Here is a 288,358-nt window from a genome sequence, read left to right on the forward strand (position 1 = left end):
GCCAAGGCCAATATTCTCAGCACCATTTACTATTTTGTCTTATGTATTCAATATTTTATTTTATATTGTGTTCTTGCATTTATCTTCGTTTTTTGAGTGCACTCACATTGCCATAGGACTTGTCTTTCTTTTTATTTGTGTTTAAAGTAAATTAATGTTTCATTCTTTATACTATTTGTTTTACGTGTTCCTCCCTCTCACTAACCACAGGAAACAAGCCAAGCAGTCAACATTTTTTTTTTTTCTCTAAATGTGATTTGGCATTAACATCAGCCAAAGTGAGGACTGCATTACCATCTACACTTTCCCATCACATATGTATGTGTGTATATATATATATATATATATATATATATAATATTAATTACTATACTAATTTATAGTATTACTATTCATTTTGTTATTCCCTTATCGTTCAATATTAATTTATTATGGATCTGGGAGTTACTGTTTACTATTTTCGACCACTTCTACGTGGCACTTTCGACATTATCTTTGTTAATTTACTATATTATATTAATTGCATTAATTCTTTTACATTTACGGATCCCTAGCCTTACTGGTGTCCATTTCACTTTGCCTCACATCTACAAGATCTTGCTGAAGTTCTCGGGGTACTGCTGCTCGCAGAATGCTCATTGACACTCAGACTGAACTCGTCGGCGCCTCTTAAGGCAGTTTTTTAGGCTAACTATTCGGCTCTAGCATGCATTTGGAGGCCAACATACTATGGAGATCATTGTAATGGATTCGGTTACCATCCTTATAATTTGTTGTGTTCATCTCGCTCCGGACACAAGCATGTTGCAGTTACGCCTTAAAGACCTGTTTCTTATATTTGATTTTTTGTTTGTTTATATATTGATTTGATATTATATATATTGGTTATATATATATATATTTTGATTATTTTGATGTGATCTATTGTTTTATATTTTTATATTGGATTATATTTGAATTGAGTTATTACTTGCTAGATTCCCCTCCTGGTTAAACTTCTACCTTTGCTCCACATACGGTAACTTGTTACCCCCCCCCCCCTCTTTTTCACATATCCAGGTTTTTCCGCTAAAGTTATGCTCGGTTTGATAGTTACCTTACTGTGCTAAAGTCTAGTTTCCTGGTCGATCTTGTTCTCCTCCTTGCCCCTTAGTTTTGCTCTAGACACTCCTATCCTCTGTGCCAGTGTTTCCTTTTTTCAGAGTTTTTCCTCGGGGTATCATTCTGGCTTTATCAATTAATGACAGTTGCCCAGTTTGCTTCCGGAAAACGTCCCCCCCCCTCTTGCCACCTAATTCCAGCAGTACCCTTAAGGGGGTAGGTTTCTTGCCCATCATGTTCCTACTGCATGCCCGCTTTTGCCCACCCTTACTGCCTTAATACTTCCAGAACCGACTACAGAAGGCGCACAAGGTACACCATTGATGAACGAGGAAAATGGATCGAGCCCGGGGGCAGACTACTGTACCCATGAAGTCGACACCACCCTCGCCATCGTGGGGCGAACCACAACGACAGACACGGAGTCGGCCCTGGGGAGTCGGCCTCGGTGTAGGCGGCTTCCCACACCCGCCCTGGGGCCAGCCTTACAGGATTGGTCCCTGTGAGGGCGGGCTCCAACAATGACCAATCTTATGACATCGTGCACAGCGTCCCCTACTTGGGTGTACAATCCCTGTTGTACGATCACCTCGCAAGGACACGGCATGAGGTCCTTGTCTGTCTCTCTACGCTCTGTGGATCGTCGCAATGATGCTCCATTGGCCTCACCAAGGATGCTGTTTAACTTGCAGCATCTGCCTATTAGAACCGGTTTGGTACCTTTTTTCAGTCAGGAGGAACCCGACTGGATTTTAATGCCCTCTCCGGGGATACGGGCACGGTTGTTGTCACGGAAACGAGGCCATATTCCTAGTTAAAGGTTTGTGAGGAACACTCGCCAAGCAAGGCCTAGTCGGTGGGCTCTTGCCTCTCTATGCCCATGGCCCGTCAGGATGGCACTTTGTTGACTCGTCAAGCAAGCTGTTTCACTTGCAGCATCTGTCTAGTAGACCCGGTTTGGTAACTTTCTCAGTCGGGGGAACCTGTCACGGGCACGGTTACAGCCACAGTGCGAGTAGTCACATTCCAAGTTACAGCGGCCAGCCGCCGCTCGCCCTTCGGGGTTAGGGGTTCCGCGCTGCTGGCCCTCACGGGATTGGGGGTGCTCCGACAGAACCCCCAAAGTGATAAGCCTGCAGATAGTTTAGAATTATTACCATGAATTGTAATTAGTGTAAATTCAAATAATGCAACTTTCAATTGCTAACTATAGATGTAACTATTTATTGTAATTGATTTAATACTTTATCATTATAATTATTCATAATTATTCTTTACTACTTTATTGTTATGCATTAGTCACTATTTATCATTCACCCTAATTAACTATTTGATACATTAAAATTATTGCTTATTATACTATTTGTTTATTATATAATTAATTATTATTAATTTATTTACTATTATAAAATAAAGTCCCCACTCTGAGTACATTTTCTTCCAACCTCAGAAAATCTCACATTCAAGTTAATTACAGAGATATTGTGATTATGTGTTAATACATTATTTACATCATGTGCTGTAAAATATCTGCAATTTTGATCATTAAAGTGATGATTGTCATAGATAGTGGATAAGAGGTTTAGTTCTTGGTCTATACTTGTTTGCATATTATTACTGTTGATTAATATTATTCTTAAAAAAGATTCCCCCATTTTGCACCCGCAAGATAACGTAAGCTTTTAAGGGTTGACAGATGTTAATTTTCTTGTTTGAGTAGCTGTTCACTTGAGACAGTTAAGCAAGTCCCAGCTGTGTCTGGGTACAAGTGAAAGGATGAACAACCCAGCGGGTTTTCTTCCTTTTGGGGAGTGTTGTACATGCTGCTATGGCGATATGTCCACTCACAAGATGAGTGGCGCTGCCCAATAAACTCCCCCCTCATGGCAAAATTAAAAAAAAAATACTATATCTGTGATTGCCTTGTTATCGGTGACTTCATACCAAATGGTATGAAGTACTTTGAGCTCTGTAATTACTTCATACACTTAGGAATAGTGGAAGATATTCTTGTGCTGCACCCAGATTTTGCCAGTGGGGGCTAATAGATCAGCCTTAAATATTTTGTTCTCTCCTGATTCCATGTATGACTGGCCATCCTGTGAAGTGAGGAAGTTGGATGAGCTTGTAACTGGTTTTTTATCTATACTGTGTGGTTCTTCATACAGAATAGGGAAGCAGCACATTGCTGTATACCTAAGCATGTTAAAAAATACATTGTTTGAGAGAAGTCTTGTAGAAACTGGTAAGAGTAATTATAATGTTTCCATGATTCAGTGCTTGTGAAAATCGTGAAGTGTTGTTTAGTCAGAGTTGATTTGTTTTTTGTATTGAGGCTGGTATTTTCTACCTTGATTCCATGTATGCCTAACCATCCTGTGAGATGGGAGTATTAGATAAACTTATAACTAGTTTTTTATCTACACTCTGTAATATTCCATATAGAATAGGGTAGCAGCACATTGCTGTGTATACCTAAGCTTCTTAATAAAAAAAAAGTTGTAATAAAGATTTTAAATTAGTTTGTATTATCCATACTAAATCATGTTAACCTTGGATCATTAATATCTCGTGTTGATATGTAATAGTCATAATTCTTTTGAACTGCTAATCCATGCTAATCATTTTTTAATCATTCATTAAATTGTGCATTGTCTAAATTTTTCACTTCCTTGTATATACTGTACAGTACAAGATAGGATAAAAATAAACCAGATATATTTCTCTCATTATATTTTTTATTTAAATAACCATCAATATTTTTACAGCTGACAAGATGTTTTACCATACAGGTGCATTGTTAAAAAGAATTTGGTTTATTGTTACACACAATGGTACTACATAGCCTTCGCCAGCATGGTGCCTTCTTTTAATACTTACTTACTGATTAATAAATAATAAATAAATTTTGTTCAGGAAAAGTACATACATAGTTGATTTTACAAACATAATATTGGATTTATAGACAGAGCTAGTACATACAATACCTAAAGCCACTAATACTCGAACCATTTCGGACAAGGTGTGGGGGAAAAAAACACTAAGACTAAAACTTAATAGTAATCGGTATTAAGTATAAATTGTGTTGAAAGAAGGAATAAATAAAAAAGGAGGGTAACATAGCATAAATCAGCAATTGTACACATTGGTGAAAAAACAGCATCGTTTTAAAAAATAGCAAGACACGGGTTGGCATTTAGGGGGTAAGGTAGGTTACATGGAGTTAATTACATAGTACAGTACTTGGTTTTACTCTTAAACTGGTTGAGAGAGGTACAGCCTTTGATATGATTCGGGAGGTCATTCCACATTCTGGGTCCCTTGACTTGTTGAGCACTTCTAGTCTGGTTACACACAACCAAATTGTGTAACAGGAAGAGGTCTTGGACACAAATCTGTTCCATGCTAAATGTAGAGGAATCGGCTGAATATTCCTCAAATAAAATAAGCTGCCTCAGCTTATAAAGTAAATAAAATAAGCATTCCTCAAATAAGTTGCTGCCTCACCTCACTGCCTTACTGCTACATAGCCTTCCCGGCATGGTGCCTTCTTTTGATAATTATTTTTTCCACACCCAAGTTGTGTAACAGGAAAAGGTCTTGGACCCCTACTTCCCTCTCTCTTTTAATAGTCCATATAGTCATAATTATAACTAAGTATACAATGTATAAAGTTTTTGACGTTTTTACCCTTCTCCTTACCTAACATCATTTATGCAGCATATTTTTATTTTATGTCTCACCCAGATTTAATTTCAAAATAAAACCAAACTAAATAAATTAGAAATGGGTATGAATAGCTTAGGTACACCCTTACTACTAGGTGAACAGGGACATTTGGTGATAGTAAATAATCCCATCAGGCAGGGCTCATCACCTCTCATATTTCATGTTCACCTGTGTTTATTTATTTAATAACTACTGGTATAATATCTTGCTATTATAAATTCTAATTCTAAATATGTCATAAGACATATTTACTTCACGTTTCAAGCAGAGAATGCATATATAACTAACACGAAAGACTCCTCTTCACGAGATTCACCAGCTATAATCTTTTGTTTATGTTCCAAAACCTTAAAATTGATCCTCTGTGTTGTGTAGTAGAGAAAAATTTAGTTATATCCAGTTTACGTAAAGCTACGAGTGGTCGACAGCACACTTGGATTACGGAGCAAACTTACAAAGGTTTTTCTTCTTAGTGTGGCTACCTGAATACCGACGTAGCCACTACGAAGGCGCTTAGAAGAAAAACATTCGTAGCCAAGAAGAAGTAATTATCAATAGAAGGCACCAAACCGGGAAGGCTATGTAGCACCATCAAATGTGCGGGATAATCAGAGGGTGCTAAATATCACCAAGGATGCCAATACGAGAACAGAAACGCATAAGGGGAAAGATATCAAAAGTATGAGTCGCCAAGAATTCTATCGAGGGACAAGCGACCGCGGGGGACGGTCGGAAAACAAGACACACGCCCGTCCTGGAAGTCAGGACATTCAACAAGGATATGCACGACCGTAAGAGGGACAATGCAATGTGGACAATAAGGAGCAGGGCGGCGCTCCATTAAGTGACCGTGAGTTAAATGGGTATGGCCAATATATAACCTAGCCAGAGCCGTTTCCCACCGCCGGTTACGGTGGCAGGAGGAAGGCCACTGGGACACATGACTCTTAAGAGTACGCAGTTTGTTACCAATAACAGAAGACCAACAACTCTGCCATCGGGCAAGGATGGAGGCATGAATAACTGGGTAAAAGTTGGAATAAGGAATACTTTTACGAGAGATGGGACAAGCGCGGATAGCTTCCTTAGTGGCAGCATCCACACACTCATTTAAAGAGGCACCAACATGGCTGGGAACCCAGCAAAAAGCAACTGACTTAAATTTACTGGCGATAATAAACAGCCAATGTTGAATCTCGACAGCCACCGGGTGGACCGGATTAAAGAACCCTAACGCCATGAGGGCACTACGAGAGTCAACTACCACCACAAAGGAGGATTGACACCGGGAAAGCAGGAGACGAAGAGCATAGAGAATAGCATAAAGTTCTGCTGTGAAGATGCTAGCCTCTGGAGGAAGGCGACACATATAAATGTGGTCAGGAAAAACAACAGAGTAGTCCACACCGTCAGCAGACTTAGACCCATCAGTAAAGATGGGAACGAAGTGGGGGTGAGAAGAAAAGTGCTCAAGGAAGAGGCGTTTCAGAACTGTAGGAGGGGTAAAAGCTTTAGTGATGCAGGTCAGAGAAGTACAAAATTTGGGAAGGGGGACCCTCCACGGGGGCAAGAATGGAACAACACGAAGAGAAACATTGGTAATATGAGCTGAAAGAGAATCCTGTAAGTGAGACAAATGGACAGAAAGAGGAAGGAGGTGAAGAGGAACAGGAACTACAGGAGGGGTAAAAGTCAAAGCACGATAGAGGCGAGAGTGAGAATGCTGTAAGGATCGCGCAAGATAGCGAAGACTGTAGCGATCACGGCGATCCTGGAGAGACAGAAAGCCAGTGTCAGCATACAAGCTGAGGGTAGGAGTTGAACGAAAAGCACCACAGCTGAGGAGCACCCCAGTATGGTGCAAAGGATCAAGACGACGAAGAGTAGAAGGAGAAGCAGAAGAGTAGGCAGGGCAACCATAATCGAGTTTAGACAGGACGAGAGAGGAATGCAAATAGAGGAGTGTGTGCCTAACCACTCCCCAAGAAGTATGGGACAAAACCTTAAGCGGGTCAAGGGCCTTAGAGCATTCAACACGGAGGTAAGAGACATGGGGCAACCAAGACAAACGAGTGTCAAAGAATAACCCCAAAAGCTTCGCGGAATCTTTGTACTCAAGGGGATGACCATAAAGTGACAGAGAGGGACGAAGAACGACCCGCTTCCGAGTAAAAGTCTTGGCACAAGTCTTAGAACTAGAGAACTTGAAGCCATGATTGGTGGCCCAAGATGACACGGCATCAATCGCAAGTTGAAGCTGCCATTGAAGGAAAGGCGAATCATCACCCCGACAGCAAAGAGTAAGATTGTCAACATAAAGAGCAGAGAAGATGCCAGAAGGAAGGGAGGAAAGACCATTGAGGGCAACCATAAAAAGAGTAGTACTCAGAACACTACCTTGGGGCACACCTTCATACTGCTGAAAAGAGGCAGAGACAGTGGCACCAAGCCTGACCCAAAAGGTATGACGAGAGAGAAAGCTTTGAAGGAAGAGAGGGAGATTACCACGAAGGCCAAAAGCACGAAGTTGGGACAGAATATGGTATCTCCAAGTCGTGTCATAAGCCTTTTCCAGGTCAAAGAGGACAGCAACAACGGAGGTCTTTGCAGCAAAAGCAGTATGAATATAGGCCTCCAAGTTCACCAGGACATCTGTCGTTCTGCGGCACTTGCAGAAACCAAATTGAGAAGGGAAGAGGTGGCGATGGTGTTCCAAGAATCACATCAGATGGACATTTACCATATGCTCAAAGAGCTTGCAAACACAACTCGTGAGAGCAATAGGGCGGAAGTCCTTAGGGGACGTACCGAGAGACCCTGGTTTCCGAATAGGGAGTACAATGGCATCGAGTCAGTCCTCAGGAACGGAGGATGACTCCCAGACCTGGTTATACAAACTCAGTAAATACTGAGACGTGCACGGAGGAAGATGGAGAAGCATCTCATAATGAACGTCATTCGAGCCCGCCACCGTAGATCTGCAGAGGGAGAGGGCAGACTGAAGTTCAGAAAGAGAGACATGATCGTTATAGGGAAGGCGGAGATGAGTGCGGAAATCTAAAGGATAAGATTCAAGAACAGGCTTACGAAGAAGGAAGGATTGAGGAAGATGAGAACCAGAGCTAACAGAAGAAAAGTGGGAACCCAGTTCGGTCATGATCTGCACTGGATCCGCCACAAGAGGGGAGGGTGGAAAGAGAAAAAGGAAACGAGGACAGGGAAATGATCACTGTTATGGAGGTCATCAAGAACCTGCCACGTGAAATCTAAGTAAAGGGACGACGAGCAGAGAGAAAGATCAAGACAGGGAAGGGTGCGAGTTTGAGAGTCCACATGAGTGGGCTCACCAGAATTCAAAAGAGAAAGAGAAGAAGTGAGAGCGAACGGTTCGAGAAGACGGCCTCGGGTGTTTGTCAGAACATCACCCCACAGGGAATGTCGACAGTTGAAATCACCCAAAAGGAGCACTAGCTCTGGCAAGGAGTCCAGGAGGTGCTTAAGATCAGGAAGGGAAAGCGGGACATTTGGGGAGAGATAAATGAAACAGACTGTATACCATTTACGAAAAAAAACATGGGCAGCAGAACAATGGATAGGTCACGGAAGAAGTAGGAGGACGAAGGGAATATCAGATCGAATTAAGAGAGCAGTAGAGTTATGGGCCCCAGCAAGAGCTGGGCGGGGGGAGGGGGGGGGAGAAAGAAAGTAAAGTAAGTAATTATCAAAAGAAGGCACCAAACCGGCAAGGCTATGTAGCACCATCAAATGTGCGGAATAATCAGAGGGCGCTAAATATCACCAAGGATGCCAATACGGGAACAAAAACGCATAAGGCGAACGATATCAAAAGTATCCGAGTCACCAAGAATTCCATTGAGGGACAGGCGACCGCGAGGGGCAGTCGGAAAGCAAGACACACGCTCGTCCTGGAAGTCAGGACATTCAAGTAAGACATGCACGACCGTAAGAGGGGACAATGCAATTAGGACAATAAGGAGCAGGGCGGCGCTCCATCAAGTGACCATGGGTTAAGCGAGTATGGCCAATACGCAACCTCACCAGAGCTGTTTCCCATCGCCGGTTACGGTGGCAGGAGGACGGCCACGAGGAAACACAACATTTAAGAGTACGAAGTTTGTTACCAGTAACAGACGACCAAGAAGCCTGCCAACGGGTAAGAATGGAGGAATGGATAACCGGGTAAAAGTCGGAATATGGAATACCTTTACGAGAGATGGGACAAGAGCGGACAGCTTCCTTGGTGGCAGCATCCACACGCTCATTTAAAGACACACCAATATGGCTGGGAACCCAACAAAACTCAACTGACTTAAATTTACTGTGGACAAGAAACAGCCAACGCTGGATCTCGACAACTACAGGATGAACTGGATTAAAGGACCCGAGAGCCATGAGGGCACTACGCGAGTCAACAACAACTACAAAGGAAGACTGACAACGAGAAAGCAGGAGACGAAGAGCATAGAGAATAGCATAACGCTCCGCTGCGATGCTAGTCTCCGGAGGTAAGCGACACATATAAGTGCGATCAGGAAAAACAACAGGACAGCCAACACAGTCCGCAGACTTAGACCCATCAGTGAAGACAGAAACGGAGCGGGAGTGAGAAGAAAAGTGCTCGAGGAAAAGGCGTTTTAGAACTGTAGGAGGGGTAAAAGCTTTAGTGATGCGGGTCAAGGAGGTACAAAACTGCGGAAGGGGGACTCTCCACAGGGGGCAAAGAAGAAACAACACGAGGAGAAACATAAGAAACACCAATGGAAAGAGAATCCTGTAAGCGAGATAACCGGACAGAAAGAGGGAGGTGGTGAAGAGGAACAGGAACCGCAGGAGGGGTAAAAGTTAAAGCACGACAGAGGCAAGAGGAAGGATGTTGTAAGGATCGTGCAAGATAGCGAAGACAGTAGCGATCACGGCGGTCCTGGAGAGACAGGAAGCCAGTGTCAACATACAAGCTAAGGACGGGAGTCGAACGAAAGGCACCAGAACTGAGGCGCAACCCAGGATGGTGCAAAGCATAAAGACGGCAAAGAGTAGAAGGAGAAGCAGAGGAGTAAGCAGGGCAACCATAATCGAGCTTAGACAGGATGAGAGAGGAATGTAAAGCAAGGAGAGTGCGCCTAAAAGCTCCCCAAGAAGTATGGGACAATACCCGAAGCAGGGCAAGGGCCTTAGAGCACTCAACACGGAGGTAAGAGATATGGGGAGACCAAGACAAACGAGTGTCAAGGAATAACCCCAAAAGCTTCGTGGAATCTTTGTACTCAAGGGGATGACCATAAAGTGACAAAGAGGGACGAAGAACGACCCGTTTCCTAGCAAAAGACATGGCACAAGTCTTAGAAGTAGAGAACTTGAAGCCATGATCGGTGGCCCAAGACGACACGGCATCAATCGCAAGTTGAAGCCAGCGCTGAAGGAGAGGCGAATCATCACCCTGACAGCAAAGGGTAAGATCATCGACATAGAGAGCAGAGAAGACACCTGAAGGAAGAGAGGAAAGAAGACCATTGAGGGCAACCAGAAAAAGAGTAGTGCTCAGAACACTACCCTGGGGCACACCTTCGTACTGCTGAAAAGAGGCAGAGAGAGCGGTACCAAGGTGCACCCGAAAGGAACGACGAGAGAGGAAGCTGCGGAGAAAGAGAGGGAGATGACCACGAAGGCCAAAAGAATGAAGCTGGGACAGAATATGATATCGCCAAGTGGTGTCGTAAGCCTTTTCCAGGTCAAAAAGGACGGCAACAACAGAGGTCCTCGCAGCAAAAGCAGTACGAATATAGACCTCCAAGTTCACCAGGGCATCTGTCGTGCTGCGGCACTTGCAGAAACCAAATTGAGAAGGGGAGAGGCGGTCATGGTGTTCCAGGAACCACATCAGACGAACGTTAACCATACGTTCAAAGAGTTTGCAGACACAACTTGTGAGGGCAATAGGGCGAAAGTCCTTAGGGGAAGTTCCCAGAGACCCTGGTTTGCGAACAGGGAGGACAACAGCATCGAGCCAGTCCTCAGGGACTGATGACGACTCCCAGATCCGATTATACAGACTCGGTAAATACCGAGACGTGCACGGAGGGAGATGGCGAAGCATCTCATAATGAATACCATCGGAGCCCGCCGCCGTAGAACCGCAGAGGGCCAGGGCAAAACGAAGTTCAAAGAGAGAGAAGGGATCGTTACAGGAAAGTCGAAGACGAGTGCAGAAATCTAAAGGACGAGACTCAAGGACAGGTTTACGAAGAAATAAAGATTGGGGAAGATGAAGACCAGAGCTAACAGAAGAAAAGTGAGAACCCAGTTCGGTAGCGACCTGCAATGGGTCCGCCACAAGAGTACCACGGAGGTGAAGGACCGGGGAAACATCGCGAACGAACTTACCCGCAATCTTGTGGATACACTTCCAGATCTGTGGCAGGGGAGTTTCGGACATAATTGTGGAGACATAAGAAGTCCAACATTCACGTTTAGCCATACGGATGGCCCTACGGGCCACTGCACTCGCTTTCCAAAAGAAAAGAAAAGAATCGGTCGTCTGCCGACGGCGGTGCCTCTTCCAGGCTGCACGCTTACAGCGGACAGCCCGAGCACAGTCCGCATTCCACCAGGGAACGCACTTCCGTGAACCCCGAGAGGAAGAGCGAGGAATAGAGCGGAGAGCAGCGTCGAAGACACTGTCATGAAAAAGGAGGAGAGCGCGAGGGAGAGGCAGAAGGGAGAGGTCAGAGAGAGCAGCACTGAGGGTAAATAGGTTCCAGTCCGCTTTAGCAAACTGCCACCTAGGAAAAGAGAGGGAAGGGCGAAACGAGAAAAAGGAAACAAGGATAGGGATATGATCACTGCCATGGAGGTCATCAAGAACCTGCCACGTGAAATCTAAGTAAAGAGAAGAAGAGCAGAGAGAAAGATCAAGACAGGAAAGGGTGCGAGTCTGAGAGTCCAAATGAGTGGGCTCACCAGAATTCAGAAGAGACAGGGAAGAAGAGAGGAGAAACGGCTCAAGAAGGCGACCCCGGGTATTCGTCAGAACGTCACCCCAAAGAGAACGACGACAATTGAAGTCACCCAGCAGGAGCACAGGCTCCGGCAAGGAGTCCAAGAGATGTTTCAAATCAGGAAGAGAAATCGGGACACTCGGGGGGAGATAAATGGAACAAACTGTGTACCATTTCCCCACAAAGATATGAGCAGCAGAACAATGGAGAGGCAAAGAAAAAAGTAAAGGAACAAAGGGAACATCAACGCGGTATCAATCAACCAGGTATCAACCAGGTAACGCGGATCAAGAGAGCAGAAGAATTAGGAGCCCCAGCAATGGCTGGGGGGGGGGGAGAGAAAGGAATAGCTACGAAAACGACCAGGACGAGCACCAAGCATCGGCTTCTGGAGACAGACACAAAGGGGCGAAAACCGCGAAATCAGAAGTTGGAGTTCAAGGAAATTGGTATAATAACCTCGAATGTTCCATTGAAGAATAGACATCGACGAGAAGGAAAAGGACAACAACAGAGAACAAGGAAGAAACAAAGGCGAAAGAGCAACACAGCACGTTAAAGAATATCAGGGTCAGCAAAGTCAGGGTTAGGGGGCATGGGTAAACTGAGCAAAGACGGAGGGAAGGAAGCGGGAGAACAGACCAGAGGTGGGCGGGCAGGGTCCGGAGGAGGAGGAGGAGGAGGAAGAGGAGGAGACAACGGAGAGGAGCAGTCAAGGACAGCAGCAGGAAGAGGGGAAGTAGAAAGAGGGGAGTGCACCTCAGCAAGAGCAGCAACCGAAAGGGAAGCAGGGGCCAAAGAAACCTCCATAGCAGGAACAGGGGGCGCAAGCACAGAAATGGGAGGGGAAGGAGCAACAGAGCCAGAAGTAGGGGCCAAGGAAGAAAGCGAAGCCTTCTTACCTGCCAGGGAGGAGGAAGGAGAGGAGCCAGGCTTACGCTTCTGACTTAAAGAGACCGGTGTCCCAGCAACTACGTACCGGGCAACGGATTCCAGTGTCTCAACAGGAGAAGCTGAACGAGAGCACACACGACGGCCGTTAGGAGAGCGATGGACATCAGCCTGCACCGACAGGCGGCAGGGAGAGCCAAGAGATGGAGGAAGAGGACGGGAAGGAGGATCGGAGGGAGACGAGGAAGAAGACACAGGAGACACGACAGACCGGGTAGAAAGAAGGGGAACCCCAGACAGAGGACCAGGAGGTGAACCCTTCGGGACAGAACTCAAAGGAACAGAGGAGGGGTCAGTGGGCGTATCAGGGTCCAAGGCCCGGAAACGGTTGTGAGTCTGAGGAAGGAGGGAAGGACGAGGAGAGGAAGAGCGCAACACGCGAGCATAAGAGACGTTAGCATAAGGCGGGAGCCGGCGAACCTGGCGCCTCGCCTCAGGAAAAGATAAACGCTCCCAATGCTTCAAGTTGAGGATGGCCGCCTCAAGCTTGTAATGGATACAGGCACGGGAGAAGGTAGGATGGGCCTCACCGCAGTTGAGGCAGCGAGCTTGGGGAGAAGTGCACTCCGACTTAGAGTGACCTTCACCCCCACACAAAAGACAGAGAGAGACAGTCTCAGAGCAGCGGAGGGCACCATGCCCAAACCTCCAGCACTTGTTACAAAGCCAAGGAGAAGGAATATACTCCTGGACAGAGCACCTAGCACCAGCAAGAATGACAGAGGATGGAAGGGTCCTACCATCAAAGGTAATCTTCACAACACGAAGGGGTTGACGGCGACGACCACGAGGGGGACGAGTAAACCTGGAGGACAGAATGGCCTTGGGCATCAAGGATATGCCGAATATCATCGTGGCAATCCTGCAGGTTCCGAACACCAGTTGCAACATGGAGCGGGAGGAGAATAGTGCCAACACTGGCATTCATCTGAACGTTCTTGGAGACCCGAACAGGGATCTCGCCAAGGCAAGACAAGGCTGCCAAGCGGGAAGCTGCATCCTGAGAAGCAGCAGCAACGACACGTGTACCGAGACGAGTGGGGTAGAAAGTAACAGACGCATCCACGGAATCAACAAGATGCCGATGGAGGGAGAAATCGTCAGGAGGTGCAGAATCAAGAGGGAGATCAAAGTATTTGGCCCATGAAGCGGGACCAAACAAGGCCTGATACGTGGCAGTACGGGAAGGAATCGAGTGAGTGCGGCCGGGGCGCGAACGGCGTTGAGAACCCCCAGAGAGAGAGGGGTCAAAAGGCGCAGTAGTCACAACGAGAGACTTAGCCGCACCAGGGGACGAAGTGGTCACCACTGGGGGCGGGAGGCTCGACCCAACCACAGAGGAGGGAGGGGAGCTGGGGGAAGAAGTCAGGACGGTCAAAGGAGGAGTAAGGTCGAGGCCCAACACAGCGGGAGCTACAGAGCCTGGTCTTCCAATACAGGCCGACTCGGGGGATTGGTCGCCCACCCCTCGAGCCTGAGAGGGTACAACGGAAACATTTATTGACATAGAGACAAAGAGAAAGAAATTCATCCACGAATGTGCCCCCATACCCACCATGGAGCCACAATTAGAGGCAGGACACCCAACAGGAAGCTATCGCCGATCATGCCGGGGTCCCCTAGGGGTGCGTCGTGAGTATAAGCCCCACAAACGCCACCTTAAGAACCGTCAGTCCGTCGAGATCGGGTTCAGCGACGAAAGGGGAATTGACAATAAAAGGTTCCCCTCGCTCGAGACGTCGGGTACAACAGTTCTACGGGTGCAAGAGTATGCCTCCTCAAGCACCCGGGCGTCAAAATAGAAGAAGTCCAAAGAAAAATCCAAAACAAGCAAAAGGTCGGCAGGAAACGACAAGCAGATAGGAGAAGAGGGGGGAGAAAAACGAAACAGAAGGAAAAGGAAAAGGTGCTCAGCACAATTGGAGAGGACGGCAGCAGGAGCACAAGGCTAGAAAAGGACAGAGGACTGTCCCAAGGAGCATCACACTCCGGCAGCTGCCCTCTAAGCCTGCCTCACGGCATCAACGAGCTGAACGGGGAGGGGGGGGGGAGAAAGAAAGGAATAACCACGAAAGTGACCAGGACGAGCACCAAGCACGGGTTCCTGGAGACAAACACAAAGCGGTGAAACTGTGTAATTAGAAGTTGGCGTCCATGGAAGTTAGCATAAAATCCACGAATAATCCACTGAAGAATAGACATTACCAAAGAGAAAGGACAGTAACAGAGAACAAAAAAAAAGAAATAAAGGTATAGAAGAACACAGTTTATTAAAGAATCTCAGGATCAGGGTCAGGATCAGGAGCAGGGTCGGCAAAATCAGGGTTAGGGGGCATGGGTAAACTTAGTAAGGATAGAGGGAAGGGAGCAAGAGGACAGACCAGAGGCGGACTGACGGGGTCCGGAGGGGGAGGAGACAACTGAGAGGGGCAGGCAAGGACAGCTGGAGGAGGGGGGGCAGAAGGCAGGGAGTGTGCCTCAGCAAGGGCAGCAACCGAGAGGGAATCGGGGGTAAAAGAAACCTCCATATCTGGGACAGGGGGTTCGACCACTGAAATGGGAGGGGATGTAGTGAGAGTCAGAGGGAGGGGGTGAGGAAGAGAGCGAAGCCTTCTTACCCGCTGGAGAGGAAGGAGAGGAGCCAGGCTTATGTTTCTGACTCGAAGAGACAGGCATTCCAGTAACAGCGTACCGGGCGACAGACTCAATGGTCTCAGCAGGAGAAGAGAAGCGGGAGCGAATAACACGAAGATTGCTGGGAGGATGATGGATATCAGCCTGGACAGACAGGTGGCGTGGAGGGTCAAGAGACTGGGGGGAGGGTCGGGAAGAAAGAGTGGGGGGAGATGGGGAAGAAGATAAAGGAGATATGGTGGACTGGATAGGAAGGGGGGAAACCCCAGATGGAGAACCAGGAGGGAGACCATCCGGGACAGGAGGCAAGGGAATAGGGGAGGAGGTGGTGGGTGTGGTCGGGTTTAAGGCCTGGAAACGGTTGTGAGACTGAGGAAGGTGGGAAGGACAAGGAGAGGTAGAATGCAACACACGAGCGTAGGATACGCCCCCGAAAGGGGCGAGACGACGAACTTGGCGTCGCGCCTCAGGAAAAGACAGACGATCACGGTGCTTCAAGTTGAGGACGGCTTCTTCGAGTTTGTAGTGTACATACGAGCGTGAGAAAGTAGGGTGGGCCTCACCGCAATTGAGGTAGCGAGCCTGGGGAGAAGTGCACTCGGACTTAGAATGACTATCGTCTCCACATATAGGGCATAGATACACAGTACTGGTGCATTTGAGGACACCGTGCCTGAACTTCGAACACTTATTGCAAAGTCTAGGAGAGGGAATGTACTCCTGAACGGAGCATCTGGCACCAGCAAGAATACTAGAGGGCGGAAGGGTCCTACTATCAAAGGTGATTTTTACAACTCGAAGGGGCTGACAGCGACGACCACGAGGGGGTCGAGTAAACGTGTCCACCTGGAGGACAGAATGGCCTTGGGCTTCGAGGATATGTTTAACACTTTCGCTCGGGGATGACGCAGCATTGCGTCATCCGTTTACTGGCGGTAATGCCGGGGATGACGCAGCATTGCGTCATCCACTTTAAAAATTCGCCAAAAATCAGGTTTGTATCCGATTTTTTGGGGACTGGTTTTAAAATGTGCGCCGATGTCTTCCCATTTCCTTTGTTGAGCCTCGTGGCCCTCAGGCGGCTTGGCACACGCCGTGGGCCCATTGTCTTTGCTCCACTGTTGTGACCAATGTCGTCTCCCCTCGCATCTCAAACGTGTGAACATTTCGGCTATTTTCCGTGGCTATATTTCTTACTGCGGCTTTAGAAACTATCTACGCTTACTCCACGATGGATAGTAATCATGAACAAGGCCCTTCCAGGAAGAAAATTGCGAAAGAAAGGCTTGAAAAGGGTGGGAATTGGGAGTGTAGTAGGAAGGCCTCTGAGCGCTCACTCACGGCTAACGCGTGGCCCGTCTTCAGCTCGTCGGCGGTTGGAGCGTGACCAGGTGTTTTTTTTTATATGCTAATGTTCCTCTAGAGAATTTTATTACGAACCCATTGAGACCAAAATGAAAGACCTAGGACAAAAATTGAGGTGACCAGAGTGAAAATAGTGAAAACATTTTATCCCGTTTGCGCGCTCCCGGGTAACTCGTTCGCACTTTCTCTGTTTGCTGCGGGTAATTAGCCGGGCTTTTGGAGTTTATATGCATTTAGTGCTGTAGAGAATTTTATTGCGAACACAATGATACCAAATTTATTCTCGTAGAAGGAGAATTGAGGTGACAAAGTTGAAGAGAGTATACACTTTTCGGAATTAACGCGCGCTTCCGTGACACGCTGGGGCCCATATCGCCCTGTCGAGGGGTGGCGCGCGGGGTGAGCGAAAGTGTTAATATCCTCATGGCAATCTTTGAGGTCCCGAACACCAGTTGCAACATGGTGTGGGAGGAGAACAGTGCCAACACTGGCATTTAACCGAGTGTTTTTGGAGACCCAAACAGGGGTCTCTCCAATGCAGGACAAAGCGGCTAAGCGAGTAGCTGCATCCTGAGAAGGAGCAGCAATGACATGCGTACCGTAACTGGTGGAGTTAAAAGTAACAGAGGCATCTACTGAATCAACAAGGTGTTAATGGAGGGAGAAATCGTCAGGAGGAGTAGAATCCAGATGGTGGAGATCAAAGTATTTAGCCCACGTAGCAGAACCCAACAAGGCGTTGTAAGTAGTACTATGGGAAGGGATCGTGCGAGTGCATGGGGGTAAAAGGCGCAGTAGTCACAATGAGAGACGAAGCCGTGCCAGGGGACGAGGTGGTCACCACACTGGGGGCTGGGGACTCGACCCTACCGCAGAGGAGGGAAGGGAGCTGAGGGGAGTAGTCAGGTCGTCGGGGCCCAATGTAGTCAGGTCGTCGGGGCCCAATGCAGCAGGGGCTACAGGGCCTGGTCTTCCAACACAGTCCGACTCGGGGGCTTGGTCGCCCACCCCACGAGCCTGAGAAAGTACAAGGGAAACATTATCAGCCATGAAAATGAGGGAAAACTTTCATTCACGAATGTGCCCCCACACCCACCATGGAGCCACAATTAAGAGGCAGGACACCCAACAAGAAGCTATCGCCGATCTTGCCGGGGCCCCCCAGGGGTGCGTCATGAGTATACGCCCCACAAACGCCACCTTAAGAACCGTAAGTCCGTCGAGAGCGGGTTCAGTGACAAAAGGAGGATTCACAATAAAAGGGTCCCCTTGCTCGAGACGTTGGGTACTACAGTTCTACGGGTGCAAGAGTATGCCTCCTCAAACACCCGGGCGTCAAAACAAAAGAAGGTCGAAAGAATAATCAAAACAGGCAAAAGGTCGGCAGGAAATGACAATTTGATAGGAGAAGAGGGGGGGGGGGAGAAAAATGAAGCACGAGGAAAATGAAAAGGGGTCTGGCATAATTGGTAAAGGCAGCAGCAGGAGCAGAAGGCTGCAAAAGGACAGAGGACTGACCCATGGAGCATCACACTCCGGCAGCAGCCCACCAAGCCCCCTCACGGCGACAACGAGCCAGACAGTGAGGGGGAGTTAAGAAGAAAAACATTCGTAAGTACCTTCGTGAATCTGGCCCCCCAGGTGTCTTCAACACCGAGTTGCCTATTATTCACTAAACTATAAATGTGATGAGGACCCTAGGAGTCCCTTAAAGTGTTTCAAGCACTGAGGAGATTCCAATGACCAACGTGGATCAGAAGGCTAGTCTGAGAAGAGACACTCAAGGACTCTAACTCGACCTTGCTCCCAGACCTTGTACGGTTGCTCTCGTATTTTCTTGGCTGGATTCCGACAGCTTCGTGAAGCGTCTGCCACATGTACATTGGTGACGTATGCATTGCAGTCGGGAAAGTAAAAAAAAAACCATGCCCATCCTGTTCCCATCTTCTATTCCCATCAGGGGAGCCGGTCGGCCGAGCGGACAGCTCGCTGGACTTGTGATCCTGTGGTCCTGGGTTTGATCCCAGGCGCCGGCGAGAAACAATGGGCAGAGTTTCTTTCACCCTATGCCCCTGTTACCTAGCAGTAAAATAGGTACCTGGGTGTTAGTCAGCTGTCACACCCTGCTTCCTGGGGGTGGAGGCCTGGTCGAGGACCGGGCCGCCGGGACACTAAAGCCCCGAAATCCTCTCAAGATAACCTCAAGATCTGCTTCTTCCAACTTGGTCATAAAGAGAGTTACAATGATCCACTTCACTATTAGATTTGTTAACCTCTAATTGTGTCTCCTGACTTACATTATTGGAAGTTTATGATATTTGAGACTTTGATTTTGATTGGGTCATGGCACATGCTGGGTACATTACCTTGTCCTCAGAATCTGTAATTGCCCTAGTCACCACTGGCTTAGTTAGCATTATTGTGTGGTCATCTCTTTCAATTCGATTCCCAGCAAGATAATTTCCCACAATTAGATCAATGCCAGCAATTGGTAATTTAGGACTAACACCTACTAAACTTTTGCCTTTAATAAAATCACACTCAAGGTTTACTTCCCTCAAGGGTACAATCTGGAAATCTCCAATGTTTTCCTGTATAATTATTCCCATTTGATATAAACTCTTCAAAATTATTTATAGCAAGTGCTTTTTTCCCCATTATTTTTGCTACACATTTGGTTTTCCTCCCCCTCATACACTGAGTGCCATAAGCCTCTTTTATGGGTGAAGAAACCAACAACTCTTTACAATATGACCAATTCTATGGTAGTAGGAACACTGCTTCAACTCTGCGTGAGGTTCATTACTGGTGTGACCCTCTTTCGGTTTCACATTACTGCCTTTACCACCTGGCATCTTTGAAAAAGTTTTTCTTTGACCTGCTGTTGGATACATGTGGGACCCAAATCTGACAGAGGGTTTAGTGTTGACCAGATCCTTGTCTATTTGATTGAGTTTTATTTTTAAAAGTTACTTTATGAATCGATTCATATTCAACTGTTAATTTAGCCAACTCATAAATATCTCTGGGTAATTTCTCTGCCAAATATAAAGCCGCATTAGATGGTATGCAAGATAAAAATTCTTCTACTAAGAGTAAATTTTCAAGAGTCCAGATCCCTAATTTTTTGAGCATCTAACCATTTATTAAATATATTATATATCTCTTGTGCAAATTCTATCAAAGTTTGACCTGGAATTCGTCTTAGTTGTCTAAACTTTTGACTATAAGTCTCAGGAACAAGTTGATAAGCAGTCAAGATGGCTGCCTTTACCTTGTCATAATCAAAACTGCCACTCAAAGGCATAGTTGCAAATATCCTCTGTGCCTTTCCCACCAACTGACTCTGCAGAAGAGATACCCATTGTGTTTCAGGCCATTCCATACTCTGTGCCAACTATTCAAAATGAGTGAAGAACTGGTCTGGGTCTGTCACAGAATAGAGGAAACTTGACATTTTTTTAACTGTTACAGTATCGACACCATCGTCGGAGTGTAGGGTGGCAATTTCAGCGCCATCTATGGGTCTGCACTCCAACTCCCCTGGTATTGGACACTATGTGGACAACGCCATCTGTTGTTGGTGGCGTGGCAACAATAAATGGCTCTGGTTTCCTGCCTTAGTCAGAATGTGAGGTCAATGACGATGACCTCTGGTGGGTGGCATGTCAAGATCAGCACCATCTAGGTTGTGGCTACAAGGCATAATGTCAAGTGCCCGGTGAACGAGTGTTACCCCATGGTTACCCCAGTCCATCTAATTAATGGCTTTTATGTTCACAGAGGTGACATATTGTGGCAATTGTGGTGAGGAAGGCAGTTTACCTTGGGCAGTCCACAAACTCTTAGCATGGTCCTGCGAGAAGACTAAGTAAGCCGCCGTCGATCTACGCAACGTGTGTTGGCTGCCAATATATGGTGTTGTTGAAGATCGACATTTCCCGGGATTGGCGTCTAAGTGTTAAGGAAGACAGTGATGTGTCTGTTTGCAAAGTGCTGCTAGCAAGCTGATAAGAGGCTTCTACCAGGGTGTTCACTACCCCTGAGTATGATTGTTTAAGACCCCCCTGTCAGCGTGTTGCTGAAGCCCTCTGCCAGTGAATATCTGGAGAGCAAAGGAGGAGTGTAGACACATCGTGATATTGTGCTGGAGGACTGGCCCATGTAGGTGAACTCGCCAGTGTTTGCCAGTGGACGTGTACCTGGAATGTGGGTTCACTAGGCTTGACGAACACTGTAGTTGTGTTGTTCCCCGAGTGAAAGAGTCATTTTTGTACATAGGTGTAGTAATAATCCATATTAAAATTATATATATATATATAAAAATTTGTGGATTTGTTTATCCCCCCCTTTATTTCTTTATTGCGCTATACAGCCAGTTCTTGAGAGCTTACTACCGACTTGGGGTCGGATACAGAAAAAGAAGTTATAACATCAAGAACCTGGTTGATGGTCTTAAGTAGCCATAACATAATTGGCATCCCCAGCTGGATGCCAATTACGTTTGATAGGATTGGTTAACCCTTAACATGTCCCATGCTTACCATGTCCCATGGTAACATGTCCCATGCTGCGTATGGCGTATATATACGCCATAGGGTCCAGGCACGATTCAAATGACCCGCAGCTACACGGGGTTCACATTAGCTTCCTCAGGGCTCTTGTAAACAGACGCCATTTAAAAAAAATTGTGGGCAATATTCTCCAGCGTGAGAGCCACAGTACTGTTGGAGCAACCCAGGCTGGCGCATGCAGCATAAGCGAACAGCATTGCTGTTCAGCTTGTGACCACAGCATCGCCGAAAAATGTAAAAATATATATGACAATATTACAGATGACACTTAACTTTGATAAAAATGACCAGGATTGTGATAATAGCAGGATTGTTGTAATAATTAGCGCTGTGGGAGGAGTGATGCTAGAGGGAGCCGGTCGGCAGAGCGGACAGCATGCTGGACTTGTGATCCTGTGGTCCTGGGTTCAATCCCAGGTGCCGGCGAGAAACATTGGGTAGAGTTTCTTTCACCCTATGCCCCTGTTACCTAGCAGTAAAATAGGTACCTGGGTGTTAGTCAGGTGTCACGGGCTGCTTCCTGGGGGTGGAGGCCTGGTCGAGGACCGGGCCGCGGGGACACTAAAAAGCCCCAAAATCATCTCAAGATAAAAGGGATGGAGGGAGATGGCATCGTTTCCTGACTGTGTGGCCACCTGTTATTGTCTGCATTCACGATACCAGGTCAGTGGTTCTCTATGGTGAACACAAATGTAGATACTTATATATAATGTGTGTATTAGTGTAATAACAGCAAAAGGATTATGCTGGGAGGAGCCATTTGGTTGACGGAGGTGACGTCGTCTGCATGATTTGTCTGGTTGTGTAGAGGGTGGCCACTATGCTCTTTGAGCACTCTACAAGCTTAGGTGTACAGTTATGGTGCATACAACATGTAGATACTTATATATAATATGTGTATATAGTGTAAAAACACTGCAAACAGTATTGTTGGGGAAGAAAGTTTAGTGCGTGTGACCTTGAATGAGTGAAGGAGCCGCCAGCTGACTGTGTGTAGCGACAACTCTTAGTGCCTGAACTAACTATATCAGCTTAGTTGTACAGTTGTGGTGAACAAAATATATACATACTTATATATGATGTCTGTATACAGTGTAATAACACTGCAAACAGTACTGTTGGGGGGGGGGGGGGGAGAAATTTTAGTGCGTGTGAACTTGAATGAGTGCGGGAGGCAGCCACCAGCTGACTGTATGTAGCGACGTCTCTTAGTGACTGAACTAACTATATCAGCTTAGTTATATACAGTAGTTGTGGTGAACAAAACATGCAGATACTTATATATAACGTCTGTATATTGTGAATAAAATATTAAACAGGATGGTGGAAGGAGAAAGTGGGCGAGTGAGGCACTGTTGAGGGAGTGGCAACGAGTGGCTGGCTGGTGTGTGGCGGTCACACCTTGTTGCTTTTTGACTCACAATACCAACTTAGTGGTTCGTTATGGTGAACAAAACATGCAGATACTTATATATAACCTGTGTATAGAGTGTAATAACAGCAAAACTATTTGTTTATTGTTTTATAAACATAATAATTGAATCACTAATATGCACACCATACTTTTGAGTATAGCGATTATTCACCCCTTTTATTATATATATATATCATAATACACCTTATTGAATAATATTACTTCAAAAAATAAGAAAAAAATCAAAGACATTGAAATAATTAAGTGATAATATCTTTGTGGCAACTCCCACCTGTCAGCTCCGGTGACGCTGACCGGCTCTGATGACCGCTCTGTCAACACCCACTTTTAGCCAGACTTCCTCGGTCTATTGCGCCCAAAATATGTCACCTACGATTTTTTTCCCCCGTGCTCAGGGGAACACAAATTACATTTTTAGAAGATGAAATAATTTTTTTTATTTTTTTTTCTTGCGCACAGGGGTGTAAATCTCCTCACGACTTCTTAGCATCTTAAGGGTTAAGTAGTGCAATCCCCGTGTATAACTCTCCCGTTTTGTGTATAAGTGTAGAGTGGTGTTGGAAATAGTGCAGTGTTGCATGCTTGTGTACAACGTAAAGAGAGTAAAATATGGCAGAGAAACAGACCATTGACGACCTGGACAATGTGCAAGAATGCCTGAACCAGGACGACAGCCTTTCCGCATTGAAACATCGGAAAAGCCTGAATTGGGCTTAATAAATGCTTATTTAGGGATCTGCCTTCCTCACCACAATTGCCACAATATGTCACCTCTGTGGACATAAAAGCCATTAATTAGATGGACAGTTCACTGGGGTAACCATGGGGTAACACTCGTTCACTTGGCACTTGACATTATGCCTTGTGGCCACAACCTAGATGGTGCTGATCTTGATTGGCCAAGAGAGAATTGGGCCATTATGATCAATCCGTTTTGACTGGAAAGGCTCGAAGGCTGTAAGTGAGCGGGACACAAGAGTTGAGATCCTCTCGAAGGTCCATAAGCAATTAAAAACCAACAGAAAGCAAGAAAGTGAGGCGCAGAGGAAAAAGGAAAGTGTTATGTCTTCCACTGAAAAGGAAGACCAAGGAAGTTATGGTGAGAGTGACACGAGTGAACTTAATATAAGTCTATTAACTGGGAAAATGTGAGAGTTAGAAATCCATCATGAAATAGAATGGAAAAAACTAGAACTAGAAAGAGAAGAAAAAGAACGGGAAAGACAAAAGAGATAAGAAAGAGAAAGGGAAGCAAGGCAACACGAATTGGAAGTGTTAATATTAAGGGGTAGTAGGGAAACAAGTGGTTTTGACCCAGTGCGGCACATTAAAATGGTTCCCAAGTTCAATGAAAAGGAAGTCTCAAAGTTCTTTGGTGCATTCAAGAAGGTGGCTGCATCATTTGATTGGCTGAGAGAAAATTGGGCCATTATGATCAAACCGTTTTGACTGGAAAGGCTCAAATCACATACTCCACATTGTTTGTGGATGACTCTAGTGATTACGACGCAGTAAAGATGGTGCTGATGGCTTACCAGTTGGTGCCTGAAGCATACAGGCAAAAGTTTCGTAACCTGAAAACTTCAGAGCACACCTTCATGGAGTATGCGAGTATTAAGGAACGGCTGTTTCATGAATGGTGCGCATCTCAGAAGGTAGAGACCAGGGAGCAATCCGCCCAACTAATTTTATTGGAGGACTTCAAAGAGTGTCTGTCTGGTGATGTGAAGACATACTTGGAGGAGCAGCAGGTAGAGACCTAAAATGCGGCAGCCATTATGGTTGAGGAATATATTCTAACACATTGGCCCTCTACCAGGTATGTTCCGAAAACCTACTTGAAACTGACAAGCATAAACCGGAAGAGGAAAGAATCATCTCACATAATGCTTTGAAGACGCCCCCAGGTAGTCCACGGCGGACTAGTCCTAGCAGTCCAAAACGACTTAGTCCTAGGAGGAACATAGTGTGTTGGACCTGTGGGCAGAAAAGACACATTACTGCTAAGTGTCGAGGCAGGGCAGGTAACAACCCGCATAGGGAGGTTATGCTGGTGAATTGTGACACCACCAGTAAACGTCCAGTCTCTCAGTATGAATATGGAGAATCCAGGATAGTTTTCCCCTTACACTTCAAGAGGGTATGTATCAAGTGATCAGACAGGCAGGTCTGTAATGGTTCTCAGACAGTGGGGCAGCCCAATCTCTGATCGTGAGAAACTTTTTACCCCAGGAAGTGTGTACTGATGGGAAACAAAGGGGTATTTTAGATGGGTTCCCCTCGACGCGGTTCCTTGCCCCCTTAGTAGTTACACTTGGAATCACAGTATTTTAGTGGCAAGTGTACGTTGGCAGTAGTGGATCATCTACCTATAGGAGGGGTAGAGGTCATACTGGCCAACGACTTGGCAGTGGGTTTAGACAGTAACCATCCCATGGGTGGGAACGATCCGGTTAGAGAAGTGGCATGACCTGTTGTAGCAGAGCATGTCACATCCCAGGCAGAGACGCCTTTAGAATTAAAAGATTTGTTTAACCTTACTTCTACCACACAGGTTATTGAGAGCACTCCAGCAATTCCACCTAACTTTACTCGTGAACCGAAGCATTGGGCTAGAGCGACAAGGATAACTGAGCCAGAGATGGAACCTCAAGTACAAGCACCCACGGATATCCTGGAGTCTGGTGCGATGGCAAGTAATCCATACTTGTGGAGAGATAAGGTGCGGTGTCCACGGAACCGACCAAGGACTCCCCAGACGTCGGAGGTATGTGCACAGGTTCTCGTGCCCTCCGTGTTCCTAACCAGGCTGATGGAAACAGCCTGTTATGGACATTGCAGGCTTGTGAAAGTTGTTCCTCGTTTAGCAAAGTGCTTCCTTTGTGTATTTCGTATTTTCCTCATGTTTGCTATACGAGAAGAGACCAAGGATCAGTGGACGGATCAGCAGATGATAGCTCCTGGAAGCATGGTGAAGCGATATCAGGGACAGGACACCCACCCCATGATAGTGGATAGAGGAAGAGACCAAAAGGTGATTGAGATTGTTGATAGTACAAGAAATGTTTTAATGAGTGACCGTTTTCAACAGGTTGACATCCCTAGTGTAACTGGTGGGCCTAGAACCAACATTATGTGGAACGTTGGTTGACCTGACGTTAGAAGAGTGAACGCTCTCCTCATTAGTGTACAGACAGTCACTGTGGGAATTTGTGCAAGCCTAGTCATCGGTCAAGACGTTAGTATTTCCAGGCTGTACCTGTTGACCATAAATTTCTTGTATTCCAGATTCCTGTCTCCCTGAGGGACCGCCAGATCGGAACAAGAAACACCTGCATACAGCCACCAATGGTACCACGATTCGGGAAGATGTTGTCCGTTCCCCCGAGTTTCTCAGTCCTCTACAGAACCTCGGTGCATATATTATTCAAGACGCATAAGGTGATGTTGCTCCTGACAGGCACGTCAATCAGATCATTGTCCATGGTCTTCCCTGTTCAAGGTCTCTTTATTAATTAATGCAGTTCCTAAAGCAGGACTTTCCCTTAACATTGTTCATCGATCTGCATGCGTCTGATTGGTTGTATTCAAACATACTAATTTGGTTTATTTCCTTTTTAGAAACAAAACCAAATTATTTTTGATGGAGGTGTTACAGTATCAACACCATCGTTGGAGTGTAGGATGGCAATTTTAGCGCCATCTATGGGTCTGCAATCCAACTCCTCTGATATTGGACGCTAAGTTGACAACACCATCTGTTGGTGGTGGTGTGGCAGCGATAAATGGCTCTGGTTTCCTGCTTCAGTCAGAATGTGAGGTTGATGATGATGACCTCTGGTGGGTGGTGTGTCAAGATCAGCACTTGGTCACAATTAAACAATTCATTTTACCAACCAGTATTTACCCAAGTCTGTCGAAAATCTAAAGTTATCCCTGTAGTATAATTAAACAATTCATTTTACCAACCAGTATTTACCCAAGTCTGTCAAAAATCTAAAGTTATCCCTAAAGTATAATAAAGTTAGAAAATCTCAGACCTCAACCCACATATACTAAATAATGTTGTGAATAATGAATTAAAAAAAAGTCCACTTATGGATGTCAACGAACAAACTAACATTAAACCTCGAAAAGACTTACTACATCTTATTTGGAAGCAAATCATCAAATGCAATTCAGCTACAGATAGACAACATTAACATCAGTAATAAAAATGATGGCAAGTTTCTTGGCCTATTCCTAGACAAGAGACTCAACTTCAGCACATAACTAAGAAAGTCTCTAAGACAGTTGGTATACTCTCCAAAATCAGATATTATGTTCCTAACTCTGCTCTCCTCTCACTATATTATGTACTAATCTACCCCTATCTTAATTATGGTATCTGTGCATGGGGTCTACCACTGCAAACCACCTTAAGCCCATCATCACGCAGCAAAATTATCAGAATAATAACTAACTCTGCTTTCAGACAACACTCAGCTCCCTTGTTTAAATCCCTAAACTTGCTAAATATTAACTCCCTCCACACATTCTCTTGTGTCAGCTACATTTACAAAACCCTGTTCTTAAATGCAAACCATGCTCTGAAACTCTCCCTGGACAGATGTAATAGGACCCATTATCACCACACCAGAAATAAATATCTCTTTGATATCCCCAGGGTCAAACTTAATGTGTAAACACTCTATGCAAATTAAGAGACCTAGTCTATGGAACTCACTCCCTAGTGAATTGAAAAGCTATCAAACTTTTGCCTCATTCAAAAACAAAAAGTACCTAATTTCATCTTCTTAGTTTCCTACACTGAGCTTTAAATTTGCTCTGTACCTAGTGTTTCTCAATCTCCTAATTTTTATGTATTTAACCCAAACAACCTTATCATTGTGTTCACTGCTGTCTTCTTTTATGTGCTAGCCATATGCTGTATTGTGCCTACCAATTTTTGTCAACTACCATTCAAGCTGTCATTGCAATCAATCTTAGCTACCTATGAGCTTTAATATACCTACAATTTTCTCTCATCTTTTGTTTTTTTCTTGCCATGTAACTGTTATCATTTTTTTTATAAATTTTGCAAGTATTTACCTACTTAAAATTTTCTTAGATTAAGGACCTGCCCGAAACGCTGCGAGTACTAGCGACTTTACAAGATTGTAATTACCGTATTATGTATCCTCACATTCCCAATGTACCTTCTTGTATATGCATAAATAAATAAATAAATAAATCCAATATATATCCACCGATCGTTTTGTGTTGATATATTTATTACCCAAATAATATCCCAATTGTTATACATATTTAAAATCTCTCTCTCTCTTTGCCTCACAAACCCAGAGAATACTTTAAAGGAAATAAAACATGGTGCCCTATGGCAAAAGGTGGCACCAGAATCATTTCAATGCTAGTAAGAAATCATATCAATGCCACGGCAATCACAGAGCTACTACCTAACTGTGGCGAGAATGTCGAAATTATGGGAGTTAACCCTTTAACTTCGCGGCCTATAAATGACACCATCCTCCCCCAGTGCGCAAGAAATAAATTCTCTGAAAAAAATTCTTTTTAGTTCTGAAAGTGTCAAAAACCCCTCCCTGTATATGGGTATAGCAACGGAATTTCGAAATTGTACTTCCTATGGGGTCCGTAAGGTGGCGTGTGACATCATCATTCCCTGTGCGCCCGTGCAGTAAGCTCCCAAGGCGGGGCGCACGAGTTGCCGCGAATATATTTTTGTTCATTTTTTGCGCCCAGTTCCAAATACATTTTATTTGTTTTTATGCGCTAATCCTATGTATAATGAACACGTACACCATATTATGGCAGTAAAACATCCGTACTGTCCAAGGACACTGTGTTACGTGCATGACACTTGTGTACACACATGTTATCTTGAGGTTATCTTGAGATGATTTCGGGGCTTTTTAGTGTCCCCGCGGCCCGGTCCTCGACCAGGCCTCCACCCCCAGGAAGCAGCCCGTGACAGCTGACTAACACCCAGGTACCTATTTTACTGCTAGGTAACAGGGGCATAGTATGAAAGAAACTCTGCCCATTGTTTCTCGCCGGCGCCTGGGATCGAACCCAGGACCACAAGTCCAGCGTGCTGTCCGCTCGGCCGACCGGCTCCCTGGTAGGCCGTAAATATGTTGCACATATTTACCATGTATCATGCTAATTTATGTATATATACAATCTATTTACAGACTATACACTGTCACACACTATATACATTCACCATCAACACATTCAGAACACCGCAAGTGAGAGCTGCCACACCCAGCCAGCCCTCCCTCACTTCTCCAACACTGTATTCGCCAACTTTGCCCCTCCCATCATACAGTTATTCACACCAATGTTTCATGTTCATTTATGTGTATTTACAATATATGTATACACTGTCACACACACTATATACATTTACCATCAACACATTCAGAACATCGCGTAGCAGCTGCCTCGTACGGGCCAATAGCAGCTGCCTCGTACGGGCCAATAGCAGCTGCCTCGTATGGGCCAATAACAACTGCCTCGTATGGGCCAATAGCAGTTGCCTCGTATGGGCCAATAGCAGCTGCCTCGTATGGGCCAATAGCAGCTGCCTCGTATGGGCCAATAGCAGCTGCCTCGTATGGGCCAATAGCAGCTGCCTCGTATGGGCCAATAGCAGCTGCCTCGTATGGGCCAATAGCAGCTGCCTCGTATGGGCCAATAACAGCTGCCTCGTATGGGCCAATAGCAGCTGCCTCGTATGGGCCAATAGCAGCTGCCATGTATGGGCCAATAGGCCTTCTGCAGTTACCTTTGTTCTTAGCTCCTCTCAACATACTCCTGTTGCTGTTGTTACACTGTATATACCCATGTACATGTGTGTTCCCCATAGCGAACCACGAAGCTAGTATGGTGAGCAAAACAAGAGTGGCTGCCACACAGTGAGGGTACCTAAATTCTCTCCCTCCCTCACCAAAATTCCTCCTTCCACAATACTACGCTCAACACTAATTATAATCACAATCCTGATCACTAATTCCTGTAAATGAATAATTGATCACAAGTTTATTTTGAAAAGGAACCTAAAAAATCGTTTGAAGATTCCTAGATGGACGAAATAATGCTGTGGTGCTGTGGCTAGCGCTGTGAACGTCGTGAACAGCATTGAATCACTAATATTTGAACATTGTACCCAGTCATTATCACACTCAGGCTCTTCTATAATACTATCATGGCTTGATTTGCCGATAAAAAATTGTGAATTGAGCTGCACCGAATATAAGCCGCCCAAAATGCGAGTTAGAAAAGAGGACTGCAACAATCCCGAGGATTCACCCAAAAAGTCAAGATTGATCAAACACAATGACCAAAACTCCAGACAAGCAGTTATTTTAATTTAAGGAATTTATTATGAAATATGAAAGTTAAACTCCCTATATACAATTTTAAATATAAAAAATGTATGTCTGATAGAATATGATTTTTTTAATAAAGATATAAAAAGAATTGATTGTATGATGTGCCTTCAAATTTTTTAACGCAGAGAGAAATTTGTGATCAGTATTTACTTCTGTCTTCTCTAAATCTTTGATGCTAATGCAATATATTTCCATTGCATCGATTTTTGTTTTGAGTTCATGAATTTAATTCCCAATTTATACTTCTTGTCATACTATTACAGCCTTTCATATGTTTCACTAAAGGTCAGCCTTGAATAAAGATGGCAAAGAATACTAAAATAAGGTGAAGAATTAGTGGCGACATGATAGAGGTGTACAAGTGGATGAATGAGCATAACAAAAGGGGAATATTAATAGGGTATTAAAGGAATCAAAACAAAATAGAACTGAAAACAATGGTTATAAATAGGATAAGTTTAGATTTAGTTAAGACCTTGGTAAATACTGGTTCGCTTGTTGATTTGTTGAATTACTGCAGGGGGCCTCGTAGCCTGGTGGATAACACACAGGACTCGTAATTCTGTGGCGCGGGTTTGATTCCCGCACGAGGCAGAAACAAATGGGCAAAGTTTCTTTCACCCTGAATGCCCCTGTTACCTAGCAGTAAATAGGTACCTGGGAGTTAGTCAGCTGTCACGGGCTGCTTCCTGGGGGTGGAGGCCTGGTCGAGGACCAGGCCACGGGGACACTAAAGCCCCGAAATCATCTCAAGATAACCTCAAGAAAATAACACAATAGAAGTATGAACCCTTTATTGTTTCAAGCGTAGGTTAGATATATATGTAAAGGAGAATGGTTGGATATAGATAGGAGCTGCCTCGTATGGGTGAAAAGGTCTTCTGCAGTTACAATCATTCTTATGTTCTTTACATGCCATTTTGCAAATATGGTAATTAAAAGCACAAGCATTAATTTTCTAAAGAATGCCTATACAAGCAGCTCGTTAATGAATTATTATTTTACCCGGTATTCTCTATCACTTTAACAATTCATTTTACCAACGAGTATTTACACAAGTCTGTCGAAATTCTAAAGTTATCCAATATATGTCCATCGATCGTTTTGTGTTGATATATTTATTACCCAAATAATATCCCTATTGTTACACATATTTAAACACACACACACACACACACACACACACAGAAGCAATGGCCACAGTGAGGAAGGTAGCCATGCAAGCTGCTACCTCACAGGAAGCAGCAAGGTGCACCACTCAACTGCTGGAGAGAAAAAGATCAGTGGTAGTTGTAGGCATCAAAGAACAGGAAGGATCCAACAGGCAAGAATGGAATAGCAAGGATAAAGAGGCAGTACATGGGCTACTGAAGGGGTTACAGATGGAAGGAGCTGAACAAAACATTGAGAAGGTTTTCAGGTTGGGCTGGTACAACAAGGACAGAAACCGACTTGTAAAGGTGGTGTTTACAAACGAAACCACGAAGGAGGATATTCTCGAAAGGAAGAGTCGTCTGCAGCATGTGGAGGTATACAAAAAAGTATTCCTGCAGCGGGACAGGACGAAGGAGGAGAGAGCCAGGGCAGCAGAGGCAAGGAGGAAGTGCAGGGAGAGAGGAGCAAACCAGGAAATCACAGCCCCCCAACACAACAGTCCCAGAGACAAGAGGGGAACCCAAGGCCAGCATCCCAGCAACACCAGAGGGGAGGGCAACACCACCACCCCCTCTGCATAGAAACCCTCCCTTCCCCCCCCACCCCATTCTGACCCTGTCACCCTTTCCCCATTCCCGTCATGTCCCCCCTCCCACCTTTCCCCCCCCCCGTCTCCCCTCCCCCTTCAACCCATACCCTCCCTATCCCTCCTCCCCCCTCACCCTGTATCCTCCATGTCCCCCCTATCTCTTTAACCCACACCCTACCTGCCCCTCCTTCCCTTAAACCCCCACCCCTACCCCAAAATCCTCTGAGACCCTGCAAACCACCTCACAGATCTTCTCACCCACGGAACAGCTTCCCACACCAGCAGAATGCTCGCCAAGAAAGGGACAAGAAAATGAACAGAAGAAAGTGAGCTTCAAGGCAATGTACACTAACATAGATGGGATTACAAGTAAAACAAGTGAACTCGGAGAATGGGCACTAGAAGAAAACCCAGACATAATAGCACTCACAGAAACAAAGCTAACGAAAACTAAACAAACGCAGTGTTTCCACAGGGCTACTATGTAGTGAGGAAAGAGAGAGAAGGGAGAGGAGGAGGTGGTGTAGCTTTGCTACTAAGAGAAGGTTGGAGTTTCAAAGAGATGGTAATTCAGAACTGTGAAGGTTTCACTGACTACATATCAGGCACCATAGCAACTGGAGGACAGAAAATTATAGTAGTAGTCATATATAACCCCCCACCGAATGACAGAAGACCCAGACAGGAATATGATAGAAACAACTTGGCCACCATCAATATAATAGAGAGAGCAGCTTCTGTGCCTAGCAGGAACGGCTCCAGACTACTAATCATGAGAGACTTCAACCATGGGAAGATAGATTGGGGGAACAGTGACCCACATGAAGGCCCAGACACATGGAGAGCTAAGCTGCTGGATGTGGCAACAAGAAACTTTCTAAGTCAACACGTCAAGGGACCGACAAGAATGAGAGGAGGGGATGAACCAGCCTTGCTTGATCTGATATTTACCCTAAATGATTCAGATATAAGGGAAGTTAAGTTGGAAGCCCCCTTGGGAATGAGTGATCATAGTGTATTTAGCTTTGAGTACCTGGTTGAGCTAGGAATTATCACCCCCAAAAAAGAACTGGGAAACAAAGGGCTGGCGTACCAAAAGGGAAACTATGAGGAGATGAATAAATTCCTATGGTATATACATTGGGACACAGAACTCGGAACCAAGTCCGTACAAGACATGATGGACTATGTCACCCAAAAATGTCAGGAGGCTGTAAGTAGGTTTGTCCCAGCCCAACAGGAAAAAACAAGAGAAGCAAAGGAAGAATCCGTGGTTTAATAGGGAATGTATGAAAGCAAAGGAGCTGAACAAAAGGGCATGGAGGAACTTCCGTAATAACAGAACACCAGAAAGTAGAGAGAGATACCAGAGAATCAGGAACGAGTATGTTAGTGTGAGAAGAGCAGCTGAGAAAAGGTATGAAAATGATATAGCTAATAAAGCCAAGACCGAACCAAAGCTACTACACAGTCACATCAGGAGGAAGACAACAGTGAAGGAACAGGTGATGAAACTTAGGGTGGGCGAGGACAGGTACACAGAGAATGACAAAGAGGTGTGTGAAGAACTCAACAAAAGGTTCCAGGAGGTCTTTACAATAGAACAGGGAGAAGTCACGGCGCTAGGAGAGGTGGCAGCAAACCAGGTGACCTTGGAAAGGTTCGAAATTACAAGAGATGAGGTCAAGAAGCACCTATTGGAGCTGGATGTGAGAAAAGCTGTTGGGCCAGACGGAATCTCACCATGGGTATTGAAAGAGTGTGCAGGAGCACTTTGCATGCCACTCTCCATAGTGTATAGTAGCTCACTGGAAACGGGAGACCTACCAGAAATATGGAAGACTGCTAATGTAGTACCAATATACAAAAAGGGTGACAGACAAGAGGCACTGAACTACAGGCCAGTGTCCTTAACTTGTATACCATGCAAGGTGATGGAGAAGATTGTGAGAAAAAACCTAGTAACACATCTGGAGAGAAGAGACTTCGTGACAACCCATCAACATGGGTTCAGGGAGGGTAAATCTTCCCTTACAGGCTTGATAGAATTCTACAATCAGGTGACAAAGATTAAGCAAGAAAGAGAAGGATGGGCGGACTGCATTTTTTTGGACTGTCGGAAAGCCTTTGACACAGTACCCCATAAAAGGTTGATGCATAAGCTGGAGAAACAGGCAGGAGTAACTGGTAGGGCGCTCCAGTGGATAAGGGAGTACCTAAGCAATAGGAAGCAGAGAGTTACAGTGAGGGGGAGAGACCTCAGAATGGCGTGAAGTCACTAGTGGAGTCCCACAGGGCTCTGTGCTTGGACCTATCCTGTTTCTGAAATACGTAAATGATCTCCCAGAGGGTATAGACTCATTCCTCTCAATGTTTGCTAACGATGCCAAAATTATGAGAAGGATTAAGACAGAGGACAGCTTGAGGCTTCAAGAAGACCTGGACAAGCTGCAGGAATGGTCGAACAAATGGCTGTTAAGAGTTTAACCCAAGCACGTGTCACGAAAATGAAGGAGGGCGCGATGGAGAGGCAGACTGGAAAGGTCGGAGAGAGCAGCACGGAGGGTAAATAGGTTCCAGTCTGCCTTGGCTAACTGCCACCTAGGGAAGGAGAGGGGAGGGTGAAAAGAGAAAAAGGTAACAAGGATGGGGAAATGGTCACTGCCATGGAGGTCATCAAGAACCCGCCACGTGAAATCCAAGTAAAGAGACGACGAGCAGAGAGAAAGATCAAGACAGGAAAGGGTGCGAGTCTGAGAGTCCCAATGAGTGGGCTCACCAGAATTCAGAAGAGACAGGGGAAGAAGAGAGGATGAACGGTTCAAGAAGGCGACCCCGGGTGTTTTTCAGAACTTCCCCCCCAGAGGGTATGTTGACAATTGAAATCACCCAGCAGGAGCACAAGCTCCAACAAGGAGTCCAGTAGGTATTTAAGATCGAGAAGAGAAAGCAGGACATTTGGGGGCAGATAAATGGAACAAACCGTGTACCGTTTATGCACAAAGACACATGCAGCAGAACATTGGAGAGGCGACGGAAAAAGCAGGGGGATGAAGGTAACATCAGAACGAATCAAGAGAGCAGAAGTTATGGGCCCCAGCAAAACCTGAGAGGGTGGGGGGGAGAAAGAAACAGCCACGGAAGTGACCACGACGAGCACCAAGCATTGGCTCCTAGAGACAGATACCAAAGGGCGAAAACTGTGAAATCAGAAGTTGGAGTTCATGGAAATTGGCGTAATAACCACGAATATTCCATTGAAGAATAGACATCGACAAAAATAGAAAGGACAGCAACAGAGAACAGTGAAGAAACAAAGGTTAAAAAGGAACACAACGTCAAAGAAGCACAGGATCAGGATCAGGGTGAGCGAAGTCAGGGTTAGGGGGCATGGGTAAACTGAGTAAGGATGGAGGGATGGGAGCGGGAGGAGAGACCAGAGACGGATGAGCAGGGTCTGGAGGAGGAGGAGACAACTGAGGGTCAAGGACAGGAGGAGGAGGAGGAGCAGAAACCAGACCAGAAATCTCCTCCAGAGGAGGAGGAGCAGAAAAAAAAGCTCAGAAAACTTGCTGAGCACATCTCAGCAAGGGCAGCAACTGAGAGGGAAGCAGGAGCAAAGGAAACCTCCATAGCAGGTACAGGGGGACTCTACCACCGAAACGGAAGGGGATGGAGCGATAGAGTCATGTAACACTGTAAAAGTGTTTGGTTTAGTTTTATTTAATACATACATAGAGTACATGAGTCACAGACAGGGATTTGAGAAGGCGTCAAGTTGTCGGCCGGAGTTTCACATCTCTAAGAGTTAATGACCTCAAGTGACCTGAGGTCAGATCATGCGAATTTCACCTTACTTCTACTAATCTTATAATTGGAGCCTGGTAGCCTTCGAACATGCCGACGTTTAAGGAGTGGCTTGGTAGAGAGCCGGAGGCTATCTACTTGTGGGCGGAGTTAGCTACTAGGTTCCCCAATATATACTCGGAGAACTATCGATTTGAGAGGATTAACGAGACAGAAGACCAGGCAGCAGAGCAGGAGGACAACAGCCGAGACAGGCTGTCGGTCAGACGGGGGTGGCGCTGCCGGGCAGCGGCAGACTCCCCCCCCCCCTCTATCCAGCTATAGGCAGACACTTGGTGAGTTGAACATTAAGGTGACTTGGTCGTGTTATACAAGTGTTGTGTGATGATCAGGGGCAGTCAGTTGTAGTGTTCTCAGATTCTTGGAGGATGACTCACTTTACATATATATATCTTGAACATTGCTTAAATTATGATATGAAATATCATAATATATCAAGTATGTGAAATATATGAATTTATTATTTAAATTGTCTTTGTTCCCTAGAGAGTTGAGTTGAGGTGAGAAAGCCTCTGTGAGTACTGGTTTCATGATTTAATGAGTACATGATAAAGATGGGACATACTAATAATGACCTTGATAACATCTTTTGTGAATATTGTGATACAGACAAGTTCCATTCCTTGTCTTGTATGTAATGGTCTAGAATGGATGGTGGCAGCATTTCGTCGTCTACTATCTACTCTTCTACTTCTACCTATCTACACCTCTCCCTCCACCTCTCTCTCTAAACTCTCACTTTCAACTAATGACCCTCCTCGCTCCTCCCACCTCCCTACCTCGCACCCCAAACCCTCACTAATTACTTCACTATTCATTTCTTTCCTTTCGTTTCCTCTTATACGTTTGTGGCAGTGAAATGTATTCTAGAGTTCTCTCTAGAGCTTCGGGTAGCTGGTCAAGTTACGGCGCCTTGTAGTCTTAGCACCTAGGTAGTCAAATACCTAGGTTACAAGGTGTTGAACGAGAAAGGTTGCCTTAGGGACTCTGGAGGCGCTCTAGAATAGTTAGCTAACTGGGGACGGGATAACAGACTAGAAAGAACTGTTTCCCCCAGCCTCGTTAGTTAACTGGGGGGTGGAATAATGGACAAGATAGAGCTATTTCCCCCACCCCCGTTACAGTCAGAGGTGGAGGGGGAAGGGGGGGGCCAGGAAGAAAGCAAAGCCTCTTACCCACCGGGGAGGAGGAAGGAGATGAGCCAGGCTTACGCTTCTGACTCAAAGAGACAGGCGTCCCAACAACAACGTACTTGGCAACAGACTCAAGCATCTCAACAGGAGAAGAAGAACGAGAGCGAACAACACGATGATCGCTAGGAGAGTGATGGACATCAGCCCGCACAGACTGGCGGCGTGGAGAGCTAAGAGACAAAGGAGAAGGATAGGAAGGAGAATCAGAGGGAGATGAGAAAGAAGACACAGGAGACATGACAGACTGGGTAGAAAGAAGGGGAACCCCAGATAGAGAACTATGAGGGGGGACTCTTCGGGACAGAACGTAAAGGAACTGGGGAGGAAGCAGTGGACATGTCTGAGCCTAAAGCCTGGAAACGGTTGTGAGACTGAGGAAGGTGGGAAGGACGAGGAGAGGAAGAGCGCAACACGTGAGCATAAGAGAAGCCAGCGTAAGGTGGGAGACGGCAAACTTGGCATCTCGCCTCAGGAAAAGACAAACGTTCCCGGTGCTTCAAGTTGAGAACGGCTGCCTCAAGCTTGTAGTGGATACATGCGCGGGAGAAGGTAGGGGGGCCTCACCACAATTGAGGCAGCGAGCCTGGCGAGAAGTGCATTCCAACTTGGAGTGACCTTCGTCCCCACACAAGGGACAGAGAGAGAGACAGTACTGGAGCATCGGAGGGCACCACGCCCAAATTTCCAGCAATAATTACAGAGCTGAGGGGAGGGAATGGATGCCCAAATTTCCAGCAATAATTACAGAGCTGAGGGGAGGGAATGTATGCCCAAATTTCCAGCAATAATTACAGAGCTGAGGGGAGGGAATGTACTCCTGAACGGAGCACCTGACACCAGCAAGAATGACAGAGGGCAGAAGGGTCCTACCATCAAAGGTAATTTTCACAACCCGAAGGGCTGATGCCAATGATCACAAGGGGAACGAATAAACGTGTCCACCTGGAGGACAGAATGGCCCTGGGCTTCAAGGATATGCTTGATATCTTTGTGGCAGTCTCTTAGATTCCTAACACCGGTCGCAACATGGTGAGGGAGGAGAATAGTGCCAACACTGGCATTTAACCGAGTGTTCTTGGAGACTCGAACAAGGGTCTCGCCAATGCAGGATAAGGCGACCAAGCGGGTGGCTGCATCCGGAGGAGCAGCAGCAACAACAAGAGTACCGAGATGGGTGGGGTTTAAATTAACAAGAGGCATCTACTGAATCGACAAGGTGCCTATGGAGGGAGAAATCGTCAGGTGTAGAATCCAGAGGGATGAGAACAAAGTATTTGGCCCACAAAGCGGGACCAAACAAGGCTTGGTACACTTCAGTACAGGAAGGGATCGTGTGAGTGAGGCCATGGCGAGGACGGCGTTGAAAGAGAGATTAAAAGGTGAAGTAGTCACAACGAGAGACTGAGCCGTGCCAGGGAACGAAGTGGTCACCACTGGGGGCTTGTGGCTCGACTCAACCACAGAGGAGGCAAGGGAGCCGAGGGGAGTAGTCAGGAGGGTCAAAGGAAGAGCAAGGCCAGGACCCAATGTAGAGGGGGCTACAGAACCCGGTCTTCAAACACAGTCTGACTCAGGGGCTTGGTCGCTCACCCCACGAGCCCGAGAACATACAAGAGGAACAGTAGCCAACATAAAAACGAGAGGAAAGACGAATGACGAAACGAGAGGAAAGACGAAATTCACAAAGGTGCCCCAACATCCATCACGGAGCCACAATTAGAGGATAGGACACCCAACAAGAGACATGTTGCCGATCTTGCCGGGGGCCCCCCCAAGGGGGCGTCGTGAGTATATGCCCCACAATTGCCACCTTAAGAACCGTCAGTCCGTTGAGATCGGGATCAGTGACGAAAGGAGGATTGACAATAAAACCGTCCCCTCGCTCGCGACGTTGGGTACCACAGTTCCACGGGTGAGAGAGTATGCCTCCCTAAACACCTGGGAATCAAAACAGAAGAAGTCCAAAAGAATAATCAAGACTGGCAAAAGGTCGACGGGAAATGACAATTAGAAAGGAGAAGAGGGTAGGGGAGGAAATGAAACACAAGGAAAAGGAAAAGACATCTGGCAAAATTGGTAGACAGCAGCAGGAGCATAAGGCCTGAAAAGGACAGAGGACTGACCCATGGAGCATCACACTCCAGCAGCCGCCCACCAAACCCCCCTGATGATGACAACGAGCCAGATAGGGAGGAGGGGGGCCACAAGTCAAGCCTGGCTTCAGGGCAGGCTTGGGAAGTAGAACAACTCCCAGAACCCCGTCAAGCAGGTACATGTCTATTGCCCCCATGCATGTCTGAACTTCATTTAGGGTGAACTTCTGATTAGGTCCCTAATCAGTTCATCATTGCAAAAATAAGAACTAGGGTGCTTTCTTTTCTAGTTGGTTCTGATATTTGCTGGTTTAACCCTTAAGTTGCGCAACACATCATATGATGTATTGGAGTACTATGCAAGATTTACATGGCTCGCGGATACACAGGGTTCACCACACCATCAGGGCTCTTGTAAATAGATGCCATTTTTAAGAAAAATCGTGGGCCAAATTCCTGGGTGTGAGGGGCCTCACTATTGAGTGAGCTACCTAGCCTGACGCACGCAGCATGAGCTCACAGCACTGCTGTTCAGCTTGCGACCACAGCATTGCCTAAAAATGCCATAATATACATGTTCATGCTATTATTTAGCTTTGAAATTATTACAGAAGACCCCTGACTGTGATAAAAATGACCAGGATTCTGATAATAGCAGGATTGTTGTGATAATTAGCACTGTAGTGGGAGGAGTAATCTTGGTGGGGAGGGAGGTAGTATTGTCTGCTGACTGTGTGTGACCACCTTTTACTGTCTGGACTCACTATACCAGCTTAGTTGTTCGCTATGGTAAACAAAACATGTAGATACTTATATATAACATCTGTATATAAAAGCAAAAACAGTATGATGGTAGGAGAATGGTGGCGAATCAGGTGAGGTGAGGGAGGGAGGGAGTGGCAGCCTGTGGCGGGCTGCTACTGGCTGCCATGCATCCTATAATAACAGTAACGCCACAGGCCTATTACATACGTCAGAAGTGATTTACCGCACATTCTTGTGAGCACGTCACACAATGTACACACACAGTACCATCACTTTCATGTACAAACTACAGCAGGCCACTTTTCATTCCTCAACGTATATGCCAGAAGCCAGAAACTCAATGTAACATTGTTCTCAGATCTAGACAATCATGGGACAATATACATGGGAGATTTTAATGCCCAGAATACGCCTGGGATATAGACGTATCTGGCAGCTTTCTCAAAACCCAAATGTCGAGTACACAATGTGTCAACTTTGTGAAAGAGAAAACATGCACTCTCTTGAACATTATATTGTAGAATGTCCCATACTGACTGACTTTCGCCCTCCTAAGCTAAGGTATGCTGAACTCTGTAGTTACTATATGAGTACTGGAACACTTGATGATATATTGGACTTGTATCCAAGATTGACCATGTAATATATCAATCATACAATGTATATACTGTATATGATGTAACTATATAACCTAAGCTCGTAAAAGCACCTTCATCACCTTCAGTGATTAAGTGCTTAATTGCACACTAGTTTCTTTATCAGGTACCTCACCCTGTCAGAGTAAATGAGACAAATGTATGTGAATGCATGTGTGTGTGTATATATGTATGTATATGTGTGTGTGTATGTATATGTATGGGTATAAAGTATATATGGAAGCTGATCAGAATTACATTTCATCTTTGTGAATGTACATTAATGACACTATGTAAAAGACACATCTAACACTTTATGTAGGGCATACGTAAATCTGTGTATCTATGTATTTACGTATGTAGGTTAGCTTAGCATTTTAAAAGCACCGAATCACCTTCTGTGGTTGAGTGTTCAATAAACCCTTGAACTATATGTTTAACACTTCTCTAACCCTGTCCATGGAGGACAGAAGAAAATGTATATATGCTGGTTAGCATTGTAAATGTGTGGCCACGTCTGTGGTAGAAAATAATAATAATAATAATAATAATAATAATAATAATAATAATAATAATAATAATAATAATAAAAATAATAATAATAATAATAATAATAATAATAATAAAAACAAAAAAACTGCCACTCAGCATACCAACTTAGTGGTTCGTTATGGTGAACACGAATGTAGATACTTATATATAACATGTATATACAGTGCAATAACAGCAAAAGGAGTATGGGGGAGAAGCTATTTTGGTGATGGGTGTGGCAACATCTGCATGATTTGTCATGTTTGTAGGGGTGGCCACTATGCTCTTTGGGCATTATACCGGCTTAGTTGAACAGTTATGGTGAACAAACATGTAGATACTTATATATAACGTCTGTATATAGGGTAATAACACCACAAACAGTATTGTTGGGGGGTGAAATTTTAGTGCATCTGACCTTGAATGTGTGAGGGAAGCAGCCGCCACCTGACTGTGTGTAGCGACGTCTCTTAGTGCCTGAACTAACTATATCAACTTAGTTGTACAGTTGTGGTGAACAAAACATGTAGATACTTATATATAACGTCTGTATATAATGAATAAAAGCAAAGACAGTATTGTGGGGAGGAGAATGTGGGTGAGTTAGGTGAGTTAGGTGAGTTGAGGGAGGGAGGAAGTAGCAGCCAGTGGCGGACTGCCACTGGCTGCCACTGCCACTCAGCATGCCAACTTAGTGGTTCGTTATGGTGAACACGAATGTAGATACTTATATATAATGTCTGTATATAGTGAATAAAAGCAAAAACAGTATGGTGGGAGGAGAATGTGGGCGAGTGAGGTGTTGAGGGAGTGAGTGGCAGCGAGTGGCTGGCTGGAGTGTGGCGGTCACTCCTCATTGCTTTTTGACTCATAATACCAACTTAGTGGTTGGTTATGGTGAACAAAACATGCAGATACTTATATATAACCTGTGTGTATATAGTGTAATAACCGACTAAGTATCTGTTCACTGCTTAATGAACATAATAATTGAATCAACAATATGCACACCATAATTTTGTGTATAGCGATGAATCACACATTTTATTATATAAATATATCACACTACACACTATTGAATAATATTACAGCAAAAAAACTACAAAAAATCATTCAGAGACATTGAAATAATTAGGTAATTATCTCTTTGTGGCCACTCCTGCCTGACAGCTGGCGAGCAACAGACCGTCTGGGACGCACGCTGAGTCAGCGCCTGTTTTTTGCCAGACTTCCCCACCCTATAGCGAGCACTATATGCCACTTACGATTTTTTAATTATTTTTCCCATGATCAGAGAACACAAATTAACAGGTTTAGAAGAAAAAATAATTTTTTTTTTTGGTATGCGCCTGTGGGTGACAAATGATAATTAAATTAGCCCTGAGCAACACGAGGGTTAAGGAAAATGTTACACATCTACAAGAGGTCATTTATTTGCGACTGTTCACCAAGTCTACTTCCTGGAATTCTCTCACGGTTTAGCTGTGTTTGCCACATCTTTCCACCTAGGTGCCGTAAGTTGAAGTCATCAAGAACGATGATGTTTGAGGCAGAGTTTGTGAGGCTTACTAAGCAGTATTGTATTTTTGTATGTTGGTCTTTAAACTGCTGAGGATTTGCATCTGGTGATTTATATACCAGGACAATCCCCACATTTAGAATTTCTATTTTGATTATCGAACCTTACACATATCATTTGCAATGTTTAGCAGCTCTGTGCAGATGAGTGTGTCCTTAATGCACAGGCTTACCTTGAGATACCTTGAGGTTACCTTACCTTTAAACGATTTCGGGGCTTAGCATCCCCGCGGTCCAATCTTCGACCAGCATCCCTGTGGCACAGTCTTCAACCAGGTCTCCTGGTCGAGACCTACAGCTTACCCTAGCCTGTAGACTATATTTTCTATCACATCTGAAAAGACAGAATTCTAGTATCCATATCTCACTGTCATTTAAATCCTTTGTGTGTGCATTTTGGATATGTTTCCTTGTAAGCTGGCCAAATGGTCAAGAACTTCTTTCCCCCCTTTTCTACAGGATATTCTAAGTGATAATGAGGACAGAGTACATTTTTCCATTTATTTACTACTTCATCCTAATAATATCTACTCATCTTACTTGATTAGTTTTTTTACATTTTTATTTATGCATATTCTGGCTATAGATGAAAGAAAAATAGCAGGTACTAGCTTGTGTTATTAGGGAATATGCTGTCAAATCTTGAACGCCTTAATCAAATAAATTGTCAGCCACACTTTCATGGAAATAACCATTCCATTTGCTTGGGCTCTATTTCTCCTAGTCTCCTAGAGTCCAGGTGAATGGAATCTTAATCCAATTCTGGCAGTAAGTGCATTCTGATGTTTGGCTCATTTCCATAAACCTGTTAATAAGTCATTTATAAGTCAATAAGTAGGTAGTTATTAGGTACTAACTCAGGTACTAACCCCTGGAGTTAGACACCTGTTGTGGGTTGCATCCTGGAGAAGGTTCTGGCTGCCTCAATAAGCCTAACAGGCTTACTGTCCTGTCCAATGGGAAAAAAACAGACTTGTGAACAATTACAAGTTTTAAATATCCGAGAGATTCTGCATCTAACCTCAAGATTAGGGAGCCCATAGATAAAATAACTTACTGAAGATAAGAAAAAACAAATACAATATTTATGTTTATTTACTAATGTTCGCTGTTAATGAAGAAGGGCCCACAAGCTGTATATCAAGCCTACCAACAAGATAGGCCTATTAATGTCAACTTGTGTAAGTGCTATAATCGAACGGTTAATGATTAACAGTTAATGAAAATTTCAATTGCAGAGTTGTACTTAACTTAAAAGTACCACCAAACCAGTATTATACTTTATAACCTCTTTCATCGACACATAACTGCTCTTCTCTCTTCAGCAAGGTAACGTCCAAGAGCTTATCGGCCCCTCTTGAAACTGCCACCACGTGATTTCGACTTCTTTGCAGATCCTGGTTTCTCATTTGACTGAAAAAGCCAGCATTAATGTAATGAAAATCCTCTTTCTGGTGGGTCCCTCTTGGTAGCTCATTTGTTCCTTAAAGCCACAGAGGGAGAGTCCTCCCAGAAATATCATTATCAATTCATATTGAAAGATATATTTCTGATAATCATGAAGAAAAATAAATAACAAAAACTTTAAACATAGGCCATAAAAAGGTTCATGAAAGTAATAAAGAATTAGAGTAGACGAAAAAAATATGCAGAGAGGCTCATGTGGTGTTTCAGAGGCATTCTAGAAACATTAGAGTGGGTTTTCCTGCTAGTTCATGTATGTTAAGTCTAACTTCTGCCCTACATCTACGGATGGTTGAACTGAACACTCGGTCACAAGCCGGCTTTGCTAGCCAGTGATTTTGTTCTTCGCGTACTATCACTTTATTTACACCATTAATTTAAGAAAATGTCTGCTGATTTATGATAACACAATATCAAATTTGGTTAGAACACCTTACCTTACCAAGACAAATGGATTGGTGTGGGTCTTGGATACAAAAACAATGGTCAGCCGAGAGCCCCAGATACTAGACTAATTATGCTCTTGTAGGAAGGAATAGAAAAAGATTAATCTCCAGTCAAGTCTCCCTACCCTTTTTTGCTCAAAGGATGTGGGGTTGGCTGCCCAGCTTGATGGGGTTTTGGGAGTTCTTCTACTCCCCAAGCCCTGCCCGAGGCCAGGCTTGACTTGTGAGAGCTTGGTCCACCAGGCTGTTGCTTGGTGTGGCCCGCAGGTCCACATATCCACCACAGGTGGTATGTCCTGCACTCCTTAACCTTAAACTGCACAACACATCACATGATGTGTTGAGTAACTTGCTATAAATTGCGCATCACGTCATATGATGTGTTGAAGTAATACGCAAGATTTAAACGGCCCACAATACACAGGGTTCACCTCACCTTCATCAGGGCTCTTGTAAATAGACGCCATTTTTTTTTTAAATCGTGGGCCAAATTCCGAAGTGTGAGGGCCTCAATATTGAGTGAGCCACCAAGCCTGACGCAAGCAGCATGAGCTCACAGCACTGCTGTTCAGCTTGTGACCACAGCATCGCCTAAAAATGCCATAATATACATGTTCATGCTATTATTTAGCTTTGATATTATTACAGAAGACCACTGATTGTGATAAAAATAACCAGGATTCTGATAATAGCAGGATTGTTGTGATAATTAGCACTGTAGTGGGAGGATTAATCTTGGTGGGGAGGGAGGTAGTATTGTCTGCTGACTGTGTGTGACCACCTTTTACTGTCTGGACTCACTATACCAGCTTAGTTGTTCGCTATGGTGAACAAAACATGCAGATACTTATATATAACGTCTGAATATAGTGAATAAAAGCAAAAACAGTATGGTGGGAGGAGAAGGATGGCGAGTCAGGTGAGGTGAGGGAGGAAGGGAGGGAGTGACAGCCAGTGGCAGACTGCCACTGGCTGCCACTGCCACTCAGCATAAATACTTAGTGGTTCGTTATGGTGATCACAAATGTAGATACTTATATATAATGTGTATATATGGTGTGATAACAGCAAAAGAAGTGTGGGGGAGAAGCCATTTTTGTGAGGGAGGTGGCAACATCTGCATTATTTATCATGCTGGGTAGGGGTGGCCACTATGTTCTTTGGGCACTATACCATCTTAGATGAACAATTATGGTGAACAGAACATATAGATACTTATATATAATGTCTGTATGTAGTGAATAAAAGCAAGAACAGTATGGTGGGAGGAGGATGTGGGCGAGTGAGGAGTCATTGAGGGAGTGGCTTTGAGAGAGCCACTCTGAGAGAGAGAGAGAGAGAGAGAGAGAGAGAGAGAGAGTGAGAGTACTCTGAGAGAGAACTCTATCATCATCAGAGGCACGAGACTGTTCAACACGCTTCCGTTACACAAAAGGGACATAACTGGCAAACCCCTCACAGTGTTCAAGAGAGAACTGGATAAGCACCTCCAAAGGATACCTGATCACCCAGGCTGTGACTCATACGTCAGGCTGCGAGCAGCCGCGTCCAACAGCCTGGTTGATCAGTCCAGCAACCAGGAGGCCTGGTCGACGACCGGGCCGCGGGGACGCTAAGCCCCGGAAGCACCTCAAGGTAACCTCCAGGTAGATGGCAGTGAGAGGCTGACTGGCAGATGTGGTGGCCACACCTCGCTGTTTTTTGACTTGCAATATCAATTTAGTGGTTCGTTATGGTGAACAAAACATGCAGATACGTATATATAACCTGTGTATATAGTGTAATAACCAACAAAGTATTTGTTTATTGTTTTATGAACACAATAATTGAATCAATAATATGCATACCATAATTTTGAGTACAACGATGATTCACACATTTTATTATATATCACACTACACACTATTGAATAATATACAGCAAAAAAACGAAAAACAATCAATCAGAGACATTGAAATAATTAGGTAATTATCTCTTTGTGGCCACTCCTGCCTGACAGCTGGGGCTGAACAGACCGCCTCCCGACGACACGTGCTGAGTCGGAGCCTCTTTTTGACAGACTTCCCCGCCCTGTAGTGGGCAAAATATGCCACTTACGATTTTTTTATTATTCTTTCTGTGATAAGGGAACACAAATTAACAGGTTTAGAAGAATTTTTTTGTTGTTGTTATGCACCTGTGGGTGACAATGGCCAAATAGCCCTTAGCAACACAAGGGTTAAAGAAAACTATCCAATTTTCTCTTGAAGAGGTCCACAGTTGTTCCGGCAATATTTCTTATACTCACTGGGAGAATGTTGAACAACTATGGACCCCTGATGTTTATACAGTGTTCTTTGATTGTGCTTAAATTGTGATTGTGATGGCACCCCTGCTCTTCACTCGTTGTATTCTGCATTTTCTTCCATATTGTTCACTCAGTAAGTTGTTACTTTACTGTGTAGATTTGGTACTTGGCCCTCCAGTATTTTCCACGTGTATGTTATTTGATATCTCTCTCGTCTCCTTTCTAGCGAATACATTTGGAGAGCTTTGAGACCATCCCAATAATTTAGGTGCTTTATCATGTCTATGTATGCTGTATATGTTCTTTGTACTCTATTTCAGTAATCCCTCGTACTGAGCAGTACTCAGGATGGGCTGCACAAATGATTTGAATTGTACAACCATTGTGATGGGATCCCTGGATTTGAAAGTTCTCGTAATCTATCCTATCATTTTTCTGGCTGACTCAATATTTACTTGGTTATGCTCCCTAAACGTTAGGTCGTCAGACATCATTATTCCCAAATCCTTGACATGCTGTTTTCCTACTAAGGGCAGGTTTGATTGTGTTTTGTGCCTTGTATTATGTTTAAGGTTCTCATTTTTACCGTACCTGAGTACCTGGAATTTATCACTGTTAAACATCATGTTATTTTCTGCTGCCTAGTCGAAAACTTTATCTGTTAGTAGTTTTTCAATGTCTTCAGCAGAGGTAATTTTAGTGCTAATTTTTGTGTCATCTGCAAAGGATGATACAAAGTTGTGCCTTGTATATGAGTCTATATCTGATATGAGAATAAGGAAAAGCAGTGGTGCAAGGACTGTACCCTGATGTACAGAGCTTTTAACTGCACTTCGACTCAATTTTATATGGTTGACTGTTACTATTTGTGTTCTATTCAACAGAAAACTGAGTATCATATACATTTTCTTCTGTCCTCCATGGACAGGGTTAGAGATCTGTTAAACATATAATTCAGTGATTTATTGAACACTCAATCACAGAAGATGATTATAGTGCTTTTAAAATGCTAAGCTAAATACATAAATACACAGATTTACGTCTGTCCTACATAAACAGTGTTCAAGGTTTCTTTTTAAATTGTGTCATTAATGTGTGTTTACAAAGGAGAAATGCAATTCAATACACATATGTGTGTATGTATGTATGTATGTATGTATGTATGTATGTATGTATGTATGTATGTATGTATGTATGTATGTATGTATGTGTGTGTGTATATATATATATATATATATATATATATATATATATATATATATATATATATATATATATATATATATATATATATATATATATATATATATATATATGTCGTACCTAATAGCCAGAACTCACTTCTCAGCCTACTATTCAAGGCCCGATTTGCCTAATAAGCCAAGTTTTCCTGAATTAATATATTTACTATAATTTTTTTCTTATGAAATGATAAAGCAACCCTTATCTCTATGTATGACGTCAATTTTTTTTATTGGAGTTAAAATTAACGTAGATATATGACCGAACCTAACCAACCCTACATAACCTAACCTAACCTATATTTATAGGTAAGGTTAGGTTAGGTAGCCAAAAAAAGCTAGGTTAGGTTAGGTTAGGTAGGTTAGGTAGACGAAAAAACATTAATTCATGAAAACTTGGCTTATTAGGCAAATCGGGCCTTGAATAGTAGGCTGAGAAGTGCGTTCTGGCTATTAGGTACGACATATATATATATATATATATATATATATATATATATATATATATATATATATATATATATATATATATATATATATATAAAATATATATATATATAAAAAAAAAAAAAAAAAAAGGGAAGGGGGTGGTAGGAGAAAAGCACACAGAAACTGTATTGGAGGGGACCCACATTCCCTCCAATGCGTTATGTGTGGTTTCCTCCGAGGCTATGGGTCCCCCTTCTTCCAGCCAGAGGTGGTACTCCCTTCCCTATATTGTTTAAAAAAAAAAAAATATATATATATATATATATATATATATATATATATATACAGTGGTACCTCGCATAACGAATTTAATCCGTTCCATGTTCGTCATGTGAAACGGACGTCATACAAAACAAGTGTGCCCCATGTAACCAGTGTGATGCACTGTGTTTATTGTGAAATTCCCCAGTGTGCATGACATCAAATGTTCCCCAAAATATCATTTTTCTTTGCAAAATGATAAATTACCGTCCCTGAACATGTCTATGTAAAAATAATTACCAAATTCCACTTACTTTGGGTGTGAGGGCATGGACAAGGTGCGCTGTGACGTCATCAGGGCCTGGTCGCCCGTGTGTGAAGCACCCAGACACGGTCGCGCAGGCCATTCAAACACTGCATGTTGCCACAAATATATTTTCAAATATTTTTTCTATGCATTTCCAATGCGGTTTTATTTGTTTCTTTTATTGTATATGATGCATATTTGTGACCTTTACAATATGTATACAGTAGAATGTTCATAATTTTCCATGAAACTGTGATACATGTGTCAGTAATGTGTCCACAATAAATGTTTATTGTCACAATATTACGTGGTAAAAATTCACTAAAATTACAATATGTACAGTTTCACATACTATTTACACAGTAACACACAGTATTACACACTCAGTACTTTGGAGGTGTGTAATAGTCAACGAAGTAGTCCATGGTACACAGCGCGACTTTGCTCTCCTTGCACCAGCTACAGATAGATTTTCGTTTCCTGTTTCATCGTTCTGTGTGCTTGCAAATAACGCACTCGTGTGCACCCTTGGCTTTAGTACTTGTAAGTGGTATGTAGCCAAGCTTGTAAAGCATAAGGTAGTATTGAAACGATTATAGGAAAAGCTCAATTTGTAAGGTAGTCTTGAAAAGATCGCTTTGTAAGGTCCCACACAGGAAGAGATTCAGCTAGCCTCAAAGAGTGTCCATCAGTCAGGAAGAGATTCAGCTAGCCTCAAAGAGTGTCCATCAGTCAGGAAGAGATTCAGGTATTCTTGAAAATATCAATGAACAACACCACCATGGAAGCCGCTAACACTGTTCATCTATGCTACTTGTATCAGATGCATCATCATTGAACGCAGAAAACGATTCATCTATGTATCATCTATATAAATTGGAGATGGCAAGGGTGGGGCTCAGAGCTACAACTGGATACGCTCGCTGTATCATCCTCATAGGTGCTGCATCACTGGCATCCGACCGTTGTGTTAAGCCCTTATTGCGCCTAGCTTCACCAATGTTATGACCCCTCGTTCTTTAAACAATAGGGTCTGAATTGCACCGATTGAGCGCAGTCTTTCAACACCGTGTGGGACAGGTGTTTGAGAGCCAGAGGCATGTGTGCTACAAATGGTTGCTCACGCAGTACTAACCCAGCCAGCAGCCCTTGTCTTTCATATTCGTTATAACAAAAGGTTCGTTCAGTGTTTGTCGGGAAGGCTGCTCCATTATGACAATCTTTCTTTGTTTCAAATGTGTTCCATTTGTTTTGTATTTGTCACTTACGTCTCAATAATGGAGCAGCCTACCCGACAAACACTGAACGAACCTTTATGGCATTTGTCCATTTTTCAAATTGTTTCAACAGTTTTTATTTTTCGTTTTTTTTTTATTTAAGAAACATGAAGTAGCCGACCTGTAGACCACCGAATGAACCTTTTTGACATTTGTACTGGTTTTCAAAATTCTTCATTTTTTTTATTATTTACGTTTTTTGTATGTAAGAAACATGGAGCAGCCTACCTGCCGACCACCGAACGAACCTTTTGCTATAAGACAAATGAAAAATAAATATTGAACACATTTGAAGAAAGGAAAATGTCATAATGGTTTATTCAGTGTATGTAAGATAGCCTTCTCCATTATTGAGACGTAAATGAAAATTACAAAACAAATGGAACACATTTGAAACAAAGAAAGATTGTTATAATGGAGCAGCCTACCTGCCGAACACCGAACGAACCTTTTTGACATTTGTTGTATATCAGACATTTCATTTCTTTTTTCCTACAAAAACGTCAATGCTTTGCAACATCTCAGCAGTCACCCTTTTATATCCCAGCATCATTAGCATCTTTAAACAAGAACAACATAATTTATGTGCATCGTCGGAGGCGTCTAAGAATGTGCAAGAAGCAGCGCGACCCCACCATGTGGTGTTGACGTTACTCAAACCAGCGTTCGTCATACGGGACGATTTGATGCCGATCGGGCCGTTCGTTACCCAAAATGTTCGTCTTTTGGGGCGATCGTTATGCGAGGTACCACTGTATATATATATATATATATATATATATATATATATATATATATATATATATATATATATATATATATATATATATATATATATATATACACACACTTACACCTATGTCTCTCCTACTTTGACAGGGTACCTTACCTTACCTTGAGGTTACCTTGAGGTGCTTCCGGGGCTTAGTGTCCCCGCGGCCCGGTCGTCGACCAGGCCTCCTGGTTGCTGGACTGATCAACAAGGCTGTTAGACGCGGCTGCTCGCAGCCTGACGTATGAGTCACAGCCTGGTTGATCAGGTATCCTTTGGAGGTGCTTATCCAGTTCTCTCTTGAACACTGTGAGGGGTCGGCCAGTTATGCCCCTTATGTGTAGTGGAAGCGTGTTGAACAGTCTCGGGCCTCTGATGTTGATAGAGTTCTCTCTCAGAGTACCTGTTGCACCTCTGCTTTTCAACGGGGGTATTCTGCACATCCTGCCATGTCTTCTGGTCTCATGTGATGTTATTTCTGTGTGCAGGTTTGGGACCAGCCCCTCAATTATTTTCCACGTATAAATTATTATGTATCTCTCCCGCCTGCGCTCAAGGGAGTACAGATTTAGGCTCTTTAGTCGGTCCCAGTAATTTAGATGTTTTACTGAGTGGATTCTAGCAGTAAAGGATCTCAGCACGCTCTCCAGGTCAGCAATTTAAGATAAGATAAGATAGCTTCTATAGAAACTAGTGTGATATTAAACACTTAACCGCTGAAGGTGATTAAAATGCTTTTACAAGCTCAGGTTATAGGTACATACATTGTATAAGAGATTTATTACATAGTCAATCTCGGGTACACGTCCAATATATCATCAAGTGTTCCAGTATTCATAGATTATTTACAGAGTTCAGCATACCTCAGCCCAGGAGGGCCAAAGTCAGTCAATATGGAACATTCTACAATATAATGTTCATGGAAAAGCATGTTTTCTTTTTCACAAAGTTGAAACATGGTGTATTCTACATTTGGGTTTCGAGAAAGCTGCTAGATACGTCTATATCCCAGGCGTATTCTGGGCACTATAATATCACATTGCCGAGTTCTTGCTCAATTAGTTCCATATATATATGTCTCCTTATGATATTTATCATAATGTTTAATGCTACAACTTTGAGGCCTTTGTGAATTTGTTAGGCCAGTGAGATTTTCATTAGATATTTGTTCATTCTCTTCCTAATCACTGCTAATGACACACCCATATCAAATTCAACTACTGGTTTTCTACGGGCTGTTTTTGCAAGCATATCAACAGTGTCATGACTTGAGATGCTAACATGTGATGGTATCCAAAGAAATTTAATTTCAAAACTTGTTTTCTTTAGCAGCTAAAACATTCATTCGTATATCACTAACTATTTTCTGGGTGTTACTACTATGTGCGTTCAATGCCAGGAGTGCATTCTGCGAGTCACAGTATGAGAGGCTGTTCTTCCTGTTCTAAATCACTGTTGGCCTGGATTATGGAGGTCATTACTTTCCATGAGACTAGTGACCTGACTCCTGATCACTCTCTCAAAAACTTTTATTATGTGGGACATTAGTGCAACTGGTCTATAATTCTTTGCCAATGCTTTGCTCCCTTCCTTGTGTTGAGGGGTCGTGTTGTGTTGTGTTGTGTTGAGTCTGCTGATTTAAGCGCAACTGGTATCCTGTGTCCAAACTCTTCCTCCACACTAATGCCTGTGACTGGCCCTTTGCATTTCTATATAAATATTGAATTCCACGATTCTGGACCCGGGGCTGAGTGTATGAGCATGTTGTCAATTTCTCTTTCAAAATCTGCCACGTTCGTGTTGATATCAGTTATATTTACAGGGGTTTGGATATCGTGCATAAAGAAGTTATCCATATCTTCCACTTTCATGCTGTTTATTGGAGTGCTAAACATGTCCTCATACTGCTTTTTTAGGATTTCACTAATTTCTTTGTCATCCTCAGTGTATGAACCTTCACTAGTACAAATAGGTCCTATATTGGCAGTGGTTTTTGCTTTTGATTTCGCACATGTCAAGAAATATTTTAGTTTTTTCTATATTTCGTGAATTGCTTTCTGTTCTAGTTGCCTTTCTTTAATCTGATATGAATACTTCAGTCTCTGTTCGATTTCTACAATCTCCCTGTTTAAATTATTCCTTCTTTGTATGGAAAGTCGTGTCTGCTTAAGCAGTTTCGTTATTTTTTCTTCTTTTGTAGTGTCGTCTGCGTTCTTTTTCTACAATGGACCTCTTTCTGGCTTTCCTCAACAAAACATATGTTAAGACAAACTTCATATGTTTCAGAAGTCAGCTTTTCTATTCCTTGTGCAGGATTTTTATTACTTAGAACAGTAAGCTCGTTATCTCATTTTGCCACTGTTCAAAATGCAATTGCTTCACATAACCAGAAAACATACTTCTGTACACACAAGAAAAATACTTGATCCCCAGGTGGGACCAAGGAGCCAAAGCTCAACCCCTGCAAGTACAACAAGGTGAGTACTGTCCCTAGCAACCCCACCTAACCTATCAAGGCCAGTGCATAGAAAACGTAAATACCAGTAGTAAGGTTCTTGAATTTCTACAAATGGTTATTTTTTAACAGATTAATAGATAGCATTAAAAAGTGATAAAATAGATAGGTTACACTGCTATACCCTTTCACCAAAAAGCACACTCTAATCTTACTTATATACAAGTTAGTAATAGTTCACATCACAAACTAAGATGGTTCACACAAATATTTCTCTAAATAAGAAGGATGCACTGTCCTTTGTTTTAGTCTATGATGGTGATTAAAATACAATTAATGTAATATAGTTGATTTAAAAATACTTTCTGGCACCAGCACAGAGATAAGGCTTACCTTGCGTTTATTACTGGCATTCGGCGGCTGCGGCAACACCTTAAAGAAAGAATCCAAGCGGCCCTGAGTGCTGCCACTTCGGGCCTTTAAAAGTTTCTTCACCCCACTACGAATGCGTTCTTCGTTAAAGCCCTTCTCCTCGCACATATACTTAACCAAGCCCTCTTCGTCTGGTTCATTCCACTTGAGCTAGAGGAAAATATCATAAGAAAATGAATATCATAGGAAATCATTTGGGAATACTCAACACATAGGTTCGAATCCTTATCACGGATCCTGTGGATCTTCTCATCGATGTATCACGAGAATGTGATTTCTCTGTGTATGGAAAATATCATGTTTAAGTTGTAAGCTTCATAACAAAATATCAAAGGTTATTTTGGTTATTAAAATAACAAATGGTTCCTCAAAAAGAGTCATGGTCCCAGTTCTTCCCTCAAGATAAACTGACTCTCCTGGTCCTATTGAAAGAGCCATGGTCCCAGTTCTTACCTCAAGATAGACTGACTCTCCTGGTCCTATTGAAAGAGCCATGGTCCCAGTTCTTACCTCAAGATAGACTGACTCTCCTGGTCCTATTGCAAGAACCATGGTCCCAGTTCCTACCTCAAGATAAACTGACTCTCCAGGTCCTATTGAAAGAAAGGAACTATGACTGACTCGATCATTATATTGAAAATAATTGAAATATTTAACTTACATGAAATATGCAATTGAGGCCAGCAGAAATCATTAATGCACAATTTTAGTCAATTAAATTCCAAATAATACAAAATATCTTCTTCATGTGGTTATTTTGAGATGATTTCGGGGCTTAGTGTCCTCGCGGCCCCGTCCTCGACCAGGCCTCATTTTTGTTACACATCCCCAGGAAGCAGCCCGTAGCAGCTGTCTAACCAAGGGGGGGACCTCTTCTTAGTACCTGCTGCCTATCCTCTTGGCAAGTCTCTTGTTTCCCTTCTCCATGGTAATTTTGCTTCAAGGAGCCACCAAGGGGTTCTCCCAGAAGCCCAATGTTCAATGTAATGATACCTGCTTGATGGGGTTCTGAGAGTTCATTTACTCCCCAAGCCCGACTCGAGGCCAGGCTTGACTTGTGAGAGTTTGGTCCACCAGGCTGTTGCTTGGAACGGCCCGCAGGCCCACATACCCATCACAGCCCGGTTGGTCTGGCACTCCTTGAAGAAAACAATCTAGTTTTCTCTTGAAGATGTCCACAGTTGTTCCAGCAATATTTCTGATGCTCGCTGGTAGGAAGTTGAACAACCGTGGACCTCTGATGTTTATACAGTGTTCCCTGATTGTGCCTATGGCACCCCTGCTCTTCACTGGTTCTATTCTGCATTTTCTTCCATATCGTTCACTCCAATACGTTGTTGTTTTACTGTGCAGATTTGGGACCTGTTCCTCCAGTATTTTCCATGTGTATATTATTTGGTATCTCTCTCGTCTCCTTTCTAGTGAGTACATTTGGAGAGCTTTGAGACGATCCCAATAATTTAGGTGCTTTATCTCGTCTATGCGTGCCGTGTATGTTCATTGTATTCCTTCTATTTCAGCAATCTCTCCTGCTCTGAAGGGGGAAGTGAGTACTGAGCAGTACTCAAGATGGGACAACACAAGTGATTGAGTACAACCATTGTGATGGGATCTCTGGACTTGAAGGTTTTCGTAATCTATCCAATTATTTTTCTGGCTGACGCAATGCTTGCTTGGTTATGCTCCCTAAACGTTAGGTCGTCGGACATCATTATTCCCAAATCCTTGACATGCTCTTTTCCTACTATGGGCCAATTCGATTGTGTTTTGTACCCTGTATTATGTTTCAGATCCTCATTTTTGCCGTATCCGAGCACAGTACCTGGAATTTATCACCGTTAAACATCATGTTATTTTCTGCTGCCCAATCGAAAACTTTGTCAATGTCTGTTTGTAGTTTTTCAATGTCTTCAGCAGAGGTAATTTTCATGTTGATTTTTGTATCATCTGCGAAGGATGATTCAATGAAAAGCTCTTTTTGATAGAGCTTAAGTGATTCTGTGATCCCCTTCCCCCTGCCCTTCCAGGTTCGTTGGTTGGTTGATCATCAGCTTCACAGCCGGTCGGCCGAGCGGACAGCACGCTGGACTTGTGATCCTGTGGTCCTGGGTTCGATCCCAGGCGCCAACGAGAAACATTGGGCAGTTTCTTTCACCCTATGCCCCTGTTACCTAGCAGTAAAATAGGTACCTGGGTGTTAGTCAGCTGTCACGGGCTGCTTCCTGGGGGTGGAGGTCTGGTCGAGGACCGGGCCGCGGGGACACTAAAAAAAAAAAAGCCCCGAAATCATCTTAAGATAACCTCTAGAATCTCAAGATAACAGCTGATCTAGGGAAGGGAACTATCAGGAGAAAGTACCAAGCCATTACGATTATATAGCACTTGGAAGGGATCAGGATAAGGATTTAAGATGGGATGGGAGACAGGAATGGTGCCTAACCACTTGGACAGTCGGGGAGTGAACGCTGACCTGTATGATGCGAAACTGTTGCTCTACCCTCCACCCTGGTTGATACCTGGTTGATGGGGTTCTGGGAGTTCTTCTACTCCTCAAGCCCGGCCCGAGGCCGGGCTAGACTTGTGAGAGTTTGGTCCACTAGGCTGTTGCTTGGAGCGGCCCGCAGGCCCACATACCCACTACAGCCCGGTTGGTCCGGCACTCCTTGGAGGAATAAATCTAGTTTCCTCTTGAAAATGTCCACGGTTGTTCGGTCAATATTTCTTATGCTTGCTGGGAGGGTGTTGAACAACCTGGGACCTCTGATGTTTATACAGTGTTCTCTGATTGTGCCTATGGCACCCCTGCTCTTCACTGGTTCTATTCTGCATTTTCTTCCATATCGTTCACTCCAGTACATTGTTATTTTACTGTGTAGATTTGGTACTTGGCCCTCCAGTATCTTCCAGGTGTATAATATTTGATATCTCTCTCGTCTTCTTTCTAGTGAGTACATTTGGAGGGCTTTGAGACGATCCCAATACTTTAGGTGCTTTATCGCGTCTATGCGTGCCGTATATGTTCTCTGTATTCCCACTAATTCAGCAATCTCTCCTGCTCTGAAGGGGGAAGTGAGTACTGAGCAGTACTCAAGACGGGACAACACAAGTGACTTGAAGAGTACAACCATTGTGATGGGATCCCTGGATTTGAAAGTTCTTGTAATCCATCCTATCATTTTTCTGGCTGTCGCAATATTTGCTTGGTTATGCTCCTTAAACGTTAGGTCGTCAGACATTATTATTCCCAAATCCTTTACATGCTGTTTTCCTACTATGGATACATTTGATTGTGTTTTGTACTCTGTATTATGTTTAAGGTCCTCATTTTTACCATACCTGAGTACCTGGAATTTATCACTGTTAAACATCATGTTATTTTCTGATGCCCAGTCGAAAACTTTATTAATATCAGCTTGAAGTTTTTCAATGTCTTCAGCTGAGATAATTTTCATACTGATTTTTGTGTCATCTGCAAAGGATGATACGAAGCTGTGACTTGTATTTTTGTCTATATCTGATATGAGAATAAGGAAAAGCAGCGGTGCAAGGACTGTACCCTAAGGTACAGAGCTTTTAACTGCACTTGGACTAGATTTTATATGGTTGACTGTTACTCGCTGAGTCCTGTTTGACAGAAAACTGAGTATCCAGCATCCTACTTAACCAACCCCAAGTGGTTGATCTAGGGAAGTTGGTTGCGAGCTGGGCTCAGACTGTCTGGTGATGATTATTGGTATTAACAGGGTTTGAATTAGTTTAGTGTGAAAACAACCATTTCATTTCAATTGTCTGTGGAGCTGTTTGCCTGTGTTGATGCTTTGTTTCCTGTAAACTTTATAGTTGATCATAAAGCATCACAATCTTTCTGGATGGCTTCCCGGTGGGGTGATGGATTGTCTCTCGCTTCCTGTACCTCTGTGAGCCAGATAGCCAGGCTCTGTCCCCAGTAGGCCAAACAGAACTCTGACAATGTAGGTTACCTCACTGAGAAAGCTAGATAGCTTTCTAGTAGCCACTGGGACTACTAGAAAGATATATTTCATTACAATCAGCACAGTTTTTTATTAATTTGGCATAATCAGCCCATATAGTTTCAATTACTGTAAAAAACAAAAACAATTTTTAATAATAATAATAATTCAGAGACGAAGATAGAAGAAAAAGAGGCAATATGATCACTACGTACAAAAAGTAACAGGAATTAATAAAACTGATAGGGAAGAATTCCTGAGACTGGAACTTCAAGAACAAGAGGTCATAGAGTTAAACTAAACAAAGCTGTCGAATATAAGAAAATTCACTTTCGCAAACAGAGTGGTAGACAGTTGGAACAAGTAAGGTAAGAAGGTGGTGGAGGCCAAAACCGTCAGTAATTTCAAAGCGTTATATGACAAAGAGTGCTTGTAAGACGAGCATTCCTCTCATCCTGTAACTACACTTAGGTAATTACTCATGTCGAGCACGTACCCAACAGCAATTAAAGGGAAAAATCAGATGATGTTAGCTGCAAGCGTCTGACCTACAACCTCGGAGAGACATTTCAATTTAAATAAATTTTCCCCTACTAACATTATATAAAATGAACAAATCCACAAGGGCCGTGATGAGGGGTCGAACCTATGCACCGGATGTTCACAGACGTACTCAGTCAACGGCACCATGACATGGTTAACCTCTTCCATATTCAACTAGTTCGCAAGTCGACTAGAGCGCATCTGGGAGCATCCAGCGCATAGGTTCGAAGCCTCATCAAGGCTCCTGTGGATCTGTTCATTTGATATATCACGTTATTGTGATTTCTGCGTTATATAAAATCATATTTGTGCATTTTATGTCTTTACAAGCAAAATTTATTAGCATGGATAAAACTCTTACGTCAATATCCTCAGGATCGGCAACTTCCGGTTCAATGAAAAGTTTTCTGGCTTCGGCAAAGCGCCAATCTTCTGGTGGGCTGTACTTCTTCGTATCTATATGCTTTAGTATTTCATCAATAGTCTTGTGATTACGGATCAGTTCTATGGCTCGCTTAGGTCCAATACCCCTGATACTATCACAATAGTCACAGCCCAGCAGAATACACATATCGATAAACTGTAAAAAACAAAGACATGGATTTTAGACAAATATTTCAACATAGGCAGGAAATATATGTAATGGCAAAACAAGTTGAAGAGATTGATCCGGGTTCTCACGAGACGGAAATAATGATAAAGCAATGTCACACAGCACCTATATTATAAATGTAATGGCAAAACAAGTTGACAAAAGAGAGTTTCGGGTTCTCATGAGAGTGCAATAATGATACAAGTATTGTCACACAGCACCTATATGATAAAATTTAAAGTTTTCATGCAAAGAATAAGACACAATAGCAGGGCTTAACCCCTTAACTGCGTTGCCTCCAAATGTGACACCCCCGCAGTGCGCAGGAAATAAATTCTCTGGAAAAAATTATTTTTTCTTTTTAAAGTGTCAAAAACCCTTCCCTCAGTATGGGTATGTAAAAAAAAAAGTCGAAATTGTACTTAGTTTGGCTGCTATGGGGTCCGTAAGTTGGGGCGTGACGTCATCATTCCCCGTGCGCCCGTGCCGTAAGCTCTCGGGGGCGGTGGGGCGCTCGGGGCGGGGCACGCGAGTTGCCGCGAATATATTTTCGTTCATTTTTTGCGCACCTTTCCAAATACATTTTCATTGTTTTTATGTGCCAATCCAATGTATAATGAACACGTACACTATAATATCGCAGTACAACATCCGTACTGTCCGTAGACACTGTGTTACGTGCATGAAACTTGTGTACACATATGCAGCACATATTTACTATGTATCATGCTAATTTGTGTATATATACAATCTATTTACACACTATATACATTCACCATCAACACATTCAGAACACCGCGTTGCAGCTGCTTCGTATGGGCCAATAGCAGCTGCCTCGTATGGGCCAATAGCAGCTGCCTCGTATGGGCCAATAGCAGCTACCTCGTATGGGCCAATAGCAGCTGCCTCGTATGGGCCAATAGCAGCTGCCTCGTATGGGCCAATAGCAGCTGCCTCGTATGGGCCAATAGCAGCTGCCTCGTATGGGCCAATAGCAGCTGCCTCGTATGGGCCAATAGCAGCTGCCTCGTATGGGCCAATAGGAGCATTTGGCAATGAACACATTCAGAACACCTCGAGTGAGAGCAGCCACACCCAGCCTGTCTCCCTCACTCCAACATCTTACTCGCCAACATTGCTCCTCCCACCATATTGTTATAGTTCTTATTACACATGTTCTATATAGCTATCTACATGTTTTATTTACCAAAACTATGCAAGTAAGCCGGTATTGTGTCCAAACAGTACAGTGGCCACCATACACTGCATGAAAAATCACACAGCAGACGACGATACGATTACGTCACCTTCCTCACCAAAATAGCTCCTCTCAACATTCTCCTGTTGCTGTTCTTACACTATATACACACACTATATATACCCATGTAGATATGTGTTGCCCATAGCGAACCACTAAGCTAGTATGGTGAGCAAAACAAGAGTGGCAGCCACACACACAATGAGGCTACCTCAATTCTCGCCCTCTCTCTCTCATCAAAATTCCTCCTTCCACAATACTACGCACAATTATAACCACATTCCTGCTATTATCACAATCCTGGTCACTAATTCCTGTAAATGAATAACTGACCACACGTTTATTTTGAAAAGGAACCTAAGAAATCATTTGAAGATTCCTAGATGAACGAAATAATGCTGTGGCTAGCGCTGTGAACATCGTGAACAGCATTGAATCACTGATATTTGAACATTGTACCCAGTCATTATCACACTCAGGCTCTAATATAACACTATCATAGCTAAATAATACAAGTTATATATATATTTTGACATTATTAGGCGATGCTGTGGTCACATGCTGAACAGCAGTGCTGTGCGCTCATGCTGCGAGCGCCAGCCTTGGTTGCTCACACACTACTGAGGCTCCCACACCCGGGAATGTGGACCACGATTTTTTTTAAAGATGGCGTCTGTTTATAAGAGCCCTGAGGAAGCTGATGTGAACCCCACGTAGCGGCGGGAGTTTTGAATGGAACGTGAAAAATACAAATACCCGGAGGCGCATTGCGCAAACCAGACGTGAGCCTGCAGGCGCGTTGCGCAGTTTAAGGGTTAAAACAACTAATTCAACCCCCCCAAATGCGAAATGAAGGTTCCGACGCTTTTGACTGTACTGGGGTCCAAGACAGACCCATACTACATCTCCAAACATAATTCCAGGGATAAAGAAGGAGCCTTCAGCATCCATTCTCGCAACTAACCAGTGCCTATGTGAAAAAAACCAGCGTTGAATGTAATGAAACGCCATTTTCGGGATGAGTCCTGGAGGCTCCCCGGAGCTATTCATGGCTGATATGGATACCCTAACTATTTTGCATCAGTCAATGTGGGTGGAGTTCTAGGCCTACCAGGGACCACGAGCCAGAACCTGCCCCTCACAGAAGCACGAGGAGCAATGGCTCAAAGAAATGCACATGTGATTTGGAGCATTCTATATCTGCCATCGACCGGGACAGGCACTCAGAAAGGTAAGCGCCACAAAACAATCCCCTATTCTGGTTAACAATGAAAATCCTCATACAAGTGGACAGAACTCCCCAAAAGAAAAATGAGCAAACAAGCATGAGATCACACGAGCCACACCGCATGTCTGCGCAGCTCCCCGGAAGTGGGAAGAGGGAGCACCAGACCCTCGCGCCAGTGATCCACACCCCAGTTCTGAGGCTGGATATAAAAAACGCGAAAAAACGCCAACCGAAGGGAGGAGGGGTTGCCGGGGAGCCTCACACCACAGCACAAAGTCGAGACAACAGGCTGCAACAGCCAACCCAAGGCAACACGGGCCCGACGAGGCTCAGGAACATAGACGAGGGAGCGCGCAGCCAGGACCCAGTGCGACCGCCAAAACAAACCTGTGCCCGAATGTCAGCTCAAAATGTGCCACCCAAGATGTCAGCAAGCACAGCAAGCCTACGAACGTCAAGGGCACGGGGAGAGACCACAGGCTGGCTAGACAGAACGACCCAGCGGACGACCTGAGAGACCCGAACCCGAGAACAGGGAAGAAGGGGAAACCGGATCAACCCAAAGCGCAGCCCCGGCCACAGAGACCGTGGCGCGCACAGAACGGCGGAGAGCCGCAACCAGACACAAGAAGCACCCCAGCCAACCAATCAAGCAACAACAACCCCAGTGACCCCTCCAGAAAAGAGCTGTCTCAACCCCACCAGAAAAGAAGATACTGGCCGCAAACGAACAAACCGAACACCAAAACCCAAAGAAGTAGAAAGCACTGACAAAAACCGGAACCGAAGGGGCCACAACAAACCGAGGAGAGGAGACAACAACATGCCCGAGACAACACGTGAACAGCGCAGAAGGAACAACAAAACGGGAGCAATCTGAAGCGGCTCCGCCAGTGCCGCACTAGACAGGGCGACGGTATGCGGCCAGATGATGGCCCGGACCCCACCACGACAGTAAAGAGCACAGTACACCTACGAAGAGACAAAAGGAAAAGGAAGGACCGGCAGAAAACCCCATACCACTGCCAAGGCGAAGCACACAGGTGGGACACAGTTAAGAAGCCACCTGAACACCAAACAGATGGTGAGAGACTCCAGTCAAAAGAACCAGACTAGAAGACCGAACCAGCCCTGTCATGGAGCGGACCGACAATGTAAAAGAGGCAGAGCCATCGGAAACCCCTTGGTGCTGACACCGAGCAAGCCGCGCCGGAACCAAGACTGTCAAAAAAACAACAAGAACGTCCGCCAGGGAACCAGGAACCCAAACCCGGCGAGACGGGAAAGAACCAACCTGGACGAGCAAAAACGCCCTATCCTGGAGGCACCCTCCCCCTGGGACCCGTGAAGGAACAAGAAGCCCGATAACTGACAACGAGAAGCTGCCGCATGCAGAAACTGTCGAACCGCAAACAGCAAGAACAAAAAGGGGCAGTGAAAAACTTAAGAGCCAGGCCCAGGCAGAGGCCAACAAGGAAACGAGCACCACGAGCTGAAACTCTAAAAGAGAAGTGAAAAACAGAGACACCGCAACCCGCAGGAGCGGCACCACCAGTCCCTATAGGGCAGAACAAAGCACGTGTTGCTGAGGAAGGAAGGAGAACTACGAAAGATATGTACTGCACTTAATACAAAAAAGTAGTCCGAAAAGGAACACAGAAAAACCGTAGCCAGGGCCAGAAGCCAAATGCCCCCTGCCCCAATGAAAATGAACAGTAGGGGCAGGAGTGGATGATCGGGAGCTACATACACCAGCAGACATTGCAACACAGAAGCTGGTAGTGACAGTGAAGGAGAAGAGAAAGAACTCAAAGCTATATCAGAACACTGGGCCTGTTCTACAACAGAAAACTGAACACGAACAGATCCCAACCTAACACAAGCATGAGAATAGCCAATATGTACCTACCTAGATACACAACAATGTGTAGGAGAGAGGAAGGAAGACGGAAAATGCAAAGAAAAGACAGTCCAAGTACAGTGGTACCTCGGCTTACGAGCGCCCCTAATTACGAGTTTTACGGGTTACGAGCAGGATTTGCTCGGAAAATTTGTATCGGGATACGAGGCTTGCCTCAGGATACGAGTTTGTTGATACGCATACGGGCCGAACTAGCGCATGGTGGCATGGGGATCACCGCTCAGTTTGCCAGTGCCTCACGCCCAGTGACTATCCTGCCTGAATTCTTCACAAGAATTTACCATTTATTTTAGGAGATTTTACTATTTGGCATAAAATTTGTTATAATATACATCGCAATGGGTCCCAAGAAAGTCAGTGGTATGGTTCAAGGCAAGAAATCGCATGTGAGGATGACAATATCGCATGTGAGGATGACAATAAAGGAAAAGCAAGAGATCATTCAGAAGCATAAAAATGGTGCACGGGTTGTTGAACTTTGTAGGCAGTACAACAAATCCACGTCAACGATATGCACTATACTTGCCAAGAAAAAGGACATTATGAGTGCTAAAGTGGCAAAAGGAGTATCAACAATCACGAAACAAAGACCACAAATACAAACCAGCAGCTGAAAGATTTATTGATGAATTTAAAGAGTTTGCAGACGCTGAGGGATACCTACCGCAACAGGTGTTTAATTGTGATGAAACAGGACTGTTCTGGAAAAGATTGCCTAAGAGGACATACATTACCAAGGAAGAAAAAGCATTGCCCAGACACAAGCCTATGAAAGATAGGTTTACGCTTGTGCTGTGTTCAAATGCGAGTGGCGATTTGAAAATTAAACCCTTGCTAGTGTATCATTCTGAAAATCCAAGGGTTTTCAAACAGTATAAAGTGCAGAAAAAACAAATGTGTGTGATGTGGAGGGCTAATAATAAGGCATGGGTGACTAGGATTTTTTTTTCGGAGTGGGTGAATGAAGTGGTGTGCCCTGCCATAGAAAAATATCTGCAGGAGAAACATTTGCCACTCAAGGCCCTGCTTCGACAATGCTCCTGCTCATCCTCCAGACTTGGAAGATGAATTGTTGCACAGAAACAGTAATTTTCTCACAGTAAAGTTCCTTCTTCCTAACACGACTCCTCTAATTCAACCTATGGACCAGAAAATCATAGCGAATTTTAAGAAACTTTATGAAAGGGCACTTTTCCAGAAATGTTTTGAATTGACTGAAGCCACAAACCTCACCCTCAAAGAGTTCTGGAAACACCATTTTAACATTTGTAGTTCTTTAAAACTCGTTGACAAAGCGTGGCAAGAAGTGACTCAAAGAACCCCAATCTCTAGCTGGAGAAAATTGTGGCCTGAATGTATGCCAGAACTAGACTTTGAGGGGTTTGAGCCTGTAAATGAAGCGCCCATTGTTATGGAAATTGTTACTCTGGGCCAGCAAATGGGCTTGGAATTGGATGATGATGTGGAGGAGTTAGTGGAAGAAGACAACAAAAAACTGACCACCGAAGAACTCCAAGCCCTTCAAAAGGAACAGCAAGAAGACCCAGCTGAGGATGTTTCTCCAGTGGAGGAGGAAGAGGCAGTACAGAATGTCCCTTCGACAACCATTAACACTTTGATACTCTGGGCGCACATGCGCCACACTATCCTGGGTTGGTTTGTGCATTCCGCGAGAGCGCACGGTAATTCTGAAGTGTATAATCTTTTCAACTTTGTTACCTCAATTCTCGTCCTAGGTTTTTCAATTTGGTATCATTGTGTTCGCAATAGAATTCTCTATAGGACTAAAGGCATATAAAGTCCAAATGCCCAGCGCACCATCCGCAACAAACAGAAAGTGAGAGCGTGTTACCCGGGAGCGCACAAGACCGATAAAATGTGTACACTCCTTTCACTTTGGTCACCTCAATTCTCGTCCTTGGTCTTTCATTTTGGTATCAATGTGTTCAGAATAGAATTCCCAACAGGAATATATGCATATAATATCAAAAACAGCGACGCGCTCCAGCCACCGACAATATGAAAGTTACCAGAGAGCGCTGCACCATCCCAAGTCGCCTCTCATTACAATAGAACGCGCGGTCATACCAAAATGTGTATACTCTCTTTAACTTTGTCATCTCAATTCTTGTCCTAAGTTTTTCAATTTGGTATAAATGTGTTCACAATCCTCTACAGGACTAAATGCATATAAAGCCCAAAAACCCGGCGAGAAAGTGAAAGCGTGTTACTCAGGACCGCGAAAGAGCAATAAAATGTGTACACTCTCTTCACTTTGGACATCTCAATTCTCGTCCTAGTTCTTTCATTTTTGTGTCATTGTGTTTGCAATAGAATTCCCTACAGAAGAATATGCAAATATAAAGTCCAAAAGCCCTGCGTCCCACCAAAAGCAAACAGAGAAAATGACAGTGCGTTACTGCAGTGAGTGCTAATAAAGAGCAATAAAATGGGTATACTCTTTTCAACTTTGTTACCTCAATTCTGGTCCTATGTCTTTCATTTTGATATCATTGTATTCGCAATGAAATTCCCTACAGGTGTGTATGCATATAATGTCCAAAACCGCAGCGCGCCCCTCCCGAAACCGTCGCCAATTTGCCGCCGGAAATCACGCAATGCTGCGTCATTACTGGACTTCCCCTAAATAAAAAAGTCACGCAATGCTGTGTTATTACCGGACCAAAGTGTTAAGAAGTGGTGTCAGATGTGGGAAGAGATGCAAACTTCTATTGAAAAAACTCACCCAGAGAAAGCTGTAGTAGGCCGTTGCAATAATCTTTTCAATGACAATGTGATGCCTCACTACATTGACATCTTGCGAAGAAGGGAAAATAATCTTCCATGGACAGATTTGTTGTGAGAACATCGAGCAGTGAGCCACAACCAGGACCTAGTGGTATGCAGGCAAAACGTGCCAGAGAATGCACCCCAGAGAGGTCCTCATTGCCTGATGTTAAAATGGAAGGGGACTCCGCTTCTAAACAGTAACACCTCTCCTCCATCCCCCCTCCTCACCATCTTCCATACACCTACAGCATTCATCAGCAATGGTAAATAATAACTTGAACATAGTTTTCTAGTGCAGATTTTGATGAATTAGGTATAAAATTTAGTTTGAAGTGAGGTTTTTGAGTAGTCAGGATCGGATTAATTCATTTCCCATTATTTCTTATGGGGAAATTAGCTTCAGTTTACGAGTTTTCGGGATACGAGCTGTCTCCAGGAACGGATTAAACTCTTAAACCTAGGTATCCCTGCACTGGAAGCAAGGAACAAGAGCATAAGCAAACGGCAACAGAAGCTACATGAACCATACACACAGACGTGTAGCAAGGAAAAACAAGACACTCACCCAAACTCGAGTGCTAATGAGAGAAGCAAACTTCACCCGAGCATCAAAAAACCCAGACCCTAAGAACAGGAAACAAGCCTTCCAAAACTATAGGAGGAAGGTGAGGGGGTATAAAGGCGTATATACACGCCGGATGTATATGAATGTGTATATGTAACGTACAGATGGGTGAACCCCCATGTTAGAATCAGACCAGAATGTCAAAAGGTCCAACCCACGCTCTGCGCCCCCACAATGGACGCCCAAGTCAAAATCGAGGAACATCCCAAGAAAAAATGTGGAAAACATTCTGAGAACTCATTAAACCAAAAGCCAAAGTTTGTCAATGACAGGGTAGGTTAGGGTTCCCCAAATCTATGGGGAAACCTGAATGTTAAAAACAGCGCTCGCCGATGTCAACCCGGGCGACCACCGAGGAAACGCAACACATGGGCCGACCCAACTGCTACCTGGGTCAGACATTATGGTACAGACCATATATAAGGGCCAAAGGCCCCCAAAGTCAGCCCCCTCCCCAACCCCGGGAACCACCACGTCAGGCCCCGGGGGCTAGTCGTCCTCCAAAGATCCGGCCTTACAAGAAAAAGCCGGGGCGGCCGAAAGAACAGGAAGAGAGCGGGGCCCCACTGGTCAGTCCCCGGAGCTACAGCTGGAGGAACTGACTCAAACGCCTCCAACGCAACCCAGGAAGGGGCAACCCCAAAAACTGCCCGAGTCTCAAACCTTCAAACCCTGCCCCGACCCCGAAGCCCTCAGATTCCTAGGAGCTGGAAGCAGGGGGGTTGGAGGGGACTAAATCAACCACAGTAGGGGATGAACAAGGAGGGGGGGCCAACTGAACCTAGGCTGAAGCGACCAAAACGCCCAAGTCCGGATCACGAGAAACAAAACAGGGCAGCCTCGGGGCATCCGGGGAAGCAACCAAACTAGTGCGTTGCAACAACCTATCTAGCAACTCGCGAGCCGCCTGCACCCGAAGAATGTCAACAAATAGGGTGATTGGAGCCACAAACAAGCAACAAAGCTCGCAGGACTCGAGGTCGAATGTGTCACCGATCCAACAGGCAGCATGACGGAGACAAAAACTAAGAGCGTCACCCAGAGACAAGGGGACAGAGCAACCCTCAAACTCACACAGAGCGAGAGGAGACGCAGGGGTCTCACCCAGTGGACCCGAGTGCCCCCGTGGGATTTTCCAGGGCCCCTAGACTGGGTCTGCAAAGGGTTATCCCAGGCAGGGTATGTTAACCGGGACCCCTAGCTACCAAGCAAACTGCTAAAAGCTGAACTCACGGGACGTGTCCACTCACGAGGGCGAAGCAAGGGGTGCCACCACGCAAACAACCCTAATATAAGGGAAAGGGAGACCACACGGCAGATACCCCCCCTCCACCAGGCAAAAACAAAAACAAAAAAAAAACCTCGCAAGAGGACAGTGAGGCCGCTGTTAAAGGTGAAAACTAGCTACGCAGTACCCCGCGCCCGACCACTGCAATAACTACCACTTACCCCAAGGCGAACAAGGGTGAAATAACCCCAAACACTCGGGGCAGCCAAGCGCCAAGCAGCGAAAGGCCAGCAGAAGAAGACCTGAGGTGACTTGTGGAAGGCCACACAACTATGCACGATCCCATCAGCCGAGGAACTGGGGTGTGGATCGCCGGCACGAGGGTCTGGGGCTTCCCCTTCTCTGTCCCGTGAAGAGGGGGAGCTGCACAGACATGTGGCGTGGCTCGTGTGATGTCATGCTTGTTTGCTCATTTTTCTTTTGGAGAGTTCTGTCCACTCGTTTGACGATTTTCGTTGTTAACCAGAATAGGGTTGTCTTGTGGCGATTACCTCTCTGGGTGCCTGTCCCAGTCGATGGCAGATATAGAATGCTACAAATCACATGTGCATTTCTATTGGCCATTGCTCCTCGTGCCTCTGTGAGAGAGCCATATTCTGGCTCATGGTCCCCAATAGGCCTAGAATTCCACCCACATCGACTGATGGAAAATAATTAGGGTATCCATATCAGCCATGGATAGCTCCGGGGAGCCGTAAGGGCTCCCCCCAGAAAAATAAGGAAATTTAATTGTGGGGTGAATATAATTTTGTGATAAGAGGCTCAAGGGTGAATGAAATACTGTAACCCCGCGATTATCCGGGATTCGAACATCTGGAAAACGCCCTTATACGGCCAAAATCGTGACCGGATAAAGTTATCACAATATCCAGCCAAAATGGCCACAGGAACCAGATAAAAGCTGGTTTGGCCAGATACAATATCGGGGCCGGTTAATTTGCTGCCGATGTTACACTATCCAGACAGCTGGATAATCGTGGAATTGTCCATATATGAAAACCATGAGGCGGGCCATACCGTATTAATCCCGTCTGCCCGTGACTCGAGGCGCATGGTGTGGGAGGGGGTGGGGTGGGTGGGTAGTGTCGGGAGAGAGGGGAGCGTTAGGAGGGACCACCTGGGTGGGGAGCGGCCTATACACTACAGTACAGGAATTACCCTTGGTTTTTAAACAATTCATCATAGCCAAAATAAAAAAAAAATACTAGTAATTATGTAATAAAAAATACCATACAAGTTTCCTAAAAAACAATTTGCACAGGCTGAAGTTTCCTACAAAAATATATTTTTTTTATTGCTGGTGGCCTTCGTAACGTGCCTCCTCCCTGCCCCGACTGGACCCGTCCAGGCCTGGTCAAGTCATGTGCTCTCTACCCTCGTGTTACACTCGCGCCATTAGTGAAATATTTTTTTAAATAACTTTTTTATTTTCATAGTAACTTTGAACATTTTTGGCAAAGACTATGTCTGGTAGCAGCATGAATCGTTCTGGAGGTGTTAAGAGGAAGAAGGTTGTCCTAACAATTAAGGACAAGCTATGTGTTATACAACTTTGTGAAAATGGCCGGTCGACCTCAAGTGTTGCCAAGGAATTTAATATAGGCACTAGTACTGTTTCTGATATAAGGAAACAAAAAGAGAAACTAATGAAATTCATTTCAACCTGTGAAAGTGAAGGTGCAAGCACTAGCAGAGGGTGTGGTAGAAAAACTTCGACGCATGTACAGTTGGATGAGGCTGTGTACAAGTGGTTTGCTCAGCACCGCACAGCTGGCGTGACAATTCGCGGCCCAGAAATACAAAATGCTGCAAGCAGGTTTACTGCAATCCTTGGAATAAAGGATTTTGAAGTGAGTGAAGGGTGGGTTGCAAGGTTCAAGGGTAGGCACAATATTGTGAAGAGGAAAATTGTCGGTGAAAAATTAAGTGCAGATGAAAGCAGTGTAGAACCATTTAAACAGAAATTAAGAGCATACATTGTGGCAAATAATTTACATTCATATCAAATTTATAATGCAGATGAAACTGGGTTGTATTGGAGGAGTTTACCAGAAAAAACTCTAGCAATGAGGAGTGAGGGTTGTGTGCCAGGATGTAAGGTTTGCAAGGACAGGCTCTCAGCCATGATGTGTGCGAATGCCGACGGCACAGACAGAATCACGTGTGCAATTGTTGGCAAATCTAGAAACCAAGAGCCTTGCAACATTGCATGGACAGACTGCCAGTCAAATACTATAGCTCACAAAATGCATGGTTTACACAAGAGATCTTTCTTTCCTGGTTTCATGACGTGTTCTGCAGGGAAGTTCGTGCCTATCAGTTAATTAAGAAACTCAAAGTAAGGCCAAGCGAAGTTCGGGCTTTGCTGCTGCTTGATAATGCGCCTGCCCACTCCAAAATTGACACGTTAACCTCACAAGATGGCAAGATAATGTGTATGGCACTTCATCCTAACACAACCTCTCTCATTCAGCCTATGGATCAGGGAGTTATCTGTGCCACAAAGAGGTTGTACACCAAAAACATGCTAAACGAAGTTTTGGTGGTTTTGCCCCTTCCGCAAGATATTGAACTCGGTGTGGATAACAGGGCTAAAAAAAACTTCAGAATTTGAAGAACTATACAATCAAGGAAGCCATCTTTAACTGGGCCAAGGTGTGGAGTGAATTACAGGAATCGACTTTGAAAAATTCCTAGAAAAAACTCCTCACGTCTACGTTCAGAAATGAGGAGGATGCAGAAATGGATTTTGAAGGATTTACAGATGAAAGCCATGGAATGTTTAGAAATGCCGGCGAAAACTTAGAAAGGCAGAATGTGGTTGATTGGCTTGAAAAAGATGCCAATGACCCAAGATATGGTGTGATGAGTGAAGACGAGATTCTCCAGTCTATTACTGGTGAGGTCAACGAAGAGGATGAAGAAGGAAGTGAAGAACCAACACCAATGACCACGAAATATAGTGAACTCATGTCTTCTGTTGACTTGTTAATTAATTTTTCATCAAATTGTGCTCATCCAGAAGTTGGAAACATGTATCAATACCTGTGGCGAACAAAAGAGCTGATCATACAACTGGCCAGTGAACACAGAAGGCAAGCTACACTTGATTCTTATATGGTGCGAAAATCAAGCCAAGCGCCTTCAACAAGTGAGGGGGCACACGCAACCCAAGCGCCGTCAACAAGTGAGGCGTCACAGGCAAGCCCAGCGCCTTCAACAAGTGAGGCGTCACAGGCAAGCCCAGCGCCTTCAACAAGTGAGGCTTCCGCAGCTGACAGTGAAAACTATCTTTGCTTAATGAACTGTACAGTAATTTTAAGTGTTAATTTTAGTGTTGTGTTAGTATAAGTTACGTAAATTGTAAAGAATTTTTAACTTCAAGATGTGTGGCATCAATCAAGAAGACGTACAACAACAAGGTAAGCTGAGGTTTCTAGTAGAATACTTAATAATTATATGTGGCAAGGCAATTCAAATTATGTTGTTTGTAGTATAAAAATAGTTGGAAATGGTTAGTTTTGGACTCGTAGGTGAAAAAGTACCATTATCGGAAAAATGTAATAATCCGGCTGGGGGTACTTCCCATATAGTCCGGATGATCGAGTGGAGACAGTAATTTAAGAAGCACTGTAAGGTAACTTAGATCACACAACCCGAGGAGTAGAAGCCAGCTGGTTATCATACCTGGAGCAAACCTGGAGAGGGTTTCGCTAGTTCTGCTACTCCCCGAGCCCGGCCTAAGGATTTGATAACTTGGTCCAACAGGCTGTTGCTTGGAGCGGCCCACAGGCCCACCTCCACCTCAATTGGTTGGTCCAGTTGGAACAATAACTACACTGCATTCACCTCAGAACAATAACTACACTGTACTCACCTTAGAATAATAACTACAGTACACTGTACTCACCTTAGAATAATAACTACAGTACACTGTACTCACCTGAAAACAATACAGTGCACTAACTTCATAATATTAACTACAGTTCACTGTACTTGCCTCCTCCTGAGAAATTTTAATTTCTTCCAAGATCTTCGATAAATGAAACTCTTTAATGGGCATTTTTCTAGCCTCACTGAAGGTCATGTGTCGTAGTAAAATGGGCGTTCCGAATGTCAGGGCATCCATATCCTCCGTTGCTACTCCATACACCTAGAAAAAAAATAAAAAACCAGCATTGAATGTAATGAAACGCCATTTTCTGGGCGAGCCCCTGAGGCTCCCTGGAGTTATCGGGCTAATATATGATATATTAATCTAGGGCATTGGTCAATAGAGTTCAGCCTACTGGGGACCACGAGCCAGAACCTGGCCCCCTCGGACAGGCACAAGGAGCAATAGCCCCTGGGACCTGCCCCCTGTACTCACCTGTCTGTGCTTGCGGGGGGTTGAGCTTTGGCTTTTTGGTCCCTGTGGTTGGGGGGGGGGGTTATTACTTATCTGTTGTCGATCAGGGTTAGGCACCCCAGATAGGCATAACAAAACACACCCCACATGGTAAGAAAATTGCAACCGAAGACCAAACAGGGAGGAAGAACTCTTCCAAATTTTTAGGAAACCAGTTAACCTTTAAATGGCGCATGGCTATATACCATTTGACACCCACAGGCCCATAAAAAAAAAAAAAAAAAAAAAAAAAAAATTCTTCCTAACCTGTTAATTTGTGTTCACTGACCATGGGAAAAATAATAAAAAAATCGTAAGTGGCATATATTGCCCCTATAAGGCGGGGAAGTCTGGCAAAAAACAGGCGCTGACTCAGCGTGCGTCCCAGGCGGTCTGTTGTTCACCAGCTGTCAGGATGGAGTTGCCACAAAGCGATAATTACCTAATTATTTCAATGTCTCTGATTGATTTTTCATAGTTTTTTTGCTGTAATATTATTCAATAGTGTGTAGTGTGATATATTTATATAATAAAATGAGTGATTCATCACTGTACTTAAAAATATAGTGTGCATATTGTTGATTCAATAATGTTCATCAAACAGTGCACAAATACTTTGTCAGTTATTACACTATATACACAGGTTATATATAAGTATCTGCATGTTTTGTTCACCATAATGAACCACTAAGTTGCTATTATGAGTCAAAAAGTAACGAGGAGTGACCGCCACACACCAGCCAGCCACTGGTGTGTGGTACAAGGACGTGCCGAGTACAATGAGTGAGTTGCCCGGGGATCAGTGGCGAAAGGGAATACGGTACTTATAACTCCTTCTCTCAACTCCTCACTCGCCCACATTCTCCTCCCACCATACTGTTTTTGCTTTTATTCACTATATACAGATGTTATATATAAGTATCTACATTCGTGTTCACCACAACGAACCATTAAGTTGGTATGCTGAGTGGTAGTTGCAGCCCGCCACTGGCTGCCATCCCTCCCTTCCTCACCCCACCTGACTTGCCACCATTCTCCTCCCACCATACTGTTTTTGCTTTTATATACAGACGTTATATATTAAGTATTTACATGTTTTGTTCACCATAACTGTACATCTAAGCTTGTATGGTGAGTAAAGGCACAAAGACGTAGCTACTCACACAGTAAGCTGGTGGCTGCCGCCCTCAAGGCCAGACGCACTAATATTTCTCCTCCAACAATACTGTTTGTGGTGTTGTTATGCTATATACACACAGTATAAAAATATCTACCTGTTTTATTCACCATACTTGTGCAAGTAAACTGGTATGGTGCCCAAAGACCATCGTGGTCACCAGTAAACAACATGATAAGTTGTGCAGATGACACCACCGCCCTCACCAAAATGGCGGCTCCCAACCTACTCCTTTTGCTGTTTATACCCTCTATACACACGTTATATATAAGTATCTACATTTGTGTTCACCATAACGAACCACTAAGCTGGTATGGTGAGTGCAGCCAATAAAAGGTGGCCACACACAGTCAGAAGACAATGCCACCATCCTCCCTCCCACAGCATTACTCCTCCCTCCATGGCGCACAGCGCTAAATATCACCACAATCCTGCTATTATCAGAACCCTGGTCAGTTTTATCACAGTCAGGGGTCTTCTGTAATAATATCATCGCTACATAATAGCATGAACAAGTATATTATGGCATTTTTAGGCAATGCTGTGGTCACAAGCTGAACAGCAGTGCTGTTAGCTCATGCTGCATGCGTCAGGCTTGGTAGCTCACTCAATACTGAGGCCCCTAACACCCTGGAGTTTGGCCCATGATTTAAAAAAAAAATGGCGTCTGTTTACAAGAGCCCTGATGAAGGTGTGGTGAAATCGTGCGTAGTACTCCAAAGCATCATATGATGCGATGCGCAATTTACTGCAAGTCGGTCAAAGTATCATATGATGCGATGCGCAATTTACTGCAAGTCGGTCAAAGTATCGTATGATGCGATGCGCAATTTAAGGGTTAATGTTATACTCCACCGCCGTGTCGCTTGTCCACGCAGCCCGTCCCCCTTCCCAGGAGGGTGAGGGGGGAGACCCCAGACCCCCTGTGATGGCTACTCAACCCCAGTTCAGAGGCTAAGCATAAAAATAACAGCATTAAATGTAATGAAACGCCATTTTCTGGGTGAGACCCAGAGGCTACCCGGAGCTTATCCAGGCTGATATGCTAATGTCAGACTTTGGCATCAGTCATGTGTATAGAATTCTGTGGGCCTACTGGGGACCAGGAGCCAGAACCTGCCCCCCCCCCCTCCTCAGAGAGGCAAGGGGAGCAATAACCTACAGAAAACCCTGTGTGGTTGAAAGCATTCTATGTCTGCCATCGACTGGGTCAGGCATCCAGAAAGGTAAGCATCCCAAAACAAACCTCTATTCTGGTGAAAATTGCTACCAAAAGCCAAACAAGTGGATAGAACTTCCCCAAAGGAAATTAGCAAACGAGTATGACATCACACGTTACTGCGCAGCTTCCCCCCCCTCCCCGGGAAAGGGAAGGGGGAGCCCCAGACCCCCGTGCCGGCTATCCACCTGTCATTTCGGAGGCTGGACATAAAAAACGTGAAAAAACGCTGACCGGAGGGAGGGAGGGATGTCAGGGAGCCTCCGGGTCTCACCCAGAAAATGGTGTTTCATTACATTCAACACTGGTTTTTTGGAGGAAGCCTCTTCGGCTCCCCGGAGCTAACTACCCACAGAGGAAAAGAGAGGGACTTACCCGGGAAGCGGTCACTGCTCACTCCTCAACCCGAAGTCAAGACAACTGGCTGCAACCACCGACCCAAGGCAAAACAGGCCCAAATAGGCCCAGGAATGTTCACGAGATGCTGAGCAGCCAGGACCCTGTTCGACCACCAAACTCCCTGTGCCCGAATGTCAGCCCAGGACACGTTGCCAAAGACGGCAGCAAGAGCAGCGAACGTATGAAAGTCATGGGCACGGGGATAGATTGCAGGCTGGCTAGCCTTAATAACCCTGCAGACAACCTGGGAGACCCGTAACCACGAACAGGGAAGAAGGGAAACCAGATCAACCCAAAGAGCATCTCTGGACATCGAAGCCGTGGCGCGCAAAGAACGGCGAAGGGCCGTAACCAGACACAAAACATGATGCACCCCCTGGCCTGACCAACCAAGCATCAACAACCCAAGGACCCCTCCTAAATGCAGCAGTCTTATATTTTGCCAGAAAAGAAGGAGATGGCTGCAGACGAACAAACCGATCGCCATGACTGAAAGATCAGAAACCCCTGCGCCGGAGAGCATGAAGCTCCCTGACCCAACCCCTAGGCCAATGCCAACAGGAAAAGAGCCTTCGAGAAATAAACCGGAACCAAAGGGGCCACAACAAACCGAGGAGAAGAGAAAAAAGAGCACCCGGTTCAATGATTAGGACGGCTCAGACGGCGCATGAGCAGGCCAGAGGAGAACAACGCATGAGACAGCTTGCTGAACGATGCAGAAGTTACAGCAATACTGAACACAAGCTGCAGCGGCTCCACCAGCGCCGCACGATACGAGGCGACAGTATGTGGCAAGATGACAGCCCCGAACCTCCACAAGAGAAGGACAAGCCGACACCAACAAAATGCAGCCACCTAAGAAGGGACAGAAGGAAAAAGGAAGGACCGCCAAAAAAAACTACACTGCCGCCAAGAAAAAGCACACAGGTGGGACACCATCAACGAAGCCACCTGACCACCAACCGAAGGTGAGAGACTCGAGGCAGAACTGAACCAGCACCGCCATGGACCAATCGACCCTAGGAAGAGGCGGAGCCACGGGAAGATCTCGGGTGCGACCACCGAGCAAGCAGAGCCAGAAACCCAAGGCAAAGAAGGAGATGGAATGTCTGCCAAACAGGAAACTGTTTGGCCCTACAGACGCCAGCGAGCTCGCCAGGAGATCGGAGACTACGGGTCCGACGCGTGACTCTAGAGAAGGAATACTGCAAGACCATGAAAATGTCTACAGGCAGGGCAAGCCATGAAAACAGGAACCCAAACCTGGCAATAGGAGAACCAAAAGGCACAAACAAAACACACAACAGTGAGTAGGATAAAATGAGAAAAAGACCAGAAGAACAGCCCCAGCACCAGCGGCTAGGGACAAGAGTGAAACAGGAAGATGAGGAATGAAGAAGGCAGGCAGCAAACAGGAATGAAAGGGACACGACCAACAGAGTTGTAGGTCCTGTCCCAACAAGTAAAACTGAAAAAGGTGCAAAGATTTGTCACCAGACTAGTACCCGAACTGAGGGGTACGAGCAATGAGGAGAGACTACGGGAAGTAAACCTCACGCCACAGGGAGACACAAGAGTTAGAGTGGACAGGACCACCACATTCAAGACCTACAGAGGATATGAAAGGGTAGAGAAAGACAGACTATTGAACACAAGGGGCACATGCATCAGGAGACACAGGTGGAATTGAGTGCCCAAAGGAGCCATAGAAACATTAGAAAGAAGTATTCCAGTGTCAGAGTAGTAGACAAATGGAACGCATGAGGAAGGGAAGTGGTTGACTCCACACACAGCTGCAAGTACAGACACAACAGACCCCAGTAGGCTCAGGAACCCGTGCACTAGTCGAATGACAGGCGAGAGGCGGGACCAAAAAGCCAGAGCGCAATCTCTGCAAACACAACTAGGCAAGGACAACTAGGTAAGCACAGAGGCCATGAAGATGTCAGGTGAGTAACATGGGAGAGGCAGGACTAAAGAGCCAAAGCTCAACCCCAGCAAGCACAACTAGGTGAGTACAGAGAAGCCAATGTACATGGATGCACTAAGCCAGGCACTGCAAAACGAGCAAGGAATGAGGGACCCAGATAAGACCACGAAAAAAGGAGTCATGATCCCCCGCATAACAAAGAACACAGACACACAAGGAAGGCCCCAGGAAAAAGCACACAAGGGCCAAATAAAATGCCACAATCAATCCCCAACACACATCCCCAGTCACAAAACTGCAGCAAAATGTCACCTCATAACATCCTGACACAGTAACATTTACTGCCATAACCTTCACCTCCATCACTATACCTCATAAACTGGATGAGGTGGGGCCCCTTGAATGACTCAAGCGTCGGTTGGACATGCATATGAGTGGGATTGGATGGGAAGAACCCACACAGAACCCAGAACGACCGCAAGAACCAGGGGGCGATGACTGGACAAATAAGACAAGCGAGAGCAGTGAATAAACCGGGAGACAGTGTGTGGAACACCAACACGCGCTCACACCGACCAGAACAAAACAAGCCCCCACGGTGCAAGCGTAGGACACACGAGGTCCGGGCCGCACCACTCTACCCCGGGGAGGGTGCCAGCAAGGAATATGGAACCATTAACAGTAATGGCGAGACAAAGGACGGAAAGAAGCGACAATTAAAATCGGAAACGGCATCGAAAGAGGAAAAAATTGGACGGAAGAGTACCAATGAGTCCTAGAAAGGACTGGAGGTAAGCCCCACCGGAAGGCAACAGACGTTCCAACAATGCACCCTAGAGCATCCGTGACCAAAAGTCATGCAGGACCCAATAAGACATGGAACAAACCCGGGGAGGGGCCGACGCCCAAAAGCAACTCGTACGCAGAGGAGGGGAAAAAGAAAAACCCTACTCCAAGTAACAGTAAGCCCCACTCAGAAGGTCGGAAAACACCGGTGGGGTCCAATGGGGTCCAAGGCCCCCAAGGCAGCCCTTCCCCAATTCCAGGAACCCCCACGTCAGGCCCCAGGGGCGAGTCATCCTCCAAAGCCCCAGCCTCAAGAAAAAGCCGGGGCGCCAAAAACGCAGAAGAGAGCGGGCCCACTGGACAGACCCCGGAGCTACGGCTGGAGGAACAGACTCGAATGCCTCCGACGCAACCCCCGGAAGGGGCAACCCCCCAAAACTGCCCAAGTCTCAAACCTCAAAACCCTGCCCCGACCGCAAAGCCCTCAGACGCCTAGGAGTTGGAAGCAGAGAAGGGGGGACCCGAACAAACTACAGCAGGGGAAGAACGAGGTGGCGTGGACTGAAGCAAGGCCAATGCGACCAAAACCCCCAAGTCCAGTTCCAGAGAAGCAAAAATGGGGCAGCCTCGGGGCATCCGGGGAAGCAACCAAACCAGCACATTGCAACAACCTATGCGACAACGCTCGAGCTGCCTGCACCCGAAGAATGTCATCAACAAAGAGGGTGAATGGAGCCACAAACAAGCAAACAAAGCTCGCAGAACTCAGGGTCAAATGTGTCACCGACCCAACAGGCAGCATGACGGAGGCAAAAACAATGAGTGTCACCCTGAGAAAAGGGAACAGAGCAACCCTCAAACTTGCAGAATGCGAGGGGAAATGCAGGGGTCACACCCAGTGGACCCGAGTGCCCCTGCGGGGTTTTCCAGGGACCCTAGATTGGGTCTGCTAAGGGTTATCCCAAGCAGGGTACTGCTAACCGGCGCCCCAAACTACCAAGCAAACTGTTAAATGCTGAACTCATGGAACATGTCCACTCACGAGGGTGAAGCAGGGGGTGCCACCACACAAAACTATCCTAAGATCAGGGGGAGGGAGAACACAAGGCAGACCCCCTACCAGGCAAAAACAAAAAGAAAAGAAAAACCTCGCAAGAGGACAATGTACCCGAAGAGAACAGAACCGACCGCTGTTAAAGGTGAAAACTAGCTACGCAGAACCCCGTGCCCCCTCAGTGCAATAACTACCACTTACCCAAGGCAACAAGGGGTGGAAACCCCCCCCCCCACACACACACACACACTCGGGGCGGCCAAACACCAAGCAGCGAAAGACCAACAGAGGTAGACCCAAGGTGACTTGTGGAAGGCAACCCCAAGCCCCAAGGGCGGTACTTACAGGGCACTCAGGGAAGGTGACCCTAAGCATATGCAGCCCGAGTACCTGAGAATACTACTCCCAGCTCACACGACCACAGTAAGAGCAGCACTGAAAACAGGTAACGGCACTGAGAGAAGACTGGAGCTGGAGCCACAAGACTATGCACGATCCCATCACCCGAGGAAATGGGGTGAGGATCACCGGCACGAAGGTCTGGGGCTCCCCCCTTCCACCTCCCAGGGAGGGGTGAGCTGTGCAGACATGCGGCGCGGCTCGTGTGACGTCGTGCTTGTTTGCTCGTTTTTTCCTTTGGGGAGTTCTGTCCATTCGCGTTTGATGTTTTTCGTTGTTAACCAGAATCTGTTTTTTGGCGCTTACCTTTCTGAGTGCCTGTCCCGGTCGATGGCAGATATAGAATACTCCAAATCACATGTGCATTTCTATGGGCCATTGCTTCTCATGCCTCTGTGAGGGGGGGCCAGGTTCTGGCTCATGGTCCCCGGTAGGCCTAGAACTCCACCCACATCAAATGATGCAAAATAGTTAGGGTATCCATATCAGCCACGGATAGCTCCGGGGAGCCGTATGGGCTCCCCTCAGAAAAAACCCAACTGGAGGGAGGGAGGGTGCCTCTGCTCTTTCGGCCCACCTCTCAACTGCCAATCAACTGTTACTAACTACTAACTACTAATTATTTTTTCCACACATACACCCAGGAAGCTGCCCGTGACAGCTGTCTAACTCCCAGGTACCTATTTACTGATTACCTAAGTGTTTACCTAAGTGTAGTTACAGGATGAGAGCTACACTTGTGGTGTCCCGTCTTCCCAGCACTCTTTGTCATATAACGCATTAAAACTACTGACGGTCTTGGCCTCCACCACCTTCTCACCTAACTTGTTCCAACCGTCTACCACTCTGTTTGCGAAAGCGAATTTTCTTATATTTCTTCGGCATCTGTGTTTAGCTAGTTTATATCTATGACCTCTTGTTCTTAAAGTTCCAGGTCTCAGGAAATCTTCCCTATCGATTTTATCAATTCCTGTTACTATTTTGTATGTAATGATCATATCACCTCTTTTTCTTCTGTCTTCTAGTTTTGGCATATTTAATGCCTCTAACCTCTCCTCATAGCTCTTGCCCTTCAGTTCTGGGAGCCACTTAGTAGCATGTCTTTGCACCTTTTCCAGTTTGTTGATGTGCTTCTTAAGATATGAGCACCACACAACTGCTGCATATTCTAACTTTGCCCTAACAAAAGTCGTGAACAATTTCTTTAGTATATTGCCATCCATGTATTTAAAAGCAATTCTGAAGTTAGAAAGCGTGGCATAGGCTCCTCGCACAATATTCTTTATGTGGTCCTCAGGTGATAATTTTCTATCTAGAACCACCTCTAGATCTCTTTCTTTATCAGAATTCTTTAAAGATTTCTCACATAATATATAGGTTGTGTGGGGTCTATGTTCTCCTATTCCACATTCCATAACATGGCATTTATTAACATTAAATTCCATTTGCCAAGTGGCGCTCCATGTACTTATTTTGTCCAGGTCTTCTGGAAGGGCATAACAATCATCTAAGCTTCTTATCCTTCCTATTATCTTAGCATCATCAGCAAACATGTTCATATAGTTCTGTATACCAACTGGTAGATCATTTATGTAGACAATAAACATCACTGGTGCAAGAACTGAACCCTGTGGTACTCCACTTGTTACATTTCTCCAGTCCGATACATTGCCTCTGATCACAGCCCTCATTTTTTTATCAGTCAGAAAATTTTTCATCCATGTTAGAAGCGTACCTGTCACTCCTCCAATATTTTCCAGTTTCCAGAACAACCTCTTATGTGGAACTTTATCGAAAGCCTTTTTTAGGTCCAGATAGATGCAGTCAACCCAACCATCTCTTTCCTGTAATATCTCTGTTGCTCGATCATAGAAACTGAGTAAATTCGATACACAGGATCTTCCAGATCGAAAACCATACTGTCTGTCTGATATTATATCATTTCTCTCCAGGTGTTCTACCCATTTAGATTTAATTATTTTTTCCAATATTTTGACTATTACACTTGTCAATGATACCAGTCTATAATTAAGGGGGGTCTTCCCTGCTTCCACTTTTGTAGACTGGAACTATGTTAGCCTTTTTCCACACACTGCTGTGTGTTACTGCTAGGTAACAGGCGCATCAGGGTGAAGGAAACTCCCCATTTGCTTTTCCGCCAATGCCGGGATCGATCCCCGGTCCCTAGGTCCATGAGTTTAGGGACCGTGGAGCGCCCCTATGGCTCCCTGGAGCTACTTAGTCCAAGATAAGTAAAAGAGGGATTTGCCTGGGAGGTGGCCGCCACGCGCTCCTCATATTGTGCAAGGAGCCTATGCGATGCTTTCTAACTTCAGAATTGCATTTAAATACATGGATGGCGATATACTAAAGAAATTGTTCATGACTTTTGTTAGGCCAAAGCTAGAATATGCAGCTGTTGTGTGGTGCCCATATCTTAAGAAGCACATCAACAAACTGGAAAAGGTGCAAAGACATGCTACGAAGTGGCTCCCAGAACTGAAGGGCAAGAGCTACGAGGAGAGGTTGGAAGCATTAAACATGCCAAAACTAGAAGACAGAAGAAAAAGAGGTGATATGATCACTACATACAAAATAGTAACAGGAATTGATAAAATCGACAGGAATTGATAAAATCGACAGGGAAGATTTCCTGAGACCTGGAACTTCAAGAACAAGAGGTCATAGATTTAAACTAGCTAAACACAGATGCCGAAGAAATATAAGAAAATTCACCTTCGCAAACAGAGTGGTAGACGGTTGGAACAAGTTAAGTAAGAAGGTGGTGGAGGCCAAGACCGTCAGTAGTTTAAAAGCGTTATATGACAAAGAGTGCTGGGAAGACGGGACACCACGAGCGTAGCTCTCATCCTGTAACTACACTTAGGTAATTACACTTAGGTAATTACACACACACACAAACACACACACACACACACACACAAGGAGGTGAAGCTGGAGGAGGCAGAAGTCACACTGCTGCAAGCTCCTGGAAATATCGAATTACCTAAGTATTGGGCACAGGTTGAGGGCTACAGTGGTGTCCCAGGTTACATAAAGGTTCAGGGAAGAGTAAAAGCAAATAAAATACAATAAACAAGTAAAAGTGAGGGAAAATAGCCGAGTGGAAAAGTTTGTTTTGGTCTAGAACAAAATCAAAGATGGTCGCCGCCACCACCCCCACTGAGAAGGTAGACACACCATCAGATGATGGTTTCAAAGGATTCTCAACACAAGATATAAGGAAAGGAGGTGTTCTTGGCAGGTTAGAGATAATTGAGGACATGCAAATGAAGTATGAAGAAAAAGTGCTTAAATTAGAAGAGGACAATGGAGCTCTTTGGAGTGAGCTTTGCACTCTAAAAGGGAGTATGCATCAACAAGGTAAGATTATTACTGCATTAACAGACAAGGTAACAAATCAGGAGGAGCAAATTAAGGAACTAGTGAAAGAAAATGAGGCATGGAAAGTGAAGTGTGGTGACTTTGAAGAAATAAACAAGAAAATAGACTCATATGGTGAACAACTCCAAGCAAGCCTAAGGGCTAACATAGAGTTAGGTAAGGATCTCCAACTGGAAACTTCACTGACAACTCACATAGAGGAGGTGAATAAAGAACTAGAAAAGTATAAAGAAGAAATAAAAGCGACATATGCTCAAGTTGTAAAAGAGAAAGAGACTATCAAAGAAGTGTGTTCGGAAGTCAAAACCAGAAATGACCAGCAAGAAGCAGAAATTAGGCAAGCAATTAGGAAAGAACTGGTTACCAACAGTAAACTGGTACAAAACACTGCAGATAGAACTAAGTCCATAATCATTTTTGGATGTTTAGAGAAGGAAATTTCATCTAGGGTGGACCGAGCGGCAGAAGAGATGAAAATCATAGAGAAAATAGTAGGTTTAGGAGAAGGCTCAAAGGAAAATGTCAGTGATTTTAGAAGAATAGGAAAATATGAGAAAGAAAAGAACCGCCCCTTAAGGGTGACCTTTAATGGAGTGAAAAACATGATGGAAGTGCTAAGAAATGCCAGGAAACTGCAGAGTGATGAGGTTGGCAAATTTTGGTCAATAAGACAAGACCTATCCAAGGAAGACAGAGAAAAGCTGAAAATGAACTTAATTGAGGCAAAACGTCTAAATGGGGATAGAAATGAAGAAGACAGAAATTCTTTTTTTTACAAAGTGACAGGGACTGGAAAGCTTGTGAAATGGTACATAAAAACAAAGCAACAAGATCAGTAGTGGAAGGGGGAGTAAAGAGCAAAGGAAAAGGGAACATGTTTCTGAAAATTGTATATACCAACATAGATGGAGTGAGGTCAAAAACTTTGGAGTTGCAAGATATAATCCAGCTTAGGGTCCCAGATATTGTTGCATTATCAGAAACGAAACTTGAAGGAAATATAATAAATGAAGTCATATTCCCAAGAGGCTACTCAGTTTGGAGACGTGACAGGAAAACTAGGAAGGGAGGAGGAGTGGCTGTACTGGTGAAAAAACACCTGAAGGTAAAAGAGTTAATATTTGAAAACCCTCGAGATATTGACATAATGGCATTGCAGGTCTGGAATCAGGATGATAAGCTGATAATTGTAAATGCCTACAGCCCACCAGCAAGCAACACGTGGACAAAGGAAGAACTGGATGACAAACGAGAGGGCCTCATAATGGTCATGAGAGATATTATTGTACAAGCAGATAAAGATAAATCACGACTGTTGATACTGGGGGACTTCAACTTTAGAGCAATAGACTGGGAGGCCTATGAAGCAAGAACGGAGGACTTTTGGACATGCAGATTTGTGAACCTCATTCTGGAGACATTCTTGTATCAACACATAAAGCAAGCCACAAGAATGAGGGAAGGAGATATACCGTCAGTACTGGATCTAGTATTCACCAGGAAAGAAGAAGAGATTTTTGACATCCAGTACCTTCCTCCCTTGGGAAAGAGTGATCACGTCCTGTTAGACATTAAATATGCTTTAAGATATCATCTAGAAGAAAATGGGGACATTGAAACAGTTGATAAACTCGATTTAAAGAGAGGCAACTATGGGGAACTTCGAAATTTTTTTAATGAGTGTAATTGGACAGAATTGTTGCTAGGCAGGGAAGTAAATGAAATGTATGCCAAATTTTTAAAACTATACGAGGAAGGCACACAAACATTCATACCAAAACAGAGATGCAGGACCAGAAAACAGGATTGGTTCGACAGAAATTGTGAGTGGGCAAGAGACCAAAAGACACAAAAATGGAATCAGTATAGGAAGAGGCCAAACCCCCAAACATACCAGCGATACAAAGATGCGAGAAACAATTATACAGCAGTAAGGAGAGAGGCAGAAAGACATTTTGAAAAAGGGATAGCAGATAAATGTAAAACAGAACCGGGCCTATTCTACAAATTCATAAACAACAAATTGCAGGTAAAGGATAATATCCAGAGGTTGAAAATGGGAAACAGATTCACGGAAAATGAAAAGGAAATGTGTGAAACATTAAATGAAAAGTTCCAAAGTGTGTTTGTACAAAATGAAATCTTCAGAAAACCAGACACAATAAGAATTCCAGAGAACAACATAGAGCGGATAGAGGTGTCTAGAGTTGAAGTGGAAAATATGCTAAAGGAGCTCGGGAGGAACAAAGCAGCTGGCCCAGATGGCGTTTCACCATGGGTTCTGAGAGAATGTGCATCTGAGCTCAGCATTCCACTTCACCTGATCTTTCAGGCATCCCTGTGTACAGGAATCGTAGCAGACGTGTGGAAACAGGCTAACATAGTTCCAATCTACAAAAGTGGCAGCAGGGAAGACCCCCTCAATTATAGACCTGTATCATTGACAAGTGTAATAGTGAAAGTATTGGAAAAGCTAATCAAAACTAAATGGGTAGAACACCTGGAGAGAAATGATATAATATCAGACAGACAGTATGGTTTTCGATCAGGAAGATCCTGTGTATCGAATTTACTCAGTTTCTACGATCGGGCCACAGAGATATTACAGGAAAGAGATGGCTGGGTTGACTGCATCTATCTGGACCTAAAAAAGGCTTTCGACAGAGTTCCACATAAGAGGTTGTTCTGGAAACTGGAAAATATTGGAGGGGTGACAGGTAAGCTTCTATCATGGATGAAAAATTTTCTGACTGATAGAAAAATGAGGGCAGTAATCAGAGGCAATGTATCGGAATGGAGAAATGTCACAAGTGGAGTACCACAGGGTTCAGTTCTTGCACCAGTGATGTTTATTGTGTACATAAATGATCTACCAGTTGGTATACAGAATTATATGAACATGTTTGCTGATGATGCTAAGATAATAGGAAGGATAAGAAATTTAGATGACTGTCATGCCCTTCAAGAAGACCTGGACAAAATAAGTATATGGAGCACCACTTGGCAAATGGAATTTAATGTTAATAAATGTCATGTTATGGAATGTGGAATAGGAGAACATAGACCCCATACAACCTATATATTATGTGAGAAATCTTTAAAGAATTCTGATAAAGAAAGAGATCTAGGAGTGGTTCTAGATAGAAAACTATCACCTGAGGACCACATAAAGAATATTGTGCAAGGAGCCTATGCTATGCTTTCTAACTTCAGAATTGCATTTAAATACATGGATGGCGATATACTAAAGAAATTGTTCATGACTTTTGTTAGGCCAAAGCTAGAATATGCAGCTGTTGTGTGGTGCCCATATCTTAAGAAGCACATCAACAAACTGGAAAAGGTGCAAAGACATGCTACTAAGTGGCTCCCAGAACTGAAGGGCAAGAGCTACGAGGAGAGGTTAGAAGCATTAAATATGCCAAAACTAGAAGACAGAAGAAAAAGAGGTGATATGATCACTACGTACAAAATAGTAACAGGACTTGATAAAATCGACAGGGAAGACTTCCTGAGACCTGGAACTTCAAGAACAAGAGGTCATAGATTTAAACTAGCTAAACACAGATGCCGAAGAAATATAAGAAAATTCACCTTCGCAAATAGAGTGGTAGACGGTTGGAACAAGTTAAGTGAGAAGGTGGTGGAGGCCAAGACCGTCAGTAGTTTCAAAGCGTTATATGACAAAGAGTGCTGGGAAGACGGGACACCACGAGCGTAGCTCTCATCCTGTAACTACACTTAGGTAATTACACACACACGAAAAGGTGACACCCCTAGAGTCAACACTTGCAGCAGAGGAGCTCCAGCATATTTCAACAATCCTAAGTATTGTAGTACAGGTTGATGGTAGTGAGTGGTGTCCCAGAGAACATAAAGGTATAGTGCTCTTGAAAAATAGGTGAGATAACAGGAAAGTGCTAAGGGAAGTGAAAAATCGGATGAGAAAAAGTTGCCCTAGTGTTTACAGTGCAGAGAAGAACATTCAAGATGGCCACTGGCAAGGGGAAAAACAAAACAGAGCTTGATTTTGAGGGATTCAATGAAGAAAGCATTGATATTAGTAGTCTACATAACAAGTTGGTAAATTTAGATACTATAGTGAACTCTCATGTAGAAATAATTAGTAAATTGAAAGAAAGTAATGACCATTTGAATAGCAAAGTTTTATGTCTTGAGGGTTTAGTGAAAGACTTGCGCAAGGATAAGAATCAATTGGAAACAAATTGCAAAGCCATGGAAGAAGAAAATAAACTCTTAAAAATAGCTTTGGAAGAAGTTAAAGTAAATTTAAACATAAATGACTACAATAGGTTAGGCAAGGAAATTCAACAGGAGAAACAGCTTTTGTCAGCACAGATGGAGGAAGTTACACAGGGAATAGAACAGTGCAAGAAAGATATGCAACTCACTTATGCACAAGTGGCCAAGGAGAAGGAAAAAATAGAAGAAGCAGTAAAGGAAGTCAAACACTGCAGCAACCAAGATAAAACAAACATTAGGCTAGAAGTGAGGAAAGAATTGGCATCTAACCCGAAGTTGGTGCAAAACACAGTTGATCGGAGTAAGTCCCTGATCATTTTTGGCTGCAAAGAAAAGGAGATAACATCTAGGTCAGAAAGAGCTGTAGAAGAAGCTAAAGTAGTAGATAAAATTGTTGGCCTCGTGGAAGGTCTTACAAACAGAGAGAATGTGTGCGACTACAGGAGAATAGGCAGGTACGTAAAAGGGAAAGATCGACCTTTGAGGATCACCCTAAATGGTGCCAAACAGATGGAAGAAGTACTAAGGAATGCTAGAAAATTGCAAAGGGATGAGGATGGGAAAGGGTGGTCGTTAAGACGAGATCTTTCAAAAGAAGATAGAGAGAAGCTGAAACTGAACCTCGCCGAGGCAAAACATTTAAATGAGAGCAGGAATGAAGAAGAAATAAATTCTTTTTTCTACAAAGTGATAGGGGTAGGCAAACCAGTAAAGTGGTACATAAAGGCAAACCAACAAAATCAATAGAGAGAGGGGGAGTGAAGAATAAGGAGAGGGGGAACAAGTTCCTGAAGATTGCATACACCAACATAGATGGAGTGAGATCGAAGATACTGGAGTTAAGTGATGTAATACAGCTGCAGACACCAGACATTGTTGCACTCACGGAGACAAAACTTGAAGATGTAATTTTAAATGAGGTCATATTCCCAAGGGGCTACTCAATTTGGAGACGGGACAGAAAAATTAGGAAAGGCGGTGGCGTTGCTGTGCTGGTAAAAGAACACCTAAAGGTGAAGGAAATAATGACTGCCAATCCACAAGAAGTTGACATAATAGCACTAGAGATCTGCTATGAGGATGATAAACTAATGATGATAAATGCATATAGTCCACCGCCAAGCAGCACATGGTCAAAGGAGGAGCTAGATAGAAAACGTGAAGGTCTTATAACAATAATGAGAGAGATTATAGCGAGAGCGGATAACGATAGATCACAACTGTTGATAGTCGGTGACTTCAACTTGAAATCCATAGACTGGGAAGCATATGAAGCTAAAACAGAAGATTTTTGGACCTGTAAATTTGTAGACCTCATCCTGGAAACATTCTTGTATCAACATGTTAAACAAGCTACGAGGATGAGGGAAGGGGACGTTCCCTCCATGCTAGATTTGATATTTACCAGGAAGGAGGAAGAGATATTTGACATTCAGTACCTTCCTCCCTTGGGTAAAAGTGACCATGTCTTTTTGGGAATAAAGTATGCAATGCGTTATAAGCTGGAAGAAAATAAGGAGGTTGAAGCAGTTGAAAAACCAGACTTCAGGAGAGGACATTATGGTGACCTTAGAAATTTTTTTAGTGAGTATAATTGGACAGACTTGATGCTAGGCAAGGAAGTGAATGAGATGTATGGCAAGTTTTGTGAAATATATGATAAAGGCACAAAAAAATTTATACCAAAACAGAGATGCAGAACTAGGAAACAGGATTGGTTCAATAGAAATTGCGAGAGGGCTAGAGATCGAAAGACACAAAAATGGAATCAATACAGGAAGAGGCCGAACCCCCAAACATACCAGCGATACAAAGATGCGAGAAACAACTACACGGCAGTGAGGAGAGAGGCAGAAAGAAATTTTGAAAAAGGGATTGCGGACAAATGTAAAACAGAACCAGGTCTATTCTATAAATTCATAAACAACAAATTGCAGGTAAAGGATAATATTCAGAGGTTGAAAATGGGAAATAGATTCACGGAAGATGAAAAGGAAATGTGTGAAACACTAAACGAAAAGTTCCAAAGTGTGTTTGTACAAAATGAAATCTTTAGGGAACCAGATACAATAAGAATTCCAGAGAACAACATAGAACACATAGAGGTGTCTAGAGACGAAGTGGAAAAAATGCTCAAGGAGCTCGGTAAGAACAAAGCAGCTGGCCCAGATGGCGTTTCACCATGGGTTCTGAGAGAATGTGCATCTGAGCTCAGCATTCCACTTCACCTGATCTTTCAGGCATCCCTGTGTACAGGAATCGTAGCAGACGGGTGGAAACAGGCTAACATAGTTCCAATCTACAAAAGTGGCAGCAGGGAAGACCCCCTCAATTATAGACCTGTATCATTGACAAGTGTAATAGTGAAAGTATTGGAAAAACTAATCAAAACTAAATGGGTAGAACACCTAGAGAGAAATGATATAATATCAGACAGACAGTATGGTTTTCGATCTGGAAGATCCCGTGTATCGAATTTACTCAGTTTCTATGATCGAGCCACAGAGATATTACAGGAAAGAGATGGTTGGGTTGACTGCATCTATCTGGACCTAAAAAAGGCTTTCGACAGAGTTCCACATAAGAGGTTGTTCTGGAAACTGGAAAATATTGGAGGGGTGACAGGTAAGCTTCTATCATGGATGAAAAATTTTCTGACTGATAGAAAAATGAGGGCAGAAATCAGAGGCAATGTATCAGAATGGAGAAATGTCACAAGTGGAGTACCACAGGGTTCAGTTCTTGCACCAGTGATGTTTATTGTGTACATAAATGATCTACCAGTTGGTATACAGAATTATATGAACATGTTTGCTGATGATGCTAAGATAATAGGAAGGATAAGAAATTTAGATGACTGTCATGCCCTTCAAGAAGACCTGGACAAAATAAGTATATGGAGCACCACTTGGCAAATGGAATTTAATGTTAATAAATGTCATGTTATGGAATGTGGAATAGGAGAACATAGACCCCACACAACCTATATATTATGTGAGAAATCTTTAAAGAATTCTGATAAAGAAAGAGATCTAGGAGTGGTTCTAGATAGAAAACTATCACCTGAGGACCACATAAAGAATATTGTGCAAGGAGCCTATGCTATGCTTTCTAACTTCAGAATTGCATTTAAATACATGGATGGCGATATACTAAAGAAATTGTTCATGACTTTTGTTAGGCCAAAGCTAGAATATGCAGCTGTTGTGTGGTGCCCATATCTTAAGAAGCACATCAACAAACTGGAAAAGGTGCAAAGACATGCTACTAAGTGGCTCCCAGAACTGAAGGGCAAGAGCTACGAGGAGAGGTTAGAAGCATTAAATATGCCAAAACTAGAAGACAGAAGAAAAAGAGGTGATATGATCACTACATACAAAATAGTAACAGGAATTGATAAAATCGACAGGGAAGACTTCCTGAGACCTGGAATTTCAAGAACAAGAGGTCATAGATTTAAACTAGCTAAACACAGATGCCGAAGAAATATAAGAAAATTCACCTTCGCAAATAGAGTGGTAGACGGTTGGAACAAGTTAAGTGAGAAGGTGGTGGAGGCCAAGACCGTCAGTAGTTTCAAAGCGTTATATGACAAAGAGTGCTGGGAAGACGGGACACCACGAGCGTAGCTCTCATCCTGTAACTACACTTAGGTAATTACACTTAGGTAATTACACACACATACACAGTGGTACCTCGGAATGCGAGTGTCCCTGTATGCGAGTTTTTCGGAAGACGAGCAGGATTTCCTCGACAAATATGTCTCAGAAGGCGAGGGTTACCTCGGGACGCGAGTTTGTTGATACGCGTACAGGCCGACCTAGCACGTGGTGGTTCGGCGATCGTCGCCCCTCCACCCCTTCGCCCCTCAGTTTACCATTGTCTCGCGCCCAGTGACTACCCCACATCAATTCTTCTCGCGGATTTTCAGTGTTTTGTTGGATTTTTGGTGATTTGACTATACAATTTATTATTATATATCTCACCATGGGTCCCAAGAAAGCCAGTGGTAAGGATAAAGGCCAGAAAGCCCATGTGAGGATGACAATAGAGAAGAAACAAGAGATCATTCGGAAGCATGAGAACGGTACACGTGTTGTTGAACTTTGTAGGCAGTACAACAAAGCCACATCAACAATATGCACTATACTTAAGAAGAAAAATGAGATTATGAGTGCTAAAGTGGCAAAAGGAGTCAGAACAATAACGAAACAAAGACCACAAATACTTGAAGTGGAAAAGTTGTTATTAATTTGGATACACGACAAGGAGTTAAGGGGTGACAGTGTTTCGGAGGCCATTATTTGTGATAAAGCCAGGGTTTGGACAGATTTTTGGTGAGGAAATCGAGCAGTGAGCCTCAACCAGGACCTAGTGGCACTCAGATAAAACGTAGCAGGGAGAGCACACCAGAAAGGTCTTCACTGCCTGATGTGATAATGGAAGGGGACTCCCCTTCCAAACAGTAACTCCTCCTCCCCCCTCCTCACCATCTTCCATATGCCTACAGCATTCAACAGCAAGGTAAGTAATAACTGGAACATAGTTTTGTAGGTTTATTTAGATGAATTAGGTATAAAAATTTAGTTTGATGTGGGGTTTTTGGGGTAGTCAGGAACGGATTAATTCATTTCCCTTTATTTCTTATGGGGAAATTAGCTTCGGAATGCGAGTTTTCGGAATACGAGGCGTCTCCAGGAACCAATTAAACTCTTAAACTGAGGTATGCCTGTATATATATACACTCTGACTGCCTGTTCCCTGACACAATGAATTATTATGAGTTAAAAACTGCATGTTTTATGCAGTTAATATGGCTCCGTCCATATTCAGGATGGAGCCGGATGGATCCCTCCCATCCAGGGAGCCGGCGGCTGAGCGGACAGAACACTGGACGCGTGATCCTGTGGTCTCGGGTTTGATCCCAGGCGCCGGCGAGAAACAATGGGCAGTCACCCTGATGCCCCTGTTACCTAGCAGTAAATAGGTACCTGGGAGTTAGTCAGCTGTCACGGACTGCTTCCTGGGGGTGGAGGCCTGGTCCGCGGGGACACTAAGCCCCGAAATCATCTCTAGGTAATCTGAAGATATTACATTTTTCATAGATGATTTAAACATTAGGAGAAAGAAACAGGCCGAGCAATGTTTTTTTCTAGTCTTTACCAGCAGTATCATTGATCAAACAGAGATCACATCCCTGACAGAGAAACTGTGAAACCTATTTTGTTGTGGCACTGCTATACATACTGTACAGTCTTACAATGATCAAACAAGAATCCCATCCGTGACAGAGAAGCTGCGACCCTTTCCTGGGTATGACGTTACACTAAGTACCATACACAATATGGTGCTACAAGGCCTTCCCGGCTTCGTGCTCTCTTTTGATAATTACTTACTTACCATACACACTTACCAATATACTATAAAAATAAAAAATGGCTTACTTTGCCAGCTTTCGCTAGAGCTGCACATTGGGCCTCGGCTTCACAGGGAGCATCTACGTATGGAACACCCATCAGCTTCAGTAATGTCTTTGCCTCTTCCGAGTGCGTCTTGGTGACTTTTACCAGCCGACGGTTGTACTTGTCTATCTCCTCTACATTACCTGCACATCAAAAAAGAAACAAAGAATCACTTTTATTGTTTTGAAGGACATATCGAGATTAACAAAAATAGAACACATACTAAAATACTCTACATTAAATTAAAAGACAATTTCAATAGATGGCAAATAATTTCACTCCACAAAAATAACAACAACAAGCAGGGACAGAAAACAAAATGTAGTGTTGAATGTAAGGTAAGGTAATTATCAGGAGAAAGTGCTAAGCCATTACGACTACTGTACTGGCAAAGTAGGGAGCTGGATCTACAACTTCTTGAGGTTATCTTGAGATGATTTCGGGGCTTTAGTGTGCTCGCGGCCCGGTCCACGACCAGGCTTCCACCCCCAGGAAGCAGCCTGTGACAGCTGACTAACACCCAGGTACCTATTTTACTGCTAGGTAACAGGGGCATAGGTGAAAGAAACTCTGCCCATTGTTTCTTGCCAGCGCCTGGGATCAAACCCAGGACCACAGGATCACAAGTCCAGCGTGCTGTCCGCTCGGCCGACCGGCTCCCTCCCTCCTCCTAAACTTCCTAACAAACAGAACGCAGGGTGTAAGAGTCAACACAGTAAAATCTGGATCGTCTACTGTGAAAAGCTCAGTCCTCCAACGTGCCGTACTTGCCCCAGTACGTTTTCTCATCTTCATATCATAGACAATAATACAAACTACAGTACTGTATCATTGTTTGCAGATGACACTAGGATTTTCATGCAAGTCGACAATATAGAGGACATGGCAAACCTCCAATCTGATGTAAATTGGGTCTTTCAGTGGGCCACAGATAATAATAGGATGTTTAATGAAAATAAGTTCCAGCTCCTGCACTATGGAAAAAATGAAAATATAAAACTGGAAACCATATATAAAACACAGTCAAATTACACTATAGAACGAAAGAGCAATGCAAAGGATCTAGGAGTAATCATGTTGGACGACCTTACATTTGCTGAACACAATAAAGTAGCTGTCAAAACTGCAAGAAATATGACAGGTTGGATATCAAGGACCTTCCAAACAAGGGATGCCATACCAATGACGATACTTTCCAAGACACTAGTGCTCTCTAAGGTGGGATATTGTTGCACACAAACAATGTACTCTCTAATTCAGAGCCGGAGAAATTGCTGACGTAGAGAGTGTGCAGAGATCTTTTACTATTAGAATCCACTCTTATAAGTCATCTTGATTATTGGGACCGATTAAACGTTCTAAACCTGTATTCTCTAGAGTGTAGGTGAGAGATACATAATGATAATAGAAGGAATGGTTCCAAATCTGAACACGGGGATTTCTTCACATGAAACCAATAGGCATGGCAGGATGTGCAAAATGCCCCCCCCTCCCCCCCAGTTGAAAAACAGAGGTGCAATAAGTACTCTAAGAGAGAACTCTATCAACATTAAGGACCCAAGACTCTTCAACACTTATACAACACATAAGGGACATAACTGGCTGGCCTCTCATAGTGTTCAAGAAAGAACTCAACAAACACCTCCGAGGAATATCGAAGGTTATGTTTCACATGTCAGGCATGCAAGCAGCTGCATTCAACAGCCTGATTGACCAGACGACCAACCAGACCTGATTGGAGGCCGAGTCACGGGGCGATTGATCCCCGGAAGCAACGTAAGATAGACACAAGGTAGGTAGTGCACCGGGCAACACACTGGTCACTAGCAAAAGGTACCAGGCTCCATTCTTATAGCAGAATAGACACGTTTGGGCACTACTTCCTTTCACCTTATGCCACTGCTCAACAAGCAGCGCATAAATACCCAGGAACTAAGCATCTGTGTGGGTTTTAAGATCTTTCCCCCCTAATGAACTATCTTATTTTCTATTACAATTGAACATAATTAGAGTAAACTTTCTTTATTAAGACTAATCATAGCCCAGTCAATAGAGCTCACATGTGTGGGGTTCGAGTCTCCTACAGCCCAGATGACTGGAATGTTTATTTCCAGGGAAGTGTTGATGACAATTTACATCATTAATTTAGTGTTTCCAGAACAGAATCCTACTGTTACACGGAAATATTACTCCTGTTATTACTGCCCAAAATGCTACATGTGTTAGTAGCTTTTACCTGAATGTAAAAATATCAATCTTATGTAATCTACCAACCCACTGTCTCTTCTTGCAAGTAAAATATTATTAATATTAATAGAGTTACTGTGCTTCCAGAAGGGAATCCTTCTCTTGCATCTGGCATTCCAGTGCCCCAATTCCCACACAAGCAGGAGCTTCCTGTACAGATCAACCAGGTTGATCTACCTGATCAACCGGGCTGTGATTCACACGTCAAGCTGCGAGCAGCCATGTCCAGCAATGAGAAGGCCAGGTTGAGGACCGGGCCGCGGGGAGCCATAGGCACAATCAGAGAACACTATAAACATCAGAGGACCACGGTTGTTAAACATCCTACCAGCGAGCATCAGAAATATTGCCGGAACAACCGTGGACATCTTCAAGAGAAAACTAGATTGTTTTTTTCAAGGAGTGCCGAACCAACCGGGCTGTGATGGGTATGTGGGTCTATGGTCCACTCCAAGCAACAGCCTGGTGAACCAAACTCATAAGTCAAGCCTGGCCTCGGGCCGGGCTTGGAGAGTTGAAGAACTCCCAGAACCCCATTAAGCAGATATCAAGCAGGGGACACTAAGCCCCAAAACCACCTCAAGGAAACAGAATACAGCAGTCCTTTTCCATTACAACCCTAATGAGGTGCATACATCATGTTGCACCTCATGCACCGTGCTGCGCCTCATACATCGTGCTGCACCTCATACATCATACCAAACCTCATACATTGTGCTCCACCTCATACATCGTGCTGCACCTCATACATCGTGCCGCACCTCATACATCCCACTGCACCTCATACATTAGACCATACATCATGCTGCACCTCATACATCATACTGCACCTCATACATCATACCACACCTCATACATCATGCTGCACCTCATACATCATACCACACCTCATACATTGTGCTGCACCTCATATATCATACCACACCTCATACATTGTGCTGCACCTCATACATCATACCACACCTCATACATTGTGCTGCACCTCATACATCGTGCTGCACCTCATACATCGCACTGCACCTCATACATTAGACCATACATCATGCTGCACCTCATACATCATACTGCACCTCATACATCATACCACACCTCATACATCATGCTGCACCTCATACATCATACAACCCGTTCTCGCAAATTTAATAAGTCAATATTGACTTATTAAATATGTGCATAGGTGACATACTTAACATAATAGTTTCCCTTGAAAAGCTTCATAGAAAACACTGACCTTACCTAACCTACTTAGTATGTTAAGATTAGCATCTTATTGCTTCGTAATTACAATTATTACCTAACCTATACCTATAATAGGTTACGTAACAATTGTAATTACGAAGCTATAAAATGCTTATTTTAACATACTAAATAGGTTAGGTAAGGTCGGTGTTTTCTATGAAGCTTTTCAAGGGAAACTATTGTGTTTAGTATGTCACCTATGCACGCAACTAATAAGTCAATATTGACTTATTAAATTTGCGAGAACGGGTTGCATCATACCACACCTCATACATTGTGCTGCACCTCATACATCATACCACACCTCATACATCAGGCTGCACCTCATACATCGTGCTGCACCTCATACATCATTCTGCACCTCATACATCAGGCCGCACCTCATACATCATGCTGCACCTCATACATCATACCACGCCACATACATCGTGCTGCACCTCATACATCATACCACGCCTCATACATCATGCTACACCTCATACATCATGCTGCACCTCATACATCATACCACACCTCATACATCATGCTGCACCTCATACATCAGGCCGCACCTCATATATCGTGCTGCACCTCATACATCATACCACACCTCATACATCAGGCCGCACCTCATACATCATACCACACCTCATACATCAGGCCGCACCTTATACATCGTGCTGCACCTCATACATCGTGCTGCACCTCATACATCGTGCTGCACCTCATACATCATTCTGCACCTCATACATCATACCACACCTCATACATCGTGCTGCACCTCATACATCATTCTGCACCTCATACATCAGGCCGCACCTCATACATCATACCACACCTCATACATCATGCTGCACCTCATACATCGTGCTGCACCTCATACATCGTGCTGCACCTCATACATCATACCACACCTCATACATCAGGCCGCACCTTATACATCGTACTGCACCTCATACATCGTGCTGCACCTCATACATCGTGCTGCACCTCATACATCATTCTGCACCTCATACATCAGGCCGCACCTCATACATTGTGCTGCACCTCATACATCATTCTGCACCTCATACATCATACCACACCTCATACATCATGCAGCACCTCATACATCATACCACACCACATACATCATGCTGCACCTCATACATCATACCACACCTCATACATCGTGCTGCACCTCATACATCATACCACACCTCATACATCGTGCTGCACCTCATACATCATACCACACCTCATACATCATGCTACACCTCATACATCATACCACACCTCATACATCGTGCTGCACCTCATACATCATTCTGCACCTCATACATCATACCACACCTCATACATCATACTGCACCTCATACATCATACCACACCTCATACATCATGCTGCACCTCATACATCATACCACACCTCATACATCGTGCTGCACCTCATACATCATACCACACCTCATACATCGTGCTGCACCTCATACATCATACCACACCTCATACATCATGCTACACCTCATACATCTAGTACCGAGATGAGCCACAGAGACGTTAAAAAGAATTTTTTCAGTGTCAGAGTAGTTAATAAATGGAATGCACTAGGAAGTGATGTGGTGGAGGCTGACTCCATACACAGTTTCAAGTGTAGATATGATAGAGCCCAGTAGGCTCAGGAATCTGTACACCAGTTGATTGACAGTTGAGAGGCGGGACCAAAGAGCCAAAGCTCAACCCCCGCAAGCACAATTAGGTGAGTACATCATACCATACCTCATACATCGTGCTGCCCCTCAGACATCATACCACACCACATACATCGTGCTGCACCTCATACATCATACCACACCTCATACATCGTGCTGCACCTCATACATCGTGCTTCACCTCATACAATGTGCTGCACCTCATACATTGTGCCGCATCTCATTCATCATACCGCGCCTCATACATCATACCACATCTCATACATCGTGCTGCCCCTCAGACATCATACCACACCACATACATCGTGCTGCACCTCATACATCATACCACACCTCATACATCGTGCTGCACCTCATACATCGTACATCGTGCTTCACCTCATACAATGTGCTGCACCTCATACATTGTGCCCCATCTCATTCATCATACCGTGCCTCATACATCATACCACACCTCATACATTGTACTCCACCTCATATATCGTCGTGCACCTCATACATCGTGCTGCACCTCATATATCGTGCTGCCCCTGGTTGATACCTGGTTGATGGGGTTCTGGGAGTTCTTCTGCTCCCCAAGCCCGGCCTAAGGCCAGGCCTGGCTTGTAAGAGTTTGGTCCACCAGGCTATTGCTTGGAGTGGCCCGCAGGCCCACATACCCACCACAGCCCGGTTGGTCCGGCACTCCTTGGAGGAAACAATCTAGGTTCTTTTTGAAGATGTCCACTGTTGTTCTGGCAATATTTCTCATGCTCGCTGGGAGGGTGTTGGATATCCGCAGACCTCTGATGTTCATACAGTTTTCTCTGATTGTGCCTATCGCACCTCTGCTCTTCATTGGTTCTATTCTGCATTTTCTTCCATATCGTTCACTCCAGTATGTTGTTATTTTACTGTGTAGATTTGGGGCATGGCCCTCCAGTATTTTCCATGTTTATATTATTTGGTATCTCTCTTATCTCCTTTCTAGTGAGTACAACTGGAGGGCTTTGAGACGATCCCAATAATTTAGGTGCTTTATCTCGTCTATGCATGCCGTATATGTTCTCAGTATTCCTTCTATTTCAGCAATCTCTCCTGCTCTGAAGGGGGGAAGTGAGTACTGAGCAGAACTCAAGATGGGACAACACAAGTGATTTGAAGAGTACAAACAATGTGATGTGATCACTGGATTTGAAACTTCTCGTAATCAATCGTATCATTTTTCTGGCTGACGCAATATTTGCTTCGTTATGCTCCCTAAACGTTAGGTCGTCTGACATCATTATTCCCAAATCCTTGACATGCTGCTTTCCTACTATGGGCAGATTCGATTGTGTTTTGTACCCTGTACAGTACAACCTCGATTCAACGTACCCCGATTCAATGAATCTCCGGCTAATTCGCACACTTTTCAGGTCGGATTTACTCACCCGGTTCGACGAACAATGGTTCGCCGAAGCGGGGGATGTTCGGATTTGCTTACGATGTCGAGACAGAGTTCACAGACTGGTGGAAAACTGTCTCATTCCATCACAGATTACAATTAATAATTCCTTCATAAGACAAGTTGGATCACACAAGTTTACCACACAAGTGAATCATATGAACCAAACACCAGCCAGAATGGTCCACAAGAAGTGGTGCATATTAACCAAGCACCAGCCAGAGTCGTCCACACAAGTGAACGACTGAGTTTCAATGATTTTCATTCACCGATTTGTGGCACACGTATCTTTGTAAATTAATTTAAAGGCTGAAGCGTGAATAGCTAGCTAATGTGTTGAAATCTTCTTATATACATTTTCTGTGATGAAACAAGATAAGTGAGGGTGCACAGATAAAGGAATACTGTACAGTAAACCTCACTTTGCAGTGAGGTTTCACTCACTTTCGTCTGTGTTGTCATAGTTCAGTGACCCATGACTTTGAATGTTTCACATTAATAAATCATTTCTAAAACTGGTGTTTTAATAACTCTTTATTATCCTAATTAAACTAAACTAAATAAAACCAAAAATATACTGTAATATAATAGATATCTGCTACTTGAGAAATTATTCACATTATTGGGAGCACAACTCCTGCATGAGTGGATAGGTCTAATCCCTGTCCACACAACACCATGCTTGTTTTGTTCGATTTCGTCGCCACAGTTCAGTGATCTACGGCTTCGAAATAATAAAACTAATAAATCAGTTCCAAAGTATTTTTTATAGCTCTTATTACCGTAATAATGTTGCTAAACTAAATATGTAACAGAAAAATATATAATTTGATGTAAATCGAATATTTGAGAGAAATTTATGTTACTGGACATCAAACACAACACCAGGAGTGTTTTGTTCGATTTCATCGCCACAGTTCAGTGACCTACAGCTTCGAAATAATAAAATTAATAAATCGGTTCAAAAATAAGTATTTTTTATAGCTCTTATTATCGTAATAATGTTGCTAAACTAAATATATAACCCAAAAATATATAATTTGATGTAAATCGAATATTTAAGAAAAATTTGTTACTGGATCTGGCTTAAACACTAGCCTACTGAAGGGTGTACGTACAGACTTAGTCTGCGTTCGTACAGTATGCACCCAGTGCCCTTAGCTTTGTCTGCGATTGACGTACAGTATTTATCCGCCAGTGAAAGATAATTGTGGAATTGACCATTTTTTTACTACAGCTCTTTGGTTATAAAACAAAATGTCTCAGGGGCTTACTGAGAGTGCTTTATTAATGCCAAAAATGAAGCAATATTATGCAAGAACTAGTAGCAGAAAATCAACCAGCACGAGCACAGCCGTACCCAGTACGAGAACAGCCGTACCCAAAACAAGAACAGCCGTACCCAGCACGAGAACAGCCGTACTTAGCAAGAGAACAGCCGTACCAAGTACGAGAACAGGCGTACCAAGCACGAGAACAGCGGAACCCGGCACGAGAACAGCGGAACCCGGCACGAGAACAGCCGTACCCAGCACAAGCACAGTTGTACCCAGCACTGGTACAACAGCAGCCAGCACCAGCTCAGAAGCAGCTGAACCCACAGCAGCAGCGAGCACCAGCTCAGAAGCAGCTGAACCCACAGCAGCAGCGAGCACCAGCAAAGCTGATCCAAACATCTAAAAACATCGTGTGCGGCGTGAACAGTTAGAACAAGGGTTAAATTTAAGTGTGTACACAGTGTTAAAATTAAAGTTGCAGTAATTTTAGTGTACTATAGTTTTCATAAACTATATTGTAGTACTCAACATACAGCAGAACTACTTTTAATCAACACAGTGCTAACAGCTTAATGCACTGCAGTACGTATTTACTGTAGAGCATTCACAACTTCACGAAACTTCAAGATGGACATAACTCCAACAATAAGGTAAATTTATGAATTACAGTATTTTTTAGTAGAGAAGTAATATATAGGTACAATATGTAATATGACAAGGCATTTTTATTGTGTACAAGAAAAAAAAAGACACTGACACAAACACCTCCTGAAGGTCACCTCTTGCAACGTATCCAACGCTCCAACGAACTGGGGGTGGTCCCATATAGTACGTTGAATCGAGGTTGTACTGTATTATGTTTCAAGTCCTCATTTTTGCTGTATCTGAGTACCTGGAATTTATCCCTGTTACCCATCATGTTTTTTTCTGCTGCCCAGTCGAAAACTTTGTTAATATCTGTTTGTAGTTTTTTAATGTCTTCAGCAGGGGTAATTTTCATGTCGATTTTTGTATCATCTGCAAAGGATGACACGAAGCTGTGACTTGTATTTTTGTCCATATCTGATATGAGAATAAGGAACAGCAGTGGTGCAAGGACTGTATCTTGAGGTACAGAGCTTTTAACTGCGCTCGGACTCGTTTTTATTTGATTGACTGTTCCCTTTGTGTTTTGTTCAACAGGAAATTGAGTATCCAGCATCCAACTTTACCAGTTATACCCATTGACCTCATCTTGTGTGCTATCACTCTATGGTCACATTTGTCAAATGCCTTTGCAAAGTCTGTGTATACAACATCTGAATTCTGTTTTTCTTCTAATGCCTAAGTGATTTTGTCGTAGTGGTCAAGTAGCTGTGAGAGGCATGATCTTCCTGCTCTGAATCCATGTTGGCCTGGATTGTGGAGGTCATTGGATTCCATGAATCTAGTGACCTGACTCCTGATCACTCTCTCAAATACTTTTATTATGTGGGACGTTAGTGCAACTGGTTTATAATTCTTTGCCAATACTTTGCTCCCTCCCTTGTGTAGAGGAGCTACATTCGCTGCTTTCAGCGCATCTGGTATCTCCCCCATGTCCAAGCTCTTCCTCCACACTATACCGAGTGCCTGTGCAACTGGCACTTTGCATTTCTTTATAAATACTATATTGAATTCCATGAGTCTGGACCCAGGGCCGAGTGCATGACCATATTGTCAATTTCTCTTTCAAAATCTGCTACGCTCGTGTTTATATCAGTGATATTTACAGGTGTTTGAATATCACGCATAAAGAAGTTGTCCGGATCTTCCACTTTCATGCTGTGTATCAGATTGCTAAACATGTCCTCATACTTCTTTTTTATGATTTCGCTAATTTCTTTGTCGTCCTTAGTGTATGAACCTTCACTAATACGAATAGGTCCAATACTGGCAGTGGTTTTTGCTTTTGATTTAGCATATGTGAAGAAAAATTTTTGGGGTTTTCTTTATTTCTTGACTTGCTTTCTGTTCCAGTTGCCTTTCTTCAGTCTGATATGAATGCTTCAGTCTCTGTTTGATTTCTTCAATCTCCCTGTTTAAATTATTCCTTCTTTGTATGGAAAGTCGTGTCTGCTTAAGCATTTCCATTAATTTCTTCCTTCTTTTGTAATGTTGTCTGCGTTCTCTTTCTACATTGGACCTCTTTCTGGTCTTCCTCAAAGGAACATGTTTCAGACAGACTTCATATGCTTCAGAAGTCAGTTTTTCTATTCCTTGTGTAGGATTTTTATTTCTTAGAACATTTTCCCATTGAATGTTTGTAAGTTCCCTGTTTATTTTCACTCAGTCTATCCTTTTATTATTAAAATTGAATTTATTGAATAACCCTTCTCGCTTTTTGCTTCTCTTGGGCCTACTAACGTTATTAATATTAGTTTGCACTTCAATAGGCTTGTGGTCTGAGTACATAGTGTCTGAGACAGTAATGTCTTTAATTAGCTCATCATTGTTTGTGAATATCAGGTCCAGCATGTTTTCGTTCCTAGTGGGTTCTGTAATCTGCTGACTGAGTGAGAATTTGTCACCGAATCTCAGTAGTTCTCTGACCTGTGGTTGGTTATTTCTTTTCTGCAATAATGTTATTGTTTACTATTCTCCATTTTAAACTGGGTAGATTGAAGTCTCCAAGGAAGATAATATCTGGTACTGGGTTTGCTAGGTTATCAAGGATATTCTCTATTTTGTGGATCTGTTCAATGAATTCCTCAACTGTTGCATCTGGCAGTTTGTATATTAAAATAATAAGTAGATTAATATTTTCTACCTTGATTCCAAATACCTCTACCACTTCATTGGACGAGTTCAGGAGCTCTGTGCATGCCAGCTCCTCTTTAACCACCGTGCTGCGCCGAGTACAGTATATTGCGAAATTCCCCCGGTGCGCATAAAATAAAGTATTCCCCAAAAATTCTTTTTTCTTCGTAAAATGATAAATTCCCTTCCCTGAACATGTCTATGTAAAAATAAATTCCAATTTCCCCTTACTTTGGCTGTGAGGACGTGGACAAGGTGCGCTGTGACGTCATCAGGGCCTGGTCGCCCGTGCGTGACTCGCCCAGACACGGTTGCGCGGGCCATTCAAGCACCGGGTGTTGCCACAAATATATTTTCAATTATTTGTTTTATGTATTTCCAATGCGGTTTTATTTGTTTTTTTAATCGTATATGATGCATATTTGTGTCCTTTACAATATGTATACCGTAGAATGTTCATAATGTTCCTGGAACTGTGATACATGTATCAGTAATGTGTCCACAATAAATGTTTATTGCCGCAATATTACCTGTTAAAAATTCACTAAAATTACAATATGTACAGTTTCACAGACTATTTACACAGTAACACACTGTATTACACACTCAGTACAGTGTTCCTCAGTCTAATGAACCCCGCTCTATCGAATTCCCGGAAGAGCCGAACAAATTGAATTCGGTACCAAATGTTCAGTGGAACATACAAATGTTTGATTAAGCGAGGAATGTTCGTCCAAGCGGTCACCGAGGCCGAGCGTCGGAGCTGGCTGTCATCAACTATGATTCGCCAGAGTGTAAACAGTTATACATGTATAGTGTTTTATTATCCTTACCCATTGTTTCTAGGGAGAAATGGTGATAAAATGGTGTCAGGGGGGGCATTGGTGAGAGAGTTGTTGCCAGGAGGCAAGTGGTGTCAGTAGTTAAGGTTTTTTGTTAGGGGGCAGGTGGTGTAAGTTACGTATTCTCATGGGAGGCAGGTTGTCAGCCAGGCAGCTGACAACCAGCTGAAATGGTGATAAAATGGTGTCAGGGGGGCCTTGGTGAGAGAGTTGTTGTCAGGAGGCAAGTGGTGTCAGTAGAGGCTCCACGTGACTGGTGCCTCCATGCTCCCCCGCCCCCACCCTCCTTCCTGCACCTGACCACAGAGACCAGCCACTACCTCACTCTCCTCTCGTCGCCAGATGCCAAGAGTCAATTTAATGATAATTATCGCATTATCTACACTGAAAGTAGCCTTTTTATTAGAAAGATGTCATATTGGAGCAATAATAATGGTGAAAATTGTGATATATACAGTACATATTTTAAACAGTTTGAACACATTTCCTTTTCACAGAATTTTTAATACAATTGGGGTGTAGATAACAGCTGGCATTGTGTGGCCGGCCGGTCGCTCCCTGAGCCATTGGGGGGGTGGGGGGTGGGAGGGGGGGGGTTGTTTCCTGGATCCCTCCCTCCCTCCAACAGCCTACGTACTGTACTAATACCTATTTAGAATAAATTTTGAGGAGGCCAATAAAACAAGCACAGGTCGTGTGAACGTTAGGCCTTGGTGAGGTGGCTGGCATCATTTGTGGTGGTGTCAGGGGAGGCAGGTGGGGTCAGGGGAGGCAGGTGGGGTCAGGGGTGGCAGGTGGTGTCAGGGGAGGCAGGTGGGGTCAGGGGAGGCAGGTGGTGTCAGGGGAGGTAGGTGGTGTCAGGGGAGGCAGGTGAGGTCAGGGGTGGCAGGTGGGGTCAGGGGTGGCAGGTGGGGTCAGGGGAGGCAGGTGGGGTCAGGGGAGGCAGGTGGGGTCAGGGGAGGCAGGTGGTGTCAGGGGAGGTAGGTGGTGTCAGGGGAGGCAGGTGGGGTCAGGGGAGGCAGGTGGTGTCAGGGGAGGTAGGTGGTGTCAGGGGAGGCAGGTGAGGTCAGGGGTGGCAGGTGGGGTCAGGGGTGGCAGGTGGGGTCAGGGGAGGCAGGTGGGGTCAGGGGAGGCAGGTGGTGTCAGGGGAGGTAGGTGGTGTCAGGGGAGGTAGGTGGTGTCAGGGGAGGTAGGTGGTGTCAGGGGAGGCAGGTGGGCTCAGGGGAGGCAGGTGGTGTCAGGGGAGGCAGGTGGTGTCAGGGGAGGCAGGCGGTGTCAGGGGAGGCAGGTGGGGTCAGGGGAGGCAGGTGGTGTCAGGGGAGGCAGGTGGTGTCAGGGGAGGCAGGTGGTGTCAGGGGAGGCAGGTGGGGTCAGGGGAGGCAGGTGGGGTCAGGGGAGGCAGGTGGGGTCAGGGGAGGCAGGTGGTGTCAGGGGAGGCAGGTGGGGTCAGGGGAGGCAGGTGGGGTCAGGGGAGGCAGGTGGGGTCAGGGGAGGCAGGTGGTGTCAGGGGAGGCAGGTGGTGTCAGGGGAGGCAGGTGGGGTCAGGGGAGGGAGGTGGGGTCAGGGGAGGCAGGTGGTGTCAGGGGAGGCAGGTGGGGTCAGGGGAGGCAGGTGGTGTCAGGGGAGGCAGGTGGTGTCAGGGGAGGCAGGCGGTGTCAGGGGAGGCAGGTGGTGTCAGGGGAGGCAGGTGGGGTCAGGGGAGGCAGGTGGGGTCAGGGGAGGCAGGTGGGGTCAGGGGAGGTAGGTGGGGTCAGGGGAGGCAGGTGGTGTCAGGGGAGGCAGGTGGTGTCAGGGGAGGCAGGCAGTGTCAGGGGAGGCAGGCGGTGTCAGGGGAGGCAGGTGGGGTCAGGGGAGGCAGGTGGTGTCAGGGGAGGCAGGTGGTGTCAGGGGGAGGCAGGCGGTGTCAGGGGAGGCAGGTGGTGTCAGGGGAGGCAGGTGGGGTCAGGGGAGGCAGGTGGGGTCAGGGGAGGCAGGTGGTGGCAGGGGAGGCAGGCGGTGTCAGGGGAGGCAGGTGGTGTCAGGGGAGGCAGGTGGTGTCAGGGAAGGCAGGCGGTGTCAGGGGAGGCAGGTGGTGTCAAGGGAGGCAGGTGGTGTCAGGGAAGGCATGGTGGGGTCAGGGGAGGCAGGCGGTGTCACCTTACCTTGAGGTTACCTTGAGGTGCTTCCAGGGCTTAGCATCCCCGCGGCCCGGTCGTCGACCAGGGCTCCTGGTTGCTGGACTAATCAACCAGGCTGTTGGACGCGGCTGCTCGCAGCCTGACGTATGAGTCACAGCCTGGTTGATCAGGTATCCTTTGGAGGTGCTTATCCAGTTCTTTCTTGAACACTGTGAGGGGTCGGCCAGTTATGCCCCTTATGTGTAGCGGAAGCGTGTTGAACAGTCTCGGGCCTCTGATGTTGATAGAGTTCTCTCTCAGAGTACCTGCTGTACTGTATTCTTTTCAACAGGGGTGTCAGGGGAGGCAGGTGGGGTCAAGGGGAGGCAGGCGGTGTCAGGGGAGGCAGGTGGTGTCAGGGGAGGCAGGTGGTGGAAAGAGGCAGGTGGGGTCAGTGGTGGAAGGTGTTGTCAGGGGAGGTGGAAGTGGAGAGAGAAGGGTGCTGACCACACATAGCTGCCAAACATCTCATTCATACTCTATTATAAATCTCAATCTTAGCTGTAAAATATTTATGCCAAAATATGTTAATTTTTGTGTATTAATATACATTATTAATCATTAACATGTTTTATTGTTTCCTGTAGAAAACAACAGCTGACTTGGCATTGTGGTGGTGTGTATGACCGGGTACCTGGGGCATGGGGGAGGGGATCCTGGAGGTGTGAGGGAAGACCTGTCAACCCATAATTTTTTTTTTTGTCGGGCGAGTTGAGACGCTTCCAAGCCTGCTGCTTCAATACACCCCATGGATGGTGTGGGTGGTGTGGTGTGGTTTGGATGCATGTGGGTGGTTGTGGGTAGGTTGGTGTGGTGGGTTGGTGTGGTGGGTTGGTGTGGTGGGTTGGTGTGGTGGGTTGGTGTGGTGGGTTGGTGTGGTGGGTTGGTGTGGAGGGTTGGTGTGGTGGGTGGTGTGGTGGGTGGTGTGGTGGGTGGTGTGGTGGGTGATGTGGTGGGTGGTGTGGTGGGTGGTGTGGTGGGTGGTGTGGGGGATGGTGTGGGTGGTGGTGTGGTTGGGTGTGGGGTGTACTCACCTAGTTGTACTCACCTAGTTGTGCTTGCGGGGGTTGAGCTCTGGCTCTTTGGTCCCGCCTCTCAACTGTCAATCAACAGGTGTACAGGTTCCTGAGCCTATTGGGCTCTATCATATCTACACTTGAAACTGTGTATGGAGTCAGCCTCCACCACATCACTTCCTAATGCATTCCATTTGTCAACCACTCTGACACTAAAAAAGTTCTTTCTAATATCTCTGTGGCTCATTTGGGCACTCAGTTTCCACCTGTGTCCCCTAGTGCGTGTGCCCCTTGTGTTAAACAGCCTGTCTTTATCAAGCCTGTCAATTCCCTTGAGGATCTTGAATGTGGTGATCATGTCCCCCCTAACTCTTCTGTCTTCCAACGAAGTGAGGTTTAATTCCCGTAGTCTCTCCTCGTAGCTCATACCTCTCAGCTCGGGTACTAGTCTGGTGGCAAACCTTTGAACCTTTTCCATTTTAGTCTTATGCTTGACTAGATATGGACTCCATGCTGGTGCCGCATACTCCAGGATTGGTCTGACATATGTGGTATATAATGTTCTGAAAGATTCCTTACACAAGTTTCTAAAGGCCGTTCTTATGTTAGCCAACCTGGCATATGCTGCTGCTGTTATCCTCTTGATGTGAGCATCAGGGGACAGGTCTGGCGTGATATCAACCCACAGGTCTTTCTCTCTCTCGGACTCTTGAAGTATTTCATCTCCCAAGTGATACCTTGTATCTGGTCTCCTGCTTCCTACCCCTATCTTCATTACATTACATTTGCTTGGATTAAACTCTAACAGCCATTTGTTCGACCATTCCTGCAGCTTGTCCAGGTCTTCTTGAAGCCTCAAGCTGTCCTCCTCTGTCTTAATCCTTCTCATAATTTTGGCGTCGTCAGCAAACATTGAGAGGAATGAGTCTATACCCTCTGGGAGATCATTTACGTATACCAGAAACAGGATAGGTCCAAGTACAGAGCCCTGTGGGACTCCACTGGTGACTTCACGCCAGTCTGAGGTCTCACCCCTCACTGTAACTCTCTGCTTCCTATTGTTTAGGTACTCCCTTATCCACTGGAGTGCCCTACCAGTTACTCCTGCCTGTTTCTCTAGCTTATGCATCAACCTTTTATGGGGTACTGTGTCAAAGGCTTTCCGACAGTCCAAAAAAATGCAGTCCGCCCACCCTTCTCTTTCTTGTTTAATCTTTGTCACCTGATCGTAGAATTCTATCAATCCTGTAAGGCAAGATTTACCCTCCCTGAACCCATGTTGATGGGTTGTCACGAAGTCTCTTCTCTTCAGATGTGTTACTAGGTTTTTTCTCACAATCTTCTCCATCACCTTGCATGGTATACAAGTTAAGGACACTGGCCTGTAGTTCAGTGCCTCTTGTCTGTCACCCTTTTTGTATATTGGTACTACATTAGCAGTATTCCATATTTCTGGTAGGTCCCCCATTTCCAGTGACCTACTATACACTATGGAGAGTGGTAGGCAAAGTGTTCCTGCACACTCTTTCAATACCCATGGCGAGATTCCATCCGGCCCAACAGCTTTTCTCACATCCAGCTCCAATAGGTGCTTCTTGACCTCATCTCTTGTAATTTCGAACCTATCCAAGGTCACCTGGTTTGCTGCCACCTCTTCTAGCGCTGCGACATCTCCCTGTTCTATTGTAAAGACCTCCTGGAACCTTTTGTTGAGTTCTTCACACACCTCTTTGTCATTCTCTGTGTACCTGTCCTCGCCCACCCTAAGTTTCATCACCTGTTCCTTCACTGTTGTCTTCCTCCTTATGTGACTGTGTAGTAGCTTGGGTTCGGTCTTGGCTTTATTAGCTGTATCATTTTCATACCTTTTCTCAACTGCTCTTCTCACACTGACATACTCGTTCCTGGTTCTCTGGTATCTCTCTCTACTTTCTGGTGTTCTGTTATTACGGAAGTTCCTCCATGCCCTTTTGTTTTGCTCCTTTGCTTTCATACATTCCTTATTAATCCACGGATTCTTCCTTTGCTTCTCTGTTTTTTCCTGTCGGGCTGGGACAAACCTGCTTACAGCCTCCTGACATTTTTGGGTGACAGTCCATCATGTCTTGTACGGACTTGGTTCCGAGTTCTGTGTCCCAATGTATATCCCATAGGAATTTATTCATTTCCTCATAGTTTCCCTTTCGGTACGCCAGCCCTTTGGTTCCCAGTTCTTTTTTGGGGGTGATAATTCCTAGCTCAACCAGGTACTCAAAGCTCAATACACTGTGATCACTCATTCCCAAGGGGGCTTCCAACTTAACTTCCCTTATATCCGACTCATTTAGGGTAAATATCAGATCAAGCAAGGCTGGTTCATCCCCTCCTCTCATTCTTGTCGGTCCCTTGACGTGTTGACTTAGAAAGTTTCTTGTTGCCACATCCAGCAGCTTGGCTCTCCATGTGTCTGCGCCTCCATGTGGGTCTCTGTTCCCCCAATCTATCTTCCCATGGTTGAAGTCTCCATGATTAGAAGTCTGGATCCGTCTGGGTGTGTGGGGGATGATGTGGGTGGTGTGGGTGGTGGTGTGGGGTGTGTGGGGGATGGTGTGGGTGGTGGTGTGGGGTGTGTGGGGGATGGTGTGGGTGGTGGTGTGGGGTGTGTGGGTGATGGTGTGGGGTGTGTGGGTGATGGTGTGGGGAGTGTGGGTGGTGGGGGCGAATGGTGTTAGTGGTGTGGAGGATGGTGTGGGTGATGATGTGGAGGATGGTGTGGAGGATGGTGTGGGGGATGGTGTGGGTGGTGTGGGGGATGGTGTGGGTGGTATGGGGGATGGTGTGGGTGGTGTGGGGGATGGTATGGGTGGTGTGGGGGGATGGTGTGGGTGATGGTGTGGAGGATGGTGTGGAGGATGGTGTGGAGGATGGTGTGGAGGATGGTGTGGAGGATGGTGTGGAGGATGATGTGGAGGATGGTGTGGAGGATGGTGTGGGGGATGGTGTGGGTGGTGTGGGGGATGGTGTGGGTGGTGTGGAGGATGGTGTGGGTGGTCCATCCATCCAATTCTGGATGGATGGAGGGAGAAAGGGGATGGATGGAGAGAGGGAGGGAGGGAAGGATGGATGGAGAGAGGGAGGGAGGGAAGGATGGATGGAGAGAGGGAGGGATGGAGAGAGAGAGGGAGGGAGGGATGGAGAAAGGGGGAGAGAGAGGGAGGGAGGGATGGAGAGAGGGAGGGAGGTATGGAGAAAGGGAGAGAGAGAGGGAGGGAGGGATGGAGAGAGGGAGGGAGGTATGGAGGGAGGGAGGGAGGGAGAGAGAGAGGGAGGGAGGGAGGGAGGGAGGGAGGGAGGGAGGGAGGGAGGGAGGGAGGGAGGGAGGGAGGGAGAGAGAGAGAGAGAGAGGGAGGGAGGGAGGGAGGGAGGGAGGGAGGGAGGGAGGGAGGGAGGGAGGGAGGGAGGGAGGGAGGGAGAGAGAGAGGGAGGGAGGGAGGGAGGGAGGGATGAAACCACGCATGGTGCTGTGTGTACAGGGATTAGACCCGTCCACTCACTCACTGGAGTTGTTCCAATAACACACAGTAATTTTTAAAAGAGCAGATGTCTATCGTATTACAATATATTTTCGGTTTTATTTAGTTTAGTTTAATTAGGGTAATAAAAAGCTATTAAAACACTGGTTTTAGAAATTATTTATTAATATGAAACTTTCAAAAGTCATGGGTCACTGAACTATGACGACACACAGACGAAAGTGAGTGAAACCTCACTGTAAATTGAGGTTTACAGTATAGTATTCTCTTATCTGTCCACCCTCACTCATCTTGTTTCATCACAGAAAATGTCTATAAGGAGATTTTACCACATGTAGCTAGGTAATCACGCTTCATCCTTTAAATTAATGTACAAAGATACGTGTGCCCCAAATCAGTGAACGAAAATCATGGAAACTCAGTTGTTCACTTGTGTGGATCACTCTGGCTGGTGTTTGTGTGGACCATTTTGGCTGGGGTTTGTGTGGACCATTCTGGCTGTTGTTTGGTTCATATGGTTCACTTGTGTGATCCAACTTGTCTTAAGTAGGAATTATTAATTGTAATCTGTGATAGAATGAGAAAGTTTTTCACCACTCTTTGAACTCTGTCCCAAAATCGTAAGCTTGTGGATCACTTGTAGTCCACATGTGTGGTCCAGTTGTGTGATCCACTTGTGTGATCCAACTTGTCATATGAGAGAATTATTAATTGTAATCTGTGATAGAATGGGAAAGTTTTCCACCAGTCTGTGAACTCTGTCTGGACATCGTAAGCAAATCCGAACATCCCTCGCTTCGGCGAACCATTGTTCGTCGAACCGGGTGAGTAAATTCGGCCTGAAAAGTGTGCGAACTAGCCGGAGATTCGTTGAATCGGGTTACGTTGAATCGAGGTTGTACTGTACTGTCATATTGATCTTCCCATCTATAACACCGTGTACCTTTCACATGGAATTCCGGACACAGATGATTGTAACATTTTTTGTCCCTAATTGAAAATATACATAATTTAGGGTGAAAGTATCTGCACTCCGTTCCAAAATGGCATGTACCCCTCGCCAACATGTTCCTACATTTTCGAGGATGCAGAAAAGTGCATTTTGTTCCTAATTTCCCATATTTGCATATTCCTTGTGCATAGAATTTGCAAATATTTCCAGTTTTTACTTTTTTCAGGCTATTTATACCTGTGCCTGTCTTGTCTACCTCTTTATTGGAGCCATCGCTGTCTTTCGTCCTAATTCCTTTATTTATGCACTCTTCCTGTTTATGCACTGTTTCTCTTATTGTTTATATTACCTGGTTCTGCAATATTGCTGTTGTTTTGTACCACAATACCCTCTTCCTCCACACTACTGCTGTGGTTCTCTAATCTACCTGTTTCTGAGCTTTTGTCGTTATCCAGTGTTTTCTTTTCCCAGTCCACATATATCCCTGGTAGCTTTTCTGTCAATGATAATCTCTGTGACTCAGGAATGTTTTTCATCAGTTTTGTTATGTTTTCCCATATTAACCTATCATCTTTGCAAACCCAGTAAATTCTTTGACTGTTTTTGCATCCTGGAGATAATTCTGCACAGCTCAGGTGAAATCTTATGTCCCAGATGCAACACTTGACGCCTACAGTACATCTTTTAAATACTTCCAAACACTTGCCACACACCTCCATTGTCTGATGTATTGTATTTGTGCGTCACTGTATGGATCACTTGTTGACTTCAGTAATTTTACTATTTATAATATTATATGTATATATTTATAATATTATATGTATATCGTATATTTGTAACATATGTGACTTTGTTCAAACTTTATAGCAAGAACTTAGCGTAGGGTAGCAAAGATGGTCCCCGTGGTGTACAGTTGACCCCTTGTTGTCCCAGGATGAATGCCACCAGTTTCCAGTTACTCAATTTATAACAGTGATTTATTATTTGATGGTATTACAAGGAATTTTTTGCCTAATTTCCGGCTTGCAATGGTACTCACTCACTCTATTACTAATTCCTAGATCCACATTTCCATATTACATTATATATTGTCCGTATATTATCACTGAGGGATGTACCATACCCAGGGTAGGCCTCATGGCTGGTGTAAACACAGCCTAGCTGATGTCGTCTCTTGCCACTATTCTATATTTCTAATATTCTATGCACGATTCTCTTACACTTCCAACTTATATGTGTTGTGTTACCCATTCCACTTCCCTGTTCCACGTATCACTATTCACTTTATTTCATATATCGACTAAACGCATGTACACAAAGAGCCTCGTGGCACAGGCTCACACGTGGTCCCACGTTTATTCTCTATTTAACACAAAGTTCCATTGTTAATGACTGTATTCAACTTTCCAACGGGACACTATGCACTTTGTTATGTCTGTAATCAGTAATCCATGGCTGTCTGTAGTCCTAAGAAATCCCAGTAAATGTCACGATTTTAATGGAGCGCGCACAAACGTCTGGCCCCCCTCCCTCAACACTCGACACCTTGTCCCAGTGATAAGCACTCCATCGCACGCCCCTCCACGTGACAAGCACGCCCCTCCACGTGACAAGCACGCCCCCTCATACATCGTGCTGCACCTCATACATCGTACCACACCTCATACATCGTGATGCACCTCATACAACGTGATGCACCTCATTCATCGTGCTGCACCTCATACATTGCGCTGCACCTCATACATACCACACCTCATATATCGTGCTGCACCTCATACATGGTACTGCACCTCATATATGGTACTGCATTTCATACATCGTGCTGCACCTCATACATCGTGCTGCACCTCATACATTGTGCTGGATCTCATACATTGTGCTGCACCTCATACATTGCATTGCACCTCATACATCGTGCTGCACCTCATACATTGTGCTGCACCTCATATATCATACCACATCTCTAACATTGTGCTGCACTTCATACATCATGCTGCACCTCATACATCGTGCTGCACCTCATACATCGTGCTGCACCTCATACATCGTGCTGCACCTCATACATCGTGCTGCACCTCATACATCATGCTGCACCTCATACATCGTGCTGCACCTCATACATCACACCACACATCATACATCATGCTGTACCTCATATAGCATACTGCACCTCGTACATTGTGCTGCATGTCATACACCGTGCAGCACCTCATACATCGGGCCGCACCTCATACATCGTGCTGCACCTAATACATTGTGCTGCACCTAATACATTGAGCTGCACCTCATACATCGTACTGTACCTCATATAGCGTGCTGCACCTCATACATCATGCTGCATCTCATACATCGTGCTGCACCTCATACATTGCACTGCACCTCATACATCGTACCGCACCTTATACATCACATAACACCACATACATCGTGCTGCACCTCATACATCGTGCCACACCTTATATATCATGCTGTACCTCATACATCATGCTGCACCTCATACATCATACCACACCTCATACATCGTGCTGCACCTCATACATCGTACTGCACCTCATACATTGTGCTGCACCTCATACATTGTGATTCACCTCATACATCATACTGAACCTCATACATCGTGCTGCACCTCATACATCGTATCACACCTCATACATTGTGATTCACCTCATACATCGTGATGCACCTCATACATCGTGCCGCACCTCATACATCGTGCTGCACCTCATACATCGTACTGCACCTCATACATCGTGCTGCACCTCATACATCATACCACACCTCATACATTGTGATTCACCTCATACATCATACTGAACCTCATACATCGTGCTGCATCTCATACATCGTACTGCACCTCATACATCATGCTGCACCTCATACATCATACCACACCTCATACATTGTGATTCACCTCATACATCGTGCTGCATCTCATACATCGTACCGCACCTCATACATCATGCTGCACCTCATACATCATACCACACCTCATACATCATGCTGCACCTCATATATCATACCACGCCTCATACATCACGCTGCACCTCATACATCATGCTGCACCTCATACATCGTACTGCACCTCATACATCGTGCTACACCTCAGACATTGTACTGCACCTCATACATCGTGCCGCATCTCATACATCGTGAAGCACCTCATACATCGTGCTACACCTCAGACATTGTACTGCACCTCATACATCGTGCTGCACTTCATACATCGTGCTGCACCTCATACATCGTGCTGCACCTCATACATCGTGCTGCACCTCATACATCATGCTGCACCTCATACATCGTGCTGCACCTCATACATCGTGCTGCACCTCATACATCACACCACACATCATACATCATGCTGTACCTCATACATCGTGCTGCACCTCATACATCGTGCTGCACCTCATACATCGTGCTGCACCTCATACATCGTGCTGCACCTCATACATCGTGCTGCACCTCATACATCATGCTGCACCTCATACATCATGCTGTACCTCATATAGCATACTGCACCTCGTACATTGTGCTGCGTGTCATACACCGTGCAGCACCTCATACATCGGGCCACATCTCATACATCGTGCTGCACCTAATACATTGTGCTGCATCTAATACATTGAGCTGCACCTCATACATCGTACTGTACCTCATATAGCGTGCTACACCTCATACATCGTGCTGCATCTCATACATCGTGCTGCACCTCATACATCGCACTGCACCTCATACATCGTACCGCACCTTATACATCACATAACACCACATACATCGTGCTGCACCTCATACATCGTGCCACACCTCATACATCATACCACACCTCATACATCGTGCTGCACCTCATACATCGTACTGCACCTCATACATTGTGCTGCACCTCATACATTGTGATTCACCTCATACATCGTGCTGCACCTCATACATCGTATCACACCTCATACATTGTGATTCACCTCATACATTGTGATTCACCTCATACATCATACCACACCTCATACATCATACCACACCTCATACATCATACTGAACCTCATACATCATACTGCACCTCATACATTGTGCTGCACCTCATACTTTGTGATTCACCTCATACATCGTGATGCACCTCATACATCGTGCTGCACCTCATACATCGTACTGCACCTCATACATCATGCTGCACCTCATACATCATACCACACCTCATACATCATACTGAACCTCATACATCGTGCTGCATCTCATACATCGTACTGCACCTCATACATCATGCTGCACCTCATACATCATACCACACCTCATACATTGTGATTCACCTCATACATAATACTGAACCTCATACATCGTGCTGCATCTCATACATCGTACTGCACCTCATACATCGTGCTGCATCTCATACATCGTACCGCACCTCATACATCATACCACACCTCATACATCATGCTGCACCTCATACATCATGCTGCACCTCATACATCATACCACGCCTCATACATCACGCTGCACCTCGTACATCGTGCTGCACCTCATACATCGTGCTGCACCTCATACATCGTGCTGCACCTCATACATCGTGCTGCACCTCATACATCATGCTGCACCTCATACATCGTGCTGCACCTCATACATCACACCACACATCATACATCATGCTGTACCTCATATAGCATACTGCACCTCGTACATTGTGCTGCATGTCATACACCGTGCAGCACCTCATACATCGGGCCGCACCTCATACATCGTGCTGCACCTAATACATTGTGCTGCACCTAATACATTGAGCTGCACCTCATACATCGTACTGTACCTCATATAGCGTGCTGCACCTCATACATCATGCTGCATCTCATACATCGTGCTGCACCTCATACATTGCACTGCACCTCATACATCGTACCGCACCTTATACATCACATAACACCACATACATCGTGCTGCACCTCATACATCGTGCCACACCTTATATATCATGCTGTACCTCATACATCATGCTGCACCTCATACATCATACCACACCTCATACATCGTGCTGCACCTCATACATCGTACTGCACCTCATACATTGTGCTGCACCTCATACATTGTGATTCACCTCATACATCATACTGAACCTCATACATCGTGCTGCACCTCATACATCGTATCACACCTCATACATTGTGATTCACCTCATACATCGTGATGCACCTCATACATCGTGCCGCACCTCATACATCGTGCTGCACCTCATACATCGTACTGCACCTCATACATCGTGCTGCACCTCATACATCATACCACACCTCATACATTGTGATTCACCTCATACATCATACTGAACCTCATACATCGTGCTACATCTCATACATCGTACTGCACCTCATACATCATGCTGCACCTCATACATTATACCACACCTCATACATTGTGATTCACCTCATACATCGTGCTGCATCTCATACATCGTACCGCACCTCATACATCATGCTGCACCTCATACATCATACCACACCTCATACATCATGCTGCACCTCATACATCGTACTGCACCTCATACATCGTGCTACACCTCAGACATTGTACTGCACCTCATACATCGTGCCGCATCTCATACATCGTGAAGCACCTCATACATCGTGCTACACCTCAGACATTGTACTGCACCTCATACATCGTGCTGCACTTCATACATCGTGCTGCACCTCATACATCGTGCTGCACCTCATACATCGTGCTGCACCTCATACATCATGCTGCACCTCATACATCGTGCTGCACCTCATACATCGTGCTGCACCTCATACATCACACCACACATCATACATCATGCTGTACCTCATACATCGTGCTGCACCTCATACATCGTGCTGCACCTCATACATCGTGCTGCACCTCATACATCGTGCTGCACCTCATACATCGTGCTGCACCTCATACATCATGCTGCACCTCATACATCATGCTGTACCTCATATAGCATACTGCACCTCGTACATTGTGCTGCGTGTCATACACCGTGCAGCACCTCATACATCGGGCCACATCTCATACATCGTGCTGCACCTAATACATTGTGCTGCATCTAATACATTGAGCTGCACCTCATACATCGTACTGTACCTCATATAGCGTGCTGCACCTCATACATCGTGCTGCATCTCATACATCGTGCTGCACCTCATACATCGCACTGCACCTCATACATCGTACCGCACCTTATACATCACATAACACCACATACATCGTGCCACACCTCATACATCATACCACACCTCATACATCGTGCTGCACCTCATACATCGTACTGCACCTCATACATTGTGCTGCACCTCATACATTGTGATTCACCTCATACATCGTGCTGCACCTCATACATCGTATCACACCTCATACATTGTGATTCACCTCATACATTGTGATTCACCTCATACATCATACCACACCTCATACATCATACCACACCTCATACATCATACTGAACCTCATACATCATACTGCACCTCATACATTGTGCTGCACCTCATACTTTGTGATTCACCTCATACATCGTGATGCACCTCATACATCGTGCTGCACCTCATACATCGTACTGCACCTCATACATCATGCTGCACCTCATACATCATACCACACCTCATACATCATACTGAACCTCATACATCGTGCTGCATCTCATACATCGTACTGCACCTCATACATCATGCTGCACCTCATACATCATACCACACCTCATACATTGTGATTCACCTCATACATAATACTGAACCTCATACATCGTGCTGCATCTCATACATCGTACTGCACCTCATACATCGTGCTGCATCTCATACATCGTACCGCACCTCATACATCATACCACACCTCATACATCATGCTGCACCTCATACATCATGCTGCACCTCATACATCATACCACGCCTCATACATCACGCTGCACCTCATACATCACGCTGCACCTCATACATCGTACTGCACCTCATACATCGTGCTACACCTCAGACATTGTACTGCACCTCATACATCGTGCTACACCTCAGACATTGTACTGCACCTCATACATCGTGCCGCATCTCATACATCGTGAAGCACCTCATACATCGTGCTACACCTCAGACATTGTACTGCACCTCATACATCGTGCTGCACTTCATACATCGTGCTGCACCTCATACATCGTGCTGCACCTCATACATCGTGCTGCACCTTATACATCGTGCTGCACCTCATAGTGCTGCACCTCATACATCGTGCTGCACCTCATACATTGTGCTGCACCTCATACATCATGCTGCACCTCATACATCGTGGTGCACCTCATACATCACACCACACATCATACATCATGCTGTACCTCATATAGCATACTGCACCTCGTACATTGTGCTGCATGTCATACACCGTGCAGCACCTCATACATCGGGCCACACCTCATACATCGTGCTGCACCTAATACATTGTGCTGCATCTAATACATTGAGCTGCACCTCATACATCGTACTGTACCTCATATAGCGTGCTGCACCTCATACATCGTGCTGCATCTCATACATCGTGCTGCACCTCATACATCGCACTGCACCTCATACATCGTACCACACCTTATACATCACATAACACCACATACATCGTGCTGCACCTCATACATCATGCTGCACCTCATACATCATGCTGTACCTCATATAGCATACTGCACCTCGTACATTGTGCTGCGTGTCATACACCGTGCAGCACCTCATACATCGGGCCACATCTCATACATCGTGCTGCACCTAATACATTGTGCTGCATCTAATACATTGAGCTGCACCTCATACATCGTACTGTACCTCATATAGCGTGCTGCACCTCATACATCGTGCTGCATCTCATACATCGTGCTGCACCTCATACATCGCACTGCACCTCATACATCGTACCGCACCTTATACATCACATAACACCACATACATCGTGCTGCACCTCATACATCGTGCCACACCGCATACATCATACCACACCTCATACATCGTGCTGCACCTCATACATCGTACTGCACCTCATACATTGTGCTGCACCTCATACATTGTGATTCACCTCATACATCGTGCTGCACCTCATACATCGTATCACACCTCATACATTGTGATTCACCTCATACATTGTGATTCACCTCATACATCATACCACACCTCATACATCATACTGAACCTCATACATCATACTGCACCTCATACATTGTGCTGCACCTCATACTTTGTGATTCACCTCATACATCGTGATGCACCTCATACATCGTGCTGCACCTCATACATCGTACTGCACCTCATACATCATGCTGCACCTCATACATCATACCACACCTCATACATCATACTGAACCTCATACATCGTGCTGCATCTCATACATCGTACTGCACCTCATACATCATGCTGCACCTCATACATCATACCACACCTCATACATTGTGATTCACCTCATACATAATACTGAACCTCATACATCGTGCTGCATCTCATACATCGTACTGCACCTCATACATCGTGCTGCATCTCATACATCGTACCGCACCTCATACATCATACCACACCTCATACATCATGCTGCACCTCATACATCATGCTGCACCTCATACATCATACCACGCCTCATACATCACGCTGCACCTCATACATCACGCTGCACCTCATACATCGTACTGCACCTCATACATCGTGCTACACCTCAGACATTGTACTGCACCTCATACATCGTGCTACACCTCAGACATTGTACTGCACCTCATACATCGTGCCGCATCTCATACATCGTGAAGCACCTCATACATCGTGCTACACCTCAGACATTGTACTGCACCTCATACATCGTGCTGCACTTCATACATCGTGCTGCACCTCATACATCGTGCTGCACCTCATACATCGTGCTGCACCTTATACATCGTGCTGCACCTCATAGTGCTGCACCTCATACATCGTGCTGCACCTCATACATTGTGCTGCACCTCATACATCATGCTGCACCTCATACATCGTGGTGCACCTCATACATCACACCACACATCATACATCATGCTGTACCTCATATAGCATACTGCACCTCGTACATTGTGCTGCATGTCATACACCGTGCAGCACCTCATACATCGGGCCACACCTCATACATCGTGCTGCACCTAATACATTGTGCTGCATCTAATACATTGAGCTGCACCTCATACATCGTACTGTACCTCATATAGCGTGCTGCACCTCATACATCGTGCTGCATCTCATACATCGTGCTGCACCTCATACATCGCACTGCACCTCATACATCGTACCACACCTTATACATCACATAACACCACATACATCGTGCTGCACCTCATACATCGTGCTGCACCTCATACATCGTACTGAACCTCATACATCGTGCTGCACCTCATACATCGTATCACACCTCATACATTGTGATTCACCTCATACATCGTGATGCACCTCATACATCGTGCTGCACCTTATATATCATGCTGTACCTCATACATCATGCTGCACCTCATACATCATACCACACCTCATACATCGTGCTGCACCTCATACATCGTACTGCACCTCATACATTGTGCTGCACCTCATACATTGTGATTCACCTCATACATCGTGCTGCACCTCATACATCGTATCACACCTCATACATTGTGATTCACCTCATACATCGTGATGCACCTCATACATCGTGCCGCACCTCATACATCGTGCTGCACCTCATACATCGTACTGCACCTCATACATCGTGCTGCACCTCATACATCATACCACACCTCATACATTGTGATTCACCTCATACATCGTACTGCACCTCATACATCATGCTGCACCTCATACATCATACCACACCTCATACATTGTGATTCACCTCATACATCGTGCTGCATCTCATACATCGTACCGCACCTCATACATCATGCTGCACCTCATACATCATACCACGCCTCATACATCACGCTGCACCTCATACATCATGCTGCACCTCATACATCGTACTGCACCTCATACATCGTGCTACACCTCAGACATTGTACTGCACCTCATACATCGTGCCGCATCTCATACATCGTGAAGCACCTCATACATCGTGCTACACCTCAGACATTGTACTGCACCTCATACATCGTGCTGCACCTCATACATCATGCTGCACCTCATACATCGTCCTGCACCTCATACATCGTGCTGCACCTCATACATCACACCACACATCATACATCATGCTGTACCTCATACATCGTGCTGCACCTCATACATCGTGCTGCACCTCATACATCGTGCTGCACCTCATACATCGTGCTGCACCTCATACATCGTGCTGCACCTCATACATCATGCTGCACCTCATACATCATGCTGTACCTCATATAGCATACTGCACCTCGTACATTGTGCTGCGTGTCATACACCGTGCAGCACCTCATACATCGGGCCACATCTCATACATCGTGCTGCACCTAATACATTGTGCTGCATCTAATACATTGAGCTGCACCTCATACATCGTACTGTACCTCATATAGCGTGCTGCACCTCATACATCGTGCTGCATCTCATACATCGTGCTGCACCTCATACATCGCACTGCACCTCATACATCGTACCGCACCTTATACATCACATAACACCACATACATCGTGCTGCACCTCATACATCGTGCCACACCTCATACATCATACCACACCTCATACATCGTGCTGCACCTCATACATCGTACTGCACCTCATACATTGTGCTGCACCTCATACATTGTGATTCACCTCATACATCGTGCTGCACCTCATACATCGTATCACACCTCATACATTGTGATTCACCTCATACATTGTGATTCACCTCATACATCATACCACACCTCATACATCATACCACACCTCATACATCATACTGAACCTCATACATCATACTGCACCTCATACATTGTGCTGCACCTCATACTTTGTGATTCACCTCATACATCGTGATGCACCTCATACATCGTGCTGCACCTCATACATCGTACTGCACCTCATACATCATGCTGCACCTCATACATCATACCACACCTCATACATCATACTGAACCTCATACATCGTGCTGCATCTCATACATCGTACTGCACCTCATACATCATGCTGCACCTCATACATCATACCACACCTCATACATTGTGATTCACCTCATACATAATACTGAACCTCATACATCGTGCTGCATCTCATACATCGTACTGCACCTCATACATCGTGCTGCATCTCATACATCGTACCGCACCTCATACATCACACCACACATCATACATCATGCTGTACCTCATATAGCATACTGCACCTCGTACATTGTGCTGCATGTCATACACCGTGCAGCACCTCATACATCGGGCCACACCTCATACATCGTGCTGCACCTAATACATTGTGCTGCATCTAATACATTGAGCTGCACCTCATACATCGTACTGTACCTCATATAGCGTGCTGCACCTCATACATCGTGCTGCATCTCATACATCGTGCTGCACCTCATACATCGCACTGCACCTCATACATCGTACCACACCTTATACATCACATAACACCACATACATCGTGCTGCACCTCATACATCATGCTGCACCTCATACATCATGCTGTACCTCATATAGCATACTGCACCTCGTACATTGTGCTGCGTGTCATACACCGTGCAGCACCTCATACATCGGGCCACATCTCATACATCGTGCTGCACCTAATACATTGTGCTGCATCTAATACATTGAGCTGCACCTCATACATCGTACTGTACCTCATATAGCGTGCTGCACCTCATACATCGTGCTGCATCTCATACATCGTGCTGCACCTCATACATCGCACTGCACCTCATACATCGTACCGCACCTTATACATCACATAACACCACATACATCGTGCTGCACCTCATACATCGTGCCACACCGCATACATCATACCACACCTCATACATCGTGCTGCACCTCATACATCGTACTGCACCTCATACATTGTGCTGCACCTCATACATTGTGATTCACCTCATACATCGTGCTGCACCTCATACATCGTATCACACCTCATACATTGTGATTCACCTCATACATTGTGATTCACCTCATACATCATACCACACCTCATACATCATACTGAACCTCATACATCATACTGCACCTCATACATTGTGCTGCACCTCATACTTTGTGATTCACCTCATACATCGTGATGCACCTCATACATCGTGCTGCACCTCATACATCGTACTGCACCTCATACATCATGCTGCACCTCATACATCATACCACACCTCATACATCATACTGAACCTCATACATCGTGCTGCATCTCATACATCGTACTGCACCTCATACATCATGCTGCACCTCATACATCATACCACACCTCATACATTGTGATTCACCTCATACATAATACTGAACCTCATACATCGTGCTGCATCTCATACATCGTACTGCACCTCATACATCGTGCTGCATCTCATACATCGTACCGCACCTCATACATCATACCACACCTCATACATCATGCTGCACCTCATACATCATGCTGCACCTCATACATCATACCACGCCTCATACATCACGCTGCACCTCATACATCACGCTGCACCTCATACATCGTACTGCACCTCATACATCGTGCTACACCTCAGACATTGTACTGCACCTCATACATCGTGCTACACCTCAGACATTGTACTGCACCTCATACATCGTGCCGCATCTCATACATCGTGAAGCACCTCATACATCGTGCTACACCTCAGACATTGTACTGCACCTCATACATCGTGCTGCACTTCATACATCGTGCTGCACCTCATACATCGTGCTGCACCTCATACATCGTGCTGCACCTTATACATCGTGCTGCACCTCATAGTGCTGCACCTCATACATCGTGCTGCACCTCATACATTGTGCTGCACCTCATACATCATGCTGCACCTCATACATCGTGGTGCACCTCATACATCACACCACACATCATACATCATGCTGTACCTCATATAGCATACTGCACCTCGTACATTGTGCTGCATGTCATACACCGTGCAGCACCTCATACATCGGGCCACACCTCATACATCGTGCTGCACCTAATACATTGTGCTGCATCTAATACATTGAGCTGCACCTCATACATCGTACTGTACCTCATATAGCGTGCTGCACCTCATACATCGTGCTGCATCTCATACATCGTGCTGCACCTCATACATCGCACTGCACCTCATACATCGTACCACACCTTATACATCACATAACACCACATACATCGTGCTGCACCTCATACATCGTGCTGCACCTCATACATCGTACTGAACCTCATACATCGTGCTGCACCTCATACATCGTATCACACCTCATACATTGTGATTCACCTCATACATCGTGATGCACCTCATACATCGTGCTGCACCTTATATATCATGCTGTACCTCATACATCATGCTGCACCTCATACATCATACCACACCTCATACATCGTGCTGCACCTCATACATCGTACTGCACCTCATACATTGTGCTGCACCTCATACATTGTGATTCACCTCATACATCGTGCTGCACCTCATACATCGTATCACACCTCATACATTGTGATTCACCTCATACATCGTGATGCACCTCATACATCGTGCCGCACCTCATACATCGTGCTGCACCTCATACATCGTACTGCACCTCATACATCGTGCTGCACCTCATACATCATACCACACCTCATACATTGTGATTCACCTCATACATCGTACTGCACCTCATACATCATGCTGCACCTCATACATCATACCACACCTCATACATTGTGATTCACCTCATACATCGTGCTGCATCTCATACATCGTACCGCACCTCATACATCATGCTGCACCTCATACATCATACCACGCCTCATACATCACGCTGCACCTCATACATCATGCTGCACCTCATACATCGTACTGCACCTCATACATCGTGCTACACCTCAGACATTGTACTGCACCTCATACATCGTGCCGCATCTCATACATCGTGAAGCACCTCATACATCGTGCTACACCTCAGACATTGTACTGCACCTCATACATCGTGCTGCACCTCATACATCATGCTGCACCTCATACATCGTCCTGCACCTCATACATCGTGCTGCACCTCATACATCACACCACACATCATACATCATGCTGTACCTCATACATCGTGCTGCACCTCATACATCGTGCTGCACCTCATACATCGTGCTGCACCTCATACATCGCGCTGCACCTCATACATCGTGCTGCACCTCATACATCATGCTGCACCTCATACATCATGCTGTACCTCATATAGCATACTGCACCTCGTACATTGTGCTGCGTGTCATACACCGTGCAGCACCTCATACATCGGGCCACATCTCATACATCGTGCTGCACCTAATACATTGTGCTGCATCTAATACATTGAGCTGCACCTCATACATCGTACTGTACCTCATATAGCGTGCTGCACCTCATACATCGTGCTGCATCTCATACATCGTGCTGCACCTCATACATCGCACTGCACCTCATACATCGTACCGCACCTTATACATCACATAACACCACATACATCGTGCTGCACCTCATACATCGTGCCACACCTCATACATCATACCACACCTCATACATCGTGCTGCACCTCATACATCGTACTGCACCTCATACATTGTGCTGCACCTCATACATTGTGATTCACCTCATACATCGTGCTGCACCTCATACATCGTATCACACCTCATACATTGTGATTCACCTCATACATTGTGATTCACCTCATACATCATACCACACCTCATACATCATACCACACCTCATACATCATACTGAACCTCATACATCATACTGCACCTCATACATTGTGCTGCACCTCATACTTTGTGATTCACCTCATACATCGTGATGCACCTCATACATCGTGCTGCACCTCATACATCGTACTGCACCTCATACATCATGCTGCACCTCATACATCATACCACACCTCATACATCATACTGAACCTCATACATCGTGCTGCATCTCATACATCGTACTGCACCTCATACATCATGCTGCACCTCATACATCATACCACACCTCATACATTGTGATTCACCTCATACATAATACTGAACCTCATACATCGTGCTGCATCTCATACATCGTACTGCACCTCATACATCGTGCTGCATCTCATACATCGTACCGCACCTCATACATCATACCACACCTCATACATCATGCTGCACCTCATACATCATGCTGCACCTCATACATCATACCACGCCTCATACATCACGCTGCACCTCATACATCACGCTGCACCTCATACATCGTACTGCACCTCATACATCGTGCTACACCTCAGACATTGTACTGCACCTCATACATCGTGCTACACCTCAGACATTGTACTGCACCTCATACATCGTGCCGCATCTCATACATCGTGAAGCACCTCATACATCGTGCTACACCTCAGACATTGTACTGCACCTCATACATCGTGCTGCACTTCATACATCGTGCTGCACCTCATACATCGTGCTGCACCTTATACATCGTGCTGCACCTCATAGTGCTGCACCTCATACATCGTGCTGCACCTCATACATTGTGCTGCACCTCATACATCATGCTGCACCTCATACATCGTGGTGCACCTCATACATCACACCACACATCATACATCATGCTGTACCTCATATAGCATACTGCACCTCGTACATTGTGCTGCATGTCATACACCGTGCAGCACCTCATACATCGGGCCACACCTCATACATCGTGCTGCACCTAATACATTGTGCTGCATCTAATACATTGAGCTGCACCTCATACATCGTACTGTACCTCATATAGCGTGCTGCACCTCATACATCGTGCTGCATCTCATACATCGTGCTGCACCTCATACATCGCACTGCACCTCATACATCGTACCACACCTTATACATCACATAACACCACATACATCGTGCTGCACCTCATACATCGTGCTGCACCTCATACATCGTACTGAACCTCATACATCGTGCTGCACCTCATACATCGTATCACACCTCATTGTGATTCACCTCATACATCGTGATGCACCTCATACATCGTGCTGCACCTCATACATCGTACTGCACCTCATACATCGTGCTGCACCTCATACATCATACCACACCTCATACATTGTGATTCACCTCATACATCATACTGAACCTCATACATCGTGCTGCATCTCATACATCGTACTGCACCTCATACATCATGCTGCACCTCATACATCATACCACACCTCATACATTGTGATTCACCTCATACATCATACTGAACCTCATACATCGTGCTGCATCTCATACATCGTGCTGCACCTCATACATCGTGCTGCATCTCATACATCGTACTGCACCTCATACATCATTCTGCACCTCATACATCATACCACACCTCATACATCATGCTGCACCTCATACATCATGCTGCACCTCATACATCATACCACGCCTCATACATCACACTGCACCTCATACATCACGCTGCACCTCATACATCGTACTGCACCTCATACATCGTGCTACACCTCAGACATTGTACTGCACCTCATACATCGTGCCGCATCTCATACATCATGAAGCACCTCATACATCGTGCTACACCTCAGACATTGTACTGCACCTCATACATCGTGCTGCACTTCATACATCGTGCTGCACCTCATACATCGTGCTACACCTCATACATCGTGCTGCACCTCATACATCATGCTGCACCTCATACATCGTGCTGCACCTCATACATCGTGCTGCACCTCATACATCACACCACACATCATACATCTTGCTGTACCTCATACATCGTGCTGCACCTCATACATCGTGCTGCACCTCATACATCGTGCTGCACCTCATACATCGTGCTGCACCTCATACATCGTGCTGCACCTCATACATCGTGCTGCACCTCATACATCATGCTGCACCTCATACATCATGCTGTACCTCATATAGCATACTGCACCTCGTACATTGTGCTGCGTGTCATACACCGTGCAGCACCTCATACATCGGGCCACATCTCATACATCGTGCTGCACCTAATACATTGTGCTGCATCTAATACATTGAGCTGCACCTCATACATCGTACTGTACCTCATATAGCGTGCTGCACCTCATACATCGTGCTGCATCTCATACATCGTGCTGCACCTCATACATCGCACTGCACCTCATACATCGTACCGCACCTTATACATCACATAACACCACATACATCGTGCTGCACCTCATACATCGTGCCACACCTCATACATCATACCACACCTCATACATCGTGCTGCACCTCATACATCGTACTGCACCTCATACATTGTGCTGCACCTCATACATTGTGATTCACCTCATACATCGTGCTGCACCTCATACATCGTATCACACCTCATACATTGTGATTCACCTCATACATTGTGATTCACCTCATACATCATACCACACCTCATACATCATACCACACCTCATACATCATACTGAACCTCATACATCATACTGCACCTCATACATTGTGCTGCACCTCATACTTTGTGATTCACCTCATACATCGTGATGCACCTCATACATCGTGCTGCACCTCATACATCGTACTGCACCTCATACATCATGCTGCACCTCATACATCATACCACACCTCATACATCATACTGAACCTCATACATCGTGCTGCATCTCATACATCGTACTGCACCTCATACATCATGCTGCACCTCATACATCATACCACACCTCATACATAATACTGAACCTCATACATCGTGCTGCATCTCATACATCGTACTGCACCTCATACATCGTGCTGCATCTCATACATCGTACCGCACCTCATACATCATACCACACCTCATACATCATGCTGCACCTCATACATCATGCTGCACCTCACACATCATACCACGCCTCATACATCACGCTGCACCTCATACATCACGCTGCACCTCATACATCGTACTGCACCTCATACATCGTGCTACACCTCAGACATTGTACTGCACCTCATACATCGTGCTACACCTCAGACATTGTACTGCACCTCATACATCGTGCCGCATCTCATACATCGTGAAGCACCTCATACATCGTGCTACACCTCAGACATTGTACTGCACCTCATACATCGTGCTGCACTTCATACATCGTGCTGCACCTCATACATCGTGCTGCACCTCATACATCGTGCTGCACCTTATACATCGTGCTGCACCTCATAGTGCTGCACCTCATACATCGTGCTGCACCTCATACATTGTGCTGCACCTCATACATCATGCTGCACCTCATACATCGTGGTGCACCTCATACATCACACCACACATCATACATCATGCTGTACCTCATATAGCATACTGCACCTCGTACATTGTGCTGCATGTCATACACCGTGCAGCACCTCATACATCGGGCCACACCTCATACATCGTGCTGCACCTAATACATTGTGCTGCATCTAATACATTGAGCTGCACCTCATACATCGTACTGTACCTCATATAGCGTGCTGCACCTCATACATCGTGCTGCATCTCATACATCGTGCTGCACCTCATACATCGCACTGCACCTCATACATCGTACCACACCTTATACATCACATAACACCACATACATCGTGCTGCACCTCATACATCGTGCTGCACCTCATACATCGTACTGAACCTCATACATCGTGCTGCACCTCATACATCGTATCACACCTCATACATTGTGATTCACCTCATACATCGTGATGCACCTCATACATCGTGCTGCACCTCATACATCGTACTGCACCTCATACATCGTGCTGCACCTCATACATCATACCACACCTCATACATTGTGATTCACCTCATACATCATACTGAACCTCATACATCGTGCTGCATCTCATACATCGTACTGCACCTCATACATCATGCTGCACCTCATACATCATACCACACCTCATACATTGTGATTCACCTCATACATCATACTGAACCTCATACATCGTGCTGCATCTCATACATCGTGCTGCACCTCATACATCGTGCTGAATCTCATACATCGTACTGCACCTCATACATCATTCTGCACCTCATACATCATACCACACCTCATACATCATACTGCACCTCATACATCATGCTGCACCTCATACATCATACCATGCCTCATACATCACACTGCACCTCATACATCACGCTGCACCTCATACATCGTACTGCACCTCATACATCGTGCTACACCTCAGACATTGTACTGCACCTCATACATCGTGCCGCATCTCATACATCATGAAGCACCTCATACATCGTGCTACACCTCAGACATTGTACTGCACCTCATACATCGTGCTGCACTTCATACATCGTGCTGCACCTCATACATCGTGCTACACCTCAGACATTGTACTGCACCTCATACATCGTGCTGCACTTCATACATCGTGCTGCACCTCATACATTGTGCTGCACCTCATACATCGTGCTGCACCTCATACACCGTGCTGCACCTCATACACCGTGCTGCACCTCATACATCGTGGTGCACCTCATACATCATGCTGCACCTCACTATATATTGTTTGAATGTTAAATAGGACAAAAATGGCAGATGGTAATAGAAACAATTTAAGAGTTAATGAAGTATATATCTTATACAAGAATCTCAAGAAAAACAAAAGATACTACTGTACCTGTATTACAAGAGAGACTTCAGTAATACACCTGTATTACAAAACACGTGGTACAAAAAGAATCACATACCTGCCTCCTCAGCTTTCTCTAAAGCCTTCTGTGCCTCTTCTCTGCGTTCCTGTCGCTTCGCCAATTCTCCACCCTTCATAGTTGGAGGCTTACCGTCAAATACATACACCGGCTTAATGCCATTATCTACCATCCGAATGGTACGATAGAAGAACCCCATCAAGTGACTGAAAATGAATACAAGATTTTCATCAGATTATTTGTTCTGCCTGTTACAGCAGAAGAAAAAAATACAGTATATAAATAGACTAGACATCAAAATTAAACTTTCAATACCATCCACGAATAGAATGCCAGAAGACTCGGAGCCTCATTACCATCTTGCGGTATCGACTTGATACAATACATATCAATTAGCCTAATGAACCAATGATTATTAACCCTTAGGCCGCTAAGGGTCATAATGGCTTCAACACCCACAGGCGTAACAAAAAAAAATCCCAAAAAATTTATTTTCTTATTAATCTCTTCATTTGTGTTCCCTGAGCACGGGGAAATATATTAAAAAAAATTAATTGTACTTGCCAATGGCATAAATGAGCCGAGAAGTTGGCCGATGGCATCACGATTTATCTTCGCTGGAGCGTGGTGCGCCCAGGCGGAGTCAGACACGGTGGAGAAGGAGCCAGAGTTGCTGTGAATTTATTTTCGCTGTATTATTTACAGTATCTATGGCATATTTTACCCCCATTTTTTCACTGGTGTGGTTCAGTATGTTCTCACTTGATTTATTATCATACAACTGTTGTCAATGTATATTTTATCCACATATTAGTGTCACAAGTATTTGCACAAAAATTTATTATTTTTCAATAAAATATACAATTTCTTATCATTTATTTTCACTATTTACATTCACTCACTCTGTATTTACATGTTTTTGCACCAGTCTTGGACATTTAGAAGTCATCAAGACTGTGATACTCATCAAAACACTTGACATAACACAGAGGGACCTGACACGCTGTGCACCAAGTCATCACCATTTTTCGTTTCTGTTTCTTCTTTGTTATTGTCTTGCATACAATGCACTCACACTGGCCTACTGCACGCTTTCCAGTTGGTGGTAAATACCTTAAATTGTGTGTGACAAAGGCATCCTTGAAAGCGAGCCTGGGTGCGGGAGCATGGTGCAATACCGAGTACAGAATGGGCCTCTGTATGCCAGGAATTGCTTTGCCAAACTTCTCTAGTAATTGTGTCACTACAGTAAAACTGAACACACAGAAATTTCGCTTACCACCTATTTTGACAAGATACATATTGTAACTATTCAGCATTGTTACGTCAACAAGGTGGAAAAACATTTTCTTGGTCCACTTCACTGTTTTCCGTACACACTCCACTGCCCCCACCATCATATCACATTTATCCACCAAACGCATGTTGATGTTATAGTCCAAGACACAATCTGGCTTATAGATTATTTGTTTTGTATTTCTGTTCACCTTGCCACTGTTCAACATTGTACCATGGTGAATGGTGGTCAACATGTTCACTTCACGCCTGTCTTTCCACAGACTGAAAGCATTCCACCTGTTTTTCTTAGCTCGCATTCACCAACCTGCATAGTAGTGTGAAACACTGGCATTTCCCTTCGTTTTGCCTTCACTGTGCCACACACTCCAGTTCTAATATCAATCAAGAATCTAGTTAGCAAAGGACTGGTATATAATAGTTATCTGCGTATAATATGTGGCCCTTGTTCAGATATGGTGCAAGCAGTGACTTCACAACACTACCTGAGAAGCCATGTTGGTCATTAGCAGGAATGTCTACATTTGTACCCGTATATATTATCATGTGTAACACAATCCCTGTTTCACAGTCACAGAGTACAAAGAATTTCAATCCAAATCGGTGGCGTTTGGAGGGAATATACTGCTTGAAGGCAAGACGTCCTTTGAAAAGCACAGGGGATTCGTCAATCACCAGCTTCTGAGTTGGTACATAGAAATCCCTGTACTTTCCAATAAGTTCATTCAGGACGTGCTTTACCTTCCAAAGTCTGTCATCATCATTCTGGTATTTATCATTTGCAAAATGAAGACACCTGAGGATTATCGAAAATCGGTCTCGAGACATACAGTATATTTGCCGAACATTGGTGTTGAAACAGTATGTTCTTTGCTTCAATAATGGTCAAGTACGTGTTTGACACAATGTTCATCAACATACACAGTGCCAAAAACACATACATTTCACCTACAGTCGTATCTTTCCATCGCTGTAAACGTGAAAAATCTGATAACTCCTCCTCATCAATGAGATCAGCTGCATATTTCTTTGTTTCCTGAACAGCATATTCCATGAGCAGCTCATCAAAATATGCGATAAAGAAGTCCATTTCACACATATCGGGACCTGTATCAGGGAAAAGGTCTGTAATCCCAACATCTGAATTATCAAAGACAGGAATTTGTGGAAGAAAATCTGTCCTATCACTCCACACAAAAACACCTGGTGTCTTTCGAGAGGCAATAGTGGCACCACGGCGAGGAAACTGTGGACCAGGAGCTGAAGCAAGTCTAACAACAGTAGGGGCAGGCAGGGACGGTGATGGAAAATTACTTGATGTTGAGGGTCTTTGTTCATCAGCGTCCCCATATGGTCCCATATGGTCCCATGCGGTGCCGCATGGCTTGGTCAGATGCTGCTGACGCAACAAAATGTCGCTTGGCAACACCACACACTCCACTGGCACTAGCACCGAAACTAATTTCCGATTCTAAGTCACTAAAACCGGAAAATTATTCTCTTTCCTCAGACTGGTCGACCAAAACATCAATATCTTGCAAGGTAGCACATGAACTGTGTGGTCTGGCACGAAGTGAGGTCGAGTGAGGGCGAGGAGGTATGGGCAAGAATCTAGGCTTAGCCCTGGTGGAGCCAGCATGTTCACACTCATTGTTGGTCGTATCCACATCTGAGGGCTGTGTGTAATCATGATCAATGTCGGAGTCGTCAATATCAGAATCATCACCATCCAGGAACAAATTCTTATTATTTCATCCTCGGTCAGAAGTTGCGATGAATGCCTCATTGAGCGGGGTCGGTCGTTGGAACTTGATGCGCTCGCCATGGTGTCTGCCGGGGAACTGAGCCCTGTACACAATGGCGGCCTACGCTGAATTTTTTCCCAGGTGGCGTTTGTTTATGGTCGGGTGCAGCTCACCGATGACTACCCTTATCCCACGCGGGGTGTTTAAATTAGTGGTACCTCGGAACACGAGTGTCCCTGTATGCGAGTTTTTCGGAATACGAGCCGGATTTCCTTGGAAAATGTGTCTCGGAAGGCGAGGGTTACCTCGGAACGCGAGTTTGTTGATACGCGTTCAGGCCGACCTAGCACGTGGTGGTACGGCGATCGTCACCCCTCCGCCCCTCAGTTTACCATTGTCTCCCGGCCAGTGGCTATCCCTCCTGAATTCTTCACAAGGATTTACAGTTTTATGTCGGTTTTTTGGCCATTTGAGCATAGAAGTTGTTATAATATATCTCGCCATGGGTCTCAAGAAAGCCATTGATAAGGTTCAACCTAAGAAAATAGCTGTGAGTAGAGGCAGTAGAGGATGTCCCTTCTTGATTGAGAAAATGTGTGAAGTATGGAAAGAACTGCAAAGTTCTGTTGAAAAAACTCACCCAGATAAAGCTGTAGCAGGCCGTTGCATTGACCTTTTAAATGACAATGTGATGTCTTACTACAGACAAGTGTTAAAATGTAGGGAAAAACAAGTGTCTTTAGACAGATTCTTAGTAAGACAAACAAGTCCTAGTGGTATGCAGGCAAAATGTGCCAGAGTGTGCATACCAGTGAAGTCCTCACTGCCTGATGTGATAATGGAAGGGGACTCCCCTTTCAAACAGTAACTCCTCTCTTCCTCCCACCTCCTCACCATCTTCCATACACCTACAGCATTCAACAGCAAGGTAAGTAATAGCTTGAACATAGTTTTGTAGGTTTATTTAGATGAATTAGGTATAAAAATTTAGTTTGATGTGGGGTTTTTGGGGTAGTCAGGAACGGATTAATTCATTTCCCATTATTTCTTATGGGGAAATTAGCTTCGGAATACGAGTTTTCAGAATACGAGCCGTCTCCAGGAACGGATTAACCCTTAACATGCTCGGGATCTAATATCCTGCCATCCGCACAGGTGCATGTCATTTTGAAAAAAAAAAAAAATTTTTTTTTTTGCTAATCTGTTAAGTTCTGTTCACTGATCACGGGAAAAATAAAAAAAAAATTCTATTGTACTTACTTTTGTTGCAATAGAGCCGAGAAGCTCTGTGATGACGTCACAATCTGCATGTTCGCTCATGCAGTACACGCCCGGGAGGTGTTGCGCGCGGTCCTCAAACAGCCAGAGTTGCCACAAATATATTTTCGCGCTATTTATTTACAATGTCTAAGCGCATTTTATCTAATTTTTTTTCACTAATTGTGTTTCAAATACTGTTTGAACATATTTTGTATCAATAATTGTTGCATATTTGAGTATACACAGGCGCACACAAATGTTTTCAATTACGGCAATATAATATGTCATTACAGTCTATTATATTGTATGTTCTGCTTATATTTGTATATATTTACACACACGCACACGCTATCTGCTTATATGTTTACATATTTACACACTCGCACACGCTATACACACTTTGAAGCACACTTAGAAGATTTCTAGACTGTGGTAGTCATTGAAGCAGTCGACAGCACATAATGGGATACCACACGTTTCACACCATGTTTGCACAAGCTTCCGTTTCTTGTCTCTACGTGTCGTTGTTTTACACACCAAGCAATCACGTTGGGCTATTGCACGCTTCACACCAGGTGGCATATACTTAAGTTTGTGTGCTAGGAAGCCTTCAGTGTGAGCGAGGCGTGGAGTACCAGCATGCTGCAACAGTGGGTTTATGATGGGCCGCTGAATACCTGGGACATCTTTTGCAAACTTTCCTAATAACTGTATTGCAGCATCAAATACAAAGTCACGGAAAGTGGGCTTACGTCCAGTTCTCACAAGGTACATGTTGAAACAGTTCAGCATGCTCATGTCCACAAGATGGAAGAACACTTTTTTCGTCCACCTACATGTCTTCCGCACACACTCTGCAGTGCCAATCATCATGTCTGATTTATCAATCAACCGCATGTTGATATTATAGTCTAAAACACAGTCTGGCTTATATAGTGGTGCGTTTGTTTTATGGCTCACTTTCCCACTGTTCACCATTGTTCCATCATGAATTGTTGTCAACAAGTTCACCTCTCTTTTGTATTTCCACCGAACTGACAGAATGTTATCACTTTTCCTTCTCTGACACTCACCAACTGCAATGTCGTTGTCAAACACAGGCATTTCCCTTCGTTGTGGCTTTACTGTACCAACCAATCCGGTTCTATTTTCTAGCAAGAACCGAGCTAGCAAGGGACTTGTATAGTAATTATCTGTGTATAAAATGTGTCCCTTGTTCATCCACGGAGCCATGATGGTCTTCACTACACTCCCCGAGAATCCATGTTCGTCGTTACCGGGAATGTCTACATCACTAGCCGAGTACAGAATCATGTGTAACACGTATCACAAAGAACAAAAAATTTCAGGCCAAATCGGTTTCGTTTTGAGGGAATGTACTGTTTGAATGGAACACGTCCCTTGAAAAGTATGAGAGATTCATCAACCACCAGCTTCTGTGCTGGTACGTAAAAATCTCTGAATTTTCCAATAACATCGTTCATGTAGTGCCTCACTCACCACAGTCTATCATCAGGTGTTCGGTCCTGAACACTTCCAAAATGTAGACACCTGAGGAGTATCTGAAACCTGTCTCGTGACATATATTTCCCGAATAAAGGTGTTGGTATTGTCTTGTCCTTGCTCCAATAGTCATTTATTGCATGTTTGTGACAGTGCTTCATCAACAAACAGAGTGCCAAAAACACATACATTTCCGCCACTGTGGTATTTTTCCAACGCTGCAGTCGTGAAAATTCTGTGATTTCCCTCTCAATCAGGTAAGCAGCATACAGGTTCGTTTGGTGTACAATGTATTCCATGAATGGTTCATCATAGAATGCTGTAAAATATTCCATCTCAGCCATGTCCTCACCTTGATTAGGGAAAAGGTTTGTAATCCCTACATCTTTATCGTCAAAGTGAGGAATATTAGGAATAAAATCGTCACCATCACTCCACTCAAGTATACCAGGCGTCCTGCGAGATGCAGAGGAAAGACGGCGAGGAAGCGATGCATACCGGCGACCAGGAGCTGAATACCGTCTGCGAGAAGCACGGCGGCTACGTGCACGTGAGGTGGGTGCACGTGAGGTGGATGCACGTGAACACGAGGGTCTTGGTCCCTCATGTGGTGCCATGCGGTGGCGCTTGGCCGGGCGAGATGCTGCTGACGCGACAATTTCTCGCCCAGTTACACCACTGGTACCAGCCACAGGCTCAATAAAACTTTGATCTGAGTCACTAAACCCAGAAAAGGAGTCACCTCCCTCTGACTCGTCACCCTCAAACAGAAAATATCCACAGGAACTGTGAGGTCGTGGTAGAATTGGGGTAGAAACTGGGCGAGGAGGCATCGGTGAGCGTATAGGCCTCGCCATGGCATGGCGGTCATTCTCACTTTCACTGCTGCTGCTACTATCACCCGACAACTGTGTATAATCCTCATCGTTGTCTGAATCGTCAAACACACTTTCTTCACCTTCAGAGAATAATTCGTGGGCTATTTGCTCTGGGGTGAGGGACTGAGTGGTGCATGCTCGTGAGGCGTTTGACCGTGCGCTCGCCATGGTGACTCTCGCTAAACTGAGGCCTCCCATGCCTTCGGATCGTGAGCGGGATTTTTTTTCAAAATGGCCGCTGTTTACTAGAGCCCCTGGGCAGCGTATGGGACCCCCAGCTACACCGCGGGCCATTCAAATCGTGCGCGGTACCCATACACTTCATATGAAATGAAGCGCAGTTGACTGGTAAAACGATTTACACTTCATATGAAGTGATGCGCACTTTAAGGGTTAAACTCTTAAACTGAGGTACCCCTGTACTGTATAGAGCTAGACACGAAAACAGCTATTAATGTATTGCGCAGTACCAGTTTTGTTATTCAAATCATCTATACAGAACAACCTCGACTCAACGTACCCCAATTCAACGAATCTCCGGCTAGTTCGCACACGTTTCAGGCCGGATTTACTCACACGGTTCGACGAACAATGGTTTGCCGAAGTGGGGAATGTTCGGATTTGCTTATGATGTCGAGACAAAGAGTTCACAGACTTGTGGAAATCTTTCCCATTCTATCACAGATTACAATTAATAATTTGTTCATATGACAAGTTTGATCACACAAGTGGACCACACAACTGGACCGTACAAGTGGTCCACAAGTGGTCCACAAGTGGTCCATAAGTGGTCCACAAGTGGTCCACAAGCTTACTATGTTGGGACAGAGTTCACAGAGTGGTGGAAAACTTTCCCATTCCATCACAGGTTACAATTAATAATTCCTTCATATAACAAGTTGGATCACACAAGTGAACCACGCATGTGGGCCACACAAGTGGTCCACAAGCTTACTATGTTGGGACAGAGTTCACAGAGTGGTGGAAAACTGTCTCATTCTATCACAGATTACAATTAATAATTCCTTCATAAGACAAGTTGCATCACACAAGTGGACCACTCAACAAGTGAACCATATGAATCAAACACCAGCCAGAATGGTCCACACAAGAAGTGACGCATATTAACCAAATACAGTGGGGCCTCGACTTACGATGGTAATCCGTTCCCAGAGACGGATCGTAAGTCAAAATATTGTAAGTCGAAGCGATTTTTCCCATAAGAAATAAAGGGAATTGAATTAATCCATTCCCCACCCCCCCAAAATATTATCTTACAAATACATTTTATACTGAATACAATTTTGCTCTCTAACTTCAATACAGTATATATGCTTATCTTACCTTTATGGAGGACTCTTGATGGCTTATGGAAGATGGTGATGAGGGGGGAGGAGAGGAGTTACTGTTTGGAAGGAGAGTCCCCTTCCATTATAACATCAGGCAGCGATGACTTTTCTGGGATACACTCTCAGGCACTTTTGCCTGCATGCCAATAGGACCTGCTTATGGCTCACTGCGTGCTTGTCTTACTAAAAATCTGTCTAAATACACTAGTTTTCCCTACATTTTAACACTTGTCTGTAGTAAGACATCACATTGTCATTTAAAAAGTCAATGCAATGGCCTGCTACAGCTTTATCTGGGTGAGTTTTTTCAACAAAACATTGCAATTCTTCCCATACTTCACACATTTTCTTAATGAGGAAGGGATGTCCTCTACTGCCTCAACTTACAACTATTTTCTTAGGTTAAACCTTACCACTAACTTTCTGCGACCCATGGCGTGATATATAATAATCAGTTTTATGTTCAAAAAGCAAAAAATCACCACAAAAACGGAATTTCTTATAGGCGAGATTGTCACTAAGCGGGCAGCTCTAGTAAACTGAGGCAGGTTGGCCCACGTGACCGGGAACCACACGCTCGTTTGACCCAAACGTGTACCAACAAATATCGTTAGTTGATGACACTATCATAAGTCGAGTAGCATTTTTCGATCAATTTTACATCATAACTCGAATTTATCGTAAGTCGGGGCAATCGTAAGTCGAGGTGCCACTATACCAGCCAGAGTGGTCCACACAAGTGAACAACTGAGTTTCAATGATTTTCATTCACTGATTTGTGGCACACGTATCTTTGTAAATTAATTTAAAGGCTGAAGCGTGAATAGCTAGCTAATGTGTTGAAATCTTCTTATATACATTTTCTGTGATGAAACAAGATGAGTGAGGGTGGTCAGATAAGAGAATACTGTACTGTAAACCTCACTTTACAGTGAGGTTTCACTCACTTTCGTCTGGTGTCGTCCTAGTTCAGTGAGCCATGACTTTGAACATTTCAGATCAATAAATCATTTCTAAAACTGGTGTTTTAATAACTCTTTATTATCCTAATTAAACTAAACTAAATAAAACCAAAAATATACTGTAATATGATAGATATCTGCTATTTGAGAAATTATTCATGTTATTGGAGGCTCACAAGTCCAGCGCGAGTGGATGAGTCTAATCCGTGTGCACACACCATGCTTGTTTTGTTCAATTTCGTCGCCATAGTTCAGTGACTTATGGCTTCGAAATAATATAATTAATAAATCAGTTCGAAAATAAGTATTTTTATAGCTCTTATTATCGTAATAGTATTGCTAAATTAAATATATAACCCAAAAGTATATAATTTGATGTAAATCCAATATTTGAGAGAAATTTATGTTACTGGAAATCGAACACAACACCATGCTTGTTCGATTTCATCATCACAGTTCAGTGACCTATGGCTTCGAAATAATGAAATTAATAAATCAGTTCTAAAATAAGTATTTTTTATAGCTCTTATTATCGTAATAATGTTGCTAAACTAAATATATAACCCAAAAATATGTAATTTGATGTAAATCCAATATTTGAGAGAAATTTATGTTACTGGATCTGGCCTAACCCTTTAACTGCGCAACGCGCCTGCAGCCCCAGGCTTCGGGTGCGCAACGCGCCTCCGGGTGTTTTTATTTTTCACGTTCCATTCAAAACTCCCACAGCTACATGGGATTCACATCAGCTTCCTCAGGGCTTTTGTAAACAGACGCCATCATTAAAAAATATCATGGTCCACATTGCCGGGTGTCAAAGCCTCAGTAGTGAGTGAGCAACCAAGGCTGGCGCTCGCAGTATGAGCGCACACCACTGCTGTTCAGCGTGTGACCACAGCATCGCCTAATATTGTCAAAATATATATATAATCTGTTTTATTTAGCCATGATAGTATTATAGAAGAGCCCGAGTGTGATAATGACTGGGTACAATGTTCAAATATCAGTGATTCAATGCTGTTCACGATGTTCACAGCGCTAGCCACAGCACCACAGCATTATTTCGTCCATCTAGGAATCTTCAAACTACTTTTTAGGTTCCTTTTCAAAATAAACTTGTAGTCAATTATTCATTTACAGGTACTAGTGACCAGGATTGTGGTTATAATTAGCGTTGTGCGTAGGAAGGAGGAATTTTGGTGAGGGAGGGAGGAAGGGAGAGAATTGAGGTAGCCTCATTGTGTGGCAGTAACTCTTGTTTTGCTCACCGTACTAGCTTCGTGGTTCGCTATGGGGAACACACATGTACATGGGTATATACAGTGTGTGTGTATAGTGTAATAACAGCACCAGGAGTTAGTTGTGAGGAGCTATTTTGGTGAGGGAGGTGACGTCATAATCGTGGCGTCATCTGCTGTCTGCTGTTTGATTTGTCATGCAGTGTATGGTGGCTACTGTACTGTTTGGACACAATACCGGCTTACTTGCATAGTTCTGGTAAATAAAACATGTAGATAGGTATATATAACATGTGTAAATAGTGTAATAAATACAATAACAGTATGGTGGGAGGAGCAATGTTGGCGAGTAAGATATTGGAGTGAGGGAAGGCTGGCTGGGTGTGGCTGCTCACACTCGCGGTGTTCTGAGTGTGTTGATGGTGAATGTATATAGTGTGTGACAGTGTATAGTGTGTACATATGTTGTAAATATACATAAATGAACATGAAGCATTAGTGTGAATAACTGTATGATTTGGAGGAGCAATGTTGGTGAATACAATGTTGGAGGAGTGAGGGAGGGCTGGCTGAGTGTGGCTGCTCACACTCGCGGTGTTCTGAATGTGTTGATGGTGAATGTATATAGTGTGTACATGTTGTAAATATACATAAATAAACATGAAACATTGGTGTGAATAACTGTATGATTTGGAGGAGTACTGTTGGTGAATACAATGTTGGAGGAGTGAGGGAAGACTGGCTGGGTGTTAGTTTAGTTCAGTTCATTTATTATGCACCCCATACCCATCTTGTGGGCGGTAGTGGGACAGCTCACATTCTTGGTGTTCTGAATGTGTTGATGGTGAATGTATATAGTATTGGGCAGTGTGTAGTCTGTAAATAGATTGTATATATACATAAATTAGCATGATACATGGTAAATATGTGCAACATATGTGTACACAAGTGTCATGCATGTAACACAGTGTCCTCAGACAGTACGGATGTTTTACTGCCATAATATAGTGTACGTGTTCAGTATACATAGGATTAGCACGTAAAAACAAATAAAATGTATTTGGAACTGTGCAGAAAAAATGAACAAAAATATATTCGTGGCAACTCGCGTGCCCCGCCCCGGGAGCTTATGGCACAGGCGAACGGGAAATGATGACGTCACACGCCAACTTACGGACCCCATAGCAGCCAAAGTAAGTACAAGTTCAAAATTTTTTTGACATACCCATACTGAGGGAAGGGTTTTTGACACTTTAAAAAACAAAAGAATTTTTTCAGGCGCATTTATTTCCTGCGCACTGGGGGGGTGTCATATTTATAGGTCGCGCAGTTAAAGGGTTAAACACCAGCCTACTGTAGAGTGTACATATAGACCTAGTCTGCGTTCATACAGTATGCACCCAGTGCCCTTAGCTTTGCCTGCGATTGATGTACAGTATTTAACCGCCGGTGGAAGAATAATCGTGGAATTTACAATTTTTTGACTACAGCTGTATTGATATACAGTGGAACCTCTATTAACGAGTTTAATCCGTTCTGGCACCGAGCTCGTTACCTGGAAAACTCGTCTTTGGAAACAAATTTCCCCATTTAAAATAAAGGAAATAAATTTAATCCGTTCCACTCCCAAAAACATCCATACTTGTATGACTTTTTTTTTATGTAAATATAATACTGCACATGTAAATATAAATGTTTTGTTGTAGTGTTTTAATATTTACTTTACCTTATGAAGAGTAGTTGCTGGCTTGAGGGAGACGATGGAGAGGTGGGAAGGAGGAGAGGGGTTATGGTGTGGAAGGAGAATCCACCTCTGAGTCAGGCGGACTCTCTCTTCTTGGGAATTTCACCCAAATTTCATTTCAAATGTCACACAAGGATGCGTTAGACCAGCACCAAATAAAAAACTACGTTGATTACACTCGTGTCAACAATATAATAGTCTTACCACGAAGATACAATACAATGCCGTTTTTTCAAATAGGCAATGTGGTTATTAAAGAAAACGGAAATTTCATGGCAAACATGTATACAATCCCCAAGTCGATCGGATAAGAATTGGATTTTATAGAAATATTTGCTCAAATGACGCTTGAGCGCGGTGTTTGGGTGCATTCAAGATAAAAAAAGTGTGTTACGTTCAAGCGACATATACCTGCGAAAGTGATAACACTTTCATAAAGTGTTATCACAAAGTAATAAATTAATTAAACATTTTCACACACCGGGTTGTCACTGCTTTATCAGGGCAGCTTTTCCAAGAATGCATTCACCTTTTCAAACATTCCAAACACTTCCCTGATCTCAGTGGAAGAGGCAGCATCCTCCCTTACCTCCTCATTCCCTTACTAATGGTGTAAATTGTTGATGAGGACCTGCCATACTTCCTTGTGAAATCAATCACACAGACACCACACTCATGCTGTGCTATAATTTCCTTCTTGAAATCCATAATAATTGTGTCTTTCTTCCTCTTGAAAACACTATCTTTAGCAAGCAGCTTCTTTGGAGACATCGTGTGTTACAAATTGTAGTCGCAAAACCACTAAGAAAAAGCTCAAATAAATCCAGAGGGATGTTTGTCATGTGAGATACAACAACAACACTGGCGTCGGAGGTGTCCGAGAATTTGCGAGAACCCGCGAGACGCTAGGAAGCGCCATGTGGTTTCACTCGTTAATAGAGGCGAGCTCGTCAATAGAGACAAATTTGCTGCGAGTGGCTTGCTCGTTACTGGAAAAACTCGTTAATAGAGCCACTCGTTAATAGAGGTTCCACTGTACAGAGCACCACTTGGTTTTCGAACTTTAGTTATCCGAAACTTCCAGTTTCCCGATTGGGGTTGGGGACTCATGCTACCCAAACAAACTTCGCGTAGGAAGGGGTCTGCCAAGGGTCACGCCGGCCTGTGGTGGTGGGTGGGAGATGGTCAGTTTGCCAACTGTGACTTCACAGATTCACAGCCTATTCCTATTATTTTGAATTGTCATAAGGCTGGAATGTTCATTCTGTACTTTTGTTTTACATATCTGCACAATCAACATCTGTGCACCATGTTGGCTCCAAATGCACGCATTGCGTCAGTGATGGCTGACTGGTGGGTGGATGGATAGGGGAGCTTAGGTGGGAGGCAGTATGAGAGAGGGGGAGAATCAGTGAGAGAGGGGGAGAATTAGTCAGAAAGGGAGGGAGGGTGAGATGCTAGGAAGGAGGGGGAGGTAGGGAGAGATGCTAGGAGGTAGGCAGGAAGGGAGAGAAGTAGTGAGAATTAGGAAGGGAGGGAAAGGCAGGCAGGCAGAGAGGGAGGTGGGCTGGCAAACAGGGAGGGAGGGAGGGATAGTCACGCGGTTGAACCGCATGACCTTTGAGAAAGAGTATGGGATGTAGGCGGGGAGGGGGGTTGTCGGTGGTGGGGGAGAGATCGGCTCACTCCCGAAGATAAGCCTAACACACTCGACCCGTTAGCATGATAGCAGAGGAGGGAGGCAGGCTGGCTGGCAGGATGTGCCTGCAGGCTGGCTGGCAGGATGTGCCTGCAGGCTGGCTGGCAGGATGTGCCTGCAGGCTGGCTGGCAGGAAGTGCCTGCAGGCTGGCTGGCAGGATGTGCCTGCAGGCTGGCTGGCAGGCTGGACGCAGGTTCGAATCCTCGTCACGGCCCTTGTGGATTTGTTCATCCAGAGGATGTTTACCAGACGTCTTAATAATCGGAATTTTATAAAGCGGATCAGGAATTCACTTATCGGTGAGTACAAACAAAATACAGTCGCATTTACGCTATGAACCTGTCGATTTTTTCCCTAGAGTTTTTTCTTAAATTTTTCGGACAAATTTCTTTTTACATTTCTAGTTTATTTTTTCCTCTATTTCTCGTTTACGAACTTACATGTTAACCGATGGGTCTCGTCCCCAAGGGGTTTGGAAACCAAGTGGTGCTCTGTACAACAAAATGTCTCAGGGGTTTACTAATAGTGCCTTATTAATGCCAAAAACGAAGCAATATTTTGCAAGAACTAGTAGCAGAAAATCAACCAGCACGAGCACAGCCGTACCCAGCTCGAGAACAGCCTTACCCAGCACGAGAACAGCCTTACCCAGCACGAGAACAACTGCACCCAGCACGAGAACAGCTGCACCCAGCACGAGAACAGCTGCACCCAGCACGAGCACGGCAGTACCCAGCACGAGAACAGCTGCACCCAGCACGAGAACAGCTGCACCCAGCACGAGAACAGCTGCACCCAGCACGAGCACGGCAGTACCCAGCACGAGAACAGTTGCACCCAGCACGAGAACAACTGCACCCAGCACGAGAACAGCTGCACCCAGCACGAGAACAGCTGCACCCAGCACGAGCACGGCAGTACCCAGCACGAGAACAGTTGCACCCAGCACGAGCACAGCCGTACCCAGCACAAGTTTTAAGTGTGTACATAGTGTTAAAATTAAAGTTGCAGTAATTTTAGTGTACAATAGTTTTCATTAACTATATTGTAGTACTCAACATACAGCAGAACTACTTAAATCAACACAGTGCTAACGGCATAATACACTACAATACGTATTTAGTGTACAGCATTCACAACTCCATGAGACTTCAAGATGGACATAACTCCAACAATAAGGTAAATAACAAATGTAACACAGTATTTTTTAGTAGGGTAATAATATATAGGTACAGTATATAATATGATGCATTTTTATTGTGTACAAGAAAAAAAAAAAGACACTGACACAAACGCCTCCTGAAGGTAACCTCTTGCAACGCATCCAACGCTCCAACGCACTGGGGTTGGTCCCATATAGTACGTTGAATGGAGGTTGTACTGTATATGTATTGCACAGTCTAAGGGTTAACTATACAAACGTTATCAAGTTAGCTGGTTACGGTTATTCTGTCTTAATTACAAATAGAAGCAATCTTCTTATCTTGAGGTTATCTTGAGATTATTACGGGGCTTAGCATTCCCACTGCCCAGTCCTCGACCAGGCCTCCTTTTTGTTACACATCCCCAGGAAGCAGCCTGTAGTAGCTGTCTAACTTCCAGTTACCTATTTACTGCTAGGTGAGCAGAACCATCAGGGTGAACGAAACTATATGTTTCCGCCTCCGCCGGGGATCGAACCTAGAACCTCAGGACTACGAATCCCAAGCGCTAACCACTGAGCTGTCAGGCTCCATGGTCATAAAACTCCCCCCCCCCCATTTTTCCCTGGCTAAATCCGGACAAATAATGTTAATGTAACAATGAATCAAAGTTCAAAATGTTACTCGAGTATGTTTTGCCCACTCTGTAGTTTTGCCTACAGGCAAGTACAGTAGTAGATCAGGGGTCAAGGATCTTTCTTGGATATTACCCCTAGACTTTACAGTAAACATTAGCAAGTTAATTCCATTCACCTGGGCTCTAGGAGACTAGAACCGCGGACCCTCATGCATGTGAGGGCCGAAACTCTATCGACCGAGCTACTGAGTAGCCTTAATAAGGAAAGTTTCCAGAAGCAGCATTCTGCTGCCAAACAGGGGCCAGATTCACGAAACAGTTACACAAGCACTTACTAACGTGTACGTCTCTCCTCAATCTTTGACGGCTTTGGTTACATTTATTAAACAGTTTACAAGCATGAAAACTTGCCAATCAACTGTTGTTATTGTTATATATCAGCCGCCTGGTACTTCAGAGCTCATTAACTGTTTAATAATTGTAAACAAAGCCACCAAAAATTGAGAAAAGATGAACAGGTTCGTAAGTGCTTGCGTAACTGCTTTTTGAATCCGTGTCCTGAAAATTTTGACTTTCCCCTGACTACTACTGAAGCTCAGAGGAATTAGTGATCGATGCCCACGTGATATAATAAGGTAATAAGGAGACTTTCCTTATTAAAGACTACTCAATAGCTTGGTAGATCTAGCTCCGGCCACACATACACACGTGGGAGTCCGGAGTTCGAGTCTCCTAGAGCCCAGGTGAATGGAATGTTCATTTCCTCGGATGTGTGGATGACAATTTATAAGCAAGCTAATGCTAATAGCGCTTAAAATGAAGAATAAACTTCTCTCAAGATCAAGAATTAATACCAAAAAACTCAAAAAGCCACACATGCTCTAATAAGAACAACACAAAATGAATACAAAAATATTGAAGAACTGAAGTATTTCATTTAAAACATCTCCATTTCAGGTTTTGGGAAAATGGGGTTGTTTCATGTTTGATAAAACAACATTGATATATCTTTGGTTTTTGATGTCGGAGCAACTTCAAGGTTCAACCGATTTCTGTATTTTCTTTCAAGTTCATAAGGGTAGAAAATCCTTGTTCACAAAGGCAGGAACATTTTTGCCGCTTCCACACATGCAATCTTAAACTTCTTTGCAGTTTTTAACCTCCAAAAATTTCAGTAAGTGCCTCTGCCAATACTTTCAGGCTCTTTGAATTCACATGCCCAAAGATGTCAGCTAAATATGTGAGATGTGCAAGCCAACAGGAGGTTCTCAACCTATTTGCAAGGACATTTTTTGATCTACCATAAAGATTTCTAGTTCAATTCTGAATCCACACACACTCAATTCAGAGCATTTCCATGTGAAAGATACCTTACTTCTATATGAAAAAGGAGACCTAAATATTTAGCTTCCCTACCTTCACACGAGTCATAAAATAGATGCAGGTTTAGTGCGTGGCCTCTGACAGCATTGACAATCTTGACTACATTCTTCATGACAGCTTCCGGTTCAGGCTCCAGGAGCATCGTTCATGACAGCTTCCAGTTCAGGCTCCAGCAGCTTCAGGAGCAATGTCTGGTGATTGTCTAGCCCGAATGTGAGCTAATGTGGCTGGAGCTACATCAACACACCAATACAGTCTTCCCACTTTACAGTGGTACCTCGGAATGCGAGTGTCCCTGTATGCGAGTTTTTTGGAAGACAAGCAGTATTTACTCCAAAAATTTGTCTCGGAAGGCGAGGGTTACCTCGGGACGCGAGTTTGTTGATACGCGTACAGGCCGACCTAGCGCGTGGTGGTTCGGCGATCGTCGCCCCTCTGCCCCGCCGCCCCTCAGTTTACCATTGTCTCGCGCTCAGTGACTACCCCCACATCAATTCTTCTCGCGGATTTTCAGTGTTTTGTTGGATTTTTGGTGATTTGTCTATACAATTTGTTATTATATATCTCACCATGGGTCCCAAGAAAGCCAGTGGTAAGGATAAAGGCCAGAAAGCTCATGTGAGGATGACAATTGAGGAGAAACAAGAGATCATTCGGAAGCATGAGAACGGTACACGTGTTGTTGAACTTTGTAGGCAGTACAACAAAGCCACATCAACAATATGCACTATACTTAAGAAGAAAAATGAGATTATGGGTGCTAAAGTGGCAAAAGGAGTAAGAACATTAACGGCACAAAGACCACAAATACTTGAAGAAGTGGAAAAGTTGTTATTAATTTGGATACACGACAAGGAGTTGAGGGGTGATAGTGTTTCGGAGGCCATTATTTGTGAGAAAGCCAGGGTGTTGCATGAAGACCTTCTAAACAATACCCCTGCAACGAGTGATGCAGAAACAAAAGAGTTTAAGGCAAGCAGGGGCTGGTTTGAAAAATTTAGAAAGAGAAGTGGTATCCATAGTGTTACAAGGCATGGGGAGGCAGCCAGCTCAGACAAACCAGCCGCTAGACGATTTATTGACGAATTTAAAGAGTTTGCAGAGGCTGAGGGATACCTACCGCAACAAGTGTTTAATTGTGACGAAACAGGACTGTTTTGGAAAAGAATGCCTAAGAGGACATACATTACCAAGGAGGAAAAATCCTTGCCAGGACACAAGCTTATGAAAGATAGGTTTACGCTTGTGCTGTGTGGAAATGCGAGTGGCGATTTGAAAATTAAACCCTTGCTAGTGTATCATTCTGAAAATCCAAGGGTTTTCAAACAGTATAAAGTGCAGAAAACCCATTTGTGTGTGATGTGGAAGTCTAATAAAAAAGCATGGGTGACTAGGCTTATTTTTTCGGAGTGGGTGAGTGAAGTGCTGTGCCCTGCCATAGAAAAATATCTGCAGGAGAAACAATTGCCACTCAAAGCCGTGCTTCTCCTTGACAATGCTCCTGCTCATCCTCCAGGCTTGGAAGATGATTTGTTGCCTAGATACAATAAATTCCTCACAGTTAAATTCCTTCCTCCTAACACCACTCCTCTAATTCAGCCTATGGACCAGAAAATCATAGCGAATTTTAAGAAACTTTATGAAAGGGCACTTTTCCGGAAATGTTTTGAAGTGACTGAAGCTACAAACCTCACTTTCAAAGAGTTCTGGAGAGAGCATTTTAACATTTGTAGTGCTTTAAAACTCGTTGACAAAGCCTGGCAAGAAGTGACTCAAAGAACCCTGATCTCTGGCTGGAGAAAATTGTGGCCTGAATGTGTGAGAGAACTAGACTTTGAGGGGTTTGAGCCTATAAATGATGCGCCTATTGTTGAGGAAATTGTTAGTCTAGGCCAGCAAATGGGCTTGGAATTGGATGGTGATGATGTGGAGGAGTTGGTGGAAGAACACAACGAAGAACTGACCACCGAAGAACTCCTAGCCCTTCAACAGGAACAGCAAGCCAATGCAGCAGCGAATGATTCTGCAGTGGAGGAGGAGGTGGCAGCAGCACCAACAGCACCAGCGAATGTCCCTTCTGCAGTAATTAAGAAGGTGTGTCAGATGTGGGAAGAGATTCAAACAACTGTTGAACAGACTCACCCAGAGAAAGCTGTAGTAGGCCGTTGTCTTAATCTTTTCAATGACAATGTGATGCCTTACTACAGAGAGAGCTTGCGAAGAAGGGAAAAGCAAGCTTCCATGGACAGATTTGTGGTGAGGAAATCGAGCAGTGAGCCTCAACCAGGACCTAGTGGCACTCAGGTAAAACGTCCCAGGGAGAGCACACCAGAAAGGTCCTCACTGCCTGATGTGATTATGGAAGGGGACTCCCCTTCCAAACAGTAACTCCTCTCCTCCTCCCCCCTCCTCACCATCTTCCATACGCCTACAGCACTCGACAGCAAGGTAAGTAATAACTGGAACATAGTTTTGTAGGTTTATTTAGATGAATTAGGTAAATTATGTATAAAAATTTAGTTTGATGTGGGGTTTTTGGGGTAGTCAGGAACGGATTAATTCATTTCCCTTTATTTCTTATGGGGAAATTAACTTCGGAATGCGAGTTTTCGGAATACGAGGCGTCTCCAGGAACGGATTAAACTCGTATACTAAGGTATGCCTGTATATCAAGATATGTTGAAGATATCATCAGTTGAAGATATCAATTGTTGAAGATATCAATTATTGAAGATAATTGATTGATTATTGAAGATATTCCATGAGCACTAAAGAGGAGAACAGAAAAACATTTCTTCTTCAGTTGTTTCATAATTCCTGTGTCACACACATACCATCAGCTGTGAATTGATATTGACATCGGTAGTTTCATCAAGTTGAATAGCAAAATGTTTACTCTCTTTGATTGAAGAGATCACTTGTTCCCTCACATATCCTGCTTAGATGGAAATGTTCTTTTTTTCACAACTCTCACAGACAAAGGCACGAGTATAGTCGCATGGCTTCATTTCGGCCACACATGGATTTCTGTCATATCTCAACCTGCAGGTTTGACCAATTGCTTGAACATTAATCAAATGGACCTCTCAAGTTGCTTTCCAAAATTTCTGCCATTTAATAGAGCTTTCCAAATACTCAAAGTATTCCCTAATGGTTTGCAAGACAAATGTGAGTGCAAATTTTCCAGCATTTCTTCAGCTCACTCTTTTTTGAAGAACTCTTCAGTCACCATTTTTAAACAGAAAACACATTGTGGCTTCATTTATCCTTTGTCTTCGATTTCTGTGAACCCATAACTGAGGAACTCTGCCAAGCATTTCCTTTTGCTGTTTGATGCCATCTGAAGGGTAAAAGTGGAAACGTTTAACCACCCATATGCGCAGGCGCTCTGAGAGTTGAGCTATTATTTTTTTTAATTAGGCTATACAGCACTTTAATGTTTTTCAATATTTTCATCAATCTTTGTGTTTTGAAATTAAAATGGTTGACTTTGGACACATTTTGATATTAACTTTATCTGAACATTTATAAAAAAAAAAAAATATATCCTTAACAATTGCACAATGAAGTTTTTGCCGAAACCAGGTGCGCAGTGCGGTTGTTAAAACAGATCAATTTAACCCTTGGACAGTGGTTATATAAAAATGGCCATTCCTGGCTATGCAGAAAAAATATACAGTAGAACCTCGGTTTTTGTATGCTCGTTTTCATATTTTTCAGTTCTCGTACTCAATTTCTTCAAAAAATTTGATTCGGTTCTCGTTGTTTGTCTCAGTTTTCGGAGTTTGTTTATACATGTACGGGTTCATCGAGCGCGTGGCGTCATGGCGAGGCATGCCTCAGTTTACCAGTGTCTTGCCGAGGTGACGCCCTCGCTTGAATTCTCATGAAGAATTTAAGTGTTTTTGGGCCTTTTTCAGTTTTTGAACATGAAAGTAATTATTACATATCATGGCATGGGTCCCAAGAAAGTCAGTGGTAAAGTTCAACCTAAGAGAACAGCTGTGAGGATGACCCTAGAGCAAAAACAAGCGATCATTTGTAAATATGAAGAACGGTATGCGGGCTGTTGAACTTGGTAGATTGTACAACAAAAGTATGTCAACGATATGTTCTGTAATTGCTAAGAAAAAGGAAATTATGAGTGCTAAAGCGGCAAAAAGCATTCATTATCTTGAGGTTATCTTGAGATGATTTCAGGGCTTAGCATCCCTGCGGCCCTGGTCCTTGACCAGGCCTCCTTTTTTTTACACACTCCCCAGGAAGCAGCTCGTGGCATCCATCTTCTCGGCTCAATTACATCGCCGGTAAGTACAATTGAATTTTTTTTTATTTTTCCCGTGATCAAGGAACACGACTTAACAGGTTAGAAAGAAAAAATTTTTTTTTTTTTTTTTTTTGGTGCCTGTGGGTGTCAATCAGTATATAGCCATGCGCCATTTAACCCCTTAACTGCGTTGCCTCCAAATGTGACACCCCCGCAGTGCGCAGGAAATAAATTCTCTGGAAAAAATTCTTTTTTCTTTTTAAAGTGTCAAAAACCCTTCCCTCAGTATGGGTATGTAAAAAAAAAAGTCGAAATTGTACTTACTTTGGCTGCTATGGGGTCCGGAAGTTGGGGCGTGACGTCATCATTCCGCGTGTGCCCGTGCCGTAAGCTCTCGGGGGCAGTGGGGCGATCGGGGCGGGGCGAGCGAGTTGCCGCGAATATATTTTCGTTCATTTTTTGCGCACCTTTCCAAATACATTTTCATTGTTTTTATGTGCCAATCCAATGTATAATGAACACGTACACTATAATATCGCAGTACAACATCCGTATTGTCCGTAGACACTGTGTTACATGCATGAAACTTGTGTACACATATGCAGCACATATTTACTATGTATCATGCTAATTTGTGTATATATACAATCTATTTACACACTATACACTGTCACACACTATATACATTCACCATCAACACATTCAGAACACCGCATAGCAGCTGCTTCGTATGGGCCAATAGCAGCTGCCTCGTATAGGCCAATATCAGCTGCCTCGTATGGGCCAATAGCAGCTGCCCCGTATGGGCCAATAGCAGCTGCCCCGTATGGGCCAATATCAGCTGCCCCGTATGGGCCAATATCAGCTGCCTCGTATGGGCCAATAGCAGCTGCCCCGTATGGGCCAATAGCAGCTGCCTCATATGGGCCAATAGCAGCTGCCTCGTATGGGCCAATAGCAGCTGCCTCGTATGGGCCAATAGCAGCTGCCTCGTATGGGCCAATAGCAGCTGCCTCGTATGGGCCAATAGCAGCTGCCTCGTATGGGCCAATAGCAGCTGCCTCGTATGGGCCAATAGGCGCTGCCTCGTATGGGCCAATAGGAGCATTTGGCCATGAACACATTCAGAACACCTCGAGTGAGAGCAGCCACACCCAGCCAGTCTCCCTCACTCCAACATCTTACTCGCCAACATTGCTCCTCCCATCATATTGTTATAGTTCTTATTACACATGTTCTATATACCTATCTACATGTTTTATTTACCAGAACTATGCAAGTAAGCCGGTATTGTGTCCAAACAGTACAGTGGCCACCATACACTGCATGAAAAATCACACAGCAGACGACACTACGATTACGTCACCTCCCTCACCAAAATAGCTCCTCTCAACATACTCCTGTTGCTGTTCTTACACTATATACACACACTATATATACCCATGTACATATGTGTTGCCCATAGCGAACCACTAAGCTAGTATGGTGAGCAAGAGTGGCAGCCACACACACAATGAGGCTACCTCAATTCTCGCCCTCCCTCCCTCATCAAAATTCCTCCTTCCACAATACTACACACAACGCTAATTATAGCCACAATCCTGCTATTATCACAATCCTGGTCACTAATTCCTGTAAATGAATAATTGACCACACGTTTATTTTGAAAAGGAACCTAAGAAATCATTTGAAGATTCCTAGATGAACGAAATAATGCTGTGGTGCTGTGGCTAGCGCTGTGAACATCGTGAACAGCATTGAATCACTGATATTTGAACATTGTACCCAGTCATTATCACACTCAAGCTCTAATATAACACTATCATAGCTAAATAATACAAGTTATATATATATTTTGACATTATTAGGCGATGCTGTGGTCACATGCTGAACAGCAGTGCTGTGCGCTCATGCTGCGAGCGCCAGTCTTGGTTGCTCACACACTACTGAGGCTCCCACACCCGGGAATGTGGACCACGATTTTTTTTTAAGATGGCGCCTGTTTACAAGAGCCCTGAGGAAGCTGATGTGAACCCCATGTAGCCGCGGGAGTTTTGAATGGAACGTGAAAAATACAAATACCCGGAGGCGCGTTGCGCAAACCAGACGTGAGCCTGCAGGCGCGTTGCGCAGTTTAAGGGTTAAGGGTTAATGGTGACTAGACAGGGCTATTCTGGAAAAGACTGCCTAAGAGGACATACATTACCCAGGAGGAGAAGTCATTGCCCGAACACAAGCCTATTAAGGATAAGATAACTCTTGTGCTGTGGTAATGCAAGTGACGATTTGAAAATTAACCCTTGCTTATGTATCATTCCAAAAATCCAAGGGTTTTAAAAAAAACAGCATTGAATGCAATGAAATGCCATTTTCTGGGTGAGACCCGGAGGCTCCCCGGAGCTTACTAGGCTGATATGCTAATGTCAGACTTTGGCATCAGTCATGTGTATGAAGTTCTTATGGGCCTGCTGGGGACCATGAGCCAAAACCTGGCCATCTCATTAGAAGCAAGGGAAACAATGGCCTATAGAAACCCCCATGTGGTTGGAAGCATTTTATGTCTGCCATCGACCGGGTCAGGCACCCAGAAAGGTAAGCATCCCAAAACAAACCCCTATTCTGATGAAAATATTGCTACCAAAAGCCAAGAAAGTGGATAGAACTCCCCCTAGAAGAAACAAGCAAACAATCATGACGCCGCACCGCTGTCTGCGCAGCTCCCCCTCCCCAGGAGGGAAAAGGGGGAGCCCCAGACCTCTCATGCCGGCTATCCACCCTTAGTTCTTAGGCTGGATGTCATAACACGCGAAAAACCACCGACCGGAGGGAGGGATGCCAGGGAGCCTCCGGGTCTCACCCAGAAAATAGCATTTCATTACATTCAACGCTGGTTTTCTGGGGGGAACCCTTGCGGCTCCCCGGAGCTAACTACCCACAGAGGAAACACTTAGGGACTTAACCCGGGAGGCAGTCGCTGCTCACTCCTCAACTCGAAGTCGAGATAACTGGCTGCAACCACCGACCCAAAGCAACACAGGCCCGACGGGGCCCAGGGACGTTCACACGGTAACAAGCAGCCAGGACCCTGTTCGACTACCAAAAACCACGCGCCTGAATGTCAGCCCACGACATGTTGCCAAAGATGGCAGCAAGAGCAGCGAACTTACGAACGTCATGTGCACGGGGATAGACTGCAGGCTGGCTAGCCTTGATAACTCTGCGGACGACCTGGGAGACCCGCACCCGTGAACAGGGAAGGGAAACCGGATCAACCCAAAGCGTGTCCCCGGACACAGAAGCCATGGTGCGCAAATAACAGTGAAGAGCCGCAACCGGACACAAACATGATTCACCCCTGGCCAAACCAACCAAGCATCCACAACCCAGGGACCCCTTCGGAAAGCAGCAGTCTCATTCTTCGCCAGAAAAGAAGGAGACGGCTGCAAACGAATAAAACCATCATGAAGACCAAAAGAGCAGAAACCTCTGCACCGGAGGAGAGCATGAAGCTCACCAACCCAACCCCCAGAGGCCAATGCCAACAGAAAAAAAGCCTTGGAGAACCAATCCTGAACCGAAGGGGCCACAACAAACCAAGGAGAAGAAAGATAAGAGAGCACTCTGTCCAATGACCAGGATGGCTCGGGTGGCACAAGAGCAGGCCAGAGGTGAAACAACATCCGACAAAGCTTGCGAAACGGTGCAGAAATAACATCAATACCCAAAGCATGCTGAAGCGGCTCCGCCAGCGCCGCACGATACGAGGCGACAGTGTTAGGCATAAGGTGACGGTCCTGCAACAACCAAGAGAGAAAGGACAACACCACTCTAACAGAAAGCGAAGTACAACGACGAAGACGCAGGAAGAAACGGAAGGACTGCCAGGAAACTTCATACTGCCGCCGAGACGAAGCCCGCAGGTGGGACACTAACAAAGAAGCCACCTGATCACCATAGAGATGATGATAAACTCGAGTCAAAAACACTATACGCAAAGACTCGAGGAGAAGATCAAACCAGCCATGTGACGTTCTGGTCCGATCTGTTGGAAGAGGCAGAGCCGCGGGAAAACCTCCGGGTTCGGACACCGGACAAGCAGCACCTGAAACCATGGCTGGGCTGGCCACCACAGGGCCAAGAGGACTACTCTCCCTTGGTAGGTCTCCAAGCGAGTCAGGACCTGGAGCAACAGCTGAACCGGGGAAAAGGGGTATAGGAACCCCCACCTCGACCAGTCCTGCCAAAAGGCATCTACCCCGACAGCCTCGCAATCGGGGAAGGGTGCCACGTACTGTGGAAGAACGAGGGGGACACAGACTGAACCAAGATCGAAGCGACCCCAACCCCAAAGTCCGAGTCCCTATAAGCAAAATGGGGCAGCCTCGGGGCATCAGGGTGAGCAACCAACCTAGAGCGTTGTAACAACCTAAAACGCGCATGCAACGCCTGCGCTGCCTGTACCAGCACAAGATTATCAGCGGACTGGGTAAATTGAGTCACCAGCAAGCAGCAGTATTCACAGGACTCAGGGTCGAAAGTGTCACCAACAACCCAACTGTTGGCAACAAAGTAATGCCAACAGGCAGTGTGACGGAGACAAAACCCATGAGGGGTCACCCTGAGTCAAGGGGACCAAGCAACCCTCAAACTCACATGAAGCGAGGGGGAAGGGGGGCTCCGAGGACACATCCATCGGACCCAGGCGTCCCCTAGGGGATTCCCAGGATCCTGAGCGCTTACTATAAGGGGACTCGCGCCCAGGTAAGCCCAGGCAGGGTACTGCTAACCAGCGCCCAAAACTACCAAACAATTTTCTAAAACTGAACTCCAAGGATGTGTACACTCACGGGGACCTAGCAGGGGGCACCACCAAATCAATAGTGAACAGGCAGGCCCAATAAGGGGAAAGCAAGGCCGACCCCCCCATAGGGCACTAAACAAAAAGAAAAACAAAACCCCGCAAGAGGACAATGCACCCCAAGGAACAGAGCCGGCCGCCATAAATGGTGACAACTAGCTGCATAGTACCCTGCGCCCCACCAGTGCAAACTATCTATTACCCTAACGTAAACAAGGAAGACAAAACCCCCAAGCACCCAAAGGGCAGCCAAAAAACCAAGCAGACATTACTTACAGGGCACCTAGGGATGATAACCATAGGCACATGCAGCCCGAGTACCGTGGAATAATTCCTGGCTCTCGCACCCCTGGAAGACAGCCACCACACGCTAAGTACAGTGCTGAAAAACTCTGGAGCCAAGCACACGACCACTGCCTCTAGCATCAGCCTGAGAACTAAGGGTGGATAGCTGGCGTGAGAGGTCTAAGGCGCCCCCTTCCCCATCCCAGGGAGTGGGGGAGCTGCGCAGACAGCGGCGCGGCGACGTGTGACGTCATGATCGTTTGCTTGTTTCTTTTAGGGGAGTTCTATCCACTTGTTCGGCTTTTGGTAGCAATATTTTCACCAGAATAGGGGTTTGTTTTGGGATGCTTACCTTTCTAGGTGCCTGACCTGGTTGATGGCAGACATAGAATGCTTCCAACCACATGGGGGTTTCTATAGGCCACTACTTCCCTTGCCTTTTCTGAGGGGGCCAGGTTCTGGCTCGTGGTCCCCAGTAGGCCCATAAGAACTTCATACACATGACTGATGCCAAAGTCTGACATTAGCATATCAGCCTAATAAGCTCTGGGGAGCCGAAGGGTCTCCCCCCAGAAAATATAAAGTTCAGAAAAACAGTGTGTGATGTGGAGAGCTAATAGTAAGGCATGGGTGACAAGGCATTTTTTTACCGAGTGGGTGAATGAAGTGGTTTGCCCTGCAATACAAAAAAATATCTGCTGAAGTGTGCCACTCAAGGCCGTGCTTCTCCTCAACAATGCTCCTGCTCATCCTCTAGGCTTGGATGATGAATTGTTGGACAAATTTAGTTTTGTTACAATAAAGTTCCTTTTTCCTAACACCACTCCTCTACTTCAACCTATGGACCAGAAAATCATTGCCAATTTTAAGAAACTTTATGGCAGGGCACTTTCCCAGAAATGTGTCCAAGTGCTTGATGCCACAAAACTCAACCTCAAAGAGTTCTGGAAAAACATTTTCACATTCTGAGTGCTTTAAACTTCATAGACAAAGTCTGGGAAGAGGTGACTCTAAGAACCATGATCTCTGGCTGGAGAAAATTGTGGCCTGAATGTGTTCAAGAACGAGACTTTGAGGGGTTTGAGCCTGAACATGAAGTGCCTCTTGTTGAGGAAATTGTTTCTCTGGGCTGGAAATTGGGCTTGGAGTTGGATGGTGCTGATGTGGAGGAGTTTGTGGAGGAACACAGCTGACCACCAAAGAACTCCAAGCCCTTCAAAAAGAGCAGCAACAAGAGGCAGCTGAGGAAAGTTCTTCTGGGAAGGAGGAGACAGTAGAGGATTTCCCTTCCTCAACAATTAAGAAATGGTGTACAATATGGGAAGAAATGCAAAGTTTTGTTGAAAAGGCTCACCCAAATAAAGCTGTAGCAGGCCGTTGTGTTAACATTCTTAATGACAATGTGATGTCTCACTTCAGACAAGTGTTACAATGTTGAGAAAAACAGGTGTCCCTAGACAGGTTTTTAGTGAGAAAAACAAGCAGTGAGCCACAACCAGGTCCCAGTGATATGCCTGCAAAATATAGGAGAGAGAAAGAGAGAGAGAGTACCCTAGAGAAGTCATCACTGCCTGATGTTATAATAATGGAAGGGGACCTTTCCTCCTTCCCCCCTTCCTCACAGTCTTCCATACACCAACAAGAGTCCTCCATAACGGTAAGATACCTATGAGTAGTTTTCTGTATAAAATGTATTTTTTAGTTAAGATAATTGGGGGTGTGGAACGGATTAATTCAATTTACATTATTTCTTATGGGAAAATTTGTTTCGGCTTTCGTATTTTTCAGTTTTCGTACCTTCTTTGGGGAACGGCTTAAACACGAAAACCAAGGTACCACTGTAATTACAAAATTTATTTTTTATTATAGAATTATTACCCTAGGACAGTAGTTATAGCAAACTGGTCATTCCTGGCTATGCAAAAACACATACGTAAAAAACTAAAAAATAATTTATCATAGAATTATTAATTCATGTGCAAAACGTAAGAAAAACAACATTTCACTGGGTGTAACCGCTCTGGAAGGTTGCGTAGTGACCATGTGGTCTGGCGTCCGTCAACACTCAATCCCAAACTTTGCTGACACCAAGGTATGAGAGACATGACTTCTGTGTTCTCCTCGGATGTTTCACCGAGTGTTTATCACTTCTCGAGTTATCTTGAGATGATTTCATGGCTTAGCATCCCCGCAGCCCAGTCCTCAACCAGGCCTCCTCCTTGTTACACATCCCAAGGAAGCAGCCCATAGCAGCTGTCTAACTCCCAGGTACCTGTTTACTGATAGGTAACAAGGGCATCAGCGTGAAAGATACTCTGCCCATTTATTTCCATCTCCACCGGGAATCGAACCCGGAACCTAAGGAATCCGAATCCGAAGAGCTGTCTACACAGCTATTAGGTCCCGTTTCTCTTTTATGTACAATGTGTGTGTTGAATAACTTAATAAATCACATACTTCACATAATACATGATAATGTTTCAACTAATTGGCTTACCTGGCATACTTCACCACAGCCCGTATCGAGTAGTGAAAAGCATGTAAACATAATATACAACGGTGTTGGGCTTTGGGCGATGACACAGGGCCTAACTGGCACCATATGGGCAGGAGAATAGGTTGAAAAAAAAAAGCCTACCACCAATGTGACACTCACAGATGACGGCAGTCTCCTAATACACTTAATGCACGATTATAACATAATAAGATAATGCACGATTATCATTTACATTATGATTATTATTTGTCTCTTTATTTTTTGCTATATATTTATCTTCAAGTTCAAGATCAAGATCATTTGCTATATATTATCTTCAAGATCATTTTACTTTATGATTATTATTTTTCTTATTATTTTTTATTTTACATTTATATTGTCAGTCTCTACTGATTTTTTGTTTTTTTATTTTATGTAACTTCTGTGTCCTTCCTGGCTATCTTTATTTTACTTCTAAATTGTTACTATTTTATTGTATTTGCTTTTATTCTTGTGTTTTGCTTTATCGTGTACAGTGGTACCTCGGAATGCGAGTGTCCCTATATGCGAGTTTTTCGGAAGACGAGCAGGATTTACTCCAAAAATATGTCTCGGAAGGCGAGGGTTACCTCGGGACGCGAGTTTGTTGATACGTGTACAGGCCGACTGGCGCGTGGTGGCATGGCGATCGCGCCTCAGTTTACCAGTGTCTCGTGTCCAGTGACTATCCCACCTGAATTCTTCACAAGGATTTACAGTTTTTTATCGTTTTTTTGGCCATTTGAGCATAAAAGTTGTCATTATATATCTTGCCATGGGTCTCAAGAAAGCCATTGGTAAGGTTCAACCTAAGAAAATAGCTGTGAGTAGAGGCAGTAGAGGATGTCCCTTCTTGATTAAGAAAATGTGTGAAGTATGGGAAGAACTGCAAAGTTTTATTGAAAAAACTCACCCAGATAAAGCTGTAGCAGGCCGTTGCATTGACCTTTTAAATGATAATGTGATGTCTTACTACAGACAAGTGTTAAAATGTAGGGAAAAACAAGTGTCATTAGACAAATTCTTAGTAAAACAAGCAAGTCCTAGTGGTATGCAGGCAAAATGTGGCAGTGTGTGCATACCAGTGAAGTCCTCACTGCCTGATGTGATAATGGAAGGGGATTCCCCTTCCAAACAGTAACTCCTCTCTTTCTCCCACCTCCTCACCTTCTTCCATACGCCAACAGCATTCAACAGCAAGGTAAGTAATAACTTGAACATAGTTTTGTAGGTTTATTTAGATGAATTAGGTATAAAAATTTAGTTTGATGTGGGGTTTTTGGGGTAGTCAGGAACGGATTAATTCATTTCCCTTTATTTCTTATGGGGAAATTAGCTTCGGAATGCGAGTTTTCGGAATACGAGGTGTCTCCAGGAACCAATTAAACTCTTAAACTGAGGTATGCCTGTATCTTGTATCGTGATCCCTCTGTATCTCTATGCACACTGATATTGATCCTGATCAAAATCTTCTGTCTCATATCTACACCAACCAGCACATTGATCATCATTATTGCAAGTATTTCACAGCACACTAGGCTAAAAACAAACTCCAAAATAGCACCTGTCTATCAGTTTACAACCAAAATGTTAGATCACTTGGTAAACATTTTGACGATTTAAATGCATTACTCACAGCACTAGGTACTAACTTATCGTTTATTATTTTAACAGAAACTTTGCTAAATAAAGACTATACCCAACTCTACAACTTAGCTGGTTATAAAGCCATTCATAACTGTAGGCCTAATAAAAAAGGTGGTGGCACAGCTATATATTACCGAGATACATTTATCTGCAACAGTGTTATTAGTGACAGAGATGACTACTGTGAATATACTTTTGCTCAGTTTACAATTAAATCCCTTAAATCCTCTTTGACTATTGGAGCCATCTATAGATTTCCCAATACTAACATAGCTTCTTTCTCAGACAACCTAAGGAATCTTATTATAAACAACAATCTCAACAAAAACCACTTCATTCTGGGAGGAGACTTTAATATTGACCTGGGTCAACAAAACTGCTCTCAAGTTGACTATTTCCTTAACAGCATGAACTCCTGTATGCTAATCCCCACAATCACCAAACCTACCCGAGTCACTCAAACATCAGCCACTACCTTGGACCACATATGGACAAACATAACAGCTCCCCTTGTATCTGGTATAATCTACGACAGAACAACTGACCACTATCCTACCTTTCTCATAGCGAACATGGACATAACACCACCAAAAAGCAAGAAACTTTCATTTAGGCTACACAGTGAATCAGCTTTAGGCAATCTTACAGATGCACTTCACAATATTAACTGGGATTCTGAATTCAATAATACCCAGAATATAAATTCATTAGCTAACCTCTTCCTCTCCAAAACTCTAAGCCTCTACAACCTTTATTGTCCCCTTCTTACCAAGCAAGTAACTGACAAAAGATTAAACAATCCATGGCTCACAAGTGGCATTCTCAACTCAATCAACAAGAAACATGAATATGAAAAGAAACTTAGGATTGGCCTAGTTTCAAAGAAAGTAGCTAAAAGGTACTCATCAATGCTTACCAGTATCATAAGAAAGGCAAAACTTGCATATTATGTGAATAGATTCAATGAAGCAAAAGGCAACATGAAAAGCACTTGGAAAACAATCTCTAGTATCCTAGGAACTAAACAACACTCACATAACCAAATAAAACTCTACAAGGATGGGGATATACCGTCAACTGATTTAGAAATGGCAAATGAATTTAATAGTTTCTTTTCATCGGTTGGTGCTAATCTTGCCAGTAAAATCCCACAGACTCAGACACATATTAACACATATCTCTCAGGCAGCTATCCAAACTCTCTTCTCCATTCACCAATCAGCCCGGCAGATGTTGTGTCCATCATACACTCTTTAAAAACCAATGCAGGGAACACCAGTGAAATTTCGTCCATTGTGTACAAGAGAGCCTCCCATGCCCTTGCCCCACCCATAGCATTACTGTTCAACAAATCTATATCCTCAAAAAAGCAAGAGTAACGCCAGTCCATAAAGGAGGCAATCCGGCGGACATAAACAATTATAGACCAATATCAAATCTACCCATTCTATCAAAAATATTTGAAAAAATTATTTACAAACAGCTCTATTCCTAGAGCTCATAAAATTCAACATACTCAGCCCCTGCCAGTTTGGCTCCCGGTCCCAAAAAAGCACCAACGATGCAATCATTAGTCTCCTTGACGTTATCTACTCAGCCCTTGACAAAAATGAGTTTCCGATTGGACTCTTCATTGACCTAAGAAAAGCCTTTGATACTGTTAATCACAACTACTTCTTACTTAAACTCCAGCATTATAGAATCCGAGGCCTTGCCCTTGACTACATCCGATCCTATCTTAGTGACAGACACCAATATGTAACCATCAATGATACAACTTCTTCCACTCTACCAATTACCATTGGAGTGCCACAGGGCAGTATCTTAGGACCTCTTCTATTTCTTATATATATAAATGATCTGCCTAATGTCTCTAATATTCTCAAACCTATATTGTTTGCTGACGATACTACCCTTATCTATTCAGACCTCAACCCACATACACTAAATAATGTTGTGAATAATGAATTAAAAAAAGTACACTTATGGATGTCAATGAACAAACTAACATTAAACATCGAAAAGACTTACTACATCTTATTTGGAAGCAAATCATCAAATGCAATTCAGCTACAGATAGACAACATTAACATCAGTAATAAAAATGATGGCAAGTTTCTTGGCCTATTCCTAGACAACTTCAGCACCCACATTCAACACATAACTAAGAAAGTCTCTAAGACAGTTGGTACACTCTCCAAAATCAGATATTATGTTCCAACTCTGCTCTCCTCTCACTATATTATGCACTAATCTACCCCTGTCTTAATTATGGTATCTGTGCATGGGGGTCTACCACTGCAAACCACCTTAAGCCCATCATCACGCAGCAAAAATCTGCTATCAGAATAATAACTAACTCTGCTTTCAGACAACACTCAGCTCCCTTGTTTAAATCCCTAAACTTGCTAAATATTAACTCCCTCCACACATTCTCTTGTGTCAACTACATTTACAAAACCCTGTTCTTAAATGCAAACCATGCTCTGAAACTCTCCCTGGACAGATGTAATAGGACCCATTATCACCACACCAGAAATAAATATCTCTTTGATATCCCCAGGGTCAAACTTAATCTGTGTAAACACTCTATGCAAATTAAGGGACCTAGTCTATGGAACTCACTCCCTAGTGAATTGAAAAACTGTAAAACTTTTGCCTTATTTAAAAGCAAAACCAAAAAACCAGCGTTGAATGTAATGAAACGCCATTTTCTGGGTGAGCCCCGGAGGCTCCCCGGAGCTATCCCAGGCTGATATGCTAATGTCAGACTTTGGCATCAGTCATGTGTATGGAGTTCTTAGGCCTACCGGGGACCACGGCCAGAACCGGGCCCCCTCAGAGAGGCAAGGGGAGCAATGGCCTATAGAAGCCCCCGTGTAGTTGGAAGCATTCTATGTCTGCCATCAACCGGAACAGGCACCCAGAAAGGTAAGCGCCCCAAAACAAACCCCTATTCTGGTTAAAATTGCTACCAAAAACCGAACTAGTGGATAGAACTCCCCAACCGAAAACAAGCAAACTAGTGTGACGTCACACATTGCCGCGCCGCTGTCTGCGCAGCTTCCCCCTCCCCGGGAGGGGGAAGGGGGAGCCCCAGACCCCCCGCGCCGGCTACCCACACCTCAGTTCTTGAGGCTGGATGTCAAAAACGCGAAAAACCGCCGACCGGAGGGAGGGAGGGATGCCGGGGAGCCTCCGGGACTCACCCAGAAAATGGCGTTTCATTACATTCAACGCTGGTTTTCTGGGGGGAGCCCCGTCGGCTCCCCGGAGCTAACTACCCACAGACAGAAAAAGAGGGACTTACCCGGGAGGCGGTCGTCGCTCACCCCTCAACTCGAAGCCAAGACAACTGGCTGCAACCGCCGACCCAAAGCAACACAGGCCCGACGAGGCCCAGGGACATTCACAAGGTAACGAGCAGCCAGGACCCTGTTCGACCGCCAAAATCCCCGCGCCCGAATATCAGACCAAGACATATTCCCAAAGACGGCAGCAAGAGCCGCGAACTTACGAACGTCATGGGCACGGGGATAGACCGCAGGCTGGCTGGACCTAATAACCCTGCGGACGACCTGAGAGACCCGAACCCGCGAACAGGGAAAAAGGAAAACCGGATCAACCCACAGCGCGTCCCCGGACACAGAAGCTGTGGCGCGCAAATAACGGCGAAGCGCCGCAACCGGACACAAAACATGATGCACCCCCGGCCTGACCAACCAAGCATCAACCACCCATGGAACTCTCCGGAACGCAGCAGTCTCATTCTTCGCCAGAAAAGAAGGAGACGGCTGCAAACGAACAAAACAATCACCACGACCAAAAGAGCAGAAATCCCTGCGCCGGAGGAGAGCATGAAGCTCCCCTACCCGACCCCCAGAGGCCAAAGCCAGCAAGAAAAGTGCCTTGGAAAAACAATCCTGGACCGAAGGGGCCACAACGAAACGAGGAGATGAAAGGAAAGCGAGCACTCTGTCCAAAGACCAGGACGGCTCAGGCGACGCATGAGCAGGCCGGAGGTGAAACAATGCACGAGACAGCTTGCGAAACGGCGCAGACGTAACATCAATACCGAAAGCAAGCTGAAGCGGCTCCGCCAGCGCCGCACGATACGAAGCGACAGTGTTAGGCATAAGATGACGGTCCTGAAACAACCACGAGAGGAAGGACAAGACCACCCAAACAGACAAGGAGCTAACACGACGAAGACGCAAAAAGAAACGGAAGGACCACCAGGAAACTTCATACTGCCGCCGAGAAGAAGCCCTCAGGTGGGACACCAACAAGGAGGCCACCTGATCACCATAGAGATGATGATAGACTCGAGTCAAAAAAACCATATGCGAAGACTCGAGGAGAAGATCGAACCAGCTACGTGACGTACCAGCCCGATCTGCTGAAAGAGGCGGAGCCGCGGGAAAACCCTCGGGTTCGGACACCGAGCAACCAGCACCTGAAACCAAGGCTGGGCCGGCCACCAAGGGGCCAGAAGGACAACTCTCCCCCGGTAAGTCTCTAAGCGAGTCAGGACCTGGAGCAACAGCCGAACCGGGGGAAAGAGGTACAAGAACCCCCACCTCGACCAGTCTAGCCGAAAGGCATCGACCCCGACGGCCTCGCAATCGGGGAAGGGCGCCGCATAAACGGGAAGACGCCGCGACCACGCCGACGCGAAGAGGTCCACTTCGGGGTGCCCGAACGTCAGGCAAAGCCAACGGAAGGACTCGTCGTCGACCGTCCACTCCGTGGAGAGGGGAACGAAGCGAGACAGGGCGTCGGCCAAGACGTTGGACACGCCTCGTACGTGAACCCCCAGGAGAGCCAAACCCCGAGAACTCAGCAGACGAGTCACCCGAAGCGACCAACCCCAAAGAGACAAGGACCGCATCGAACCCCCGCGAACAGCGCAAGCCGCCCCCCCATCGCCCCGTCCAGGGGGCAAACCGCGAAAGGGCCGGCGACCCTTACGAGACCCAGAACCCCGCACAGCGCGAACACCGCGCCGACCAGACGAGGGAGGGTCCGCAGGAGGAGCCAACCCCAAACCTGACACCAGAGGCCTACCACGACGAGAGGAACCCCGAGCCCTGGCACGATCTTTCCGGGAAGACCCACCCCGGGACCCCCGGAAAACCAACAAGTCCGACATCGGACGACAAGCCGCCAATGCAGCCTGAATAAACTGCGCCACGGCCGACTCCCCAAACAGGAGAGGACAAAAAGGTGAAGAACGCCTAAGAGCCAGAGCCCAAGCAGATTCCACGGAGGAACCCAGCACCGCCTGCCGACACGCGAGACGGGAAGCATAGAACAGAGAAACCGCATCCCGCAAAATCGGCGTGAACAGCTTCAACAAGGCAGCCGACGAACGCGCAGCCGAGGACAAGGTGCCGGACCCCGGGACGGACCCAAGCGTCCCCACATCCTCCATGAGCCAATCCGAAGACAGCTCCAGGAGGGAAAAGAACCACAAGGCCGAACACAAAAGGCCCCGGGCGCGCAAGTCCTCCGCAACGAGCGCCGCCGAAAGGGAGGGAACCTGCACATGGAGCTGAATAACGCCTACATTGCGGGGAAGGGCAGGGGCAAACAAGCACTCATTCAGGTACTCAAGTTCACCCCCCCAGGAAATCCTGAAGCACCGTGGAACTCCGCCACTCCAGCGTGCGGGAATGACAGAAGGAATGCCAGGAATCCAGACCAAACAAGGGGCAGTCTGCTAGCCAGGACGACTCCGGAACCTCGTAACGGAGCCAGAAAGGGAACGAAGTCCCAAACCTGAACGTGGACGGATCCATTTCCGAGGCATAATCCGGGTCACGCAGGAGGTAAGCTGCAAAGGCCGCTCGCACCACACCAGGTTGGATGCGATAAGCCGAAAACCTCCGGAAGGACGGAACCGACGTACCCGGGGGAACGCGGAACCGAACCCGGGGAGGGGCCGACACCAAATCCAACTCGTACGCAGAGGGGGGAAAAGAAAACCCCACTCCTTGTAACAATAAGCCCCGCTCAGTGGGAAGAAAAACCCAGGCGGGGTCCAGCGGGGCCCAAGGTCCCCAAGTCAGCCCCTCCCCAGCCTCGAGGTCCGTCACCACAGGACCCGAGGCCGAGTCCTCTCCCCAAGCCCCGACCCCACAAGACAAGGACGGAGCAGCCGGAAAAGCTGGAGGAAGGGGGGCCCACTGGTCAGACCCTGAAGCTTCGGCCGGGAGACAAGACTCGAATGCCTCTGCCGCCCCCCCGGAAGGGGCAACCCCCGAAGCTGCCCGAGTCTCGAGATCAAGTAACCCCTGCTCCGACCCCGAAACCCTCAGACGCTTCGGGGCCGGAAGCAGGGGCGGGGGACCAGAACGAACAGAAGGGGAAGGACGAGGAGGTGCGGACTGAACCAGGATCGAAGCGACCCCCACCCCCAAGTCCGGGTCTCGAAAAGCAAAGTGGGGCAGCCCCGGGACATCCGGGGAAGCAACCAACTGAGCGCGTTGCAACAGACGAAACCTAGACTGCAACGCACGTGCCGCCTGTACCCGAATAGAATCATCAGAGGATTGGGTAAATTGAGTCACAAGCAAGCAGCAACACTCACAGGACTCAGGGTCGAAAGTATCACCGACCCAACAGGCAGCGTGGCAGAGGCAAAAACAATGAGGGTCACCCTGAGACAAGGGTGACCCCCTAGGGGATTCCCAGGGTCCTGAGCGTTTACTTTAAGAGGACTCGCGCTCAGGTAGTCCCAGGCAGGGTGCTGCAAACCGGCGCCCAAAACTACCAAGCAAACTTCTAAAGCTGAATCCCAGGGACGTGTACACTCACGGGGACCTAGCAGGGGGCGCCACCGAGGAGAACAGTAGAAGGGCAAAAACAAACTGAATAAAATGACAGAACCCCCCACCAGGCAAAAACAAAAAGAAAAACAAAACCCCGCAAGAGGACAGTGAACCCCAAGGAACAGAGCCGGCCGTGATGTCGGGAAATACAAGCTGAGCAGCACCCTGCGCCCCTTACCAGTGCAAACTGCCTCTTACCTGCCGGTAACAAGGGAGAACAGAACACCCAAGAGCCCAACAGGCGGCCGAAAAACCGAAAGGTAAAACGGACCAGCAGAGGCAGACCCCGAGGAGCCTGTGGAAGGTGGCCCCAAGCCCCAAGGGCAGTACTTACAGGGCACCTAGGGAAGGCAGCCCTAGGCGCATGCAGCCCGAGTACTGAAGATAACTCCTGGCTCTCGCACCCACAAAACTAACACCACACGCAAAGCACAGTGCAGTAGCGACACCGGAGCCAGAGCACACGACCATCGCCTATAGCATCAGCCTCAAGAACTGAGGTGTGGGTAGCCGGCGCGGGGGGTCTGGGGCTCCCCCTTCCCCCCTCCCGGGGAGGGGGGAGCTGCGCAGACAGCGGCACGGCAGTGTGTGACGTCACACTAGTTTGCTTGTTTTCGGTTGGGGAGTTCTATCCACTAGTTCGGTTTTTGGTAGCAATTTTAACCAGAATAGGGGTTTGTTTTGGGGCGCTTACCTTTCTGGGTGCCTGTTCCGGTCGATGGCAGACATAGAATGCTTCCAACTACACGGGGGCTTCTATAGGCCATTGCTCCCCTTGCCTCTCTGAGGGGGCCCGGTTCTGGCCGTGGTCCCCGGTAGGCCTAAGAACTCCATACACATGACTGATGCCAAAGTCTGACATTAGCATATCAGCCTGGGATAGCTCCGGGGAGCCGACGGGGCTCCCCCCAGAAAGTACCTAATTTCATCATCTTAGTTTCCTACACTGAGCTTTAAATTTGCACTGTACCTAGTGTTACCCAATCTCCTAATTTTTATGTAGTATCAAACAACCTTATCATTGTGTTCACTGCTGTCTTCTTTTATGTACTAGCCATATGCTGTATTGTGACTACCAATTTTTGTCAACTACCATTCAAGCTGTCATTGCAATCAATCTTATTATTGTTTCTGCTGTATTGTGCCTACCAATTTTTGTCAACTACCATTCAAGCTGTCATTGCAATCAATCTTAGCTACCTATGTGCTTTAATATACTGTACCTACAATTTTCTCTCATCTTCTTTTTTTCATTCCATGTAACTGTTATCATTTTTTTTGTCTATAAATTTTGCAAGTATTAAAATTAAAATTTTCTTAGATTAAGGACCTGCCCGAAATGCTGCGCGTACTAGTGGCTTTACAAGACTGTAATTACCATATTATGTATCCTCACATTTCCAATGTACCTGCATATATAAATAAATAAATAAATAAATAAATAAATAAATAAATAAATAAATAAATAAATAAATAAATAATGGCTCAATTGATGATTGGTTTACCTAGTTTATCATTATTTGCATCATACATGTAACACCCAGATAATAATGGTTTAAATCGTCGTATGACGATTACTGCATTACGCCACGAATGACACAGGGCCTAGCAGGCGCCATATGGGCAGGAATATAGATTGAAAAAAAAAGGACCTACCACCAATGTGACACTCACAGATGATGGCAGTCTTCTAGTACACTTAATGCACTATTATGGCTCAATTGATGATTGGTTTACCTAGTTTATTATTATTTGCATCATACATGTTAAACCCAGATAATAATGGTTTAAATTGTCGTATGATGATTACTGCATTACACCACGAATCAACATATGATAACTGCTGTCTAGGGGTTGAGCAAAACATTATCGCACTTTGAGTCGATATCCCTAGGAAATGATAAGTTATAATTAAGTTCTCAACTCATCATTAACATGTAATGCAATTTGACAAGCCCTGCCAATTGTCACACTCTCATAGATAATATAACTGTCATTAGCCATAATGTGTGTGGAGTGCTGCCATAATAAAAATTGAACTTACGACTTGAACAAGGTACTTGCTCTAGTCGCAACAGTTATGGTTTCACTTTGTTGTGCGTTATATGAATTATCATTGAAAATTTTACAAAACATTTTTGCAATAGGTTGAATATTTTTTAATAAAAAATAAAGTGTAGTTTTCTAAAGAAAACACAACTCACCTGATATAAAATAGAATAAACATTTTTATATACTTTTAATATATATTTTTCACTCATCATTATCACCCATTTTCACCTTATCCCATTTGGGGTAATTTACCCATTCCCGACCCTTGCAGTACATCATTAATAAAACAACAATAAATTTATGCGTCTAAATCTTGGAATGGCCATCAATTAGGATTGAATTCCATGAAATTTGTCATTATCCACAATTCAGATGCAGATGTTTTAACTACCTGGTGGTTTCACCATCCGCCGTCATGAGCTGGTTGCCTTCCTGCCGAACAGCAACCAGGAACTGATACAAACTCATTGATGCATCCACTGCCACCTTACGACCTTAAGAGAAATACAATATATTAGCTTGTAATTATGTACTGTATTTTGCAATACAATTCAAAGGTATTTACACTTTCAAGCACTACATAGCTAACATACATCACTGGACTTAAAAAGAGATTTTTCTCTTCATAGAAAGTCATTTCACTTATCAATTTATACAAAAAAATTCTCATTTTACAAATTCAAATTTCATATCAATTCTCATTTCACAAATTCAAATTTCATATCAATTCTCATTTCACAAATTCAAATTTCATATCAATTCTCATTTCACAGAAAATCTCTAGTATTATATACCAACACTAGACAACCTCTTAAAAGTACTGTATGAGCTAGGTTCTCCAAAACCCTCTGAATCAAATGTGTGGGTTATCCAGCCAAAAGATGTTTGGGTTTGACCGAATAATGCAGACTAGCATAAGAGTAAATAAAGTTTAGATAATTTTCTGCCAATACTTCCCTCTATGTGGACAGAAATCCAGATAACCAGAGATTAGGTTACGTAAATTTTCAAGAACTACACATTTCTAGATGTACAGTATCACACAAGAGGCCAAACTACAACAATTTAAGCTGAGGTTTCTGTTTCAAATTATGTTTTTGAAATATAGTATGTACAGAAATTTGAATTATGTTGCTTGAAGTACCAAAAACTTTTTGAATATGGTCATTATTGGACTTCCCTGGCAACAACTCTACTTATCCAGATGTTTGGCTTATCCAGTGAGGGGTTCTTCCCATGTAGTTGTCTGGATAAGTGAACATAGACAGAATATAATGGGTAGGTCTGAAAGTCCATATGCAAATTTGCGTGATCCTGACAGGGATAGAAAGCCAGTGGCTTCTCGAAGGTCTTCCCATTGTTTTAGCTGAAAAGACAACTTGAGAAGTATAGAATATATTAAAATAAATAAATTATATATATATATTATATATATATATATATATATATATATATATATATATATATATATATATATATATTTATATATATATATATATTTATATATATATGTGTGTGTGTATATCACGAAAATAAACACGTGATTAAGAATGTGACAATGTCAGACCACGGAGGAAAAATGAAACAGGAAATTTCCTTAAGTACTTTTGTATATTAAATACATCTTCAGAAGGAAAGTACTTAAGGAAATTTCCTGTTTCATTTTTCCTCCGTGGTCTGACATTGTCATATATATATATATATATATATATATATATATATATATATATATATATATATATATATATATATATATATATATATATAATATATTAGTATATTTTGGTAGCAGTCTTTCCTGTAGACATATATTATTAAATATGACCGAAAAAGTAAGATTAATAATTCTAACACGAATTTTCTCAATCTTTCGTACATTACGCTTCACTGTTGGAGGTAAATCAAAAATCACTTCTCCAAAATTCATTTTTATTTCTAGTCTGACGCGACACGGGCGCGTTTCGTAAAACTTATTACATTTTCAAAGACTTCACAAATACACAACTGATTAGAACTTACATCTCTCTGATATTATATCTACATTTGAGTGAGGTGGGAAGGGTGATGTGGCATTAACACAAGACAGAACAGGAGGGGATATTAATAGGGTATTAAAAGTATCAACACAAGACAGAACAGAAACAATGGGTATTGAATAGAAGTGTTTGTAGAAAGCCTATTGGTCCATATTTCTTGATGCTTCTATATTGGAGCGGAGTCTTGAGGTGGGTAGAATATAGTTGTGCAATAATTGGCTGTTGATTGCTGGTGTTGACTTCTTGATGTGTAGTGCCTCGCAAACGTCAAGCCGCCTGCTATCGCTGTATCTATCGATGATTTCTGTGTTGTTTACTAGGATTTCTCTGGCGATGGTTTGGTTATGGGAAGAGATTATATGTTCCTTAATGGAGCCCTGTTGCTTATGCATCGTTAAACGCCTAGAAAGAGATGTTGTTGTCTTGCCTATATACTGGGTTTTTTGGAGCTTACAGTCCCCAAGTGGGCATTTGAAGGCATAGACGACGTTAGTCTCTTTTAAAGCGTTCTGTTTTGTGTCTGGAGAGTTTCTCATGAGTAGGCTGGCCGTTTTTCTGGTTTTATAGTAAATCGTCAGTTGTATCCTCTGATTTTTGTCTGTAGGGATAACGTTTCTATTAACAATATCTTTCAGGACCCTTTCCTCTGTTTTATGAGCTATGGAAAAGAAGTTCCTGTAAAATAGTCTAATAGGGGGTATAGGTGTTGTGTTAGTTGTCTCTTCAGAGGTTGCATGGCTTTTCACTTTCCTTCTTATGATGTCTTCGATGAAACCATTGGAGAAGCCGTTATTGACTAGGACCTGCCTTACCCTACAGAGTTCTTCGTCGACTTGCTTCCATTCTGAGCTGTGGCTGAGAGCACGGTCGACGTATGCGTTAACAACACTCCTCTTGTACCTGTCGGGGCAGTCGCTGTTGGCATTTAGGCACATTCCTATGTTTGTTTCCTTAGTGTAGACTGCAGTGTGGAAACCTCCGCCCTTTTCCATGACTGTTACATCTAGAATAGGCAGCTTCCCATCCTTTTCCGTCTCGTAAGTGAAACGCAGCACGGAACTCTGCTCAAATGCCTCCTTCAGCTCCTGCAGATGTCTGACATCAGGTACCTGTGTAAAAATGTCGTCAACATACCTGCAGTATATGGCCGGTTTCAAGTTCATGTCGACTAAGACTTTTTGCTCGATGGTACCCATGTAGAAGTTTGCAAACAGGACACCTAGGGGAGAACCCATGGCGACCCCATCTACTTGCTTATACATGTGCCCATCCGGGCTCAAGAAGGGTGCCTCTTTAGTACAAGCTTGGAGTAGTTTCCTCAGAATACTTTCTGGCATGTCAAGAGGAGTACAGGCTGGATCACGATACACTCTGTCGGCTATCATTCCGATTGTCTCGTCCACAGGTACGTTGGTAAACAGCGATTCTACGTCCAACGAGGCTCTTATCCCTGTGGCCCGTGTGCCCCGCAGTAAGTCCACAAATTCCTTTGGAGACTTCAGGCTGAAGGCGCAAGGAACATAAGGAGTCAGCAGGCCGTTGAGTCGCTTCGCCAGTCTGTACGTGGGTGTGGGTATCTGGCTAATGATTGGCCGAAGTGGGTTTCCAGGCTTGTGCGTCTTGACATTTCCATACGCATATCCAGGTTTATATTCCCCAATGATCTTTGGCAGGTGGAGTCCGGATTTCTTGGCGTTCACAGTTTCGATCAGTTCCGGACTCCACCTGCCAAAGATCATTGGGGAATATAAACCTGGATATGCGTATGGAAATGTCAAGACGCACAAGCCTTGAAACCCACTTCGGCCAATCATTAGCCAGATACCCACACCCACGTACAGACTGGCGAAGCGACTCAACGGCCTGCTGACTCCTTATGTTCCTTGCGCCTTCAGCCTGAAGTCTCCAAAGGAATTTGTGGACTTACTGCGGGGCACACGGGCCACAGGGATAAGAGCCTCGTTGGACGTAGAATCGCTGTTTACCAACGTACCTGTGGACGAGACAATCGGAATGATAGCCGACAGAGTGTATCGTGATCCAGCCTGTACTCCTCTTGACATGCCAGAAAGTATTCTGAGGAAACTACTCCAAGCTTGTACTAAAGAGGCACCCTTCTTGAGCCCGGATGGGCACATGTATAAGCAAGTAGATGGGGTCGCCATGGGTTCTCCCCTAGGTGTCCTGTTTGCAAACTTCTACATGGGTACCATCGAGCAAAAAGTCTTAGTCGACATGAACTTGAAACCGGCCATATACTGCAGGTATGTTGACGACATTTTTACACAGGTACCTGATGTCAGACATCTGCAGGAGCTGAAGGAGGCATTCGAGCAGAGTTCCGTGCTGCGTTTCACTTACGAGACGGAAAAGGATGGGAAGCTGCCTTTTCTAGATGTAACAGTCATGGAAAAGGGCGGAGGTTTCCACACTGCAGTCTACACTAAGGAAACAAACATAGGAATGTGCCTAAATGCCAACAGCGACTGCCCCGACAGGTACAAGAGGAGTGTTGTTAACGCATACGTCGACCGTGCTCTCAGCCACAGCTCAGAATGGAAGCAAGTCGACGAAGAACTCTGTAGGGTAAGGCAGGTCCTAGTCAATAACGGCTTCTCCAATGGTTTCATCGAAGACATCATAAGAAGGGAAGTGAAAAGCCATGCAACCTCTGAAGAGACAACTAACACAACACCTATACCCCCTATTAGACTATTTTACAGGAACTTCTTTTCCACAGCTCATAAAACGGAGGAAAGGGTCCTGAAAGATATTGTTAATAGAAACGTTATCCCTACAGACAAAAATCAGAGGATACAACTGACGATTTACTATAAAACCAGAAAAACGGCCAGCCTACTCATGAGAAACTCTCCAGACACAAAACAGAACGCTTTAAAAGAGACTAACGTCGTCTATGCCTTCAAATGCCCACTTGGGGACTGTAAGCTCCAAAAAACCCAGTATATAGGCAAGACAACAACATCTCTTTCTAGGCGTTTAACGATGCATAAGCAACAGGGCTCCATTAAGGAACATATAATCTCTTCCCATAACCAAACCATCGCCAGAGAAATCCTAGTAAACAACACAGAAATCATCGATAGATACAGCGATAGCAGGCGGCTTGACGTTTGCGAGGCACTACACATCAAGAAGTCAACACCAGCAATCAACAGCCAATTATTGCACAACTATATTCTACCCACCTCAAGACTCCGCTCCAATATAGAAGCATCAAGAAATATGGACCAATAGGCTTTCTACAAACACTTCTATTCAATACCCATTGTTTCTGTTCTGTCTTGTGTTGATACTTTTAATACCCTATTAATATCCCCTCCTGTTCTGTCTTGTGTTAATGCCACATCACCCTTCCCACCTCACTCAAATGTAGATATAATATCAGAGAGACGTAAGTTCTAATCAGTTGTGTATTTGTGAAGTCTTTGAAAATGTAATAAGTTTTACGAAACGCGCCCGTGTCGCGTCAGACTAGAAATAAAAATGAATTTTGGAGAAGTGATTTTTGATTTACCTCCAACAGTGAAGCGTAATGTACGAAAGATTGAGAAAATTCGTGTTAGAATTATTAATCTTACTTTTTCGGTCATATTTAATAATATATATATAATATATATATATATATATATATATATATATATATATATATATATATATATATATATATATATATATATATATATATATATATATATATATATGTGTGTGTGTGTGTGTTTGTGTACATATTTATATGTAAGTACTTAATTTTCATTACACAAGGCCAGGTCAGGTTAGGGAAGGATTACATGGATACAAGACACATAATTCCCTAGACGTTTCATAAACACAATTTAATTAAAACCTACCAAATCCAAACTAACCTGAGCCTAACACGTCCTAATCTAATACTATACAATACAATACAATACAATACAATTTTATTTAGGTAAGGTACATACATACAATAAATATTTACAAGGATTGTTTAACTTATAGGTATAGCTAGTACATACAATGCCTAAAGCCACTATTACGCAAAGCGTTTCGGGCATACACTCTAAACTAACGATACATACTGTTTAGGCAGACATAAAATAAGCTTTGTCAAGACATCTTGTGTACAATTTGGCAATACCAAAGATAGGTTAATTAGGGATGGGGAACCTGCAGCATTTCATAGTCCTCAGTGCATCTGCAGCAACTATATTAATTTGCCTGTGAAGGGTAAATAAAAACTGGTGGCCACGACAAGGACAGGAAGCTGGCAGCTTGTCAAAGGTCCCCCCCTTTGCCTTGATGATCTTTTTTATAATATAACTGCTCCAATTTCTCAGAAGTTTCAGTGCACGCAGTTAGATGTGCCTGTTAATTTCACATAATCTATCCCTAAGGATTCCACATATCAAGATGTTCTACACTAATCCCATATGCATTAATTACAATTAATATTTCTTCCAAAGGGTACAGGACCAATCAGGCCAGCTGAGAGGTAACTTGCTCTAGAATTATTAAATTAAGTAGAATTATTAAAATTATTATTATTAATTATAAAATTATTAAGTAACAAGTTGGTCTGCTTGGCAAGTCGACCAACTAGGTTGTAATATAAGTCGACAAATCACGGACTGTCATCAGTCTAACTTGAATAGTGATTCAGTTACAGGCGCTCTAGAGATACTCCGGATCTTCAACATCATCGACATTCACCAAAACCTATGTAACACTCGACGAGTTTAGTTCCTCCCCTCGCAAGACACTACAGCCTCGTCACAGAGCAGACAGTCGGATTTTGGTCGTACTCAAGCTTCCTGCTCTCATCCCGCATTTTGAGCTCTATATCCCCGGCCTCGCTCAAGCTCTGTTCTCTGTACTCCAGGCCTCACTTCTACTAACTGCTGTAACCAAGGCTATATTGAATAACATAAAAAATAACTAAACTCTTTGAACCTTAACACCCAAACTTGTATATGCAAACACACGTTACACCTACCTAATAGAAAGCAATTTAAATTTAAGTAACACAGTTTTTGACAGAGTAATTCAATATAAACAGCACATGACATAGTGTGTGTGGCCTTGTGAAACCTTTGTTAAGTAAAATATGGTCTTCATATGATGAAAGGGTCACCACCCCCGGGACAGATGTAACACAATAAAGGGGGCAATAGCTTCAAGCACAACAAGCCACAATATAGGACAGAAAACAGGAGATACTTCATCCATAGGGTTGTAAATCCGTAGAACCGCCTACCCGCCAAAGCCGTAAATGCCAAAACACTGCTGAATGTTATAATCCAAAATCATCAAGGACAAAAGGGGGAGGGGGGGGGGGCCTTTGACAAGCAGCCAGCTTCCTGTCCTAATCGAGGGCCACTGGAGTGTTAGTGGCCCTCAGGTAAATTCAAGATAGAGAGACCCTTTTATTTTAACCAATTTAATCTAACGTGTATGAACACACTCTGGCTGCAAAACCCCCCAACACAATGAATTACTAAAAAAATGTTATTTATTAACTCACCGAAGAAGTTTTTCATCTCATTTTCCTTCACAGCCGACGGTGCAACATCTGCAATAAGCTTGGCGAGCCCCAATATTCCCATAATGATAGTTTTTAGGAAAAAATTTGGGCAACAACACAGGCGGGAGCGCGAGAGTCCAACCAGATGTAAACAAACACTCACCAACACAAAAAGTTCGCGCCAACTGGAGCGTCCGGATATGCAACATAATCATTCTTCTTAATTTGACAATACTTTCTATACCGCTTCAGCTAGTCAATACTATATCAATAATCACTATATTACTACTATTATATTTCACGAGCTATGTAGCTGTTTTGCTTAAGTTGTTTATGTATAAACTTGTATAAACTATTTATTATTTCATTGCACACTTGTTCAACGCAACCAAGGCTTGAAGGGGCTACAAGCCCAAATTTAACTAACCAACCTCATGGCACTAATTGTTTATCTAAATTTACCTGAAGGCCACTAGCACTCCAGTGGCCTTGACGAGGAGAGGAGACCCTGCGGTTTCTAACAAAGTTGCCCTGATGAATTTTTCCACTTGGATTTAAAAATTTAACAGTTTTGGCATATACCACTTCGACGAGCAGGCTGTTCTATGGGCTTATAACCCTGTGAGTGAAAAACCATTTCCTGTTCTCAGTCCTACATTGTGACTTGTTGAGCTTGTAACTGTTGCTCCGTGTTTGTGTTACATTGTGGCTTGTTGAGCTTGTAACCGTTGTTCCGTGAATGTACTCACCTAGTTGTGTTTGCGGGGGTTGAGCTCTTGCTCTTTGGTCCCGCCTCTCAACTGTCAATCAACTGGTGTACAGATTTCTGAGCCTACTGGGCTCTATCATATCTACATTTGAAACTGTGTATAGAGTCAGCCTCCACCACAACACTACTTAATGCATTCCATTTGTTAACTACCCTGACACTGAAAAAAAATCTTTCTAACGTCTCTGTGGCTCATCTGGGAAACACTAAGTTTCCACCTGTGTCCCCTTGTTCGTGTTCCACCCGCGCTAAAGAGTTTGTCTTTGTCCACCCTGTCAACTCCCCTGAGAATTTTGTAGGTGGTTATCATGTCTCCCCTTACTCTTCTGTTTTCCAGGGTTGTGAGGTTCAGCTCCCTTAGCCTTTCCTCGTAACTCATTCCTCTCAGTTCCGGGACCAGTCTGGTGGCATACCTCTGAATCTTCTCTAACTTCGTCTTGTGTTTAACTAGGTATGAACTCCAGGCTGGAACTGCATACTCCAGGATTGGTCTTACATAAGTGGTATACAGGGTCCTGAACAATTCCTTACACAAGTTTCTAAAGGCTGTTCTTATATTGGCCAGTCTAGCATATGCCGCCGATGATATCCTTTTAATGTGGACCTCTGGGGACAGGTTCGGTGTGATATCGACCCCCAGATCTTTCTCTCTATTTGACTCTTGTAGGATTTCACCTCCCAGATGGTACCTTGTGTTCAGCCTTCTGCTCCCTTCGCCTAATTTCATTACTTTACACTTTCCTGAGTTGAACTTTAGCAGCCATTTTCTAGACCATTCCTCCAGTTTGTCCAGGTCGTCCTGTAGTCTCTGTCTATCTTCATCTGTTTTGATTCTTCTCATAATTTTTGCATCGTCAGCAAACATTGAGAGGAATGAGCCTATACCCTCTGGAAGGTCGTTTACATATACTAGAAACAGGATGGGACCGAGTACAGAGCCCTGTGGAACCCCGCTGGTGACATCTCGCCACTCTGATGCCTACCCCCTCACCGTTACTCGCTGTTTCATATTGCTCAGATACTCCCTTATCCACTGGAGCACCTTACCTTTTACTCCTGCCTGCTGCTCCAACTTTTGTAACAGCCTTTTATGAAGTACTGTGTCAAAGGCTTTCTAACAGTCCAAGAAAATGCAGTCTGCCCACCCTTATCTTTCCTGCCTAATTTGTGTTGCTTGGTCATAGAATTCTATGAGGCTTGTGAGGCACGATTTACCATCTCTGAACCCATGCTGGTGGTGTGTTACAAAGCTGTTTCCCTCCAGATGCTCTACGAGCCTTTTCTTCACAATCTTCTCCATCACCTTACATGGTATACAAGTTAGGGAAACTGGCCTGTAGTTTAGTGCCTCTTGCCTGTCACCCTTTTTGTAAACTGGGACTACATTAGCTGTCTTCCAGCTTTCCGGAAGGTCTCCCGTTTCCAGTTGTACACCATAGAGAGTGGCACGCTTAGTGCTTCTGCACCTTCTTTTAGAATCCATGGTGAGATTCTGTCAGGCCCAACAGCCTTTGACACATTCAGCTCCAGCAGATTCCTTTTGACCTCATCACTGGTGAGGTAAATTTCCTCCAAGGTTGTTCGGTTTGCCTCCTCATTTAGTGCAGGGGCCTCTCCTTGTTCTATTGTGAAGACCTCCTGGAATCTCTTGTTGAGTTCTTCACACACCTCTTTGTCGTTCTTTGTGCATCTGTTCTCCCTTTTTCTCAGTTTCATCACTTTATCCTTTTGTTATCCTCTATATCTTTTGTTTTGTATAGTCCATGTTTATATGTTTTTTCTTTAATCTCATTTATTACCTAGGTTGCCTAGCCTAGCCATACTCCCTTACTCCATTGTACCCCTGTAAGCCCCTTGTAAGCTAACTTTTTTTCTTTTGTTGTTCATTTTGTGTTTGTTTTGTACAGTATTGTGTACATATTTTTCCCTATTTTATAGCTTATTTCTACCTTGTAATTTGCCTTTCTTTCCTTGTTTTTCCTGCAATCAGCTTTTTTATGCAGACAAGTATAGACCCAGAACTTAACCTCTTATCCACTATCTATGACAATAATCACTTTAATGATCTAAATTGCAGATATTTTGCAGCACATGATGTAAACAATGTATTAACACATAATCACAATATCTCTGTAATCAACTTGAACGTTAGATCCCTAGGTAAACACTTCGATGATGTTAGTGCCTTGATTGAAACTATTGACAACAAATTCTCTTTTATTATACTTACTGAAACATGGTTGAAAGAGGATACTACTCAACTCTTTAACATGCCTAACTACTCAGCAATTCACAACTGTCGTCAACTTCAGAGAGGTGGTGGCACTGCTCTTTACTACCACCAAGAACTAACATGCTTAAAAGAAATTAGAACTAGAGACTGCTATGGGGAGTATATCTTCGCCAGCTTCAGAGTCAAGGGTGCCGAGTCTGTCCTGTCTGTGGGTGCAGTCTATAGAATTCCCAACACTGATGTGTCCGAATTCAACTCAAACCTTAGAAATCTAATACTTGATAACAGACTGAACAAAAACCATCTAATTATCGCAGGGGACTTTAATATTGACCTCTGCGAGCCTGAACACCCTAATGCTGTTAGCTTCCTCAACTGTATGAATTCCTGCTTCATCATACCCTTAATCACTAGACCTACTAGAATCACTGATAGCACTGCCACGACTCTAGATCACATCTGGACAAACATAACCTCTCCGCTTACTTCAGGTATAATCCCCGATAGCAGTACAGACCATTACCCCACATTTCTCTTAACTAACATTAGCAAACCACCTCTAGAGTCAAGAGAGATACGTTTTAGACTGCACAATGAAACTGCTATAGACAATTTTATAACTGCTGCTGATAATGTCAACTGGGAGTCCGAGTTAGGTAACATAGCGGACATCAACCTAGCAGTGCAATCTTTTCTTCAAAAAACTCTTAGCCTATATAACACTCACTGTCCTATGCTTACAAAACAAGTCACAACCAAAAGGCTTAACAATCCCTGGCTTACAAAGGGAATACTTAAATCTATTAATAAAAAACATGACCTTGAGAAGAAGTATAGGTTAGGAATTGTCTCCAAAGAATTCTCAAAGAATTACTCATTATTGCTATCTAAGATAATTAGACGAGCCAAAACTAAATACTACGAAGATAAATTTACCCAAATAAAGAGCAACATTAAACAAACTTGGAGCACAATTTCACATATATTGGGATCAAAGAAGTCTTTAAATAACAAACCTGTCTAATAACGATGGTCAGCTTTCAGCCTCTGATTCTGCTATTGAGTTCAATAGGTTCTTCTCTTCCATTGGGTCATCCCTTGCAAATGATATTCCATCTTCCAGTATTGACATTAAGGACTATCTTACAGGTAACTATCCACAGTCTCTGTACCTAAAGCCTATTAACTCCACTGACGTCAATGAGATAATCCTTTCCCTTAAAACCAAGTCTAGTGCCCTTGAGGAGATACCAACTTTAATTTACAAAAAAGCCTCCAGATCTTTAGCCCCTGCTATTGCTTTGCTCTTCAACAAGTCACTTGAACTCCAAAGCTTTCCAGATATTCTAAAAAAAGCGAGAGTAACGCCTGTCCATAAATGTGGTGATCTCACAGATGTTAACAACTACAGACCTATATCTATCCTGCCAAACTTGTCAAAAATTTTTGAAAAGCTAATCTATAAGCAGCTTTACTCATATCTAGCCAAACTCAATATACTTAGACCTTGCCAATATGGCTTCAGACCCAAAAAAAAGCACTAACGATGCATTTATTAGTATGCTTAACTCGATTCATACAGCTCTTGATAAAAATGAGTTCCCTGTTGGGTTATTTGTGGACCTGCGTAAAGCTTTTGATACTGTCAACCACCAAAACCTTCTTCATAAATTACATCATTATGGAGTCAGAGGACACTCCCTACAATACCTCAAATCCTACCTTACTGACAGGCTCCAATATGTTTCTGTGAATAATACAATTTCTCCCACCCTACCCATCAACATTGGTGTTCCTTAGGGCAGCATACTTGGCCCTCTCCTCTTTCTCATCTACATTAATGACCTTCCAAATGCCTCCCAACACCTCAAACCAATTCTATTTGCTGACGACACAACCTTCATTTACTCCAGTCCTGACCCCCTTGCTCTAAATGCCACAGTAAATACTGAGCTAAATAAAGTCCATCTTTGGCTAACTGCCAACAAACTCACCCTTAACATTGACAAAACTTTCTATATTCTGTTTGGCAATAAATCCTCTAATCAAATAAATCTCAAAATAAACAATACCCAAATTTGTAACAAATTAGATGGCAAATTCCTTGGCATTCTCATTGACCACAAGCTTAATTTCCAGGGACACATTCTAAACATATCAAAAAAAGTTTCAAAAACTGTGGGCATTCTTTCTAAGATCAGATATTATGTACCACGCCCTGCCCTGGTGACTCTCTATTACTCCCTTATCGATCCATATCTCAACTATGGTATTTGTGCTTGGGGCTCTACTACCCAAAATCACTTACGTCCTCTAATTACTCAACACAAAGCTGCTATTAGGACAATATCCAATTCTGGCCCCAGACATCACTCGGTACCCCTACTTAAATCTCTGAATATGTTAGACATTAAGTCACTGCACATTCTCTCATGTGTATTATACATATATAAAACGCTAAACTATAATGCCAATCCTGATCTCAAAAGCTTCATAGAAGGTTGTATCAGAACCCATGAGCATCACACCAGAAATAAATACAGTTTTGATATTCCTAGAGTACGACTTAATCAAACTAGAAATGCTCTACAAATCAAGGGGCCCAGAATGTGGAATGACCTTCCCAACCATGTTAAAGACTGTACCTCTCTCAACCAGTTTAAGATAAAAACGAAGCTATACCTAATAAATTCCCTGTAACCTACCTTACCCTTCTATTGTCAACCAATGTCTGTTTTTTTTAAAGAGCGCTGTTTGTCGACATAATTGTATTTGTGCTGCTTTTTCATCTATGTTTTCATTCTACTCATTATGCTCAATTAGTATTAAGCTTGTCATTTAAGTTTATCATGCCCGAAACGCTTTGCGTAATAGTGGCTTTAGGCATTGTATGTACTAGCTATACCTATAAGTCAGCCAATCTTTGTAAAAGTTTATTGTATGTATGTACCTTACCTAAATAAACATTTTATTTTATTTTTTTTTTACTTGTTCCTTCACTGCGGTTTTCCTCTTGATGTGGCTGTGGAACAGTTTTGGTTGGGTCTTAGCTTTACTCGCGATGTCATTTTCACTGTCTCTCTACTTCTCTTCTCACTCTGATGTACTTATTTCTAGCCCTCTGGTATTTCTCCCTGCTCTCTGGTGTTCTGTTATTCCTGTAGTTTCGCCATGTTCTTTTACTCAATTGCTTTGCTGCTGCACATTCCTGGTTGAACCACGGAGTCTTCTGTTGCTTTTCATTTTTCACTTTTCGGACTGGGATAAACCTATCTGCAGCCTCCTGACACTTCTGAGTGACATAATCCATCATATCCTGTACAGTCTTTTCTCCGAGTTCTGTTGCCCATAGTATTTCTATTAGGAAGTTCCTCATCTCGTCATATTTTCCTCTTCGGTAATTTAGTCTTTTTCCTTCTAATCCCATCCTTGGATAGGTTATCCCTACTTCTACCAGATACTCAAACAACAATACACAGTGGGTCACTCATTCCTATGGGGGCTTCATATTTGACTTCCCTTACTTCTAAGTCATTTAAGGTGAAAATCAGGTCGAGTCTAGCTGGTTCATCATTTCCTCTCATTCTTGTGGGCCCCTTGACATGTTGGCTCAGAAAGTTCCTTGTACTCACTTCCAAAAGTTTAGATCTCCATGTGTCTTCATCTCCATGTGGGTTCCTGTTCGCCCAGTCTATCTTTCCATGGTTGAAATCGCCCATGATTAAGAGTCTGGATCCATTCCTGCAGGCAACTGAAGCTGCTCTCTCTATTATGATAATGGTAGTCATGTTGTTTCTGTCGTTGGGATCTCACCAAACCACAATGTGTTACATTGTGGCTTGTTGAGCTTGTAAACGTTGCTCCTTGTTTGTGTTACATTGTGGCTTGTTGAGCTTGTAACTGTTGCTCCTTGTTTGTGTTACATTGTGGCTTGTTGAGCTTGTAACTGTTGCTCCTTGTTTGTGTTACATTGTGGCTTATTGACCTTGTAACTGTTGCTCCGTGTTTGTGTTACATTGTGGCTTGTTGAGCTTGTAACTGTTGCTCCATGTTTGTGTTACATTGTGGCTTGTTGAGCTTGTAACTGTTGCTCCTTGTTTGTGTTACATTGTGGCTTGTTGAGCTTGTAACTGTTGCTCCTTGTTTGTGTTACATTGTGGCTTGTTGAGCTTGTAACTGTTGCTCCGTGTTTGTGTTACATTGTGTCTTGTTGAGCTTGTAACTGTTGCTCCTTGTTTGTGTTACATTGTGTCTTGTTGAGCTTGTAACTGTTGCTCCATGTTTGTGTTACATTGTGGCTTGTTGAGCTTGTAACTGTTGCTCCTTGTTTGTGTTACATTGTGGCTTGTTGAGCTTGTAAACGTTGCTCCTTGTTTGTGTTACATTGTGGCTTGTTGAGCTTGTAACTGTTGCTCCTTGTTTGTGTTACATTGTGGCTTGTTGAGCTTGTAACTGTTGCTCCTTGTTTGTGTTACATTGTGGCTTGTTGAGCTTGTAAACGTTGCTCCTTGTTTGTGTTACATTGTGGCTTGTTGAGCTTGTAACTGTTGCTCCTTGTTTGTGGTACATTGTGGCTTATTGAGCAATTCAATTTCTTTCTTTATTGTGCACCCCATACCCATCCCGTGGGCGGTGGTGTAAAGGATTACAGAGGCACATAATCACGTAAGTACTTCATTCATAATGATGGGCTGCCCGAAATCTTAGGGAAGTATCCAAAATTTGCTTACTGTAGGTAATGCATGCACATGACTGTAAAGCTGCCGCCCAGTTGGGTGGGTGTGGAGCACATGACTGTAAAGCCGCCGCCCAGTTGGGTGGGTGTGGAGCACATGACTGTAAAGCCGCCGCCCAGTTGGGTGGGTGTGGAGCACATGACTGTAAAGCTGCCGCCCAGTTGGGTGGGTGTGGAGCACATGACTGTAAAGCTGCCGCCCAGTTGGGTGGGTGTGGAGCACATGACTGTAAAGCTGCCGCCCAGTTGGGTGGGTGTGGAGCACATGACTGTAAAGCTGCCGCCCAGTTGGGTGGGTGTGGAGCAAGACTAGTAACTGTGCGACTCCTCATAGATGTAAAGTGCCTTGTATAGTGACTGTTGTGAGCCTCTTGTTGATCACTTGTGACACAAAAGATTACTGATGTGTGTATTTGTGTGGGTGATTAAATATGTATGTGTATGTATCTATGTATACGTATGTATATGTACATGTATGCATGAGTATGTGTACATGTATATATAACATTAATAATTTTGCAACTAGCGTCAAAAGATTGCTATTTGCTTAGCTAAACGAACTAGAGGGTTCAGTTCCTGAACCGATTATGTGCCTCTGTAACCCTTTACACCACCGCCCACGGGATGGGTATGGGGTGCATAATAAAGAAAGAAATTGAATTGACCAACTTGTATAATTGATGATTTCTGCCATGTTCCAATTTTTTTCCTTATTTCAACACAATGTATACTTTAATCTCAGTTAGTATTAAATTAAATTAAATTAATTTTTTTTATTCAGGAAAAGTACATACATAGTTGATTTACAAACATTTATTTATTTATTTTATTTTTTATTTATATACAAGAAAGTACATTGGGTTTGTGAGAATACATAGCATAGTATTTACAATCTTGTAAAGCTTAATCTAACAGATAATCCTTAATCTAACAGATAATTTTAAGTAGGTAAATTCTAGCAGAATTAATAAAATGATAACAAATACATAGCAAGAAAAAAATGAGATGAGAGAGATTAGTAAGTATATTAAAGCACATTGGTATATTAAAGCTCTGGTTGATTACATTGACAGCTTGATTGGTAATTTAAACAAGATTAATAGACACCATACAGCAGATTGACAGCACATATAAGAAGACAGCAATGATCACAATGGTAAAGATTTTCAGATTGGGTACATAAAGATTGGGAGATTGGGTAGCAATAGATACAGTGCAATTTTAAAGCAAAAGGTAAAAAACTATAAAGATGAAATTAGGTACTTTTTAGTATTGTTTTTGAATGACGCAAAAGTTGGACAGCTTTTCAAATCAAATCAAATCAAATGTTTATTTAGGTAAGGTACATACATAAAAGAGATTTTACAAAGAGTGATGGATTTATAGATAGGGCTAGTACATACAATGCCTAAAGCCACAATACGCAAAGCGTTTCGGGCATGAAAAGCTACATCCCAACGACAGGGAATCTACATCAACGAGTGCTTGACCAGGAACAGACAGCAACTCCTCTACCGCCTGCGTCAAATCCGTCAACAAAACCCAGATGCGATTCATCAGTGCTTCGTTAGAGATGGACTGATAAAGGTGAGAAAAACCGCAGAGGGCAAAATGTTTACAATTACTAAAGAAGAAAACCTCAACGCTTTCCTCTCCCAATGTGGTTTGTCTCAGCTCATTATCACTCCCAGTGAATTAACTTAATTAACCCCCTGTCAGCTAGTGGGGCTAGGTATCCTAAGTCTCCTTGTTTCATTTTCTGACTTAATTTTTAACTTACTCTTACCTAGTCATTTACCGAAATTATTTAATTGAGTGTATTAAGTAGTTCTTCAGGTCTTTTTAATTATACAGTCATTACTGAACTATCTATAGTTATTAATCATTAGCTTAAATTTGCCTATGTTATTATTCAACTTTTCTTTGATTTCATTTATTACCTAGGTTGCCTAGCCTCGCCATGCTCCCTTACTCCATTGTACCCCTGGCTTTGCCTGCATCTCAAATTGCAAATTGTTACTTACAGTGTACCTGAGAGTACTCGTAAGCAATCTACCTCATTTTTTCTTTTTTTTCAGTTATGCTCAATTTGTTTTTTTTTTTGTATTGCTTAGTCTTGCTTATATTTTTTGTTTTGTATTTCTATATCTTGTGTTTTGTATAGTCCATGTTTACATGTTTTTTCTTTAATCTCATTAATTGCCTAGGTTGCCTAGCCTAGCCATACTCCCTTACTCTTTGTACCCCTGTAAGCCCCTTTTGTGTTTGTTTTGTACAGTATTGTGTATATATTTTTCCCTATTTTATAGCTTATTTCTACTTATTTCTGATTCTACAATCAGCTTTTTTTATGCAGACAAGTATAGACCCAGAACTTAACCTCTTATCCACTATCTATGACAATAATCACTCTAATGATCTAAATTGCAGATATTTTGCAGCACATGATGTAAACAATGTATTAACTCATAATCACAATATCTCTGTAATCAATTTGAACGTTAGATCCCTAGGTAAACACTTCGATGATGTTAGTGCCTTGATTGAAACTATTGGCAACAAATTCTCTTTTATTATACTTACTGAAACATGGTTGAAAGAGGATACTACTCAACTCTTTAACATGCCTAACTACTCAGCAATTCACAACTGTCGCCAACTTCAGAGAGGTGGTGGCACTGCTCTTTACTACCACCAAGAACTAACATGCTTAAAAGAAATTAGAACTAGAGACTGCTATGGGGAGTATATCTTCGCCAGCTTCAGAGTCAAGGGTGCCGAGTCTGTCCTGTCTGTGGGTGCAGTCTATAGAATTCCCAACACTGATGTGTCTGAATTCAACTCAAACCTTAGAAATCTAATACTTGATAACAGACTGAACAAAAACCACCTAATTATCGCCGGGGACTTTAATATTGACCTCTGCGAGCCAGAACACCCTACTGCTGTTAGCTTCCTCAACTGTATGAATTCCTGCTTCCTCATACCCTTAATCACTAGACCTACTAGAATCACTGATAGCACTGCCACGACTCTAGATCACATCTGGACCAACATAACCTCTCCGCTTACTTCAGGTATAATCACCGATAGCACTACAGACCACTACCCCACATTTCTCTTAACTAACATTAGCACACCACCTCTAGAAACAAGGGAGTTAAGCTTTAGGCTGCACAATGAAACTGCTATAAACAATTTTATAACTGCTGCTGATAATGTCAACTGGGAGTCTGAGTTAGGTAACATAGGGGACATCAACCTAGCAGTGCAATCTTTTCTACAAACAACTCTTAGCCTTTATAACACCCACTGTCCTAGGCTTACAAAACAAGTCACAAGCAAAAGGCTTAACAATCCTTGGCTTACAAAGGGAATACTGAAATCCATTAACAAAAAACACGACCTTGAGAAGAAGTATAGGTTAGGAATTGTCTCCAAAGAATTCTCAAAGAATTACTCATTATTGCTATCTAAGATAATTAGACGAGCCAAAACTAAATACTACGAAGATAAATTTACTCAAATAAAGAGCAACATTAAACAAACTTGGAGCACAATTTCACAAATATTGGGATCAAAGAAATCTTTAAATAACAAACCGACTCTCCTGTCTAATAATGATGGTCAGCTTTCAGCCTCTGATTCTGCTATTGAGTTCAATAGGTTCTTCTCTTCCATTGGTTCATCCCTTGCAAATGATATTCCATCTTCCAGTACTGACATTAAGGACTATCTTACAGGTAACTATCCACAGTCTCTGTACCTAAAGCCTATTAACTCCACTGACGTCAATGAGATAATCCTTTCCCTTACAACCAAGTCTGGTGCCCTTGAGGAGATACCAACTTTAATTTACAAAAAAGCCTCCAGACCTTTAGCCCCTGCTATTGCTTTGCTCTTCAACAAGTCACTTGAACTCCAAACCTTTCCAGATATTCTAAAAAAAGCGAGAGTAACGCCTGTCCACAAATGTGGTGACCCCACAGATGTTAACAACTACAGACCTATATCAATCCTGCCAAACTTGTCAAAAATTTTTGAAAAACTTATATATAAGCAGCTTTACTCATATCTAGCCAAACTCAATATACTTAGCCCTTGCCAATATGGCTTCAGACCCAAAAAAAGCACTAACGATGCACTTATTAGTATGCTTAACTCGATTCATACAGCTCTTGATAAAAAGGAGTTCCCTGTTGGGTTATTTGTGGACCTGCGTAAAGCTTTTGATACTGTCAACCACCATAACCTTCTTCTTAAATTACATCATTATGGAGTCAGAGGACACTCCCTACAATACCTCGAGTCCTACCTTACTGACAGGCTCCAATATGTTTCTGTGAATAATACAATTTCTCCCACCCTACCCATCAACATTGGTGTTCCTCAGGGCAGCATACTTGGCCCTCTCCTCTTTCTCATCTACATTAATGACCTTCCAAATGCCTCCCAACACCTCAAACCAATTCTATTTGCTGACGACACAACCTTCATTTACTCCAGTCCTGACCCTCTTGCTCTAAATGCCACAGTAAATACTGAGCTAAATAAAGTCCATCTTTGGCTAACTGCCAACAAACTCACCCTTAACATTGACAAAACTTTCTATATTCTGTTTGGCAATAAATCCTCTAGTCATATAAATCTCAAAATAAACAATACCCAAATTTGTAACAAATTAGATGGCAAATTCCTTGGCATTCTCATTGACTACAAGCTGAATTTCCAGGGACACATTCTAAATATATCAAAAAAAGTTTCAAAAACTGTGGGCATTCTTTCTAAGATCAGATATTATGTACCACGCTCTGCCCTGGTGACTCTCTATTACTCCCTTATCTATCCTTATCTCAACTATGGTATTTGTGCTTGGGGTTCTACTACCCAAAATCACTTACGTCCTCTAATTACCCAACACAAAGCTGCTATTAGAACAATATCCAACTCTGGCCCCAGACATCACTCGGTACCCCTACTCAAATCTCTGAATATGTTAGATATTAAGTCACTGCACATTCTCTCTTGTGTATTATACATATATAAAACGCTAAACTATAATGCCAATCCTGATCTCAAAAGCTTCATAGAAGGTTGTAACAGAACCCATGAGCACCACAGCAGAAATAAATACAGTTTTGATATTCCTAGAGTACGTCTTAATCAAACTAGAAATGCTCTGCAAATCAAGGGGCCCAGAATGTGGAATGACCTTCCCAACCATGTTAAAGACTGTACCTCTCTCAACCAGTTTAAGATAAAAACTAAACACTACCTAATAAATTCCCTGTAATCTACCTCACTCCTCTATTGTCAACCCATGTCTGTTATTTTCTTTTTTTTTTTTTTTTTTTTTTTTTTAATCAACACTGTTTGTCAACCTATTGTATTTGTGCTGCTTTTTCAGTCATGTTCCCCCTTTTTTTATCTTTATTTGTATTTGTTCTCAACACTTTTTATTCTTTATGCTCAATTAGTATTAAGTTCTAGATATTAATGTTTTTCTTGCCCGAAACGCATTGCGTAATAGTGGCTTTAGGCATTGTATGTACTAGCTCTATCTATATATCAATCCATTAATGTAACATCACTTGTATGTATATACCTTACCTGAATAAACATCTGAATCTGAATCTAAATGACTAAAGCTTAATACCAATTGAGCATAAAGAATAAAATGAGTTGAGAACAAATAAAAAAAGAGATAAAAAAGTGGGGAACATGGCTGAAAAAGCAGCACAAATTCAATTCTGTCGACAAACAGCGCCATTTAAAAAAAACAGACATTGGTTGACAATAGGGGGGTAAGGTAGGTTACAGGGAATTTATTAGGTATAGCTTCGTTTTTATCTTAAACTGGTTGAGTTAGTTTAGTTCATTTATTATGCACCCCATACCCATCTTGTGGGCGGTAGTGGAAAGGGTTACAGAGGCACATAATGGGCTCAGGGACTGAACCCCACAATTCATTTAGCTAAGCAAGTTACAATCTTGATGAGCTAGTTACAAAATTCAATATAAGTCATCACATCAACAATGGGTTCGAGATCGACCTCAAGTACAGGTTCTAAATTAAGCAACTGACATATGTGGAGAGCTAGTGTCAAAATTTATATGTTTGTCCTGCACACCGCCCCCCATCCAGTGGGCAGCGGTGGATAGGTTACAATCACTTAGTTACTACCTACAGTTAGCAAACTGGGGATATTTGGCTAAAATTTCTGGTAGCAGATCATTTTGAATGAAATATTGACACATCGCTGGAACATTGGTTATAGAATTGTCTCTAAATTCACGTATCTTTTCGCACTCCATCACATAGTGACGGAGGGTGTGCGAATAATTTTGTTGACACAGTTTACATTTGGTCAGGTCTACATCAGCAGATAATGAGAATTCCCAGAGATACTTGTAACCGAGTCTAAGCCGAGCAGTAGTAACATCTAGAAGTCTGCTGATTTTATTGGATGATCCATAGATGTGTGGCTCCTCTTGCATGATAGTATGATGATAGATGGAATTACTGGTGTCAATTTCACTTTGCCTCAGATCTACAAGATCTTGTTGAAGTTCTCGGTGTACAGCTGCTCTCAGATTGCTCATTGACAATCCAAGGTTACACTCAACGGCTCCTTTAAAGGCAGATTCTTTGGCTAACTTATCAGCTCTATCATGCATTCGGAGGCCAACATGAGATGGAGACCACATGAAATGGACTCTGTTACCATCCTTAGTAATTTTGTTGTATTTGTGTCTAGCTTCGGACACGAGCATGTTACAGTTATGTCTTAAAGAGTTGAGAGCATTTAAGGATGATAAGGAGTCACTTACAATTAATGTATCAAGTTTTGAGACTTGTACACATTTCAGTGCAAGGATCAAGGCAAATAGTTCAGTCTGAAGGGTAGAGGCCCAGTTGTTTATACGGACTCCCCACTCAAAGTATAGGCCATCGCCCATTGTCAGGACAACTGCACTTCCAGCTGCACCCGTGGTGCGGTGTAGGGAACCATCAGTGTATATAATTTGAGAGAGAGAATGCTCTGTGGACAGAGCATCAATATGGCTTAAGGCGTTGAGCTTTGCCTCAAGACGAAGCTTGGGCTGATCTCTAATTTGCTTCTTGGGTGGAAAGGGAGGGATTAAAACTGGAAAGGGTGTAACCTCCCACGGTGCAGGAAAGTGCCGCTGTTGTTTCTCTTGGTACAAATCATGAACCTGATACATTCTGAGTTGGGTTCCAGTTTTTGTTATCCATTTGGAACAATGCTGATCTTCAATAAAGAAATTCTGGAGGGCTTCTGTGCAAGGATTAGGATGAGTTAGCCTAAGCATTTTTATACCAATTTGACAGTTAATTTCAGTAACACGATCAACAACGCTCAGAATATTAAGTTCCTTTCTCATATTAAGTATCTTTGTGGTACGAGGGCACCCAAGGATTATCCTCAAGGCTTCGTTTTGCAATTTTTCAAGCCCTCCAAGCTTTCTTTCAGGCATCAAAGCAAGCAGAGGTGCAGCATAATCTACTAAAGATCTGATGTATGCAAAGTACATCATTTTGACAATTCTGACATTGGCACCATAGCTTGAGTGATAACCTGCAACAGCCTTGAGAGCTCGGAGCCTCTCTTTAAACTGACGACAGAGTCTGAATACAACAGGACCGTACAGTGGCACCTCAAGGCCAAGGTATTTGAATCTGTTTACATAGTCAAGCTGGGAGCCATCAGACAGTTGCATCTTGCGAACAGCTCCTCCCTGCCTGGGTGGGCGCCGATTTAATATCTTTGTTTTCTCTGCTGAGATAATTAAACCTAGGTCCTGACATGAGTCTAATACAGAGTTAAGAGTGTTCTGCGTGTTAGCATAACCAGCGGTGTGTATCATTATATCATCAGCATAGCTAATGATGTGGACGTTGGGTTTGCTCGGTACAGAGTTTAACAGCGTGTTTATTAAGATATTGAATAAGGTAGGACTGAGGACACCACCCTGCGGGGTGCCTAGTTCAAAGTCTCTTGTTACACTTCTATGCCCCTGGAAAAATACAGATGACTTCCTGTTGGATAAGTAACCCCTGATCCAACAAAGAAGCCGACCACCAATATTCATTCTTGCAAGCTCACTCAAGATAACATGTCTATTTGCAATATCAAAGGCAGACTTAAGATCTAGGAAGGTGGTATATGACTTTTCAGTGTGCAGGGTAAGAAAGGTGGTGATGCAATGATGCACACTCCTTCCATGCATGAAGCCATATATCTGGGGGGATAGCATGGTTCTTATTCGATGGAGGAGACGGTTTAGGACCATTCTCTCGAATGTTTTGCAAATGCAGCTAGTAAGGGAAATTGGGCGGAAAGCATTCTCTTGATTTGGCTTGGGAATTGGAATGATTATACTGTTGGTCCAAGAGTTAGGAAGTTCCCCAGTAACATAGCTCATATTATACAGCTCAAGTAGGGGATTCCCTGGTACTAAAGGGAGCAGACGCAATATGTCATAAGTGATACCATCTTCACCGGGGGATGTGGCTTTGCCTTTGTTTAGGGCCGCGAGTAATTCAAACTCAGTAAATGACACGTTGCATTCATCTTCCTTGTGGAGCATGAAGTCAACGAGCCTTTCTCGATCTCCGTAACCAGCATTTAATCTGAACTGTATGTCTGGGGGAAGATTATTGAAGCTAGAGGTGGTTGCCCAAGCATCGACTAACTCGTTTGCTCTGTGTAGAGGGTGAGGGTGTGCTACTTGGCCGATCTTATCGCCTTTAATTCTTTTAATATCCTTCCATGCCTGGCTGAGGGGGGTGTGAGAGTTGAGACTGTTAACAAAAGTTTCCCAGTTATCTTGCCTGAGCTCTGTCATGCGCTCCCTCGCCTTGGCTAGGGCTTTCTGAAAGAGCTTGAGCATTGCTGGCGTACGTGTTTCCCTATATGCAAGCCCAACTCGTCTGGCAGTGCGTTTCAAAGTACGCAGTTTGGGGTCATTGTAATAGGCATGGCGTTTATTACCTTTCATATCGTTGCGACTATTGGATGGTGCAGGGGGCCGACCTAAAGGGTCAACAAACATCTGAATGCTCTGTACTAGACCGTCGTTAAATGTCTGGACTGTGGAGGGATCATAAGTGCTGTACCACTCTGACACATGAGCAACAAAGTCTTCACGTCGAGCAGGAGGAACACTGAGCCGTTTGCGTTTGAAAGTCCCACCGGGCAGGATGGTATTTCCTATACATAGAGTAGTAAATCTAGGGTTATGATCTGACAACAAATCTGTTACAATAGATGATGTGCACCAGACGTGAGAGACGTTGAAACCAACACAGAGGTCTAGAATGCCTCCACAAATATGCGTGGGTTCAAGGTCACCCACAATCTGCACATCTTGGTGACTATTTAGTAGCGACAGCAGTTGATTCCCGTTACCGTTACTGAAGCGAGAGCCACCAATGTCCTTGTGTCTAGCATTGTAGTCACCAAGAATGATGGTGGGCTCTGCTTGAGCGCAGGCCGGAAGATCAATATAATTTAACTTTCCTGCTGGAGCATATAGATTAAATACATTGAGAACAGAGTTGCCCACATAGATCCTCACTCCATGATACTGTTGACCGGCAGTTTGTTTTTCTGGCAGAAGTTGATGGGGTAGGGATTGTTTGATGTATATAATGCAAGAGTTACTGGATCTGAGGTTGTAAGAAACAAATGAGGGCAATTTCGGGGGTGAGGCTCTTGCGGGAACTCTGCACTCCTGGAGACATACAATATCGATGTGTTCAGTTGTTACTTTGTGATGTAAATCTGAGTGGTTGAGAGAGGTACAGTCTTTAACATGGTTGTTTCAATTCAATAGGGAGTAAGTTCCAAAGACTGGGTCCCTTTATTTGCGTAGAGTGTTTACACAGATTAAGTTTGACTCTGGGGATATCAAAGAGATATTTATTTCTGGTGTTGTGATGATGAATCCTATATACATCTGTCCAGGGAGAGTTTCAGAGCAGGATTTGCATTTAAGAACAGGGTTGGAACAGGTAAAGAAGAACAGGTAAATGTAGTTGACACAAGAGAATTTGTGGAGTGAGATTATGTTTAGCATGTTTAGGGAGTTAAACAAGGGGGCTGAGTGTTGTCTGAAAGCAGAATTTGTTATTATTCTGATAGCAGATTTTTGCTGAATGATGATGAACTTGAGGTGGTTTGCAGTGGTTGAACCCCATGCACAGATACCATAATTAGATAGGGATTTCTAAATCAGATGATAGATTAGTGCACAATATAGAGAAATGTGAGCAAAGTTAGGTACATAATATCTGATTTTGGAGAGTATACCAACTGTTTTAGAGACTTTCTTAGATATGTGTTGTATGTGGGTACTGAAGTTGAGTCTCTTGTCTAGGAATAGGCCGAGAAACTTTCCATCATTTTTATTGCTGCTAATGTTTTCATTGTCTATCTGAAGCTGAATTGCATTTGAAGATTTGCTTCCAAATAAGATGTAGTAGGTCTTTTCTATGTTAAGTCTGCCCGAAACGCTGCGCGTACTAGTGGCTTTACAAGACTGTAATTACCATTTTATGTATCCTCACATTCCCAATGTACCTTCTTGTATATGCATAAATAAATAAATAAATAAATAAATAAATAAATAAATAAGTGTTAGTTTGTTGGTAGACATCCATAAATGGACTTTTTTTTAGTTCATTATTAACAACATTATTTAGTGTATGTGGGTTGGGGTTGGAGTAGATGAGGGTAGTATCATCAGCAAACAAATTAGGTTTCAGAATGTTAGAGACATTAGGCAGATCATTGATGTATATAAGAAATTCTTAATTTTTTCCTCAGTGACTGTGGGATAGCTGCTGTATAGCCTGAATTCAAATTATAATCTCATTTAACTACCTTTGTGTACTTTAGCTCAGCCTTTCCTTTCAAAAGGTTTTTACTTTAGTTAAAAAAAAAGAAAAAAAAATAATAATATTGTCATCTTTATTATTGTCTTTTTTTCTTTTTACTCCCATGTTCCATAGTACACTGGCTTTGCCTGTGTCCTCTAGTATTAACTTCATTATCCAGTGTTCCTGAGTGTATCTCTATTTAAACTACCTCAGTTTGTTTTAGTGTAACTTTAGTATTCAACTATAGTGTACTTATAATAGTATAGTAAGCAAGCTTTTCATTTTATAGATTTCATAATTGCTTTTTTACTTTTTTGGTCATCTATTGTTATTAATTATTCTAGTTCATTTTTTACATTCCTAGTTCCCATTAAGTTTTTTTTTTTTACTTAAAATTACCATTAAGTTTATATTACTTTAGAATTTTTATGCTACTTTTTTCTTTGTTTTCTATTTTGTAATTTGCCATTCTTGCCTTGTTTACCTACAACCAGCCTTTTTATGCAGACAAGTATAGACCCAGAACTAAACCTCTTATCCACTATCTATGACAATCATCACTTTAATGATCTAAATTGCAGATATTTTACAGCACATGATGTAAACAATGTATTAACTCATAATGACAATATCTCTGTAATCAACTTGAACGTTAGATCCCTAGGTAAACACTTCGATGATGTTAGTGCCTTGATTGAAACTATTGGCAACAAATTCTCTTTTATTATACTTACTGAAACATGGTTGAAAGAGGATACTACTCAACTCTTTAACATGCCTAACTACTCAGCAATTCACAACTGTCGTCAACTTCAGAGAGGTGGTGGCACTGCTCTTTACTACCACCAAGAACTAACATGCTTAAAAGTAATTAGAACTAGAGACTGCTGTGGGGAGTATATCTTCGCCAGCTTCAGAGTCAAGGGTGCTGAGTCTGTCCTGTCTGTGGGTGCAGTCTATAGAATTCCTAACACTGATGTGTACGAATTCAACTCAAACCTTAGAAATCTAATACTAGATAACAGACTGAACAAAAACCATCTAATTATCGCAGGGGACTTTAATATTGACCTCTGCGAGCCTGAACACCCTACTGCTGTTAGCTTCCTCAACTGTATGAATTCCTGCTTCCTCATACCCTTAATCACTAGACCTACTAGAATCACTGATAGCACTGCTACGACTCTAGATCACATCTGGACCAACATAACCTCTCCGCTTACTTCAGGTATAATCACCGATAGCACTACAGACCATTACCCCACATTTCTCTTAACCAACATTAGCAAACCACCTCTAGAGTCAAGGGAGTTAAGCTTTAGGCTGCACAATGAAACTGCTATAGACAATTTTATAACTGCTGCTGATAATGTCAACTGGGAGTCCGAGTTAGGTAACACAGGGGGACATCAACCTAGCAGTGCAATCTTTTCTTCATAAAACTCTTAGCCTTTATAACACCCACTGTCCTATGCTTACAAAACAAGTCACAAACAAAAGGCTTAACAATCCTTGGCTTGCAAAGGGAATACTTAAATCCATTAACAAAAAACACGACCTTGAGAGGGGACAGTGAATTAGAAAACGGTGGGGTAGACAGAGGGACAGGGGAGTTGGGGATGGTGGAGAGGAAGAGGGGATAAGGGAGAGGGGGAATGGTAGGGAAGACGAGGGGACAGGGGAGTGGGAGATGATGGGGAGGAAGAGGGGACGGTGGAGTGGGGAATGGAGGAGTGGACGAAGGGACGGTGGAAAGGGGAATGGAGAGGAAGACGAGAGGACGGAAGAATGAGGGATGGTGGATAGGTCAAGAGGACGGGGGAGGGGAGGGAATAGTGGGGAGGACCAGGGGATGGGGGAGGGGGCAATGGCTGAGAGGATGAGAGGACGTGGGAATGGGGAAGGTTGGGAGGACAAGGGAACGGAAGAGTGGAGAATGGTAGGGAGGACTGGGAGATAGGGGAAGGTTGCTGTGGCTCAATGCGTTGCTGAGCCACAGCAACGCGTGTCCGGGTACAGCTAGTAAACAAATAAATAAATATATAAATGTTGATTTGCGAAGCACCATTATTATATGTAATAACTAATAGTGCTTATTATAAGTATAATCCACCATACTCATCCTGTGGACAATAGTGGACCCAATATACTCATCCTGTTGGTGGTAGTGGACCCTGTACCCATCCTGTGGGCTATAATGAACCTCATACCAATCCTGTGGGCGTTTTTTTTTTTTTTTTGAGATATATACACGAGTTGTTACATTGTTGTACAGCCACTAGTACGCGTAGCGTTTCGGGCAGGTCCCTGGAATACGATCCCCTGCCGCGAAGATTCGTTTTTTCATCCAAGTACACATTTTACTGTTGCGTTAAACAGAGGCTACAGTTAAGGAATTGCGCCCAGTAAATATCCACAGTCTCTGTACCTAAAGCCTACTAGTTCCACTGATGTCAATGAGATAATCCCTTCCCTTAAAACCAAGTCTAGTGCCCTCGAGGAGATACCAACTTTAATTTACAAAAAAGCCTCCAGATTCTTAGCCCCTGCTATTGCATTGCTCTTCACCAAGTCACTTGAACTCCAAACCTTTCCAGACATTCTAAAAAAAGCAAGAGTAACCCCTGTCCACAAATGTGGTGATCTCACAGATGTTAACAACTACAGACCTATATCAATCCTGCTTAACTTATCAAAAATATTCGAAAAATTAATCTACAAGCAGCTTTACTCTTTTCTAGCCAAACACAATATACTTAGCTCTTGTCAATATGGCTTCAGACCCCAAAAAAGCACTAACGATGCACTTATTAGTATGATTAACTTAATTCACGCAGCTCTTGATAAAAAGGAGTTTCCTGTTGGGTTATTTGTGGACCTGCGTAAGGCTTTTGACACTGTCAACCACCAAAACCTTCTTCTTAAATTACATCATTATGGTGTCAGAGGACGCTCCCTACAATACCTCAAATCTTATCTTACTGACAGGCTCCAGTATGTTTCTGTGAATAATACAATTTCTCCCACCCTACCCATCAACATTGGTGTTCCTCAGAGCAGCATACTTGGCCCTCTCCTCTTTCTCATCTACATTAACGACCTTCCAAATGCCTCCCAACACCTCAAACCAATCCTATTTCCTGATGACACAACCTTCATTTACTCCAATCCTGACCCCCTTGCTCTAAATGCCACAGTAAATACTGAGCTAAATAAAGTCCATCTGTGGCTAACTGCCAACAAACTCACCCTTAACATTGACAAAACTTTCTATATTCTGTTTGGCAATAAATCCTCTAATCAAATAAATCTCAAAATAAACAATACCCAAATTTGTAACAAATTAGATGGCAAATTCCTTGGCGTTCTCATCGACCACAAGCTGAATTTCTAGGGACACATTCTAAATATATCGAAAAAAGTTTAAAAAACTGTTGGCATTCTTTCTAAGATCAGATATTATGTACCTCGCCCTGCCCTGGTGACGCTCTATTACTCCCTCATCTATCCATACCTTAACTATGGTATTTGTGCTTGGGGTTCTACTACCCAAAATCATTTACGTCCTCTAATTACTCAACACAAAGCTGCTATTAGGACAATATCCAACTCTGGCCCCAGACATCACTCAGTACCCCTACTCAAATCTCTGAATATGTTAGATATTAAGTCACTGCACATTCTCTCTTGTGTATTATACATATATAAAACGCTGAACTGTAATGCCAATCCTGACCTCAAAAGCTTCATTGAAGGTTGTAACAGAACCCATGAGCACCACACCAGAAATAAATACAGTTTTGATATTCCTAGAGTACGACTTAATCAAACTAGAAATGCTCTACAAATCAAGGGACCCAGAATGTGGAATGACCTTCCCAACCATGTTAAAGACTGTACCTCTCTCAACCAGTTTAAGATAAAAACTAAACACTACCAAATAAATTCCCTGTAACCTACCTTACTCCTCTATTGTCAACCCATGTCTGTTATTTTCTTTTAATCAACACTGTTTGTCAACCTATTGTATTTGTGCTGCTTTTTTAGTCATGTTCCCCCTTTTTTTTTATCTTTATTTGTACTTGTTCTCAAACACTTTTTATTCTTTATGCTCAATTAGTATTAAGTTCTAGATATTAATGTTTTTCTTGCCCGAAACTCATTGCGTAATAGTGGCTTTAGGCATTGTATGTACTAGCTCTATCTATATATCAATCCATTAATGTAACATCACTTGTATGTATGTACCTTACCTGAATAAACATATTTATATTTATTTAAATCCTCCCCGGCCAGGATACGAACCCATGACATAGTGCTCGCGGAACGCCAGGCGAGTGTCTTACCACTACACCACGGAGACTGCAATTGGACCCCATACCCATCCTGTGGGTGGAGGTGGACTCCATACCCATCCTGCAGGCGGAAGTGGACCCCATACCCATCCTGTGGGTGGTAGTGACCCCATAGACATCCTGTAGGCAGTAGTGGACTCCATACCCATCCTGTGGGTGGTAGTGACCCCATAGACATCCTGTAGGCAGTAGTGGACTCCATACCCATCTTGTGGGTGGTAGTGGATATAGTGATACCCATCTTGTAGGTGGTAGTGGGACCCAGACCCATCCTGTGGGTGGTAGTAGACCTCATAACCATCCTGTAGGTGGTAGTAGGCTCAATACCCATCCTGAGGGTGGTAGTGGACCCCATACCCATCCTGTGGGTGATAGCACACTCCATACGCATCATGTGGGTGATAGTAGACCCCTATACCTATCCTGTGGGTGGTTGTGGACCCTATACCCATCTTGTGGGTGGGAGTGGACCCCAAACCCTCTCTTGTAGGTGGTAGTGGACCCCATACCCATACTGTGGGTGGTAGGGGACCACATACCCATTCTGTGGATAGTAGTGGTCCCCATACCCATCCTTTGGGTGGTAGGGGACCCCATATACTCATCTTGTGGGTGGTAGTGGACCCCATACACATCTTGTGGGTGGTAGTGGACCCCAAACCCATCTTGTGAGTTGTAGTGGACGCAATACCTATCCTGTGGGTGGTAGTGGACCCCATACCCATCTTGTAGGTGGTAGTGGACCCCCATACCCTTCTTGTAGGTGGTAGTGGGCCATATTCCCGCTCACATGATGGTCATGGGGTCCATTACCGCTTACAGCATGGATATGGGGTCCACTACCGCTCACTAGAAGGGTATATGGTCCTCTTCCACCTAAAGTAATAATAAATAAATAAATAAATTTTATTCAGGTAAGGTACATACATACAAGGTAAGATACAAAAGTTGATGGCTTTATAGATAGAGCTAGTACATACAATGCCTAAAGCCACTATTACGCAAAGCGTTTCGGGCAGGAAAAACACTAGGACTAAAACTTAATACCAATTGAGATTAAAGTATAAATTGTGTTGAGAAAAAATAAGAAAAGAATGGAAAAAGGGGGGGGGGGGCGAAACATGGCAGAAAAAAACAAAAATACAATTTGGTCAACAAAACAGCATTGTTTAAAATAGAAGACATGGGTTGACATTTTGGGGATGAGGAAGGTTACATTGAGTTAATTAGGTAGTGCTTAGTTTTTACCTTAAACTGGTTGGGAGAGGTACAGTATTTAACATAATTGGGAAGGTCATTCCACATTCGAGGTCCCTTGATTTGTAAAGCATTCCTAGTTTGACTAAGTCGTATTCTTGTAATATCAAATAGGTATTTGTTTCTGGTGTGGTGCTCATGGGTTCTGTTACAACCTTCTAGGAAGCTTTTAAGGTCAGGATTGACATTACAGTTCAGCGTTTTATATATATAAAATACACAGGAGAGGATGTGCAGGGACTTAATATCTAACATATTCAGAGATTTGAGTAAGAGTACCGAGTGATATCTGGGGCCAGAGTTGGATATTGTCCTAATAGCAGCTTTGTGTTGAGTAATTAGAGGACGTAAATGATTTTGGGTAGTAGAAGCCCAAGCACAAATACCATAGTTGAGATAAGGATAGATGAGAGAATAATAAAGTGTCACCAGGGCAGGGCGAGGTACATAATATCTGATCCTAGAAAGAATTCCAACAGTTTTCGAAACTTTTTTTGATATATTTAGAATGTGTCCCTGGAAATTCAGCTTGCGGTCAATGAGAACGCCAAGGAATTTGCCATCTAATTTGTTACAAATTTGGGTATTGTAAATCCTGAGATTAATTTGATTTGAGGATTTATTGCCAAACAAAATATAGAAAGTTTTGTCAATATTGAGGGTGAGTTTGTTGGCAGTTAGCCAGTGATGGACTTTATTTAGCTCAGTATTCACTGTGACATTTAGAGCAAGGAGGTCAGGACTGGAGTAAATGAAGGTCGTATCGTCAGCAAATAGAATTGGTTTGAGATGTTGGGAGGCATTTCTCCGTGGTGTAGTGGTAAGACACTCGCCTGGCGTTCCGCGAGCGCTATGTCATGGGTTCGTTTCCTGGCCGGGGAGGATTTACTGGGCGCAATTCCTTAGCTGTAGCCTCTGTTTAACGCAACAGTAAAATGTGTACTTGGATGAAAAAACGATTCTTCGCGGCAGGGGATCGTATTCCAGGGACCATAGGATTAAGGACTTGCCTGTAACGCTACGCGTACTAGTGGCTGTACAAGAATGTAACAACTCTTGTATATATCTTAAAAAAAAAAAAAAATTGGAAGGTCATTAATGTAGATGAGAAAGAGGAGAGGGCCAAGTATGCTGCCCAGGGGAACACCAATGTTGATGGGTTTGAAATTGAAATTGAAATAAGTTTATTGAGGTAAAATACACACAAAGGGATGAGGTAGCTCAAGCTATTCTCACCCCATTCAGTACAACGTGTTAATATATACATAGACACACATCACAAATAAACATATTACCAAACATTCTGAGAGGTAAACATATACATTTCCTCCTTCACAAGTAGTATGGTATCAGACGTACACACAAATACTTTTATGACCTAGGTATACTGTATAGACAATTTGCAAGACACCTGCAGATAATTCAACAAAATATTACAATCTTGGTGCAAAATTCTTATATCTCTCAAGAATATCATCAACCTTTCCGTTGTGACACATCCAGGCTATTTGTTTAAGAACAGTCCTTATCTCAGTGTTTCTATATACATTAATCAACGGACAATCAAGAACATAATGGGCCAGGGTGTGAGACCTTAACATACCACATAGTTTACACTTCGTGTCATTATCATGAACATCTATCCCATATTCCCAGTAATATTTGTACCCAAGCCTGAGCCGCATGTACACAGAGTCACTCCAAGCATTTCTCCTTTTACCATAAGTGAAATGGGTGTTTTGACTCACATACATGTAGTGTTGCATGGTTTGACTACTCTCATACATTATCTCTCTCCTCTCCACTCCCGCCTATGCCTGAATATTTCTGATTTTGCTTCTTATTTGTCTCATTGTGAATTCACATTCAATGTCAACTTGTGGTTTTGATGTGGCACGTTTGGCCAAGTCATCCGCCACCTCGTTGAGCACTATTCCAACATGAGATGGAATCCACATTAATTTCACACTATGACCTTTCAGCTGTATCTCAGTTATTCTTCTCTTACAGTCCTCCACTATAGACATGAAGACTGGGTTTCGACTGTTTAAGGACTCCAGTGCTCCTCGGCTATCGACAAATACAAAAACATTTTTGTCGTCATGACGTACTTCCTCCAAACACGCCAGAATGGCCTGCAGTTCAGCTTGTGTGGATGATATATAATTACTAAGCCGGAGTTCAATTATCCTGTCCACAGTCCCAAACTCCGTATATTCCCTTATTAGGACACCACACACGGCCCTGCCATCCTCCGCCACCGACTCGTCGCAATATACATGTAAACTGTTGCCTCTTGGTAACCGATATATCATGCTTCCATACAAATACCGTAATTGTCCCGGTTCATGATGAATCTTTTTCACCTTGAGGGGTACAATTTCGACGTCTATTTTCTGTACTTTCCAGGGAGCAGACATATTACACTGTCGAGAGGGTTTACAGCAGTCAAGTACGTCGTATTCCCTGAGGTCATGAGCTAATCCCCTCGTGTAGCGTGTCTCCCTCAGTTTCCTGGAAGTGTGTACGTCACTCAAGCAGGTCTGAACGCTCTCAAACAGCTTATCCCCTCCTTTTCTCCGCATGAAACGAATAGATACTCTAGTGTTAATGTCACGGACTCTATCACACACACTCTGTAAATTTAATTCCATTCTCATTATTTCAATCATTGCATTTCTTTGACATCCAAGAATAATCCTCATAGCCTCGTTCTGTATCAGCTCTATTTTTTGAATTCTGCCTTGGCCTGTGTAAGACAAAACGGGTGCTGCGTAGTCTATCAGGGACCGAACAGTGCTTATGTATAACATCCGCAAGATAGGTACCCCAACACCTTTACCAGAAAAAGCCAGTGCTTTTAGAGGATGCAGACGGGCTTTACATAAGGTGCTGATATGATTTATTTCAGCATTTTTACTCTCACATGTGTATCCAACATACATACACTCTAACTCTGCTTTCAGACAACACTCAGCTCCCTTGTTTAAATCCCTAAACTTGCTAAATATTAACTCCCTCCACACATTCTCTTGTGTCAACTACATTTACAAAACCCTGTTCTTAAATGCAAACCATGCTCTGAAACTCTCCCTGGACAGATGTAATAGAACCCATTATCACCACACCAGAAATAAATATCTCTTTGATATCCCCAGGGTCAAACTTAATCTGTGTAAACACTCTATGCAAATTAAGGGACCTAGTCTATGGAACTCACTTCCTAGTGAATTGAAAAACTGTAAAACTTTTGCCTTATTTAAAAGCAAAACCAAAAAGTACCTAACTTCATCTTCTTAGTTTCCTACACTGAGCTTTAAATTTGCTCTGTACCTAGTGTTACCCAATCTCCTAATTTTTATGTAATATCAAACAACCTTATCATTGTGTTCATTGCTGTCTTCTTTTATGTGCTAGCCATATGCTGTATTGTGACTACCAATTTTTGTCAACTACCATTCAAGCTGTCATTGCAATCAATCTTATATTGTTTCTGCTGTATTGTGCCTACCAATTTGTTTGTCAACTACCATTCAAGCTGTCATTGCAATCAATCTTAGCTACCTATGTGTTTTAATATACTGTACCTACAATTTTCTCTCATCTTTTTTTTTTTTCATTTCATGTAATCTGTTATCATTTTTTGTCTATAATTTTTGCAAGTATTTACCTCCTTAAAATTTTCTTAGATTAAGGACCTGCCCGAAACGCTGCGCGTGCTAGTGGCTTTACAAGACTGTAATTACCATATTTGTATCCTCACATTCCTTATGTACATTCTTGTATATGCATAAATAAATAAATAAATAAATAAATAAATAAATAAATAAATAAATAAACATGCCCAGATACTTGTACTTCTGAACACGGCTCAGTTCCACACCATTTAGAGTGTTATATTTCTTCGTTTCCTATACTCGTATTTGGTTTTATCTGCATTTATAACTAAGCCTAACTTGTGACAGGTTGTACCAAGTATGTTAAGAGCAGTTTGAATTTTGTTCCCAGAAGTGCCTTGTATAAGAATGTCATCAGCATATATGATCGTCGTGACCCGTGGAGGATACATCTCTGATGCTAATCTGTTCATTAATAATAATAATAATAATAATAATAATAATAATAATAATAATAATAATAATAATAATAATAATAATAATAATAATAATTTTTATTTAGGCAAAGGTACATACATAAAGAGATTTTACAAAGTTTGTTGGCTTTATAGATAGAGCTAGTACATACAATGCCTAAAGCCACTATTACGCAAAGCGTTTCGGGCAGGAAAAAACACTACTGACTAAAGCTTAAAACTAATGGGTAAAAAGAAAAAAATGCGTTGAATACAAATAAAAATAGAGGTAAAAGAGGGGGGAACATTGTTGAAAAAAACAGCACAAATACAATTACAAATTATTACAGAAAATTACATTCAAACAGCGTTGATTTGAAAAACAAAAAAACAAAAACAAAAAACATACATGGGTTGACAACAGAGGGGTAAGGTAGGTTACAGGGAATTTATTAGGTATAGCTTCGTTTTTAACTTAAACTGGTTGAGAGAGGTACAGTCTTTAACATGGTTGGGAAGGTCATTCCACATTCTGGGTCCCTTGATTTGTAGAGCATTTCTGGTTTGATTAAGTCGTACTCTAGGAATATCAAAACTGTATTTATTTCTGGTGTGGTGCTCATGGGTTCTGTTACAACCTTCTATAAAGCTTTTGAGATCAGGATTGGCATTACAGTTTAGCGTTTTATATATGTATAGTACACATGAGAGAATGTGCAGTGACTTAATGTCTAACATATTCAGGGATTTGAGTAGGGGTACCGAGTGATGTCTGGGGCCAGAATTGGATATTGTCCTAATAGCAGCTTTGTGTTGAGTAATTAGAGGACGTAAGTGATTTTGGGTAGTAGAGCCCCAAGCACAAATACCATAGTAGAGATATGGATAGATAAGGGAGTAATAGAGAGTCACCAGGGCAGGGCGTGGTACATAATATCTGATCTTAGAATGAATGCCCACAGTTTTTGAAACTTTTTTTGATATGTTTAGAATGTGTCCCTGGAAATTCAGCTTGTGGTCAATGAGAATGCCAAGGAATTTGCCATCTAATTTGTTACAAATTTGGGTATTGTTTATTTTGAGATTTATTTGATTAGAGGATTTATTGCCAAACAGAATATAGAAAGTTTTGTCAATGTTAAGGGTGAGTTTGTTGGCAGTTAGCCATAGATGGACTTTATTTAGCTCAGTATTTACTGTGGCATTTAGAGCAAGGGGATCAGGACTGGAGTAAATGAAGGTTGTGTCGTCAGCAAATAGGATTGGTTTGAGGTGTTGGGAGGCATTTGGAAGGTCATTAATGTAGATGAGAAAGAGGAGAGGGCCAAGTATGCTGCCCTGGGGAACACCAATGTTGATGGGTAGGGTGGGAGAAATTGTATTATTCACAGAAACACATTGGAGCCTGTCAGTAAGGTAGGATTTGAGGTATTGTAGGGAGTGTCCTCTGACACCATAATGATGTAATTTAAGAAGAAGGTTTTGGTGGTTGACAGTATCGAAAGCTTTACGCAGGTCCACAAATAACCCAACAGGGAACTCATTTTTATCAAGAGCTGTATGAATCGAGTTAAGCATACTAATAAGTGCATCGTTAGTGCTTTTTTTGGGCCTGAAGCCATATTGGCAAGGGCTAAGTATATTGAGTTTGGCTAGATATGAGTAAAGCTGCTTATAGATTAGTTTTTCAAACATTTTTGACAAGTTTGGCAGGATTGATATAGGTCTGTAGTTGTTAACATCTGTGAGATCACCACATTTGTGGACAGGCGTTACTCTCGCTTTTTTTAGAATATCTGGAAAGGTTTGGAGTTCAAGTGACTTGTTGAAGAGCAAAGCAATAGCAGGGGCTAAAGATCTGGAGGCTTTTTTGTAGATTAAAGTTGGTATCTCCTCAAGGGCACCAGACTTGGTTTTAAGGGAAAGGATTATCTCATTGACGTCAATGGAATTAATAGGCTTTAGGTACAGAGACTGGGGATAGTTCCCTGTAAGATAGTCCTTAATGTCAGTACTGGAAGATGGAATATCATTAGCAAGGGATGAACCAATGGAAGAGAAGAACCTATTGAACTCAATAGCAGAATCAGAGGCTGAAAGCTGACCATCTTTATTAGACAGGAGAGTCGGTTTGTTATTTAAAGACTTCTTTGATCCCAATATTTGTGAAATTGTTCTCCATGTTTGTTTAATGTTGCTCTTTATTTGGGTAAATTTATCTTCGTAGTATTTAGTTTTGGCTCGTCTAATTATCTTAGATAGCAATAATGAGTAATTCTTTGAGAATTCTTTGGAGACAATTCCTAACCTATACTTCTTCTCAAGGTCATGTTTTTTATTAATAGATTTAAGTATTCCCTTTGTAAGCCAGGGATTGTGAAGCCTTTTGGTTGTGACTTGTTTTGTAAGCATAGGACAGTGGGTATTATAAAGGCTAAGAGTTATTTGAAGAAAAGATTGAACTGCTAGGTTGATGTCCTCTATGTTACCTGACTCGGACTCCCAGTTGACATTATCAGCAGCAGTTATAAAATTGTCTATAGCAGTTTCATTGTGCAGCCTAAAACTTAACTCCCTTGACTCTAGAGGTGGTTTGCTAATGTTAGTTAAGAGAAATGTGGGGTAATGGTCTGTAGTGCTATCGGTGATTATACCTGAAGTAAGCGGAGAGGTTATATTTGTCCAGATGTGATCTAGAGTCGTGGCAGTGCTATCAGTGATTCTAGTAGGTCTAGTGATTAAGGGTATGAGGAAGCAGGAATTCATACAGTTGAGGAAGCTAACAGCAGAAGGGTGTTCTGGCTCGCAGAGGTCAATATTAAAGTCCCCTGCGATAATTAGGTGGTTTTTGTTCAGTCTGTTATCAAGTATTAGATTTCTAAGGTTTGAGTTGAATTCGGACACATCAGTGTTAGGAATTCTATAAACTGCACCCACAGACAGGATAGACTCGGCACCCTTGACTCTGAAGCTGGCGAAGACATACTCCCCATAGCAGTCTCTAGTTCTAATTTCTTTTAAGCATGTTAGTTCTTGGTGGTAGTAAAGAGCAGTGCCACCACCTCTCTGAAGTTGACGACAGTTGTGGATTGCTGAGTAGTTAGGCATGTTAAAGAGTTGAGTAGTATCATCTTTCAACCATGTTTCAGTAAGTATAATAAAAGAGAATTTGTTGTCAATAGCTTCAATCAAGGCACTAACATCATCGAAGTGTTTACCTAGGGATCTAACGTTCAAATTGATTACAGAGATATTGTGACTATGAGTTAATACATTGTTTACATCATGTGCTGCAAAATATCTGCAATTTAGATCATTAAAGTGATTATTGTCATAGATAGTGGATAAGAGGTTAAGTTCTGGGTCTATACTTGACTGCATAAAAAAAGCTGATTGCAGGAAAAACAAGAAAAACAAAAAGAAATAAATGTACACAATACTGTACCAAACAAACACAAAAGGGGCTTACAGGGGTACAATGGAGTAAGGGAGTATGGCTAGGCTAGGAAACCTAGGTAATGAATGAGATTAAAGAAAAAAACATATAAACATGGACTATACAAAACACAAGATATAGATATACAAAACAAAAATATAAACAAGACTAAGCAATACAAAAAAATTGAGCAAAAGTGAAAAAAAAAGGTAGATTGCTTACAGGTACTCTCAGGTACACTGTAAGTAACAATAGACAGAAAATATATATCAATATAGAAAAGAATGTCACAATACAATAAGATAAGCAATACATTGAATAAGGTGGGACTTAATACTCCCCCTTGTGGGGTACCTAACTGAAACCTCCGTTCCTCAGACATGTATCCCTGGTAATACACCTGACCTTTTCTGCCTTGTAGATAATCCCTTATCCAATGTAGCAATCTCCCTGTTATTCCCAGATTGGCTAATTCGTATAAGATTACTTCCCCATTGGCTTTATCAAATGCTCCTTGTAGATCAACAAAAACTCTACAATTGTCATCCACATTAGACAAACACTTTAAGAGACAATCCGCAGAACTTTTGCCTTTGATAAAACCAAAGAGATTACTGGACATGTTATCACCTACAAGGTAGAGGAGCCTATTTAACAAAATCCTTTCCATCATTTTACAAAAGCAGGATATTAAGGAGACAGGTCTGTAGCCTCCGTTTGACTTAGGGATAGGAATGATGACAGCCTCTTTCCATTTTCTTGGTAACTTTCCCTCTCTATAACTCATATTAAACAAATCAAGTAAGGGATTAGGTTTCATACCGGCTAAATAATTAAGAATGTCATACGTTACTCCATCTTTTCCCGGAGCAGTAGAGCTGCCACTTTTTATAGCATCCAGTAGCTCATCGTGAGTTATCTCAGTGCATGTTACAGATCTTGTATTTAAGGCACATAAAGTTACTCCATTTCTAATATTTTCCCATGACTCAATGGTGACTCTCGTGTCTGCAGGTAAGGACTCCATGCAAGCAGCACTAGCCCATTTATCTACTAACTCATTAGCAACTTTCCCTGGATCTGAGTGAGCAATGAATTTGGTCTTACAACCCCTGATTTTGTTTACTGCTCTCCATATGTCTTTAAGGTTCTTAGTATTACCAATGGACTGAGCAAATTCTTGCCAGTATCTGTCCCGCGCCTCCTTCCTCACCTGACTGCATTCCCTAGCCACTTCCAACATTGTATTTTTCTCTTCATCCCTCGTTCCATTTTTTAACCATTCTTTATGCGCACTCCGTAGCATTCTCTCCCACCCCTTGACTTGCTGATCATTGGAATATTTAAATTTCTTAGGTCCATGCGTCTTGCTTCCCCTGCCCCCGTTATTTTCCCTCTGTACTAATTTCTCTATGTTCTCGACCATGTCCTCGTAAAAACTATCAGCGCAGAGCGGCGTATATTGTTGATACCAATCTCCCATATTTTGAATAAAATAATTTTTCATATCTTTATTAATATTTAGCCTTTTCCTTTGAAAGTGGACTTGTTTTTTCCCCAGTGGTAATTCAACGTTCAAGGCAAAGTGGTCACTAAGTAGTTCCCGAACAACCCGAGCCTCCCCCATAATCCCCTGAGAGTTTAAAATGCAGGCATAGTCAAGCCGTCCTCCCCTGATGTGAGTTGGTTCATTGTTTCCCAATAGACAGGTATCTGGATGATCTTGTAGAAACTGTAACCACTTGACCCCATTAGCATTAATACTACCCGCTGTCCAAGTGGGTAGTATTAATGCTAATGGGGTCAAGTTATTAATATTAATGGGGTCATACCAAGTCTCACTGTGACATTTAGAGCAAGGGGGTCAGGACTGGAGTAAATGAAGGTCGTATCGTCAGCAAATAGAATTGGTTTGAGGTGTTGGGAGGCATTTGGAAGGTCATTAATGTAGATGAGAAAGAGGAGAGGGCGAAGTATGCTGCCCTGAGGAATACCAATGTTGATGGGTAGGGTGGGAGAAATTTAATTATTCACAGAAACATATTGGAGCCTGTCAGTAAGGTAAGATTTGAGGTATTGCAGGGAGTGTCCTCTGACTCCCTGCAAAAGCCTTATACAGGTCTTCAAATAACCCAACAGGGAACTCATTTTTATCAAGAGCTGTATGTATCAAGTTAATCATACTAATAAGTGCATCGTTAGTGCTTTTTTTGGGTCTGAAGCCATATTGACAAGAGCTAAGTACATTGAGTTTGGCTAGATAAGAGTAAAGCTGCTTATAGTTTAGTTTTTCAAATATTTTTGACAAGTTTGGCAGAATTGATATAGGTCTGAAGTTGTTAACATCAGTGGGATCACCACATTTGTGGACTGGGGTTACTCTCGTTTTTTTTTAGAATATCTGGAAAGGTTTGGAGTTCAAGTGACTTGTTGAAGAGCAATGCAATGGCAGGAGCTAAAAATCTGAAGGCTTTTTTGTAAATAAGAGTTGGTATCTCCTCAAGGGCACTAGACTTGGTTTTAAGGGAAAGGATTATGTCAGTAATATCAGTGGAATTAGTAGGCATTAGGTACAGAGACTGTGGATAGTTTCCTGTAAGATAGTCCTGAATATTAGTACTGGAAGATGGAATATCATTTGCAAGGGATGATCCAATTGAAGAGAAGAACCTATTGAACTCAAGAGCAGTGTCAGAGGCTGAAAGCAGACCATCATTATTTGATAGGAGTATTGGTTTGTTATTTATAAACTTCTTTGATCCCAATATATGAGAAATTGTGCTCCATGTTTTCTTAATGTTGCCCTTTGTGTGGGTAAATTTGTCTTCGTAGTATTTAATTTTGGCTCTCCTAATTATTTTAGATAGCAATGACGAGTAATTCTTTGAGAATTCTTTGGAGACGATTCCTAACCTATACTTCTTCTCAAGGTCATGTTTTTTATTAATGGATTTAAGTATTCCCTTTGTAAGCCAAGGATTGTTTAGCCTTTTAGTTGTGACTTGTTTCGTTAGCATAGGACAGTGGGTGTTATAAAGGCTGAGAGTTTTTTGAAGAAATGATTGCACTGCTGGGTTGATGTCCCCTATGTTCCCTAATTCAGGTTCCCAGTTGATTTTATAGCTGCAGCAGCAGCTATAAAATTGCCTATAGCAGTGTTATTGTGCAGCCTAAAGCTTATCTCCCTTGTCTCTAGAGGTGGTTTGTTAATGTTGGTTAAGAGAAATGTGGGGTAATGGTCTGTAGTGCTCTCGATGATTATCCCTGAAGTAAGCGGAGAGGTTATGTTGGTCCAGATGTGATCAAGAGCTATGGCAGTACTGTCAGTGATTCTAGTAGGTCTAGTGATTAAGGGTATGAGGAAGCAGGAATTCATACAGTTGAGGAAGCTAACAGCAGTAGGGTGTTCAGGCTCGCAGAGGCCAACATTAAAGTCACCAGAAATAATTAAGTGGTTTTTGTTCAGTCGGTTCTCTAGTATAAGATTTCTAAGGTTTGAGTTAAATTCAGTCACGTCAGTGTTTGGAACCCTGTAGACTGCTCCCACAGTCAAGGCATCATCGTTACCCTTGACTCTGAAAGAGGCAAATATATACTCTCCATAAGGGTCTCTAGATTTAATTACTTTTAAGCAAGTCAGTGCATGGTGGTAGTAAAGAGAAGTACCACCACCTCTTTGTATAGGGCGACAGTTGTGAATGGCTGAGTAGTTAGGTATGTTGTCGAGTTGAGTAGTATCCTCTTTTAATCACGTTTCAGTAAACACAATAAAAGAGAATTTGTTGTCAACTGTTTGAATCAGGGCATTAACATCATCAAAGTGCTTGCAAAGAGATCTTACATTTAAGTTAATTACAGAAACATTGTGATTACACGCTAAAACATTGTTTACATCATGTGCTGTATAATACCTGCAATTTTGATCATTAAAGTGCTGATTGTCATAGATACTAGATAAGAGGTTAAGGTCTGGATCTATAATAGTTTGCATAAGAGGGCTGTTTCACGGAAAAGCCAGAAAGACAATGATAAAAGAACTAGCTATGAAATATATATATATATATATATATATATATATATATATATATATATATATATATATATATATATATATATATATATATATATATATATATACAATACAATACAATACAATACAATTTTATTTAGGTAAGGTACATACATACAATAAATATTTACAAGGATTGTTTAACTTATAGGTAGAGGTAGTACATACAATGCCTAAAGCCACTATTACGCAAAGCGTTTCGGGCATGATAAACTTAAATGACAAGCTTAATACTAATTGAGCATAATGAGTAGAATGAAAACAAGAAATGAAAACATAGATGAAAAAGCAGCACAAATACAATTATGTCGACAAACAGCGCTCTTTAAAGAAAAAAACAGACATTGGTTGACAATAGAAGGGTAAGGTAGGTTACAGGGAATTTATTAGGTATAGCTTCGCTTTTAACTTAAACTGGTTGAGAGAGGTACAGTCTTTAACATGGTTGGGAAGGTCATTCCACATTCTGGGCCCCTTGATTTGTAGAGCATTTCTAGTTTGATTAAGTCGTACTCTAGGAATATCAAAACTGTATTTATTTCTGGTGTGATGCTCATGGGTTCTGATACAACCTTCTATGAAGCTTTTGAGATCAGGATTGGCATTATAGTTTAGCGTTTTATATATGTATAATACACATGAGAGAATGTATATGTGTATATCACGAAAATAAACACGTGATTAAAAATGTGACAATGTCAGACCACGGAGGAAAATGAAACAGGAAATTTCCTTAAGTACTTTCGTATATTAAATACATCTTCAGAAGGAATCAATTCCTTCTGAAGATGTATTTAATATACGAAAGTACTTAAGGAAATTTCCTGTTTCATTTTCCTCCGTGGTCTGACATTGTCATATATATATATATATATATATATATATATATATATATATATATATATATATATATATATATATATATATATATATATATATATATATATATATATATATATATATATATATACACAAAAATGAGGTAGGTTGCTTAAAAGTACTTTCAGGTACACTGTAGGTAATTATTTGCACTAATGATCAAAATTGCAGGATGCAGTTTCTTTCTTTTACCCAAAGGATGGGTATGGGGTCCACTGTAGCTCACAAGATGAGTATGGGCTCCATTATCACCCACAGGATAGGTATGGATCCATTACCGCCCTCAGGATGGATATGGGGTCCACTACACCGCCCGCAGGATGGATGCGAGGGTCCATTACCGCCCACAGGATGGATGTGGGGGGTCCATTACCGCCCACAGGAAGGATACGGGGGGTTCACTACCGCCAACAGGAGAGTATGGGGTCCACTAGCTACCACTTGTAGGTTGGGTATAAGGTCCACTACTGCCTACAGGAAGGGTACGTATGGGATCACTACAACCCACAGGATGTGTATGGGGTCCACTACACATTACACCCCATACCCATACCCCGGGGGTCTGGTAGCCTGGTGGATAGCGCGCAGGACTCGTAATTAGTGGCGCAGGTTCGATTCCCGCACCAGGCAGAAACAAATGAGCAAAGTTTCTTTCACCCGGAATGCCCCTGTTACCTAGCAGTAAATAGGTATCTTGGAGTTAGTCAGCTGTCACGGGCTGCTTCCTGGTGTGTGTGTGTGTAATTACCTAAGTGTAGTTACAGGATGAGAGCTACGCTCGTGGTGTGTGTGTGTGTGTACTCACCTAGTTGTGTTTGCGGGGGTTGAGCTCTGGCTCTTTGGTCCCGCCTCTCAACCGTCAATCAGCAGGTGTACAGGTTCCTGAGCCTATTGGGCTGTCATATCTACACTTGAAACTGTGTATGGAGTCAGCCTCCACCACATCACCCCCTAATGCATTCCATTTGTCAACCACTCTGACACTAAAAAAGTTCTTTCTAATATCTCTGTGGCTCATTTGGGCACTCAGTTTCCACCTGTGTCCCCTTGTGCGTGTTCCCCTTGTGTTAAATAGACTGTCTTTACCTACCCTATCAATCCCCTTCAGAATCTTGAATGTGGTGATCATGTCCCCCCTAACTCTTCTGTCTTCCAGCGAAGTGAGGTTTAATTCCCGTAGTCTCTCCTCGTAGCTCATACCTCTCAGCTCGGGTACTAGTCTGGTGGCAAACCTTTGAACCTTTTCCAGTTTAGTCTTATCCTTGACTAGATATGGACTCCATGCTGGGGCTGCATACTCCAGGATTGGCCTGACATATGTGGTATACAAAGTTCTGAATGATTCTTTACACAAGTTTCTGAATGCCGTTCGTATGTTGGCCAGCCTGGCATATGCCGCTGATGTTATCCGCTTGATATGTGCTGCAGGAGACAGGTCTGGCGTGATATCAACCCCCAAGTCTTTTTCCTTCTCTGACTCCTGAAGAATTTCCTCTCCCAGATGATACCTTGTATCTGGCCTCCTGCTCCCTACACCTATCTTCATTACATTACATTTGGTTGGGTTAAACTCTAACAACCATTTGTTCGACCATTCCTTCAGCGTGTCTAGGTCTTCTTGAAGCCTCAAACAGTCCTCTTCTGTTTTAATCCTTCTCATATGTTTAGCATCGTCCGCAAACATTGAGAGAAATGAATCGATACCCTCCGGGAGATCATTTACATATATCAGAAACAAGATAGGACCGAGTACAGAGCCCTGTGGGACTCCACTGGTGACTTCACGCCAATCGGAGGTCTCACCCCTCACCGTAACTCTCTGCTTCCTATTGCTTAGATACTCCCTTATCCACTGGAGCACCTTACCAGCTACACCTGCCTGTCTCTCCAGCTTAGTACCACCCTCTTATGCGGTACTGTGTCAAAGGCTTTCCGACAATCCAAGAAAATGCAGTCCGCCCAGCCCTCTCTTTCTTGCTTAATCTGTGTCACCTGATCGTAGAATTCTATCAAGCCTGTAAGGCAAGATTTACCCTCCCTGAATCCATGTTGGCGAATTGTCACGAAGTCCCTTCTCTCCAGATGTGTTACCAGGTTTTTTCTCATGATCTTCTCCATCACCTTGCATGGTATACAAGTCAAGGACACTGGCCTGTAGTTCAGTGCCTCTTGTCTGTCGCCCTTTTTGTATATTGGGACCACATTCGCCGTCTTCCATATTTCTGGTAGGTCTCCCGTCTCTAGTGACTTACTATACACTATGGAGAGTGGCAAGCAAAGTGCCTCTGCACACTCTTTCAGTACCCATGGTGAGATCCCATCTGGACCAACAGCCTTTCTAACATCCAGATCCAGCAGGTGTCTCTTGACCTCCTCTCTCGTAATTTCGAACTCCTCCAAGGCCGCCTGGTTTACCTCCCTTTCTCCTAGCACAGTGACCTCACCCTGTTCTATTGTGAAGACCTCCTGGAAGCTCTTGTTGAGTTCCTCACACACCTCTCTGTCATTCTCTGTATACCTGTCCTCGACTGTTCTAAGTTTCAATACCTGTTCTTTCACTGTTGTTTTCCTTCTGATGTGACTGTGGAGTAGCTTTGGTTCAGTCTTGGCTTTGTTTGCTAAATCATTTTCAAAATTTTTCTCTGCTTCTCTTCTCACCCTGACGTACTCATTCCTGGTTCTCTGGTATCTCTCTCTGCTTTCTGGTGTTCTGTTATTCCGGAAGTTCCTCCACGCCTTTTTGTTCAGTTTCTTCGCTTCGATACATGCCCTATTATACCATGGATTCTTCTGTTGCTTCTCGGATTTTTCCCTTTGGGCCGGGATGAACCTGTTTACTGCCTCCTGGCACTTTTGGGTAACATAGTCCATCATACCCTGTACAGACTTGTCTCTGAGGTTTGTGTCCCAAGGTATTTCACTTAGGAAACTTCTCATCTGTTCATAATTCCCCTTTCGGTATGCCAGCCTTTTGATTCCTAGTTCTTTTTTGGGGGAGATAAGTCCTAGCTCTACCAGGTACTCAAAGTTCAATACACTGTGGTCACTCATTCCCAAGGGCGCTTCCATCTTAACTTCCCCTATATCCCACTCATTTAGGGTAAATATCAAATCAATCATTGCTGGTTCATCTTCTCCTCTCATTCTTGTTGGTTCTTTGGTGTGCTGGCTTAGAAAGTTTCTTGTTGCCACGTCCAGCAGCTTAGCTCTCCATGTTTCTGGTCCTCCATGCGGGTCTCTGTTCTTCCAATCTATCTTCCCATGGTTGAAGTCTCTCATAATTAGTAGTCCATATCCATTCCTGCTAGCAACAGAAGCTGCTCTTTCTATTATGTTAATGGTGGCCATGTTGTTTCTATCATATTCCTGTCTAGGTCTTCTGTCATTTGGTGGTGGATTATATATGACTGCGACTATAATTTTTTTCCCTCCATTTGTTACAGTACCTGCTATGTAGTCACTGGAACTTTCACAGCCCTGAATATCCATCTCCTCAAAATCCCAGCCTTTTCTTACCAGCAGAGCTACACCACCCCCACCTCTTCCTTCCCTCTCTTTCCTCATAACATAATAGTCCTGTGGGAACACTGCATTTGTTATCGTTTTCGTGATTTTTGTTTCTGTGAGGGCTATTATGTCTGGGTTTTCCTCTAGTACCAGTTCTCCAAGCTCATTTGCTTTATTTGTAATTCCATCTATGTTAGTGTACATCGCTTTGAGGCTCACTTTCTTCTGTCCCTTCTCAAATCGCCTCCTTGGTGAGTGTTCTGCTGGTGGGGGAGGCTGTTCCATGGTTGTGAGGACCTGTGAGGTGGATAACAGGGTCTCAGAGGATACTGAGATGAGGGGCGGGGGATCCAGTGAAGGGGGAGGGACAGAGAGGGTATGGGGTGAAAGGGGAGGGAGGACGGGAAGGAAAGGGGGGGAGGGAGGACTCGGGAGGAGGGGAGGGGTAGAAGGGTGGGGATTGGGTGTGGGGGGGAGGGAGATTTGGCTGAACATTTGAGTGAGGGCAGGGAGGGTTTGGGGTAGGGGGGTTTTCTATGCAGAGGAGGGAGGCGGGGTTGTCCTCCCTTCTGGTGTTACTGGGTAGCTGGTTGTGGGTTCCCCCCTCGCCTCTGGGGGTGTTGTGCTGGGAGCTGTGACTTCCTGGTTTTCCCCTCTCGCCCTGCGCCTCTTCCTTGCTTCTGCCGCCACGGCTCTCTCCTCCCTTGTCATGTCTCTCTGGAGGAATACATTTTTTAATTTTCCCACGTTTTTCAGGGAGCTCTTCCTTGATAGGATCTTCTCTTTTGTGTTCTCGTTTGCAAACACTATCTTTATCATTCGGTCTCGGTCTTTGTTGTACCGGCCTAGCCTGAAAACCTTCTCAATGCTATGCTCAGCCCCTTCCATGTCTAGTGCCTTTAGTACTTCATTCACTGCTGCTTTGTCCTTGTCATTCCACTCTGTCCTATTAGATCCTTCCTGCTCCTTAATACCCACAGCAACCACTGATCTGTTCCTTTCCAGCAGTTGGCTAGTGGAGCGTGCCACCTCCTGCGAGGTGGCTGCTTTCATGGCCACCTCCATCACTGCAGTCATTACTTCAGAGTTATTTTGGTATGTGTGTGTGTGTGTGTGTGTGTGTGTGTGTGTGTGTGTGTGTGTGTGTGTGGTGTGGAGAAAAAAAAGGTAGTTAGTAAACCCCCGCAAACACAACTAGGTGAATACTCTGTTATTGTGTCGTCCCAAGATATACCTGTGGAAAGTGAAGGTGAAAAGTGTGTTGAAATAGCTTAGGCTCTCATAAAAAACGAATTGCAGGTCATTCTAAACAAAACAGACATTATTGCTGCCTACAGAGTAGGCAAAAAGAGTCCATCAGGACAAAACCAGCGGAAAATTCGCCTGAAGCTGACTTCCCAGTTCATGAAATCCCATCTTGTCCGGACAGCTGCATCCCAACGACAGGGAATCTACATCAACGAGTGCTTGACCAGGAACAGACAGCAACTCCTCTACCGCTTGCGTGAAATCCGTCATCAAAACCCAGATGCGATTCATCAGTGCTTTGTTAGAGATGGACTGATAAAGGTGAGAAAAACCGCAGAGGCCAAAATGTTTACAATTGCTAATGAAGAGAACCTCAATACTTTCCTCTCCCAATGTGGTTTGTCTCACCATATTATCACTCCCAGTGAATTAACTTAATTAACCCCATTGTCAACTAGTGGGGCTAGGTATCCTAAGTCTCCTTGTTTCATTTTTTGACTTAATTATTAACTTACTCTTCACTAGTCATTTACTGAACTTAATTAATTGAGTGCATTAATAATTCTTCAGGTCTTATTAATTATAGGATCATAACTGAACTATCTATAGTTAATAATCATTAGCTTAAATTTGCTTATGTTTATTATTCAACTTTTTCTTTGATTTCTTTTCTTACCTAGTTTGCCTAGCCTCGCCATGCTCCCTTACTCCATTGTACCCCTGGCTTTCCCTGTATCTCTAATTGCAAATTGTTACTTACAGTGTACCTGAGAGTACTTGTAAGCAATCTACCTCATTTTTCTTTTTTTGCTCAATTTGTTTCTGTATTGTATAGTCTTGTTTATATCTATATCTTGTGTTTTGTATAGTCCATGTTTATATGTTTTTTCTTTGATTTCATTTATTACCTTGGTTGCCTAGCCTTGCCATATTCCCTTACTCCATTGTACCCCTGTAAGCCCCTTGTAAGCTACCTCATTTTTGTTGTTGTTGTTCATTTTGTGTTTGTTTTGTATATTATTGTTTATATATTTTTCCCCATTTTATAGCTTAATTCTACTTTGTAATTTGCCTTTCTTGCCTTGTTTTCCTGCAACCAGCTTTATTATGCAGGCAAGTTTAGACCCTGAACTAAACCTCTTATCCACTATCTATGACAATAATCACTTTAATGATCTAAATTGCAGATATTTTGCAGCACATGATGTAAACAATGTATTAACACATAATCACAATATCTCTGTAATCAACTTGAACGTTAGATCCCTAGGTAAACACTTCGATGATGTTAGTGCCTTGATTGAAACTATTGACAACAAATTCTCTTTTATTATACTCACTGAAACATGGCTGAAAGAGGATACTACTCAACTCTTTAACATGCCTAACTACTCGGCAATTCACAACTGTCGTCAACTTCAGAGAGGTGGTGGCACTGCTCTTTACTACCATCAAGAACTAACATGCTTAAAAGTAATTAGAACTAGAGACTGCTATGGGGAGTATATCTTCGCCAGCTTCAGAGTCAAGGGTGCTGAGTCTGTCCTGTCTGTGGGTGCAGTTTATAGAATTCCTAACACTGATGTGTCCGAATTCAACTCAAACCTTAGAAATCTTATACTCTATAACAGACTGAACAAAAACCATCTAATTATCGCAGGGGCCTTTAATATTGACCTCTGCGAGCCAGAACACCCTACTGCTGTTAGCTTCCTCAACTGTATGAATTCCTGCTTCCTCATACCCTTAATCACTAGACCTACTAGAATCACTGATAGTACTGCCACGACTGTAGATCGCATCTGGACAAACATAACCTCTCCGCTTACTTCAGGTATAATCACCGATAGCACTACAGACCATTACCCCACATTTCTCTTAACTAACATTAGCAAACCACCTCTAGAGTCAAGGGAGTTAAGTTTTAGGCTGCACAATGAAACTGCTATAGACAATTTTATAACTGCTGCTGATAATGTCAACTGGGAGTCCGAGTTAGGTAACATAGGGGGACATCAACCTAGCAGTGCAATCTTTTCTTCAAAAAACTCTTAGCCTTTATAATACCCACTGTCCTATGCTTACAAAACAAGTCACAACCAAAAGGCTTAACAATCCCTGGCTTACAAAGGGAATACTTAAATCTATTAATAAAAAACATGACCTTGAGAAGAAGTATAGGTTAGGAATTGTCTCCAAAGAATTACTCATTATTGCTATCTAAGATAATTAGACGAGCCAAAACTAAATACTACGAAGATAAATTTACCCAAATAAAGAGCAACATTAAACAAACTTGGAGAACAATTTCACAAATATTGGGATCAAAGAAGTCTTTAAATAACAAACCGACTCTCCTGTCTAATAACGATGGTCAGCTTTCAGCCTCTGATTCTGCTATTGAGTTCAATAGGTTCTTCTCTTCCATTGGTTCATCCCTTGCTAATGATATTCCATCTTCCAGTACTGACATTAAGGACTATCTTACAGGGAACTATCCACAGTCTCTGTACCTAAAGCCTATTAATTCCACTGACGTCAATGAGATAATCCTTTCCCTTAAAACCAAGTCTGGTGCCCTTGAGGAGATACCAACTTTAATCTACAAAAAAGCCTCCAGATCTTTAGCCCCTGCTATTGCTTTGCTCTTCAACAAGTCACTTGAACTCCAAACCTTTCCAGATATTCTAAAAAAAGCGAGAGTAACGCCTGTCCACAAATGTGGTGATCTCACAGATGTTAACAACTACAGACCTATATCAATCCTGCCAAATTTGTCAAAAATTTTTGAAAAACTAATCTATAAGCAGCTTTACTCATATCTAGCCAAACTCAATATACTTAGCCCTTGCCAATATGGCTTCAGGCCCAAAAAAAGCACTAACGATGCACTTATTAGTATGCTTAACTCGATTCATACAGCTCTTGATAAAAATGAGTTCCCTGTTGGGTTATTTGTGGACCTGCGTAAAGCTTTCGATACTGTTAACCACCAAAATCTTCTTAAATTACATCATTATGGTGTCAGAGGACACTCCCTACAATACCTCAAATCCTACCTTACTGACAGGCTCCAATGTGTTTCTGTGAATAATACAATTTCTCCCACCCTATTAATCAACATTGGTGTTCCTCAGGGCAGCATACTTGGCCCTCTCCTCTTTCTCATCTACATTAATGACCTTCCAAATGCCTCCCAACACCTCAAACCAATTCTATTTGCTGACGACACAACCTTCATTTACTCCAGTCCTGATCCCCTTGCTCTAAATGCCACAGTAAATACTGAGCTAAATAAAGTCCATCTGTGGCTAACTGCCAACAAACTCACCCTTAACATTGACAAAACTTTCTATATTCTGTTTGGCAATAAATCCTCTAATCAAATAAATCTCAAAATAAACAATACCCAAATTTGTAACAAATTGGATGGCAAATTCCTTGGCATTCTCATTGGCCACAAGCTGAATTTCCAGGGACACATTCTAAACATATCAAAAAAAGTTAAAAAAACTGTGGGCATTCTTTCTAAGATCAGATATTATGTACCACGCCCTGCCCTGGTGACTCTCTATTACTCCCTTATCTATCCATATCTCAACTATGGTATTTGTGCTTGGGGCTCTACTACCCAAAATCACTTACGTCCTCTAATTACTCAACACAAAGCTGCTATTAGGACAATATCCAATTCTGGCCCCAGACATCACTCGGTACCCCTACTCAAATCTCTGAATATGTTAGACATTAAGTCACTGCACATTCTCTCATGTGTATTATACATATATAAAACGCTAAACTATAATGCCAATCCTGATCTCAAAAGCTTCATAGAAGGTTGTAACAGAACCCATGAGCACCACACCAGAAATAAATACAGTTTTGATATTCCTAGAGTACGACTTAATCAAACCAGAAATGCTCTACAAATCAAGGGGCCCAGAATGTGGAATGACCTTCCCAACCATGTTAAAGACTGTACCTCTCTCAACCAGTTTAAGTTAAAAACGAAGCTATACCTAATAAATTCCCTGTAACCTACCTTACCCCTCTGTTATCAACCCATGTATTTTTTTTTTTTTTTTTTTTTTTTCAAATCAACGCTGTTTGAATGTAATTTTCTGTAATAATTTGTAATTGTATTTGTGCTGCTTTTTCACGAATGTTCCCCCCTATTTTACCTCTATTTTTATTTGTACTCAACACATTTTATTCTTTTTACCCATTAGTTTTAAGCTTTAGTCATTAGTGTTTTTTCCTGCCCGAAACGCTTTGCGTAATAGTGGCTTTAGGCATTGTATGTACTAGCTCTATCTATAAAGCCAACAAATTTTGTAAAATCTCTTTATGTATGTACCTTTACCTAAATAAAAATTATTATTATTATTATTAACTTTATGGCCAAAGACTAACTCAAAAGGAGAACAACCCAGTGAACTTTGTAACCCCTCTCTAGCAGCAAACAAAACATATGGCAAGTTCTCATCCCAGAAGGTGTGGGAACTCTCGCACGATGTCTTCAACATCTGCTTCAGAGTTAGATGGAACCGTTCAATTACCCCCTGACTCTGTGGATGGTATGGGCTGGAAACCTTATGAGTTATTCGATGGTCCTTACAAAATTGATCAAAAATATCAGACTTAAAGTTAGTACCATTGTCAGTTTGCACGACCCGAGGCAGTCCAAAAGTGGAAAAAAATTGCAACATACGAGCAACAACAGTCTTTGCTCGGATGTTCCTTACAGCAAAAGCCTCTGGGTAACGAGTCGTGATACACATCATCGTGATTAGGTAAATATTACCAGACTTAGTTCTAGGTAATGGACCAACACAGTCCATTACCACATTAGAAAATGGTTCCTCCGGCATGACAATAGGCCTTAGGGGAGCTTTAGGTGGAGTCTGGTTTGGTTTCCCAACCAGTTGACAAACAATACACGCATTACAAAATTTTGCCACATCGCTTTTCAGCTTGGGCCAGAAAAAATACTTTAAGATTTTGTGATACGTAATATTTATACCTTGATGTCCCCCCATAGGATCATCATGAGCAGCTGCCAAAACTCTTTCTCTATAGCAGGTCGGCAACATAACCTGGTGGACTACCTCCCACTCATTTGACAAGGGAGCACTCTGTGGTCCTCATTTTCTCATCAAAATCTGATCATTGTAGTAGTACCCAGTTGCTGCTTCTACAATTTCCTCCCTAGAGCTGGCTAACTCATGACATTCTGCAAGACTAGGGTCAGCTTTCTGTAACTCACTCAAGGAGGCGTCCAGGCCTTGGTCAGATGCCATTGGACGAGGCTCAATAGCGTTCTCCTCCACCTCCCTAATACTCACGGTAGGCGGCGGTGGCAGGCTCTCCACAATGTCTTCGGCCACGTCATTGAGTCGGGCCATGAATATGTCCGCAAGGTCCACTTGGCTTTCACCACTCGGAAAGTTCCTCGTGTCCTCGGGATTTACCACCTTGGCAAGCACAGGGCTGCCCTTACATTTAAGTCCCATAGACCTGGTCACCGTGCACGCAGGGTACACAACATTATCCTCTGTGGCAGGTGGATCCAGGCAAATCTTAGGGGTAGGCAACATAATAGGCAGTCTGGAGTCCCCTACCTTATCCCCTGCTAAATCATTACCAACTATTACATCAACATTAGGGAAAGGTAGGTATGAAGTGACTCCGACTGTACAAACACCCTTGTGGAAATCAGATTCCAGGGTAACCTTATGGAGGGGTACTGCTCGAGTATCACTAGTGACACCCCCGACCAGTACCACCTCCCCAGTGTCGAGAGTGTTGGCACCTTGCAAAGCACTCTCTAAAATTAAAGTCTGGATGGCACCGGTATCTCGGAAGATCACCATGTCCTTCCAGGAAGAATCCTCAGACAAAAGTAGTCTCCCTTTCGATAAGAATGGGGTAAGCAAGTCCAACCACTGCGGGTTGGAGGTCTTACTCCCTGACCCTTCCGAAGGCCTCAAGCCCTGTGTCACAACTAGAGCATTGGGTCTTTTTTCTGGGTACATTTGCCAATAACGGCTAGTAATGTGGTTTGGACGTTTACAGTGACCACAGATACGTCGGGGAGAAGAGACATTACTAACAGAATTACCCTTCGGTTCACCCTTAGGTGCCGTGGGGCTAGACACTTTAACAGGGTTAGTTATGTCTGAAACAGAAGGTGCAGTAGTTAAAGGGTTAGAATGAGCTGGTCTGGACTGGCTGTGGGTATAAGTTTTGCTACTCTGTGAGGTATAATTATTTTTATTGGGCCTTTTGCCCGCCGACTGGAAGTTTTCTGCCATCTTGGCCAAATCCCCTGTTTTAGAATCTACCTCTATCCTACCTCTAATAATTTGTGCAACATTCTCTGGCATATTATCTATAAAATGTTCCATGAAAACTACATTCCTTAGTGCCTCGTATGTTTCAGCTTTCACCGAGCGAGTCCATTTATCAAACAATCTAATTTGATCATTAGCAAATTCAGTGAGCGGTTGGTTGTGAGTAGGCCTAAGGTTGCAATAAGCCTGGCGGTGAGCTTCAGGAGTAATTTCATATGCCCTTAAAATTCGCTCCCTGACTTTATCATATTCAAAACACTCGTCGTCAGGCATGTTTATAAAAATATCTTGTGCTTTACTCCTAAGCCGCCCCTGCAAGATTTTCACCCACTCTTCCCTTGGCCAGTTCATGGACATGGCTAGTCTCTGAAAATGGTTGAAAAATCTTTCAGGGTCTGACTAAAAATTCAGATAAGTTATGTTTTTTATCAGACAGCCTGAAGTTTGAGTCCCCAGTAGGTGGTACTATTCTTACCGCCTCATTTTTGAGCCTTTGCTCTTCCACTTTAGCATTTTATTCTGCTACTCTGGCCTCTTGCTCTGCCAGTCTTAACTTGGCTAGTGTTAATTCTAACTCTATATTTCTACTAGCTACAATTTCCCCTGAACTGGGCTCGCATAAAATTGTATCACTTGGCACTAGTTCTTGGTCTATACAATGCCGTAAAGTTTCATTCACCAAGGTCCACTTTTTATCAGTGTCGTTTAACTCGAGACCAAATTCCTTGCCTAACAATACTAAATTTGCTTTGGTGAGCTTCTTAATCTCTACCACTGAAGGATCCTTTGCCAGTTCCTGCATTTTAGCCTCCATCAGTAATTAATTTAGCTCCTAGCCAAAGAAAAAATTAAAAAAATAAAAATTAGAAAAAACAAAAATTTGCACGGCCCCTAACACAAGGCCACACTTACCTCAATCGTGAAGAGATCCAGCTAGGTGTCCAGTCAGTAAAAATAAATCCTTTGCTAGATGAGCTGGACTCTAGGCTAACACAACCGTTCTGCGGAAAACAAGAATTTTTAGTTTTGGCACTCAAGAATCTAATTTTTTTCAATTATAATGTTCCTCCCGGTCAGGACAACCACTTGCTAAAAATGGGAGTCTGTACTAGGGGGGATCTAGTATAAATAGATGTAGGGGCAGTAGTTAGCATTAAGAGTTCTCAAATATGGGAGATCTAAAAGGCCCGGCCCCCAAGTAAAATATCCACAGTGAATATTAATTGGCTACACAATGTCAGTCTAGAGGTTGATCATAGATCTCCTACACAGGAAGAATGGATACTCCTTTACTAACTTACTTATTTATTAACCCCTTAACAACCCCCCATATACATCCACACCAATAACAATAATAATAATTACTTTACCACACTATCTTACGTTAAAAGCCTTGGTCCACATAGGCAGGATACAAGGTTTACACTGAGAACAAGCTAGGGTAAAGTACTACTAGTGAAGCACTTGAAGCTTGGCAGCTTAGGGGGTAGTGAGCCCACGTGGTACCTTAACACAACACAATAATAATAATAATAATAATAATAATTTTTATTTAGGTAAGGTACATACATAAAGAGATTTTACAAAGTTTGTTGGCTTTATAGATAGAGCTAGTACATACAATGCCTAAAGCCACTATTACGCAAAGCGTTTCGGGCAGGAAAAACATTAATGACTAAAGCTTAAAACTAATGGGTAAAAAGAAAAGATGTGATGAGTACATATAAAAAATAGAGGTAAAAGAGGGGGGAACATTGTTGAAAAAGCAGCACAAATACAATTACAAATTATTACAGAAAATTACATTCAAACAGCGTTGATTTGAAAAACAAAAAAACAAAAAACATACATGGGTTGACAACAGGGGGGTAAGGTGGGTTACATGGAATTTATTAGGTATAGCTTCGTTTTTAACTTAAACTGGTTGAGAGAGGTACAGTCTTTAACATGGTTGGGAAGGTCATTCCACATTCTGGGCCCCTTGATTTGTAGAGCATTTCTGGTTTGATTTAGTCGTACTCTAGGAATATCAAAACTGTATTTATTTCTGGTGTGATGCTCATGGGTTCTGTTACAACCTTCTATGAAGCTTTTGAGATCAGGATTGGCATTATAGTTTAGCGTTTTATATATGTATAATACACAAGAGAGAATGTGCAGTGACTTAATGTCTAACATATTCAGAGATTTGAGTAGGGGTACTGAGTGATGTCTGGGGCCAGAATTGGATATTGTCCTAATAGCAGCTTTGTGTTGAGTAATTAGAGGACGTAAGTTATTTTGGGTAGTAGAGCCCCAAGCACAAATACCATAATTGAGATATGGATACATATGGATGGGGATAGATATAGATATGGATGAGATATGGATATGGATACAACACTAATGGGTACCCAAAACACTGGCAAATACTACCACAAGGTCTCCACCAATCTTACAAACCCAGAGTAGGCACACTTAAAAAACACAGGACTTAACTTAATGGTACAGGAACTTAAGGTAAGGGAAATAAGTAAGAGAAAAGGTAGAGGAGTGCAGAGCAGCTCAGCAAGGTCTTGACCCCCCACGAACGCCAGTCAGAGAAGGCCGAGCGTCTCCACTCTCCTCCCTCAGTTCACTCGCTGCCAGCAGACTACTCAACTAATCGTACAGCATTCCTATCCCAAGTTTACTCAGGTTTACTTTACAAATGATTAGAAAGTATTAGTAAACATAGTTGGTGCCTATTTTATTATTTAATAATCAACCCCAAGCTCAGTCTTTAAATGCTCTTTGAGAAACAAGAATAGTCTTACGTCTGGCAGGGAAGTTACAAACAAATGCACCTCGCCATGCATCCCCCTACTAAAAGGTAGTTTATTTAGCTCAATTTGGACCTCTGGTTTCCACTGAGGAACCCAGGGTCGTAACAGACACACACCTGGCTCTGTGACACACCTGGCTCTGTGACACACTTGGCTCTGTGACACCCGACTCTGTGACACACACCTGACTCTGACACACACCTGGCTCTGTGACTCACCTGGCTCTGTGACACACACCTGGCTCTGTGACACACACCTGGCTCTGTGACACACCTGGCTCTGTGACACACACCTGGCTCTGTGACACACACCTGGCTATGTGACACACCTGGCTCTGTGACACACACCTGGCTCTGTGACACACACCTGGCTCTGTGACACACCTGGCTCTGTGACACACCTGGCTCTGTGACACCCCTGACTCTGTGACACACACCTGACTCTGTGACATACTTGACTCTGTGACACACACCTGACTCTGTGACACATACCTGGCTCTGTGACACACTTGACTCTGTGACACACACCTGACTCTGTGACACACACCTGACTCTTTGACACACACCTGGCTATGTGACACATACCTGGCTCTGTGACACCCCTGACTGTAACACACCTGGCTCTGTGACACACACCTGACTCTGTGACACACCTGGCTATGTGACACACCTGGCTCTGTGACACAGACCTGGCTCTGTGACACACACCTGGCTCTTTGACACACCTGGCTCTGTGACACACACCTGGCACTGTGACACACCTAGCTCTGTGACACACACCTGGCTCTGTGACACACCTGGCTCAGTGACACACACCTGGCTTTGTGACACATACCTGACTCTGTGACACACACCTGGCTCTGTGACACACCTAGCTCAGTGACACACCTGGCTCAGTGACACACACCTGACTGTGACACACACTTGGCTCTGTGACACACACCTGACTGTGACACACGCTTGGCTCTGTGACACACCTGGCTCTGTGACACACACGTGGCTCTGTGACACACACCTGACTCTGTGACACACTCCTGGCTCTGTGACTCACACCTGACTCTGTGACACACACACCTGGCTCTATGACACAGCTGACTGTAACACACCTGGCTCTGTGACACACCTGACTGTGACACACACCTGGCTCTGTGACACACACCTGGCTCTGTGACACACCTTGCTCTGTGACACACACCTGACTCTGTGACACACATGGCTCTGTGACACACACCTGGCTCTGTGACACATACCTGGCTCTGTGACACACACCTGGCTCTGTGACACATACCTGGCTCTGTGACACACACCTGGCTCTGTGACACATACCTGGCTCTGTGACACACACCTGGCTCTGTGACACACACCTGACTCTGTGACACACACCTGGCTCTGTGACACACACCTGGCTCTGTGACACACACCTGGCTCTGTGACACATACCTGGCTCTGTGACACACACCTGGCTCTGTGACACATACCTGGCTCTGTGACACACACCTGGCTCTGTGACACACACCTGGCTCTGTGACACATACCTGGCTCTGTGACACATACCTGGCTCTGTGACACACACCTGGCTCTGTGACACACACCTGGCTCTGTGACACACACCTGGCTCTGTGACACACACCTGGCTCTGTGACACACACCTGGCTCTGTGACACATACCTGGCTCTGTGACACACACCTGGCTCTGTGACACACACCTGGCTCTGTGACACACACCTGGCTCTGTGACACATACCTGGCTCTGTGACACCCCTGGGGAGGCCTTATCATTATGGCTGATCCTAGACAACCAGATATTAACACGGATGAACACGCCAATCGATACACTGTGGGTGAGGCCGGCCTCCCACACATGTACTGGAGTGCTAGTTAACTAGTAATTCTTCTTCCTTTTCAAAGTCAAAGGGCATTCACAAATAATAGCAGTAACCTAATATGCTAGCTATATCAGGGGAAATATAGCATATTGTTTGTTAGATGAGGTCAGTAACAATTGCCTTGGGGTTTGTTGCTGGCTAGTGTCCTAACCGGCTTCACTATATATATCTACCAACTTATCCAGTCAAGAAAGCAGTAAGATGATAATAAACGGGTTTCGGTAAGACACTTCCCTTGTTGTAGACGTAATTGTGTTCATAAAGGAAACACTTTACTCTCCGTAACACGGTCCAAGGGTAAATTATAGAGCTGATCTGCTCCAGCAACACTTGTTACATTAGAAATTAAATGGCGACTACCTCTGTGGTCCTCTCCACTGAGGCTTTGTTTGTGCTGTCCAGATGACAAGAAGTGGTTAGAAGGCCCAAATATACTAAATTTTAGTACTGATAATTAAGTTGATTAAGTTGATAGTTAAGTTGGGAAATGTTTTTAGCATGTTTACTGTTCAGAGACTGCTGTATTAAGAATGATTCCAAATATTACGTGGTGAATTTAATGATGACATGTGAGACATACCGCTGAGCTATCATGTTATCATGTGGCAATGATATCTCATTTTCGACGGGAGGAAATTTCCACGGTCCCTCGTCTTCTTTGAGTTAATTTATTTATCCCATAACAGCAACAATATTATTTGCCTATTGTATTAAGTGTTAGTAAATGGTGTCGGGTTTTCCGCCATCTGGGACACCTGGCTGTGCAATACACCTGGCTCTGAAACAAGTTATGTCCATTTCAACATTTACCAGCCAAGTTAAAATCTCCTTCTTTAATTTAAGAAGCAAAGTCATCGCTCCGTGCTCTGGATGGAGTGTTTAGGCTAGAGTTCGTGACGGTATATTAGGAAACGATTGGTTAGGGTATTTTAGGTTAGGGGAAGTTATGTTAAGTTAGAATAGGTAACCTAGGGTAGGGTAGGTTACGTAAGCTTAGGTTATTTTAGGTTAGGATAGGATACGTAAGGTTAGGTTAGGTTAGGTTAGGTTACGTAAGGTTAGGGTAGGTTAGGTTATGCAAACCTGCACCTTCACTGAAACCTACATCTTCACTGTACCCTACACTTACACTGTAACCCTACACCCTCACTGTAACCCCTACACCTACACTGTAACCCTACACTGTACCCTACACCTACACTGTAACCCTACATATACACTGTAACCCTACACCTACACTGTAACCCTACACCTTCACTGTACCCTACACCTACACTGTAACCCTACACCATCACTGTAACCCCTACACCTTCACTGTACCCTACACCTTCACTACACCCTACACCTTCACTACACCCTACACCTTCACTGTACCCTACACCTTCACTGTACCCTACACCTTCACTACACCCTACACCTTCACTGTACCCTACACCTTCACTGTACCCTACACCTTCACTGTACCCTACACCTTCACTACACCCTACACCTTCACTGTACCCTACACCTTCACTGTACCCTACACCTTCACTGTACCCTACACCTTCACTACACCCTACACCTTCACTGTACCCTACACCTTCACTGTACCCTACACCTTCACTGTACCCTACACCTTCACTACACCCTACACCTTCACTGTACCCTACACCTTCACTACACCCTACACCTTCACTACACCCTACACCTTCACTGTACCCTACACCTTCACTGTACCCTACACCTTCACTGTACCCTACACCTTCACTGTACCCTACACCTTCACTGTACCCTACACCTTCACTGTACCCTACACCTTCACTGTACCCTACACCTTCATTGTACCCTACACCTTCACTACACCCTACACCTTCACTACACCCTACACCTTCACTGTACCCTACACCTTCACTACACCCTACACCTTCACTGTACCCTACACCTTCACTGTACCCTACACCTTCACTGTGCCCTACACCTTCACTGTACCCTACACCTTCACTGTACCCTACACCTTCACTGTACCCTACACCTTCACTGTACCCTACACCTTCATTGTACCCTACACCTTCACTACACCCTACACCTTCACTGTACCCTACACCTTCATTGTACCCTACACCTTCATTGTACCCTACACCTTCATTGTACCCTACACCTTCACTGTACCCTACACCTTCACTGTACCCTACACCTTCATTGTACCCTACACCTTCATTGTACCCTACACCTTCATTGTACCCTACACCTTCATTGTACCCTACACCTTCATTGTACCCTACACCTTCACTGTACCCTACACCTTCACTGTACCCTACACCTTCATTGTACCCTACACCTTCATTGTACCCTACACCTTCACTGTACCCTACACCTTCACTGTACCCTACACCTTCACTGTACCCTACACCTTCATTGTACCCTACACCTTCATTGTACCCTACACCTTCATTGTACCCTACACCTTCATTGTACCCTACACCTTCATTGTACCCTACACCTTCATTGTATCCTACACCTTCACTGTACCCTACACCTTCATTGTACCCTACACCTTCATTGTATCCAACACCTTCATTGTACCCTACACCTTCACTGTACCCTACACCTTCATTGTACCCTACACCTTCACTGTACCCTACACCTTCACTGTACCCTACACCTTCACTGTACCCTACACCTTCATTGTACCCTACACCTTCATTGTATCCAACACCTTCATTGTACCCTACACCTTCACTGTACCCTACACCTTCATTGTACCCTACACCTTCATTGTACCCTACACCTTCACTGTACCCTACACCTTCACTGTACCCTACACCTTCATTGTACCCTACACCTTCATTGTATCCAACACCTTCATTGTACCCTACACCTTCATTGTACCCTACATCTTCATTGTACCCTACACCTTCACTGTACCCTACACCTTCATTGTACCCTACACCTTCACTGTACCCTACACCTTCACTGTACCCTACACCTTCATTGTACCCTACACCTTCATTGTATCCAACACCTTCATTGTACCCTACACCTTCACTGTACCCTACACCTTCATTGTACCCTACACCTTCATTGTACCCTACACCTTCACTGTACCCTACACCTTCACTGTACCCTACACCTTCATTGTACCCTACACCTTCATTGTATCCAACACCTTCATTGTACCCTACACCTTCATTGTACCCTACACCTTCATTGTACCCTACACCTTCACTGTACCCTACACCTTCATTGTACCCTACACCTTCATTGTACCCTACACCTTCACTGTACCCTACACCTTCATTGTACCCTACACCTTCATTGTATCCAACACCTTCATTGTACCCTACACCTTCATTGTACCCTACACCTTCATTGTACCCTACACCTTCATTGTATCCTACACCTTCACTGTACCCTACACCTTCACTACACCCTACACCTTCACTGTACCCCACACCTTCATTGTACCCTACACCTTCACTGTACCCTACACCTTCATTGTACCCTACACCTTCACTGTACCCTACACCTTCATTGTATCCAACACCTTCATTGTACCCTACACCTTCATTGTACCCTACACCTTCACTGTACCCTACACCTTCATTGTACCCTACACCTTCATTGTACCCTACACCTTCATTGTACCCTACACCTTCACTGTACCCTACACCTTCATTGTACCCTACACCTTCATTGTACCCTTCACCTTCATTGTACCCTACACCTTCATTGTACCCTACACCTTCATTGTACCCTACACCTTCATTGTACCCTACACCTTCATTGTACCCTACACTTTCATTGTACCCTACACCTTCATTGTACCCTACACCTTCATTGTACCCTACACCTTCATTGTACCCTACACCTTCATTGTACCCTACACCTTCATTGTACCCTACACCTTCATTGTACCCTACACCTTCATTGTACCCTACACCTTCACTGTACCCTACACCTTCACTGTACCCTACACCTTCATTGTACCCTACACCTTCATTGTACCCTACACCTTCATTGTACCCTACACCTTCATTGTACCCTACACCTTCATTGTACCCTACACCTTCATTGTACCCTACACCTTCATTGTACCCTACACCTTCATTGTACCCTACACCTTCATTGTACCCTACACATATGCATCTACTAAAACATTTTAAAACGCGGCTGAGCATTTTTGTAAGGGATTCTGTCCCCCCAAAATATTGCTTCACTGCCCACGATAAACTTTTATATTTATATATTTAATGATCCTCGATCACCTGAATAATTTTGTTCACCTTTTTAATTAAAATTAATAAATGGGAAGATATAATTTTAAAACGCAATTTCCCAAGTGGGTAATTTTCTGAAGGCTTGACCTCATTTGCCTGGAATATTCTGGTGGGTTCGATCATCATTTTTTGCCTATCATTTGGCTGCCTAAAACGTCGCATTTTTTATGGAATTTGACGATTTTCATGGATCCGGATAGGTTAGGATAGGATAGGATGGATTAGGTCCGGTGTTTTGGTTTGCGGGGTTTGTACTTAGAAAAAACAGTGGTATTTTCGGACCAACCTGTTTTCAGACAGATCGTCCTCATAAACAAAGACCCCAAATACCATTCCATCCAGCCGCCACCCCCTCAGCTGTTTTTTAATCTAAAGCGGTTTGCACAAGACTCGCAACTGATGACGTTCGAACAATTCCGGAATAAGTGCTTCGCTGACGACCTGCGTTCGAACCACAACGTTGTATTTGCTTCACACACGCACTACAAATACATATAATCGCCAACACAACCTAAACACCTAACCTAATATAACCCTAACCTAATCCCACCTCCGGTAACTATGTGGTAGATACCAATATACAGTGAAGGACCCCTAGTAAATCCCTTTTTGTACTATTCTTAGGTATAGTATAGTACATATATGTGCTATATTAGGCCTCAGACAGCGTGTGTTAGGCCTAAGATGGTTAGGTTAGGGTTTACTAGCTTGTGGACGGGTTGGGGTCAACCCCAGCTTGGACGAGCACAGCGTGTGGACGGGTTGGGGTCAACCCCAGCTTGGACGAGCACAGCGTGTGGACGGGTTGGGGTCAACCCCAGCTTGGACGAGCACAGCGTGTGGACGGGTTGGGGTCTACCCCAGCTTGGACGAGCACAGCGTGTGGACGGGTTGGGGTCTACCCCAGCTTGGACGAGCACAGCGTGTGGACGGGTTGGGGTCTACCCCAGCTTGGACGAGCACAGCGTGTGGACGGGTTGGGGTCTACCCCAGCTTGGACGAGCACAGCGTGTGGACGGGTTGGGGTCAACCCCAGCTTGGACGAGCACAGCGTGTGGACGGGTTGGGGTCAACCCCAGCTTGGACGAGCACAGCGTGTGGACGGGTTGGGGTCTACCCCAGCTTGGACGAGCACAGCGTGTGGACGGGTTGGGGTCTACCCCAGCTTGGACGAGCACAGCGTGTGGACGGGTTGGGGTCTACCCCAGCTTGGACGAGCACAGCGTGTGGACGGGTTGGGGTCAACCCCAGCTTGGACGAGCACAGCGTGTGGACGGGTTGGGGTCAACCCCAGCTTGGACGAGCACAGCGTGTGGACGGGTTGGACCATTAACTAACTACTTGCCTTAACTACCCACTTCAGGGGCCCCAGGAAACAAGCTCTCACCCAATCTTACAGACCCACACTACGCTAAACCTGAAGAAATGTACACATGTGTTCGGAAAAGAACACAAAGGACACAAACAGATCAAACTGACAAAACGCAGCACATCCTCTACAAGGACCTGACGGTGTATAATAATAAACCATCCACAATAACCATCTTTAATCACAAGAATAAACTAAACTTTAACCCCAATACTCTTACACCTGTATAGAAGATTCAGCGACTTCGATGGTCGAGTTCGATTACCACGAGCTCGCGCGCCTTCAAGAACGCCTCTTCTTGCAGGCTTCGAAGCGCATCACCCACCACAACTGCCACCCCTCAAACTAGCATGCAAGTGGCTCGTAGCAGCCAACCACCGCTGTCCAGGCCCACGGCCCCGCCCACAGACCACGCCCACAGCCCCGCCCACACACCACGCCCACAGCCACGCCCACACCTGGAGCAAGTACACAGCTGGCCTGACGACTCGCAGCTGGGGAATTTTTTTTGCAATGACGAGAGATATTTCGGTAAAGCTTCACTAGGAGCCTCACTAGGGAGCGCAGGGAGCCTCACATCAGAGTACCGGAATCCCTGATCCACGCGGCTGTTGAGGCATGTCCTCTGCATTAATTACTTACATAAATACGGGGGGTCTAATTGCCTAATTCCAGGAATCATAACAGTAACGGCCGCTGTGTGGCCAAGTGGAATCTCGTCAACAACAGCATCCGAGCCACAGGACTGTTGGTGAGCGCCTGATGCATTAAACACATAGGACTCCCGCCTCTCTGATGACCCGGGAATCTGAACCTTGTTTGTAATAGTCATGAATATGTAGTTGGGTCATTAATTCACCCGCTGAAGCTTGGGGTTAATTATGTGGGTGTTTGGGGAGGGAAGAACAGACAGTAGTACCATGACACAGTACCAACAAGAGACAATATTAGCTAAGGGGCCCCCAGAGCCAGAAACATGATCAAGGAGGAACAGGGGCCCTGAGTGAACCCCCCCCTCACACCCTTGGGGCTGTAACGACGTAATTAAGTCTCCCCTCAACAGTGTGTTCTCGTCCCAAATGAGTCATTAGAGGGGTTGAGCTCTAGCTCCCGAGCCTTCCTTCTCAATACACAGCCAGAGTTTGTTTATATTTGGTATTTTAGTGACGGGGATTCGGGTGCGTCTTTGGGGGCCCCCGTCCGAGCAGGGGCCTCTGGAGTGCGTCTCCCCGTCCGAGCACGGCCCCTGGAGTGCGTCTCCCCGTCCGAGTACGGCCCCTGGAGTGCGTCTTCCCGTCCGAGCAGAGGCCCCTGAAGTGCGTCTCCCCGTCCGAGCAGGGGCTCCTGGAGTGCGTCTCCCCGTCCGAGCAGGGGCCCCTGGAGTGCGTCTCCACGTCCAAGCAGGGGCCCTTGGAGTGCGTCTCCCCGTCCGAGCACGGCCCCTGGAGTGCGTCTCCCCGTCCGAGCAGAGGCCCCTGGAGTGCGTCTCCCCGTCCGAGCAGGGGCCCCTGGAGTGCGTCTTCCCGTCCGAGCACGGCCCCTGGAGTGCGTCTCCCCGTCCGAGCAGGGGCCCCTGGAGTGCGTCTCCCCGTCCGAGCAGAGGGCCCCTGGAGTGCGTCTCCCCGTCCGAGCAGGGGCTCCTGGAGTGCGTCTCCCCGTCCGAGCAGGGGCCCCTGAAGTGTGTCTCCCTGTCCGAGCAGGGGCCCCTGAAGTGTGTCTCCCCGTCCGAGCAGGGGCCCCTGAAGTGTGTCTCCCCGTCCGAGCAGGGGCCCCTGAAGTGTGTCTCCCCGTCCGAGCAGGGACCCCTGTAGTGCGTCTCCCCGTCCGAGCAGGGGCCTCTGGAGTGCGTCTCCCCGTCCGAGCAGGGACCTCTGGAGTGCGTCTCCCCGTCCGAGCAGAGGCCTCTGTAGTGCGTCTCCCCGTAAGAGCAGGGGCCTCATAAGTGCGTCTCCCCGTCCGAGCAGGGCCCCTGGAGTGCGTCCGAGCAGGGGCTCCTGGAGTGCGTCTCCCCGTCCGAGCAGGGGCCTCTGGAGTGCGTCTCCCCGTCCGAGCAGGGCTCCCTGGAGTGCGTCTCCCCGTCCGAGCAGGGCCCCTGGAGTGCGTCCGAGCAGGGGCTCCTGGAGTGCGTCTCCCCGTCCGAGCAGGGGCCCCTGAAGTGTGTCTCCCCGTCCGAGCAGGGCCCCTGGAGTGCGTCCGAGCAGGGGCCCCTGGAGTGCGACTCCCAGTCCGAGCAGGGCCCCTGGAGTGCGTCTCCACGTCCGAGCAGGGGCCCCTGGAGTGCGACTCCCAGTCCGAGCAGGGACCCTGAAGTGCGTCTTCCAGCCCGAGCTGGGCCCCTGGAGTGCGTCCTAGCAGGGGCTCCTGGAGTGCGTCTCCCCGTCCGAGCAGGTGATCCTGGAGTGCGTCTTCCCGTACGTGCAGGGGCCCCTGAAGTGTGTCTCCCCGTCCGAGCAGGGGCCCCTGGAGTGTGTCTCTCCGTCCGAGCAGGGGCCCCTGGAGTGCGTCTCTCCGTCCGAGCAGGGGCCCCTGGAGTACGTCTCTCCGTCCGAGCAGGGCCCCTGGAGTGCGTCCGAGCAGGGGCTCATGGAGTGCGTCTCCACGTCCGAGCAGAGGCCCCTGGAGTGCGTCTCCCCGTCCGAGCAGGGGTCCTCTAGAGTGCGTCTCCCCGTCCGAGCAGGGGTCCTCTAGAGTGCGTCTCCCCGTTCGAGCAGGGGTCCTCTAGATACCTGGTTGATGGGGTTCTGGGAGTTCTTCTACTCCCCAAGCCCGGCCCGAGGCCAGACTTCAGACTTGACTTGTGAGAGTTTGGTCCACCAGGCTGTTGCTTGGAGCGGCCCGCAGGCCCACATACCCACCACAGCCCGGTTGGTCCGGCACTCCTTGGAGGAATAAATCTAGTTTCCTCTTGAAAATGTCCACGGTTGTTCCGACAATATTTCTTATGCTTGCTGGGAGGACGTTGAACAGCCGCGGACCTCTGATGTTTATACAGTGTTCTCTGATTGTGCCTATGGCACCTCTGCTCTTCACTGGTTCTATTCTACATTTTCTTCCATGTCGTTCACTCCAGTACGTTGTTATTTTACTGTGTAGATTTGGTACTTCCAAATGTGTGCGTCTCCCCGTCCGAGCAGGGGCCCCTGGAGTGCGTCTCCCCGTCCGAGCAGGGCCCTTTGGAGTGCGTCTCCCCGTCCGAGCAGGGGGGGGGCCCTGGAGTGCGTCTCCCCGTTTGAGCAGGGACCTTTGGAGTGCGTCTCCCCGTCCGAGCAGGGACTCCTGGAGTGCGTCTCCCCGTTTGAGCTTGGACCTTTGGAGTGCGTCTCCCCGTCCGAGCAGGGACCTTTGGAGTGCGTCTCCCCGTTTGAGCAGGGACCTTTGGAGTGCGTCTCCCCGTCCGAGCAGGGACCCCTGGAGTGCGTCCGAGTAGGGGCCCCCTGTAGTGCGTTCAAGCAGGGGCCTTGGAGTCCAAGAGTAGTGGAAATGGCCCCCGTAGACCGTCAATTTTCATTTTTCCCCCTGCCGATCTATGGTGCAGGGGTGTTTACGATTTTTCCCCCATCTCGGGCATTGGCTTATGGTTTTTTTTTCGTTGGTATCTATTAGTCTCCTAATATTTTCATTCATTTATCATTCGTTCTCGTCCATCATATGTCATTTTCCAAAAAGATTAATTAAAACAGTTCCCTACTATTTCGCTCAAGGGGATTAAACTGCAAGGTTTTGTCTCACTCAAATTTCGTTACCCCGGTGACCCTGCTCAGACATTGCTAATGGTCAATGACGTCACCCAGTCTTCATCTTCCCTGGATAAGACCGTTTTCTGATATGGTATATTTATTCCCATTTTCGATATATATGGCAAGGGGAGTAAAAGGCCGCTTTTCCGTGAAATCCAAATGGCCCCAAATCACTGCAATTCTGCTTTTTCCAACTGCAGCGATTTGGCGCACTGGTTTTTTCATTATTTTTTCCGCCAGTCTGTCACCCAGTCTTCATCTTCCCTGTATAAGACCGTTTTCTATTATGGTGTATTAATAGCCATACTTATACCTATCCATATTTATCTGGAAGTTTTATATATATAGTGTCCAGCCGAGGATCGTTTATTGAGCATAGAAACTGATGAAATCCACTGTCTCTTATTCGTATGAAGCAAGAGGAGAGCAACACAGAGCATGAACTATCATGTATCATCTTAATATACATGATAGTTCATGTGCCTACACTTAGACCCAAACCTCACCTTGCCTACACTTAGACCCAGACCTCACCTTGCCTACACTTAGACCCAGACCTCACCTTGCCTACACTTAGACCCAGACCTCACCTTGCCTACACTTAGACCCAGACCTCACCTTGCCTACACTTAGACCTAGACCTCACCTTGCCTACACTTAGACCCAGACCTCACCTTGCCTACACTTAGACCCAGACCTCACCTTGCCTACACTTAGACCCAGACCTCACCTTGCCTACACTTAGACCCAGACCTCACCTTGCCTACACTTAGACCTAGACCTCACCTTGCCTACACTTAGACCCAGACCTCACCTTGCCTACACTTAGACCCAGACCTCACCTTGCCTACACTTAGACCCAGACCTCACCTTGTACACACTTAGATCCAGACCTCACCTTGCTTTCCCCAGGATGATGGTTTTCTTGAGGTTATCTTGAGATTATCCTGAGGTTATCTTGAGGTTATATTGAGGTTATCTTGAGATGATTTCAGGGCTTAGCATCCCCGCGGCCCGGTGCTCGACCAGGCCTCCTTTTTGTTACACATCTCCAAGAAGCAGCCCTTAGCAGCTGTCTAACTCCCAGTTACCTATTTACTGCTAGGTGAACAGATGCATCAGAGTGAAGGAAATTCTGCCCATTTGTTTTTCCGGCGGTGATGGGGGATCGAACCCTGGTCCCTAGTTCTATGAGTTTAGAGTACTGTCCACTCAGCAACCACCCACCCACTCAGCCACTTGTGTACTCACCTAATTGTGTGTGTGTGTGTGTGTACTCACCTAGTTGTGTTTGCAGGGGTTGAGCTCTGGCTATTTGGTCCTGCCTCTCAACCGTCATGTGTGTGTGTTTGTGTGTGTGTGTGTGTACTCACCTAGTTTCCACCTAGTTGTGCTTGCGGGGGTTGAGCTCTGGCTCTTTGGTCCCGCCTCTCAACCGTCAATCAACAGGTGTACAGATTCCTGAGCCTATTGGGCTCTATCATATCTACACTTGAAACTGTGTATGGAGTCAGCCTTCACCACATCACTTCCTAATGCATTCCATTCGTCAACCACTCTGACACTAAAAAAGTTCTTTCTAATATCTCTGTGGCTCATTTGGGTGCTCAGTTTCCACCTGTGTCCCCTTGTGCGTGTGCCCCTTGTGTTAAATAGCCTGTCTTTATCTACCCTATCAATTCCCTTCAGAATCTTGAATGTGGTGATCATGTCCCCCCTAAATCTTCTGTCTTCCAGCAAAGTGAGGTTAAATTCCCGTAGTCTCTCCTCGTAGCTCAGACCTCTCAGCTCGGGTACTAGTCTGGTGGCAAATCTTTGAACATTTTCCAGTTTAGTCTTATCCTTGACTAGATATGGACTCCATGCTGGGGCTGCATACTCCATGATTGGCCTGACATATGTGGTATACAAAGTTCTGAATGATTCTTTACACAAATTTCTGAATGATTCTTTACACAAATTTCTGAATGCCGTTCGTATGTTGGCCAGCCTGGCATATGCCGCTGATGTTATCCGCTTGATATGTGCTGCAGGAGACAGGTCTGGCGTGATATAAACTCCCAAGTCTTTTTCTTTCTCTGACTCCTGAAGAATTTCCTCTCCCAGATAATACCTTGTATTTGGCCTCCTGCTCCCTGCACCTGTCTTCATTATATTACATTTGGTTGGGTTAAACTCTAACAACCACTTGTTCGACCATTCCTGCAGTTTGTCTAGGTCTTCTTGAAGCCTTAAACAGTCCTCTTCTGTCTTAATCCTTCTCATAATTTTGGCATCGTCCGCAAACATTGAGAGAAATGAATCGATACCCTCCGGGAGATCATTTACATATATAAGAAACAAGATAGGACCGAGTACAGAGCCCTGTGGGACTCCTCTGGTGACTTCACGCCAATCAGAGGTCTCACCCCTCACCGTAACTCTCTGCTTCCTATTGCTTAGGTACTCCCTTATCCACTGGAGCACCTTACCAGCTACACCTGCCTGTCTCTTCAGCTTATGTACCAGCCTCTTATGCGGTACTGTGTCAAAGGCTTGTGTGTGTGTGTGTGTGTGTGCGTGTGTGTGTGTGTGTGTGTGTGTGTGTACTCACCTAATTGTGCTTGCGGGGGTTGAGCTCTGGCTCTTTGGTCCCGCCTCTCAACCGTCAATCAACTGGTGTACAGATTCCTGAGCCTACTGGGCTCTATCATATCTACATTTGAAACTGTGTATGGAGTCAGCCTCCACCACATCACTTCCTAGTGCATTCCATTTACTAACTACTCTGACACTGAAAAAGTTTTTTCTAATGTCTCTGTGGCTCATTTGGGTACTCAGCTTCCACTTGTGTCCCTTTGTTCGCGTCCCTCCAGTGTTGAATAGTTCATCCTTGTTTACCCGGTCGATTCCCCTGAGGATTTTGTAGGTTGTGATCATGTCCCCCCTTACTCTTCTGTCTTCCAGTGTCGTAAGGTGCATTTCCCGCAGCCTTTCCTCATAACTCATGCCTCTTAGTTCTGGGACTAGTCTAGTAGCATACCTTTGGACTTTTTCCAGCTTCGTCTTGTGCTTGACAAGGTACGGGCTGCATGCTGGGGCCGCATACTCCAGGATTGGTCTTACATATGTTGTGTACAAGATTCTGAATGATTCCTTACACAGATTCCTGAACGCCGTTCTGATGTTAGCCAGCCTCGCATATGCCGCAGACGTTATTCTCTTTATGTGGGCTTCAGGAGACAGGTTTGGTGTGATATCAACTCCTAGATCTTTCTCTCTGTCTGTTTCATTAAGTACTTCATCTCCTATTCTGTATCCTGTGTCTGGCCTCCTGTTTCCACTGCCTAGTTTCATTACTTTGCATTTACTATGGTTGAACTTCAACAACCATTTGTTGGACCATTCACTCAGTCTATCTAGGTCATCTTGTAGCCTCCTACTATCATCCTCTGTTTCAATCCTCCTCATAATTTTTGCATCGTCGGCAAACATTGAGAGGAACGAATCTATACCCTCTGGGAGATCATTTACATATACCAGAAACAGTATAGGTCGAAGGACTGACCCCTGCGGGACTCCACTTGTAACGTCTCGCCAATCTGAGACCTCACCCCTCACACTGACTCGTTGTCTCCTGTTGCTTAGGTACTCCTCTACCCACAGGAGTACCTTCCCTTTCCCTCCAGCCTGCGTCTCCAACTTTCGCACTAGCCTCTTGTGTGGCACTGTATCAAAGGCTTTCTGACAATCCAAAAATATGCAGTCTGCCCATTCTTCTCTTTCTTGCCTTATTTTTGTTGCCTGGTCATAGAATTCAAGTAACCCTGTGAGGTAGGACCTGCCATCCCTGAAACCATGTTGATGCTGTTACAAAGTTCCTTCGCTCCAGATGCTCCACTAGTTTTTTTCGCACAATCTTCTCCATCAGCTTGCATGGTATGCAGGTTAGGGACACAGGCCTGTAGTTCAGTGCCTCCTGTCTATCCCCTTTCTTGTATATCGGGACTACGTTAGCTGCTTTCCAAATATCTGGCAGTTCCCCTGTTGCCAGTGATTTGTTATACACTATGGAGAGTGGTAGGCACAGTTCTCCTGCTCCTTCCTTTAGAACTCAAGGGGAGATTCCATCTGGGCCTATAGCCTTTGCCACATCCAACTCTAGTAAACACTTCCTTACTTCCCCGCTGGTAATCTCAAACTCTTCCAGTGGTTCCTGTTTAGCTATTCCCTCACTTACCTCTGGAATTTCTCCTTGCTCTAAGGTGAAGACTTCCTGGAATTTCTTATTCAATTCCTCACACACTTCCTTGTCATTTGTAGTGAATCCTTCCGCCCCTATCCTTAATTTCATAACCTGTTCCTTTACCGTTGTTTTTCTCCTGATGTTGCTATGCAACAATTTAGGCTGAGTCTTTGCCTTGCTTGCGATGTCATTTTCGTATTGTCTTTCTGCCTCTCTTCTCATCCTGACATATTCATTCCTGACATTCTGGTATCTTTCTCTGCTCTCCAGTGTCCTGTTATTCCTATAGTTTCTCCATGCCCTTTTACTTTGCTGCTTAGCTAGCCCACATCTCTGATTAAACCATGGGTTTCTCATTTTCATTTCTCTGTTTTCCTTTTGGACTGGGACAAACTTGTTTGCTGCGTCCTTGCACTTCTGTGTGATGTAATCCATCATATCTTGGGCCGTCTTTCCCCTGAGCTCTGTTTCCCATGCTATATCTGTTAGGAATTTTCTTATCCCCTCATAGTTTCCCTTTCGGTATGCTAACCTTTTGATTTCGGTATCCCTCCTCGAGTTCAATAACCCTTCTTCAATCAAGTACTCAAACACCAGTACACTGTGGTCGCTCATTCCTACTGGGGCCTCAAAACCGATTTTTCTTATGTCGGAGTCGTTCAGAGTGAAGACTAGGTCGAGTCTCGCTGGTTCATCATTGCCTCTCATCCTTGTGGGTTCTCCGACATGCTGGTTAAAAAGTTTCTTGTCACCACCTCCAATAGTTTGGCTCTCCACGTATCCTCGCCTCCATGCGGTTCCTTGTTCTCCCAGTCAATCCTTCCGTGATTGAAGTCGCCCATGATGAGCAGGTGGGTTCTATTTCTACAGGCAGCAGAGGCTGCCCTCTCAATTATAGTGTTAACTGCCATGTTGTTGTTTTCATACTCTTGACTGGGTCTTCTGTCATTTGGTGGAGGGTTGTATATTACTGCTACTACTATTCTTGGTCCTCCCATTGTTATGGTGCCTGCTATGTAGTCTCTGAACTCCTCACAGCCCGGGATGGCCATCTCCTTAAAACTCCATTCCTTTCTCATGAGTAGGGCCCCTCCGCCTCCTCCCCTACCTTCCCTCTCTTTCCTTATTACTGTGTACTCCTAGGGAAACACGGCATTCGTTATGATTCCAGAGAGTTTTGTTTCAGTGAGTCCGATCACATCTGGGTTAACTTCCTGTGCTCTTTCCCTTAGTTCACTTGTCTTGCTTGTGATCCCATCTATGTTCGAGTACATCATCCTGAAACTGACTCTCTTCTGCTTCTTCTCTGGGGGGGACCTTTGGGATCTGGGGTGAGTGGGAGCTGGGGGGGCCTGGCATGGGGAGACTGATGGAGGAGGGAGGGCTTGGGGGGGGGTGGTGGGGGAGAGGGGGAGGGTATGGGGGGGGGTAAGAGGGGGAGGGTAGGGGGGAGAGTGAGAGGGTTGGGGGGGAGAGTGAGAGGGTGAGGGTTGGGGGGGGGTGAGAGAGGGAGGGTTGGGCAAGTATGGGGGGAGGAAAGACTGTGGGGGGATAGGAGAGATGGGGGGGGGGGGGCTTAGGGGGGGGGGAGAAAAAGGTGAAGGGCTTGGGGGGCGTGGGGGAAAAAGGAGGGTTGAGGTGGGTGAGGAAGAGGGGAGGGTTTAGGGGAGTGGGGGAGAAGGGAAGACTTAGGTGGGGTGGGGGGAGAGAGGGGGGCTTAGGGGGGCGGGGGAGAAGGGAGGGCTTGGGGGTGGGAGAGACGGGAAGGCATGTGGAAGAGGGGAGGGCTTGAGGGATGTGGGAGAAGGGAGGTCCTTGGGGAGAGGGGTGAGTGGGAGGAGGGGGTGAGTGGGAGGAGGGGGGTGGGTGGGGGGAGGGTGCTCTAGGTGGGTACTTAGTGGGGGGCTGACAGGGGATGGGGCAGGTTGGGTGTCTGTTGGGTAGAATGTGGGGGTGGTGCCCCAATCCCTGTGGCTGTTGCACTGTTTGAGGAGGGGTTCCCCATTCCCCTCTGAGATTGTAGGGATCGGGGTTGTGGCTCCCCGATTCCTTTCACTCTCCCTGCGCTCCTTCCTCATGTCTGCTGCCTGCTTTCTCTCTTCCCTTGTCATATCCCTCTGCAGGAATACTCTTTTGAACTTCTCTACATCTGCTAGACAGCTCTTCCTTTCTAACAGTTCCTCTTTCGCAATTTCGCTCATGAATACCACCTTTATCATTCGGTCTCTGTCCTTGTTGTACTTTCCAAGCCTAAAAACCTTTTCAACATTTTGTTCAGCTCCCTCCATCCTTACCTCTTTTAGGATCTCTTTAACCGTGTTTTTGTCCTTGTCTCTCCGCTCCTTTGGTCTGGTCCCTGTTTGCTCTTTAATGCCTGCTACTACTACTGCTCTTTTTCTCTCTATCAGCCGGCTAGTACATCTAGCTGCTTCCTGAGAGGAGGCCACTTCCATGGCAACTTCCTTAACTGCAGACCTAGCTTCAGGGCTCTTTTTAAGCATTTCAGCAAATGAGATCTGGGTTGTTGTGGTCCCCTCCACAGTAGCATTCCCATCTCCCTGGGGTACGGTTTGTGCCTGGTATTGTGGAAGAGTCTCCTTTAGGCATCTTATCTCCTCCTTTGCTGCCCTTAGATCATCTTGCAGGTTGGCTACTGTCTCCCCCATTACCCTCAGTCCTTCACTGAATTCATTCCGCATTTGCTGGAGTACTTCCTTCATCCAGGCTTCCTGTTCCACCCCATCCTCTGTGTTTGTTCCAGTTGCGAATGTCCTGCGTTTGCCAGCCAGAGTTTGTGTGTGTGTGTGTGTGTGTGTGTGTGTGTGTGTGTGTGTGTGTGTGTGTGTGTGTGTGTACTCACCTATTTGTTTCTGCAGGATCGAGCATTGACTCTTGGATCCCGCCTTTCGAGCCATCAGTTGTTTACAGCAATGACTCCTGTCCCATTTCCCTATCATACCTAGTTTTAAAATTATGAATAGAGTTTGCTTCCACAACCTGCTCCTTAAGTGCATTCCATTTTCCACTACTCTCACGCTAAAAGAAAACTTCCTAACATATCTGTGACTCATCTGAGTTTCCAGTTTCCACCCATGTCCCCTCGTTCTGTTACTATTCCGTGTGAACATTTCGTCTATGTCAATCTCTGTCTCTGTCAATCCGCCTGAGTATTTTATACGTTCCTATCATATCCCCCCTCTCCCTTCTTTTTTTTCTAGTATCGTAAGGCACAGTTCCTTCATACCACACCCCTCGTAACTCTGGGACGAGTCTCGTTGGAAACTTCTGAACCTTTTCCAGTGTCCTATGTGTTTCTTCAGGTTGGGACTCCATGTTGGGGCAGCATAATCTAAGACTGGCCTCACATAGGCAGTGTAAAGGACCCTAAATGCCTCCTTACCTAGGATCCTGAATGATGTTCTAACTTTTGCCAGTGTAGAGTTCGCTGATGTCGATATCCTATTTATATGTGCCTCAGGAGATAGATTAGGTGTTACGTCCACGCCCAGGTCTCTTTCTCGCGTCGTCACAGGTAGGCAGTTACCCTTCATTGTGTACTGTCCCTTTGGTCTCCTATTACCTAGTCCCATTTCCATAACTTTACATTTGCTTGTGTTGAAATCCAGTAGCTATTTCTCTGACCATCTCTGAAACCTGTTCAAGTCCTCTTGGAGGATTCTATAATCCTCATCTGTCACAACTCTTCTCATCAGCTTTGTGCCATCCGTGAACATCGACATGTAGGATTCTACTCCTGTAAACATGTCGTTAATGTATATTAAAAATAGAATTGGTCCCAGCACCGATCCTTGAGGTACTCCATTCGTTACTGTTCGCTACTCCGACTTCTCGCCCCTTACCGTAACTCTCTGGCTCCTTCCTGTTAGGTAGTTCCTTACCCATGCTAGGGCTTTTCCCCTCACTCCCGCCTGACTTTCAAGTTTGAATAGCAGTCTCATGTGCGGTACTGTATCAAAGGCTTTTTGGCTGTCTAGAAATATGCAGTCTGCCCAACCTTCTCTGTCCTGCCTTATCCTCGTTATTTTATCATAGAATTCCAAAAGGTTTGTTAGGCAAGATTTCCCTTTCCAGAACCCATGTTGATGTTAGTTTATGAACCTAAGCTCTCTAGGTGTGCAACCAGTCTTTGCCTAATCATTTTTTCAAGTATTTTACAGGGGATGCGTGTCAGTGATACAGGTCTATAGTTAAGTGCCTCCTCCCTATCACCTTTCTTGAAAATCGGTACAACATTTGCTCTTTTCCAGCAATCGGGCAATTCCCCCAACATCAGTGATTCATTAAAGATCCTTGCCAGAGGCACGCTGAGGGCCTGTGCTGCCTCCTTTAGCATCCACTGTGATACTTTGTCTAGTCCAGCTGCTTTAGTTGCATCCAGTGTTGTCAACTGTTTCATTACCTCCTCTGCTGTCACCTCTATATCTGATAGTCTTTCATCTAGGGTAATCTAACAGTGGGAGCTGCTCAGGCTCAATAGTGAACACTCAATGGAAACTGGCATTTAGTGCCTCGCAAATTTCCTTGTCATTTTCTGTATATGCCTCCCCTCTATTTTCCTTAGTCTTGTTACTTGATCATTCGCCGATGTCTTCCCTCTTATATGGCTGTGTAGTAATGTAGGTTGCTTTTTCGCTTTGATCGCAATATCATTCTCATAATTTCTTTCCGACACTCGTCTTATGTTAATGTAATCATTCCTAGCTCTGTTGCATCTGATCCTGTTGTCCTCTGTCTTTTGTCTTCTGTACTTCTTCCACTCCCTCCTGCTTCTCAGTTTTGCTTCCTGACACTGACTATTAAACCATGGGTTATTACATTCCCTCTTACTTTTTTCGTTTACCGTTGGTATAAATCTCTCTTCGGCCTCCTTGCATTTCCGTGTAACTAGGTTCATCATATCTTAGGCTGTTTTTCCTCTAATTTCTTCTTCCCTCTGCACTTCTCCCAGATAGTTCCTTATCCTCTAGTAGTCCCCTTTCATGTCTCTCATTTCCCAGACCTCTTGTCCCTTGGTCACAAGTTTGAGTTCCATCATGTAGTCAAAGTCTAGGACACAAAGGTCACTGGCCCCTAGAGGTATTTCATGTTCCAAATTCTCGATGTCTTCTACTTTCTGGGTGAAAATCAGGTCTAATAGGCTCGGTGCATCTCCTCCTCTTTCTCTTGTGTCTTCCTTCAAATGTTGTGTTAGGAAATTCATGTCTATAACATCTACTAACTTTGCTCCCCACGTTTCGTCCCCTCCATGGCGATTCCTTGATTCCCAATTTATCTCTCCATGATTTAGGTCCCCCATGACCAGCAGCTTCGCACTCATTCTGTGAGCTAATATTGTTGCCTTCTGCATGTCATCTATACATGCGTTGTTGTTGTCATCATACTCCTGCACATGTCATCATGAGTGTGTGTGTGTGTGTGTGTGTGTGTGTGTGTGTGTGTGTGTGTGTGTGTGTGTGTGTGTGCGTGTGTGTGTGTGTGTGTGTGTGTGTGTGTGTGTGTGTGTGTGTGTGTGTGTGTGCGTGTGCGTGTGCGTGTGTGTGTGTGTGTGTGTGTGTGTGTGTGTGTGTGTGTGTGTGTGTGTGTGTGTGTGTGTGTGCGTGTGTGTGTGTGTGTGTGTGTGTGTGTGTGTGTGTGTGTGTGTGTGTGTGTGTGTGTGTGTGTGTGTGTGCGTGTGTGTGTGTGTGTGTGTGTGTGTGTGTGTGTGTGTGTGTGTGTGTGTGTGTGTGTGTGTGTGTGTGTGTGTGTGTGTGTGTGTGTGTGTGTGTGTGTGTAATTACCTAAGTGTAATTACCTAAGTGTAGTTACAGGATGAGAGCTACGCTCGTGGTGTCCCGTCTTCCCAGCACTCTTTGTCATATAACGCTTTGAAACTACTGACGGTCTTGGCCTCCACCACCTTCTCACCTAACTTGTTCCAACCGTCTACCACTCTGTTTGCGAAAGTGAATTTTCTTATATTTTATCGGCATCTGTGTTTAGCTAGTTTAAATCTATGACCTCTTGTTCTTGAAGTTCCAGGTCTCAGGAAATCTTCCCTATCGATTTTATCAACTCCTGTTACTATTTTGTATGTAGTGATCATATCACCTCTTTTTCTTCTGTCTTCTAGTTTTGGCATATTTAATGCCTCTAACCTCTCCTTGTAGCTCTTGCCCTTCAGTTCTGGGAGCCACTTAGTAGCATGTCTTTGCACCTTTTCCAGTTTGTTGATGTGCTTTCCTCACATCAAGAAGCTGGGATATGAGGACAAGGAGCTGTGATATGAGGACAAGGAGCTGGGATATGAGGACAAGGAGCTGGGATATGAGGACAAGGAGCTGTGATATGAGGACAAGGAGCTGGGATATGAGGACAAGGAGCTGGGATATGAGAACAAGGAGCTGTGATATGAGGACAAGGAGCTGGGATCTGAGGACAAGGAGCTGTGATATGAGGACAAGGAGCTGTGATATGAGGACAAGGAGTTGGGATATGAGGACAAGGAGCTGGGATATGAGGACAAGGAGCTGTGATATGAGGACAAGGAGCTGGGATATGAGGACAAGGAGCTGGGATATGAGGACAAGGAGCTGGGATATGAGGACAAGGAGCTGGGATATGAGGACAAGGAGCTGGGATATGAGGACAAGGAGCTGTGATATGAGGACAAGTAGCTGTGATATGAGGACAAGGAGCTGGGATATGAGGACAAGGAGCTGGGATATGAGGACAAGGAGCTGTGATATGAGGACAAGGAGCTGGGATATGAGGACAAGGAGCTGGGATATGAGGACAAGGAGCTGGGATATGAGGACAAGAAGCTGGGATATGAGGACAAGGAGCTGGGATATGAGGACAAGGAGCTGGGATATGAGGACAAGGAGCTGGGATATGAGGACAAGGAGCTGAGATGTGAGGACAAGGAGCTAGGATATGAGGACAAGGAGCTGGGATGTGAGGACAAGGAGCTGGGATATGAGGACAAGGAGCTGAGATGTGAGGACAAGGAGCTGGGATATGAGGACAAGGAGCTGGGATGTGAGGAAGTTGTTCTATGGTCATTGGTACTTGGGTAGGCTCCTCCTCCTGTGAGGTAGTTTCCAGGGGTTCAGGGGGAGGTGGAGTGGGGGATGGAGGGCTTAGGTCTTCCTCAGGCCTGCTTGGAGCAGGAAGAAGTCCTGGGGGTGAGAGAGCAGGGATTGCTTGGGGAGAGGGCACGCCCTCCTGCAGTGTAGTTGACAGGGGTTTGGAGGGAGATGGAGTGGGGGATAGAGGGCTTTGGTCTTGCTCAGGCCTGCTTGGGGCAGGGAGAAGACCAGGGGCTGGGAAAGCAGGGGCTACTTGGGGTAAGGGGAGGGGGAGGATTTGGGTTTCCTGATGGGCATTGTGCAGGGGCAATGAAGGGTTTGTGCTGAGGGGTAGGGAGGGCCCTATTGGGTGGTGGGCTGGGGTGTTGCATTCCCCCCCTGGGGTTCCTGGGTTGCTGGATTGGGGCTCACCACTCCCCTCTGGGATTGCTGGGTTGGAGGCTGAGGTTCCCTGGCTCCCTTCCCTCTCCTTGCGCCTTTTCCTTGCATCTGCTGCCCTTACTATCTCGTCTCTGGTCATATCCCTCTGAACATATACCTCTTTGTAGTTCCTTGCATACCTCAATTTGCTCTTCTTTACTAGGATGTCCTCTTTGATGTCCTCGCTCTTGAATACTACCTTGATCAATCTCTTTTTGTCTCTGTTGTACTGGCCAATCCGGAAAAACTGTTCTATGTCTCGTTCAGCCCCTTCCATTCCTATCTCCTTTAATATCCCTGCCACTTCAGCTTTGTCTTTATTCCTCGATTCCTCCCTTGTGGAGCCCTCTTGTTCCTTCACACCTACCACTACTACAGCTCTTTTCCTTTCCATTAGCTGGCTTGTGCATCTAGCTGCCTCCTGTGAGGTTACTGCTTTCATTACAACTTCCTTGACTGTGGACATTGCTCCTGGGCTCTTGAGCATTTCAGCAAAGGTTGGGCCAATTGTTGCGGTCCCTGCCATTGCTATATCTCCTGGTACCTGGGGGTTGGTCCCCTGGACCAGAGTCTGAGGAGAGCCTGTTTTTAGGCTTTTTATCTCCTCTTGCGCTGCACTTAGTTCTATCTGCAGCTTACATATAGTTTCCCTCAGGTCCTTCAATTCCCCACTGACTTCCTTCCATGCCTTAGCAATCATCTCCATGAATGACTCGTCCAGTCCCTCTCCTCCAGCTTCTTTCTGTTGTCTTACCATCCCACTTGACCTGTGTGTGTGTGTGTGTGTGTGTGTGTGTGTGTGTGTGTGTGTGTGTGTGTGTGTGTGTGTGTGTGTGTGTTTATTGTGGGGGTGGCACGGTGGGGTGGGGGGGTTAACTGGTGGAGGGATGGAGGGAGAGGGAGAGAGGGAGTGAAAGGGAGAGAGGGAGTGAAAAGGAGTGAGGGAGATTGAGGAAGAGAGGGAAATAGGCAGAGCAGGGGGGGGAGGAAGGAGGACAATCAGGGGGGTGAGGGATGGAAGGTCAAGTCCCAGTGGTGAGGGGTGAGGTTGGCGGTAGGCTGGTTTGTGCGTGCGTGTGTGTGTGTGTTTACACTGGCGTGTTATGGTGAGGAGGGGGGAGGGGGGTAGGTCTAGTCAGTGGCGGTGTAATGTAACACACAGGTGTGAGAAACTAGTACCAAGCTGAGGCTCTTGAGCTACTTTTGTATTTTAATTAACTTATGTTCAAAGCTAATTACTATATATAAAAAAAAACACTGTACACCTTGTATGACTGACTTTGAGAGGCACTCACCTCCAAGTAAGCATCCCACAGCACAATTAGGTGATTTATGAAGCGATGTCCGCCTTAATTGTTGACGTCCCCGCCAGAGCTCCTCCCACGTGGTGGTCCAAGCTCTTCCCTTCTCAGGCCTCTGGTGCCACCATCTTGCCACAATCTCGTTCTTTTTCAATTTTTTTCTTATCCAACGTTATAAGAATTAACTATGTTGCGTTATCACTGCGTTGCTGTACCCTTCATACGACCAAAAACTATGTTTTGGGCTCACTGGTACGTAAATATCCCGAGAATATTGAAGTAATTTGCGGACCGCTGTCCTACACTTGTTCCCTGGCCGCCGTCCTACAATGTGTCCGTCCACTTGTGTGTGTGTGTGTGTGTGTAATTACCTAAGTGTAATTACAGGATGAGAGCTACGCTCGTGGTGTCCCGTCTTCCCAGCACTCTTTGTCATATAACGCTTTGAAACTACTGACAACTGACAGACTACTAACGGTCTTGGCCTCCACCACCTTCTCACTTAACTTGTTCCAACCGTCTACCACTCTATTTGCGAAGGTGAATTTTCTTAAATTTCTTCGGCATCTGTGTTTAGCTAGTTTAAATCTATGACCTCTTGTTCTTGAAGTTCCAGGTCTCAGGAAATCTTCCCTGTCGATTTTATCAATTCCTGTTACTATTTTGTATGTAGTGATCATATCGCCTCTTTTTCTTCTGTCTTCTAGTTTTGGCATATTTAATGCCTCTAACCTCTCCTTGTAGCTCTTGCCCTTCAGTTCTGGGAGCCACTTAGTAGCATGTCTTTGCACCTTTTCCAGTTTGTTGATGTGCTTCTTAAGATATGGGCACCACACAACCGCTGCATATTCTAGCTTTGGCCTAACAAAAGTCATAAACAATTTCTTTAGTATATCGCCATCCATGTATTTAAAAGCAATTTAAACAAAAATTAAAAATTTAAAAAAGTAAGTGTGAGTGAGTGAGTGAGTGAGTGAGTGAGTGAGTGAGTGAGTGAGTGAGTGAGTGAGTGAGTGAGTGAGTGAGTGAGTGAGTGTGTGTGTGTGTGTGTGTGTGTGTGTGCTCACCTAGTTGTGTCTGCAGGATCGAGCATTGACTCTTGGATCCCGCCTTTCGAGCATCGGTTGTTTACAGCAATGACTCTTGTCCCATTTCCCTATCATACCTGGTTTTAAAATTATGAATAGTATTTGCTTCCACAACCTGTTCCTGAAGTGCATTCCATTTCCCCACTACTCTCACGCTAAAAGAAAACTTCCTAACATCTCTGTGACTCATCTGAGTTTCAAGCTTCCATCCATGTCCTCTCGTTCTGTTACTATTCCGTGTGAACATTTCGTCTATGTCCACTCTGTCAATCCCTCTGAGTATCTTATACGTTCCTATCATGTCCCCCCTCTCCCTTCTTCTTTCTAGTGTCGTAAGGCACAGTTCCCTCAGGCGCTCTTCATACCCCATCCCTCGTAGCTCTGGGACGAGTCTCGTTGCAAACCTCTGAACCTTTTCCAGTTTCATTATATGCTTCTTCAGATGGGGACTCCATGATGAGGCGGCATACTCTAAGACTGGCCTTACGTAGCCTTGTGTGTGTGTGTGTGTGTGTGTGTGTGTGTGTGTGTGTGTGTGTGTGTGTGTGTGTGTGTGTGTGTGTGTGTGCGTGTGTGTGTGTGTGTGTGCATACATCTACACACATCTGCGTGCAAGAGTCATTACTCTTTGACCACCGAACGAGGGATTTAGAGTCGCGCAAATTGCCACACCACTAATTGAAACACCAATCAATTGCAGTAACGACAAAATAACTAGTTTCCATGCGGAGTGCTAGGACAAACACCTGTGTTTTTGTTCTCTTGTTTGTTGTGTGTTTGTCACGACCACCACACCTGTCTGTGTGGGATATGACGACAAGGAGCTGGGATATGAGGACAAGGAGCTGGGATATGAGGACAAGGAGCTGGGATATGAGGACAAGGAGCTGGGATATGAGGACAAGGAGCTGGGATATGAGGACAAGGAGCTGGGATATGAGGACAAGGAGCTGGGATATGAGGACAAGGAGCTGGGATATGAGGACAAGGAGCTGGGATATTAGGACAAGGAGCTGGGATATGAGGACAAGGAGCTGGGATATGACGACAAGGAGCTGGGATATGAGGACAAGGAGCTGGGATATTAGGACAAGGAGCTGGGATATGAGGACAAGGAGCTGGGATATGAGGACAAGGAGCTGGGATATGACGACAAGGAGCTGGGATATGAGGACAAGGAGCTGGGATATGAGGACAAGGAGCTGGGATATGAGGACAAGGAGCTGGGTTATGAGGACAAGGAGCTGGGATATGACGACAAGGAGCTGGGATATGAGGACAAGGAGCTGGGATATGAGGACAAGGAGCTGGGATATGAGGACAAGGAGCTGGGATATGACGACAAGGAGCTGGGATATGAGGACAAGGAGCTGGGATATGAGGACAAGGAGCTGGGATATGAGGACAAGGAGCTGGGTTATGAGGACAAGGAGCTGGGATATGAGGACAAGGAGCTGGGATATGAGGACAAGGAGCTGGGATATGAGGACAAGGAGCTGGGATATGAGGACAAAGAGCTGGGATATGACGACAAGGAGCTGGGATATGAGGACAAGGAGCTGGGATATGAGGACAAGGAGCTGGGATATGAGGACAAGGAGCTGGGATATGAGGACAAAGAGCTGGGATATGACGACAAGGAGCTGGGATATGAGGACAAGGAGCTGGGATATGACGACAAGGAGCTGGGATATGAGGACAAAGAGCTGGGATATGACGACAAGGAGCTGGGATATGAGGACAAGGAGCTGGGATATGACGACAAGGAGCTGGGATATGAGGACAAGGAGCTGGGATATGACGACAAGGAGCTGGGATATGACGACAAGGAGCTGGGATATGAGGACAAAGAGCTGGGATATGAGGACAAGGAGCTGGGATATGAGGACAAGGAGCTGGGATATGACGACAAAGAGCTGGGATATGACGACAAGGAGCTGGGATATGACGACAAGGAGCTGGGATATGACGACAAGGAGCTGGGATATGAGGACAAAGAGCTGGGATATGACGACAAGGAGCTGGGATATGAGGACAAGGAGCTGGGATATGACGACAAGGAGCTGGGATATGAGGACAAAGAGCTGGGATATGACGACAAGGAGCTGGGATATGAGGACAAGGAGCTGGGATATGACGACAAGGAGCTGGGATATGACGACAAGGAGCTGGGATATGACGACAAGGAGCTGGGATATGACGACAAGGAGCTGGGATATGAGGACAAGGAGCTGGGATATGACGACAAGGAGCTGGGATATGAGGACAAGGAGCTGGGATATGACGACAAGGAGCTGGGATATGAGGACAAAGAGCTGGGATATGAGGACAAAGAGCTGGGATATGAGGACAAGGAGCTAGGATATGAGGACAAGGAGCTGGGATATGAGGACAAGGAGCTGGGATATGAGGACAAAGAGCTGGGATATGACGACAAGGAGCTGGGATATGAGGACAAGGAGCTGGGATATGACGACAAGGAGCTGGGATATGACGACAAGGAGCTGGGATATGAGGACAAAGAGCTGGGATATGAGGACAAAGAGCTGGGATATGAGGACAAAGAGCTGGGATATGAGGACAAGGAGCTGGGATATGAGGACAAGGAGCTGGGATATGAGGACAAAGAGCTGGGATATGACGACAAGGAGCTGGGATATGAGGACAAGGAGCTGGGATATGACGACAAGGAGCTGGGATATGACGACAAGGAGCTGGGATATGAGGACAAAGAGCTGGGATATGAGGACAAAGAGCTGGGATATGAGGACAAAGAGCTGGGATATGAGGACAAGGAGCTGGGATATGAGGACAAAGAGCTGGGATATGAGGACAGAGAGCTGGGATATGAGGACAAGGAGCTGGGATATGAGGACAAGGAGCTAGGATATGAGGACAAGGAGCTGGGATATGAGGACAAAGAGCTGGGATATGAGGACAAGGAGCTAGGATATGAGGACAAGGAGCTGGGATATGAGGACAAGGAGCTGGGATATGAGGACAAAGAGCTGGGATATGAGGACAAAGAGCTGGGATATGACGACAAGGAGCTGGGATATGACGCCTAGTGACGTCACTAGGCGCTAACTGTGACGTCACTAGGCGCTAACTGTGACGTCACTAGGAGCAAACTGTGACGTCACCAGGAGCCAACTGTGACGTCACCAGGAGCAAACTGTGACGTCACCAGGAGCCAACTGTGACGTCACCAGGAGCCAACTGTGACGTCACCAGGAGCCAACTGTGACGTCACTAGGAGCTAACTGTGACGTCACTACCAGCTAACAGCGTCGTCACACTAGCCAGGCCTGCACAGGATCAGAGCCTCCTCTGCTCAGGTCAGTCCTGAGCAGCACCGGCGCCTGTAGAAATGAACTTGCAAATTCCGGTTGAACGGTCAATTCCGGTTGAGTGGTCATTCGCTCGGGCCATTTTCTCCCATAAACAAACAGATACGAGGAGGGTCCGCAACAGACCGGATGTGCCAATGGCCGGATATTGCGCAGGTGCCGATAAGGCCGGATTATCGAGAATCCGGATATTGAAATTCCGATTCAGTTGGATGTGGCGGCGTATTCGGCCCAACCTGAGTGTTTTGTTGTTTACGGGACGTGTGTGTACTCACCTATTTGTTCTTGCGGGGACAAGAGTGTGTGTGTGTGTGTGTACTCACCTAGTTGTGCTTGCGGGGGTTGAGCTCTGGCTCTTTGGTCCCGCCTCTCAACCGTCAATCAACAGGTGTACAGGTTTTTGAGCCTATTGGGCTCTATCATATCTACACTTGAAACTGTGTATGGAGTCAGCCTCCACCACATTACTTCCTAATGCATTCCATTTGTCAACCACTCTGTCACTAAAAAGTACTTTCTAATATCTCTGTGGCTCATTTTGGCACTCAGTTTCCACCTGTGTCCCCTTGTGCGTGTGCCCCTTGTGTTAAATAGCCTCTCTTTATCAACCCTGTCGATTCTCTTTAGAATCTTGAATGTGGTGATCATGTCCCCCCTAACTCTTCTGTCTTCCAACGAAGTGAGGTTTAATTCCCGTAGTCTCTCCTCGTAACTCATACCTCTCAGCTCGGGTACTAGTCTGGTGGCAAACCTTTGAACCTTTTCCAGTTTAGTCTTATGCTTGACTAGATTTGAACTCCATGCTGGGGCTGCATACTCCAGGATTGGTCTGACATAGGCGGTATATAACGTTCTGAAAAAATCCTTACACAAGTTTCTAAATGCCGTTCTTATATTAGCCAGCCTGGCATATGCTGCTGATGTTATCCTCTTGATATGAGCTTCAGGGGACAGGTCTGGCGTGATATCAACCCCCAGGCCTTTCTCTCTCTCTGACTCTTGAAGTATTTCATCTCCCAAATGATACCTTGTATCTGGTCTCCTGCTTCCTACAACTATCTTCATTACATTACATTACATTTGCTTGGGTTAAACTCTAACAACCATTTGTTCGACCATTCCTGCAGCTTGTCCAGGTCTTCTTGAAGCCTCAAGCTGTCCTCCTCTGTCTTAATCCTTCTCATAATTTTGGAGTCGTCAGCAAACATTAAGAGGAATGAGTCTATACTCTCTGGGAGATCATTTACGTATATCAGAAACAGGATAGGTCCGAGTACAGAGCCCTGTGGGACTCCACTGGTCACTTCACGCCATTCTGAGGTCTCACCCCTCATTGTAACTTTCTGCTTCCTATTGCTTAGGTACTCCCTTATCCACTGGAGCGCCCTACCAGTTACTCCTGCCTGTTTCTCCAGCTTATGCATCAACCTTTTATGGGGTACTGTGTCAAATACTTTCCGACAGTCCAAAAAAATGCATTCTGCCCCTCCTTCTCTTTCTTGCTTAATCTTCGTCACCTGATCGTAGAATTTTATCAAGCCTGTAAGGCAAGATTTACACTCCCTGAACCCATGTTGATGGGTTGTCACATGACAACCCATCAACATGGGTTCTTGAGTCAAGAAGAGTCACGAAGACTCTTCTCTCCAGATACGTTACTAGGTTTTTTCTCACAATCTTCTCCATCACCTTGCATGGTATACAAGTTAAGGACACTGGCCTGTAGTTCAGTGCCTCTTGTCTGTCACCCTTTTTGTATATTGGTACTACATTAGCCGTCTTCCATATTTCTGGTAGGTCTCCCGTTTCCATTTACCTACTATACAATATGGAGAGTGGCAAGCAAAGTGCTCCTGCACACTCTTTCAATTCCCATGGTGAGATTCCGTCCGACCCAACAGCTTTTCACACGTCCAGCTCCAATAGGCGCTTCTTGACCTCATCTCTTGTAATTTCGAACCTTTCCAAGGTCACCTGGTTTGCTGCCCTCTCCTAGCGCCGTGACTTCTCCCTGTTCTATTGTAAAGACCTCCTGAAACCTTTTGTTGAGTTCTTCACACACCTCTTTCTCATTCTCTGTGTACCTGTCCTCTCTCATCCTAAGTTTCATCACCTGTTCCTTCACTGTTGTCTTCCTCCTGATGTGACTGTGTAGTAGCTTTGGTTCGGTCTTGGCTATATTAGCTATATCATTTTCATACCTTTTCTCAGCTGCTCTTCTCACACTAACATACTCGTTCCTGGTTCTCTGGTATCTCTCTCTACTTTCTGGTGTTCTGTTATTACGGAAGTTCCTCCACGCCCTTTTGTTCAGCTCCTTTGCTTTCATACATTCCCTATTAAACCACGGATTCTTCTTTTGCTTCTCTGTTTTTTCCTGTCGGGCTGGGACAAACCTGCTTACAGCCTCCTGACACTTTTGGGTGACATAGTCCATCATGTCTTGTACGGACGTGGTTCTGAGTTCTGTGTCCCAATGTATATTCCATAGGAGTTTATTCATCTCCTCATAGTTTCCCTTTTTGTACTCCAGCCCTTTGTTTCCCATTTTTTTGGGGGGGGTGATAATTCCTAGCTCAACCAGGTACTCAAAGCTCAATACATTGTGATTACTCATTCCCAAGGGGGCTTCCAACTTAACTTCCCTTATATCCGACTCATTTAGGGTAAATATCAGATCAAGCAAGGCTGGTTCATCCACTCCTCTCATTCTTGTCGGTCCCTTGACGTGTTGACTTAGAAAGTTTCTTGTTGCCACATCCAGCAGCTTAGCTCTCCATGTGTCTGGTCCTCCATGTGGGTCTCTGTTCCACAAATCTATCTTCCCATGGTTGAAGTCTCCCATAATTAGTAGTCTGGATTCGTTCCTGCTAGCCACAGAAGCTGCTCTCTCTATTATATTGATGGTGGCCAAGTTGTTTCTATCATATTCCTGTCTGGGTTTTCTGTCGATTGGTGGGGGGTTATATATGACTACTACTATAATTTTCTGTCCTCCAGTTGCTATGGTGCTTGATATGTAGTTACTGAAACCTTCACAGTTTTGAATTACCATCTCTTCAAAACTTCAACCTTCTCTTATTAGCAAAGCTACACCACCTCCTCTCCCTTTTCTCTCTTTCCTCACTACATAGTAGCCCTGTGGAAACACTGCGTTTGTTAAGGTTTTCGTTAGCTTTGTTTCTGTGAGTGCTATTATGTCTGGGTTTTCTTCTAGTGCCCATTCTCCGAGTTCACTTGTTTTATTTGTAATCCCATCTATATTAGTGTACATTGCCTTGAAACCCACTTTCTTCTGTTAATTTTCTTGTTCCCTTCTTGGCGAGCATTCTGCTGGTGTGGGAAGCTGTTCCGTGGGTGAGAAGATCTGTGAGGTGGTTTGCAGGGTCTCAGAGGATTTTGGGGTGGGGGGTGGGGGTTTATGGGAAGGGGGGGACAGGTAGGGTGTGGGTTAAGGAGATAGGGGGGACATGGAGGATACGGGGTGAGGGGGGGAGGAGGGATAGGGAGGGTATGGGATGAAGGGGGAGGGGGGACATGATGGGAATAGGGGAGGGGTGACAGGGTAAGAATGGGGTGGGGGGGGGAGAGGGAAGGTTGGGTGGGGGAAGGTAGGGTGAGAGGAAGGGAGGGTTTCTAAGCACAGGGGGGGGGGTGTTGCCCTCCCCTATGGTGTTGCTGGGATGCTGGTTTTGGGTTCTCCTCTTGTCTCTGGAACTGTTGTGTTGGGGGCAGCGATTTCCTGGTTTACTTCTCTCTCCCTGTGCTTCCTCCTTGCCTTTGCTGCCCTGGCTCTCTCCTCTTTTGTCCTGTCCCTCTGCAGGAATACTTTTTTGTATACCTCCACATGCTGCTGACGACTCTTCCTTTTGAGAATATCCTCCTTCGTGGCTTCATTTGTAAACACCACCTTCACAAGTTGGTTTCTGTCCTTGTTGTACCAGTACAACCTGAAAACCTTCTCAATGTTTTGTTCAGCCCCTTCTATCTATAACCCTTTCAGTAGCCCATGTACTGCCTCTCTATCCTTGCTATTCCATTCTTGCCTGTTGGATCCTTCCTGTTCTTTGATGCCTACAACTACCACCGATCTTTTTCTCTCCAGCAGCTGAGTGGTGCACCTTGCTGCTTCCTGTGAGGTAGCTGCTTGCATGGCAACCTCCCTCACTGTGTCCATTGCTTCTGAGCTCTTTCTCAGTCTTTCTGCAAATGTTTCAGATACAGAGGCATTTCCTTCCAATGTAACTTTCCCACCTTCCCTTTGGATGATAATCTGATGCTCGGTCTCTTTATTTTTCTCTGTGAGGGATTTCATCTCCTCCCCTGCTGATGTCACCTCACTTTGCAGGTTGTTAATTGTAATCCTCATTTCAGGTATCTCCCTCCTTAATTCCTCCAGAACTTGGGTTAACATTTTCTTCGTTTGGGCACTTTCACTATTCCCTGTGTCCCTGTTGTGTCCTGCCATTTTGTCCCTTGTCAAGAGAGAGAGTAAGATAGAGAGAGAGAGAGAGAGAGAGAGAGAGAGAGAGAGAGAAAGAGAGAACAGAGAGAACGAGAGAGAGAGGGAGGGTGGTGTGTGTCATGTTCACAGAAAATGGTACCATCTGTTTTCTATGTGCGGCGGCTGAGACGCCAGGGAGAGGGAGAAGGAAAACAAGTACAGGACGCCCGCCAAGCTTGGTAGCTACTAGTCATGTAATCATATTAAGCATTAAAGTCAGTAACCAAGTCATGACTTTACATCAACCCTACAACCAAGACTTCCTCAGTAACACACAAACACCACATTGGCGACGAGGATGAACTGTGAACGCAGGTATTTGTTCAGTTTCAAACACAAGGGAGAAGCATGCTGCCTGGAGGAGGAAGAGAAGCTGTGAGCGCCATACCCGATGCTGTATGCTAACCGATGCTGTGTGCTAACCAATGCTGTGTGCTAAACGATGCTGTGTGCTAACCGATGCTGTGTGCTACCCAAGCTGTGTGCTACCCAAGCTGTGCTGAAGAAACTGTACTGAGGAATCTGCCGACGTTGTGTACGAAACGACGCATTGATGTGTACAAAACCTGATGTTTTGGTTACGAAACGACGCTTCGTGCTACAAAATTCATCACACTGAACTGACTGCTGTACCAACTGCTGCTGTACCAACTGCTGTACCAACTGCTGTACCAACTGCTGTACCAACTGCTGACAACTGCTGTGCTGCTGCTGTGAGTAGGAACAACACATGTACACAAGGGCTAGGTAAGAAGTCAGTTGCTGCTGTATTGTGCACTGTTGTGAACTTTTGCATTAAAATGCTTGTGTGCTTTGCAAAATTAAAGTAATTACAGTGAATTCTTGACTAACATATTCAGTGCAGTAAGTGTTTAATATTCTGAGGAACATTTAAGTGATAAGTTTACATTTATTCAGTAAAAAATGGCAAATATACCTCAGTTTCCTGCATTTGATCCTTACTGTGACCAGACAAACCTGTCACAGAGGTGGGTCAAATGGCTTAAAAGGTTTGAAAATTTGTTGATAGTTTCTGACATCAAAAGTGCTGAAAGAAAGCGTGCCTTTCTACTTCATTATGCAGGTGATAGAGTTTGTGACATCTTTGACACACTGAAAGACACTGGTGGTGCCAAAGATTATGACACTGCCAAAGCCAAACTAACAGAGCATTTCAAACCAAGGCAAAATACTGCTTTGGAAATTATGCATTTCAGGAGAGCAAAACAACTCTCTAATGAAACTGTGGATCAATACCACACACGTCTGCAGGGTTTAGCAGCCCATTGTGAGTTTGCTGATGTTGACAAAGAAATCAAACAGCAAATAATTGAAACATGCACATCTACACGTCTCCGTCGAAGAGCTCTAGAACTTGTTGATGATGACAGTTCTCTTACCAAGATACTGGATATTGCTCGTCGAATGGAAGATGCTGCACGTGATGCTCGTGTCATGGAGTGCAGTGCCAATAACGGTTCTGCCACTGTTACTAACAGTGATGAGGTATGTAAGGTTCAGGGAGGACATCGTAATCAAAGAAGATATCATGGCAAACCTAACAGTAAATTTAGCCGAGAACCACGTCACAACTGGGGTCAAGGAACAAGGCTCAAGCAGTCACAACGACCCACATCAGAGGGTGTCAACAATAAATGTTACAATTGTGGAGGAGACTACCCACACCAAGATAATGTTTGTCCTGCTCAAGGTAAGAAGTGCTATGAGTGTGGAAAACTAGGTCATTTTGGTGCTATGTGTCGTTCCGCACTAAAGAAACCACAGTCAATGAATAAAAGCACTGTACGAGGATCAGGTCATAGGGGTCAAGGTGGTAAACACAATATTGCACCTCATATCCAGAATGTTAATAATATACAAGACAACATTTCATTACAACCAGTCTCAGATGACAGTGAATGTGATTATACTTATGGAGTACAAGCAATCACAGAATGGAATGATCTTCCAAACAACCCAGAGACATGTGTATTCATTGCTGGTATTTGTCTCAAGGTTCTCATTGACACTGGATCAAACATTGACACCATTGCTGAGTGCCACTATGAGAAATTTAAAAAACAGTTCCCAAAGCTTGAGAACTATAATGGCAAAGCCACTGCCTATGCTTCAAAGGTAGCCTTGCCAGTGATTGGAACTTTCACTGCAGAGATTAAGTCAAAGAATGCAATGCTCATTACTACATTCCATGTTGTTAGGAATGCAAAGGAGTCTTTACTCAGTTACAAGACTTCAACCAAATTGGGGCTACTTCAGCTTTCTAATGCTGTAGCAGTGGAATCTGCAAACAATGTTGATGGTATTGTTGCTGAATTTTCTGATCGATTTAAATCCATAGGTTGTTATACTGATAGCAAAGTACATCTGCATATCAACCCAGATGTAATTCCAGTTGCCCAACCACATCGCCGACAACCATTCCATACTCGCAAGAAAGTCGATGCCGAACTGGATAGGCTGATAGCACTAGATATCATTGAACCAGTAACAGGCCCAACACCATGGGTAAGCCCAATTGTCACTCCACCAAAGCCGAAGAATCCAGATGAGATACGCATTTGTGTGGACATGCGTGTTCCCAACAAGGCAATAATGCGTGAACGCCATCCTACACCGACTGTAGATGATATGATCTACCGCTTGAATGGTGCAACTGTATTCAGCAAGTTAGATTTAAACAAGGGCTATCATCAGCTTGAACTTGATGAGGAGAGTCGATTCATCACAACGTTTACGACACATCGAGGTCTGTATAGGTACAAGCGCCTGAGTTTTGGTATTAACAGTGCTGCCGAGGTATTCCAGCACATCATCAGCCAGGTATTGCAAGACATACCTAATGCTGACAACATGTCTGATGACATCATTGTTTATGGCCGTACCCAAGCTGAACACGACAAAGCTCTTCGTGCAACATTGCAACGCTTACGAGAAAATAATTTGACGTTAAGCCGAGCAAAGTGTGAGTTCAATCAACATAAAATTGAATTCTTTGGACATGTACTTAGTGACAAAGGTCTGTCTCCAGATCCTAAGAAAGTTGCAGATATCAAGAACGCTGCACCTCTTTCAACGTCCACTGAAGTACATAGTTTTCTGGGAATGGCAAACTACTGTTCTCGCTTCATTCCAGATTTTGCTACCATTACGAAGCCTCTACGTGAGCTCCTGAAGAAAAATGCATCATGGTACTGGAGCGATATCGAGCAAAATGCATTTGATGCTGTGAAAGATGCACTAGTAGAGAATGCGACTGCTGCATACTTTGATCCATCAATGGACACTGAGTTAACGGTGGATGCTAGTCCTGTTGGTTTAGGTGCTGTTTTAGCCCAACACAAACCTGGTCAACCAGATTCCAGAGTAGTAATTGCCTACGCCAGCCGTTCTCTCACAGATGTTGAGCAACGATACAGTCAGACAGAGAAGGAAGCTCTTGCTCTTGTATGGGGCTGTGAACACTTCAATGTGTATCTGCTTGGTGCGCCCTTCACCACGATGGTCACTGACCACAAACCGTTGGAGACCATCTTCAATAATCCAAAGTCCAAACCACCAGCTCGCATTGAGAGATGGGCTCTTCGTCTGCAACCATACAACTTTACGGTGAAATACAAGCCGGGTGCAGGCAATCCCGCTGATTACATCAGTCGACATCCTGCCAACAGTTTCACCATCACCAAGCATCAGCAAGTTGCCGAGGAATATGTACACTCTGTAACCTGTGATGCAGTCCCTAAGGCTCTTACTCATGATGAAATCCGTACTGCAACCCTAGAGGACCCAACTCTGCAAGCAACAGTGGATGCATTGACTAAGAAAAAGTTTCCACGCATCCCACCCTCAGGAGTTGACCAAGATGCATTCAAAGCACTTGAACGCATCCAGACAGAATTAAGTGTTACGCAACAACGCGACACTGTGCTGCGAGGTACTCGTATCGTTATTCCAGCTGTTCTCCAGCAACGTGCTCTGAAGCTTGCACATCAAGGACACCAAGGTCTTGTTAGGACCAAACATCTGCTACGAGAAAAGGTGTGGTTTCCTGGCATTGATCGTCAAGCAAAGGATATGCATGATGCCTGTGTCCCTTGCCAAGCTGCAGTGGATACTTCAAGACCAACACCTCTACAACCTTCACCACTACCTGCTGCACCATGGACGGAAGTATCGATGGACTTCTGCGGACCACTACCAACTGGAGAGTACTTGATGGTAGTCATTGATGATCACTCACGTTATCCAGAAGTAGAAATCATCAATTCCACATCTGCAAAGGCCGTCATCCCGAAACTTGACAAGATCTTTTCAAACTTTGGCATTCCTGAAGTTGTCAAGACGGACAATGGACCGCCATTCAATGGACAGGACTTTGTCAACTTTGCTGAGCATATTGGATTCAAACACCGCCGTGTGATGCCACTACATCCTCAAGCAAATGGAGAAGTTGAGAGATTCATGCAACCTCTCATGAAAGCGGTACGCTGTGCTCATGCCGAAGGACGATCCTGGAAACAAGGTATGTATGCTTTTCTCAGGAACTACCGTGCAACACCACATGGAACACTGGGCAAGTCGCCTGGCGAACTTTTATTTGGACGTCCTATGAGAATCGCACTACCCGTCATGCCAGCCGAGGTAACGGATAAACGTCTCGCTCAGAAGGATGCACTAGCCAAGGGCAAAATGAAAATTGCTCATGACCAACGTGCAAAGGAACAGTTCATAAAGGTTGGAGACACTGTTCTCGTTAAAAAGAAAAAAGAGGGAAAGCTAGACATGCCGTATGATACAAAACCATATAAAGTGATTAGTGTAAAAGGAACTATGGTAACAGATAGTAATAGAGATCATAGTATAACACGTAATATGGCTTATTTCAAAGTGATTCCAACTAGTGTAGAAAATGATGAAGTGCAAAGTCGTGCAAAAGAAAAAGAAAAAAATAGTTATAACCCGACAAACAATTCATCAAGGGATGTTATTGCATTTAAGGACTCTCGACCTAAACGTCATGTTAAACGCCCTACACGATTTGATGATTAATTGTGTTCCTATGTAATGAAAAGAATTTACTTATTGTGCTAAACTAAATTTAATATTGTTTGAATAATGCAGATCTCTCATTCAATATTTTGTAACTTTGTATTACAGTTTCTCTCATGTTTGTTTAACATTGCATATGTATTTTTAACATTGAAATCCTTTGTGGAAAAGATTAAGTTGTTTAAATTCTTTGTGTGCTTAATTAATGTTAAATGTATGCAGTATCTCTTGATATGGTAATAACTTACTTTGTGTCAATAACTTTGCTTTGTGCTACAAGCATGGTAGACATCCTGTATTCATTCTTTTTAAAGAAAAGGAGGGATGTCATGTTCACAGAAAATGGTACCATCCGTTTTCTATGTGCGGCGGCTGAGACGCCAGGGAGAGGGAGAAGGAAAACAAGTACAGGACGCCCGCCAAGCTTGGTAGCTACTAGTCATGTAATCATATTAAGTATTAAAGTCAGTAACCAAGTCATGACTTTACATCAACCCTACAACCAAGACTTCCTCAGTAACACACAAACACCACAGTGTGTGTGTGTGTGCGTGTGATAGGGGTTAAAAGGAGGTGGGTGAGGTGTTGTCTTCAGATTACGGCAGGTAAGAGAGGGGGTGGATTATGAGTTTATCCCCTTTCAACGAAAGGTGTCAATCCTTTCTAGCCTGACTGGACGTATGTGTGTGTGCGTGCATGTGCATGTGTTTGTTTTTGCATGTGCGTGCATGTGTGCTTGCAAATGTACGTGTGCGTGCGTGCGTGTGTGTGTGTGTGTTACAGGGGTCCCGTAAAATTCCAATCTCTACCTAAAATGAGCCACTTTGATATTTTAAATGTATATGAAATACTGAACAAGAATTTAATAATATTTTACCTCACTCTGTACTCCTGAAGAATTGACCAGAGAGGGGTACCTACCTGTCAGCCTCCCGCTCACACAATCAGGTGAATTATTATGATGGTGGATAACGAAGTGATCCGTCATCGCCTCCCACGTGGTGATTCACTAATCCAGTAGATTGATGATGGCGGTTCTTCTCTAACATAAATCTCTGGAGTCAGTCACTTTATCGGTGTGTCTGTTGTGTTACAGTTCACCAATTCACTGTACCACTGATCACTTGACCCAATATGTAAACAAAGCCTCGTGGGCCCTCCCACATGGACTGTCTGGTGAATTCACTGTTTAACACAAAGTTCTAGTGATAGCACTGTATTTTTTCTTTCCTATTCGCGGCAGTTATATGTTTTGTGATACCCCTAGATCTGTGATCTGTCACTGTAGCCTTAATTAACCCCAAAAAATTGGCGTTTATTCTAGCGCGCGTGACCCGCGACCCACTCCCTCCACGGCTGGCTGAACTCACTGTGTGTGTGTGTTTGTTTGTGTGTGTGTGTGTGTGTGTGTGTGTGTGTGTGTATTCACCTAGTTGTGCTTGCCGGGGTTGAGCTCTGCTCTTTCGGCCCGCCTCTCAACTGTCAATCAACTGTTTCTACTACTAATTTTTTTCACACCACACACACACACACACACACACATACACACCAGGAAGCAGCCCATGGCAGGTGACTAACTCCCAGGTACTTATTTACTGCTAGGTAAGAGGGGCATATGATGAAAGAAACTCTGCCCATCGTTTTTCGCCGGCGCCCGGGATCGAACCCGGGACCACAGGTGTTATACTCAAATTCTATGTCAGTTGAAATGTAACCAATCACAGGCAAGTAGGCCTCTGACGTCATGCCAGACAGAGGAGCATCAAGCCATGCTCCCAGCAGCCTCAGTGTTACGGACCCGAGCCCGACGTCCGAGCACGGAGCAGTGACGACCGCGCCATCTATGGGTCAGCTCCCGAAACCCCCTCCAAATGGACGACGACACCTGGTGAGGACGAGGTGTACTGGCCACGAGGGCCAGTTTCCAGTCCTGTTCAGCTCACAACACAGCCGCCGCTGACCTCTGGTGAGGTGGTGCTCAGACAACAACGCCATCTATGGAGTGGATAGGTGGGCGTTTGGGTCTGAGCCTGTAAGTGAGGTGCTTTAGTGTGTCCCTTTTATTGATGACGTGTCTGCTTACAGAGTCGACCTGGGACTGCTGTAAGGGAAGTTGAGTCAGTCTACCCAAGTCTCGACACCAAGTGTTTTGCTGCAGCAGCTGTGAGTCGCCTCCCGGATGAACACTGTGGTGTTACCCTGCCTGTAAAGCAGCAGATGAGGATTGTCATACCCGGGACTGACTGGTGGAGACGATTAACCACTGGGGTATTGTGGACAGGAGAGTGATCTGTGGTATCACACGAGGCTCCTGACTAGGGCGCTACCCTAGTATCGCTCATGGAGTGGCCTGACCAGCGTTGCTGATCCGGAACCTGCCAGCCGTCTGCTGGACTTGTGGTTGACGGCCTCCATGGCGGTGCCCCCAGTGGAACTGTGTTTTGGCTGGCCTGTGGTCGGGGTAGACTCAGCTTTTCGAAGGATTCGTCGTGAGGCCACGAGAGCACCGAGAACTTGGCATCGAGAGGATCCAGAGTCTTCAGAAGAAGACAACAGTGTAGTATAGTGTTTATACCCCCCCCCCCCGTGTAATCGTTTATATATATTTATTGGTGACGGTGATCATTATATAATATTAAGTTTTTGCCTTTCTTTCCCTTCCCCTTTTATTTTACTTGCGTTATGGATCTCATCCCTTGAAAGCCACTACTGGCTTGGGGCCGGATACCCTTCCTCTAACAACATCAGAGTAAGAACCCAGTTGCGACCCGAGAGGGCCGTAACACAGACACCTTATCCTCACAGACTCAGAGTAGAAGGACCTCGGCTAGGCCAGATATATACCTTGTTGTCTCGGTCAATAAATATACAGAAGCGACTACTGTGTCTACATTCTACCCGAACAAGGCAAACGAATACTGGTAGCAGCAGTGGGACCCAGAAATTCTTTTCTGGAAACTAAAATTCAAGTACCCAGCATCGCCGTGTGTTTCACAGTACAGCCGCCACCGCCGCCACCGCCATCAGCCGCCTCCACAAGCCACCATCCTGCCACCCACGCATCAAATATTGTGCCAGACCGGGGTCCTGCAATCAACCACTACTCCAGGCCAACGTCTCAGCAGTAAGGGTCAATAATTTCCTGTTTGAAATTTAATTCATCAGTGAGGAGGAAGGAAGCTTCCGCGCCAGCCATTTTTGAATCTCGCGCCACCACATGGGAACCTACACCCACCACCATCACCACCACCCAAGCTGACAGCATCTAAGCTTCGTGAGGGTTCAAGCTACTGCAATCGTGGTCAATCATCGTCGCAACTATCAACTGATCATCAGTCATCGTCGCAATATCGTCGTCGTCAGAATTTATCTTCGCGCTTCCAGCATCAACAGTGTGTGGGGTCCTCCCTGAGTCTCGTGCCACCACCACCAGGAGCGCTGCCATCGCACCAGTTTGTAAACACGCCTCACATGTGCCTCTTCAGATCTTCACGACGCTCCTCCTACTTTGGCTACTGGTGATCCTCATGAATTACAACCCTGAGATAAGTAATTGCTAGTTGAGAACATCGTGCCAAGTGCTAAAAAGTGACTTACATAATAATATCCATAATATCCTGTGAATTAACCACTCAGTGACTTGTTAAATATTGGAGCTGGACCAGTTGTAGATGTTGACGGATCCACAGTAAATTTGACCCAAACAAGACGCAGATAGCCCAGACAACATAAGTCAAAAGTAGTAACTTGTCCAGTCTCAAGTGATGGTCCCCTTGTATCAGCCATTGTACATGGTAGAGTTTTAAAAGTTTTTCTTGACTCAGGTGCAAAAATTAATATTGTCAAGCCCTCAGCTCTTAGAGACATTGAATGTAAGCACCCTACTACTTTAAAACAGTCACACATACCTTTTCTAAGTGGTATTTCAGGAAATAAAGTAAAAGTTCAGGGTGAAATTGACCTCCCACTCAAGTTCAATGATGTCACATTGTCTATAACATGTTTAGTTGTTGACATTATTCATTTTCCTGGAGACATTCTCTTAGGTCTGTACACCATGATTGATGAAAATATTGCATTGTTTCCCCATCGTTGGAACATAAGTATCAAAGACCACGTCATACCCTTGTGTGCATGTATCGACAAGGCCATGAGTTCAACCTTCAATCAGATTACGTTAATTTTGTTGACACCCGCCTTGCTAGCGTAGGTTTGTCAGATCATTGTCGTGGTAGCATACCCGAGAAAACAGGCACTCGATTGAAGCATAGTAGTTGTGCAGTTGTTAAGGAGAATGAGTATCGGGACTTTCTGGAAGGGGACGCCCTAACGGATTCTCGTTGTCTCGCTCGCAGCTTCCATCTCTGAAGTCAGTGGTTCCACGGCTACTGACACTGTGCTACACCCTCATTCTCTCACCAGAATAAGAGTTAAGGTTCAGGGAGTGTCTGAGTTGTCGGATGTGATTGCGGAAAGTGAAACATGTAAAGTGAATGGTACATTTGTTGAACCCTCCTGGCACACAGTGCAGGATAGTACTGTTACATTATTTATTGCAAACACTAGTAATGCCGACATCCATCTCCAGTCTGGTACCCATGTTGTAGATTTTGCCCATTACTCGTTACTGGTGCGAGTTGTGGATGATGTCTCCATGGATCATACTGTTTGTACACTCACACCAGGAGAACAGGGATCTCAGCCAGAGGTGCAAGCGCAACACCTCAGACCCAAAAATTGGGTCTCACTCCTCTTATTACACATAAAATTCCCCTTGAACAAGGAACTATGCTTATTTATGTACCAGCTTACCGTCTTCCCCATTCTCAGAGAGCAGAAGCCGATAGACTTGTAGAGGAAATGTTACAGAGTGATGTAATTGAATCGAGTAATTCGCCATGGAACGCTCCATTGATTCTTGTACCAAAGCGAGATGGGACTTGGAGACCTGTAATTGATTATCGCAAGCTTAACAGAGTAACAATACCTGATCGTTTCCCACTTCCAGTTCTAAATGATTTGTTGCAAAGTATTGGTCGAAACAAAGTATTCTCAACGTTAGATTTGTTGCAGGGATTCTGGCAAATCCCCCTTGATGAGGAAAGTAAACAATTGACAGCATTTAGTACTCCCAATGGTCATTTTCATTTCAAAAGAATGCCATTTGGTTTGCGTAGTAGTCCAATAACCTTTTCACGGCTCATGACAAATCTATTTCGTATATTGATAGGAAGTACTCTTCTAGTTTGCCTTCATGATCTCATAATCATGTCGTAAGATGATCAGACTCATTTCCAGAACCTCGAGAAAGTACTTGCAAAGCTCGCTGAAGCTAATTTAAAAATAAAGCTTGCAAAATGTTCATTTTTAAAGCAAAAGATTAATTTCCTAGGTCATACAGTTACAGCTTCAGGTATTACATTGAATGAATAAAAAATTATTGCTGCCCGTGATTTTCCAACACCTCGTACCACAGAAGCCGTATGACAGTTCACAGGTCTTGTAGGATTTTATCGTTCATTTATTGCTGGATTCTCTATTATAGCCGCTCCGCTTTACAAGTTGCAAAGAAAAGACGAACCCTTTGTTTGGGGAGAGGCCCAGGATCAGTCATTCAAAAAACTCAAAGCAGCCTTGATTTCGTCACCTGTCCTTAGGTACCCAGATTTTTCTAAACCTTTTACGTTGGTTACAGATGCTAGTGACATAGGTCTAGGTGCTGCATTACTTCAAACAGAAGGCCACAGAGATCACGCAATAGCTTATGCTAGCCGTATTTTATCTAAAGAAGAGAAAAATTATAGCGCAACAGAACGAGAAGCCTTGGCAGTTGTTTGGGGACTTAAACATTTCAAGGATACAATTTACAATTACCCAGTTCATGTTCTTACAGACCACCAACCATTAATTCCCTTGTTCAAAAATAAGAATCCAGTTGGAAAGTTTGCTAGATATTTGCTCACAATTCAAGAATTCAATCCCACATTTGGATATATTCCAGGGAAGCAAAATGTTGTAGCCGATGCGTTTTCTCGACACGTAGCTGCGATTCAGTTAAATTACCCAGCATTAGATGCTACAGTAGTGGAAACGGAACAAAGACAAGACCCCATATGGGCACCCGTCATTAAATTTTTGACTAAGCAAGACACTGTCATGTTCACAGAAAATGGTACCATCCGTTTTCTATGTGCGGCGGCTGGGACGCCAGAGAGATTGGAGGTAAACAAGAGAGCGTACAGGACGCCAGCCAAGCTTGGTAGCTACTAGTCATGTAATCATATTAAGTATTAAAGTCAGTAACCAAGTCATGACTTTACATCAACCCTACAACCAAGACTTCCTCAGTAACACACAAACACCACATTGGCGACGAGGATGAACTGTGAACGCAGGTATTTGTTCAGTTTCAAACACAAGAGAGAAGCATGCTGCCTGGAGGAGGAAGAGAAGCTGTGAGCGCCATACCCGATGCTGTATGCTAACCGATGCTGTGTGCTAACCAATGCTGTGTGCTAAACGATGCTGTGTGCTAACTGATGCTGTGTGCTACCCAAGCTGTGTGCTACCCAAGCTGTGCTGAAGAAACTGTACTGAGGAATCTGCCGACGTTGTGTACGAAACGACGCTTTGATGTGTACAAAACCTGATGTTTTGGTTACGAAACGACGCTTCGTGCTACAAAATTCATCACACTGAACTGACTGCTGTACCGACTGCTGTACCAACTGCTGTACCAACTGCTGCTGTACCAACTGCTGCTGTACCAACTGCTGCTGTACCAACTGCTGTGCTGCTGCTGTGAGTAGGAACAACACATGTACACAAGGGCTAGGTAAGAAGTCAGTTGCTGCTGTATTGTGCACTGCTGTGAACTTTTGCATTAAAATGCTTGTGTGCTTTGCAAAATTAAAGTAATTACAGTGAATTCTTGACTAACATATACAGTGCAGTAAGTGTTTAATATTCTGAGGAACATTTAAGTGATAAGTTACATTTATTCAGTAAAAATGGCAAATATACCTCAGTTTCCTGCATTTGATCCTGACTGTGACCAGACAAACCTGTCACAGAGGTGGGTCAAATGGCTTAAAAGGTTTGAAAATTTGTTGATAGTTTCTGACATCAAAAGTGCTGAAAGAAAGCGTGCCTTTCTACTTCATTATGCAGGTGATAGAGTTTGTGACATCTTTGACACACTGAAAGACACTGGTGGTGCCAAAGATTATGACACTGCCAAAGCCAAACTAACAGAGCATTTCAAACCAAGGCAAAATACTGCAATGGAAATTATGCATTTCAGGAGAGCAAAACAACTCTCTAATGAAACTGTGGATCAATACCACACACGTCTGCAGGGTTTAGCAGCCCATTGTGAGTTTGCTGATGTTGACAAAGAAATCAAACAGCAAATAATTGAAACATGCACATCTACACGTCTCCGTCGAAGAGCTCTAGAACTTGTTGATGATGAAAGTTCTCTTACCAAGATACTGGATATTGCTCGTCGAATGGAAGATGCTGCACGTGATGCTCGTGTCATGGAGTGCAGTGCCAATAACGGTGCTGCCACTGTTACTAACAGTGATGAGGTACGTAAGGTTCAGGGAGGACACCGTGATCAAAGAAGATATCATGGCAAACCTAACAGTAAATTTAGCCGAGAACCACGTCACAACTGGGGTCAAGGAACAAGACTCAAACAGTCACGACGACCCACATCAGAGGGTGTCAACAATAAATGTTAAAATTGTGGAGGAGACTACCCACACCAAGATAATGTTTGTCCTGCTCAAGGTAAGAAGTGCTATGAGTGTGGAAACTAGGTCATTTTGGTGCTATGTGTCGTTCAGCACTAAAGAAACCACAGTCAATGAATAAAAGCACTGTACGAGGATCAGGTCATAGGGGTCGAGGTGGTAAACACAATATTGCACCTCAAATCAAGAATGTTAACAATGTACAAGACAACATTTCATTACAACCAGTCTCAGATGACAGTGAATGTGATTATACTTATGGAGTACAAGCAATCACAGAATGGAATGATCTTCCAAACAACCCAGAGACATGTGTATACATTGCTGGTATTTGTCTCAAGGTTCTCATTGACACTGGATCAAACATTAATACCATTGCTGAGTGCCACTATGAAAAATTTAGAAAACAGTTCCCAAAGCTAGAAAAATACAATGGTAAAGCCACTGCCTATGCTTCGAAGTTAGCCTTGCCAGTGATTGGAACTTTAACTGCAGAGATTAAGTCAAAGAATGCAATGCTCATTACTACATTCCATGTTGTTAGGAATGCAAAGGAGTCTTTACTCAGTTACAAGACTTCAACCAAATTGGGGCTACTTCAGCTTTCTAATGCTGTAGCAGTGGAATCTGCAAACAATGTTGATGGTATTGTTGCTGAATTCTCTGATCGATTTAAATCCATAGGTTGTTATACTGATAGCAAAGTACATCTGCATATCAACCCAGATGTAATTCCAGTTGCCCAACCACATCGCCGACAACCATTCCATACTCGCAAGAAAGTCGATGCCGAACTGGATAGGCTGATAGAACTAGATATCATTGAACCAGTAACAGGCCCAACACCATGGGTAAGCCCAATTGTCACTCCACCAAAGCCGAAGAATCCAGATGAGATACGCATTTGTGTGGACATGCGTGTTCCCAACAAGGCAATAATGCGTGAACGCCATCCTACACCGACTGTAGATGATATGATCTACCGCTTGAATGGTGCAACTGTATTCAGCAAGTTAGATTTAAACAAGGGCTATCATCAGCTTGAACTTGATGAGGAGAGTCGATTCATCACAACGTTTACGACACATCGAGGTCTGTATAGGTACAAGCGCCTGAGTTTTGGTATTAACAGTGCTGCCGAGGTATTCCAGCACATCATCAGCCAGGTATTGCAAGACATACCTAATGCTGACAACATGTCTGATGACATCATTGTTTATGGCCGTACCCAAGCTGAACACGACAAAGCTCTTCGTGCAACATTGCAACGCTTACGAGAAAAGAATTTGACGCTAAGCCGAGCAAAGTGTGAGTTCAATCAACATAAAATTGAATTCTTTGGACATGTACTTAGTGACAAAGGTCTGTCTCCAGATCCTAAGAAAGTTGCAGATATCAAGAATGCTGCACCTCCTTCAACGTCCACTGAAGTACATAGTTTTCTGGGAATGGCAAACTACTGTTCTCGCTTCATTCCAGATTTTGCTACAATTACGAAGCCTCTACGTGAGCTCCTGAAGAAAAATGCATCATGGTACTGGAGCGATATCGAGCAAAATGCATTTGATGCTGTGAAAGATGCACTAGTAGAGAATGCGACTGCTGCATACTTTGATCCATCAATGGACACTGAATTAACGGTGGATGCTAGTCCTGTTGGATTAGGTGCTGTTTTAGTCCAACACAAACCTGGTCAACCAGATTCCCGAGTAGTAATTGCCTACGCCAGCCGTTCTCTCACAGATGTTGAGCAACGATACAGTCAGACAGAGAAGGAAGCTCTTGCTCTTGTATGGGGCTGTGAACACTTCAATGTGTATCTGCTTGGTGCGCCCTTCACCACGATAGTCACTGACCACAAACCGTTGGAGACCATCTTCAATAATCCAAAGTCCAAACCACCAGCTCGCATTGAGAGATGGGCTCTTCGTCTGCAACCATACAACTTTACGGTGAAATACAAGCCGGGTGCAGGCAATCCCGCTGATTACATCAGTCGACATCCTGCCAACAGTTTCACCATCACCAAGCATCAGCAAGTTGCCGAGGAATATGTACACTCTGTAACCTGTGATGCAGTCCCTAAGGCTCTTACTCTTGATGAAATCTGTACTGCAACCCTAGAGGACCCAACTCTGCAAGCAACAGTGGATGCATTGACTAAGAAAAAGTTTCCACGCATCCCACCCTCAGGAGTTGACCAAGATGCATTCAAAGCACTTGAACGCATCCAGACAGAATTAAGTGTTACGCAACAACGCGACACTGTGCTGCGAGGTACTCGTATCGTGATTCCAGCTGTTCTCCAGCAACGTGCTCTGAAGCTTGCACATCAAGGACACCAAGGTCTTGTTAGGACGAAACAGCTGCTACGAGAAAAGGTGTGGTTTCCTGGCATTGATCGTCAAGCAAAGGATATGCATGATGCCTGTGTCCCTTGCCAAGCTGCAGTGGATACTTCAAGACCAACACCTCTACAACCTTCACCACTACCTGCTGCACCATGGACGGAAGTATCGATGGACTTCTGCGGACCGCTACCAACTGGAGAGTACTTGATGGTAGTCATTGATGATCACTCAGGTTATCCAGAAGTAGAAATCATCACTTCCACGTCTGCAAAGGCCGTCATCCCGAAACTCGACAAGATCTTTTCAAACTTTGGCATTCCTGAAGTTGTCAAGACAGACAATGGACCGCCATTCAATGGACAAGACTTCGTCAACTTTTCTGAGCATATTGGATTCAAACACCGCCGTGTGATGCCACTACATCCTCAAGCAAATGGAGAAGTTGAGAGATTCATGCAACCTCTCATGAAAGCGGTACGCTGTGCTCATGCCGAAGGACGATCCTGGAAACAAGCTATGTATGCTTTTCTCAGGAACTACCGTGCAACACCACATGGAACACTGGGCAAGTCGCCTGGCGAACTTTTATTTGGACGTCCTATGAGAATCGCACTACCCGTCATGCCAGCCGAGGTAACGGATAAACGTCTCGCTCAGAAGGATGCACTAGCCAAGGGCAAAATGAAAATTGCTCATGATCAACGTGCAAAGGAACAGTTCATAAAGGTTGGAGACACTGTTCTCGTTAAAAAGAAAAAAGAGGGAAAGTTAGATATGCCGTATGATACAAAACCATATAAAGTGATTAGTGTAAAAGGAACTATGGTAACAGCTAGTAATAGAGATCATAGTATAACACGTAATATGGCTTATTTCAAAGTGATTCCAACTAGTGTAGAAAATGATGAAGTGCAAAGTCGTGCAAAAGAAAAAGAAAAAAATAGTTATAACCCGACAAACAATTCATCAAGGGATGTTATGGCATTTAAGGACTCTCGTCCTAAACGTCATGTTAAACGCCCTACACGATTTGATGATTAATTGTGTTCCTATGTAATGAAAAGAATTTACTTATTATGCTGAACTAAATTTAATATTGTTTGAATAATGCAGATATCTCATTCAATATTTTGTAACTTTGTATTACAGTTTCTTTCATGTTTGTTTAACATTGCATATGTATTTTTAACATTGAAATCCTTTGTGGAAAAGATTAAGTTGTTTAAATTCTTTGTGTGCTTAATTAATGTTAAATGTATGCAGTATCTCTTGATATGGTAATAACTTACTTTGTGTCAATAACTTTGCTTTGTGCTACAAGCATGGTAGACATCCTGTATTCATTCTTTTTAAAGAAAAGGAGGGATGTCATGTTCACAGAAAATGGTACCATCCGTTTTCTATGTGCGGCGGCTGGGACGCCAGAGAGATTGGAGGTAAACAAGAGAGCGTACAGGACGCCAGCCAAGCTTGGTAGCTACTAGTCATGTAATCATATTAAGTATTAAAGTCAGTAACCAAGTCATGACTTTACATCAACCCTACAACCAAGACTTCCTCAGTAACACACAAACACCACAGACACTTGCCCGATTCATAAACTGCCAGTACCATTGAAAGAACTAGTTATGTTGGACAATTTACTGTGTAGAGTAGTAAAGCTAGGGACAGCCCCGAGGAAATGTTGTCAGTTAGTTGTTCCAGCTGTCTTGGTACCAACTGTGTTAAAAATTATCCTTGATGCTCCTCTGTCTGGCATGATGTCAGAGGCCTACTTGCCTGTGATTGGTTACATTTCAACTGACATAGAATTTGAGTATAACACCCAAGGCAAACGAATACAGGATCATATGTCCAGCGTGCTGTCCGCTCGGCCACCGGCTCCCTCCTTGTGTGTGTGTGTGTGTGTGTGTGTGTGAGTGTATTCACCTATTTGTATTCACCCAGTTGTGTTTGCGGGGTTGAGCTTTGGTCATTCGGCCCGCCTCTCAACTGTTTACTACTACTTTTTTCCACACCACACACACACAACCCAGGAAGCAGCCCGTGACAGCTGACTAACTCCTAGGTACCTATTTACTACTAGGTAACAGGGGAATTCAGGGTGAAAGAAACTTTGCCCTTTTGTTTGTGCCTGGTGTAGGAATCGAACCCGCGCCACAGAATTACGAGCCCTGCACGCTATCCACCAGGCTACCAGCCACCCCCCCCCCTGGTACGAGGCTCCTGTGTGTGTGTGTGTATTCACCTAGTTGTTCTTGTGGGGGTTGAGCTTTGGCTCTTTGGTCCTGCCTCTCAACTGTCAATCAACTGGTGTACAGATTCCTGAGCCTACTGGGCTCTATCATATCTACATTTGAAACTGTGTATGGAGTCAGCCTCCACCACATCACTGCCTAATGCATTCTATCTGTTAACTACTCTGACCCTGGAAAAGTTCTTTCTAACGTCCCTGTGGCTCATTTGGGTACTCAGTTTCCACCTGTGTCCCCTTGCTCGCGTACCACCCATGTTAAACAGTTTATCTTTATCTACCCTGTCAATTCCTCTGAGAATTTTGTTGGTAGTGATCATGTCTCCCCTTATTCTTCTGTCTTCTAGTGAAGTGAGGGGCATTTCTCGCAGCCTTTCTTCGTAACTCATGCCTCTTAGTTCTGGGACTAGCGTAGTGGCATATCTCTGAACTTTTCAAGCTTCGCCTTGTGCTTGACTAGGTACGGGCTCCACGCTGGGGCCCGCATACTCCAGGATTGGTCTTACATGTGTGGTATACAAGGTTCTTAATGATTCCTTACACAGATTCCTGAAGGCAGTTGTGATGTTAGCCAGCCTTACATACGCCGCAAATGTTATTCTTTTGTTGTGGGCTTCAGGAGACAGGTTTGGTGTGATATCAACTCCTAGATCTTTCTCTCTGTCAGGTTCATGATGTAACACTGTAAAAGTGTTTGGTTTAGTTTAATACATACATAGAGCACATGAGTCACAGACAGGGATTAGAGAAGGCGCCAGTTGTCTGCCTGAGATCTCACACCTCAAAGCGTTAATGACCTCAAGTGACCTGAGGTCAGATCATGAGAATTTCACCTTGCTTCCGCTAAGCTTATAATTGTAGTCTGGTAGCCTTCAAACATGCCGACGTTTAAGGAGTGGCTTGGTAGTGCCGGAGGCTATCTACTTGTGGGCGGAGTTAGTACTAGGGTCCCCAATATATACTGAGGGAGCATAAAGCATTATGAAGAGAACAGCAGACGAGCCAGCAGAGCAGACGGCCCTAGCAGGGAGGCTGTCGGCCGGCAGGGCGGGAGTCTCCGTCAACTACAGACCCCCCCTCTCTATCCAGCTATAGGCACACACTTGGTGAGTTGAGCAGTAAGGTGACTTGGTCGTGTTTTACAAGTGTTGTGTGAAGATCAGGAGCAGTCAATTGTAGTGTTCTCAGATTCTTGGAGGATGACTCACTTTGAATATTAATCTTTAACATTTTAAGTGGATTGCTTATATTATGATACTTAGTATGTGAAATATATGAACTTATTATTTAAATCGTCTTTGTTCCCTAGAGCTTTGAGTTGAGGTGAGAAAGCCTCGGTGGTTACCAGAGGGAACATACTAATAATGAACTCATGATAACATCTTTTGAGAATTTTGTGATACAGGCAAGTTCCATTCCTTGTCTTGTATGTAATGATCATGAATGGATGGTGGCATCATTTCGTCTTCTACTATCTACTCTTCTACTTCTACTTCTACCTATCTACACCTCTCCCTCCACCCCCTCTCTAAACTCTCACTTTCAACTAATGACCCTCCTCGCTCCTCCCACCTCTCTCCCTCTCACCCCAAGCCCTCACTAATTACTTCACTATTCATTTCTTTCCTTTCGTTTCCTCTTATACGTTTGTGGCAATGATTCTGTATTCTAGAGTTCTCTCTAGAGTTTCGGGTAACTGATCAAGTGACGGCGCCTTGTAGTCTTAGCACCTAGGTAGTCAAATACCTAGGTTACAAGGTGTTGAACGAGAGAGGTTGCCTTAGGATCTCTGGGAGTGCTCTAGAATAGTTAGCTAACTGAGGACGGGATAACGGACTAGAGAGAGCTGTTTCCCCCGGCCTCGTTAGTTAACTGGGGGGTGGAATAATGGACAAAATAGAGCTATTTCCCCCACCCCCCAGTTACAATGTTGGCAGCGGTGTTGAACAATGTTGTAGGTAGATGGTGTTCTTTCAACATTGTTCAGTCCCACGTGTCTTTTTGGCCGCTCAGGCGCTATCAGGGAGATCTTGACAGGTGTTTTACTTTCGCGATTTAGCGAATTTTTTTCAGGCTAGGAGATAGTGATTCTCTAGTGTTGTGGTTTAGTGATTTTGTGAGTTTTGTGGTGTTCATGGAATGTTCACCAGAACTTGCGTGTGTAGTGATTAATGTTAGTGATAAGATTTGGTGATTTGGGAACTTAGCGGTGTTGGTAGTGGAGCTCACCTGAGTGTGACAGGTGACCTCGCATGTCCCACGGGGACACCCAGCCACCGCTGGTCTCCAGGTCAGTGGGGAGTGGCAGGTGTAGTTTTTAAGTAGTGGTTCTGCTCAGATTATTGCGATCGACTGTTTTACTCCATTTGAACGCAATAACCCGAGGTGTACTGGGTTTGTACAGCATGCTAGGGGGAGGCTTAGTATGTCAGTAGACTTCACGTTGGGGACGCTCGACGTTAGATAGTCTGGTCACAGGGGTGGCAACAGTTTTGAGTTGTTGACCGGCGGAGAAGCTAGGGAAACACTCTGGGTCACGTAGGTGGCTGTAGGTTAAGGGTGGGAGTAATGGTTAATTATGTACTTAAGATTAGGGATGGTACAGTTAAGTTTAGGCTAGTGTTTTGTCTATTAATGTTGATTTTTTTTTTGTGACAAGTTAAAAGTAGTGATGACCTTATTCTCTCTTCTCTAACTTTACTCTGTTACTGCTTTATGTTCCACCAAGTCAATATCATTCAGAGTTAATTGGATTATTAAAATTTAAGTGTAGTCGTTGCCAGGAGGAGAGCTTATAATTGGACTGTCTGAACCCTGTACAAACTACAGGGTCACATAACATTTTGGGAACACGGGTATTGTTGCCTTTCTGTTCATCCACAGGTGGGAGCCAGAAGAGAGGAGAGATGCACATACAAAAGAGGGAGACGGCTGCTGTGTACCATACTCACGGGCGTTTATCACCACCACCACGACCAGCCCCTACCTGGAGGTCAGGGCCACCATCACCACCCCGGGGACCCCAAGATGCAGCCCTTTCGGTCGGTCAACATTGGTCTACCCAGTGGACCCCAGGACGGACGGACCCCAGTGGACCCCAGGTCGTTCTGCAGACGAACCCAGACGACCCAGTAAAGATGGAAGAGGAGCAACAACGACTCCAGTCTGTCCCACCAACATCGGGTTACCCAGGATGGACCCCAGGACGGACAGACCCCAATGGACCCCAGGTCGCTTGTCAAAGACCCATGGGAGGAGGAAGAGAGAAGAAAGAAGAGAGAAGAAGGAAGAAGAAGAAAGAAGAAAGAAGAAGATAAGACAAGCTGAGTGAGACACGATGCCTAGTGTCCCTTGCTGGTGTCAGCATCATTGCATGGAGCGTAATTGCAAGACAGGATCGTTTGCCTTAACTGGCCGCCCCTCCTGCAAGCATGTTGCTCTGTTGAGTGATTCTTCCTGTGTCGTGCGGACTTGATGTGGCTGTCAGAAGTAGCTCTCTGAAGGAGGCGTGCTGGAGCAACAGGGAGGAAGAAGAGTAGGATGGGATTTCTACTGTTGGCAACTATATGAAGGTCTCGAAACTTGTAGTCCCTATAGCTGTGAAGAACCCCAATATACGTCTCTCATGGTGACTGACGTAGGGCCAATTACAGATCAGCTGGGACAACCGAATTCCACGGTCCTGTGTGCAGTTCAAGTAGTAACGGCTTCTGGTTGACCAAGGGTTGTTGTGCGTTAACGACGGAGAAGCGACGGAGGCAGTTGTGTTGAAGAAATGTGGTACAGGATTATCTACAAGACCAAGCAGTGACGTCGCCCAGCCAGAGACAATGGACGTCTGTCTATATATTTCATTTTTTAGAGTAGGATGATGTATATTTGTTTAGCTAGGATGTATTTTTTTTTCGTTAATAAAGTTGTTGCACACAGCTAGCTTGCTTTAGCAGTGTTGCAAAAACTTTATTTCGGGGAGAAGGGGTCATCTCCCATTCTGTATTCTGTGTCTGGCCTCCTGTTTCCACTGCCTAGTTTTATTACCTTACATTTACTCGGGTTGAACTTTAGTAGCCATTTGTTGGATAATTCATGCGGTCTGTCTAGGTTATCTTGTAGTCTCATACTGTCTTCCTCCGTCTTAAACCTCCTCATAATTTTTGCATCATTAGCAAACAATGAGAGGAATGATTCTATATCATCTGGAAGATAATTTACATATATAAAAAACAATATGGGTCCAAGGACTGAACCCTGCGGGACCCCACTGGTGACGTCTCGCCAATCTGATACCTCACCCCGCACCGTGACTCACTGCCTTCTGTTACTTAGGTACTCCCTAATCCAAAGGAGTACCTTCCCTTTTACTCCTTGCTGCATCAAGGGGAGCCGGTCGGCCGAGCGGACAGCACGCTGGACTTGTGATCCTGTGGTTCTGGGTTCGATCCCAGGCGCCGGCGAGAAACAATGGGCAGAGTTTCTTTCACCCTATGCCCCTGTTACCTAGCAGTAAAATAGGTACCTGGATGTTAGTCAGCTGTTACAGGCTGCTTCCTGGGGGTGGAGGTCTGGTCGAGGACCGGGCCGCGGGGACACTAAAAAGCCCCGAAATCATCTCAAGATAACCTCAAGATATCTCTAGCTTTCGCACTAGTCTCTGGTGTGGCACTGAGTCAAAGGCTTTCTGACAATCCAAAAATATGCAGTCTGCCCACCCCTCTCTTTTTTGTCTGATTCTTGTTGCCTGATCGAAGAATTCAATTAATCTTGTGAGGCATGACTTGCCATCCCTGAAACCATGTTGGTGTTGTGACACAAAGTTCCTTCGCTCCAGATGTTTCACTAGCTTTTTTTCGCACAATTTTATCCATTAGCTTGCATGGTATGCAAGTTAGGGACACTGGCCTGTAGATTTTCCCATGCAACAATCACGCCTCCAAGTGGTTCCCATGCAACACCTAAGCCTCCAAGAGGTCCCCCATGCAACACCCACGCCTGCAAGCGGTCCCAATGCAACGCCCACGCCTTCAAGCGATTACCATGCAACACCCACGCCTCCAAGCGGTCCCCCCTGCAACACCCACGCCTCCAAGCGGTCCCCCATCATTCACTTAAGCCTCCAAGCCGTCCCCCATGCAACACCCACGCTTTCAAGAGGTCCCCCATGCAACACCCACGCCTCCAAGCGGTCCCCGAGCAACACTCAAGCCTCCAAGCAGTTCCCCCTGCAACACCCACGCCTCCAAGCGCTCCCCCCACCAATCACCTAATCCTCCAAGCGGTCCCCCATCCAACACTTTCGCTTCCAATCGGATCCCATGCACCATCCACGCCGCCAAGCGGTCCCCCCATGCAACACCCACGCTTCAAAGCGGTCCCCCAAGCAACACTCACACCTCAAAGTTGTCCCCATGCAACACCTAAGCCTCTAAGCTGTCACCCATACAACACCCACGCCTCCAAACGGTCCCCGTGCAACACCCACGCCTCCAAGCGGTCCCCGTTCAACACCCACGCCTCCAAGCGGTCCCCCTTCAAAACCCACGCTTCAAAGTAGTCCCACCTGCAACACGCACTCATCCAAGTGGTCCCCTATCCAACACCCAAGCCTCCAAGCTAGCACCCAGTCAAACCCTTACGCTTCCAAGTGGACCCCATGAAACTCCCACACTTCCAAGCGGTCCCCATGCAACACCTAAACCTGCAAGAGGTCCCCCATGCAACACCTAAGCAGTCCCTCATGCATCATCCACACGTCCGAGCGGTCCCCGTGCAACACCCACGCCTCCAAGCGGTCCCTCATGCAACTCTTACGTCTCCAAGCGGTCCCCATGCAACACCCACGCCTTCAAGGGGTCTTCTTGCAACACCCACACCTCCAAACGTTCCCCCATGCAACATCTAAGCCTCCAAGCGGTTCCCAATGCAACACCCACGTTTCCAAGCGGTTCGCTATGCAACACTCACGCCTCCAAGCGGTTCCCATGCAACACCTAAGCCATCAAGAGATTCCCTGTGAACACCCAAGCCTCCAAGCGGTCCCCTATGCAACACACACGCCTGCAAGCAGTCCCCAATAACACTCCCAGGCCTGCAAGCGGGCCAATGCAACACCCACGCCTCCAAGCGGTCCCCCCATGCAACACTCACTCTTCTAAGCGGTCCCCAAGCAACACTCACACCTTCAAGCAGTGCCCTTGCAACACCCAAGCCTCCAAGCCAAGCCAAGAGGTCCTCCATGTAACACCAAAGCCTCCAAGCGGTCCCCCATGCAACACGCACCTCTGAAAGTGGTCCCTGTGCAACACTCAAGCCTCCAAGAGGTCTCCCAAGCAACACCCAAGCGGTCCCCCATGCAACACATACGCCTCCAAGTGGTTCCCGTGCAACACCCACGCCTCCAAGCGGTCCTACCTGAAACACCTACGCCTCCAAGCGGTTCCCATGCAAAACCCAAGCTTCCAAGTGGAAGCCCCTGCAACACCCACTCGTTAAGGTGGCCCCTTATCCAACACCCAAGCCTCCAAGCTGTCCCCCATCCAACACTTACGCTTCCAAGCGGACCCCATGAAACACCCACACCTCTAAGCGGTCCCCATGCAACAGCTAAATCTCCAAGAGGTCCCCTGTGCAACACCCAAGGCTCCAAGTGGTCCTCGTGCAACACTCACGCCTCCAAACGGTCCCCGTGCAAAACCCACGTCTCCAAGACCTCCCTTTTGGAACACCCACGCCTGCAAGCTGTCCCCATGCAACACCCAGGCATGCAAGCGGGCCCCATGCAGCGCCCACGTCTCCAATGGGTCCTCATGCAACACCCAAGCCTGCAAGCGGTCCCCCACGCAATATTCACACCTCCAAGTGGTCCCCCATGCAACACCCATGCTTCCAAGCGGTCCCTAAGCAACACTCACACCACCAATTGGTCCCCATGCAACACCAAAGCCTCCAAGCGGTCCTCCCATGCAACCCCCACGCCTCCAAGCGGTCCACTATGCAACACCTACGCCTCCAAGCGGTCCCCCATGCAACACATATGCCTCCAAGAGGTCCCCCATGCAACACACACACCTCCAAGCTGTCCTCAATCAACCCCCACGCCTCCAAGCTGTCCCCATACAACACCCAAGCCTCCAAGAGGTCCCACAAGCAACACCCATACCTCCAAGTTGTCCTCATGCAACACCCACGTCTCCAAACGGTCCCCCATGCAACACCCACGCCTCTAAGCTGGCCCTAATGGAACACCCTAGCCTCCAAGAGGTTGCCCATGCAACACCCACACCTCCGAGCTGTCCTCATGAAACACCCACGCCTCCAAGCGGTTCAATTGCCATTAAAAATTAGATAAATATTCATAAAGATCATGGAATTATTCATGCATATCCTGCTTGAGGATACGTTGGTGGGGTCGTACTGACGCGACGGGCTCCCTTGTCCAAGGCTCGCTGGGCACTGGGGGATTTCAAATGTAATTTTTTTTTTGTCGTCAGAGACCTACAATGGTTGAAGGAGGAGAGAGAGAGAGAGAGAGAGAGAGAGAGAGAGAGAGAGAGAGAGAGAGAGAGAGAGAGAGAGAGAGAGAGAGAGAGAGAGAGAGAGAGAGAGAGAGAGAGAGAGAGAGAGAGAGAGAGAGAGAGGGGGAGAGAGAGAGAGAGAGAGAGAGAGAGAGAGAGAGAGAGAGAGAGAGAGAGAGAGAGAGAGAGAGAGAGAGAGAGAGAGAGAGGGAGAGAGAGAGAGAGAGAGAGAGAGAGAGAGAGAGAGAGAGAGAGAGAGAGAGAGAGAGAGAGAGAGAGAGAGAGAGAGAGAGAGAGAGAGAGGGAGAGAGAGAGAGAGAGAGAGAGAGAGAGAGAGAGAGAGAGAGAGAGAGAGAGAGAGAGAGAGAGAGAGAGAGAGAGAGAGAGAGAGAGAGAGTAGGGAGAGAAAGAGAGAGAGTGAGAGAGAGAGAGAGAGAGAGAGAGAGAGAGAGAGAGAGAGAGAGAGAGAGAGAGAGAGAGAGAGAGAGAGAGAGAGAGAGAGAGAGAGAGAGAGAGAGAGTAGGGAGAGAAAGAGAGAGAGAGAGAGAGTAGGGAGAGAAAGAGAGAGAGAGCATGATGCTGTAATCTCTGGGTGGAGGATAATGCTGTAATCTCTGGGTGGAGGATAATGCTGTAATCTCTGGGAGGAGGATAATGCTGTAATCTCTGGGTGGAGGAGAATGCTGTAATCTTTGGGGGGAGGATAATGCTGTAATCTCTGGGTGATAGAATGATGCTGTAATCTCTGGGGGATGATGATGCTGTAACATCTGGGGGCAGGATAATGCTGTAATCTCTGGGGGAAGCAGGATCTCTAGGAGAAGCATGATGCTGTGATCTCTAGGAGAAGCATAATGCTGTAATCTCTGTTGGAGGGATGATGCTGTAATCTTAATCTGTAAGGGGGGTGGGCATAATGCTGTAATCTCTGGGGGGGAGCATGGTGCTATAATATCTAGCGGGGGAGCATGCTGCTGTTATTTCTGAGGAGAGCATAATGCTGTAATCTCTGGGGGGGGGGGGCGTAATAATAATGCTGAAATCTCTGGGGGCAGCACAATGCTGTAATCTCTGGGGGGCAGGATGACGTAATTTTTTGGGGCAGCACAATGCTGTAATCTCTGGGGGATGGGGGGGGGGGGAGGATGAAGGCATACAGAAAACGACAAAATATTTCCAGTATTGTGTACTACTATATAAAGAAAAAAATATTAAAGT

The 288,358-nt window shown here is 44.4% G+C and overlaps 1 protein-coding gene across 1 annotated transcript; it reads right to left on the minus strand.

Moving 5' to 3' along the window:
- Window positions 1-43,705: 43,705 nt before the first annotated feature.
- On the minus strand, window positions 43,706-178,525 carry LOC123747155 (flap endonuclease 1). The gene is made up of 8 exons (XM_045729175.2): window positions 178,352-178,525; window positions 171,183-171,285; window positions 131,537-131,703; window positions 92,677-92,837; window positions 72,214-72,366; window positions 58,873-59,091; window positions 53,959-54,147; window positions 43,706-44,039 (listed from the first exon to the last, which is right to left on the minus strand). Exons 1-8 carry the CDS (start codon window positions 178,431-178,433, stop codon window positions 43,971-43,973), a joined length of 1,143 nt encoding a protein of 380 aa, XP_045585131.1. The 5' UTR covers window positions 178,434-178,525; the 3' UTR covers window positions 43,706-43,970.
- Between the last annotated feature and the right edge of the window lie 109,833 nt (window positions 178,526-288,358).

This window comes from Procambarus clarkii, chromosome 77 (genome assembly GCF_040958095.1).
Source record: "Procambarus clarkii isolate CNS0578487 chromosome 77, FALCON_Pclarkii_2.0, whole genome shotgun sequence".
Lineage (NCBI taxonomy): Eukaryota > Metazoa > Arthropoda > Malacostraca > Decapoda > Cambaridae > Procambarus > Procambarus clarkii.

Excerpts from the sequence above, each read along its gene's own strand:
- LOC123747155 (XM_045729175.2), bottom strand. The coding sequence starts at position 178,433 with ATGGGAATATTGGGGCTCGCCAAGCTTATTGCAGATGTTGCACCGTCG. Across the intron at positions 92,838-131,536 it reads AGAGAAAGCTGAGGAGGCAG|GTAATGTAGAGGAGATAGAC; the intron begins GTATGTGATTCT and ends TTTGATGTGCAG. Across the intron at positions 54,148-58,872 it reads CCGATCCTGAGGATATTGAC|CTCAAGTGGAATGAACCAGA; the intron begins GTAAGAGTTTTA and ends ATTTTCCTCTAG.